This window comes from Mixophyes fleayi, chromosome 1, assembly GCF_038048845.1.
Source record: "Mixophyes fleayi isolate aMixFle1 chromosome 1, aMixFle1.hap1, whole genome shotgun sequence".
NCBI lineage: Eukaryota > Metazoa > Chordata > Amphibia > Anura > Limnodynastidae > Mixophyes > Mixophyes fleayi.
In genome coordinates this window covers 195,944,890-196,200,620 of record NC_134402.1, presented here as the reverse complement: position 1 = coordinate 196,200,620, position 255,731 = coordinate 195,944,890, and the positions used below count along the sequence as shown (strand labels likewise).

General features: G+C 41.1%; 2 protein-coding genes across 3 annotated transcripts; one reads left to right on the top strand and one right to left on the bottom strand.

Annotated features, from left to right (window-relative positions):
• The first annotated feature begins 65,424 nt into the window (after nucleotides 1-65,424).
• Nucleotides 65,425-199,292, top strand: LOC142147572 (disintegrin and metalloproteinase domain-containing protein 10-like). 2 transcript variants are annotated; one of them, XM_075204728.1, is made up of 16 exons: nucleotides 65,425-65,505; nucleotides 83,280-83,430; nucleotides 91,787-91,905; nucleotides 108,515-108,661; nucleotides 110,032-110,117; nucleotides 122,938-123,060; nucleotides 137,240-137,332; nucleotides 140,622-140,790; nucleotides 142,007-142,176; nucleotides 156,869-157,040; nucleotides 158,017-158,161; nucleotides 184,317-184,500; nucleotides 188,265-188,364; nucleotides 190,096-190,313; nucleotides 191,828-191,924; nucleotides 196,859-199,292. In XM_075204728.1, exons 1-16 carry the CDS (start codon nucleotides 65,448-65,450, stop codon nucleotides 196,951-196,953), a joined length of 2,127 nt encoding a protein of 708 aa, XP_075060829.1. In that variant the 5' UTR covers nucleotides 65,425-65,447; the 3' UTR covers nucleotides 196,954-199,292. The 2 variants fall into 2 exon arrangements, with proteins under 2 accessions (XP_075060829.1, XP_075060830.1); XM_075204729.1 differs by lacking the exon at nucleotides 108,515-108,661.
• A 22,676-nt stretch (nucleotides 199,293-221,968) lies between these two features.
• Nucleotides 221,969-223,266, bottom strand: LOC142106940 (olfactory receptor 5G9-like). The gene has a single exon (XM_075190004.1). It carries the CDS (start codon nucleotides 223,118-223,120, stop codon nucleotides 222,326-222,328), a length of 795 nt encoding a protein of 264 aa, XP_075046105.1. The 5' UTR covers nucleotides 223,121-223,266; the 3' UTR covers nucleotides 221,969-222,325.
• Between the last annotated feature and the right edge of the window lie 32,465 nt (nucleotides 223,267-255,731).

Genomic DNA, 255,731 nt, shown 5'->3' with positions numbered 1-255,731 from the left:
GCGTAGAGTGGTCTGCAACTAGCAAGTTGTACCACTGATATGGAGAGAAGACTTGTCCAGGTGCAGGTATGTTATCAGGTAGCGTAGAGTAGTCTGCGACTAGCAAGTTGTACCACTGATATGGAGAGAAGACTTGTCCGGGTGCAGGTATGTTATAAGGTAGCGTGAAGTGGTCTGCGGCTAGCAAGTTGTACCACTGATATGGTAAGACGACTTGTCCGGGTGCAGGTATGTTATCAGGTAGCGTAGAGTGGTCTGCAACTAGCAAGTTGTACCACTGATATGGAGAGAAGGCTTGTCCAGGTGCAGGTATGTAACAAGGTAGCGTGGAGTGGTCTGCGGCTGGCAAGTTGTACCACGATATAGAGAGAAGGCTTGTCCAGGCGCAGGTATGTTCCACAGCAAACAGAGAGCACGAGTAAAAACCGGAAACACCTCGGAGTCACAAGGGAATGAGAACTAAAGAACAGGCAACGGTAATAGAGTAACAGGTGCCTTAAGTAGTGAGAGGTGATTGATTGACCAATGAGACTATGAGCAAGGTTTTAACAGTTCGTGGTTTCTGCACATGCGCAATCCTTGGTCAAGATGGCGGACGGCCGCGGCGTCGAACAGGCGCCGGCAAGAGAGAGAGAGACCCATGTCCCAAACCAGAGGCACTAACCGTCCAGTGAGTGACATACGGTCAGCAAGGTAAGAGGTGAACCAGGACAGGGTGGAGCCGGAGAGGCCAAAGGATTGAAGGGGGTGGAGCAAGAGTGGGTGGTCAACGGTGTCGAAGGCTGCTGAGAAATGCAAGAGAATGAGAAGGGAGAAGTGGCCCCTAGCTTTAGCAGAGAGGAGATCGTTGGTGACTATGGCCAAGGCAGTTTCAGTGGAGTGGAGGGGGTGGAAGCCAGTATGGAGAGGATCGAGGAGGGAGTGATCAGAGAGGTAGGTGGAGAGGCAGCTGCAGACAAGCCTCTCAAGTATTTTGGAGGCAAAGGGGAGAGGAGAGATGGGACGATAGTTGGAGAGAGAGGTTTGGTCAAGATTAGGTTTCTTAAGAATGGGGGATACAAGAGCGTGTTTGAAGGAGGAGGGGAAGATGCCGGTTGAGAGGGAGAGGTTGAAGAGGTGGGCGAGGTGGGAGCAAGTGGCGGGGGAAAGGGAGCGAAGGAGGTGGGAGGGGGTGGGGTCCAGGGGACAGGAAGACGGAGGAGAGGATGAAATGAGAAAGTGGACTTCTTCTCCCGTAGTGGGGCGGAAGGAGAAGAGGGAGTGGTGGCTAGAGGGAGAGGGAGGGAGGGTGGGGGGGCGGGTGGGAGAGGGGAGAAGGAGATTTCGAGTCGGATGGCCTCGATTTTAGAGGAGAAGAAGGAGGCAAAGTCAGTGGTGGTCAGGGAGGAGGGGAGAGGAGGGGCAGGGGGGACAGGAGGGTGTTGAAGGTGGCAAAGAGGCGGCGGGGGTCGGAGGCCTGGGAGGAGATAAGGGATTTAAAGAAAGATTGTTTGGCGAGAGAGAGAGCGAAACTATAGGAAGAGAGGATTAACTTGAAGTGGAGAAAATCAGCCAGGGAGCGGTATTTTCTCCAGTGTTGTTCAGCCGTACGGGAGGAAGCGGGTGAATTTGAAGTGCCAAGGTTGGGGTTTGGAGCAACAGGGTTTTGACAGAGTGGGCCGGGGCGATGGCATCAAGAGCAGAGGTGAGGGTGTGGTTGTAGAAGGAGACCGCCAGGTTGGGGCAGGCCTGGGAGGAAAGGAAAGAAAAGAGAGTGTCAAGAGTAGAGGACAGAGTAGCAGGATCAAGAGCGTCAAGGTTGCGCCTGGAGTGAGTAGGATTGGGCGTGGGGAGGGGAGCAGGAGAGGAGGAGAGAGAGAAAGAGAGAAGGTGGCGGTCGGATAGAGGAAAGGGAGAGATGGAGAAGTCAGAGAGATTACAGAGGAAGGAGAAGACTAGGTCGAGGGAGTGTCCAAGGTAGTGGGTAGAGGAGGAGGTCCATTGTGTGAGGCCAAGGGAGGAGGAGAGGGTGAGCAGTTTAATGGACGCAGGGTCAGTGTGGTTGTCGATAGGGAAGTTAAAGTCGCCGAGGATGATGGAGGGGAGGTCAGAGGAGAGGTGGTGGGATCAGGGGGGCGGTAGATGACAGTGACACAGAGGTGGATGGGGTAGAAGAGACGGATAGATTTGGCTTCAAAAGAGGAGAAGGAAAGGGAGGGTTCGGGGGGATTACACGAAAAGTACAGGCGGGGGAGAGGAGGAAGCCCACACCACCGCCTGGACGGGCTCCGGGTCTGGCGGAGTGGGTGAAGGAGAGGCTACCATAGGAGAAGGCGGCGGGGGAGGCAGTGTCAGAGTCGGAGAGCCAGGTTTCTGTAATGGCAAGAAGGTTAAAAGAGTTGGACACGAAGTGATCATGGGTGGCAGTGAGTTTGTTGCAGACGGATCTGGCATTTCACAGGGCACAGGAGAAGGGGAAGGAGGGAAGATTAGAGATAGGGATGAGGTTGGCAAGGTGGGCAGAGTGCTGGGGAGAGAATAATGGAGACAAAATAATGGAGTGAATTACACTGGAAAGTGGAGACAAAGACAGTCAGTAATGAGGCTTAGAAGTGGAAGGGAGAAAAGGTGTGGCAAAGAAAACAAGGCAGGAGGGCATAAGGAAAAACCGTGAACAATGGAGTGAGTAGCAGTGAATAATGGAGACAAAATAATGGGGAGACTTGCAGTGGATAATGGAGACAAAAGTGAATTACAGTTGATAATGGAGACAGAACAGTGAGTAATGGAGACAATGAAAAGCAGTAGGTGGCAGAAGGTAACAGGAAAATAAAAGTGGAGGCAATAAAAACAGGCAATAAAACTGGAAAATAAAACAGAAAAACAGGCAATAAAACAGGAAAAACAGGCAATAAAACAGGAAAATAAAACAGGAAAACAGGCACTAGGGGTGAAGGTAGTCACCAGATAGCCACTAAGGAGTGGATCAAGTAAGTGATGATCTGCGACAGTTATATTAAAGTAATTCTATCGTTTTAAAATAAGCATTGCCCAATCAATTGTATGTGTTTCCAAAGCACAAAGTGATTTATTTTAGCAGATGTAAATAGTGTCACGGGCACTAGGAGTCTTTACCCAGGGATCACCAGATGATGGACTTACCAGAGCAGTATAGGTGGTAATATGGTACTCTGGTAGGGGGGTGATCACGGAACAGGAGACAGCAGATGGTAGAGAATGCTCGTGGAAAGTCTATGACTAGCAGCACTGGTAATATGAAATAATAGTACACGAGGAACTGAATGGACAAGGGAAACGTGAGGGTAGTCAGTGGTCTGCGGATAGCAAGTTGTACCACTGCTATAGTGAGGAGGAATGTCCAGAAGTAACGAGGAGGTGATGAGAGTCAGCGGTCTGCGTTAGCAAGTTGTACCGCTGTCTAGGTGAAGGAATGGAATCCGGGTGGAGGTATCCGGGAAGTCAGTGGTCTGCGATAGCAAGTTGTACCACTGCTATGTGAAAGGATACAGAAACCGGTGACTCAGGAAACAGGGAACAGTGGTCTGCCTCTAGCAAGTTGTACCACTGAATATATATGTGAGGAGGAGCATGGGGAGAGAAATGCAATGCAGAGAATACACGGGCACACTGAACTTGATCCCACAATGATATGCACAATATAGTAATGACTGAACAGCACTGCACAATAATACAAAGTCACAAGAACTATCCAGGCAAAAGGTAACACAGTCAAATGATGGCAAAAGTCTCAGCGGATAGTAAACTCCAGAGGAGAACAACTCAGTCCAGCAAGATATGCAATACACCAGCACAGTCAATGAGAAGTATGCATACCGTGGTTCAGGAAAGCAGGCTGTCAGACAGAAGTGCAGAGATACCTGGACGGCGGGAGGCCGGCAGGATACGAAGTCCCAGGAGGGTAGAAGCGGTAATCTAGTAGGTGCAGCGCACAGGTAGGTGAACCAGCAAGGATAGAAACAAATACTCAGGAAGCAGTAGTATATAGAACTGGACACCTGGAGAACACTGAAAAGTAGAGATGATCTAGACGAGATGAAAGCAGCGGGGCGTTGATCCAATGCAGACAGGCGAGTTGACACAAGCGGAGACACTGAAGAAGCACGGAGAGCAGATCAGCTGGCTGCAGACGCGAGGATTACTGGAGGGTAGCGATGAGCAGGGAACTGCAGATACACGGAGGCAGCGGATAGGAATCAGCTGGGGCAGTCACGATGAAACACGGAAGAGTTGAAGTGAGCAGGATACGGTAGATACACGGAGGCAGCGGATAGGAATCAGCTGGTGCAGTCACGATGAAACACGGGAGAGTTGAAGTGAGCAGGATACTATAGATACACGGAGGCAGCGGATAGGAATCCTCTATCTGACACAATCTCAGACGGACATCCATGAATACGAAAGATTTCTTTGATGAAATGTTCAGCCAGGGTAGAAGAGGAAGGTAAACCAGACAAGGGGACGAAATGCGCCATCTTCGAAAATCTATCCACCACTACCCAAATAGTATTGCAGTTTTTACTAGGAGGAAGATCAGTAACAAAGTCCATACTAATATGGGTCCATGGCTTGGACGGAATGGGTAGTGGTTGATGCAACCCCGCTGGAGTTCTGCGGGGGGTCTTGAACTGGGAACACAATTCACAAGCGGCCACAAACTCTTTAACATCTCTCCTCATAGAAGGCCACCAGTAACTTCAAGAGAGAATCTCAAAGGTCTTGCGTTCACCAGAATGTCCAGAAAAACGAGAAGAGTGGAACCACGAAAGGATTTTTCTCCTAAGATTAGGAGGCACGAGGGTTTTCCCAAATGGTAGCACCTTAGTGGAAGAAGCAGCCAGCGAAACACATTTGGAGTCTAGAATAGAGTGGTTGGAAACCTCTTCAACGTCAGAGGACGTCACAAAGGTTCGAGATAGAGCGTCGGCTTTTTTGTTCTTTGCAGCTGGTTTGAAGGTTATGATTAACTCAAAACGAGAGAAGAAAAGAGACCATCTTGCTTGACGAGGATTCAAACATTGAGCAGACTGTAGATATGATAAGTTCTTATGATCCGTGAAAATTGTCACAGGATGACGAGCTCCCTCCAACAAGTATCTCCACTCCTCCAATGCTACTTTAATAGCCAGCAACTCCTTGTCCCCGATGGTGTAATTCTTCTCCGCAGGCAGAAGACCCTGAGAGTAAAAGGCACAAGGATGGAATTTTTGTTGCTCCGATCTCTGGGAGAGAATGGCTCCTAAACCAACATTAGAGGCATCTACTTCTAGGAAGAAGGGGAGCGTCACATCAGGCTGTCGAAGAATGGGAGCAGAGGAAAAGGACTCTTTGAGAAATTGAAAGGCTTGAAGAGCCTCAGATGACCATTGCTTAGTATTGGCCCCTTTACGAGTCAGGGCCACAATAGGAGATGCAATTGAAGAGAAGTCTTGAATGAAGCATCTATAGTAATTGGCAAAACCTAAAAAACGCTGAATGGCACGGAGAGTAGTTGGCTGAGGCCAATGTAACACAGCATTCTCCTTTTTGGATCCATTTGCAGGCCAACTCCGGAGACAATATAACCCAGGAATGGAATCTAGGGCAACTCGAATGAACATTTTTCTAATTTGCAGAATAATGAATTTCTCCGGAGTCTGGAAAGAACTTCTGCCACATGTTGGTGATGGGACGGCAGGTCCTGTGAAAAGATCAATATGTCGTCCAGACAAACGACGACACATACATATAACAAGTCCCGGAAGATCTCATTAATGAAGCCTTGGAAAACAGTGGGGGCATTGCATAACCCGAAGGGCATCACTAAATATTCATAATGCCCATCTCTGGTGTTGAAAGCTGTCTTCCATTCGTCACCGGACCTGATTCTAATTAAATTGTAGGCACCACGAAGATCCAACTTGGTAAAGATCCGAGCTCCCTTAATCCGATCAAACAACTCAGTAATCAGAGGAATGGGATACCGATTTTTAATAGTAATGGCATTAAGTCCACGAAAATCTATGCAGGGGCCTAGACAAAGAAGAACCCGGCTCCAGCGGGAGAAGTAGAAGGTCGGATAAATCCACGCTGGAGATTCTCTTGGATGTATTCAGATGTAGCTTGAGTTTCGGGTAACGGAAGTGGATACACACGACCCCTAGGAGGAGTTTTGCCAGGTAGAAGATCAATCGGACAATCCCATGAACGATGAGGAGGAAGACGTTCAGACTGAGTTTTATCAAAAACATCGGCAAATGAAGCATACTGAGGAGGGAGTGAAATGGAAGATTGCTGTATTTTAAGAGGAATGACTTGGGAGAGACAACGATGGTGACATTCAGCTCCCCAAGACGTAACTTGAGGAGTGCGCCAGTCAATCTGGGGAGAATGACACTGAAGCCATGGAAGGCCTAAAACAATCGGACTTGTAGTAACAGGAAGGATTAAAAAGGAAATTTCTTCTTGGTGTAGCACACCAATCTGAAGCGTTACTGGAGACGTACTCTGGGTGATGAGACCATTGATAAGACGTGATCCATCAATAGCCGTCACAGTAATTGGTGTCTTCAGGGTAATCACTGGTAGAGACCATTGATTAACTAGAGATTTAGAAATGAAATTTCCCGCAGCTCCAGAATCAATAAGTGCTTGGGACTCAAAGGATTTGGTAGCGAAGGAAATTTTAACATCAAAAGCGCAGACTTTTAATTTCGTAGAACATGGAGAGGACTCCAGGGACCCTAACTTCACCTCTCCAGAACTAGTTAGGGCCTGGCATTTCCCGATTTTTTAGGGCATGAATTGAGCATATGTGTGCAATCAGCACAATAGATACAAAGTCTATTCTTTACTCTTCGGTTCCTCTCTTCAGTAGTTAATTTAGAGCGTCCTATCTCCATGGGTATCACAGGAGATGAAGCTGGACGAAGTTGAGAAGTTGAACGAAGAGGTGCTTTAACTGAAGTTGTTTTTTCAGACTCCCTTTCACGGAATCTCATGTCTACTCGATGACAAAGTGTTCCACTGAAGCTCAGAGGCTAATATCCTAAATTGAATGACGTACTGTCCTACTGTACGAGAACCCTGACGTAAACGGAGAATGCTGGATGCAGCGAAAATGACACAACCTGGTTCATCGAATACACTTCGGAACGTGGAAATAAATTTGGCACTATCCTGTAATAACGGATCGTTTCTTTCCCACAGAGGGGAAGCCCATGCGAGAGCTTGTCCAGAAAACAATGAAATAAGATAGGCCACTCTGGAACGATGGGTAGAAAAATTTTGAGGTTGGAGCTCAAAATGAACAGAGCATTGGTTGAGAAAGCCCCTACAAGTTTTGGGGTCTCCATCATACTTTGACGGAGTAGGCAGGTGAAGCGTGGAAGCCGTAGACACCTGGGATGGCACTGGGGAAACGGAGGAAAGCACAGGAGCATCAGCATTAGCTGTGATATTCTGTCCAGATGTTCCTTGGGAGGCTAACGCCTGGTAACATTGTAATAACAGCTGTTGGCGAGCATCCTGTTGCTCCATACGGGTGACCAGATGCTGCAGCATCTCTTTAGCTGTAGGTTCCGAATCTGGGTCTGTCATGGCCTGATTTTACTGTCACGGGCACTAGGAGTCTTTACCCAGGGATCACCAGATGATGGACTTACCAGAGCAGTATAGGTGGTAATATGGTACTCTGGTAGCGGGGTGATCACGGAACAGGAGACAGCAGATGGTAGAGAATGCTCGTGGAAAGTCTATGACTAGCAGCACTGGTAATATGAAATAATAGTACACGAGGAACTGAATGGACAAGGGAAATGTGAGGGTAGTCAGTGGTCTGCGATAGCAAGTTGTACCACTGCTATGTGAAAGGATACAGAAACCGGTGACTTAGGAAACAGGGAACAGTGGTCTGCCTCTAGCAAGTTGTACCACTGAATATATATGTGAGGAGGAGCACGGGGAGAGAAATGCAATGCAGAGAATACACGGGCACACTGAACTTGATCCCACAATGATATGCACAATATAGTAATGACTGAACAGCACTGCACAATAATACAAAGTCACAAGAACTATCCAGGCAAAAGGTAACACAGTCAAATGATGGCAAAAGTCTCAGCGGATAGTAAACTCCAGAGGAGAACAACTCAGTCCAGCAAGATATGCAATACACCAGCACAGTCAATGAGAAGTATGCATACCGTGGTTCAGGAGAGCAGGCTGTCAGACAGAAGTGCAGAGATACCTGGACGGCGGGAGGCCGGCAGGATACGAAGTCCCAGGAGGGCAGAAGCGGTAATCTAGTAGGTGCAGCGCACAGGTAGGTGAACCAGCAAGGATAGAAACAAATACTCAGGAAGCAGTAGTATATAGAACTGGACACCTGGAGAACACTGAAAAGTAGAGATGATCTAGACGAGATGAAAGCAGCGGGGCGTTGATCCAATGCAGACAGGCGAGTTGACACAAGCGGAGACACTGAAGAAGCACGGAGAGCAGATCAGCTGGCTGCAGACGCGAGGATTACTGGAGGGTAGCGATGAGCAGGGAACTGCAGATACACGGAGGCAGCGGATAGGAATCAGCTGGGGCAGTCACGATGAAACACGGGAGAGTTAAAGTGAGCAGGATACTGTAGATACACGGAGGCAGCGGATAGGAATCAGCTGGTGCAGTCACGATGAAACACGGGAGAGTTGAAGTGAGCAGGATACTGTAGATACACGGAGGCAGCGGATAGGAATCAGCTGGTGCAGTCACGATGAAACACGGGAGAGTTGAAGTGAGCAGGATACTGTAGATACACGGAGGCAGCGGATAGGAATCAGCTGGTGCAGTCACGATGAAACACAGGAGAGTTGAAGTGGACTGCAAACTGAAGTAGCACAGAGGCAGTGGATAGGAATCAGCTGGGGCAGTCACGATGAAACACGGGAGAGTTGAAGTGAGCAGGATACTGTAGATACACGGAGGCAGCGAATAGGAATCAGCTGGTGCAGTCACGATGAAACACGGGAGAGTTGAAGTGAGCAGGATACTGTAGATACACGGAGGCAGCGGATAGGAATCAGCTGGTGCAGTCACGATGAAACACGGGAGAGTTGAAGTGAGCAGGATACTGTAGATACACGGAGGCAGCGGATAGGAATCAGCTGGTGCAGTCACGATGAAACACAGGAGAGTTGAAGTGGACTGCAAACTGAAGTAGCACAGAGGCAGCGGATAGGAATCAGCTGGTGCAGTCACGATGAAACACACGGAAGATGAAGTGGTCTGGAAACCACAAACGAACAACAGGAATCAGCAGGAGCTGAACACACGAGGAAACACAGGAACACCTTCAGAGGCTCATGGGGAATGAGACTCCAAGATCAGGCCACGAGGTATTGACCTCAGGTGCTTTAAATAGGGAGTGTTGCCTGATCAGCCAATTAACTAAAAGGAACATGAACTGAAGGTTGAAAAGGGCTGCACATGCGCAGACCCTCAGGATGGTGGACGGCCACGGTTCCTAAACACACGAGAAGTAGCACTCACAGTCCGGTGAGTGACAAATAGTCAACAATTCAATACATTATTATAATATGATAAAGTACAGTACAGCCAATACCAAAAGATAAGTACATACCAATGCTGTCGCATGTGCACGCTGCGCACCCACGGGACCCGGTGGACAGTATATCTGTTAGAATACTGTGTTAGAGTTGACTGAGAGCTAGGGGGTGTGCAGCGATGATTATATACAGTACAGTGTTACACTTGAACAATAGAGATGACGTAGATTGTTTCTATAGGTCCAGACGTTGGGTGGGTCCAGGGTAAACCGATCATAGGTTGATTCAATCTAAGGAATCCAAAGGTGGGGGTCGTCTCTCCAGGGGGTCTGCTCCTTTCATAGCCAGCATCATACAAAGGATTATTCTCTAATAACAATAACTAAAGTATGCAATGTGCGATCTCTTCGCTGACTGCATCGGACAGCTGCTGATGATTAGGGGATCAATATGATATCAGGCATGACACCTTTCCTATAACCTAAACCTTTAATAACACTAAAATGTACATATAATTATACTATATATATATAGACTAATAATAAACCAAATATTATCTGCTCATAAATTACAGTGTAACGAAACCAATATGAATATGAAATTATACAAATATTTAAATGTTGTAATGCGAGTGTGTGCGTGCGTATTTTACCGTTGCGATCGCATCACGCCACGTGTTACGTGGCGTACGCTTCACAATCGCACGGCAAACCAATATTAAACCAATATACTTTCTTTCATCCAATTATACGACTTCGACAGTTACTACTGGTGAGTGGATCAGGTGAGTGATGCTCTGCGGCAGTTACCACTGATGAGTGGATCAGGTGAGCGATGATCTGTGGAAGTTACCACTGGTGAGTGGATCTTGTAAGCGATGATCTGCGGCAGTTACCAATGGTGTGAGGATCGGGTAAGCGATGATCTGTGACAGTTACTACTGGTGAGTTGATCAGGCAAGTGATAATCTGGTAGTTACTACTGGTGAGTGGATCGGGTAATGATCTGTGGCAGTTACTACTGGTGAGTTGATCAGGTAAGCGATGATCTGTGGCAGTTACTACTGGTGAGTGGATCAGGTGAGCATTGACTAATTGATTTGTTATGTGCACAAGTGCACATAGTTGCCTGCCTAGCGCATTTCAAGATGCCCCCACTTCTTGATACTTGGAACAGCCTCCAGAAAATGCTCTAAACCTAGCTTTGTGGATTCATTTGAAAATTGTGGAAATAATGAAACACAATAAGACCACCCTCTTTATTACTTTAAACTTTTAACTACATGCAAGTGGGGTGTCACAATCACAGCCTCATTTTAAAAGGGGAGTACTTCATGACTGTCCATTGTATCAGCCATGGCTGTTGACTGCCGTACTTTCCCAGCTTGCTGTGCACCCTCTCAAAATAAATATGTTAGTGCAATATAAATAACATATATTAACATATAATAAACATAACAAGGTGTGGGTAGGGAATTCACAATGTCAAGAGGAAGTAATCACAGACTCAATACTTCAATAAATAGACTTCTAGACCTCAAAACCCTTCCCACTTCACACCCATTGGTCCTTTCCATAAGCAAACCAAGCAGTAGAACGTTAACTGTGGCTTTAATCCCTACTCCCCCATTCGCAGGAATCCTCACCCAACCTTGGTGTTTAAACACCTTTGGGTTTATGCAGCCCTCACTTATCATAAGTTGCCTAGCAGTTGAAGTTCTCCCCTCTACTAAATGACTCCAAACCTGTAAATCTTAATTCTTAAAATAACATGAAGACCAGGAGGCATATTTGGTGAAAAAGGTCACAGCTTTAGTTATCTCTGGAATGGTGACCAATGACGCATGAGAAAACCATCAGCTCCAACCAAACAACAAATAAGCCATTGGGGTAGCTGTATGCTTCCTGCAGTACCAGTCTGTGAAGCAACCACTCTCTCTGGGTCAACACTGGACTCCCTGCAAGAGTGGTACACAGGACCCCCAACACGGGTAGTCCCACAACCACAGCTCCACTTTGATGGTGACTGCTGCACGACCGTCTCTTGCATCAACCATGGCCACTGCTGTGCTTTCATGCCAAAGCAAGGTTCTCCACCCAGACTTCTTAACACCTTGCTGAAAGTGAATCATTAGATGTCTCATCACATGACCACCTTCCCCCAAGGCCAATGGTCTTCCTCTTCGCAAGGCCATTCCTGCCTAAATGCACAACCAAAATGCTGAGAATATTGTGACTGGAAACCGGCTGGGCTTATTTTGCCACCATTCCCTTTTGTCACACATTGCACCAGCTAAACCTGCATTATGGTCACTGTTGTCACCTGTTTCCCTCTTTCTGCATTCACTTGCTTGGCTGAACTGAGCAGGCACACACCTGGTCTGCTCAATACTTCCTGCATTCTCTTGATTGGCTAATTGCATGTCAGCTCTGTCTATTTATAGCATGGAGTCAATACACAGGAGTAATGCAGGAACAACAATGCTGGAGCTGGAAGAACCAATACTTGTAAAGGCAAGTTTGCCTTTACAAGCCAAGCTGGTCTGCTTAATACTTGCTGCAGTCTTTTGATTGACTAATTGCCTATCAGCTCTGTCTGTTTAAAGCACCTGCTTCTCTACCAAGTTGCCAAATCTTCAGGTCTACTCTCCTGTTCAGATGTCCTGTTCCCTGGCTCCTGTTTGCTGCCTGTTCTCTGAAGTGTCCAGCACAACTATCTGCAGATCAAAACAGCCTCTATGTCTACTCCACTATCCTGTGGTTATGCTCTGCCGATTATTGCTACTGTTCTCTGAGTCTCCAGCACATCAATCCACAGATCATCACAGCCTCTGTGTCTACTCCACTATCCCTGTGGTAACACTCTACAGATTATTGCTACTGTTCTCTGAGTCTCCAGCACATCAATCTGCAGATCATCACAGCCTCTGTGTCTACTCCACTATCCTTGTGGAAAACGCTCTGCCGATTATTGCTACCATCACTACCAGCCTCCTGTGTTCCTGTGTTAATCAGCACACTGCTCTACTGTCTCCTAATCTCTCAGCCTTCCTAGTACTCCTCATCCGAAGCATCTTCAGTTATAGTCCTGGTTCTCTTCACAATTTTGCTCATCACCTCCTAGGAGAACCACGACCTGTGGTCAGGGAGCTGCAAAGACCAAGCGCCCTTGCGGGAGCCTCTGGCGAAAGCCTCCCACTCCATTAGACTCCGCACCTTCCAGGAGGTAGTGCCAACGTGAGCAGACTGTATGGGTACTCCTCTGACCCTACTGGTTGTGACACCTTTCTTTAACCTAAATGTGCCCTCTAACCGCAGTAGGAGGGGTTTAAGCTGCTGCCACCACTGGGCTTCTTAACGGCATCCAAAACTGCGTTCCTTCTCGGTAACTGTTGCTGCTAGTGTACCCCCTTGCTGGTGCACCTGGGCTGGTACTTCTGACCTCTTCCTATAGATCAGGGTTGTTGTGGATGGATCCCCCTGGCCTTTCACACTGGTCAGAGCTGCTGGGTAGTGGGCAGAGCGGTGGTACTGGAAACCTGGGTCCAAACCTCAGAACAGCCAGACATGGATTTTTATTTAATTAAATACATTTAACAGTGTGTTATGCCCACGGGGCCTAGAGCTGGGACTTTAACCCCTCCGGCGGCGGGTATTAACCCTCACGGTACCAGAGTCCATTTAAAGATGGCCACTGCACACGTGTAGCGGCTGAACACGTCAGGGACCTGGCCACCAAGCTACTAATACATGCCCCTCAACCCCAAAAATCTGAATCTATTAGCCCCTGGACAGATGGTCCTTTGCCACCACATTGTTGGAGGTTCAGTGAGCATAAGAATGTCCCACAATACAAACTTGCCAAAATCTTGCAGACCCATCTGTAATGGATAATTTCAACTGTTAACAACTGTACTACTAAACGTACCTCTGTCTCAAAATACGAACAATCTAAACAAAGCACTGCCTAGCTTGGGAAAGGGAGAGTTAACCCAGATTAAGTTAAAAAACCTCTAGGATCCAGCAGACAATCATTATGTCTTTTAGAAAGAAAAATCAGGTATCCCTTCAGGCCTTCATAATCAACAGTGAGGGGCAGCAGGCGCCTAGGGTTATCTCATGCAGATAGTGCACCACTTAAGTGTCTTTACTTCCCCTAATATATCTTTTATATTTTTATATTATATTTATATTCTCCAGAGACACTGGGAGTTTATAGTACTTTACATAGAATAATTCAGTTTAGATTTGTGAAAGCAGACACAGTACTCACTATCCAATATTCCTGATCACCTGAAGAATGAAAAACTCCAAGAGCCCAGAGTCCTCCAATGCTATATTTACAGGCAGAGAGATATAGAAAGATATCTTCCTAGTCAGCAGACAAATGTTCAATATATATGCAATTCTATGTTCAAGTTGCTGTATTCACAGAATTTGCAGTAAGCTGGATGCCAGAATGCTGAGTTGATATAGGTATTCTGTTTGTCAGGGTGCAGAGTCTGAAGTTTTCGTATGCTGTTTTCCAAGGTTGTAGAGTCTGACGTCTTTGTGTGCTGTTTGCCAAGGTTGCAGAGCCAGAGCTGAAACAGAAATCGGTAAACTGAAGAATCCCAAAGAGCAGACTGTGCAGGGGTCCAGAGTTCAATGTAAACCCTATCACTGACAAAGAATCATATCACAGGAAGGGAATTTTAAACTACAAGGGTCCAATAAGGTCATCAGAGACCTGTCCTGAAGTCCAATCAGGTCAGGAGAGAAGCACATCCTAAGTTAATGAGACAGGTGTGTAATGATTCACGCTCACCATAGCTTCAAATTTACTGTCAACATACACAGTCAATGACTCATGCTCAGTCCCAATATCCTAAAAATATGTATTTGTTCACATTCAACGTGAACAATCTGATCTGTATTGGATTTGTGTATTTTACAGATTATGATCTGATCATTCACAACCACATTCTTAAAAATCATGCAAAACCCTGATGAATTCTTTTAGGATGGAAGAAACTCACTTGATCTGAAAGCTCCAAAAAAAGCCAAAGAAAAAGCTGAAAAAGCACAGCCCGATTCTATCACCACTTCCCCAAAAGAAAAGATCAGCCAACCCAAAAATTCCTTAACCGGCCTTTCCATTGACCAACCCTACAAAGCTTTACTTATCAGAAAACTTCTTGTCCCATCAACCTTCCCTTTCAGCTTAGCGAAAAATTATATTCCATCCAGAGTCCTACTCATTGCCGCCTTAGTTCTTTCGCCATTATAACAGTCCCACATAAAAAAAGTATAGCTTGTCATTATCCTTTACCCTTTGGCCATTGTCCTTTGCCTGTCTGTACCTCACCCATTCTACCCATGACTACCTCTAAATGGTCACATCAAAATACAATATACTTATCCTTCAACTTATAGCACTTACACCACAATAATGGGAATTAGCTCTTCTAAGAGGAGGTTCCTAGTGAAACCTTCTACAACCCATTCCTGTAAGGGTTAAATAGAAATGTGCTTTTTATGCGGCTATATACATTTAATGTATACTATTGCTTCTATTTGAATAATGTAGCCATTGCTGGTCTTATGTGCTAAGCGAATCAAATATGTACATTTACATTTTTACCTTATATAGTCATAGTCAGGGATTCATCTTTAAGATACCTTTTATACAAGAATAACTTAAAAAAAAGAAAGGCCGGCCTCACACTGAAATTACAAGAAAAGAAACTGATGTCCTGAAGCCTTCTGTCTAAAGAAATCAGGTGTCCGAAATGAAATGAAACAAAGGGGATCCTTGACTGATCACTGTTTGTAGCTAAATATAATCTATTTAAACACTTAATGGATGTTTGTTTTTATTGCTAGTAAGTTTCCTATAGTCACTTAATAAATCACTGGTATTATTTGAATATACGTTCCATTTAGAAATGCTCAGGCTCGGTTCCCCGAGAACTGAACACACCTGAACTTAGCAGATCAGAGTATCGAGTCGAGCCGGCTTGGTACTTTTGCGCGCCCTCGGAATTGAAACTGATGCAAAACGTCATCGTTACGTCATCGGAGCTCAGTTTTGGATTCTATAAGTACCGCCCTCCACGGCGATCCAGTGCCATTTCACAGAGGGACACAGAAGGGGTAGCAAAGTTCTTGCCAGTCTCTAGTGCAGTTGGGCAGCTTCATAGGTAGAAAAGAAAGAGGAGGGGTAGCAGTGTTCTTCAAAGTCTCCAGTGACATTCAGGAGAGCTCCATTGCTCCATTGCTAATTGTCAATGCTGAAATACAAATAATAGGTCTGGCAGGCTTGGGGGTAAATGTATCAAGGTGCGATTTTGCAAATCCAGCGATTTTCTCGGGAGAGTTGAAACTCGCAAATGGTATGAACCTGAGGTTTCATGTAAAATTGCCAGAGATATGTTTCTGCCAAAGGCGCTATTTCCAAAATCGATAGAGTACAAACTCCCAACTGTTTGCCACTCTAGCTATACAAGTCTCAAATGTATGAAGCTGCGATTAAGCAAACTCTCCTGAGTTTGCTTCAAAAATCGCTACATACAACACATCACTGTTACACTGTCAGACTATACAGCTGGAGGTCCTGGCAGCTGTCAAAAGTGTTAAAATTAGTGCTGCTAGCCTACTATTGGTTACGTGAAAATCGGGGAAAAATCTGAGTGGGGTTCCCCCGATTTTCATTTAACCAGCACTAGGCAAACCAGCCTGGGGTGGGTGGCACTATAGCAGGGAACACATGGCTTTCCCCCTGCCATAATGACAACCAACCCCAGGCTGTTCAGTGCTGGGCTGGACTCCCTAGGGAGTGGGGTCTGCCAAAAAAAACAAACTGGCCCCCTCTCTAGGGACAACCAGCCCAGTGCTGAAAGCACTAGGGCTCTTCCTACCCCTGTGGGCTGTGGGTAGTAGGGTAATAACGATGAAATAAATGTAAAAAGACAAACTGCCGCCATATTGTTTTGTGGAAGTTCAAGTCCCAGCCAGCCAGGGTGCCATAAACAGTCTGCAAATGCTGATACTTGTATAACTACAAGCACCACCATACCCATGGCAGCCAGGGCATGTTGGCACTTGGAGAACCACAAGTGCCAACATGCCCTGACACCCATGGCTGGCTGGGACCTGTAGTTTCACAATACAAAATGTTAAATAAACCACAACTCCCTCATTCAAACCACATACAATTAATAAAAATAATAAAACCCCAATAAAGACACTAAACACCCTCATTTATACCACATAATTTTATTAAAAATAATAAATGCCCAAAATACTCACCAGTGATGTTTTCATCTGTCGTCAGCAGCTTTTAATCCTGAAATGAATGTAAATCAAGTCCCAATTAAATTTGTATCCAAAGTCCGGCTTGACCATGTCCAAAATAAATTTGTATCCAAAAGTCCCTGCTTGACCTTGTCTAAAAAGGATTTGTAAATGTCCCAAAAAATGTTGTATCCAAAAGTCCTTGATTGTAAATGTCCCAAATTAATTTGTAATTCCAGTAGTCCATGCTTGGAAAATTCTTCATTTCTTCTGGCCAGGAGGGCCCCCTAGTTGATTGAAATCTTCTTATCTTCAGCCAGAAGGGCCCCATATTTGTAAGATCCAATCCGGAACAATCTTGTTTCCAAAAAATAACAAAAGATGAGAAATGCCACAAACAGCTGAGATGAGAGATGCTCACTGACACCCGTGTTTTGGTTTTGGTTTTGGATCTGGATTAGCTTTGGTTTGGGTTTTGCCAAAACTGTGCCCTTGCATGTTTTGGTTTTGTTTAGCTGTTTTTATTACTAAATTTAATTTATTGGGGTAAAATCACATAATTTCTGTATTATTTTGTACCTACATTATTATTAACCTCACTAACACTAATTTCCAGTCATTTCCATTCAATTTTAGGAGAGGTAGCATGTAAATTGATCAAGCCAAGCAGTTCATCCACAAGGAGTGGCACTTTTGTGGCTGAAGTGCAAGTCCAACTAAGCCCTCTCTAAACAAGCTAACAATGGACTTGTTAGAGTAATGGCAGAAACACACATCAGTGCCAGGAAAGATTAATGGTGCAAGATGGAATTGTCCTTGGGTACTCCCACCAACCCATATGTTCAATATTACAAAGGCCATGCACACTTTAACACACAAAGCACTTCACCGACATGGGCTGCCAAGTTTTGTGGCTGAAGTGCTTGGTTTGTTTGGGCCCCCACTAAACCAGATATCAATGACCTAAATGCAGGTTAGACCAACAGTGCTGTAAAATGAATTCTACACTGTCAAGATGTTGTCATCATCATCTTCAGAATCATCCTCACCCTCATCAGTGTGTACATCATGATCACAGACTATTAATTCATCTCCGCTGGAACCCGCCATTAGAGAAGTGTCAGTACTTGGATGTATTTGCCGGGAACGACCTTCCTCGTGGAAGATGTAGTTCATTTTGTTGAACATTATCTTTTCCACATTTTTAGGAAGTAACCTCCTATGTCGATCTCTAACAAGTAGAGATTCTCACTGACCCCCGTGTTTTGGTTTTGGTTTTGGCAAAATAGCCCTTGCGTGTTTTGGTTTTGGTTTTGTTTGGTTTTGTTTTGCAATTTGTTAAAAAATGCAATTTTTTGGGCTAAAATAACATCATTTAGGTATTATTTTGTACCTACATTATTATTAACCTCCCTAACACTAATTTGCAGTCCTTTCCATTCAATTTTGACCATCTCACAGGTCACAATATGCTTTTCATACACTTTCAGCCAAATACTGCAGCGATCTGGCTGGATGGTAAGCGACAGAGCAATGACTCAAACACACGACAGTTCCCACCACATCTCGGAAACATTTTTTACGACCGCTCCACCTGTTTCTTGGGTAAGTGAGGTAATTCTACAGCTAATAAATAATGTCATCGAGCGCTGCCCCTTCCCCTGGGATGTGTGCTTTTATCAGACACACACCAATCCAGGGTGCCAGACAATGCACTAAAAAGAGCAATTGTAATTCATAGCAAAAAAGGCAGTTTGGTGTCTATCTGTATATTACACCCTACACTTCTAGCTAAATATAAAAACAGCCTGCAAAGACTGCGTGATCAATAGAAATGCCCAAAGCAGCTTTTCTGTTTGGGTCTAGATTACACCCTACACTTATAGTTAAATTGACAAAACAGCAGCCTGCAAAGACTGTACGTTAAATAGAAATGCCCCAAGTCCCTTTCCTGTTTGAGGGTAGATTACACCATGCACTTAAAGTGAGTTTTAAAAAGATGTTGTTGTCTTCATCTTCAGCATCATCCCCACCCTCATCAGTGTGTGCATCATCATCACAGACTATTAATTCATCACCACTGGAATCCACAATTAGAGAACTGTCAGTGCTTGGATGTCTTTGATGGTAAAGGCCTTCCTCATGGAAGATGTAGTTAATTTTGATGAACATCATCTTTTCCACATTTTTCGGAAGTAACCTAGTATGTCGATCACTGACAAGGTTCCCGGCTGTGCTGAATACTCTTTCAGAGTACACACTGGAGGGTAGGCAGCTTAGGTATTGCAAAGCAATTTTGTTCATGGGTTTCCAAATGGCATACTTTTCTTCCCAGTAAGGAAAGGAACTGTCTGACGTTTCCATTACCTCTTGAAAATAATCCTACACCATCCTTTGCATTTTAATACTCGGATTGGATGGAGTTATGGGCAAGGTCACACATTTTTTTGAAAAATCTTTCAAACCAGCGCAGGGGGTAAATGTATCAAGCTGAGAGATTTCCGGCAGGTTTGAAAAACCAATCAGATTCTACCTATCATTTATTTAGTGCATTCTACAAAATGAAAGCTAGAATCTGATTGGTTGTTATAGGCAACATCTCCACTTTTCAAACCCGCTGGAAAACTTTCAGCTTGATACATTTACCCCCAGATGTTAAACTGTAGTGGTCTGCCCCCTGCGTCATCCCTGTTTTGCTTTTGAAAGTTTAATTTTTTCCGAACAGCAGCTGCTTGAGAAACTGAAGGAGGAGACGTCGTCAAGCCAAGGCCCAGTTCAGCGGACAACTTGCTGACCAATAGCTCCTTGCAAAGGTTCATGCTCATTTTGAAGCAAAGAGTCAATGTAGGTCTTAAACCTTGGATCAAGCACAGTCGCCAAAATGTAGTGATCCGAGTTCAAGATTTTAATTACTCTAGGATCATTGTGAAGCAAATTAAGTACTTGATCTACAAGGCCAACATACTTTGCGGAATTGCTTTCTTGGAAAAGCAGTTTCTCAAGCTGCTTTTCCAATAGTCGAATTAAGGGAATGACTTGGCTCAAGCTAGCAGAGTCTGCACTCACTTCACATGTCACAACTTCAACTGGTTTCAGTACCTTGCACAGCACAGAAAGGATTACCCACTGTGCAAGAGTGAAATACATCCCCCCTTCTTTTCCAATGTCATGGCTTGTGCAATACGCTTGGATGGCTTTGCGCTGTTCCTCCATCCTCTGAAGCATGTACAGGGTGGAATTCCACCTTGTTAACACCTTTTGCTTAAGTTGGTGGCAGGGCAAGTTAAATTGTTTTTGGAGCTGCTGCAATCTCCTACATGCTGTGGAAGAATGCCGGAAATGTCCCAAAATTTTAGAGGCCACCGAAAGCATCTCCTGCACCTCACGGTTATTTCTTAGTAAGCTCTGCACCACCAAGTTTATTGTGTGAGCAAAACAGGGAATGTGAAGGAATTCACCCAGCTGTAAGGCTCGCACTATATTGTTGGCGTTATCAGAAATGACATATCCTGGAGAGAGTCCAAGTGGTATAAGCCATGTATCAATCACATCTCTCAGTTTGCGTAAAAAATTGTCAGCTGTATGACTGTTAGTGAAGCCGGTGATACAAAGAGTGGCCTGCCTGTGACAAATGTTACATAGTGGTGTACATGCTGCTGCTGTTCCTGCTGGTGAAGGCGAATGACCAACCCAGTGGGCTGTCACAGTCATATAGTCTTTGGTTTGCCCACTTCCACTTGTCCACATATCTATGGTTAAGTGTACAGTGGGCAGAATGGCATTTTTGAATGCAATTACTACATTTTTACAAACTTTTTGGTATAGTTGCGGAATAGCTTTACGGGAAAAGTGGTGTCGCGATGGAATTTTGTAACACGGACACAAAACATCGATTAACTGTGAACAACCAGCTGCGTTTATTGTGGATATTGGACGTAGATCTAACACTAGCATAGTAGCCATGGCGTCTGTGATTCGCTTGGCGATTGGGTGACTGCTGTCATATTTGTTTCCTCAAGCAAATTATTGTTTCATAGTTAATTGTTGTAATGTAGTACTGCTCTTTTTCTTAGCCTTCTTATGGGAGGAAGATTCACCCCCAGCAGCAGCAACAGCAGCAGCAGTCGTACTAACGCTTAAACATTCTTCAGAGGAATCAATTACAGTGCAGGAGTCATCCAGCCTTACTAAGTGGGATGCAGGGCTAACTCCGAGCGCTACTGAGGATATTGATGAGGACGGTGTTGTGGGTGTAGATGGCAGCCGTCGGGATGTAGGTGACAGAATCCTAGCTGATGATGGAGTGCTTGTTATTTTCTTGCCATAACTTTCAGCTTTTCCCAACACCTTGCCATGAACTCTCGCCATATTTCGCTCCCTCGACTGACTGTGGCTTGACATTAGTGATGGGCGGGCTCGGTTCCCCGAGAACCGAACCCGACCGAGCTTTGCCTATCCGAGTACCGAGCGCTCGGCTCGGTACTCTCCCGCCCGCTCTGATTCCAAATCGAGGCCGAATGTCATCGTGACGTCGTCGGATCTCGGGGCTCAGTTCTCGCGATATTTGAAAATTATAAATACCTGCCTCCACAGCAATCCATCGCCATTTGACAGAGGGAGAGAGCAGGATGTAGTCACAGGCTGATTGGAGCAGGGACAGAGAATACAATTCTGATAACAATTCTGATAACAATTCTGATTACAATTCTGATTACAATTCTGATAACAATTGATAGAGAAGAGAGGAGGATAGAGGAGTCTTTTTTTTTTCAATATTTGGCCCTACAAGTGCTTTGGGGTGTCCCCCATACTTTTGCATTAATATTTCTGGCTGTCAAAAGTACTATTTTTCAGCAGACTAAAAATATAATATTTAGCACTCCCAAGTGCTTTTGGGGTGTCCCCCATTATTTTGCATTAATATTTCTGGCTGTCAAAAGTACTATTTTTCAGCAGACTAAAAATATAATATTTAGCACTCCAAGTGCTTTTGGGGTGTCCCCCATTCTTTTGCATTAATATTTCTGGCTGTCAAAAGTCCTGTTTGTCAGCAATCTGAAAAAATATTTTTTAGCACTCTCAAGTGCTTTTGGGGTGTCCCCCATTTTTTTGCATTAATATTTCTGGCTGTAAAAAGTACTATTTTTCAGCAGACTAAAAATATAATATTTAGCACTCCAAGTGCTTTTGGGGTGTCCCCCATTCTTTTGCATTACTATTTCTGGCTGTCAAAAGTCCTATTTGTCAGCAGACTAAAAATATAACATTTAGCACTCCCAAGTGCTTTTGGGGTGTCCCCCATACTTTTGCATTAATATTTCTGGCTGTCAAAAGTCCTGTTTGTCAGCAATCTGAAAAATAATTTTTAGCACTCTCAAGTGCTTTTGGGGTGTCCCCCATTCTTTTGCATTAATATTTCTGGCTGTCAAAAGTCCTGTTTGTCAGCAATCTGAAAAATAATTTTTAGCACTCTCAAGTGCTTTTGGGGTGTCCCCCATTCTTTTGCATTAATATTTCTGGCTGTCAAAAGTCCTGTTTGTCAGCAATCTGAAAAATAATTTTTAGCACTCTCAAGTGCTTTTGGGGTGTCCCCTATTCTTTTGCATTAATTTTTGTGGCTGTCAAAAGTCATATTTGTCAGCAGTATCTAAAACAATTTGTAGCGCTAGATGTGCTTTTGGCTCATAATGGATTCAAAGCAGTCCACATATGAGCAGAATGAGCAACCAGGTTCTGTCACCAGTCCTGATGGTAGTGTTCCCAATACGTCATCTGGGAAAGGCGATGTCAAACTACACATTCTTTTGAAATCAGTCAAAAAAACACACACCAAAAAGAAATTTACCGTGTTGAAGCGCAAAAGAAGTGTAACTGAGGAAAAGTTAACTGCCGATAAAAAAAAAATTGCCAGCATATCATTCTACACACGCAGTAGCAAAGAAAGAATGAGACCTTCGCCTTTCTCTATTAGTGGCAGATCAAAAAATGTTACTGAGCTTTCTTCTTGTACGGTCACTCGTGACAAAGCAAAACCAAGTAATTTGGAGTCTAAAAGTGGTGCACAAGTACTGTTACGCGTGAAAGCCGAGCTGCAACAAAACAGTAAGGCATTAGAGGATAATGTATGCTCTGAATCAGAAATGACACCAATCCCTGTGTAGAGTCCATCCACCAGTGGTATGTGTAATCGTGAGCATTCTGTTAGTGACAGTGTACCCATAAAGAAGGTTCCTTTCAGCAGTTCTGCTGATGTGTGCCTTAACAGCCCTGTAGTCGGTGATACACCAATTGAGGATGCCACTTTTGAATTAAAAGAGGATGGTGGGGAAATTTGTGTAGGCGACGAGGGCACTAATGATGATGTTGATGATTATGATGCAGACAGATACCAAATTGCCTTTCTCAATTTCTATTTATATTCTAGACTCTATAACGGCTGAATAGTTTTCTATTTTACTCCTAGTGGAGAGGGGGTCTGATGCAAACAGATACCAAACTACCGTGGTCCATTTATTTTTACTTTCTAATTCCACAGTCTATGCAGGCTGCTTTTTTCTATTCAACTACAAGTGGAGGGCGGGGGGGCATAGATAGCCACCAAACTACTGTGGTTAATTTATTTTTACTTTCTAATTCCACAGTCTGTGCAGGCTGCTTTTTTTCTATTCAACTACAAGTGGAGGGTGTAATATACACCCAAAGACGATGGCTACATTGCCAATAATCAAAGATGGAGGAGGTAGACAACCAGGTTTGTCTGTATAATTTGCAGGCAAGTGTTCGCATTAAGGATGGCCTACCAGGAATTAAACTGTTTTTTTTCATAATTTATTACCTTTAGAATTACCTCACTTATCCAAGAAACTAGTGGAGCACTAAGTTATTTTAGACCAAAAAATTTGTATTTTTTAAAAAAATGACAAAACAAAACCAAACAAAACCAAAACCAAAACACGCAATGACGGTTTGGCAAAACCGAAGCCAAAACACGACGGTAATTCAGATGCAAAACCAAAACCAAAACACGGGGTCAGTGAGCATCTCTACTTGACATACACTACAAATGGCTATACAACTGTTGTCAGGATTTGGGTAGAAATAATTCCACACATAAGAAGTGGATTTTTTCTTGTCATGTGCCAGAACTGCTGCCACTGGTGCAGGACTTACACAAACAACCTCATCATCATCCTCATTAGCGCCCTCGTCAGCTACACAAATCTCCCCCTCATCCTCTTCCAATTCCAAAGTGGCATCCTCAATTGGAGTATCACTGGCTATACTCGGGCTGTTCAGGCACACATCAGCTGAAATGCTGAAAGGGCCGTTCTTTATGGGTACACTATATGAATGCTCACGATTACACATACCAGTGGTGGATGGAATCTCCTCAGGGATTGGTGTCATTTCTGATTCTGAGCATATATTTTCCTCTAATGCCTTACTGTTATCTTGCAGCTTGGCTTTCACTTGTAACAGTAGTTGTGCACCACTTTTGGAATCCAAATTACTTGGTCTTGCTTGGTCACGAGTGACCGTACAATAGGAAGGCTTGGTAACATTTTTCAATCTGGCACTAATAGAGAAAGGTGAAGGCCTCATTCTTTCTTTGCCACTGCGTGTGTAGAATGGCATGTTGGCAATTTTTTTTTTTTGGCAGTTAACTTTTCATCAGTTACAGATCTTTTTCGCTTTAACATGGTAAAAAAAAATTTGGGGTGTGTTTTTTTCCCTGACTTAAAAAGACTATGTACTTTTACATAGGCCTTACCAGATGACGTACAGGGAAGACTACCATCAGGACTGGTGCCAGCACCTGCATGCTTATCCTGCTCATATGTGGACTGCTTTGAATCCATTTTAATGAGACCCAAAGCACTTGTAGTGCCAATTCAGAAATATATAGTGCTGCTAGATAATGCTTTCAGCACCAGAAAAATAGTTTTTTCACACAGCGGAATATGGGAAACCCCAAAACACTTGTAGTGCAAATTCAGAAATATATAGTGCTGATAGATAATACTTTCAGCACCAGAAAAATTGTTTTTTCACACAGGGGAATATGGGACACCCCCAAACACTTGTAGTGCAAATTCAGAAATATATACTGCTGGTATATAGTATTTTCAACTACAGAAAATGGCTTTTTTATAAGTGGGGAATATCTGACACCCCAAAGACTTGTAGTGCAAATTCAGAAATATATACTGCTGGTATATAGTATTTTCAACTACAAAAAATTGCTTTTTTATAAGTGGGGAATATCTGACACCCCAAAGACTTGTAGTGCAAATTCAGAAATATATACTGCTGGTATATAGTATTTTCAACTACAGAAAATGGCTTTTTTATGAGTGGGGAATATCTGACACCCCAAAGACTTGTAGTGCAAATTCAGAAATATATACTGCTGGTATCTAATAATTTCAGCACCAGAAAATTGATTTATTGGAACTGGGCAAAATGTCACACCCCAAGCACTTGTAGTGCAAATTCCAAAATATATACTGCTGGTATATTTTGATTTCTACAGGCAGAAAATTGTTTCTGGAGGAGGGAATATGACACCCCAAACAGTTGGTAATGTTTGCAAAAATGCCTCTTCTATCCTCCTCTCTTCCTGCTGTAAGAAGTGCTAGAAGAATTGCTCTCTCCCTGCTCTAATGCTGCCTGCGACCTAACCCTTCTCACTCCCTATGTCAAATGGCGCTGGATTGCTGTGGAGGCAGCTATTTACGGATTTCAAACATGGCGAGAACCGAGCTCTGAGATCTGACGACGCCACAATGACGTTTTGCCTCGATTTCGAAACCGAATTGGAGCCAGAGTACTGCTCAGAAACCTCAAGTTCGGGCAGGTTCGGTTCTTGGGGATCCGAGCCAGCCCATCCCTAATGTTAACAGACAGAGCAGATTGCAGGATACGCACATGCAGATGTGCAATAGAAATTATTAACCCATAATACTTATTTATTAATAAAAATATGTATTTTTGTTTTACAATAAATGCATAAATCTGGATGTTTTTAATGCGGAACATACACACAATCCATTTTAATAGTTTATCTTCCTTACATACACATTTTCTGCGCTATCTAGTGGCACGCATATGTGCAGTTTTTAATTCAAAGATGAAGCAATGACAATCATAACTATCAGTCCGCACTTATACCTTTCCTGTAGCTCATGCAAGTGATATGGCTATAAAAACACATACTTAAGAGAAACCCAGAACTTGAATCAGCCGCACCTGCGTTGGCATGCCCTCAGCATGCCATTACTTTACATTGCTTACGTTCATCCGACCATTCCCTCCCATGTTCCGCCCTCATAGGCAGTCATAGTGACATTTGCGTTCAGATATGAATTGCATGCAATTGCGTTCATTGGCATAACGCCTGTTCCTGAGCATGTGCAGAACAATTACATGCAAGAAACAACACACAAAGGGACTTATGTCTGAAGATGAATCAGACCCCTAGATCCCAAAACTCTCCACACTTCACACCCATTGGTTCTTTGCCATAAAGCAGAACTTTAACTGCTACATCGAAACCCAAACCCATCCCTGCCCTGTAATCCTAACCCAACCTTGGCATGTAAACACAATCAGGCTTATGTAGCTCTCAGTTATCATTCTTACAAATTACAGTCATGGCCAAAAGAATGACACAAATCTTATTATATTCACAAAGTCTGCTGCCTCAGTTTTCATGATGGCAATTTGCATATACTACAGAATGTCATGAAGAATGATCAGATGAATTGCAATTAATTTCCAAGTCCCTCTTTGCCATGACAATGAACTTTATCCCAAAACAACATTTACACTGCATTTAGCCCTGCCACAAAAGGACCAGCTGACATCAGGTCAGTGATTTTCTTGTTAACACAAGTGAAATTGTTGACAAGGACAAGACTGGAGATCCCTCTGTCATGTTGATTAAGTTGGACTAACAGACTGAAAGATTTCAAAGGAGGGTGGTGTTTGAAATCATTGTTCTTCCTCTGTTAACCATAGTTATCTGCAAGGAAATATGTGTAGTCATCATTACTTTGCACAAAAAGGGCTTCACAGGCAAGGATATTACTGTTGGTAAGATTGCACCTAAATCAACCATTTATTGGATCATCAAGAACTTCAAGGAGAGAGGTTCAATAGTACTGAATAAGGCTTCAGGGTGCCCAAGAACATCCAGCAAGTGCCAGAATCGTCTCCTATGCCTTATCCAGCATGATTGAGCACCTTGCCATAAGACAAAAGTGAAAACTAAGTGGCTTGGGGATAAAAACATTGAAATTTTGGGTCCATGGCCAGGAAACTCCCCAGATCTTAATCCCATTGAGAACTTGTGGTCAATCCTCAAGAGGTGGCTAGACAAACAAAAACCCACAAATTCTGAGAAACTCCAAGCATTGATTAGGCAGAAATGAGTGGTCATCAGTCAGTATGTGGCCCAGAAGTTGATTGACAGCTTGCCAGGGCGAATTGCAGAGGTCTTCAAAAAGACAGGTCAACACTGAAGCCGCAGGCTTTGTGAATACCAATACTTGTGGCATTCTCAGAACTTTTGGTCATGACTGTAAATGCTAAAAAAGCATTATACTCACTGTATAGTCCACTAAAATAAGTCTTAATCCACATTCTGCTTCCAAATCTTGTAGTTTTTCATCTTCCAGTAATGTACAAGTATTCAAATAAACTATACATTAAACATATTTAACACTACAAAAAAAGAAAGCATTGTGGAATAACATTTATAAAATGATCAGTTAAAGCTCAAAATCCTAGTTAGTTGTAAATATTAGATAATGTTGGTTAAATGTCTGCACAAAAATATCACAGTACATGAACAACAAGGATATGAAAAGTCTCAAGAAGCCCTTGAACTAAACACACAAAGTGTCATAAAATAATACACATGATTAGCAATGTCTTGAGTGAAAGTGAAAAATCCTATATATGTGAAACTGATTAGTTATTTTAGGCACATATGTGAATGAAAACACAGATGTAAAAGATATTTGGTGTCTGTAAGACTGGGTCTGGAAAAGTAAATGAAACATTTGATATAATCCCTCATAAGAGCAGGAAGGGAGAATGAGTGGGTGTTCATAGCAAAGACATCATGCACCATATGAGCTGTTTGCTGAACGACACATGCCAATAAAAACAATATGATGCGCTTACAATAGAGAGAGGCATGGGGCAGGGAGAAACGTCTGATATACAGACATAACACATAGTGTGTGCATATCTGCTAGGGAATGACCATAAAAAAACAATGATCATTATGCAGCAAATAATGTGAATCTAAAAATTAATATGCCACATCCTCCACTCTTAATAAAAAATAAAATCTAACAATACAGGAGATGTTATATTATGTGAAATAATTAGCTCAAAGGTATTATTATTATTATTAATTTTTATTTATAGGGCGCCACAAAGTATCCGTAGCGCCGTACAAGGACAAACAATGGCACAGTACAAGGTAACAGTCTTTTGATTAGTGCCTATTGGTAAGGTACAATATATGGATTCCACCCACCAAACTCATATGTTGAACATAAAAGTTCATTAATTGTCCGCACCAAAGGACCTGAAAATAACAAGCAGCTAGGCCTTAGGTGCACTACCTCACTTCTTGGCCCCTCTCAGACCAGTGTACAGTTAGACCACTAACTACTTTTCTTCAGTGTCTATACACGTATATAAAGTCCTTGTATACTTCGTGTTCCCTACTCAGCCAGTCACTGTAGTGTCTTTCTCAAAATTTCTATCTCTCTGTAGGTCAGGAGTTTCTGTTTAATACAAACCAAACACAAACAATAGACCACCTGTCTATCTACAACGTGTGACACTTCTCTTGACTGTATTCTAAAGGTCATATCACAGCCCTACTCTTGGTTGTCCAGTATGCTCTCCACTGAGCCATATGGTCAGACCTCCTGCATTTGGCCTCACACTGGGCCCTCTACTCAAGTCCTTGCTGAACCGTTTCCTCAGATGCACACTGAGCCTCTGTCTGTCAGATTCCAGTCTCCTGGAACAGACCTCTTGTCCATTTCCAACTATTTTTCCTAAGCTTTCCTGAAGTGCACAATCTTCTTTTGGTTGGTGTATAACCCCTTTCCTTGGATAAAGATAACAATTCTTTAGTTCTTTCTCAAAACGTTTCATCACAAAATTCTTGGATAGCAACATAAACTGACTAGCAGGACTGACTGGCAAATTTTTGCCCAGAGGATGAGACTTGGCTCAACAGTCTATTAGCAACATTTTAAAGGACAAAAATGCAAGTAGCCTTCTATAGGACCAGCCTGGGGTATATATGGCCCCCTGCACGCCAGCCCAGCCATCCTCTGCTGACAGTTATTCCTTGTATCAAAAATGTAGGATTTGACCTGGAAGCATGAAGGAAACTATTGTTGGAAGACTCATTATGATGGAGGGCCATTGAAATTATCATCATCGCCATTTATTTATATAGCGCTACTAATTCCGCAACGCTGGACAGAGAACTCACTCACATCAGTCCCTACCGCATTGGGGCTTACAGTCTAAATTCTCTAACACACACACAGACACAGACTAGAGTCAATTTCTTAGCAGCCAATTAACCTACCAGTATATTTTTGGAGTGTGGGAGGAAACCGGAGCACCCGGAGGAAACCCACGCAAACATGGTGAGAACAAACTCACTACAGATAATGCCATGGTCGGGAATTGAACTCATGACCTTAGCACTGTAAGGCAGAAGTGCTAGCCACTGAGCCACCCTGCTGCCCGATATCATATCCATTTAACGTATATATGGATATAAGAAGAAGATATATATTGCCGAGATAGTATATGTGAGTCTGATTTTCTAATCATTAGAGTTCAGCTTCACTGTTCCCATTGTGCTTTACAGAAAAAAAGGATATTGTTAATATATCTAATCAATAATGGTATGTGTCCAGTAAATACATTATGTTATCATTGAAAATGATTTCCTTTTCCCAATAGCCCAGAAATAAGTTGATATATGTAAGAGTACATTTGACATCCATTGCAGTTCCAATGGGTAATAACATTTTTTTAATTATGTTTGAGTGTTATTATTAAAGAAGAAAATATTTTGTGCCAATTCCAACTTCCTCATGTTAAACAATGAAATATAAAGATTTAGCACTGCATGAGACAATTATGGCTTGATTCATCAAGGCACGCATTCTGAGCACAACTAGCGTTCAGTGTTAAAAGCACATATTTAGGCTTTGCGCACAGCTCTCATATGTTTTTTAATTTGGGAACCAGCCTGGTCTCACCCAGCCTGGCCTACCATTAATAGTCTGGGCATGCTGGTGTTTGTAAAACCACAAGTGCCATCATGCCCTGACACTCAGGGCCCACTGAGCCATTTAGGACCACAAAATAAAATTTAAATATATCACACACCTCTAAAAAAACAAATTATTTTACTAAAAATAAAAAAAACTACACTATAATGTAAATAAATCACACTCCTCTTGTTAACCACATAATTTAATTAAAAAATAATAAAACCCTAGATATACTTAGCATCTGTTTTCTTTATCTGTAATGGATCCAGTCTTGTAAACTTTTAATCCTTAAGGTTTGAGTCCATAATGGAAACAAAAATATTCCAAAGCCCTATAGGTGTCCATAAAAACAAACAAATATTCCACAGGTAGTTGGAAAAAAAACGGCAGTAAAAATTGAATAGCAACAGTTTCCTACAGAATCATAAAAAAGTTTTGCTTAATCCAAATTTACCAATGGATTCTGCTTGGTGCAGTGGTAAGACTAGTCTTTAGTACTTTTTCTTAATCCAAAGGTAGTCTATGGGAGGTTTATAACTTCTAAATCTCATGATTCTAGACACCTTCCTCTATTTCTCTCTGGGTTGATCATTACTGATCCCATTTTCTCATTTCTCTGCATTAGGTCCATCGAGATCTCTGATATTGGGGCAAATCACTTAAATTTCTTCTTATTGTCTCCTCTTGTGTTATTCTTACTGATTTGTTTTTGGGTAAAACAATTGATCATATAACAGAGGGATTAGTGGTGTTGAAGTTTAATAATTGGATGAAGGTAGTAATTGATATTTTCTGTACACTACAATCAGTTGCAATGAGATTAGTACGCAATCGAATAATTATTATTGTAAATAGCAACAAGCAATTAAGTTTAATCTATTTATTTTAGTTAGTTAAAAAATATAAAGTGGTAAAGTGGCTAAATAATGTTTACAACATACAAATTACCTTTTTTTGCATGAGAACGTTTCTGTTATTATTTATGTAGCGTTTGCACTTTGTGAACGTTAGTTATAAATAATATCACTTTTTTATACACTAAATAGCCAATCACAGGGATCATAAAAAACAATTTATACAGGTCAAGAGATGGGAATCTGGAGAAAGACACCTGGCAGTTTCAAGGAACAATGACCAGTGGAATCTACCAATGCCTCATCGAGTTCCTGGGAGGTCAAGGTTCAACCTATGAATGAAGACCTTAATTCTGTAACTGTGTATCTGCTTTTTACAACTGTACAGTGTATAAATTGTTGAGATCTGGCTTTGGAACGAAGAGCGTTCTCCTAGAAGCTTGTGCTAGTGCTAGCAGGAGCATGCTTATGCATATCAAACTTTGCCTCGTATTTTATTTGGAAATAAAATCTATGTGCTTTGGAACCACAGCGATCATATTGGAGAATGTTTGTTTTAAATGATAGTTACAGACTTAATAGCTGAAATAGGTGAAGAGGAGAAAGCTTCCATGTCTGTATCTAATGAATCATATTCATTGTTCTGTGCATTACTTCTTTCTGCACTACTACTATAAGCATGGTATGTTGTATTCTATAGCAGGTAGAGTCCACAGACTCTAAAAAATGTTCTTCTCCTTAAACTTATCAATTAATTATTTGTTTAAATTGACTGGCTCTTCTGATTTGAGCCTCAAAATCTATACAGGGCTTTTTATGTATAGCATTGGTGAGGTTTGAGGTCAATCTGCATTTTGAGTTTAATTGTTTTTCTCTATCATGTTAAACCAAACAATTATTTAGTTCTAAAGAGGAAATGTTGTCCAGTTCTTTTATTTGTATTTAATGTGTCCAATCACACTTAAAACCAATACCCTACAAGGAAAATGGCCTTTCAGATATACTATGTTATTTTATTGTACTCTTTAGCACAATTATTAGGGAAGGGTGGCTAACAAACTAATTATACTATTGTTTGCAAACATCGTAATCAGTCTAAGTTCCTTATCTGTTTCTTGAAGCTGTATATTTTAAACTATATTGTGTAAGACATTGGCATATGCACTTATGTTGTATACCTTAGGGCTATTAGAAAGCTGTGATTCATACATTGTCAGCATTCCTATGTTAAAATATTATGTCCAATGCTGCTTCATATTTTAAAAAAAATCTCCAAATCAATCATTTATACAACAGTTCTATGAAACAGTTCGTGGGTGTGCATTCCCATTTAGACAAATATTTTATCATGCATTTCCCAACTCTGTAAAATATGAAACCTAAGAACTCTAGGCCTCATCATCAACTTTATTTCTCAAAGCTCTGTGAATTCCACCGAAACCACAAGTTTTAACATGTTTAGTTCTCAAATCAGTCTCCTTAAGGATTGATCAAATGAACCATCTTTGACGACAGACACATCTGTCTTCCTCATCAATCTTTTTACTCCACAGAAGACACTCACTCTGATGCATTGTACATAGTCAAACAAATAGATACCATACCTTTTTTAAATAAAGATATGTTTATATTAAAATATGAAATCAGTATATATTCCAAATGATGAATATATATATATATATATATATATATATATATATATATATATATATATATTGATAAAGATCATGAAAAGCTATATCCACGCTAAAGCATATAAAGTGTATGAATCCTTATAGCCAAGTTGTAAGCCAAAATATTTAATCGTAATCCTTGAAGTAACAGGCAAAATGTTCATATAAATAATTATTTTAACCTGGAAAATAATTAATCTTATTCAGGTGCTATAACCTATATATTGTTCTACAAGTGAATACGGGACAAAGATTGTCTCAAATATTAATTTAAGAAACTATTTTGAGAAAAAAATATTCTCAAAGTACTGAATGAATACTCCAAAAACTTATAAAATTAAAGAAGAAGATATATATATATATATATTGCTTTCTCCACATGTCATCATTGCCTACATTTCCTCTCTATTTCTTTTCAAGTACATTGACAAACATGTCTCCATCTTAGAAATACAATGACATATTTATGATGAAGTATTTTTACATGTAATTTATTGTTTTTTGGCCCATATTTGTATATTTGCTTCAATTTATGTGTACCAGTGACTTAAAGACACATTGGGTCTTTAAGGAAAGAGAGCAAAAAAAATGAATAACTTTGCACCTTGGCAAAACCATGTTGCATTGGAGGGGGAGGTAAATTTAAAATGTTGGGACAGATTTATAGTTGGGGTATGGCATGTCCTAGATCAACTTTAAATTTCAGTGTAAAAATAAAGCTATTAAGTATTTGTGTGCTACATGAAAAAACAGCCATTATTTAACTTATGTGCAAAATAATAAACTATTATGCACCTCTTGCATTGTAACATGGTTTTGTCCAGTAGAAAACTTACCCATTTTTTTGCCTTACTTTCCTTAATGAATCAGGCCCATTATGTTGTATAGTATTCCCATTTTCTACAAAGTGTGCACTAACAACTAGAGATGAGTGGTTCCCATTCAGAGAAATGCGACCGAATTTTAGGGTACAGAGTTGAACTAAATCATGACTGTGTTCTGATAAAGTGGATTGTAGTGGGTGTGAAAGAGCCAATGTATATTGAAATAGCTAACCCTAACAGTTATTTACAGATCAGTCTGCTGGAAAAATGTGCTGATAAATTGTGAGTAAAATCAAAATGTTTTAATCTGAAGGCAATTGTGCAAGGGTCAGTATTACTGATATCTGAACTATTTAGATGACAAAAAACAGGGTGCTGTTTGACTGTGAGCAGCACATCCAAAAAAAATGTTTCTTGCTTTTAAAATAAAAGTGTTTTAATCTGAAGGCAATTGAGCGCGAGTCAGTATCACTGACATCTGAAATATTTAGGGGACAAAAAACAGGGTTCTTTTTATCCTGGTGTAGTACACCACCCCAAAAGAAAAACAAAGAATATGTTTTTAAGAGCCAGCTGTATAAATTTGAATGATATTGTAGAGCAGTGTGTGAAGAATTGCAAGTTAACAGTCTCTACTTTCCCTATCTCATTGGGAGCTCACCTGCTGCCGTGGCAGCTAAAAGTAGTTCCAACTTGGAGTATCTTGAATTAGCTTTACTCCTCTTATCACTTATGGATCAGTCTACAGGTCAGGCGTATCCCAGTACTAGAACTAGCAGTACTTTTTCAACCTCTAGTAGTAAAAAAAGGTAATGTGGGAAGAAAGTGTAAAAAAAAGTGCGCTCCAAATCCAAACACTGTTTTTCAATCTCAAAGAAAACATCAGCTTAGGATAAAGGGAAAAGTTACTGATTATTGTGGTGATTTGTCTAAAAAATGAAAATATCTCACAATCCATACACCACCTGCAGTGGCAAGAAAAGGCTCAGACCATGCCCACTTTTTGTTAGTAGTGGTCCTACTACTGCTGTTACACATACTAACATGTCCATTGCAAAAGAGAGTGCCCAACACAGTGTAGGTCTGCCAACTGCAATAAGCCACATCAGTGCATGAAACGAAAACTGAGGTTGAAGAACAAATTGGATGCTCACAGAATCCTTAGGGTGTCCATGATTGCTTAAGTACTGCATTTCATATTCTGACACTATAAGTATAGAGCAAGCCCCTGACAAAATGCCTCAAACATTTGAAAATGTGACAATTGAGGATGCTACTTTGGAACTTGAAAATGTGCAACATCATAAGAGGGCATAATTTTGCATCTGAAAAAATGAATGTGTTGGACTTCCAAAGTATGTTGAACTAACGAACTAATATTGTGTGATGTTGATATTCACATCAATGATGAGGATGATGATTAGGGGGATGACACTGTCAATATTGAGGAAGATGACCACTGTTAGACTAATGCCCATTAGTAAATTGCTAAAATTCCTATCTATCAACAAAAAACAACCAAAATGTATGTCCTTTTAAACATGTGGGTGGATGGGAAGGCCCAAGGACAATTCATCTTGCACTATTTTACATTATGGCTTGGTATATTGTCTTGTCTAAAATGTCTATTGAGGCCGCTGCTATTCATCTAAAAGGTTGAAATGTGTTGCAACCTTTTAATTTAGTTTAGTTTTTCAAAGACTAAAAGGTTGTAATGCGTTGGATGAGATGGACTGGAGACTTCAAAAGGCATAAAGCTATACTACCATCAAGGCCCCATCTGGAGGCTACACCTTTGTGAATATCCTGGGAACCACAGAGTTATGTGTCATGCTTAACATGTTTTCCAATCTGGTAGAAGTCCATCTGTATTTCATTATGCCCAACTCTCTTTTTATGATTATTTCTATTTTTAATTTTATTTTTGGTGTATTAAAATATATTTTAAATTATATCACACTAGATATTGTTTTATTTTTTATAGTTCCACGTCACAACTGATATGAATACATCAGCATACCAATAAGGAAGGAATTGCTAAAGAATTAGCATACAACACTTTTATTCCTTTTTAAACATTTGTAGGTTCATACAGTTGTATGTGTATATGTAGCCCCACTTCCCTTCTACCACTAGACCACTGGGGAATAGCAGGTTATAGAAGACGGAGCTAAGTGCTCCTATTATAACACCCCCCTCGCCTAGTGATGTCTCTGGTCACAAAGAAAAAACATTTTACTTTAGCAAACATTTCTAGATAAAGTCTCCCTGTAACCAGAAAACAAGGGTTAGTTAAACAAAACAAGCATATGGTGAAACATATCAACATTCATTAAGTATATCCCGGTCCACATTTTCTCAGGAACACAATTAGCAAGTATGATGTCAGTCACTTAACATGACAGCTGGATTATTGTCACTGGCTATATAACTCATACTGACAGACTTCTCCACTAATTCAGGAATGAAGTGGTGTCTTATGGCAGTGTGTTTGGACTGTCCATAGTGCATTATACCAAGGCAAATCAATTGCTCCACAGTCATCACACTCTATGTTGATTGCCTCATTCTGACAAAGAAGACCAACTTTACACAAAGTCACTTTTAGCCACAAAGCTTCTTTTGCAGTTTCTGTGAGTGCCATGTACTCCGCCTCAGTGGTGGATAGGGCAACAGTAGGTTGTTTTCTGCTTACCCAGTTGAAGGCTGTGCCTGCCAAAACAAACAGGTTCCCTGTTTAGAAACAACGATCATCCTCATATGATCCCCAATCACAGAAAGTGAATTCCAACTTTAAATAACTTGTACCTTTAAGTATCTTAGGATTCTTTTGACTGCAATCCAGTGTTGTTTTCCAGGATTGATAGCAAATTGACTCTCACAACTCACTGCGTGTGTGATGTCAGGTCGAGTCCCAATACTTGCCATTTTTAAGCTTTTATCAACAGGGATGTTCACAGGTTTTGCACCAAACATCCCATAATTGGATAGTATATTTTCAATGTATGTCTTTTGATCCACTCTCACAGTCCCATTTCTCAGATATTGTACAATCCTCATCCCTAATAATTTGTTTGCAGGGCCTAGATCTTTCAACCTGAACTTTAGTTTCAACACATTCTTTACACTGGTGATGTGTCTCTCTTGGCCTGCTAGCAACAGATCATCTACATACACCACTATGATGAACAACTTTTCTCTATAGTTTTACAACACAAACAATGATCAGTCTCTGACCTAATAAGTGAATGTCCAGCAGCACTGGATGCACAGTTTTTAAGGTAGACTGCATCTGCCTAAAAACTTTTCTCCAGGCCTGTGTCATTCAACATAGTCACTCACAACATTCTGCCGTGTAGACAATTGTAAGTTGATGCTGTATGCTATATTTTCTCAAGAACTCTGCTAAAGTCTTGTTGTCATACTGTCCGCCATTGTTGGATCTTTTAGTTTCAGACCTGTTTGAGTCTACACCAGGCTCTTGTATTCCGCAGGTTTGTCAACAACTTCCCTCTTAGCTTTGATGAAGTAGACGTGTGTCATCCTAGTAATGTCATTAATGAGTGTCATAAAATATCTGTAGCCACCTAGACCCATTTCCCCTCCATTGGATCATACACATCCGTATGCACTAGAGCTAACGGTACTTGCCATAGTTGCTGACTCTGGAAAGAGGCAGCGAGTTTGTTTACCCTTTATACAGCTCTCACATGCACCTGTTCAAGACTGGGGTTGAAAATAATATCCTGCAGGTTAGAAAAGGTGTCTGCAGCCCTAGGATAGTGGAGAGAGTTGAGGAGAAAGCCAAGTGAGGGACTGTGGAGTAGCTTGAAAAGATGCTCAGAGGAACTGAACATAGAGCCCATTGTGAGACCTGTGTTTGACCTGAAAAGAGACTGAAGTCAAAGAGACTGCAGGGGAGAGACTGTTTGATATAAATACTCGATAAAGAGGGTTCAAAAGTGAGGTAGTGCACTGAAGTGCCCTGGGTAGAGTTTGCTATTTTTTGATTATTTATGCTGTCAGCATTTTTATGCTAAAATTAAAATTTGCTGACTGGTGACAACTGGCACCCAAATTCACAACATTGACTGAAAGGCCGCTACCAGACTTAAAAAGTGTAAAAGAGTGTAAAATATTGTGTATTTGTCATAGTGATGTGGCTGCTCATTTTGAAAATAGAACATAAAAAGGGTTATTGAGTTCTTGATACCTCTCCAATGACAGTCTGACCACTTTTAGTAGAAGAGTCTGAATAAAGAAGGGTAGCCCGGTTTATAAATGGCAATCAGTAACAACAATAAAAGCACAGGGGGTCTACTAATCACTAATAGAATCAAGGGGAAAAGTGGGAGCTCCAAGAGGTGGCAATTATTTATAACAGACATGAGATACACAAATATAGAAGCTCCTACATGAGCCAACACTATGAACCACATGACATTCAAATGTAATCTCTACTCCCCATTTGAAACTCCTTAATTTATTCTTTTTCTTCCTTATGTCATCTTTCTTTATTCTTCTAAGTCCTTCTTTTGATGTCTTATTTTATCTGCTAATTTGCTTCTTTGTTTTCTTTTATCGTCTGTCACTTGCTTCATTGCTATCTTGGCACACACTGAGAGATTCTCATTATGCTGAACTCTGATTGGTTGGAAGGTTCAAGTAATAAGAGTGGTGGAAAAAAATGAAAATATTTTCATATTTCTCTAATTGTCTGATAGTTTGATTTTCTATATTGGAGACTTTCCTCTGAGAGTCTCGCAGATCTGGAGGATATGGGTGAAAGGGTTTGGAGGGGTTTATTTTATTTATTTATTTTTTGAGGTGGATCATGTTTATTGCGAGACCTTGGATCAAGCAGCGATCAGAGGCTTCAATTATAATATGTTTTGGATTACATCAGATGAAAACTAAGCAAGTTTACACACAGAACGAGGATTTGTGCTATTTTTACTTTATTAAATTTCTTCATTATTATTGTACTTTGTAGTTATTGTGAAAAGCCCTGTGTGACAGACCCAGGCCTTATATTGAGAATATCCTGCCAACCCGGTCTGTCCTCAGTGGGCCAACTGAACAACCATGGCCCACTCTGTTATTAAATGCCGCCCGGTAGCCAGATCTGTTATTGCTGTGATGTCCAGAGAGGGGGGGGGGAGAGGCAGCTCACAGGAAGTGTGAATCAGCTGTGGACCCTGTGACATCAAAAAGTAGTGGAACGGGTTAAAAAGAGGAGGGACAGGACCTTATCTAAAATCAGGAGGGGGTCTCTCCCTGTTTGCTAACTATTGTTCTAGCAAGTCTGCAACACAGTCCGAATGGCACCATCACCGCAGGGGGGAGACCACTGATGTCATGCACTATTTCCACCCCTGTTACCACCCAAACTCTTCACACCACCAATCACAAGAGGACAATGAGTGGGGGATTGTGGAAGGGACAAAAGGGGAGTTGTTGAAGAATCTTCAGACAGTGAGGACTTGGACTGTTGGAGAGTAATCGTATTCTCGCAGGGCCTTAAAGGAATGCTTAAGGCAGGAGCTGCTTGACAGAGATCGGACAGTGTACCTCTATGACTGATTCTGTTACCACTCCATCAGGAGACACTCGCAGATTCTGGGGAATTGGTGAGCCTACATCGGTAGGGAGACTATACCCAGGGTCCCACCAAGCTGTTGGAGAGTTGGCCGAGCGGCTGGGATCAGCAAGATACACAGACCCACCTTAAGGATCAGAAACCGTGGCCCACTTGGATTGTCAGCTGTGGATGTTATTACCAGGAGTTTGGGCCTGCTAGGACTCTGTGCTTGGAGGTTATCTGCTGGGGACTTTGTTGGGGAGTTTTTACTTGCACTGGTGATTTTCTGACACTTGATATATTTGGTGGGGGAACAAGTTTCTCCTTGGGGAGCACTGTTGTATTTTACTAAGTGTGTACACTTTGTTTAATAAAAGGGATTATTATTTCTTTCCTGTCTCCTTACCTGTGTGACCTGTGAACCTAGAGGACAGGGTATCTAGTGAGCTTTGGTTCTAACCCCGGTGTCCTCACAATTTTTGTGGCAAGCAGTGGGGTCACACAGTCCCAACTTTTGGGTAGAGCGCAGGGACTCGTATCCAGATACGGTCAGGCTCTGTAAGGACACAAGGCAACAGTCTGTCAGCACCAGTGTTAGTAAAAAAAGAACCTAGCTGGGAAGTCAGCAGGAATGGCCACAGAAGCAGAGCAGATCAGTTTAAAAGCCACAGAGAGATTCTATATGAAAGCAAGGAAACAACACTTGCAGGGGTTCTGCAGAACCAAAGGGGTGGACTTTGATGACACAGACGTGCGTAAAGTTCTGGTGGCTAAATTAATGGAATGGGAAAGGGCTCACCCTGAGGAGATGGAAGAGTCAGAGATGGAGGAGGAGGAGGCCAAAGGCCAGCCACAGAGACCCCCCCAGTGGGACACAACCCAGACCACCGTCCGGCACTCCAGCAGTGCTGCAAGATTGGCTGACAGCACTGGGGGAAAGGGCAACCCTGCATGAAAGGGCAGCCGTACTCCAAGCAATGTTGGGGGTAGCAACTGAGGTACCCCAGATTCAGAGAGAAGAAGGTCGGGGAGAGGCCCGATTGAGACCTCAGCTGGGATATAGTGGAGTCCCAATTTTTAAAGAGGCAGATGCAGACATTGATACCCATCTCCAGGTTTTTGAAAACTTGATGGGAGTCCATGGGATTGAGGAGGAAGAGTGGTCCAAATATCTGGGACCCAGCCTGACTGGGAGAGCGCTGGAAGCTTACCAGGCTCTAAGCCCTCAAGAATGTGGGGATTATGGTACAGTGAAAAAGGCGCTGATGGTAAAATTCCAGTTAAATGCAGAGACCTACAGATACAAGTTCAGGACTTTAAATAAAGGAGGGTCACAGTCGCACCAGGAATTTGCCAGCCAGCTACAGAGGGCCTGTGAGAAATGGTTGGAAGGGAAAAGGGCCCGCTCCGCTAAGCAAATTAAAGAGCTCATTATGTTGGAGCAGCTGACTCTAAAAATGGCCCCAGAGATCTGGGAATGGCTGGCGGACAGAAAACCTGAGACCCTGGAGGAGGCAGCAGGGCTAGCTGATGAGTATGTGGTGAGTCGACCCAGGTGGAGAGCCCCTAGTATGCCTAGTCAAGCAGCTGCAGGGAGGGGGAGCCGACCAATTCCAGCAAGTCTAGCAACACCTGGAGGCCCCTTTATTAGAGAGAACTCTGCCCGGAATCCAAGAGATGAACCAGTCCGATCCAGACCCTGGGACCTGAATCCAAAGAGGTGCTATTGGTGCAACCAGGTGGGGCACTTCCAGAGAGATTGTCCCCGTACCAAAGGTCCGATGCCAGGAGCCAGAGCTGCACCAGTGGCCGTTGTACAGTATGCCCCAGGAGATTTTAAAATCAGAATTGAGGCCGAGCCACCCTGTCCTGATGTGCCAGAGGCAAGGGACGGGGTGTATGTGGTGAACCTGATTTTGGGGGAGGGGAGGCAGAGTCCTAGGAATATGCAGGGTCATCTACAGGACGTGTGGGTGGGGGACTGCAAGGTCCAGGGGTTGAGAGACTTGGGAGCATCCCTGACCCTGGTGGAGCCTGATATAATTAAAAGATCCCAAGTTATGGAGGGACAGCAGGTCCGGATTTCCATGGTGGGGGGCCATCTTGCAGATATTCAAGTGGCCCGGGTACATTTGGATTGGGGGGCGGGATTTGGAATGGTGGAGGTGGGCATCCTGGATGGACTACCAGAAAAAGTGATTTTGGGGAATGATTTGGGCCAGGGATTGGTCACTCACTTTGTGCAAGCTGTGACCCGCAGCCAGAGCCGAGTACAAGCCACAGCTGCACAAGAAGCCGCAATGCCAAGGAGACCACCGAGACTAACCCCGGCAACCAGAACCAAGGAGCCAGAGGCAGCACCATTGGTGAGTAACCCTAAAAGATCTGATGTACCAGAAATTGATTTGGGGGAGGACAGAAGGGAATTTAGGAAGGCCGAACAGACTGACCCATCCCTAGCCAAACTGAGGAGTGCAGCAGACGCTGGGGGAGGGGAAGTGGCAGGCAGTAAAGTAGTGTGGGACAAAGGGCTGTTATATATGGTAGTCACCCCCACCCTAGATCAAGACCCAGGGACAGAAGTGAAGCAGTTGGTAGTACCCTGGGCTTACCGGACCCATTTATTAGCGCTGGTCCATGACATTCCAGCAGCGGGGCACTTTGGGACCAGAAAAACGTTGGCCCGGGTGTTGCAGACTTTTTTCTGGCCTCAAGTCACCCAGGATGTGAAACGGTACAAAGCCTCCTGTGACACCTGCCAGAGAATAGGGAGAGAGCCCCTAAGAAAGTCCCACTACAATCCCTGCCTATAATTGAGGAGCCCTTTGCCCGGGTGGCTATAGATATCGTAGGTCCATTAGCCATCCCCAGTTACACCGGAAAAAGATTCATCCTCACCCTGGTGGACTTTGCCACCAGATACCCAGAGGCAGTAGCCCTGTCATCCATAGACGCAGAGCATGTGGCCCAGGCTCTGGTGGACATTTTCAGCCGGGTAGGATATCCCAGGGAAGTGGTTACTGACCAGGGGACCCAATTCCAAGGGGACCTAGTCCAGACCCTATGGGAAAAGTGGGGCATTAAGCCCCTGCGAACCACTCCGTACCATCCCCAGACCAATGGGTTATGTGAGCGTTTCAATGGAACGCTGAAACACCTCCTGAAGGCATATGTACAGTCTGAATGGAGAGACTGGGACAGGGCCCTGCAGCAGCTCCTGTTTGCATACAGAGAAGTGCCCCAGGAGTCCACCGGATACTCTCCTTTCGAACTTTTGTATGGCCAGAGGGTACGAGGCCCCCTAGACCTGGTTAGAGAAAGCTGGGAAGGAACGTTTCAGGCCAATGAGCAGCCTATCCTTAAATATGTAGAGAAGATGAGGGAGAGGATGAAGAGGGTAGCGCAGCTGGCGCAAGGCCATTTACAAGGAGCCCAGGCAAGACAGAAAGAGTGGTACGATGCCCACGCTCAGGATAGGAAGCTGAACGCAGGACAGAAGGTGATGGTGCTAGTCCCAATGAGACGGAATAAACTTCAAGCCACCTGGGATGGCCCATACAAAGTGGTGAGGCAGGTAGGGCCGGTCAACTATGTAGTAGCGCTGGATGATGAGGAAACCTGGCTGAAAACCTTCCACATCAATCGACTAAAAGGTTATGTGGAACGGCAGATGGCAGCAATGGTGGTGTGTTGTCCCCCCATGGGTCCCACAGAGGTAGACCCCCTACTGGAGATGATAGGGGAGGTGAGAGAGGAAAAGGGGGTGGAGAAAGTGACAGTGGGGACGCAGCTAGGAGAGGGACAGAGGCAGGAAATGAGGGAGCTGCTGGAGAAGGAGCAGGCCCAATTTACCTGTAAGTCTGGGCGTACCCACCTAGCCACCCACCATGTAGACACGGGAGAGGAGAAGCCCATAAGGCAGGTAGCATACCGCATGACCCCCGCAGTACTGGCCCAAGTACGGAAGGAGATAGAGGAAATGCTGGCCTTAGGAGTAATTAAGAAGTCAAATAGTCCATGGGCTGCAGGGGTGGTATTGGTCCCGAAGAAGGATGGGACCACCCGCTTCTGCGTGGACTACCGTAAACTAAATGAGGTCACCACCACTGATGCTTATCCCATGGCCCGAATAGATGAGCTACTAGACAGGCTAGGGGCAGCCAAGTTTGTGTCCACTTTGGATCTGAGTAAGGGCTATTGGCAAATTCCCCTCACCCCCAAAGCTCAGGAGCGGTCAGCCTTTATAACCCCACTGGGATTGTTTGAATGTACGACAATGCCCTTTGGGATGAAAAATGCTCCAGCCACATTCCAACGGATGATTGATGACCTGTTGGGGGGGTGTCAGGAATTTGCCCAGGCTTACTTAGATGACATTGCCATCTTCAGCCAGACGTGGGAGGATCACTTAGTGCAAGTGTCAGAGGTCCTGAGGAGAATCAGGCAGGCAGGGTTGACCATTCGCCCAGACAAATGCTTCATGGGCATGGCAGAAGTGCAATACTTGGGGCACCGTGTTGGTGGGGGAATCATACGACCTGAACCGGCAAAAGTAGAAGCCATTGTTCAGTGGCCCCGACCCACCAACCAAAAGCAGGTACGAGCGTTCCTCGGGATCGCAGGGTACTACAGAAAATTCGTGCCTCAGTATAGCACTGTTGCCAGGCCCCTGACTGACTTGACAAAGAAAAAATACTCCAGACATATAGAATGGACCCCAGAGTGCGAGGGAGCCTTTGACGCTCTGAAGGCAGCATTGACCCAGTCCCCAGTGTTAGCAGCCCCAGACTTCAAGAAACGATTTCTGGTACAGACAGATGCTTCAGGGTGTGGATTTGGTGCTGTGCTCAGCCAAGTGGGGGAGGATGGGCGTGAGCACCCAGTGGTTTATTTATCCCGAAAGCTGGTGGATAGAGAGGTAGCCTAAGCCACAATTGAAAAAGAATGCCTGGCCATAGTGTGGGCCCTAAAGAAATTACAACCCTACATTTATGGGCAAGAGTTCACAGTAATTACAGACCACAACCCCCTTTACTGATTACAAAGATCTTCTGGGGAAAATGGGAGGTTATTACGGTGGAGTTTAGCATTACAAGGTTATAACTTTACTATCTCGCACAAAAAGGGGAAAGACCACTCAAATGCGGATGGACTCTCCAGAAGAGAGGAGGAACCCACCGTGTCAAGGAGAACATCTGGAGCCCGACCACCAGACTCCAACTGTCCCCTTGATTTAATAAGGGGGAGGTATGTGACAGACCCGGGCCTTATATTGAGAATATCCTGCCAACCCGGTCTGTCCTCAGTGGGCCAACTGAACAACCATGGCCCACTCTGTTATTAAATGCTGCCCGGTGGCCAGATCTGTTATTGCTGTGATGTCCAGAGAGGGGGGGGAGAGGCAGCTCACAGGAAGTGTGAATCAGCTGTGGACCCTGTGATATCAAAAAGTAGTGGAACGGGTTATAAAGAGGAGGGACAGGACCTTATCTAAAATCAGGAGGGGGTCTCTCCCTGTTTGCTAACTATTGTTCTAGCAAGTCTGCAACACAGTCCGAATGGCACCATCACCACAGGGGGGGAGACCACTGATGTCATGCACTATTTCCACCCCTGTTACCACCCAAACTCTTCACACCACCAATCACAAGAGGACAATGAGTGGGGGGTTGTGGAAGGGACAAAAGGGGAGTTGTTGGAGAATCTTCAGACAGTGAGGACTTGGACAGTTGGAGAGTAACCGTATTCTCACAGGGCCTTAAAGGAATGCTTAAGGCAGGAGCTGCTTGACAGAGATCGGACAGTGTACCTCTAGGACTGATTCTGTTACCACTCCATCGGGAGACACTCGCAGATTCTGGGGAATTGGTGAGCCTACATCGATAGGGAGACTATACCCAGGGTCCCACCAAGCTGGTGGAGAGTTGGCCGAGCGGCTGGGATCAGCAAGATACACAGACCCACCTTAAGGATCAGAAACCGTGGCCCACTTGGATTGTCAGCTGTGAATGTTATTACCAGGAATTTGGGCCTGCTAGGACTCTGTGCTTGGAGGTAACCTGCTGGGGACTTTGTTGGGGAGTTTTTACTTGCACTGGTGATTTTCTGACACTTGATGTATTTGGTGGGGGAACAAGTTTCTCCTTGGGGAGCACTGTTGTATTTTACTAAGTGTGTACACTTTGTTTAATAAAAGGGATTATTATTTCTTTCCTGTCTCCTTACCTGTGTGACCTGTGAACCTAGAGGACAGGGTATCTAGTGAGCTTTGGTTCTAACCCCGGTGTCCTCACACCTTGCATGGCCAGTGGAATGGGGGATTGGATTTAACTACAGGAACCTGGAGGACTCTTTGGCAGCTAGCTGCTATGGGGTTTTATACTGGTGAGGATGGCAGGGGCAAACGCAGGATTTGAGGAGGGGGGTTTCCACACCACGATACAAGTGTGCGTGTCCAGTATGTGTAGGAGCATGGCTACAAACACACACCGTGTCAAACACACAGATATGTAAACTGTCCCATACGCAGACACACACAAACATGTAAGCTGTCACATACACACACATACATAAACACACACATACATAAACACACAGGCTCAAGCACACAGATATGTAAGCTGACACATACACACATACATAAACACACACATACATAAACACACAGGATCAAGCCAGTGGCGGATCCAGGGGGGGGGGGGGGGGGGGGGCGATCGGAGTGATCGCCCCCCCTAGCAGTGGCTTGCTGCCGGCGGCTGCATACTATGTGCAGGTCCGTTCGGCAGTGACAGGCAGGGACAGTGTGCTGCCCGGCTGCTCTGATTGTGTTTTAAACACAATCAGAGCAGCCGGGCAGCACACTGTCCCTACCTGTCACTGCTGAACGGACCTGCACATAGTATGCAGCCGCCGGCAGCCTCAGATGTAAAAAAGGGGGCGGGGCCTAAATCGCCCCCCTAAATCGCCCCGGGTAGAAGAATTCTCTAGATCCGCCCCTGGATCAAGCACACAGATATGTAAGCTGTCACATACACACACATACATAAACACACACATACATAAACACACAGGATCAAGCACACAGATATGTAAGCTGTCACATACACACATACATAAACACACAGGCTCAAGCACACAGATATGTAAGCTGTCACATACACATACACACACATACATAAACACACACATACATAAACACACACATACATAAACACACAGGCTCAAGCACACAGATATGTAAGCTCACACATACATAAACACACACATAAACACACAGGCTCAAGCACACAGATATGTAAGCTGTCACATACACACATACATAAACACACACATAAATAAACACACAGGCTCAAGCACACAGATATGTAAGCTGTCACATACATACACACACACACATACATAAACACACATACATAAACACACAGGATCAAACACACAGACATGCAAGCTGTCATATGCACAGACAAACACCGACTCACACACATACACACATTCTTACCTTCTTCTGCTGCCTCCTGCATAACACCATGCTGGCTGTGTGGGAGGAAGGGGCGGGGCCAAACTGCCGGCAGAGAGCTGTGCTCACACAGCAGGGGACTGACTGGGAGACGATCCCAAGCTACAAGCAGTAGTGGCTGGTCCCGGCAGAGGGGCCAGCCACTGTAAGCATACGGCACCCCAGGTAGGAGAGGGGTTTCTGGGGACTAGGAAAAAACCCCCCCTGGGTGCGCCCCTGGATGGAGAGATCACATCAGGAATGGGATTGTGCTTCACTTCATCTATTTGTACATTGTGTGAGGAAAGGCGCGAAGATCAAAGAAGTGACAATTTACAGTCATGGCCAAAATTTTTCAGAATGACACAAGTATTGGTTTTCACAAAGTTTGCTGCTTCAATGTTTTACACCTTTTTGTCAGATGTTGCTATGGTATACAGAAGAAACATTACAAGCATTTCATAAGTGTGAAAGGCTTTTATTGACAATTAAATTAAGTTTATGCAAAGAGTCAATATTTGCAGTGTTGACCCTTCTTTTTGAAAACCTCTGCAATTCGTTCTAGCATGTTGTCAATCAACTTCTGGGCCACATACTGACTGATGGCCACCCATTCTTGCCTAATAAATGCTTGGAGTTTGTCAGAATTTGTGGGTTTTTGTTTGTCCACCCGCCTCTTGAGGATTGACCACAAGTTCTCAATGGGTTTAAGGTCTGAGGAGTTTCCTGGCCATGGACCCAAAATTTTGATGTTTCGATCCCCGAGCCACTTAGTTATCACTTTTGCCTTATGGCAAGGTGCTCCATCATGCTGGAAAAGGCACTCCCTTGGCTGAGAAGCAACCCCACACATAAATGGTCTCAGGATATTGGCATGACACAGGACTGATGGTAGTGCTCACATTTCCTTCTCCTGACAAGCGTTTTTCCAGATGCCCCCAACAATCTGAAAGGGGATTCATCAGAGGAAATGACTTTACCCCAGTCCTCAGCAGTCCAATTCCTGTACCTTTTGCAGAATATCAGTCTGTTCCTGATGTTTTTCCTGGATAAAAGTGGCTTATTTGTGGGCCTTCTTAACACAAGGTCATCCTCCAACAGTCTTCGCCTCACTGTGCGTGCAGATGCACTTACACCGGCTTGCTGCCATTCCTGAGCAAGCTCTGCACTGGTGGTGCACGGATCCCGCAGCTGAATCAACTTTAGGAGATGGTCCTGGCTCTTGCTGGATGTTCTTGGGCGCCCTGAAGCCTTCTTCGCAACTATTGAACGTCCCTCCTTGAAATTCTTGATGATCCGATAAATGGTGGCTATAGGTACAAGCTTACTAGCAGCAATATCCTTGCCTGTAAAGCCCTTTTTGAGCAAAGCAATGATGACTGTACGTGTTTCCTTGCAAGTAACCATGGTTAACAGAGGAAGAACAATGATTTCAAGCACCACCCTTCTTTTAAAGATTCTAGTCTGTTATTCTAATTCAATCAGCATGACAGAGTGATCTCCAGCCTTGTCCTCGTCAACACTCTCACCTGTGTTAACGAGAGAATCATTGACCTGATGCCAGCTGCTCCTTTTGTGGCAGGGCTGAAATGCAGTGGGAATGTTGTTTTGGGATAAAGTTCATTGTCATGGCAAAGAGGGACTTTGAAATTTTTTGCAATAAATCTGATCACTCTTCATTACATTCTGCAGTATATGCAAATTGCCATCATGAAAACTAATATTTGTGTCTTTCTCAAAACATTTGGCCATGATTATACACACACTCCCGATCAACATCCCCACCTCCTGGTTTAATGACCTGCTCATAGGCATAAAAAATTTTGTTTGGATGGGACAAAGATCCCACTTCAAACATGATAGATGTCCTTTATAAATGCAAAAACTATGGAGGTCTATAGACTTTGTGAAAAATAATATTTGTGTCATTCTCAAATCTTTTGGCTATGACTATACACAGGTGTTCATAGTGGAACACAAGTCACATGCACAGTGTGATTGGAAAAAAGGTGTGTAAAATGGTATATATTTGTAAATCATGCAGTCACGTGCAATAGAGGAAACGTTTCACTCTGCATCAGCTGCAAGATCCACCAGATATACGTCACAAGCCGATGTGCGTATTGTGTGGCTAGATACAGAGTGGAAACCATTTGTTCGGCTCTGCATGGCCAATATATGCATAATAGTGCAATGTCAGCACAGTGGCTTAGTGATTAGCCCTTCTGCCTTAAAACACTGGGATTATAAGTTAAATTCCTGACCATGGCCTTATCTGTGTGCATTTTATATGTTCTCCCTGTGTTTGTGTGGGTTTCCTCCAGGTGCTCCAGTTTCCTCCCAAAAACATACTAGAAAGGTAATTGGCTGCTATTAAATTGACTTTAGTTTCTCTCTCTGACTGTATATGTGTATGTTAGGTATTGGAGCAAGGACTGATTTGAGTGAGTTCATTGTACAGCGCTGTGGAATTAGTGGTGCTATATAAATAGCTGATGGTGAATGTCAAATTTCTGATCTGAAATATTAAGCATAATGTTGCAATAAAATTGATTAGACCAATAGGATATTCAGGAAAATTCATTTTGCTGCAATTGCTTCTTCCAGGCAATGTTTAATATTTAAGACCAGAAATTTGATTGCGTTCAATAGCCCACAAGCATTTTAGATCTATGACAGTATGCCCAATAGGATTAGCATACTACTAGGTAGTGATCAATTCACTCCCTGCACTAGAACTGTTAAAGAGAGATGTATATCAGAATCAGACAAATCTTCGTTTATCAGACAGGGACCTCTTGAGAAGCATGAGGTAGAAGAGTAATATAGGAACGCTATGTCGAAGTTAGCAAATTGGATAAAGTCATTTCAATTAATATCGAGCAAACTTGGTTGTCTTTGTCTGAAAATATGTGTAGACCACGCTACGGCGTGGAAGGGCATGTCCAGCCGCAACACGTGGCAATAAACAGTTTCTACACTTTTACACACATTCGCACAAACATATACATTTGTAAATAGTACACATTTATTGTAGTTGCAACACATAGTCATTTATATCGAAATATAGTAGTATTCATGTTTAATATTATAAGTTATATGCATACTAGTGAAACCTATGGTTCAGGTTAAAGAAAATGTGTCATGTTTGATATCATATTAATCCCCTTTACATCAGCAGCTGTCCGGTGCATTCGGCGAAGAGATCGCACATTGCATACTCTAGTTATTGATGTTAGGGAATAAACCTTTAATATGATGCTGACTATAAAATGCTAATAGACTAGTTGAGACTGGATTCTTGGAGGGAAAGTCAGAGCACATCCCTTGTAGAGATGACCCCCACCTTTGGATTCTTTAGTGAAGACCTTCCTGAAGCCTGGACCAATAGAAGCAAGCCACACAATCTGCATTGTTTTACTGTATTTCTGTTTGCATATAAGCAGGAGCTTTTCATCTAGTGTTCAGACATCTTGTCCACAGACTTCAGGACTGAATGACTGTTCACTGGATCCAGAGCGCCTGCGATAAGTAACGGCTATACTTATTATTATTACGCTTGAATTATTCTGCTATTTTTTGAGAATAAATATTTGTGCGTTGGAAACACAAATCGAGATTCGACAATCGTTAATCGTTATTCGATAGCGACAAAACGTGCATAACAGCTATATATATATATATATATATATATATATATATATATATACACACATGAGACGAATGATTATACAATTTACATGTTCCAATTAATTTTAGAAGGGGCAGAAGCTGTCTACTAAAAAATTGCAGAGGACATATTGCTGCTGAACATTATATTAAACATCAGAAGAACGTTGAAGCAGTTTGCAACATACTTTCAATTTTATGATAAACCTAAGATTAAATTTTTAAATCACTTTATTCACTTCACAAATATTTCGCTTAACCAAATTAATATTTTATTGAACTGCAAATTAAAGTTACATTTTAATGTAACAAGAGGGATAACATGTTAAACACACCATTTAGAGAAGATTAGAACTGTATGTGCACCGATGTAACCAGCATTTGCGTTTTCTTTTGCCTGATGTATATATTCTGGCTGGTTGGTAGTACCTCAACTTGTTCTTGAAGTGAAGAATAATACCTAAAATAATGAATGTGTCATTACCGACTTCCTCATAGTCACGACTGCTGGAAAAAGTGACGTTTAACAATTTAGATTGATTCATATCCCGACACACACAGAATGACATCAGTTTGACTACCGACAGTATTATTGGTTGTGTTAAGGGGGCAATGTACAGGCAGAGCCTATTTGCATTGCCCCCTTAACACCACCAATAATACTGTCAGCAGTCAAACTGACGTCATTCATTTTTTCAGCAGTCGTGATTTGTAAGTTGTTAAAATGACTACCACGGCTACAATATATGAGGTCAGGAATAGTAAGTCTAATACATTGTGATCTTGTTGCTTAATGATCCCTGCAAAAAAATGTTAAATACATTTGCCTAAGGATAGAAGCAGGTTGTATTCGCCTATTGGGAATCTATCATATGTGAGCAGATTTAGACTTTGAAGGTCCCATGTGCTGTGAGAGCTAGAAGTAGCTGTTTGTACATTCAGTGCTAAACAGAAAGTAAGGCACCATTTGCTAATAACTGTTATAATAATGTCAATGTTAATAATACTAATTAGACTACAGGGAAAATGCATGTATAATTTACTATACTCTCACATACATACTGACAGCGTCTAATTGGCTGCCGAAGTTGGCTGAGGAATGCTTCCTCCTCCATTGACGTTGTAACAAGATGATAGAGTGATTGACACAGGAACAGGTGCCCTGCAGTGTCTGTCCAGCAGTGAGTAAGGATCAGGAGCTCTTGCTGTTATCTTACATACTTATAACTAACAAGGTATTTCAATAATTGCTATGCTGATTGACTGTGCAATGGTAAGAGGGCTGTCTTTATGAAAGTAATTACTCTGATGACCTGTAAGGGATCCCTTATTTGGCGCAAATTATGGCCAAATAAGACCTACAATAAAGTATAATCATTGTATATATAAGGCAACATGGTCAAGTCACAACTTGGTACGCTACAGATTAGACAAAACCAAAAATAGATAATAACTGTTGCAATATTACTGAAATAATGTGTGAGCAGCCAGTTGAGGAGCACTCTGGTCCAGCCATGCCCCCATGAAGAAGCACCAGCCAAACTTTATCGATACTGAGACAGAAATTATGTTGCCTCTCCTGGTAATTGCTAACACCATATCCCAAAACAAATTATAGCTGGGGATAAACAGCGCATGTGGGAGGACAACACTAAGCAGGTCAACGTGATAGACCATATCCGCAGAAGTGAGGTGAAAAACAGGTGGGTATTACACATAAATTATTATCTTAGCGTCTCAGACATGTGTTTGCACATAAACTTTTTACAGGTGTTGACTGTTAAACTCAATCTTTGCCTTTAAACACATTGCCATTTTAAAATTAGCTGTCAAACTCACTGAATATTGGCGAGTTGCAAAATGCGCTAGTTAATACATTTACCCCCAGGAGTATTGTGGCACAAAGGAATCATGGGTACTCTCTGGGAAAATCTGCAAAATCAGCACAAATGCTGCGCTTAAGGAGAGAGGCAGCACATATAGCTTGCACATTTATGGAAGGAAAATGTTTCCTATTTCTAAATATGTTTTCATTAACTCCATGGAGTATCAGGGCTACATGTGTACCATCTAGTACCCATATGGAAAACCTGCAATATTTAGAAATTGCTGTTTTACTGGCAAAAGGATTTTCTCATCCAATGGCATAATAATTAACAGATTGACGCGTGACAGAAATGTCTGCAGCACTACTTTCAGCACACAACTAAAAGAGGACTGGTGAACTCCTGCCGCAACACCAACTGTTTTCTGGAATGACCTCAAGGCCCAAAAAATGTAACACTGTCACCAATTTTGTCAACGGTGGTAGTGAAAAAACATTTACTGAAATTAAGGCTAATAGTGTTTGTAGCAACTAACACCATGCTTTTTATTTATTGTTTTTTACGAAGGGTTGGACATTATACAGGTCCTCGCATTGCCCCCTTAATATCAGCAATGTAACTGTCGCCATTTTAAGTGACAACAATCACAGTGCTGGCTTGCTTTCCTGTTGGCATTTATAGCAAGCTTTCCGGAAGTGTTGTTTGGCACTTTTTCAGTAAGTCTCTATTTCCTACTTGCGGGATTACATGAATCCGCATTTTACTGTTGCTCAAAGTGTTGTTGGAATTATCCAATTCGCAATAATGACTATCACTGGGGAAATCATTGTCGATGACATTCTCATCTGGGGTCGCAACATGCAAAAACACGATGAGTGCCTCTGTCACGTGATGAAAAGGATCTGTGCCATATACTTAAAGCTCAAGCCAAAAAAATGCAGGTTCCAAGTGTAAGAAGTTCCATATGTGGGTCACCTTCTCACTGACAAGCAGGTCAAGCCAGACCCTTCTAAAACATCGGCCACTCAGTAAATACTATTCCCTGACAAGTACTTTAACATGCAATTACCGGTGTTGATCTGTGCAGATTGGATGCTGTTTGCCTCCAAAATAACAGGCCAATAGCCTTCTCCCCTCGAGCACTGACTGAGACTAAATCACAAGATCCACCAATTGAAAAATAACTTTTAGCACTAGTATTTACCTGTCACAAGTTCCATGACTTTATATATGGGCGTCCTGTCACTGTTGAGACAGACCATCAGCCACCCATCACCATACTGGGGTAGCCTCTGCATAAAGCTTCTGCCAGCATACAAAGAATGATGTTAAAGTTACAGAGATACCATTTGGATCCAAGTGTGGAAAATAATTATTTGTGGCTAATGCACTCTCCTGGGCCTACTTACCTCACACTGTGTGCCCACTAGTTCAGGATAAATATGACATCAAATACTCTCCTCCAACTGACTGGAGAAACTAGAGTGTGAAACCTGTGCGGGCGATCTGTGCCAACAGCTGTCTCAAATCATATTACAAGGGTGACCCCAGTCCTATATGGAGATCTCACAAGATTTGATCCCCTTCTTTGGCATGAGAGATGAGCTTACTCTGTCTGATGGAGTCATCCTGAGATCTCAATGATTCATAATACTGTACACCCTGAAAAAGTACTATGCAAAGTAGCTCCGATAGGGGCACCCTGGCCATGAAGCCAACATAGCTGGGCAAGGGAGTCACTTTATTGGTCCACCATGTTAAGTGATGTTATGTGCGTATTGTCGCTAACCAATAACGATTGTCAAACCTCGATTTGTGTTTCCAAAGCACAAAGATTTATTCGCAATAAGTGGAATAATATGCTCAAGCGAAGTAATAGTAAATATAGCCGTTACTTATCGCAGGCGCTCTGGATCCAGTGCAGTCATTCAATCCTGAAGTCTGGGGACAAGATGTCTCCCTCTGGATCACAAGCTGCTGCTTATATACACAATCAAATACAGTAATACAATGAAGATGGTATAGCTTGCATCTATTGGTCCGGGTCTCAGGAATGTCCAAGGGGTCGTCAATCATTGGCTGATTCATCCTAAGGAATCCAAAGGAGGGGGTCATCTCTGCAGGGGGTATGCTCTGCTCTTCCCGCCAGGATTCCTTAGTCTTAAGTAGTTCATAATTCCCTATCATTCATAACTTGCGTATGCACTCTGCGATTCCCTCGCAGAGTGAACCAAACAGTAGGATATGTAACAAGGTTCATTATGATACCACTCATGAGGTTATTCCTTTAACCCGTTCCGTGTATTTCACTAATATGCATGTAACTCTGATATAACATATAAATACTACTATATTTCGACATAACTGACTATGTGTTGCAACTACTATTAATGTGTACTATTTTATAAGTATGCGTGTTTGTGCGAATGTATGGTAAAAGACCAATTACTGTTGCTGCCACGTGCAGTGGATGCGTACGCCCTTTCACGCCGCAGCGTGCCCTTGTACGTCATAGCGTACCGTACACATCTTTTCAGACAAAGACAACCAGGTTTGTTAGACTTTAATTGAAATGACTTTATCCAATTTGCTGACTTCGACAGTTCCACCCTTTGATAGTGTAATAAACTATCACCCAATCACCGTTTCAAGTTCAGGATTATACAATACTTCTTCACAGACCATGATCTCAGTATCTGGTACCACCCGTTCAGTCTCTTTACTCCCATGAGACCGTTTTCCACACTTCAACACAGTAGGAACACATTTGACAACTAAACCAATTGCTAAGATGACACCCAGTATAAGGAGAAGGAGCTTACCTACACTCGCAATCATTTCCTGTACCCACTCCCCCAGACCGGAGAACCATTTTGCTGGGTTCAACCATGAGAACCAACCCGCCACCTTTTCCCCGACCTCATATAACGAAGAATTATGGCTCTTTCGAAATTTTCATTTCAGCTGCAAAATTTCGTCCATCTTCCGGTCTATAACCTCTTTAGGGTCATCAGTATTATTAGTAATGTACGTGCAACATTTGACACCGAACTGGGTGGCCAGTGTCACACAGTACCCACCAGTAATAGAGGTGAGATAATTTAGTACCAGTCTATGTTGCACCAACTCCTTTTTGTACGCTTGTAGCTCCCTTCCAGTATACCTGAAAGTGTCATCATACATCTCGGTGATATTATCTATCAATTTAGCTAGGTCTTGGATATATTTAAAGTTTAATGTTCCCCGAGCGGTCCTGGTGAGATCTAGAGCAACCATAACTTGGAAACCAGTAGTTTCGCTAATCAATTTTGTAGCTATGGGTTCCTCACCAGGAATCATATTTCTTTTGCCACGGTGTTCATACTGTGTGTGTATGTATGGTGGTGATGTAGTCTTGTGAATATCAACCATTTCTTCATGAGTAATAGTCATGATTTCAGGAACCAGTTTAGCTAAGAAACACAAGCCTTTGGAACTCGGAGTCACCCAGGAATAAGCTTTTCTTCCCCAAACAAAGTACACATCCTCAGGGAGAACATAAGGGATGGTATGCCCATGAATTATGTCACACAGAGTTTTGATAAAACTACCCATGCCTAGTGTCTCCATCTGCTCTAGACATGTGTCGGCATTAATGACATTTTCACATTTATCGGTAGAGACTTTTCCAATGGATACCTTCTTATGTTTGGTTATACGCCCTAACTTGTGACTTCCATCAATATTCCTGCCTAGTAGTGACCTTGTGAGTCTCTCTCTAAAATGAGTGTGGCGAGCCATTGTCTGATCTGATAGGTCAGCCTCCCAATTCTCCAGGCGCTTTGCGTGAGATATGTTTAGGCACAGCAAAGATCTGCCTATGGAGTATTGTCGAAGCGTCAGACTAGGGGACCTAGTGTTATTGTACCTCCCTTCTATGGGCCTCCCACCCCTTAATTCGAGTACTTCGGATATGTTTAGAGGGAATGGCACTAGTCCTATGTTATGCTGCCCTTGAGGCACGTGAGAGCACACCCAACACTCGGTTTGGTTTAGCACCTTACCCACCAGGGAGTGATAATCCTCCAAAGGATGCCCGCCTATATTCAGAGTACTGGGGGACTGGCATCGTTGGATGCATCTCTCTTCAACTAGGGAGTTGCAGAACTTGCAGATACAATACTCATCAGACAATAGCCCCTCACACTGCCTCCGAGTTCCTGAGCTAGCAGACCTTTTCATAACCCCTGGACCAAGTTTGATAATGGGCTGCTCAGGATATCCTATTAACTTTTCTTGGGCCTCCATTTCATCCGTATCACTCCCAGAACTCTCCTCCGTCCTCCATCCTCCTTCACAAAAATAGAATGTCCTAGAAAAAGTAAAAACAAGGAAAATCCTGGAACAAAAGAAAAACAAAAACCGCCACTCCATCGCTGGAAAGGTAGTTCTGAGGCAACGTCTCTGGTTCAGGTGTCTCAACTGCATGCTTTAGGTCTCCCGGAACAGGCTTACGAGTGACAGCTCTATGTCGTCGGTCTGAGTCTTGTCTTGCACTTTCTCCGGATTATGGACTCTCCTGCAGTGGGTGTAATGGACCCAAGTGTCTCTCTCTGCAACCTTCAGTGATGTAGTACTGGTCAGCAGCACTTGGTACGGGCCTTCCCAACGGTCTGTTAAACAACCTGAACGTAAGAAATTGCGGATCATAACATAGTCTCCAGGTTCAACATCATGACAGTTCGTCTCTGGCATACCAGGTGACAGCATTTTTAGTTTTTGTTGTTGTTGTTTCAGCTGTCTACTCATTCTTATAAGATATTGTACAGTCACTTCATTATTACACTTTAAGTCGTCTTGTGGACGATCAAATGAGGTTGTCGTCCGAACAGTATCTCAAAGGGGGACAGATTAAGAGGAGGTCTAGGAGTGGTTCGAATGCTGTGGAGGACCAACGGCAAAGCCTCAGGCCATGCCAACCCAGTTTCAGCCATTATCTTACCTAGTTTGTTCTTGATAGTACCGTTTACTCTCTCCACCTTACCACTGGCTTGTGGTCGGTAAGGGGTGTGAAGTCTGCTACTGATTCCCATGAGTTTACACATATTTTGGAAGACATCACCAGTAAAATGGGTACCCCTATCACTTTCAATGATTCTAGGGATACCGAACCTACACACAAAGTCTTGTACGATTTTCTTTGCAGTGAACACAGCAGTATTAGTGGCTGCCGGATATGCTTCTACCCAACCGGAAAACACATCAATACACACTAACACATACTTTAGATTCCTGCACGGTGGTAATTGGATATAGTCAATTTGTATTACCTGAAAAGGTCCGTCTGTAGGAGGGATGTGGGATGGCTCAGTTGGAATAGTTTTCCCAACATTTGTCCTCAAACAAGTAAGACATGACATTGCTTTCTTACCAGCTTGAGAGGAAAATCCGGGAGCACACCAGTATGCTCTCACCAGTTTGCACATACCTTCTTTACCCAGGTGAGTCAGGCCGTGTGCTGCTTCAGCCAGGCTTGGATAGTATGTTCGGGGAGCTACAGGCTTACCTTGTCCATCCCTCCAGAGTCCTGAGGACTCTTGACCACATCCCTTCACCTTCCAGACCGCCTTCTCCTGCAGGGAACACAAATCTTGCATTTCAATTAATTTCTGCGTGTCTAATGTCTGAAAAACCATCATAGTCTCGGTCGATACAGTCATAGGTTGCCCTGCTGCCCATTTAGCAGCTTCGTCTGCCCTGTTGTTGCCCAATGACACTGGGTCTTCTTCAAAGGTATGGGCTTTGCACTTTATGACGGCTACTGTTCTGGGTAACTGTATCGCTGTCAGAAGTCCTTTTATGTGTTGTGAGTGTGCTACTGGTGTACCTGCTGCTGTCGTAAAGTTTCTAAGACGCCAAAGGGCCCCAAAATCGTGCACTACCCCGAAGGCGTACCTAGAGTCAGTATATATATTGGCTGATTTACCCTCTGCCAATTCACACGCTCTCCTTAGTGCTACTAGTTCCGCCACCTGGGCTGAGTGAGGTGGACCAAGGGGTTCAGCTTCTACCACATCCTGATCGTCTACCACAGCGTAACCAGTACATAGCTCTCCTGTCTCTGTCTGTCTATGGCAACTTCCGTCTGTATAAAACGTAAAATCTGCTTTTTCTAAGGGGGTGTCACGTATGTCGGGCCTTGCAGTAAAGGTCTGATTCAGGTGTTCAATACAGTCATGCGTGTCAGTATTCAACCAGGGTCTCCTCACCTCCCACCCTTTGTGTCTCTTGAGACACATACGGAAGGTATGTAGCTGGATTTAAGTTGTTACATCGTTTGATGGTGATGTTTGAGGGTGCCATCAGGGCTAGTTCCCATTTTGTGAATCTAGCTGAAGAAACATGTCTGGTTTGGGCTGAATTTAACAGAGCTGATACAGCATGGGGTGTATAGATGGTTGAATTATGACCTACATAATACTACATCTTCGCTCTTACTTACTAAAAGGGCCGTTGCTGCTACACTTCTGAGACATGTTGGGAGTGACCTTGCCACATTGTCTAATTGTGCACTGTAGTATGCTACCGGTCTGCTAGCGTCACCATGTTTCTGTGCGAGGACACCTGCTGCACAGCCATCAGCTTCTGTACAAAATAGCTCAAAAGGCTTTTCATAAATCAGGTATTCCCAATGCAGGTGCTCTTGTCAGACTATCTTTAAGGTTAAAGAACGCTTGCTCTGACTCTTCTGTGTGTACAACACGCTCTGGTTTTGAGGAAGAGACTAGCTCCTGCAATGGTAATGCCAGAATAGAAAAACCTGGGATCCAGGACCTACAGTATCCACACATCCCCGAGAAAGTACGAATCTGCTTCTGGCTCTGCGGCAGGGTCATGTGTTGTATGGCCTCAATTCTGTCGGTTGTCAGGTGTCTTAGCCCCTTAGTGAGGCAGTGTCCTAAGTATTTGACCTTAGTCTGACATGACTGTAATTTTTCCTTTGCCACCTTGTGCCCTGTTTGTGAAAGATGAAGCAACAACAATTTAGTATCATGCAAACATGACATAAAAGAATCAGAGCACAACAACAAATCGTCCACATATTGAATTAGAACAGACCCATTGTGGGGTTGAAAGGATTGCAAACAGTCATGTAAGGCTTGGGAGAAAATACTGGGGCTGTCAATGAACCCCTGGGGTAGTCTGGTCCATGTATATTGCACTCCTCTGTAGGAGAATGCAAAAAGGTATTGGCAGTCAGGGTGAAGAGGGACTGAGAAGAAAACAGAACATAGATCAATGACAGTAAAATGACTGGCAGACGGTGGAATCTGCATGAGGATGACAGCTGGATTCGGCACTACGGGGAATTGGCTCTCAACAACTTTGTTAATTCCCCTTAAGTCCTGGACTAATCTATAGCCCCTCCCCCCACTCTTCTTCACAGGGAAAATGGGACTATTTGCTGTACTGGCTGTACGAATTAAAATCCCTTGTTGTAACAACCTCTCAATAACAGGATATAGCCCTAGTTCCACCTCCGGTTTTAATGGATACTGTGGGATTTTTGGAGCTATCCTACCACTTTTTAGATTGACCATGACAGGGGCTACGTTTGCCATCAGTCCAGTGTCCTGTCCATCTCTGGTCCATAGGGAACCTGGTATTCCCAGCAACATCCCCTTTACTTGAGATGGACTTTGTTCTATAACAGTACAGTGTAACATTAACCTTTGAGGGGTGTCCAATATATCCTGTACCTCATGTGCGACCTTCTCCGGCATATCTAAGAACACACCATCAGAAGTACAGTATATGACACATCCCATTTAACATAACAAGTCTCTCCCTAGCAAGTTAGTAGGGGCCGCTGCAGCCAAGAGAAACGAATGCTTAGTATGCAGAGGCCCGATAGTAACTTCGGCGGGTTTAGTTAGAGGATAATGTAACACTTTTCCCGTTACCCCCATAGCTGGAATAGTTTTACTGGTCACCTGTAGGTTGAAAGGAGAGGTTATCACAGATCGGGCCGCCCCTGTATCTACAAGAAAAGTTTGTTTCCTACCAACTATGTCAACTATCATTGTTGGTTCTTCACTCTGACTCTCAGTTAACCTCACTGGCTGTAGACTACAGGTATGACCTGACCCCTACCGCTGACTATTGATTTCCCGCGCAGCATTTGCTGCCGTAATATGCGCGGGTAGATGTGAGTCTTCTGGTCTATGTGAATCCCTCCTTGGAGGATATCTATGTGACCCACCTCTCTGTGTATTGAGTCTTTCCTTTTTACACTCTCTAGCGTAATGTCCTTCCTCGTTACAGTTGAAACACCTGATCACTTTAGGTTTCCTGTTATATGGGTTGTATGCTGGTGGTCGTGTATGCACCTTTTCTAGAGCCTGTATACTTACCATCATTAACCTATCACTTTTCTCCTCCCTTTTTCTAAAAAGGTTTTTGTCATGCTCCACAGCAGACTCCCTAAGAGAGTCTACAGTGACGCCTCTCCAATTAGGTAATGTGGTTTGTACTCTCGTCTTTAAATTTTCTCTAAGGCCATCCATCAGTACTCCTACAGCTACCTCTCTGTGATGTGGGTCCTCACTTATGTTGGATATCCCAGTAAATCGTGCGATCGCTGTTATAGCTCTAGCAAAGTAATCTGAGGCAGTTTCACTATCCTTTTGTTTAATGGTGAAAATCTTACTCCAATTTACTACTACTGGAAAACAGATGGCTAAGTGTTTGACAATTTGTTCTATATTCCGTTGGTTAATCTCATCAGTCAAGGTTTCATCTTCCTCCAACAAACAATCTTCAATAAATTTTTGTATGTTAGTATTGGGAGGAAGACACGCCCTCAACACTACCCGCCAATCCTTACTGGTTGGTTCGTGAGCATTTCCTAAATCTTTAACAAATTTCTGACATTTAGCTAACTCTTTTCTAGGATCTGGGAATTCAGTCATAATGGAACGTAATTCTGATCTAGTCCAGGAACAATGCATTGTAACATTTCTTAAAGGAACTACACCATCCTTATCCGGTTTCCCATTGGGAACTGATATTGTGCGGACCGGGAACGCACCCTCTGGTGCACTGACTTCAGGAGACACTACAGGATTTACTGGTCCTAGATTTAGAACGCTTTCACTCCTAGTGATCACGCTACTCTCACCTATCTCAGCCATTTTCTCATACTTGCGCTGAGCCTCTAGTACACTAACGGCATGGGCAATGGCCGAAATCACAGTGGGTTCATCTTCACTTTCAGATACACTTGATTTAAACTGGTTTAAAACAGGATACAACTTAGCAATTTTCCTATTTTCAGTTTTAACAACGGCTGTACTTACCCCTCCCGCCACATAAGGTGGCGGGGGTGCGCTTGCGCTGAGTTCGCCACGCTTCGCAACGGGTACATCCGCCTTGCGCGCGCTTTTCGTCACGCCTACTTCCGGTTTGCATTCGCTGCTCTGCCACGTGTTACTTTCCATTTGCCACAATTTTAAACAATCATTATGTTTATTCCTCACTTTCGTTGAGGTAATCAACCATACTTTATCTTTTACGGTATTTAGTACCTCTGCATTAAGACTTCCTATTGTTGGGAAAGGCCTATCACAAGTTTTGGTCATCTTGACCCACGTGTCACAATACACAGTTGCGTATTCACCATATTTCTTACACATGAGAAACTTCGCTGAACCAATATGGCCTTCCTTAGGCAGTACACTGACCTTCTCTAGCGTATGCTTAGCACCCATGTTGAACAATATACCTTCTACCCGGAACACAGACACACCGCAATGCTCTGTTCCTTCCGGCCAAATGTGAAACACAGACACACCGCAATGCTCTGTTCTTTCCACCTAATAATTTCAACTCTGTTGCTATACCCACCGCTAGAGATCTATAATACTCGGTGAACGTATTTCCTTTAGCCGCGTTCACTCGCTTTTCTCGCCCCTGGCGAGGATCCCTAATACAGAAATATCACTGTGGGCCCCAAGGGCTTTCAGCTCCTCGATACCCTGGCTCAACCACAAAAATCTGCTGAGTTTATTATCGCTGGGAGCGCAAGTTAATACAATCAACCTGCCTTTCCAGTATAATTCCTCCTAGCTGCTTCACCAATTCGCACTAACGGTGCGATCGGATCGCACTGCCTACCAATACTAATTATTAGCAAACCTTGCGATCTATTGGTAGCGCTTTGCGAAAACCCGGTTTTCGCATTCGGTATACCTGCCCTGTATACCGTCCTTCAGTTGGGCAATCCGCCTCGTCAGACAGCAACTGAGCACAATCCACAACAAAACAGTGTATCTACGTTACAACATCACACACTATACACCTTTTCTGCGCAGAAAATCAAAAGTTCCCAACAACAGTAATAATATCTCAGAGGCTTTCACAAGTAATTATACTATACATGTACAATAACTATCAAAATGATTGTTTAACCACGTGGCAAGTCTACCGGAAGTTCACAAACGCACAGCAGGAAATACACATACGCTAAGCAATGCAATACAGTTAAAATGCACAATGACAGAAAAAAGAAACAGTTTTCTCTTTTGTCCCTAGGTTCTAGTTAGCGTGCCCTAGATAATGCAAAACGGACATTCGGTTTCACAACACAGAGTAACATTCAGGTTTTGAACACAATGCGTTCTTACCCGTTTATGACGCGTCTCCACCCTTTGTTGAGGAACCGAAATCCGTTGGTCTTGCATATCATCGGCAACGAAACCTCCAAAGCTCACGAGCCCCCAAATCGTTATGTGCGTATTGTCGCTAACCAATAACGATTGTCGAACCTCGATTTGTGTTTCCAAAGCACAAAGATTTATTCGCAATAAGTGGAATAATATGCTCAAGCAAAGTAATAGTAAATACAGCCGTTACTTATCGCAGGCGCTCTGGATCCAGTGCAGTCATTCAATCCTGAAGTCTGGGGACAAGATGTCTCCCTCTGGATCACAAGCTGCTGCTTATATACACAATCAAATACAGTAATACAATGAAGATGGTATAGCTTGCATCTATTGGTCCGGGTGTCAGGAATGTCCAAGGGGTCGTCAATCATTGGCTGATTCATCCTAAGGAATCCAAAGGAGGGGGTCATCTCTGCAGGGGGTATGCTCTGATCTTCCCGCCAGGATTCCTTAGTTTTAAGTAGTTCATAATTCCCTATCATTCATAACTTGCGTATGCAGTCTGCGATTCCCTCGCAGAGTGAACCAAACAGTAGGATATGTAACAAGGTTCATTATGATACCACTCATGAGGTTATTCCTTTAACCCGTTCCGTGTATTTCACTAATATGCATGTAACTCTGATATAACATATAAATACTACTATATTTTGACATAACTGACTATGTGTTGCAACTACCATTAATGTGTACTATTTTATAAGTATGCGTGTTTGTGCGAATGTATGGTAAAAGACCAATTACTGTTGCTGCCACGTGCAGTGAATGCGTACGCCCTTTCACGCCGCAGCGTGCCCTTGTACGTCATAGCGTACCGTACACATCTTTTCAGACAAAGACAACCAGGTTTGTTAGACTTTAATTGAAATGACTTTATCCAATTTGCTGACTTCGACAGTGACATTGAAAGAGAAGTCTTCATATGTGGTCCCTTCAATGCTATCAAAGCACATCAATCAAAGAAACATCAACACCTACATGAGTTTCCTGACTACGGAGATTCTCTGGTCTGTCACTGCCGTAGACGTCTTTGAATGGAGAAGAAAGTAACTTCTAGCTTTGCTGGACTCTTTTTCAGGATGGTTTGAGATTGACTACCTACCCAATCTCACCAGTGGTAGCATTACTGCCAAACTCAAGAGACATGGCACCCCATGTTTCTTGAGTTGGCACCCCATAACAACTGGCAGCCCATAACAACTTATCAAGGACAATGCCATGCAAATCATTAGTAGAGAGTGCAAAGAGTTTACAAATACCTGGGAATTTCAGCACACAATCCAATGGGCTGGCAGTCTGCTCAGCCACACACCTGCTGGAAAAATGCACACGTGATAACACCGATATCTTTGCAGCATTGCTTAACTTAACAAAAAAACCACGGGATGGTTTACTATCACCTGCCCAGCAGTTATTGTCACGCCACACCAGGACTCTCATCCCTGTTGCAAAGCAAAAATTGCAACAACAAACACAAACACTAGTACATACAGAAATTACCTCAAAGCTGTCCAACAACAGAAGTTATGACAGAGCAGCACACCGTTTTCCACATTTTGTTCCAGGTCAAGCTGTCTAAATGCAAAATCCTTGTGAATATGATAGACCTGCCAGTAGTTTTGTGGTACAAGCTGAGGCTATCACTTGATCTGCCTGAATGCTCAGGTGGTTTTTTTTCGGGAAATCATCAACCAGTGACGCTTTCTATAATCACAAGATCTGGTCGGGTATCTAAACCTAACCTGAAATTCCAAGACTATGAAACTTAGTGGCAATTCTTCCATGGCTTTTTCTGCCATTAGCTTGTCGTCCCATCCTACCCCACTGTCACTTTAGGCCTAACCCATTTTCTGTATCTTGAATGGAAGGATGTAGATGTATGACCTGCCAGAGCTTGGCAGGAAGTAATGTCATTGGCTATACATACTGGGCGTTCCTGTTGTCTGTTCTGTATTTTAGCTGATTATTGCCCTCTTAATGCCATCAGCACTGTTGGCATTTTATGTGTGTTGGCATTTCTTACATATAGGTATTTAGTGTCAGGATTTCTTGCATGCCACTGTTTATAACATTAGGTATTTCCTATTTGTCAGTATTTTTATTGTCACCATTTTAGTGTCTGTAATCTTTGTGTCAGTATTATTTGTGTCTGAAATTTGATTACCACCCATTCTTTGCATGTGAATGCACATAGGTCTATCCAAGCATTTAAACTGACTCAGGTATCAGAGATTAGTCTTTGCCGAACATCTCCCTTGCCCATTGGCTACTTCCACTAGAGTTATCATTAGTGTGTATAAAAGGAAATAAAAATACACCATATGAGAAGAAACTGTGGATATGCTAAATTGCTTGCTGGTAAAATATATATAAGTAAATCCCAAATAAATCCTCATTTAGTTAGCCTCAAAATATTTTACCAATTGTATTTAGAATAGTTCAAATGTAGGTTATTTGTTCTGAAAGTAATGCAAAATGTCATAAAATACACATACATTTAGAGTGGGGAGTAAATAATTGAATATACAAACACATTTGATTCATCTTCAGGATTTTTTTCAAAGCAAGCATGTCCATGCATGTGCAGTTAGGTAAGGGCTTGGCAATGCACTTCCTGATCCCCTGCAGTGAAATATACTGTACTTGAACAAATACACACCAGCACTATGCTCTCACTTCTGAACGCTCCTATTTTTCTGATAGCTGCTGCTACTTTCTTGAATGGTAAGTTATTTATATTACATTTTTTTCAGCCACAACTGTTGTTCTGTAAACTCACTAAGCTCTGTCAAACTGTTTGCAAATCTAAGTTGAACAAAGAGGTTTGTAACTCAAATCTTTATTAGCATTGCCTAACAATGAATATTTTTCGATAGCAATCAGCCTGGTGAGCAATGAGGCAACAATCCAGTAATTCATCCTGTTTTCAAGACTGTTGTAGGGCCACCAAATTATTGGTACAATTGTTTTTGCTCTTGCTGAAAGTTGTCAACTCTCTAAGAATATAGTTAATGACAAAGTTGGTCATTAATGAAAGTAAAGCAAAAAGAGGAGAAACTGTTCTCTGGGACAAACCATGTTACAATGTAAGGGATGCAAATTAGTTTATTATTTTGCACATAAGTTTTTTGCACATAACACATGGCTGTTTTTTCATGTAGCACACAAATACTTGATAGCTTTATTTTTACACTGACATTTAATGTTGATCTAGGACATGCCAAATCCCAACTATAAGTTTGTCCCCACATTTTAAATTTACCTCCCCCTCCAATACAACATGGGTTTGCCCAGGTGCAAAGTTACTCCTTTTTTATGCCTTCCTCTCCTTAATGACTCAGGCCCAATGTGTGCAGTGTATTCAGCTATGTCTCTCGTTTCTTTTTATATTATTTTTATGGATGCACTCAACATTAACAAGGTATTAAAAAGTGATGGTTGTTATAAAGTGATTTGTTTGTAACTACAAAAATGAAATTGCATTGCTCTTTTGCAAGTACAAAGTAGCTATGTGACTGTCTACTGTATTTCAAATTGTGTTACATATATATCTGTATATAATTGATGTACTTTAAACTAATGTTAAACATCTGCCTTTGTTAAATGCATGTTACACATTTATCTCTCCTATATGTTAATTCATAAATCATTTTGCTGCTGTAACACTAACTTAATGTGACGTTATTAATAACTATAGATGCTATGACTGTAATGACAAATTAGATTATTTTGGAAGTGTTTATTTAAACATCATTTTGCAGGCTCTTTTTGTACAAACACAAGTGAGTTTAATATATTTATACATTCCTTTAAGTTTATATAAACAATCAGTTTCAGATGTCATCAGATGTCATCACAACAGTGTTTATTCGGAAACTTGTGTATTTTTTTTTTGCAATCATTTCTTATTGAGAAAAATTACAGCATGTACATATTGCCAAGTAAACACAATTCAGTATTGTAGGTTGTACCTTCATTAACAAAATACAAATAGCTTGAATTTCAAGCAAAACGGTTAATTTATTAAGCTAGGAAGATATAGGAAGAATCCCGCATGTGGCACTGTAAAGGATTTTTTCGAATAAACCAAATGTAAAGTGACTATGTTACTACATTGTTGGATAGGGGATATGAGAGAGGAGGTAAGGGGGAGGGGGATGGAAGCAGGGGGAGGGAAAGAAAGTGGGGTACGGAATTATTCTGGAATATATCAGTGTAATTTGTCTGGCATGAGGCGAGACAGATAATCGGGGAATCCAGGAGGGAGCCACTGAGGAGGAGGAGAGTCTCAGTTGTACAGTGGGGGGTATTTCAATTCAATACACCCAAGCCAGGTTAGTAGCTAATATTCTCTATATTTGTCAGCTGATGAATAAATCATGGCATTCATAGACATATAAAAGCCTAATCAGTTGAGGTATTTCAGGGTGGATTTTATATATCGAGAAATGATTTTATATACTGAGAAATTAGTGAGTAGCCAATATTTCGGACAATTGCGTACCTCAGTCCTCACAATTACTTTTGTAATGAGCAACACGGCCTCCCAAAAGGGCCTAGGGGCTGTGCATTCTCACCAGATGTGTAGTGAGGTGCCTGGTATTAGTTGACATTTCCAACAGAGATATGGCGATAATACTTTGTATTGTGTTTCGATCACTCGCAGGCTGAATGATCTAGCATGAGTGCGTTGGAAGATGTCAGATCATTCTAGGTCGAGGAAGGCAATGTCTAAATTTTGATCCCAGTCTCGGGTGAATTTAGGTGGCATCTTAAAGGAATGTTCTATCAAAATCTGGTATATAGAGGACAATGTATGCCTAGGATACTGTGCATAGGAACTCAAACTGCATAATTTTTCTCCCTGCCACTCCGGGAATCCCCAGGGAGCATAGAAAAGAGTTTAATTGTAAGTACCTCCACATCTCGGAATTGGGTAATACCCATTTTGTCTGAAGATCAGCAAACGGAATAATTCCCAATGCATCCACCAGCTCGCCAACACGGGAGATCCCGGCTTGTGCCCAGTGCTGGAAGGCAAGCTTCGTATAGCCGGGAAGGAAATTTGGATTGTCAAGTAGTGGAGTCAGGTGGAGTCGTCAGTGTTGATTTATGTGGGACGGTCTGCACTGAGCAGCATTTTGTCTGGGTAGGGGAGATTGTTGTAGACCTCCAGAGTGATTGCGTTTATAAAGGATATCCTGTTTGTCTTCGTCCACTACAAATAAAATTCCTTATAGCCATAAGCAGGTTATTAAACCAGGAGGTGTGGATGTTGATCAGGAGTATGTGTACAGTCATGGCCAAAAGTTTAGAGAATGACACAAATATTATTTTTTACAAAGTCTGCTGCCTCAGTTTTCATGATGGCAATTTGCATATACTCCAGAATGTCATGAAGAGTGATCAGATGAATTGCAATTATGTCCCTCTTTGCCATGACAATAAACTTTATCCCAAAACACAATTTCCACTGCATTTCAGCCCTGACACAAAAGGACCAGCTGACATCAGGTCAGTGATTCTCTCGTTAACACAGGTGAGAGTGTTGACAAGGCCAAGGCTGGAGATCACTCTGTCATGCTGATTGAGTTAGAATAACAGACTGGAAGCTTTAAAAGGAGGGTGGTGCTTGAAATCATTGTTCTCCTCTGATAACCATGGTTATCTGCAAGTAAACATGTGCAGTTATCCTTGCTTTGCACAATAAGGGCTTCACAGGCAAGGCTATTGCTGCTAGTAAGATTGCACATAAATCAACCATTTATCGGATCATCAAGAACTTTAAGGAGAGAGGATCAATAGTGGTGAAGAAGGCTTCAGGGCACCCAAGAATGTCCAGCAAGCATCAGGGCCATCTCTTAAAGTTGATGGAGGATGGCCTGGTGTCAAGAAGGCCAGCAAAGAAGCCACTTCTCTCCGAAAACATCAGGGACAGACTGATATTCTGCAAAAGGTACAGGGATTGGACTGCTGAGGACTGGGGTAAAGTCATTTTCTCTGATGAACCCCCTTTCAGGTTGTTGGGGGCATCTGGAAAAACGCTTGTCAGGAGAAGAAAAGGTGAGCATTCCCATCAGTCCTGTGTCATGCCTTGCTTCTCAGCCAAGGGAGTGGACTCACTTACAATTTTGCCTAAGAACACAGCCATGAATAAAGAATGGTACCAAAACATCCTCCAAGAGCAACTTCTCCCAACCACCCAAGATCAGTTGGTGATAACCAATGCCTTTTCCAGCATAATTGAGCACCTTGCCATAAGGCAAAAGGGATAACTAAGTGGCTCGGGGATCAAAACATCAAAATTTTAGGTCCATGGCCAGGAAACTCCAAGCATTGATTAGGCAAGAAAGGGCGGCCATCAGTCAGTATGTGGCCCAGAATTTGATTGACAGCATGCCAGGGCGAGTTGCTGAGGTCTTCAAAAAGAAGGGTCAACACTGCAAATATTGACTCTTTGCATAAACTTAATTTAATCATCAATAAAGGCCTTTGACACTTATGAAATGCTTGTAATTTTACTTTTGCATGTCATAGGAACATCTGACAAAAAGGTCTAATTACACAGAAGCAGCAAACTTTGTAAAAACCAATACTTGTGTCATTCTGAAAACTTTTGGCCATGACTGTAGTAGATAAAGGACTCTAAGGGGCAGATTCATTTTGACTATGTTGACTTGGCCTATCAGGGACAAGCAATTTGGAAGCCACTCTCTCAGATTTTTGCAGATAGTTGCAGCTATGGGTAGAAACTTATCTGTGTAGATTTTAGAAATGTCCCTGTTGAAGATCACTCCCAAATATTTAAGCTGGGTGGTGTGCCAGACAAATAGGAATGCAGGCTTCAGGCCCTCAACATCCGGTGGTGCTGAAATGTTAAGGGTCACAGACTTTGTATACTTAATGTTAAAGTTGGAGAGGTCAGGACTGAGACTTCAGGGTTTGTGAGGATAGCAAGGAGATCATTCGCAAAGAGGACAAATTTAAATTCACCCACAATCCAGAGTTACCTAGGTTCACGCTGATGGACCACGCCAGAGCTTCCATACAGAGAATGAAGATCATTGGGGACAGGGGTCAGCCTTGTCTCGTTCCGTTGGTGATCCCAACCGAGTCTGACAGTTCCCTGTTGACCTAAATCTTAGCTGTTGGATGTGAGTTCAAAATCTTAATCTGCTCAAGTCCCAACTGACCTAAGCCCAAGTGGCTAAGTATTCCCAACATGAGTCCCAGTCTACTCTATCTAATCCTTTTTCTATGTCTGTGGACAACATAATCATTGGGGCTTTAGTGGATGAAGCAAACTGTACCACATAAATAATTTTTTATAGTATTGTCGCAAGCCTCATGGCCTGAGATAAAACCCACCTTTTTGGAGTGGATCACTTTATGCAAAATCATCTTGAATCTATTAGCTATAAGCTTAGCATATAATTTTATGTCCATATTAAGCAGTGAGATGTGCCTATATCTGGGGCATAGTGCTGGGCCTTTCCCTTCCTTGGGTAAGACTGTAAAATGGGCTGCCAGGGAATAAGGGGAGAAATGGGATTGGGTTGAGACTGAGTTGAAAGCCTGAAGCATAAGTGGGAGTAATTTGGCTTTGAAAGTTTTTTACTAGGAGAGTGTGAGGCCATCAGGACCGGGGCTCTTTGCTGAAGGTGTCGTTTTAATTGCTTCTTCAAGTTCATCCGTGGAAAAAGGTTCCTATACTATATCATCTACAACAAGTGTGAGGAAATTGATCCTATTGAGAAATGTGGTTATTCGCTGCTGTTAAAGGGAACTCTCTGTTTTATGTGATTTTCGGGTAATGTTATAAAGTTTGGAATAATATTTGTAAAAGGCTGCGGCTATTTCTGATGAGGAAGCACAAAGTTTCCCAGCTTCTGTCTTATATACGGGTGCATGATCGGACCAGGTAACTTGGCCTATGGTGACATCTGCGATCTGTGATTTCTGCTACAAGATCTCTCAGTAACCTGGACCGGTCCATGAAAGGTGGACAAAGCGTACACACCAATTTTTCAGGTATGTGATCAAAGCAGATCGTCTAAGTATAGGGGAAGGAGGGGGATCTTGGTAGGAAGGAAGGGGACGAGGAGTAAAAACAAGCACATGGCAGAAACATCTGATGTAGGAATCTGCATGTTGTGAAAACATTAATTAAACAGCTCCAGAGCAAAAGCACCCTTTCAATGGTCGTGTTTTCAGGAAGACTCTACTGGAAAATGAAACTGGATGTAGATGTAAAAATGTAGGAAGGTACTAGCATGTACCTGCTTGTCTCAACGCGTCTAGTCTTAAAGACTTCTTCAATAGGACAATAATTGTCCATTAAGTAACCCTACTTATTTATAGCGATCTCGACCACCATTTTGTTCAAGCTCAATGTGTTCGACTTACTGCGCAAGTGTGGCAAGGATGATGCCAGGCATCTAGGTTTGTAAAGGTGCAGGTAGTATGTTTATTAAGTAAAAGAACATCACAGCAAATAGGACCATTCGCTAATCATTATAGGGGCCAGATTATGATTCTGAGGCCATTGTTTCTTTTTTACATAAGTACTGTGGCGGCCATCCTTATTTAGGGCAAACAGGGGAACAATAATACTATTAATTTATAATGGGGCAGCCATCTTTAAATAGGGTATCAGGTGCTATATACTGTGTTACCAATGTATGTCCATTAGTCTAATAAGGACCTTACATAATAGTAGTAATAGGAGGAACATTCCATAGTATATACATATAAATCTAGGTTCTAATCAAGGACAGTAAATACTTAGAGGATCAAGAATAAAATTTCCAGAATAAAATATTCATAAAACTGATCTTAAAATTGCTCCCATTGACTTCTCTAGAAACCAAATAAGGAATATAATATGACATAAAATCCCACTTCCTAAAACTAAATATATATAATAATAGTACATTTACTAGATATATTATCACTAAAATCAGCACAATAAAACTATGAGTCCATGATCATGATACAATATAAAAGTGCTACGAACCGCGGTGGTGCCTAGCTGCAGCGACTTGCTCTACCCAATCAGTGCATCTTGGCCATCTCCATGACAACGGGGACGTCACTTCCAGTTTTCCAGTTTTCGCTAGGGCAACGGTCAGGACGATCAGCTGTTGCCACCGCATCATGGCAGGAGGTGCAGCCGGGTGCGTGTGCTGTGGAATCATTATAATTATCAGCCTTCTGGGGCTGATTCAGGCCTCCCTTCTGATTGGCTCCCTCATGTATTTAAGGCAGGGAAAGCTTAGCCTCCTTGCCGGTTATAGCGCTCAGTTTCCTGGCTTCTGACTTGCTCCTGTACTCTGTACCTGTACTTCTGGATTGATCCTTCTGTGTATGACATCTGGCTTGTTTCTTGGACTGTGATTTATTGCTGGTGACCCTGACCTCTGACTGTGACTTGGATTCTCTGTCTTTCTGCAGGCCCTGATTATTTGCCTGGACCTCACCTCACTGCCTCCTTATGCCCTGAGACCTTGACCTGTTCCTGACTATGTTTATATCCCACCAGCACTCCCTTGTCCATGCTATGGTTATATCCATAAGCTTGTACAACACTGAGTTTAAGACCTGGGGGCATCTGAGTAACTGTGAGCATGATAAGCTCTACGAGAAAGGCGGCTGAAATAGGTGAAGCCCTCTACCACTTTGTTCTACAAGCTTATGACAATAGCCCATTAGCCGTGATATTAAAACCGGACAGTGAAGAATTTGGAAGAACTCACTTCCATGGATGAAAGCAGGACAAATCCTTCTCCAGCCCAGGTTCTAGTTGGTCAGATTCAAACCTTATCCCAGATTGTCCAAGGTCTGTCGCACCAGTTATCTGCCTCTAGAACCTCACACTCTCAGCATCTCCTTCAGGCTCCGCAGTGGAGCCCAAATTGAATTTACCCGACCATATCTCTGGTGATAGAGCCTTATTCCACAATTTAAAAGAGAGTTGTAAGCTCTATTTTTGCTTAAGACCACGTTCTTCAAGTTCTGAGCAGCAAAGAGTCGACATCATAATCTCTCTGCTCCAAGGAGACCCTCAGTTTTGGGCGTTCAGTCTTCCTCCTATGAGTAGCTCTCTGTAGTCAGTTGATGCTTTCTTTAATGCCTTGGGTCTGCTCTATGGCCCTGGGCAGAGTCTCATCTCAGGGCCTTGAAATAAGGGCGACGCACCACCAAGAAATATTGCACAGAGTTTAGGCGATGGTCCACTGATAGGGAGTGGAACGATCCGGCACTCCGGAGTCAATTCCGCCTAGGTCTCTCTGAGCAAATCAAAGATTTTTTAGTGCAATACCCTGTACCAACTTCCCTGGAAAACCTGATGCAGTTGGTAATCAAGATTGATCATAGGATCAAGGAAGGGAAAGAGGATAGAGATATGTCTGTCCCTTCTGGCTCTCGTCCAACCCTGCACTGTTGGACATTCCGGAACCCATGCAGTCTTCCTTTCCGAAGAACGATCCAGACGATGATCCCTGGACCTGTGCATGTATTGTGGCAACAATGGCCACCTACTCCGTGGTTGTCCAAACAAGCCAGGAAAAGACCAGGCCTAGGTGCTGGAATAGGTAAGCCTAGGTCTTCAAATAATCTCTTCAGAAAATTCTGTGTTTATTTGTCTTGTCTATGGTGCTCACTCCACTGATGTTTTAGCCTTTCTCGACTGTGGGGCAACAGGTAATTTCTTTGACCTCAAGTTGGCCCAGACTCTTGGTATTCCTTTAATTAAGTTGGACTCAGGTATCACTGTCTCTGGATTGGACGCTAACTCTTTGATTGGAGGCAGGATTCTTACCAGGACTTCACCCTTTCAGTTATTTGTCGGTGTCCTCCATTCTGAGGTTCTCACATTCTATTTGAGCTTCTGTCCTTACGCTCCATTGATTCTAGGGCATCCTTGGCTTCAGGGCAATAATCCCTGCATCGTTTGGAAGAAAGGAGAGATTATTCGCTGGTGTCCTGAGTGTTCATCCACCTGCTTGACCTTACAGTTTCTAGTCCTTCAGCCTACCCTGAAATCCATTCCTGCTCCCTACCAGGAATTTCATGATGTCTTTTCAAAGAAAAAGGCGGACTCACTTCCCCCACATCTGGAATATGATTGCGCAATCGATCTTATTCCTGGATCTAAATTACCCAAAGGATGTTTATATTCTCTGTCCATTCCTGAGACCCAGGTAATGGAGCAGTATGTGAAAGAGAATCTTCAAAAAGGATTTATTCGACCTTCCAAGTCTCCGGTGGGAACCGGGTGTTTGTTTGTTGCCAAGAAAGATGACATCTTGAGGTCTTGCATTGACTTCTGTGGTCTGAACAAAATTACGGTCAAAAACACATACGCACTTTCTCTCTTCTCTACACTCCTCGATCAACTGAAATCGGCTACTAGCTTCTCTAAGATTGACCTTCTAGGCGCCTCCAACCTGATTCAGATAAGAGAAGGAAATGAGTGGAAAACAGTCGTTAATACTCACTCAGGCCATTACGAGTATTGGTCATGCCATTCGGCCTCTGCAATGCTCCTGAAGTGTTTCAGGATTTAAGTAATGATGTTTTATGGGAATTCTTGGGCGAATTTGTTGTAGGCTACCTGAACAATATCTTAATCTATTCGCAGTCGTTTGCTCAGCTCCCCCAGCATGTCCGTGAAGTGCTTCTTAAACTTTCCCAGCACCACCTGTATGCTAAGCTTCAAAAATTAGAATTTGAGGTCACCAGTGTTACCTTCTTAGGTTATGTCATCTTTTCCATTTAATGGATCCGGTTCTCAATGGATCTTGACAATGTGTGAGCAGCCCAGGACTGGGTGCTTCCCAATAATTTGAAAGCCATTCGGAGATTTCTTGGCTTTGCCAATTACTATCGGAGGATCCTACTTTCATTCTCAGCACTAGTGGCACCTAATACTGCTCTTAAGTGTAATTGTGCCGATACAGCTAATTGGTCGCCAGCAGCATTAGCATCTTTTTCAGCCCTTAAAGATGCCTTTACATCTGCTCCAGTCCTCAGGAATCGAAACCCAGAACTTCCGTTTGTAGTTTAACTGAATGCTTTGGATGTGGGGGCTGGTGCTATTCTTCCTCAGAGGGATCCGCGGAACCAAAGGCTGCATCCTTGTACATATTCTCCCAAAAAGTCTCAGCTGCAGAAATTAATAATGATGTGGGCAACCGCAAATTATTATCCATCAAATGGACTTTGGAAGAGTGCTGACACTGGTTGGAAGGAGCTACCCATCAAATCACCATCTTCACGGATCACAAAAACATTCAGTACATTCAGGCGGCCAAAACATTGAATTCTAGGCAAGCCTGATGGGCCCTCTTTTTTTATGTTTCAAGATCTTAATTACATTTTGACCAGCCCCCAAGAACCTCAAGGCCAATGCAGTCTCTTGGAGTTTTATGTCCTGTCATGCTCCAATCACACAAATCCAGTGTTTCAGGTTCAATAGCCTCAGCTAGTTTTATTCACCAGCTTGCAAAACAGAACAAAATATAAACAAAATCCTAGTCATCTGGCTACTAACTAATACAGTGGAATGCCCTCTCTAGAGTGAGGGGCCTAGTGACCCTCACCAAACAAATGGAACACAGCACAATTTGCAGTTTATCTCAGGAGACATACGACCTCCTACCCAAACAATGAGAGAGTGATTGATATACATATATATATATACATATATATATATATATATATATATACTATTTGACAATCACGGCGACAGAGCAAAGCGAACAAGATTGTCACGAACACCCAGCCTGTCCCAGATACAGCAAGCAATCTGAACAGCTGGCCATGACAGTCGTTTAGCAATGAATACACTTTTTATGCTACCACAACGGATTTATTATGGTGTCCTTACATTCAACAGAACCATTTATTAGTGTTTCACACTAATACACATGTGGCATGAGCCTCCCTGGGCTTCGTAAATTCACAAAGAATCACGGACAATACACTAGATTAAATTTAAATATTTAATCTGAAAAATGTTTCCAAGGCTTAGTTACAAAAATTAATAGCAAGACATACAATATGTTTGCACAACTAAGTTTCAGAAAATAAAATAGGAAATAAAATCACTACTTAGTAAATGAGACCTGGGGGTAAATGTATCAAGGTCCGATTTTTTTAGCATTTTAAAATCGTGGCAAATCACGGGTGACAACCCGCAATTTTAGTGCCAAAGTTGCCAGATGTTTTAAACTGCGAGTTTTACTCTGATCTTAAAAATCGCTGGTCATCTCTGGTGATTTGTTGTGATGTCAAACACTCCCACCTTTAGATAACTCTTCCATGTTTTCTGCATGTTTAGTAAACACATCACTGTTACACTGCCCTGCCTAAACAGCCTGAGGTCCCGTCAGCTGTCAAATGTGTAAAAATAGTTAAGTGTAAAAAAAAAAAAAAAAAGCGTGGGGTCCCCCCGCCCGAGCACTATTAACCCTAGTGCTGCCAGCCTACTGCTGGTTACGTGAAAATTGGGGGAATAATTTGCTTGGGGTCCCTTCGATTTTCACTTAACCAGCACTAGGCAAACCAGGCTGTTCAGCGCTGGGCTGGATTCTCTAGGGAGTGGGGTCCGGCAAAAAAAAATAATGGGACCTCCCTCTAGGGACACCCAGCCCAGTGCTGAAAGCACTAGGGCTCTTCCTACAGCCCTGGGCGGTGGGTGTAGGGTAATAATGGTAAAAGTAATGTAAAAAAATAAATGGAGGCCATTTTGTTTTGTGGAACTACAAATCCCAGCCACCCCGGACTGCCATAAACAGCGTGGGCATGCTGATTCTTGTATAACTACAAGCACCAGCGTACCTATGGCAGCCAGGGCATGCTGGCACTTGGAGAACCACAAGTGCCAACATGCCCTGACACCGAGGGCTGGCTGAGACCTGTAGTTCCACAAAAAAAATTTGTTAAAAAACCGCCACACCCTGTTTACAACCACACAATTTTAATAAAATCATAAAACCCCAATAAAAACAATACACACCCCACCAGGGTGTGGTGTTTTTTTTTAAAATTTTTTTGGTGGAACTACAGGTCTCAGTCAGCCCTGGGTGTCAGGGCATGTTGGCACTTGTGGTTCTCCAAGTGGCAGCATGCCCTGGCTGCCATGAGTATGCTGGTGCTTGTAGTTATACAAGTATTAGCATGCCCACACTGTTTATGGCAGCCCGGGCTGAATGTGACTTGTAGTTCACAAAACAAAATGGCGGGCATTTTTTTTTTTTCAGCACAGGGCTGGGTGTTCCTAGATCGGGGGCCACTCGTTTTTTTCAGCGGACAGCCTGGGGTTAGTTTGTCATTATGGCAGGTGGACCCCTGCCGTGTGTCCCCCTAGGCTGGTTTGCCTAGTGCTGGTTAAGTGAAAATGGTGGGACCCCACGCAAATTTTTTCCCCCCGATTTTCACATAACCAGCAGTAGGCTGGCAGCACTAGGCTTAATAGTAGCTGGCCGGAGTGACCCCACACATTTTTTTTTTTTTTTAACTATTCTTACACATTTGACAGCTGCCAGGACCTCCGGCTGTAATGTCTGACAGTGTAACATTGATGTGTTTACTAAACAAGCTGCTTGGATGCAGCATGTTGTATGTAGCAATTTTTAAGCAAACTCAGGAGAGTTTGCTTAATCGCAGATTCACACATTTGAGACTGGTATAGCTAGAGTAGCAAACAGTCGGGAATTTGATCTCTATCGATTTTGGAAATAGCGATTTTGACAGAAACACAACTCTGGCGATTTTACATGAAATCTAAGCTCCATACATCAGCGAGTTTCAGCTGTCCCGAGAAAATCGCTGGATTTGCAAAATCACACCTCGATACATTTACCCCTGGTGTGTAAGGGAACACAATTGAGGATTATGGGACATTTCAGTCTTGATAGACCCCCTTATGAAAATGCACACGTTATTGTCTAAGTCAGAAGATTTTAAACCTTTTTGCACATAGCTTTCACCCTCCACCTTTGGGGTTTAGCTGTCATAAAGGACAGATTGATCTACCAAATGTCACAGGGCTTTCGAAGAGAGCTAGGGATGTCCTGAGATTGTGAATCTTCACAGGACCTTGAATTCTCACCTCTGCTCGCTCTGCTTGAGTGGCTAGATGGTTTACAACTTTGGGACTTCAAACTCCTCCAAGATCCTATCTCTCCCTGGTCTCGATATTTTGAACAGATTAATGACACTTGCATAAGTTCAAACTCATGTCATTTAGCAAAGCACACAATTAGATTACATTACAAGGTTACATACAATATACATTGTCATATATGAATTCAACAGAGAATAACAATCAGTCATTAGATATACTACATAATCGTCACAAAGATTATAAACAATGCAACAGCTAGAAAAACATTAAAAAGTTACTACCAGCTCCATCACCTCTTCCCCATAGGCTGTGGGAAGATAAGATAGCGTGAGTTCTCAATGTGTTTATTAGAGAATGCGAGGAGGAAGGTGAAAGGCTCTGCTTGTGGAGCTGAGAGTGAGTCCTTCAAGTGATCGCTACAGGACCACTCCATAGACCTCAAACACAGGTACCTGTAAAAGCAAGGGTGGAAAATCAGCAAATAGCTTGTCAAAAAGTCAAATTGTTGGTAAACTGTGAAAGTTTCAGCCCGTAGGAGTTACAACAGGTGGAGTCCCTAGAGAAGACTTCCATAGTGAGAGCAGTCACATGCACCAGTTCAAAACAATCAAGTGTCCTCCTGGGCCTGCGGGCTCTGAAGAGTTTGTGAGTTTCTCCTTGGTATGCCGATCTGCTGAAATCTCTCCTCCACCTGTGGGACCTCAATCAGAATTAAACGTGAGTGTGACTCTTGCCTTTCTGGGAGTGAAATTGGTTGGATATCTATGGCAGAGCAAAAGGCAGACACCTCTGATGGCTCCCGGAGGACAGCCGATTTCCTCTCATATGTGACCTGCAATGGAAATGGGAAGCGTCATTGATTTTTATTGTTTTACTTTTGCAGCTCCTCTGCAAGGGGTCTAAGCAGTCTTTTTTGTTGAAGAGTATGCCACGAGAGGTCTTGGAACACCTGGATCCCATGGCCGTTAAATTCAAGGCCCTCAAGGCTCCGCAACTTCCATAAAATCTCATATTTTTGTGTGAAATAGGTCAAAGGATATATGACGTCCCTGGGGCGATCTGAGAGGGCCCCTTATAGATGCAGATCGCAGTGAGCTCTGTCGAAATTTATTAAATTTTCTGGTGGCAGTTTCAATTTTTCATTAAACAATTTTGTGAGTATATCCACCAAGCCTTAAATGGTTATGATCTTCTGCTATGCTTCTGATTCTCAGGTTATTTCAGCGATCTCAGTAGTCCACATCACCCATTTTATAGTGTAGTCAGTGCAGAGCCTTAGCCTGGTTGGTCACAGTGGTTTTCATTGCAGAAAATCGATGATCAAAACGCCCATCCTCTACTTCTTTATGTTCTTCCAGAGCCAACATTCGATGACCCAGGTGGGCAAGATCTGTTTGTAGAGTGGCGACTTTGTGTTGTACCACTTCCTGTAGTTTTGCTCCCAACACCTCAAAGTCTTTTTTAGAGAATAACTCTTATTTAGTTGGTAAGGAGTGAAGCATCCACAGAACATGATTGAACATCAGGTTGATCTATGGCTTTCGGTGATTCGGTTAACTGATTCTTTGCAGACTGAGGTTCAGATGTGGGTGGGTGGAGTTATTCGATGAGGCCATATCACTCATGTATGAACTATTGGTGATTTCAGGAATGCTCGTAAATCAGACCGTTGGGGTGTCGGTGATGATATTCCAGAGTCCTTCTTGGCAAAACGTTTCCTGTCCCTGCCCATCTGGGCACCTGGATGTTACACTAAATAAAACTTGTGTACTTTAAGGTATAAAATATATGTAAAAAATCATTCAGCTTTAATTTAATTTACAGAAATCCTTAATGACTTCTAATATCCATATACTTTACATAAGGGAGTGCATTATGCCATATATAGTACACACATGATGCTAATATATATGAAATTTTGTACTGCTTGGTATAAATTCTAAGAATAATAGAAGTTACAGAGGAGTTTCATTATCATGTAAATGACCAGGGGGTAAATGTATCAAACTGCGAGTTTGCCAGCATGTTGAAATCGCGGCAAATAGCGATTTTTTTTAAAAAAAACTGGAAATGTATCAAGCTGCGATTTTGACACTCATGTTCAAAATCGCTGGTCATCTCTGGCGATTTTGAGCGATGTAAACACTCCCGAGTTTAGCTAACTCTCTTGTGTTTGGCAAACTCTCCTGTGTTGTAACAGTGAGTTGTAAACACATCATTGTTACACTGACCTGTCATACAGCTGCTAGAGCTCCGGCAGCTGTTAAAATGTTAAAGAACAGATAAAAGTTTTTTTAAAAAAAAGCGTGGGGTACTCCCGCTATTTATGCTTAACCCTAGTGCTGCCTGACTAGTGCTGGTCCCATGAAAATCGGGGAAAAATTTTGTGTGGGGTCCCCCCGATTTTCACTTTACCAGCACTAGGCAAACCAGTCAGGGTTGGCGGCACTATAGCAGGGGGATGCGCGGCAGGGGTCCCCCTGCCATAATGACTAACCAACCCTAGACTGTTCAGCGCTGGGCTGGATTCCCTAAGGAGTGGGGTCCGCTGAAAAAAATGAGCGCCCCCCCCCCCCCCCTAGAAAGAACCAGCCCAGTGCTGATAGCACTAGGGCTCTTCCTACTACCCCTGGGCTGTGGGTAGTAGGGTAATACGGCGCTAAATGGTTAAAAAAAAACTACTGACACCAATTTTGTTTGTGGAACTACAAGTCCCAGCCAGCCAGGTTGCCAAAAACAGTGTGGCCATACTTGCGTAACCTGTATTTACTGTATTACAGGTTACGCAAGTAGCGTAGCGCATGCGCAATGTGCTATGTTAATTGCGTAAGCGCTAAATACTGTAATATGTGATTTCCCCACTAGCATGGGAAAATACCATAATACAGTACTTAGCTCTTATGCAAACAGCGTAAGAGCATTGCGAAACGGACCTCCTACTAGGTAGGAGGTGTTTGCGGCGGCTCCTGGCTTTTATTTTTTTTTTACTTCAATCAAGACTAAAGAATCTGGAAATTACAAATATGTGCCCCTTCTGGGTGAAGTGTTCCAGTTGACACAGATTCGTTTATGGAGGTACAAATGGCTGGGACTGGGGCAAGCCGGCAAGATGGATGTACAAATAATAAGGGACATTGGATCAAGAAAGAATACATCATTGGTAAGTATTTTTTTTTATTTTTAATAAATAGTTGTCGTTTAAAAGAGGGTGGTTAGTGTCTTTATTGTGGGTTTTATTATTTTTAATAAATATGTGTGGTTTGTATGAGGGTGTTGTTGTTTTGTTAACTTTTTTCTTTGTGGAACTACAGGGCCCAGCAAGCCAGGAATGTCAGGGCAGTTTGGCACTTGTGGTTCTCCAAGTGCCAACATGCCCTGGCTGCCGTGGGTATGCTGGTGCTTGTAGTTATACAAGCACCAGCATAGCCACACAGTTTTTGGCAACCTGGCTGGCTGGGTTTTGTAGTTCCACAAACAAAATTGGTGTCAGTTTTTTTTTTTTTAACCATTTAGCGCCGTATTACCCTACTACCAGCACTGGGCTGGTTCTTTCTAGGGGGGGGGGGCCGCTCATTTTTTTCAGCGGACCCCACTCCTTAGGGAATCCAGCCAAGCGCTGAACAGTCAAGGGTTGGTTAGTCATTATGGCAGGGGGACCCCTGCCGCGCGTCCCCCTGCTATAGTGCCGCCAACCCTGGCTGGTTTGCCTAGTGCTGGTAAAGTGAAAATCGGGGGGACCCCACGCAAAATTTTTCCCCGATTTTCACGGGACCAGCACTAGTCAGGCAGCACTAGGGTTAAGCATAAATAGTGGGGGGACCTCACGCTTTTTTTTAAAAAAAACTTTTATCTGTTCTTTAACTTTTTAACACTGCCAGGGCAGTGTAACAGTGATGTGTTGATACAACACGCTGCTATCAAGCAGCGTGTTGTATCTGGCGTGTTTAGTAGCAAACTCTTCTGAGTTTGCTAACTCGCAGCTTCATACATTGTAGACGTGTATAGCTGCAGTGGCAAACAGTGGTGAGTTTGATCTCTGGCGATTTTGCAAGTAGCGATTTTGACAGAAGCAGAACTCTGGCAATTTTGTATGAAAACTCAGCTTCATACATCGGCTAGTTTCAACTCTCCTGAGAAAATCGCTGGAGTTGCAAACTCGCAGCTTGATAAATTTACCCCAAAGTGTTTTAATACAGATTATGGAACTCAGAGCTGACATCTAATACCTGTAATAATGTACAAAAGGGAAATTGAAATATCACATTGAAACACACGCATACATATAAAGAGAGAAAGCAAGCAACATTAAAATGCAAACACAGAGGCATAATAAACATATACACACATTGTTACAGAGACAAACTCATAATGAAAGCAGTTTTTTTTATCATGTATTATTTTTTCCATTTGAACTATCAATACTTATTCTGCCGTACACTCTTGCAGCTCTGTCCACTTATCTGCCCTGGTCTGTTTATAATGTTAGCTATTACTACTGATGGCGGGATCCTCTTTGAGCAGTGGCACCAAGACTCCATGAAGTTTCCTGAGCTCCTCACTGATTCGGATAGTGTGAAAATAGTTCACGCGTTGGGTTGATCCATAACTAGGGCAGGAATAATGACAGAGACTTGTAATAGGTCTTGGGATTAGTAGCAACAACTACCATTGCATGGGGGAGGGCTACTGAAACAAGTAAGTATGATGACACAAGATCGGAATGCAATGGTTATACAAACATTATTTAACGGAACGTCAATGAACATTGAACATATATATTATATCAACTCCTGTAATTAATATCCTCAGAAGTGATGAATTCTGATGTCATTATGTACACAAGTTTCCCTAACAAACAGTCAGGTGGTGAACACTTGTGCTATAGTAAAATATGTACTCAGAATTCTAAATATCTAAATGAAAGTCATTGTTTTGCTTGCAAGTACCACACACAAACATTTTAACAATGCAATTCTATTTGGGAATACCCTTTGATTTACCATTGCAGAACACAGGGGAGGGCTGGCAAATTTTAGCCCGAGAAGCAAGAGTCAACTCAGCAGCCTATTTTAAAGGAAATAGAATGCTGGTGACCCAGTGACCCAGCAAAATGTGGCCCACTATGGAACCAGCCTGGGGGGCAGATTGTCCCCTGCCCTTCAGCTTAGCCAGTCCCTGGTAGAACATAAAAGACCCTTTTACGTATTAGTTTTACTGGAAAGAGAATTGTTTGTACATTCAAATAAATGAAAACAAAACACTAAAACATACCAGACAGTTCATTTCATTTGGTTTCCTTTTAGTATGCTACACTGCCGAAGCAGGGAATCGATATAATGTGAAGCATATAACTTTCATTTTATAGGAGGCCATTGTCACAAGACCAGACCATTTCTGAAATATTATGAGTCCCTATCATATGATAGGGATGCACTTCTTCATCATCACCAGAGATCAAAAAGAGCTGCAACTGAAGAGGAAAGCTTAATACCTCTAGATCTTTTTGCATACAAAAGGTAACACTTTGTTATAAATATCCATGTGTCTTGGTATATTATTATCCCAGAGCCACTTATCCCTGCAGACCCCAACACTTTAGTCCTTTTCACTCTTATTAGCTTTGAGGGGAAAGTTGTGAAACTTAACTTGAGCAAGGTGAAGTCTCTGTAAATTTACATTTTGTTATGCAATGATGTATTGAATACTACTAATAGTGATACTAATAACTGTTCTAGAAATGCTTACTTTTTTAAAATATTATTTATGTTTTTTGGAAAAAAATAATAGGAGAGAGGGTTTCCTCCGGGTGCTCCGGTTTCCTCCCACACTCCAAAAACATACTGATAGGTTAATTGGCTGCTAACAAAATTGACCCTAGTCTGTGTGTGTCCGTCTGTCTCTGTCTGTATGTGTCTGTCTGTATGTCAGGGAATTTAGATTGTAAGCCCCAATGGGGCAGGGACTGATGTGAGCGAGTTCTCTGTACAGCACTGCGGAATTAGTGGTGCTATATAAATAAATGGTAATAATAATAATAATAATAATAATAACATATCAATAACCAAAATAAGACATATCTCAGAAAGCTGTGGATAAAAACACCTTACAAATCAGACTCATTCAGAAAAGAGTCTATTTACATAGGTACTACTAAAATCAATTGATGAGGAAATAAAAAGCTTATTTGCATTGCAAACGTAAAACCTCAAGGACAGCCCATGTTAAAAAATCCACATGTCCCATACTGACAAGCAGAAATGCATTTTCCTAAACTTAATTTTACCATATGAATAATGTAAGGGTACTTGGGCTCAGTAGTATTACTCTTATCCAAAGAAGCTATATAATGCTTGTAAAATGCTCTTATCTCACAGGCTATTGGTCTCGCTTGTTTTTCATAGTTTAAGCTCTGTGTGCTAAAAACTGGAGCATTGCCATGCTTATTACTGCTGTTAGGACAATACCCATTGAGATGATGAGAACCCCTAGAACCGATACAACACAAGGTCTTCACCTATAGCAGCCCTTTCTTGTTGAGTGTTATATGCTCCTAAATACTTGGTTACCACCTGGATTTGACTAGTAGTGGTGCGGCTTATTAACTCTTGGTAGGTTACCTCTGCAGGGTTAAAGATGGACAGAACACAGGAGCAGGCAAGTGGAAAAACCAGAACAGATACTTGATGAAATTATATTTTTTAGAGGGTAGAGGAACTTCCAATAAACTATCCGAGGTCAGGGGCAGACAGCATACAGTTGAAGACTCCAGTAAACAATCCAGCACACTGGGTCAGAACAAACTATTACCAGCAAAGGTGCACAGGAGAGGAAGCCTAACTAACCCTGGAGAGCCAATGATGTGAAGTCTGGAAGACAATTCCTCATCATATAACCCACCTAAGGAATATGCCTCTTAACCTGAGAATCAGCAGCACCTGTGAATATACTCTTGTTTAAAGACCAGGAGAGGAGCATAAGCATCTGCTTCTGCAGGCATAACGGTTCTTCGAGTCGGACAAACAGCAACACCTGTCTGAAAGACACCAGCCGTTGTTGCTTTGCAACGGCGACGAGCATAGCGGCGACTGCTGATAGTCATAACAACTGCTTTAAAAATAGATCTTTTTACAACTGATTAAACTTATACTACTAAATTGTACTTCAATGGCTATTAAGAGGACTGTGACATGTTTGCAATATTAGGATGATATCAAGATGAAGATGTTTGTGAGGTTCTTCTGTAATACCAGTTTCAGATGACAGGTTGCAGTATACTTTCTACACTGGCAACTGCATATCTGTTTTCACTTACTGAAACCATAACTTTCCTAAAGGTTAAGTAAATTAAGACTAAGGGCTAGATTTACTAAGCTGCAGGTTTGAAAAAGAGGGGATGTTGCCTATAGCAACCAATCAAATTCTAGCTTTCATTTATTTAGTACCATCTACAAAATGACAGCTAGAATCTGATTGGTTGCTATAGGCAACATCTCCACTTTTTCAAACCCGCAGCTTAGTAAATCTAGCCCTAAGAAACCACACCTGCATGCAGCCTTTATAAGGTTCTCCCTCCTACTAATATTTGCACATACAAAGATGGAATTATGTTCTCTGCTGGTGCTTCAAGAGTCCTGTTTTGTTTTCCTGCTTAACATCCTGAAGCAAGCAGTCCATGCAACAGATATAAATAGCAATAGACAGTGCAGAGACTAGTCAGATCAACACAATGCTAAAAAGTAAACATTTTATTAATAACTAATAATGTGACTTTGATATCACATCAATATTTATCAAAAAATTACATCCATATAATAATGCAATAAAAATTCTTTCTAAATCCAAAGCCTGTAATAATATATGATAGAAATCTATATGGTCAATAAATATAGTCCAAATGTTTAATATCCCATTAGGGTTTTGTTCCACAGAGTCCAGATGACAGTCTTGTATTAACTCCAATATAATAGGTTACTCACAATTAAAACATAGCCTGTTAATCTGTGTATTTTTGCAACACTCAGAAAGATCACTTGAGTTCTACAATGTGTCTAAAAGAGGGAGCTTCAAGAAAACTGTATTAAATGCAATCATAATATATGTAGATTTTACTGCAGTCCAGAAATCCGTGGCTCTTAATTTAGACTCCGTTCAATAATGCCCATAAAATATGATTACCTCTACTCAGCATAGTGAACATCGGGCTGACGGTAAGAAGAATGGAAAAACGGACAGTTGTTGATAGGATCCACAAGCTGACCACATAAAGTGAAGGTTCACAGCACAGCATACATCCGGACAGAATCAAGGTATTTTCTGTGACTCCAAATCACACTGCTCCACTCCCCTTTGTGCTGGGACACACTGGCCACTAAGTAAATAGTAAGTGATCTTTCCAATGTTTGTTCTTACTGCTTCCTGACGCGTTTCCTTGCCCTCAGGCAACTTCTTCAGAGGAACAGTTTGTAGCAGTCTATTGTAGCTATTGTCCATGCAACAGATGCCCGATATCAGTTAGATGCTGGTCATCCAACTCAATCACCTGATAACAGAATCCTAGTTTTTTGTCCTAGATCAACAAATGGCAGAGAATAAAATTGTTGCATCGCTGCATGCTCACCGATATCACTATCAAGAATTGGTACTCCCTCCCACTGAAATCTGACCTCTTTGAGAGGCACTGTCAGGTCACGCTCTTCACCAAACTGGACCTGTTCCAAAGATAGCTGTACGATCTGTGCTATTCTACAGCTTCCAAGAATATGTGAATTCCCTCTTTGGGAACATAATGGAGATATCAAGTCTCATCTACCTGGATGATATCCTAAATTTCTGAATCACAGAACATCACATCATGTTATTTGCTAAGTTAAAAAAGTTTTCATTCAACCAGTCCAGAGTAAGTTTCCAGGTTCACATCATTGCAGCACAGAGCATAGAAGCTCTCTGCTGTGATTTGTATGTTGGTACCCAGAGGGATAAAGGTAATCCAAAAGTTCATCGTGTTTAGCAACTACTACAGACATTTTATCTGCAATTTCTCAAGAGTCATTAGCCTCATTACCGTTTCCTTAAGAGGGTACTCCTGAGAACACATGGACTCCCCTGGCTCAACAGAGCAAGGACCATGCTAACAATAAGATCCTCCTTCACCCTTTTCAAAGAGGATCACCTCTGCTGGAGTCAACTACAATACCGGAAAGTGAGAGTTTCTGCCAATCATCATAGCCCTCACTGATTGGAGGCACCTGCTGAAGGAGGCCAGATTCCTTCTCTCTATCCTCACCGACCACAGGGACATGCAGTATATTCAGTGAAGAAGTTGACCTCTCGGCCAGCAAGTTGGGCATTATTCCTAAACAGGTTTGACTTTATCATAGCATACAAGTCTGAACCTAACAATGTCAAGGCCAACACATTCTCCAGACAGTTCTCTATAGAAATATCTATCATGAAGTGCATAGTCATTATACCTCCAGGCTTGATTCTGAGAGCGGACATGTGCTGGACAGGATACAGGTCAAAATATAACAATCGTTAAGGTGCCCAAAACTCCTGAATGTTAAATGTTCGTACCTGGCTGCCAGCTGGTATTCCTGCAATGGGGACATGTTTCGTGATTTGCAGGGCATCCTGGCATCAAGAAAATAATTAATTTGGTCCTGCAGGAAGTCTGGTGCCAACTATCAGGAAAGATGTCACCTACTTCTTTCAATCCTGCACTACCAGTGCCATCGACAATATTCTCTGGACTCCTGGTACCGCTGCCTATTCCACAAAGGCCCTTTCACTGACCTTCCCAGCTATCAAGGTAATACCAGCATCTTGGTGGCATTGGATAGTTTCTCCCAGCAAGCCCACTTTATGGCCTTGACAAAATTGTATTCCAACTCTCCCAGATCTTCACCAACAAGGTCTTACAACTGCATGACTTATATTCGAGATTGTCTCCATCCAAGGGGTTTAGTTCATGGCTAAGTTTTGAATACCTTCTGCAAGGGCCTCGGAGTTTCACACCATTCCTTATCTGGGTGCCATCCCCATTAAAAGGAAATAGAAGGGCTTAAATCTTTAAAGTGAGCAAGGCAAAAAAAAAGTACATTTTATAATAGATAAATCATGTTACAATGCAAGGGATGCAAATTGGTTTATTAATTTGCATGTAAGGAAAATACTGGCTGCTTTTTCATGTAGCACACAAATACATGTTCAGGATCTCCAGAGGCTGTGGAAGAGACTGCTGAAGTGGCTGAAGATTGTGGTAGCTAACCAAAGAATGTTAGCAGACCACAGAACATGTGTTGGACCAGTATTCTCAGTGGGTGATAAAGTGTGGCTCTCTATGTATAAGATTGCTTGAAGCTAAAAATTGCACATCCTTATTAACTTACTGCAACCGTGACTTTGCTAAAGTTCAAGCCAATTAAGACTAAGAGACCATACCTGTATGCAGCATTTATAAGGCACTCACGCCTATCAATGTTTGCATAGCAAACTTGGAATTCTGTTTATCTGCTACACAGTGGAAATGGTTAAGATTATTTAGCTAGGTTTTTTTTGTTTTTGTTTTTTTTTTAAAATCAGAAATTTTTTGTTGAACGTTTTAGATATTACATTAATATTACTAAGATAAACCTATGCAGGGTCATCGAGAGTGTCATGAACATCAACAAGCACAGAATAATTACAACATAAAAATAAAAAGATTGGCAATTAAGAATGCAGTACATAAACACATAAAATGATAATTGAGCAGAGAAAACATCGTCATCCAACATTATCTGAGAATATCCTCTACCAAGCAATCATCCACCACAGAGTAGGAGGCATATATTACAAAGTCATCGCACATGCCTACAGTGAGTGATATTGTGAGCTGAATACCTTTGGAAAGCTCTAGATGAGTAGCTGCTGGGTGTCCACCAGTGGCAGCCACCTTACAGGGAATCCACCTCCTGCAGCACCCGAACAAGATAAGGAGAGGTCCTCCACCTATAACATATCTTCTCCTACTTATCAACCAAATTACAACTGGTATAAATAAATCTTTCGTGCCCAATCATGTCATGACAAGATTTTTTCAGTCCCTCAGGGCAGGGCCCTCAGGAGCCATTCATTTTCTGGCAATAACCACTTTTGCCAGCATAAACTATGTGGCAGTAAGCGGTCTGATAAGTTTGTGCATCTTCACTGCCAGGTCCATGCCAAACAGCCATAGTCTAGAATTGATGTATGACACCCCCACCTCCAGTCTCACCACACAATCCACAATCTCCCCCCATAATTGTGACCCTGTGTACTCCCGCATTTGGGGAAAAAAAAGCCACCAGACCCCCACTAAATTTAAAGTAAAATAGGCTCTATGTATTTAGCCAGTTATTGTCAAGAGCCGCGGCGGTACTCACAGCTTCCTGTGCCCTCTGGCGTCCCGGCCGTCACCTTGACGACCGGGACGTCATTTCCAGTTCCTGCCCGGCCGTTGCCAAGCCAACGGTCGGACGCTTCTCCTCTGGCGCTGCGTCCCGGCGGTACTAGTAGCCGGGCGCATGCGCGCAAATTAACACAGCCTGTGGGCTGATTAATTTAATTAGTATAGAGGCTGTGTGAGACTCAGAGCTAGGCTCTGATTGGTGGTCTTTGGTATTTAGGGCAGTGAGGTCTGCAGCCTCACTGCCGGTTATATCGTTCTGTCCTCAGTTCTGCTGCCTGCTTGTTCTCTCTGTTGGTTATTGCTACCTTGGATTGACTACCCGTTTTTTGACCTTTGCTTGTTCCTGGACCTTTGAACCTTCGCTTCTGACCCTGACCTTTTTGCCTGGATTCCGGATTTTGCTTCTTTTGCCTGTGTGTCTGACCCTTTGCTTGTCCCTGGATTTTGTACCTGTGCTAGTGACCTTTGACCTTGGATTCCCTCTTCACTACAGCCCGCCAATCACTCCACTCCTGGGTGCTCCTTTAAGTCAGTATACGTTACTCGACCCTCGGTCGGCCCGTAGCCAAGTCTGTCCCCACCACTAGGGGCTCCAGCGAACACCGGGCCTTCAGAGTAGTCCCCGAGTTTCACTGTACTGACTTGGGAGTTCCTAACAGTTATTTAGTATTAAATGCTGTGTATACAATTGCCCCTTGCCGATGGCAAAAACTTAACTTATATGCTGAAGTAAACTGGGACTCCTGAGATATAGAAGCAGCAATACAGCATGATAATTGGAACAAGGTGAGTGGAAATGAGGTAAAAATCTTTTACCCGCTATTTATGCACCTCATTTTGCACAAAGGGTGGACTTTCGTTGGAGTACTTTATAAATCAGTTATCCCCCAGCTTCCCAGGTCTCAGGAGAGTCTTGTACCGGCACATTCAAAAAAGTTTAAGTCCATTGGGATCCACTATCTTCTTGATTTCCCATATCCATTTAAACTGTTTATATTATGTAGATCGTATGATTGAACTGTGATCCCATCTATATAAACCATACATCTGTAAGAGAAATATAGCCACCCTGGAGTAAGACCGATCTTGCCATGACTGACCCAAATGCAGCCTGTTCCATAGGTGCGCAAAGTGACTTTCCGACTGATGGTAGTAAGACTATGCATGCCATGGTTCAGTAAACACGCACCAAGGAAGTGCTCTTAATTCTGAATCTCTGGATCTCACTAAAACAGTGAAAGGGGGAGAGCTCATCAGTGGTCAGTCTCATCAACTATTTGTTGAGAATGATTGTGCAGGCCTGTTATCTCTATACTTTGCCGATATAACGCCGGCAGCTGCTCCAAGAAAGAGATGGACAGCTGTTAGTGGTTGTGCAGCACCTAGCAGACTGTCAATCAGTTGGCCAGGACATTTTTTGCATTGCCTCTACCAAGAAACCACAAGCCAGGATTAAAGTCTGTGCCCAGAGACCAGAGGAGAGACTTAGGGCTAGATTTACTAAGCTGCGGGTTTGAAAAAGTGGGGATGTTGCCTATATCAGCCAATCAGATTCTAGCTGTCATTTTGTAGAAAGCACTAAATAAATGAAAGCTAGAATCTGATTGGTTGCTATAGGCAACATCCCCACTTTTTTAAACCCGCAGCTTAGTAAATCTAGCCCTTAGTGTATGTTCAACTTTAAGATCATGAATCTGAAAGACAGGAGAGCAGTTATGGCTCCTTCTGGACTGACCAAGATTTGGAGGCTATAACAAAATACAGTGAGGACCAACATTATCTTAAAACCTCATTTCCTCTGGGTCTTGTGTAACGGTGAACCTGACGAAAGTTGGACTGTTGCCTTTGCAGTAGCAGGAGAGGAGCCTCACTACCAATGATCAAGCCTGAAGCAGACACCAGGGTTGGCTACAAGGAGATTAGTATCATACTTTACTTGTGTTTCCTAGGTGTTAATTTGCAACTGCTATAGTGCGATTGATTTGACTCTTTCATACCAGTGCTATAGCTCTATTGGTGATTTGTGTTAAACAAACTTTAATTTTCTTTATTTGGATATTTGCCTGGGTGTGGAACATGTTCCCACGCTGATTGATGTGAGCAAATAGCATGTTGGTGTCCCAGTATAGTGACAATGGATGAAGAAAGCATACTAAGAGAAGGTTTATGGAGTGTTTATTATTTGTAAATTGATAAGAAAAAGCTCAAGAGTGGCAGAGTATTTTGTGCAGATCAAAGTATTCCAGAATAAATCTATTTTTAATAGATAATGTAAAAAATAAAATGTGAACAATACCAAAGAGATTAATATGTTTCATAGCCACCTTCTATTTCAGGTCTTAATCTTTGTTTATTCAGACCTTCGATATATTGTTTTCTTGTTAATCATAATAATCTGTATGGGGTATGATATCTCAATTTATACCTTATTTATACTATGATAGGAAATTTGAACTGATGTTAAGAAGAGATGGAAGTGTTTTTGCATCCGATTTTGAAGTGATATCTGATAATAGATCTGTACCAACGGATATCTCATTTCTGTACACGGGTAAGCTAAAAGGTAAGAAAGCACTAAAAAATCTGCATGATGAACATTGGTGTATATAAAGTGTATGTTATTAGATAGTGAAGCTACTAGTTACACACACACACACATATATATATATATATATATATATATATATATATATAGTGACAGAACGCTAGCAAAATGATTGATGGACTGTAATGTGTTTTTAACATCAGTGAAAATTGTTGGTTTTGGAAAGACAATTTTCCAAAAGGTTTGAGCTAAAGTGAGAGTATGATCAAGGGTTCCATGGAGTGAATGGAGAGAGAGGGAGGGCCTCCACTCATTACACCAATTTCGGGTCTTGTGGCCTATCAAGCCAATTATTAGTTGCATCTGCAAGGTGTAGTTTAAAAGTGTGTCAGTTTTCTCTGTCATTCTTTCTCATTACCTGGTAAAAGAGGCTGGAATCCTCCACTGAGAAAACTATTATTTGTTCGTAAATTAACTACACTGTCGTGGTGTTACGAACCCCACAATTAGCAGCTAATAACCCCTATACAGAATCTATGGTACGGGATGTTTTTCACCACTAGCAGCCACTTTCCTGGAACCACACTGTTCACTGGTACTTGGATGCCCCTTGGACTTGACCCCAAGACAAACAGGACACAAAAGAAAATAGTCAATTGGCAAGCTCGGTCAGAGGGCAAGAGAGGTACACAAAAAACAGGCAGAGAGTTCAAGGCAGGCAGAAATCCAAAAGCAAGGTCCAGTAAATGTAGCCAAGGTCAAGCACACTAAATCCAGCAGCAGAAGAAGATATACCAATCTAGGAGAGCAGCAAAGCAATTCTGGCAATGAGTGTATTTATGTAGGTCATGGCCAATCAGCTGCTGGGTAGAAATCATGTGAGCAGAAAGTGTGACTTGTCCGCTGCTGGGTAGATATCATGTGGGCAGAAAGTGTTGACTGCTCAGCTGCCAGTTAGTGAGCAGTGATGAGTCTTGCAAGAGCTGATAACCAGCTGCAATGTATAATCCTCGTTAGCAGTTCAGAAAGCTGGGTGAGTATTGTTGCTTAGCAACCTCCAGCACAGAAAAACACAACATACAACAAAATTCAGAATGGATTCTGAGACAACAGAGCAGCAAAACATAATGTACATGTACGCCAATAACATTGTTTATAGTAAAAGGTATACATTTACTATACAGGTTGTGGTAATTAGCACAAATCCATATACAGAAGCATAAGTACAAAGCAGTATGCAGGCTGGCACACCAATGAACAATAATAATATGGTAATAAGCATCAGGAAATATAGCTGTGGTAATAAGAAGAGTTCATGTGCAGGATAATGAGCACAAGTCAATATGTAGACTGTGAATACCAGAATATTCTCAATATAATAGTAGGCACAAGTCAATATATAAACTGTAGAATCAGCAAGACTTTGTATATAGGGTAAAAGGCACAATTCAATATACAGGTTGTGAGCACAGATGAATATGCAGTCTGTAATAATAAGCAGCTGTCAATTAGGGGTGTGCACCGGCCACTTTTGGTGTTTTGGGTTTTGGGTTTTGGGTTCTGATTAGCTTGAGGTTTTGGGTTCTGATTTGTTTTGCCAAAACACCCCACAAAAGGTTTTGGTTCTGATTTTGGGTATTGGGTTCTGATTTTTTTGTAAAAAAGCATAAAAAGTGCTAAAATCCATATTTTTGGGTTTTTTTTTCACTCCTACACTATTATTAACCTCAATAACATTCATTTTCACCAATTTCCAGTCTATTCTGAACACCTCACACCTCACAATATTATTTTTAGTCCAAAAGGTTGCACCGAGGTAGCTGGATGTCTAAGCTAAGCGACACAAGTGGGCGGCACAAACACGTGGCCCATCTAGGAGTGGCACTGCAGTGGCAGACAGGATGGCAGTTTGCAAGAGTTTTCTAGAGGTGCAAGATGGAATTGTTCTTGGGCCCTCCCACCCACCCTGATGTTGTTGAAATAGGACATTCGCACTTTAACAAACCAATCAGGAACAATGAACTAATATTTCTGGACTGCAGGAACAGTGAACGTAGTTTAATCTCTGGTACTAATATTTCTGGACTGCAGGAACAGTGAACATAGTTTAATCTCTGGTACTAATATTTCTGGACTGCAGGAACAGTGAACGTAGTTTAATCTCTTGTACTAATATTTCTGGACTGCGGGAACAGTGAACATAGTTTAATCTCTGGTACTAATATTTCTGGACTGCAGGAACAGTGAACGTAGTTTAACCTCTGGTACTAATATTTCTGGACTGCAGGACTATCTCTGATCGAGATTGTGGAGGAAATTGACGAGGAGGGTGTTTCTGGTGTGGATACAACAGGACCAAGGGATTTAGGTGTCCCTGGACTGCTGATGGTCCTAGCCACAGGTCCTGAACTAAACACTAAATTATGAAGGTTCTTCAGGTGACGTATAAGGGAGGATGTCCCTAGGTGGCCAAGATCCTTACCCCTGCTTATTTGAGCTTTACATATGGTACATATGGCCATACATTTGTTGTCCGGATTGGGATAGAAATAATTCCAGACCGAAGAGGTGGATTTCTTGGTCTTCTGGCCAGGCATGACGATCGGCTTTTTCTTCCCATGGACAACAACTGTTTCCCCCCCTGGTGCCTCATTTAAGATAACCACATCAGCATCCTCCTCGTCAAGTTCCTCCTCAGCGCCAGCTACATCAATATCCTCCTCCCGGTGTACAACATTCACACCTTCATTAGCCAAATCTGTAACTGGACTGTGGGTGATCCTTCCAGCACATGCAGAGGGCGTGCTGCAAATGGTGGAAGGAGCCACCTCTTCCCGTACAGTGATGGGAAGGTCAGGCTTCGCAATCACCAACACCCTTGGACTCGCCTTGGGGATTTGTGATGCCATCTCTTTAGAAGGCAGAGTTGTTTGCTGTGTTGTTGATGACAGCTTAATACTCTTAAATTTTTTAGAGGGGGGGGGGGAGGAGGGTTTAGATCCTTGGGTGAAGCTGAACCACTAGTCATGAACACGGGCCAGGGCATAAGCCGTTCCTTGCCACTCCGTGTCGTAAATGGCATATTGGCAAGTTTACGTTTCTCCTCAGATTATTTTAATTTTCTTTTTTTGCTAATTTTAGTGAACTTTGGCTTTTTGGATTTTACATGCCCTCTACTAGGAGATTGGGCATCGCCCTTGGCAGACGACGTTGATGGCATTTCATCGTCTATGTCATGACTAGTGGCAGCAGCTTCAGCATTAGGAGGAAGTGGTTCTTGATCTTTCCCTACTATATCCTCCAAATTTTTGTACTCCATTATAGTTTAATCTCTGGTACTAATATTTCTGGACTTCAGGAACAGTGAACGTATTTATATATATATTGCAGTACTAATATTTCTGGACTGCAGGAACAGTGAACGTATTTATATATTGCAGTACTAATATTTCTGGACTGCAGGAACAGTGAACGTATTTATATATATTGCAGTACTAATATTTTTGGACTGCAGGAACAGTGAACGTATTTATATATTGCAGTACTAATATTTCTGGGCTGCAGGAACAGTGAACGTATTTATATATTGTAGTACTAATATTTTTGGACTGAAGGAACAGTGAACGTAATTATATATTGCAGTACTAATATTTCTGGACTGCAGGAACAGTGAACATATTTATATATTGCAGTAGAATTTTTTTTATACTTTTTTAATAATTTTTTTATATATTTTTTTAATTATTTTTGTAGAATTTTTTTATATTTTTTTTAATTATTTTTGTAGAATTTTTTAATTTTTTTTTTATGATTTTTAAATAATTTTAAAATAACAAATGAATGGACTTAGCAGAACAAAGCACAGGACACAGCACCACTGGACTCAGCAGGACAGAGCACTGGACAAAGCACCACTGGACTCAGCAGGACAGCGCACAGGACAAAAGCACCACTGGACTGATCAGCAGGACAGAGCACAGGACAAAGTAACCACTGGATTAAGCAGGACAGAGTTACAGGATACAGGAAACAGGACACAGGAGCACCACTACAAACTACAACCTCCCTCTTCCCTGATCTGAGCCCGACTGAAGATGGCAGCGGGGAATTTATGCAATCCGAGTCTCGCGAGATCCGACGCGAGACTTGGACGTCATAGCCTCTGTTTCATTTTTTTTGCTCGGATCCCGTCGGATCCGCACTGTTCGGGTGGGCTCGGATTAGCGCAATCCGAACCCGCTCATCTCTACTGTCAATATATAAGCTGTAGAGCAAGCAAGATTCCATATGTAGAGACTTTATCACAACCTGCATATTCATCTGTGGTCAGGCTGTGAGCAGAGATGAATATGCAGGTTGTGGTAATACGTACCAGTCAATATATAGACTGTAGAATAAGCAAGGTCTCATAAGCAGAATAATAAGCACAGTTCAATCTGCAGGTTGTGAGCACAGATGTATATTCAGGCTGTAATAGTAGAAAATATCTATTTCAGTGGTACAGCATGAGTGGTTCAAAAGACAAAGTTTTCATACAGCCTGAAACCAGAGCGATTCAGAAGTAGAGACAGATTTTAAAGTTAACGATGCAATGATTGATTTAAGAATTACAGGTACTAGATTTCCAGGGTTTAAGCGGCAGCAAGTTACTGATCAGACATCAATAATCTGACAATAATTTGACAACTGTTGATTGCCTGTATTGGGCTTCATAATAATGCCCAATCTATTTGCGAGTGTTGCAAAGGTAGTAGATTGGTATCTCACTGATAGTCTCCAATAATAAATTTCTCTTGGAAAATAGAACTTTTTGCTCCCTATATTGCTTGTCAAAGCAAGATCTGCTGCAGTTTGTGACAGAAACTTGCCAGCTGTTGTTTGTTTGTGAGCTGGACACAATTATTGGGCCGATTACATGATAAACGTCCGTTATATCTGATATTGCATTACTGTGTACGCGCCAGTGATCATGTTTTATTGTACCAAAGAATTATGTATTGTTTGATTTGATTTTATAAAGTGACTAAAAATCACTATGGAAATATGCTGTGCCAATTCTGAAGTGTGTATGTACTCATAACCGTCTATCACACAATTCTGCCGATAGCTCCTGCAACAGTGACGCCTGGTGGTCTATAATGTTGTCCCCTACGTGCTTTGTTGTCTAAACATAAAAAGTAAATCAAAGGGAAGTAGTGATCTTTTCATATCAAATCAATAATACACCCTTTTTTACATGCACTATATTGCATCTGCATTTAAATTGTTAACACGTGTACAAATGAATATTGTCAATAAAATCTAATTTATTTGCTGGTGTGCTGTGTGTCAAATTCTTCAATTCTGTATTATGTTTCTGTATGTAAAGATAGATAGATAGATAGATAGATAGATAGATAGATAGATAGATAGATAGATAACATATGTACACTATCTGAAGCTTAATTTTTTAACCTATTATAGTCAGTTCCAAATATATGTTCAGTACACCTGTGTACTCCCTGAGTTTGTACCATAGCACATGTTAATTTGATGAAAGTGTATTCATCAAGAAATATAAACACGTACAGTATAGCTATATGTACATAATCTCTATAAAGTCTAATTTATTATTTTAGTGCAGTATTGTGTCTTAGTGGTTAGCACTTTGGCTTCACAGCACTTGTGCAATTTGTATATTATCCCCTGTGTTTGCATGGGTTTCCTCCGGGTATACCGGTGTCATAGGGAATTTAGAATGTAAGCTCCTAATGGAGCAGGGACTGATGTGAGTGAGTTATCTGTATACCACTGTGGAAATTGTGGTGCTTTAAAAATAAATGATGATGATGATTTATTTACATGTGTGTTTTGTGTACATCTAATTTATGTTATTTCATAAACCTCTATTATGTATATTATTATATTATTATTATAAATATAATATATACACACACACACACATATATATATATATATATATATATATATATATATATAAATTGTGGCAAGAGCCCGCTACTGCAGAAGCACAGGCGAACAACTTCTTTTTTTTCTGTAGCTTTATTGTCAGGACGGTATATGTTTTGACACCGTATACTTTCACAGCAATTATGGAGACCCTAAACGCTAGCTATACATAGACTAGCTCTCTCAAGACCAGCCAGCTTCCCCAGCATTGGTCTCAGTGAACAAATGACACAAACAAGCTTTTATACATGATACTCCTCCCCCCCAGCCTTAGCTTGATGGACAGGTGACACACCCACCTTCTCTTTAAGAGAAAACGCCCATCACTGGCTCTGTTTGAACTAACAGACACACCCTGTCTCTTTGCTGAGAGGAAGCAGCTTTCAAATCATGTAAGTTAACCAACTTTAAACTACACATAAGTCTTTACTTAGTTTAACCTGAATCCAGGTGCATAACTGCGCCAATGTCTTACTCTGCTTGTATGTTTTCTTTGCATCTTATCAGATAAATGCCTCCCCTTGTTACAATATATATATATATATATATATATATATATATATATATATATATATATATATATATATTATATTATATCTATATCTATCTTTATATATATATTTTGGCCACACCTGTTAATTATTGAATTGAGGTGTTTCAATCAGACCCTTTGTCAGAGGTGTATAAAATCAAGCACCTAGCTATGCAGTCTCCATTTGCAATCATTTGTGATACAAAATGGGTCGTTCTGAAGAGCTCAGTGACTTCAAGCGTATTACTGTGAGAGGATGCCACCTTTGCAATAAGACGGTTCATGAAATTTCATCCCTGCTGGATATTCTACGGTCAACTGTAAGTGATATTATTAGAAAATGTAAATGGTTAGCAACAACAGCAACTCAGTCACGAAGTGGAAGACCATGCAAAATCATGGATCGTGGTCAACGATCGCTAAGGCACATGATGCGTAAAAGTCGCCAATGCTCTGCTGATTCCATAGCTGAAGAGTTCCGAACTTCAACTGGGATTAATTTAAGCACAAAAAATTAATGGAATGAGTTTCCATGGCCGATCTGCTGCATGCAAGCCTCACATCAACAAGACCACTGCCAAGCGGCAGATGGAGTTGTGTAAAGCACACCGACATTGGACTGTGGAGCAGTGGAAACGTGTTCTGTGAAGTGACGAATCACGCTTCTCTGTTTGGCAGTCAGATGGGTGAATCTGGGTTTGGCAGGTGCCGGGAGACCGTTACCTGACTAATTGAATTACAACAATTGTGAAGTTTGGTGGAGGAGGGATAATGGTATGGGGCTATTTTTCAGGGTTTGGGCTGGGCCCCTTATCTTCAGTTAAGGGCAATCTTAATGCTTCAGCATACCAAGTCATTTTGGACAATGCTATGCTTTCAACTTTGTGGAAGCAACAGTTTAGAGAAGGCTCTCTTCTATTCCAACATGACTGTGCCCCAGTGCACAAAGCAAGGACATGGTTTGATGAGTTCATTGTGGAAGAACCTGACTGGCCCGCAGAAAGCCCTGACCTCAACCCCATCGAACACCTTTGGGATGAACTGGAACGGAGATTGCGAGTCAGGCATTTTTGTCCAACATCCGTGCCTGACTTCATAAATGCTCTACAGATTTAATGGGCACAAATTCCAACACGGAAACACTCCAACATCTTTAGGACAGTCTTCCAAGAATAGTGGAAGCTGTTTTCACTGCAGACTCCACATTAAAAGGATATGTAATGTCATTACAGTCCCTGTTGGTGTAATGGTCAAGCGTCCGAATATCAAGCAATTTCACCAAAGAAGCTTGAATGTTGTTTCCAAAATCCTTTATTTTCAAACATAATAACGATTTCTATTAACCGGCTTTGCAAACTTCTCAAGAATATAGCATTCATACAGCATTCAAAGATATAACTATAGAAATATGAATTTCTCACAATACAGATCAACATAATCACATCTATACATCATCTATATAAACTATTTTTTAACACAATATAATCTTAAAAAAGGCATATATATTGGAGCATTCATTAATGATTATATGTATATATGATGTGTTTGTATAAAGTAAAAGCAAATGTGTATAATTGCCATTTTTTAAGGCCTACATGTGGGACCATGTGTGACAAATGGAAGATCCAAAACATGAGGACTGTGTTCAAGAAGGAACTCAATAAGTTGGAGTCCTCAAAACGATCTTAGGCAGGGGCTAAATATGTTTTTGTGCCTAGGTAGTACTTTGAACTCTTGCACTTCATGGCTGACCAGGAAATAATGGGTTGGGTACGTTTAAGTGATGCTGACATCGCCGACATAGTAAATGCCTACAAAATAAAGGCTAATGTAATAAAGGCGATAAATAAAAAATTCAGACTTAACTTAAAAAAGACAGAGTACATACACTGACATTTTCGGAATTAAAGAGGCAATACCATCGCTCGGCGTATTTAGGATGTATTCAGAATCCACAATTAGAAATTCCAATGTAATAACACTATTCCGATTCCTATTGCTATTCCTTTCCCTATCGCTAACCCTAACCCCTAACCTTTATATTAGAGGCTAAATGCGTTGAGTGATGGTATTGCCGTTTTAATTCCGGAAATATCAGTGTCACGCACATTACTGACGTAAAAACCAAGTCCCGGCATTGCCATTAATCAATAAATATAACAGTCGTTTAGCACATATGTCGGGGATGTACTCTGTGTTTTTTAAGTTAAGTCTGAATTTTTTATTTATCAGGTTTACTACATTCTCCTTTATTTGTTAGCATTTACTATGTCGGTCGTCTGAGTCACGTGAATGTGACTACCACCAGAAATAACCAGACCATCCACTAGTAATGTGCCCCAGAGGAAGTCCAGTTCCTTACCTGTCCTTCCAGAAATCGAAGGCATACAGGCAAGTCGGATGGTAAGTAAATAAACAGAATCATGAATACTAAAAATATTTATTTAAATATAAATAACAATTGGATCTTAAATTTCACATAGTGGGCCTCAGTTATTAAAGAGAGCAAAGTAGAAAAAGGGGTAAGGTTGCTCCTGGACAAACCATGTTACAATGCAAAGCAGTGGCGCACGCAGGGGGGGTTTCTGAGTCTCTAGAAAAACCCCCTGCGCTAACAAAGTGGCCACTATCCTATACAGCAGCTGCGGCGCTGTCAAAGAAGCGTCCGCGGCGGTGCTGTATTGTATACAGCACCGCCGCAGACGCTTCTTAGACAGCACCGTGGCTGTTGTTTAGGACAGCGCTTGCGAAACGGCGCAGCAGCTCTCTCTCGGTTTTTTTTTGGGGGGGTTTTTTGGGTCGGCGGGGAGAAACCCCCCCCCCCGACAATCCTCTGTGCGCCCCTGCAAAGGATGCAAATTGGTTTATTATTTTGCACCCCTTGCATTGGAAAATAAGCCTTACGGAAATTACTGGCTGCTTTTTCATGTAGCACACAAATACTTGATAGCTTTATTTTTACACTGAAATTTAAAGTTCTAGGACATGCCCTACCCCAACTATAAATATGTCCCCACATTTTAAATTTACCTCCCCATCTAATGCAACATGATTTTGCCAAGTTGCAAATGTACTCATTTATTATGCTTTGCTCTCCTTAATAACTCAGGCCCAGTATGTCAATGTACATATATTATAAACATGTCATTCTGCCAGGACACAGCACCCTCACCATTTAAATATTCCAAATATTCCTTCCTGCTTAACTTGGGCTTTTGGCTGACAAATTTCATCTGCAAAGTCTCCAGTGGTATCAAAACCACCACTTCCTCAAATTCTACAGTATGCTTCATAGTAGAAGCTGTGCTGTGCACACTGGGGTTTTTCCACTGAAGATAGTTGTGTAGGACACAACATGCCTTCACTTAGATGTACATTTTATCAAGGAACAGATTAATGGTGGTATGGAAAATCCTAAATTTATTACTCCATATACCAAAAGCATTTTCCACCACTTGCCTTGCTCTTGCTAATCGGTATTTAAATATTCTCCTTTTCAGGTGTGAGTGTTCTTTTGGGGTAAGGTTTTAATATATTAGCTTGCAGCGCAAAGGTTTCATCAGCCATAAATTCAAAATTTAGTGTTGACAAATTCCGGGCATTCCTTTCTAATTTTGTCATGGAAGGGTGCCTGCTCCAATGCCCCACCATCTGACATGTTGCCATTTTTCCCAATATCCACAAATCTAAATTCATATTTTGCATCCACTTTTGTCCTCAGGATAATGCTGAAGAATCCCTTGTAGTTGTAGCGATAGGATACACTTTTAGAGGGTGGCATAATTCTGAAATGTTTGCCATCTATGGCCCCACCACAGTTTGGGAACTTCCACAATTTGTCAAATTCTTTGGCAATAAGTTGCCATTTCTCAATTGTAGATGGGAACTTCAAGAGAATCATTATTGTAACGATAAATCAATACATGCTACATCTATTATCATACTAACTATTTACATTTATATTTTTATTACACAGTTCTCTGTTGTCTATTAGGAAGGATTGTGTGATGTGGCGGAAGATACGGTGACGACAGTGCCTCTCACCCAGCATACAGAATACAGCCAGCAAACTACACAGCAACCCACCCAAAAACACACTGAGCAAGCCACCCAACAACAAGGGCAGCAACCTGATAGAAAGGAGAAGAAAAGGGGACATGAGCCGGAAAACACACCAAGAATATGATGTGCAGGATACTGCATTCAGCAAACCAGCTGATGGAAAAAGAAGATGATGAATTTAACCTGTATGCATCAGTAAGCCATAAAATGAGACATCTGCCGTTTCAGAGCAGACTTGAGGTAGACCACCCATGACCAATATTTTTTCCTGCCTGCCCCATAACATCTATTGCCGCCGCTCTATCTCTACAGGCAACATCAACAGTTGGGAAGATGATCCTGTAACCATTCTGTCTCTTGGACTTCCACACCATCCAGCAGTGCCAGTTTGCTGCAATACAGTGGAAGTCCTTCCTCATTAGAAAATATGGACCACTCTTACTATGAACACCTGTGACTTTTATTTTCATGGGTTTTATTATGTTTTAGTTTGTTGCCTTTATGTCACGGGCACTAGGAGTCTTTGCCCAGGATATCCCCAGATGATGGATTTACCAGAGTAATATAGTTGGTACTATGGTTCTCTGGTAGCAGGGTGACAACGGAACAGGAGAAACAGCAGATGGTGAGAGAATGCTCAAGGAAAGTCTATGACTAGCAGCAACTGGTAATGAGTAGATGAATGTACACGAGGAACCAGATGGACAAGGAAACGTGAGGAAAGTCAGTGGTCTGCGTATAGCAAGTTGTACCACTGCTATAGTGAGGAGGAATGTCCAGGAGTAGCGAGGAGGTAGTGAGAGTCAGCGGTCTGCGTATAGCAAGTTGTACCGCTGTCTATAGTGAAGGAATGGAATCCAGGTGAAAGTAGGTAACGGGGGAAGTCAGTGGTCTGCGTATAGCAAGTTGTACCACTGCTTATGTGAGAGGATACTTAAAACTGGTGTCACAGGGAACAGGAGTCAGTGGTCTGCGTCAGCAAGTTGTACCACTGCTATATATATGTGAGGAGGGGCACGAGGAGCTTGAAAGTAAAGCAGAGTATACACGGGGCACACAGAACTTGATCCCACGATGATATCCACAATACAACGATAACTGACAAGCACTGCTTGAAGTATACAAAGTCACAATAGCTATCCAGGCAATAGGAAACAAAGTCAATGGTAACAATAGCTTCAGTGGATAGGAGGCCCCGGAGGAGAACACAACTCAGTCCAGATGGATATGCAATACAAAAGCAAAGTCAATGAAAAGTATGCATACCGCGGTTCAGGAGAGCAGGCTGTCAGAGAGACGTGCAGGGATACCTGAACGGCTGAAGGCCGGCAGGAGGAGAGACCGCTGGAGGGTGGAAGCGGTAATTAGGTTGGTGCAGCGCACGGCAGGTAATCCAGAATCAACGAAGCAATACTCAGGAAGCAGTAGTAACTGGAACTGGAAACATGAAGAACACGGGAGAGTTGAGGCTGTCTGGTATCCAGTAGTAGTGGTGGAGGCAGCGGAGAGAAGGCACGCTGAACACGGGAGAGTAGAGGCGGTCTGGAACCCTGTAGTAGTAACGGAGGCAGCGGAGAGCTGACACGATAAACACAGGAGCGTTGAGACGATCAGGAACTCTGTAGTAGTAACGGAGGCAGCGGAGAGCTGACACGATAAACCCAGGAGAGTTGAGACGATCAGGAACTCTGTAGTAGTAACGGAGGCAGCGGATAGGAATCAGCTGAGTGCAGGCACGATGAACACAGGAGAGTTGAAACGAACAGGAGTCCGGTAGTAATAGCAGATAGGAATCAGCTGAGTGCAGGCACGAGGAACACAGGAGAGTGTGAAGTGGTCTGGAAATCACAATAGCAGTAAACAGGAATCAGCAGGAGCTGAATACATGAGGAACACAGGAACACCTTCAGAGGCTCATGGGGAATGAGACTCCAAGATCAGGCAACCAGGTAATGATCACAGGTGGTTTAAATAGGGAGGGATCATCCAATCAATTAAAAGCAACAGGTACTGAAGGTTTGATAAGGGTTGCACATGCGCAGACCCTCAGGATGGCGGACGGCCACGGTTCCTGAACACACGGGAAACGGCACTCACAGTCCGGTGAGTGACACTTTATAGGTTTTATATATCGTGTATATATTTTTGTGTTTTTTTAAATATGTTAATAAGTTCTGTTTACATTTTAATAATAAAAAAAGATGTTTAAATTCAGAGCATTTCTCTTGCCAAACTGCATATATTGTCCCTGGAGAACTTTTCTGATGGCCAAAATACAAAGAGTAGTAACTAATCTCTGCATATATGAGTCTTATACCCCTCCTGCCTATAGGACAACAAGAAACATATCCTGCTTATGCTGGCATACAGTGGAAGCTTGGGGTGAAATAGCTGTTTTGTACTTGAGATCAGCCAGTAGCCACATATATAAAAGGGTAGCAACTAGTCTCTGCAGATATGGCTCCTATACTCCCCTGCCTTTAAGACATCACGCAGCACTTCCACTGTATGCCGGCATACAGTGGCAGTGCTCACTGCATGTAAAATATAGAGCACGTCTATTGGTGTTTTGTATAGGTTTTGTATATATGTATATATTTTCTTTTGTGTGTAATATGTTAATAAGTTCATATTCTATTTTATTAAACAAAAGTTATTTTGCAATCTGAGTATTTCTTGGACCAACCTACATATATTGTCCATGGAGAACTTGTGTTCTCCATGGACATAGGATTCAGGTATGGTCAGACCCAGAGTTTGTGATGAAATAGCTGTGCTGTACTTTAGATCAGCCAGTGTCCTTCCAGTGGGCAAAAATCAGAGGGTAGCAACCAGGGGATAGCTGGCAAATTTTAGCCCTGGTGGCAAGGCTCAGCCTATTTGGAATATTTTAAAGGAAAGTAAAATGCTGGTAGCCCATTGAACCAGCCTAAGGTAGCCCACTATGGGACCAGCCCAGAATGCTTCTGGTAGCAACCAGTCTCTGCTCTGCAGATGAGTGGGTGAGTGGAGTGACAAGTTGAAGCAGCTCCTGGAATGTGGGATCATTCATTCACAGGAAATTCTTGAAGTCATCAGGATTGTTGTCCTGTGTCTTTTTTTAGCAGCGGCATATGTGAAAAGTAGTCACTCCTCAGCAACCCCTGCTTGGTCCAACAAGTCCGATTCTTTCTTCTTCTTTCCCACTGGTTAAGTGTTTGCAGTGTTGATGTCATGACGATAAGTAAAGAAGCACAAGCTTTCCATTTTATTTGAGCGGGTTATTACATAAAAATAATTTGTAAATAGTGCACAGTTATGAATGAAGTTGCCAAATGTACACTATACATACACAAAGCATAATAAAGCAATGACTGGTGATGATGGTATTTCCTCTTCATGGATGTTTGTTTGTGGGTGTAGTGTGTACTGAAGTTCACCCCTTTATTTAAATTATGTTTGCATATTGCTGCAGAGATGGCAGATGTACATGGGTGTATGAAGTCATGATAGTTTGAGCAGATGGCTATGACAGACATGCTGACAGGGCCATCTTAACAACATTATGGGCCCCCGGGCAAAGCAGTGCACCGGGCCCCTAGATATAGATATAGATATATAGATGTATACAGATACAGATATAGATATAGATATATAGAGATAGAGATAGATAGATAGATATACTTGCTCAGTGACCCTTGAAGGTTTTTTTTGCAGGGTTCTTTTTTTTTCTTCAGGATTATTTATTCTCATTAAGAGCCGTGCCTATGGGGCCCCCTTGCCTGCGGGGCCCTCTGGCAGCTGCCCATCGTGCCCAATGGAAAAGATGGCCCTGCATGCTGAGGCTAGTTGTACCATAACATTGGACTGTGGTGACTTTTTATTTCTGCTGTGTGTAAACGTGCCCATTCTACCACAGGACAGAGCATCTGTACCCTGATTTTATGGCACTATATATAACTATAAGGCTGGGTACAAACTACAGAATTTTCCGACCAATGAGTTATCTACAACGATTTTACTTACGGCTAAAAAAAATCCTAATCAGCATGCTGATTCATGCGTGCACACTATACATGTTTTAAAAGATTTACCCTCAGATCTGTGATCTTCAATTCTCATGACCATCAGCTGAAAAGATCATGACTCTGTAAACTCTATGGAGATCCTGATCGTGAGTGCATACATTACACACTGCAGAATTGGAAGGATGTCGTTCCATAGCTGAACAAGATTTATATTTCTGCTGAACAATCAAAACAAACGATGGTCGGTGCTTTAGAACGACTATCGTTCATCGTCTAATGCAATATCGGGCTGAATGGTCGTTTATCGGGTGATTGGCCCGATAATTGGCTGAAAACACTGTAGTGTGTACCCAGCCTACGATATTTCTGCAACTGTGTAGGAGAGCAGTAATTAAGACACATGGTAGAAGTGTAACAAATTTTAGAAGCCTATTTTTAGTTCAATTATTTGCATATACAAATTGCAAACAAAATGCGCATCAGTATTGTCCCAATATTTATGCATGTGCACCTATGTGAATACCTAGCTCATTTCAAGGTGAATGGCCTCTTTTCTGTCGATGGAATGGCTCCTGTAAGAGGGATATGGCCAATTTTGGTGGCACGTGGATCTACCTCAAAATGTACATGTTGGAAAGAGTGAAAATGTAACTTTAAAGTCTAACCTACATTAAGTGCAATCATTCATTAAATTGAACAGCTCAGTTTAGCTTCGTTTATATATTTAATCATAATAATGAGGGGACATCAGGATTTTCTTTATTACATGTATAACGTTTATGTCTTTGAAAGTCATTTTTATAGCTGTCAAAGTGGACCAAGGGCTAGATTTACTAAGCTGCGGGTTTGAAAAAGTGGGGATGTTGCCTATAGCAACCAATCAGATTCTAGCTGTCATTTTGTAGAAGGTACTAAATAAATGAAAGCTAGAATCTAATTGGTTGCTATAGGCAACAACCCCACTTTTTCAAACCCGCAGCTTCGTAAATCTAGCCCCAAATGTTTTCTGGAAAAGTACAACTGGTAGGTTCAATATGTTTCCCATTCAAAGTATAGGATGTGGTCAAATTTCTTTTTGCAGGGAAAAAATGTTGTGCGCACTGCCACAAAAACAGGAACTGCCTCCCTAAATGCCCTGCTAAATACCCTTTACATTTAAATAATATTGAACTGTAAAACAAAATGTTGTTTTTGCCAGTGGATGCAACAGTAGGTGCACTCATGTTCCTAATCTACACTCCGCAAGGAACACCCCAAAACTGCCAAGATCTGTCCTTCAGAAAGTGCAGACATTTGTAAATCCACAGATTAGCAAACCCACAGATGCCTTTATTTTGTCAAGCAAATCCATGCATATATATGGTATCAGTAGCTGATGAGGACTGCAGGTGCTATATTGTTATTTGAAGGCTCCTGGGGTACCTCTTTGTAAGTTATCTCTCAATTTAAAAACATATATATGTATGACCCAGAAATAGGGACACTCATTGTTTAGAGTTAGGACCACCCTATTAGCAGAAGCGCTGTGAGGTGGTGGGTGGCTTACCCTACATTTGCAAATGTATGTAACTGAGAATCCTGCATTTTTATGTACAAATTGAAATAGCAGCTCTTTTACTGGTTAACAGTGGTGTGCTGGGGAATTTTTCTCTGTTTTTGTTCCTTTCTGGATCACCCCTTCAAGCACATATCTTAGCCTATAAATTGATTGAGCAACTTTTATTTATTTTATATGCATCATTTACATTATGATTTCTATCAGTTTTTGTAATGTAACATATGTTTGCTGTGACATTTCTTAGTCATACTTTCCTACTCTACCAGAATTTCAGCTAGTTTTCCTGGACTCCCTGGAGAGCAGGCCATTCGTCTGCATCCTGCCCACTTAATAGTATGTAGGCAATAATAAAGTTTATATTGATGCAACCTGGGCTCAGGCCTATTATAAAATTTTCTTATATTCTCCAAATAAGGTGTAAACAGATCAACCCTGACAGTATCACACTTTTCACTATTCAGGTTGTGCATCTACCGGTATGTCTGTCTTGTAGTAATATAAACTTATTCTTTAATTTAGATGAAAATGATTCATTTTGTCATGGATCTATCATCAATGGCCATTTTCACGGTTCCATTGAAACAACAAATGGTACATTTTACGTAGAATATGAAGCGAATGACAATGGCACAGTGGATACATATATCTATCATGAGACAGACATCGGTAAGTACAGAACATTTTATAGATATTATTTGCTCTAAATTGTAACATGCATGGAATGGAAGGACTAAATATAGATAATTGGGAGAATTGGCAAATTAGAAAAATGGAGAAGTGCAGTGCAACATTTTTGCACAAATGCACCAACTGTGCCCTGGGCTCACCACCCACTCCCTGTTTTTAAGTATATCCATGCCTTTTATAAAAACTAAAAAATATCACTATCAAGACTATTGGATCACCCACTCAGTGACATTAGAGGTTGGGGGCCTTTGGATATGTTGCATTGCTACCTTTAAATTGTTTTAATTCTAAGTATTATATATTATTTGAATGCTAATGGAGCAATAAATAATTATGATGGGCCAACGCTTATTAATTTATGATGGGAGCACAATTTATTATGCAAATTAATAGTTGTGGCTAGAAGGCACATTGGCACAGGTGCATGTTGGCTTTTGTTGTGCCACAGTTGTGCATTATAAACTGTGCCCCCATCATGAAATAATAAGTGTTGTCCCATCATAATTATTTATTACCCCATTAGCATTAAAATAATGTGTCGCCTTATTTTAACTATAAAATAACATTAACCCTTCATTTATTTATAAATAATTTTTGACACTTTAATCAAAAGATAATGTTTGCTCCATAATTCAGGTTAATGGTGCCTCCTCTTATGCTATGAATGGCAAAATTGCTCAAACAGCATGACTAAACCGCCCACGGTTTAGATGTTTTGAAATCACCACACATCGATAATGATTTGAGTTTGGACCCTCCAAACTGCTGGATAATATATCCAGCAGAATGGAGGTGAAAACCGCCGGTGACATGCAGCTATTTAAAACCACCCAAAAAACGCAGGTTGATAAATTTCCCCCAGAATGCTATAAAAGATCAAGAAGCATTTGCTCTTTGAGCTATTTTTAAATGTTAATATCTCCCTTACAAAATATGCAAAACTGAAAATCTATCAATATTATCCAGATCCAAAGCTTAGTACTTATTTGATAGACAACAGATGTTCTGTGGCAGGTAGAGTTCTGTCTACAAATATTTGCGATTAGCTTGTATTCAGACGTTTATTATGGCATCTTCTCAACCAGTCCAAACAAGACATTTACAGGAATCCACTGTGCACCAGCTTGTAAAACATGCACCTCTGGCATGCTTGTGGCAGAGCAGGTAGCTCTGTTGCATTTTAAAATTAGCTTCTTTATCAAACATGCTGAAGCAGTAACCTCTGCCTACAAATCAAAGATAGTTTGATTGATAAGAACATAATAATGAAAGCTGGCTAACAAATATAGCATCTATTAAAAATGAGTGTTACCTACAAATGAATCAATATTCAATTATTTCGTTTACAGACTATTCTCTAATGAAAAATGACAACACTTTTGAAATGAATTTAAAAAAATATAAATTTTTGGAGAAAATGAAATGGAAATCAAAGGTCAGTACTTTTTGTATATTGTTTTGGTGGCTGACAAAGATTTAAAAGTTTTAACACTCTAAAGATATGCTTTTGTAGTTTTGTGAGTAACACTACAATGGTCTGTAAGTATTAGTATTTGAAGGTCTAATTTATGAAGGGCGCTACAAAACTTCCTACATAATACTCTGATGGGGCTCTCCTGTGTATACCATTCCTTCCTTTTTTTGTTCTTAATGGTTCTTAAGATTATTATCACAATAGCTTCACATTTTTTTCACTCTGTGGCACTTCATTACTGTTTACATTTTGAGGCAGAATATACTATACTTTAACAGTCTATTTTCTAATGAAATTCTCTCTCAACTGTCAAAATTGTTATCAATATTGGCAAAAGACTGCAGAGAGCTGGCTGGCCACAATTAGTAACAGAGCATCGATACAAATACATGGCAAGTTATTTTTTTTTAATCTGCTGCAATGGTCTACAAGCAGTCGCTGAATGCTGAATAAGCCCAGAAATATAACGGGCCACAGACAGTATCTCCTGCATTGACCTCTCATTTTTTAAGAAATTCTGAACAACCAAGTTATTGTGTGTGCAAAGAATGGTGCGCGTTGAAATAGTCCCAGTCGCAATGCACACAATGTTCGCTTCATTATTGACAATGAGGAATCCTGGGGAGAGTCTTATCGGGGTGAGCCATTTTGCTATGATATTCCTGAGTTTTTCCAACAGATTAACAACAGTATGTTTTTTTTGTTTTCCTGAAATTATTTTTTATTGAAAAACCAGTCATGTAACATATACAAATATATCATAACAGTAAGTGGAGATTATTCAGAGAGAATAAGAAATAGGAAATAACATTGCACTTAATTATTAATGAATAGCATATAAAATATTTACTATATATTAAATGTTAATCTAAAGTATGATAAAAATAAATCATTTATACCATGTATTCTATTTATATATTACGTTAATTTGAAAAGTAATATAATAATTCCAAATTATTTATAAAGTGTAAAAATTATATCTAGTATTCCACTATCTATTCCGAATATTAAGAATAATTTAATATACATAAATGATGATAAAATATAAAATATAAGGAAAGGGGAGGGAAAAGATGAGTTTGGAAGGGATAGTTCTGGATCCGACTCCATAGTGATCCTATCTCAGGATCTCAGATAGTTAAGTTTTAACATAAATACTAATCAATTAATTTAAGATAAAGAACATTATACTTATATAAATCAGAGTCAATGAAGTTTAATCAATTACACGTTACAAGTAGTATAATAATCATTAAATTTGTAATTTCAGGAGAGGGTGATTTCCTCCATGTTTTGCTAAAATTCTATTCTGGTGAACCATTCCCTTATTGTCGGAGGTATGGGGGATTTCCAGTGAATTGGGATTACTGCTTTAGCAGCACAGTTTAATTTAATTAAATGAGATTTTTGGATTGGGAAATTGGGTGCAAAAAGTGTAACCTGTGTTTGCGTGGGTTTGCTCCGGATGCTCCGGTTTCCTCCCACACTCCAAAAACATACTGGTTGGTTAATTGGCTGCTATCAAATAGACCCTAGTCTCTGTGTGTGTGTGTGTGTGTGTGTGTGTGTGTGTGTCTATGTTAGGTAATTTAGACTGTAAGCTCCAATGGGTCAGGGACTGATGTGAATAAGTTCTCTGTACAGCGCTGTGGAATTAGTGGCGCTATATAAATAGCTGATTATGATGATAAGCTTCCTATTAACATCTTTATGTTTGTTAGATGATATCAGAAAATGTTTCAATTGGAGATAGTGCCATATCTCAGAATTTGGTAATTGCCATTTAGTTTGAATATCAACAAATAAAGACACACCCAATGAGGACACCAACTGGCCGACAAAATCCCCATTCTTTACCATTGTGGGAAGCTTTGTTCTGGAAGTCCTGAGGAAGTCAGGATTTGCAAATAAGAGATAAAATTAAATTTCCGTAATCTGTTCCAACTATTTTAATGTTGGACCTATAGTAGGATGTTCTAAGATGGGGAATCTACGGAGTCAAGGGTATAATTCAATGGGGCATTGAAGGAAATCATTTTCATAGCTACCCATTGTTTATCACAATGTAATTTAGTCCATTCCAAAAATCTATCTAACATAATGGCATCATAGTATATATTTAAATGAGGGGGTTATAGTCCACCTAGTTGTTTACGTCTATAAAGAGTATCATAATGAAAATGTTTTTTTTCCCCCACTAAACAAAGTCTTTTGTAATTTGTTCTAGTGTTGAGAACCAGGATTTTGGAATATTTATAGGTAGAGTTTGAAGAAAGTAAAAAATGCTTGCGAGAATATTAGTTTTTATAATGTTAATCCTCCCCATCCAGGAAAATAGCTTCCTTCGCCATTTTCCTGAATCCTCATGAATTTTGCTTAGTAATGGGATTAGGTTAATTTTGAAAAAGTTGTGAGATATCTTTATCAATGATAATTCCTAAATATTTAAGATGGTTTGGATGCCATTTAAATGCAAAAGTATTTTTGAGGCTTTCTATCATAGTAAAATAAGAAGAAATGTTCAAAGCTACAGATTTAGAATAATTAATTTTAAAATTTGAATTATTACCAATTTTTTAAAATTCTTCTATTACATTTGGGAGAGTAATACCCAGATTTGAAATTATTGAAAGGAGGTCATCTGCAAAGAGAGCTAATTTGTGTTCTGTTTCTCCAACTGTAATTCCAGAAATATTAGAATTTTCCCTGATGGCTTTCGCTAAAACCTCCATACATAAAATAAAGGTAATAGGTGAAAGTGGACAGCCTTGTCTTGTTCCGTTTGTAATTTCAATAGGTTCAGATAGGGAGCCATTTATTTTTATCTTAGCAGAAGGGGATTTATATAGAGCTTAAATTCTAAGAAAGCTCAATTGACTCAGTCCTATGTGTTTCAGTACATTTAGTATAAAACCTCAGTTTATTCTATCAAAGGCCTTTTCGACATGTGTAGAAAGTAATATGGAGGAAATATTTGAATGCAAAGCTATATGAATCAAATTTATAACTTTGGCGGTATTGTCTCAGACCTCAAGACCAGGGAAAAATCCTACCTGGTCCGAGTGGATCAGACCAAGAAGTAGAGTTTTCAGTCTATTTGCTATAACTTTTGCATACAACTTCACATTAATATTAAGTAAAGAAATTGGGCAGTAACTAGGACATAGTGATGGGTCTTTCCCTTCTTTGGCTATAACTGTGATATGCGCCTCTAAAGATTGTTTAGAAAAATGAGTATCCTCTGAAATGGCATTAAAGGCTTGCACAATTAGGGGAATTAGCAAATCTATGAATGTTTTGTAATAGGTGATGGTAAATCCATCGGGACCAGGGCTTTTTCCCATTTGGGAAAGATTTGATAGCTTCCATTAATTCTTCAGATATGAACGGTTGGTCTAAGAAAGATCGATCAGCCTCAGAAAGGGTGGGGAATTTAATATTTGTTAGGTAATTGGCTATTACATGTTGTCTAAATATAACTTCCTCTTGTGGGAGGTGTTGAGAAAGGTTATATAATTTAGCATAATAAGAGTGAAAAGCAGACGCAATATCAGTAGTTATATTTGCACTCTCTGTTTTGCTCATGTTTTATAGAACTAATATAAGTTGTAGCTCTTTGAGCCATCAGTGCTTTGGCAAGCAGTGTACCTGGTTTATTTCCCCCCTGAAAGAAGCTGTTGTGACATTTACGATAATCTAATTTCACCTTTTCGTTAAGAAGTTTTTTTAAAACTGTTCTGGTCTCTGTCAATTCTATAAAGGTTTTTCCTGACAGAAAGGACTTATGTCTAGTTTCTAAATATTTGAGTTTTTGTAAAAGTTGCTCCCAAAATGAAATTTTAGAGCAATATATTCAATTATTGCATTTATCATTTGAGTTTTACAATATGAGTCTTGTAGAAGAAGTTCATTTATTCTCTAGAAGCGTTGTTTGACATTGGGATAGCTAACTTGAATAGTCAGTGAGATAGGGGACTGGTCTTACCAGGTGATATTACCTATTGTAGAATCTAACGCCAGATGAAGGAATTGATTGGAAATAAAGAAATAGTCTAATCTTGAATAAGTTCCGTGTTGATGTGAAAAAAATGTATAATCACGATCTATTGGATGTTTGAGGTGCCACATGTCGACCAGCTGGTGCCCATGAAGGATGCGCCTTACCTTGTGGTATAGTTTTTGAGGATGTCTGGGTGTTTGACTAGAAGAATTCAGACCTTGACTAAGAGTCCAGTTTAGATCACCTCCTAACAGTAGAATGCGTTCTATGAGTGATTCTGCTTGATCCATCACATTCTTCAGAACTGTGTTTAAAGAGCACAACCCAAAATAAAGATTTTTGATAATGAACCAATTATATTAATTTGAATGATATTGTGGAACAGTGTCTGCATTGCAAGGTAACAGTCCATTTCAGTCCCTTTCTCATGGGCATTCACATGCTGTGGTGGCAGCTACAAGTAGCTCTAAAATCCATTGCTTCCTTGTGCACTAAGGCTGCTGCTGAGGTGAAACTATTTTACAGAAGGGGACCAAGAAGAGTAAGCATAGTTTTAAACAACAATTGTCTGGGAAGCAAGAGTTTGCAAGATAAAATAAGTATAACAGTAAGGATCCTGTTGCACAGCAGAACGCCAAAGCCATGCCAGCTATGTGAGCATTAGATGTGCATCCTATTTCCATAATTAATGCATCTGGTTTTAGTAGATTAGTTGAGATCATGTGTTCATGCTACCATATTTTGCCTCAATTCCATTTTTCGTAAATAGCAGTTTCTCACCTGTCCCGGAAGATTAAACAGTCATTCAGTCCCTAGAAAATTCCATTGTACCAACTATTCACTTAACTACGGATATATGGAAAAGAGGTACTGGTGAAACTAAATACTACATGGCCATGACAGCCCAGTTCAGCAGCAGCTATGCCTGTAGCATCATTATCCTTTCAGCATAGTAGTGCTAGCACACAATGCATTCTGTCTTTTGCCCGCTTACCAGTACTAGATGTGATACTACCCCTCACACAATTGCTTTCAGGTTAAAACACTTGGGATTTTAAAAGCAAGAAAAGTATATATATCTATTGGGGGAGAGTGTATTGCTCAGAGTCAAACAGGACCCTGTATTTTGTCCACTAAATAATGCACACACGTCAGTGATACTTGCCCACGAACAATTGTTTTCAGATTGAAACACTTTGAATTTAAAAGCAAGAAATAAATAGTTTATTAATATATTATTACTACTAGTAGCCACTGATTGTCTACTCTTAACTCTATTACATGCATGTAAATCGGGCACATGCGCGTCCGTATTCAACTATGAGCAGACCTGAAGTAATGTCTCCTGTAGAATACGGATCTAAGTACGCTCTGCTCTTAAAGACAATACACTGCAGGATACGTCCAATATATATTAGAGATGCTCAGGCTCAGTTCCCCGAGAACCGAACACATCCGAATTTAGCAGATTCGAGGGTACTTTGGCACGCCCTCGGAATTGAAAACGAGGCAAAACGTCATCGTTATTGCTGAAATAGAAATAATAGGACTGGCAGTCTTGGTCTAAATCTGCAGTCACATTGTGCAGTGTTATATAGCTAACACATCAACAGTACAGCTCCATTGCTAATTGTCATTGTTGAAATAGAAATAATAGGGCTGGCGGTCTTGGTCTAAGAAAAAAAAGCCCAAGTTCTCAAAAAGTAGCAAAAAGAGAAACTTAAAATCATCTGAGGAGAAACGTAAAGTTGGCAATATGCCATTTATGACACGTAGTGGCAAGGAACGGCTTAGGCTCTGGCCCGTGTTCATGACTAGTGGTCCAGCTTCACCCAAGGATCTAAGTCCTCCTCCTCCCCCCCCCTACAAAAAATTTAAGAGAGTTATGCTGTCAGCAACAACAACAAAACAGCAAAGAACTCTGCCTTCTAAACAGATGACATCACAAATCCCCAAGGCGAGTCCAAGGGTGTTGGTGGTTGTGAAGCCTGACCTTCCCATCACTGTACGGGAAGAGGTGACTCCATCCAGCATTTGCAGCACGCCCTCTGCATATGCTGGAAGGATCACCCACAGTCCAGTTACAGATTTGGCTAATGAAGGTGTGAATGTTGTACACCGGGAGGAGGATATTGATGTAGCTGGCGCTGAGGAGGATGTTGATGATTATGATGCAGACAGATACCAAATTGCCTTTCTCAATTTCTATTTATATTTGAATTTCTAGTTCTACAGTCTATGCAGGCTGCTTTTTTTATATTCAACTACAAGGGTAGGGGGAGGGGGGGGGGTGGGGGCATAGATAGCCACCAAAGTAACGTGGTCCATTTAATTTCACTTTCTAGCTCCACAGTCTGTGCAGCCTGCTTTTTTTTATCTTCAAAGTATTTACAAGCCTTGCAATCTAAATTAACTAGAGGTAGTGACGTGCTAGAACTCCACCCTCTATATGCTGCAGAGGATGGAGGAGCATCAAAAGGCCATTCAAGCCTACACAGCCACCTACGACATAGGAAAAGGAGTGGGGATGCGCCTGAGTCAAGCGCACTGGAGAATGATTTAAGTGTTGTGCAAGGTTCTGCAGCCATTTGAACTTGCCACACGAGAAGTCAGTTCCGACACTGCCAGCTTGAGTCAGGTGATTCCCCTGATCAAGCTTTTGCAGAAGCAGCTGGAGAAAGTCCGGGAGGAGCTGGTACACCATTGCGATTCCACCAAGCATGTAGCTCTTGTGGATGAAGCCCTTCGTACGCTATGCCAGCATCCGAGGGTGGTCAGTCTTTTAAAGTCAGAGGAATACATTCTGCCCACCGTTCTCGATCCTCGGTTTAAAGCGTATGTTGTGTCTCTGTTTCCGGCGGACACAAGTCTACAGCGGTGCAAAGACCTGCTGGTCAGGAGATTGTCCTCTGAAGAGGACCGTGACATGCCACCAGCTCCACCTTCATTTTCATCACTGTTTGTGCAGTTCCAAAAAAGAGTAACTGCCATTTCTATTGCTACCTTCTTTCTTTCTGTATTTCCTGTGTCCTGTGGTCTGTTCTGCTAAGGGCATTGTTATTTCCAAGTTATCCAAAAGTAAAAAAAATATATATATTTTTATAAAAAAAATTATAAAAAATTAATTTAAAAAAAATAAATAAAAAAATGTCCAAAAATAATTGGAAAAAAATATTACAAAATTTTAAAAAATCTAGCTTGTACTGCTATTTAAAAGTCTAACTACGATCATTCACTTTTGCTTGACCCCAAAAATAATAGGTACTGCTATTAAAGTACAGTCCAGTGGTACTCTCCTGTGCCGCAGATAATTTGTAAAAGCTTTGCCGAGTGTGTGTAGTTATGTATCACAGGTTTTAAGAAGAGGCACAACACTGACAACCTGTTAGAGAAACTGAGGGAAATAATCTCTCTGTGGCTCACCCCACTTAGACTCTCCTGGGGATTCGAATAACTGCCATTTCTATTACTGCCTTCTTTCTTTCTCTATTTAAAAGAAACTAAATAACTGCCATTTCTAGTACTACCTTCTTTCTTTCTCTATTTAAAAAAAAACAAAAAAAAAACTGCCATTTCTAGTACTACCTTCTTTCTTTCTATATTTAAAACAAAAAACCCCCTGTCATTTCTATTACTACGTTAAATGTTTGTGCAGTCACAAAAAAGAGGAACTGCGCCCTTAACTGCTATGTTGGTTTTAGACGTCCATCCGGTGTCTGCCATGTGTTCCCTGGAATTCAGACCAGTTGAGGTTTTTTTTTATTATAGTGTGGCCCCGGTATCAAAATGGGTACCGGGGCCACTCCACTACGCAGTCCAGATACTTTTTTGGTGGAATTCAGACCAGTTGAGGGTTTTTTTATTATATTGTGGGGACCACTCCACTACGCAGTCCAGATACTTTTTTGGTGGAATTCAGACCAGTTGAGGGTTTTTATTATTATATTGTGGGGACCACTCCACTACGCAGTCCAGATACTTTTTTGGTGGAATTCAGACCAGTTGAGGGTTTTTTTTATTATATTGTGGGGACCACTCCACTACGCAGTCCAGATACTTTTTTGGTAAAATTCAGACCTGTTGAGGGTTTTTTATTATATTGTGGCCCCGGTATCAAATTGGGTACCGGGGCCACTCCACTACGCAGTCCAGATACTTGTTTGGTGGAATTCAGACCAGTTGAGGGTTTTTTTATTATATTGTGGGGGACCACTCCACTACGCAGTCCAGATACTTTTTTGGTAGAATTCAGATCAGTTGAGGGTTTTTTTATTATATTGTGGGGACCACTCCACTACGCAGTCCAGATACTTTTTTTGGTAAAATTCAGACCAGTTGAGGGTTTTTTATTATATTGTGGCCCCGGTATCAAACTGGGTACCGGGGCCACTCCACTACGCAGTCCAGATTCTTGTTTGGTGGAATTCAGACCAGTTGAGGTTTTTTTTATTATATTGTGGGGACCACTCCACTACGCAGTCCAGATACTTTTTTGGTGGAATTGAGACCAGTTGAGGGTGATATATTGTGGCCTCGGTACCAAATTGTGTACCGGGACCACTGCACTATGCAGTCCAGAAAGCTACCTCGGTGAAACGTTTTGGACTAAAAACAATATTGTGAGGTGTTCAGAATAGACTGGGAATTAGTGGAAATGATTGCTAATGAATGTTATTGAGGTTAATAATAGGGTAGGAGTGAAAATAAACCAAAAAAACTTGATTTTAACACTTTTTATGTTTTTCTCAAAATAAATCCGAATCCAAAACCTTAAATCCGAACCAAAACCTTTCGTCAGGTGTTTTGCGAAACAAATCCGAACCCAAAACCTCAAGCAAATCCGAATCCAAAACACAAAACACGAGACACCAAAAGTGCACATCCCTAATATATATATATATATATATATATATATATATATATATATATATATATATATATATATTTATTTGTGTGTGTGTCTGTGTGCAAAAGTGTTTTGTTCTTTTAATTTAAATGTTATAGATGTGCTATTTAGATACGAAGAGCATAAATTTGTGGGGAAAGATTGTGATATCTTTAAGAGTCATTCAAAATGTTGCATCTTCTGATTGGAGGAGCTCAGCAGATTGAGGTTTTCCTGGCTAAATGTGGGATAGGCTCACTTATGTGCCTAGTATTGCAGTTAAATGCAAACATTGAGATATTTAAACATCCAGTCCCATGAAAAGATAGAGTCCAAAGGATGTAGAGGGTGCATTTAGGTAGGGGGAATTCCTGGTGTAGGCTTGCTTTGGAGTTGCTGGCACTGCCCTATATTTTCAGTGGGATGTTGTTAGTACTATCCAGGTGCATTTTATGTGGGAAAGCATATTTATATGCACACACATACACATGTAAAAGCCTGAATAAAATATGCAATAGCTACACATATCACATACAACACATATTATTTCTTTCTTCTATGCAGGAGTCTAGAAATAGGTCATGAATGCACTGTTACCATATATATGTTGGCAACCATGAATAACTGTTAAACTGATGTTAAATTATTCAAGCTTGTAATATATAGCAAAGTTGGGTCATCTCATACCGCTTTCATATTGCCGCCCCTGCAATATCCCGGGTTTTTGAAGCCGGGTTTTTGCAGGGTCTCGGAGCGTCCCAGCTCAGAAACACCATTCATACTGCACCTCGGACCCGGGAATTTCCCGGGTTGACCCCATTCATACTGCACAAGTCTGTGCTCTGGCAATTTTTGGGAGTCATCACCAGAGCAGTTTTCATTGGCTGAAAAATGGTGATGTCATTCAAAGGTGACTGGTTTTTTGACGCATAAAGATGATGCAAAAGTGGGTGGTGATTGTTTACCACATTACTTTTCATCATGGCCGACGACTCACTTTTGTGTAGCCCAGAGTTCATGTTTACTAGTGTGTTTTTGCTGTTTTATGCAGCAAATGAAGGCCACTAACTTTGGGAAACCTATTCCACCATATAGGCGCCTTTCTATTGTGTTGTGGTGGTATGCTACCCCTGGAGAATACTGGACAATCTCCTGCTTGTTTGGAGTGAGAATATCCACGGTGTGCACTCTAGTGCATGAAGTCACCACGGCATTGCTGGAAGCCCTGTATCATCGCTTCATCTCCTTACCGCAAGGTCAGCGCCTGGATGATACCTGAGAGGAATATGCAGGAATCTGAAATGGCAGTGCTGTCAGTGGACTCCAGTACTTTGAAGGAGAGCGCACCAATACCTCTGCTGAACTTATTAGGACCACCCTCACTGCCAATTTGACCTCACTTGTTTGAATGTACCACACAAATGTAAAAGTAAGAAAAAAAATGTTTATTTCACATATTGTATTTTGTTTTGTACATATTTCCTCATATGTCTCTTCACAAAAATATAAAATGACACAATACAAAAGTGCTTACTTTTTATGTAGAAAAAAAAAAATATATACACAAGTGGTAAACAGAAGACACAAATGTGCCCAAACAGTAAGTGCAAATTTGCTTTTCACGTAATATGTGAAGCTAACGCCGTGTTTCCAGATCACACGTAACATACATGATAACAATTAACTGTTAAACATTTGTCCATAAAACATGATTATTACAATTGCCGATATTGTGGCATATCTGGTTGTGGAGTGGTTTGGTTACCAGGTGGGTATTCTATGTTGGGGTTACCCATAGGTTGAGCATGTTGTGTATTCTGTACCGGGTTTGGAGGGTTATTGTTGCCTAACATGTGTTGCCCCTCTGGTACATAGGATAATGTCCATCATAATAGTAAGGACTTGGAGGAGGTGCCTGCACCCGTGAGAGGAGTCTGTCCATGAATCCCATCATACAGTCACGATTTTCGCGTAACATGCGTTCCTGCATGTTCATGATTTGCATGAGGAAAGAGTCCTGGAGATCCCGCTCATTGTCCATGAAAGGCGTAGACTTTGACACTGGCACTGGTTCTGGCTGCGTTTCTTGCGAAGTATCTGTAACGACTTGCGCAACAGGGAATGGCTGTGAATCGTTCAGTTCGTCCAAAGAAATGTTGGTGTCATCTGTTGTGGCAAAGCACTCCAGTTCTGGGGTGTCTTCTATAGAATCTTCTATTATTACCGTTGCGGCCTCGCTTGTCTGTGTGCTCTCTGGTGGTGTTGGTATAGCCGCATCCACATTGCTAGAAGATGACAGTGCAATTGGATTTGTCAGAGGAGACTGTCCAAAGACCATATTTCACTGGTCATAAAAGGGCCAGTCCATTCTTGCAGCGCCACTTTTGCACCTGTTGTCGTCATGGACTTTAGTGTACTGTTTGTTCAGGACTTGTTGCTGTGTCCTCTTTATGCCATGTTGTGTGAGTATTTTGGCGATGTTGTAGTACACTGTGGCATCCTTCACAGTCCCAGTCACTTGCCTTCAAATTTCTTCCTCCCCTCTGACATTCAGCAGCTCACGCACCTCTTCCTCCATCCAGTGTGTCATAATTGCTGTTAATACACACTTTTTCAGAGAAATAAAAGCAATTATCTCCAACAAACTCCGATTCTGCTTCAGCTTGATCTGCACTCCACCATCCACCATTTCTCCTAAACTCCTTCTTGAATCTTCCACGGGCTCCCACCGATGACATCATGCTCCAGAGACAGGCAGACAGCCAATCAGCTTGTTTTCTGTGCAACCCGGGTTGAAAAACCCGGGTTGCACCATTCATAGTGCAGGCAACCCGGGTCCGACCCGGGAATTACCCCTCGAAAAATCTCGGGTTGAAGACCCGGGATTTTGGACTTGTATCATTCATACTGCACCAAGACCTGGGTCGTTTAAGCTTGCCCTGGCAAAAACCCGGGATTTTGGTGCAGTATGAATGGGGTATTACATAATATATTGGATAATTTACAGATTGTGGAAAAAATAAGGATGTTAGAAGTCTAAAAGCAGATAAAATAAATAGTGACACAAGGATGTAGGGCCAAGCCCATTTATGTAGCATATAAAAATCCAAGGTTATCCAGTCTAAGGATATGTGTTTCCTTATCTTATAGGAAAATTATATATTTATTAAATACTGAAATATGTTTTGAAAAATATTATCTACAGGAGATTATATATTTATAAACATCACCTCTGTATTAGATCATAGAAATAATACTATAATATCATGGCAGACATAAAAACATCAAGTTTTAGAGCCTACTTATCAAGATGTATTCAATTTCCTTAAATAATCACAAAATAAAAGTAATGGACCCTGGGCTGATAAGCCAAAATAAATAAAATAAAAGCTAAAAGCAACTCATGAGTAGGATAAAAGACAAATTAAGTAAATTAATTTGCAGTTTGATGAATGGGACACCATAAGCCCATACGTGAATGTTTTTGACAGTTTAATTTTTTGTGAAACAGACTAAAAAGACCACAAGGAATTAATATTATAGTAATAGTTCAGGAAATTGAAGAACCGTTTTTATTTAAAATTTTACTTTTCTAGGTCACCATAGTGACTGGTACAGATATAATATAGAAAGAGAAGTATATACAAAGATGAGTTGGACACAATATAACATACAATAGTAAATTGTTTGTCATCATCATCATCATCAACATTTATTTATATAGTTTATTCATTGTCTATCTAATTAACCCTATCTATGCTCAATAAAATCTTGTTTTCAACCAATTGCATTTCTATGACTTGATAAATTTAACATTGTTGCATGTCATAGTACTATTATTTTTTGTACCATGTTATATGTTCATTTGCATTTAATGCTGTTTTGTGTCCATTTAGGAAGAAACTATCAAAAGACATAAGAGAAGTGTGGATTTGTCTCGTACAACTTGTCTTCTCCATTTAAAGGCCGACTACTTATTCTTTAAAAGATTTAGAAACTTACAAGAAGCAATTTCTCAGGTAAGTACAGACTATACTACAGAAATCATTTGGGAAGGTTTATGCTGTGTGTTGCAAAAAGAAATAAAACATAGTGAACTACACATCCCTTTTCATCTTTTCACACATGAGACTTGAAGGTAAAATGCTTTAAAGTTTTACCCTGGCCTTTCACTCCAGCTTTAAATCACACTAACCTAATTTTTTGTTTTCTTTTGAATTTATTATAAATAGATGAAGATGTCATATAAAGACTCTGCCATCTACAATATATAGGGAGAACCATCAGGACCCTATCGGTCCGCTAAGGCGAACATACTAGAAACATAAAGAAATGTTTAGAGACCCATAGGGCTAGATTTACTAAGCTGCGGGTTTGAAAAAGTGGGGATGTTGCCTATGGCAACCAATCATATTCTAGCTTTCATTTATTTAGTACCTTCTATAAAATGACAGCTAGAATCTGATTGGTTGCTATAGGCAACATCCCCACTTTTTCAAACCCGCAGCTTAGTAAATCTAGCCCATAGTGTCTCACAGCATTATAAGGTGAAACATAATCAAAATCCTATTTTTCTTTCATTCATGGCCATTAAAATAGTCAGGAGAGACTGGAGAGGGGGGATCATCTGAAGAAGATCAACAAAGAGGAAATGAAACATATTTTTGAGTTATGTATCATGGGATGCGTTTAGGGTTCAAAAGTAAGACATGGACGTATCATGGATACCCACAGTCAAATCACCATTCCATCAGCCCAACCCCTTCCGAACTTGGAAGCGAAACGGGGTGAGCCAGGCCAGTACCCTTTCCTAACAGAAAGGAGAATACCTGGTACTGTAGATATCCAGGAACCATCAGTCCAAGATCATTGGTCTTTTCCTTGATATTCTTAGATGCTCCCATAAATTGGAGGTATTATTAATTCCTCTACAGTGTAAAAGACATTGGGACCCACTGTAATTAATCAATACGGTATACAGATAGCTTTCTCAATATGTGGAATACTTCAATTACAAAAGGAAAATAACATAGGTATTTATTGAGATATTTTTGTTATATTTATTATGTTTCCTTATTTGTCTATATAATCATAAGAGATTTGTAAGATTCATCAGTATTCATAATTATATCTCTATATATTTGCTTGCGGAATAATATTCATTGTGTATATTTTACATTTTTTTTATATTATTTTCATGATTCATGTATATATATATTTTTTTTCTTATATGTTTTATTAATATGTTCTGAACTATATAGCTGGTTTAATTATACATTTAATGTATTCTTTGGTATGGACACTAATTAGTCTTCAAAAAGATGCCCAATCAAAAAACATAAAAAAATAACAAAAGACTATTAAACAGGACCCTTGAAGTGCCATTTACACACCCCTTGAAAAAGTCAGCAGACGAAACCGGTTGGGAATCCCACACACGTCATTCTATTGCAAACAGGAACAGGAAGTAACGTGCGTTCCAGTGCCTCTATAGAACCACGAAGGACTAAGGGGCATATTTAACAATTGACGGTATTGCACTATCGTGCACTTACCGTGTAATTAGGTAATGGAAGTCTCAAATTGATATTTATGAAAGCTCCATCGGACTGTTCAATCTCGAAAACCATTAGTTTTCTCTGCACTTCGTTTTTTCTAGCAGTCACCATACAACAGTATGGTGACTGCTCGGGGCCGGCATTTAACAAGTTCCGGAAAAATAAATTTTTCGGAAACTTGTAATGTAAATGAAGCTGGCGTACTTCATCGGAACTGTTACAGAATCCTTTCTTCCTCGGTATGTCCAGCTCTGCTACGGAGAGAAGAGCTGGACAGCGCATGTGCAGGGAGTGATCTTGTGATCCCTCCCTGTCATCTGATCTCATTTCAGACTACAGATGCAGAGACACTAGTCTCGTGTCTGTGCACAGCCTGGAGGTCTCTAGACTGCACATGCGCAGTTGCATCTACAAATGAAAAAAAAAAGAGGAGGAGGAGATCGGAATACAACGCGTCCGAAGAGGCAGGTAAGTATGATTTTTTTTTTCACAGAAACAGCAGATTATCGGGACTGCTGTTTCTGTGCTCCGGTTTTGATAAATTTGAGAAATGAATCAATACTTATCCGTCCGATAAGGATTGATAACCATTTCTCTATTTCAACGATAAATGATAAATGTGTCCCTAAGACTACTAAGGAACGCTCTCCCTTCAAAACGGCATCTACTTTATTATTTCATCTTCGATCTACATATCGGAATATGGACTGCAACCAACTGCAAGTATAACGAGGGATAGTACCCCCGTTCATCTTTGGACAATTTGGTCATTTTGATTATTACCGATCTGACATTTTTTATTTCAAGTGCATAGACTCTCTGCAGTCTAGGATCTTTTTATTTTTATTTTTATTTTTATTCCCTCTTTTGGAACAATTAATTCTAAAGTTAGATAGGCAACAACATTTTTGGTTGGTTCTCCCTCCACCGGTACACCTGAGATATCTGGGTTATTTCTTATCAAGTTGGCTAGGGCCTTGATACAAAAAGCAAAGAGCAAGGGGGATAAAGGGAAGCCCTGCCTGGTCCCATTTCTCATGTGAAAAGATCTGAGAGGGAGCAGTTAATTCTAGCTGTGTTTGTTATAGAAGGAAATAATTATTTCTAATTTACCATGGTCAGATAGATGTAGGAGACGCCAGGAGTCAGCCAATTGGAAGTCGTGAAAGATTCTTCTTATCTTTCCAAGCACTCATTGCGGATGCCTAGGGTCACCACCAGAAGTACCAACCAGAGCTTCCATTGCTCAGATTAGGTCACCATCTAAGACCACAATGTCATCCACATGTGGTTCCAGAAACTGCAGAGTGTTAGACAGGAACACTGAATGATGCTATTTAGGAGCATAGACATTAATAAAGAGTACAGGTGATGGTAAAATGTACACTTCCATAAGAGGTCTCTACAACCCCGCTAAAGGAGTAATGCATTACGTCAGCAATTGGCAACCACTTAGAGAACAAAACAGCAACTCCCTTACTCTTCCCATTGGAGTTATTATTATAAAAAACCTGTGGATAGTGATTACTGCAAAGTAAAAGGGCATATCGTTGTTTAAAGTGTGTCTCTTGAATAAAGACCACAACTGGCTTATCCGCGTAGAAAGCTTAAGACCTTGTGCATTTACTCAAGCAGAACTTATGAGAGTCTACCATGTTAAACAGGGCATTTTTGCAACTGTCCTATGTTGACACCATTTTAAGTTACAACAAATAGTACTATAGACACACCCTGAGGAACTAAGAGAGGAAGGGGAGATTGGAGACAAAGGGGAAAAAAACAATTGCAGAGAAACAGAAAAATATGTAATAACATAGCAGTAGAACACCACACCTAAGCACCATAGGGGAAAAAGTCCATGCCATGGCTAGATAGAGAAAAATATATTGGTTTTGCCAACAGCGTTAGAGTGTAGTCAACTTATACTACATATATGTCGCTAGAATGTCTTGTAAATTAGAAAACTGAAAACTAAAATTAAACAGTAGCTTAATGTACAAAAACACATCATGCTTACTTCCCTTTGAAATCAGAAGATGTGCAGCAGTGCCATCAGCTCAGAACTGGAGAAAACAGTGAGGCCCAGGTGCACCCATCTACTGTTCTGAGAAGTCTGGCCAGAAATGGTCTTCATGGAAGAATTGTGGCCAAAAAGCCATACATTCGAAGTGGAAACAAGGCCAAGCAACTCAACTATGCACGAAAACATAGGAACTGGGGTGCAGAAAAATGGCATCAGGTGCTCTGTACCAATGACTCAAAATTTTAAATATTTGGCTGTAACAAAAGGCAGTTTGTTCACTGAAGAGCTGGAGAGCGGAACAATAATGAGTGTCTGCAGCAACAGTGAAGCATAGCGGAGATTCCTTGCAAGTTTGGGTCTGCATTTCAGCAAATGAAGTTGGGGATTTGGTCAGGATTAATGGTGTCCTCAATGCTGAGAAATACAGGCAGGTACTTATCCATTATGCAATACCATCAGGAAGGCATCTGATTGGCTCCAATTTTATTATGCAGCAGGACAACGACCCCAAACATACAGCCAATGTCATTAAGAACTATTTTCAGTGTAAACAAGAACAAGGAGTCCTTGGAGTGATGATATGGCCCCCACAGACCCCTGATCTCAACATCATTGAGTCTGGGATTACATGAAGAAACAGAAGGATTTGAGCAAGCCTACATCCACAGAAGATCTGTGGTTAGTTCTCCAAGATGTTTGATATATTCTCCCTGCCGAGTTCCTTCAAAAACTGTATGCAAGTGTACCTAGAATAATTGATGCTGCTTTGAAGGCAAAGGGTGGTCTCATCAAATATTGATATGATTTAGTTTTCTCTTTTGTTCATTCACTTTGCATTTTGTTAATTGATAAAAATAAACTATTATTATTATTATTATTATCCTTTATTTATTAGGCGCCACAAGAGTTCCGCAGCGCCGTAAACAGCACAAACAGAAGACTAAACAAGGTGACACATTACAAACGGTTAACAAAAAATACCAAAACTTCAGAGACTCCAGGCAGGCTAATGCAGTAAAGACGGAGCAGAAGAGCAGGTATGGAGAACAGAGGGAAGAGGGCCCTGCTCAAATGAGCTTACATCCTAAGGGAGGGAACTTTTTAGCATTTTTTTCCACACCTGCCTTAAACTTTTGCACAGTACTGTATATGATGAACAAAGTGCAATAAACACCATCAGCAGCTTCAAACAAAAGAAAAATAATACACAGGTACATAATAAGTCATAAATCTTGTAAATTAAAGAGCAGTGCGACTGGATGTGTACTGTGACTTCAGCTGGGCCTCACTTGGGGAACATTATGGCAAACATTAGCCTATATTGCAATTTACAGTCAGTGGTGTTCATTCGATTTTACGGTTTAACACTCACGAGTTCAATCAGTGGGAAAACTTTTTATAAAATAATTGTAATGAATCAAACTAAGCCTGTCATGGGAAATACTAAAACAGACAACTCAGAAGCAAACAAAATATATTAGAGTAGTACAGCGCATGTTCTTATTAACAGAATAACCTTTAGAACAAATTTGGTCTAAACTACTAATATAGTAAATACTAGTTTTGCTAGACATTAGCTTTAGCAGACACTGTGCCCCTTCAAAGGTGAAAATTGCAATTTAGCGTCTCACATAGAATCTTGAATTAACCCGGGTGCTGTCCTTTGAAACACCACGTGCAAGGCCTTGGAACTTTTGTTTTGAAGAGAAAGATGTAACAAACAGGTAGACCAATTTTGCCAGTCCTGTAGAGTGATTTTTGGAAGATTTAAAGTGAAGTAGAACTGATTGAGATCAGTAGGATCCTTCAGAAGAGCGTTATGCTTGTAAACTAAGGAGTAAGCCCCAATGATATTTGATATTGTTCCTCCAAAGCTTTTGTGTGAGCAGCAATAGGTTTCTCCGTTGTTGCAGGAGAGATCCTGGAACAGCTGAATCTTGTTACCATCAAAATCAATCCCATCTAAATTCCTTACTTCCTGCAGAATGTCTACTTTTTGGGTTAACCTTTATTTTTATTTTTTTACCATCAATCGTTTTTATTGAGATTTTTTAAGTAAATGGGGGGTACAGAAAGAAAAAAAAAGGGGTGGAGGGGGGGGGGTGGAGTTTGAACACACCAATACAGCATTTGCAAGTTACAGACAGTATACAAAATATAGTATTCAGTCTACTGTGGAACTTTAAACTAACTCACCAGACCTGGTCTAGGTCTTGGAGGTCCCAACTTAAACACTCAATCAGGGCGCAATTATTGACAACGAACCACCATTAGCAGGGGGAGGGGAAGAAGGATTATTTACTGGAGCCCCACCCCTGTCAGTCACGTAGACATGCCATTTAAACCATTTCATCAATGGGGAAGATGGTCTCATTGAATATGGGACATCTAGTGTTTCCATTTCAAACGCATACTGGACTTTGGTTATTACCTTTGACAGAGAGGGGGGAGCGGTGCTCTCCATGCCTGGGCTATGGCGGCTCTGGCGGCAATAAGTATATGATTAAACACATAACAGGCCTGTCTCGGGACATGAGGCGGATATACCTGGAGAAGGGCAATTTCGGGGGTCTGAGGAAGATCTAATCTGGTCACTCTCTTAGCTAAGTCAAACACCTGAGCCCAGAAAGAGCGCAAAACCGGGCATGTCCAAAAAATATGGAGCAAATCCCCAACCAACAAGCATTGTCTCCAGCACAGCTTAGACTGGGAGGGCCACATTTTATGAATTCTAGAGGGGGTCAGGTAAAGTCTATTAACTAGCTTGATGAACATTTCACTGTGGTTTAAACATTTGGACATGCGAAAAAGCATTTACATAGACTGCCTGCCACTGGTCCTCTGTGAGCGTTATCTGGAGATCTGATTCCCACTGGAGTTGACTAGAACTCTTAGCTATTGGCTCCAGGGAGGTGAATCCGTACCAAAAGGTGATCCCAGCTCTATTGTTTCCTTTCGTAGGTTTCGAGAGGAGTGGGGCTGGGAGGGCCTGTAGGGTCAGATTATATCTCGAGAGGGAGGATATCCAATGCCTGATTTGTAGATATTTGTAAAAATCTCTCGCAGGTATATGGAATTGGTGTTGAATTTGCGTGAAAGACATCAACCCATGGTCATCAAATAGTGATCCTAGGACTACCATGCCATTCGCTATCCACAGGGACAGATTTACATCCGGGATCAATTTAGCCAAAGCTCTCAATGACAGGTTCTTAATGGGAAGAGATATGTTAGGTGAGTTCTCAATCAACTTATCCCAGGCCCTCAATGAGTCACTGGCTAGCCGGGACAAGGACCCACAAGAAGGGCGCCACCGTCTAGGCAGCCAGAGTAGATCCTGCAAGGGGAAATGGGGATTGAGAGCCCTTTCTAAATCTACCCATGGCTTTGTATTGGGGGGAGAGACCAGTCTCTAAGTTGGGCCAGAAGGCAAGCCATATGATATCTAGCCAGGTCTGGGAGAGCTAGACCACCTCTTTGTCTAGTTAAAGACATACGAACATTAGCTATTCGTGGAGGTTTCTTCTTCCAAATGTATGAGCACATGATAGAGTGTAACTTGTCCAGTATAGGTTTTGGTAAGTGCAATGGTAACGTACGGAACAGATACATTAGCTTCAGCAAAATCATCATCTTAAAGGCCGCCAGCCTACCAAGCCAGGAGACCTCGCTGCACATCCATGACTTAGTCAAGGCAAGGGGAATCAGAGCCACAAAGTTAAGGTCTACAATGTTGTTTATCGAGGGAGTAATCTGAATACCCAAATAATGGAGCGCCTCAGACTTCCAAGAGTAAGGGAAGAGAGCCCTAAGACTCAACACTTTAGATGGCGAAAGATTAATAGGTAACGCATCGGATTTAGTGGTATTCAATTTATAGTAAAATTTATCAAGTATAACATGGAGGGGCGGCAGTGAGGTCTCCGGGTCAGTTACAAATAGTAAGATGTCATCTGCAAAAAGACACAGCTTGTGGACCGTCTGGTTGACTGTAACCCCAGGAAAGGACTTGGCCTGTCTAATAGCTTGGGCTAGAGGCTCTATTGCTAAAATGAAAATTAGGGGCGAAAGGGGGCACCCTTGTCTGGTGCCATTCGAAATCTTAAAATGATCAGAGATAAAACCATTACTGAGTACTCTAGCTGTGGGGTCACTATAAAGGGCCATGATCCCGTTCAAAAATCTATCTTTAAGCCCAAAGCGAAGAAGGACCTGCTGCATAAACCCCCAGTGCAACCTATCGAAGGCCTTTTCTGCGTCGAGGGAGAGAATTACTAGCTCAAGATGGTTCCCATCCATACTTTCAATGATGTTAAGGTCTCGTCTTGTATTGTCAGAGGCCTGACGTCCACTGACAAACCCCACCTGATCAGGGTGTATGAGCTGTGGGATAAGGTTTTGTAATCTATTAGCTATGAGCTTGGCGTAAATTTTAATATCAGTATTCAACAGGGCAATGTGCCTGTAATTAGAGCAACATGCGGGGTCCATCCCCGGCTTCGGGATTGTTATCAGCTGAGACTCGAGCATTTCTTTGGGGAAGTGCCTCTGTTCAGTACCAGTATTATACACTTGCACAAGAATAGGGGATAAGTCAGACTTGAAAGCACTATAGAAATTATTAGTATAGCCGTCTGGGCCTGGGGCTTTATCTTTCGGTAATTTTTTAATAACCTCTTCAATTTCAGACTGCGTCCACGGGGTATCTAAGACCATGGCTGTTTCAGGATCAAGACTGGGAAGATTGAGGCCCTCTAGGAAGGAGTCTATGGCTTTGCTATTTGCTGGATCGTGGTGGGATCTTCCTTAAGATTGTATAGGGTAGCATAGAATTTAGCGAATGTATTAGCTATGTCCTTGGGATTAGAGACTTTTCGATTACCTTCTTCCAGCAGATATTTTATTCTGTTTCCAGCTTGACGGCCTCTTAATTTACGCGCTAACATCCTCCCTGCTCTATTCCCGGCCATGTAGAATTTTTGCTGCAATCTATTTAAGGCTGCTTGGGTCCTAGCCATAAGTAGTTTCTGTAGTTGGGCTCTTACCTGAGTGAGTTCTTTTTTAGTCTCTCTAGATGGGCGGGCCTTATTTTGAGTCTCAAACACTTGAAGTTTAGCTTCTAACACCTTCTGACAGTGTGAGTTTGCTCTCTTTAATCTAGCCCGGTCTGGATGGCGACCCCCCCGCACTACCGCCTTTAGAGAACACCTAAAGTTAAAAATATTAGTCTCTTCTGGATTATTGGTTAGGCAGAATAAGGAAATAGAGTCCTTTAAAGCCAGTTTTGCCTCTAGCAGGGAAAGCAAATAAGCTGGGAAGCGCCATGGTCTGGGAGGTATATGAGGGCGTGACAGACGCCAGGACCAGAGTAGCGGAGCATGGTCCGACCACGTCAAAGGCAAAATCTCCAAGCGGATAGACCTTTGTAACGTCCACTTATCCGTTAATATAAGATCTATAAGCGAGTACGAATTATGGACATGGGAGAAATATGTATAATCTCTCCCCTCTGGCTCCGAGACCCTCCACACGTCATACAGACCATTCTCCGCCATCAGCTTCGAGAACGCACCTGCCTGGCCTAGCTGAGAGGAGGCCGCAGAGGGAGGGGAAGATGGAGATCTGTCCATCCTGGGGTCTGCCACTATGTTAAAATCACCCATCGTTATTAGACACCCCTCCTTATGTTTATCCACTTCCTGGAAAACCTCTCTTAAGAAAGGTACCTGGTGAGAATTTGGAGCGTAGAGGGAGGTGAGGGTGACTAAGGTGTCTTCCAATAGGCCAACTAAAATCAGGAATCTACCCGCTTTGTCTGCTACCCGCTTTTTAAGGGTGAAGGAGATATTAGAGCTGAACAGAATGGCAACTATAAATTGTGGGATAGTGATTGTCTCTGAAAGTGGGGGGGGGGGGGCAGAGGCTAAAAAGTGAGTCTCCTGTAATGCAACAATATCTGCCGGTTGCTTAAAAAAGGAGGACAGCGCCATACGGCGTTTGGTGAGTTTAAGCCCCAGACATTAAGAGAAAGTAGTTTAACCATCTAGCTTGAGGGGGGTATGGCATTGTCTGTATAACATGAAACCAAAGTAAATCCCCTCCAAAATCCAGAGAAGGGAGCGAACCACAATAGCAGCCTGAACAGGGGTGTGATCTTGAGTAGTATCAAAGGCATGACGGGTAAAAGAGGAGAGAAGGGGGAAAAAAGCAAAAGAGAGAAAACAGGGCAAACTAACCGAAATAACCCAAACCATTGGGTTAGTGTATTTGCTGGAGGGGAAAAAGGAGCAAACCAGCAAAATAAGTATGGACTAACGGGGGCCCCACCCACGTACAAATCACCCACTCAAACCCAATAAAAATTGCAAACCCGGGTAACATCTAGCATCATAACAAGAATAATAAACAAAACCTTAACTTTCAAAGAGGCGTAACGTGGACTGCCACTACATAAAGGTATTGTCTAATAACATACGAACTGTTGCAACACAGCAATAGGAGTATCTGGAAGAAAAAACATTTAAGTGGCAAAGTAACAATTACAAACCAGACACACATTACCCCAACCGTGGCTTCCAATAGAACACCCTATACAAGGTAGTCCTTAAGAGGTAGTCTGTTTTCTTCAGCTTCAAACATTAGGAGCTGGGCGAGAAACCAAATAGTCAGGGATAGTTCTGCTGACGGAAATAGGAAATAAGCCTCTAATGAAGCACTTCTCGACCAGTCACCTCTCACTCTCGATTTCGGGCCCGGTGCCGTCTCGCGCACTGGGATGTCCCAGGATTTCAAAAGGTCAATGCCATCTTCTACCAATGTGATCACATGAGAGACATTTTGGCGATGAACTAGCAGCTTTACTGGGAAACCCCATCGGTACTGGATCTCTTGTTCCCTTAAAGCGCTGGTTACTGCTTGAAAGGATCTGCGTTTGGTTATAGTGGCAGCCGAGAAGTCAGGAAATAATTGAAGTTCTTTAAGAATCTACGAACTTTCATCCAGCCTGGCCGCCTGTAGTAAGCGATCTTTGATCGGAACGAAATGGACCCTGAGGAGGGTATCACGGGGGAGGGACTCAGGACCAAACCTCGGCCTTGGGAGGCGATGAATACGGTCGATGGTTAAATCGAGATCAGATGCTGTGGGTAAAAGTTGGTGGAATAGATTGGTAACAAAAGGCAGAAGCTCAGCTGAGGAGACTTGTCTCCGGAATCCCTCTTATTTTAATATTGTTACGTCTCAACCGGTCTTCCATATCCGCCGCTTTTTCTTGAGAGGCATTGAACTCCGCTCTCAGTTTTTCGTGTTCTGAGATTAGCTCATTGTGGGAGGCCGCCACTTCCTCAAATTTATCTTCCAGATGACCTGTCCTTCCTCCCAGTTCGGTAACTTTACGTTGAATATCTGTAATTGAAGACCTAATTTCTGATAGTAATTCTGATTTGAGTGTGGCAAGCATAGATTGCATGGCTTTAATTGTGATAGGTCCATCTGCATCAACATGGGGCGAGAGGACGGAGAAGCACTGTTGGAGCCCTCTAACGAGGACGGTGAGTAGCACCGTAACATTTGCAGGATGTTTATTTTTCCCCACATTAGAGGAAGAGGAGGCCCGCGGTTTAAAGAATTGGCCTGGCGCCGGTGATTGGATAGGTTTCACTCTTTTAGGTGCCATGGCGCCTTGCATAGATCCAATTATAGACTGAGAAAAGATAAATGCCAGGTAAAGGGCTTGTAATATTAATTGAGTGCAGGATCCGGGTACAGTTGAGAAGACTAGGCGAACCAGCACCACATGCGAGGGGTGTGCTGCAACATGGTAGGGGACCCAAAAAAGCTCAGTCCAGCATCATATGAGAAAGCACATATCTCTACCCCAGTGGTATAATTTGGGGTGAGTGCCAGGCAGGTAGTGGCTCTTTATATCATAAATATCTTCACATGCACATAAGGATAAGGGCTCACAGGTATCTTTAACTGCAGCAGCTGTACAATAGCCTCCAGGTCAGCCCCCGGCTCAGCCACTTCCAGGCTTCTCCAGCCTCCAGCTCCAGTTGCCAGCCCAAATACCACTGCTATGGGCCAATTATAGGAGATGAATCTGGCTCTTGGGCTGCAGTCGCACTCTGAACAAGCCGTTTTATCGCTGACCATCGCCGCAGCCCGCAACCGGAAATCCGGACCCGCAAACCAGAAGTGATGCGACTGGGGGACCCTGCGCAACCGTGTCGGCCTCGCACCCCCGCTGCCGCTGCTGGACACCGGAGCCTCTCAGGAGCAGGTAGGACGCTGTACAGACACTTCAGGGGCCACTCCTGGATATTATGTTGCCTGCAGCCTCACTGCCCAGCTAAGCCTGTCGCCCAGCAACTCGACAGCGGCTCCAGGTCCGCTTCTCTAGGGGGTCACACTGTTTTCTCCAGCCTCCCGGAAGATTCCTCCACGTACGTGGGTAGATAAAACTGTTTTAACACCTCGTTTTCCGCTGTTTAACAGAGCGATTACAGCGGAGCTCCTTCCAAACACAGCCAGACAGGATGGCGACCAAGCTCCCTAACCTTTATTTTTAAAATACCTAACTTACTAGAGATGTTACTATTTCAGACAGATTCCAACATTTTCGAAGGGTCTCTTATCAAACTAAGTGATTTGAGTATTTCTATCTCTGCTTTCAAGTGGTATAGCTGTGTATAAAATACATTTCATTAAAATAACATGGCTATTGTCCACCCATCAACCATATTTCACCATAGAATTCAGATTCATCAGGGCCCAGGACATATAAGAAATAGTAATGCTTTGCATGTGTGAAATAGACCTAAGTGAGCACAAAGCCAGGGCTGGTCTTTTTCCAAATTGCATAATCAAGCAGCCCACAGGTGCAGCCCATATGTTTCAGCAGCACTGATTCCTAAGGCTACATACTCACTGGTGTTTGAGTTGAGTAAAATTGCATATTATATTAACACTTTTGAGTTGTGCTTGATATGCATTTTTACTTGGATAGCATTTTGTATAGTTCTAATTAAGGCAATGTAGCAAACATATAGTTTCATTCTGAAAAACACTAATGCAATGCAAGTAATACCGCACAATAGGTATTTATAAATGATTTTTAGGGTTACATGCATTATACATGAGTGGTACCTGCATACCATGCAAACAATGCCATGCCAACTATAAAATAATTTATCAATCCTGTTGATTACAAAATAATGTCCTCTATTCTTATATTAATTGTAAAAAAATGGGTGTTGTGTATGTTATGTTAATATACATCCCTATTTCTATGTAGGCAAGATGATCAGACTGCTTAGAAAAGTGATGCAACATATTATATCTTGTCCTACCCATGTAGATACATCCCTTTCCAGACATGTCTCAGATAAAAAATTATAATTGGGCCCACAAAAGAGAGCCAATCTTCTGTAGGAGGAAGCTAAATGTAATCTTAAACTAAATCACTGTTGTCATAAATTAAGGCTCTACTGAAAAGGAGAGAGGTAAGAGGACATCTCACTCTTATCTTACTGTTCTCTTACCGCTCTTCTTTTGCGATATCATACTTACCTGGGTATATTGTTTAAGCTTTTGGCACACCACACTACGTAAATGCTATAGTAAGTAATATGACATAGCTCAATAGTATGAAAGCTGAAATAGCTCCTATTTTTATGCTGAAATAGCCTAAAAAGCTTAGAGGGTGGTATATGTGTACTTTTTATCTTTTATTTGGTACTCACTAAAACATTAGGTTATTATAGTTTTATTCTCTGGTTCTGGTAGGTTTTTCTGTTTGTTTTTGCTTACTTTCGGACTGATAGTAATTGAAACTTTCTGTTAAGACTGACTGTTATCAGTGCACCAATGTTAGGCATCCTCACTTTCTGTTCTGTCGTAGCATTCATATAGTACACACTACACGGTTTTCGTCCAATAGTCGGCTCAATCAGCCGACATACGACCGCTCATTCAAAAGTCGGGTCAGTGTGTGTAGTGACACGATGGTCGAAAGTCTGCCCAAATGGACGATTGTTGCCTCATTTGGTTGGTCGTACCGTTTAATATTTTCGTTCCAATCTCGTTTCCATTGTGTATTGTGTATACGTTTCCGCCGATCCACAACAGCGAGTACGAAATTAGAGTCATTGCTCACGACAACATGGCTGTAAAAAGTCGCTAAAGGGACGTCCGCTCTTCTCTTTATCGTCCTAAACAAGGCTAGTGTGTATGCAGTCTATGGGCCGAGCGATTGGACCATCGATCGCATGAAAAATCGCTCGGCATAAAAAGTTGGTGGAAATTTCTATAGTGTGTACCTAGCTTAAGCTATCATTATATTGAGTTTAGGTTATTGTTTCATCCTTTGAAATATCATTTGCTACAATTTGAAACAATATATAAAGATGTAATACATAATTAAGGTGACACCCCTCTCTCCTCCCAGTACAGAATTATCTTATGAATTTGCATCTTTCTAACCTTATGAGTTTTATTGGAAAAATCACTCATTAAGGAATATTTAATTGTGCAAAATTGTTTCATGTTTCTGTACAAGTATTTAGCTTAAAAATCAAAAATATTTTATATTGACTTAATTTCTTTTACTCTTGGCAGATTGCTGGATACATGATAGCAGTAAATTCAATATATGATCAAATAAACTTTAATGGCATCAGACATATTAACTTTAAAGTCAAAGTGTTAAATGTAAGTATGACTTGATAAGCAAATGATAATTTAATTAATCTGTGATTTTAAGAAGTACAAACACCGCATTTTTTTTATTATCCATGGTATAATAATGTTATAGTGCTGTTATCTTGTGGATAAGTAGGGTCCCTCTGACTCCTGTTTAGGCAGCACATTGGCGCTACTTAAACCTTAAGATACAATATTTATTTAGGTGCTAGAGATCATCAATCAATAATATGTGATATTGGACCGCAGCTCCCTATGGTAGATATCTGTATCTACCAATATACAAAACATAGAATATACAAAGAAAGGGGCGCACTGTCCAACAAAGATGGATACTAGGTAACAAAAATCACATAAATAAATTTAATAATAACAATGGATCACTCATATAAAACTACATTAGATGCTTACTACTGGCTAGACACCCATCCAGATATGAAGAAATCTGTGATCGATGACAATACAATCCTAAACAATATGAAATTCACAATAGCCTCAGATATTGGGTGACAACAAAAGTTATATTGAACATATGCACTGTGGTCCGGACCACATTGGTAAGGCTAAATAGTTTAAATTGTAGTATTGTATGTCACAGAACTTCTTAGCAAAGTCAAAGTCATGTATACATAATCCCGGATTGTACCAAATCACCTCCTTAAGATTGTGAGAGCTCCTCGCTCATATAAGTGTATCAGCCGGCTCTTAATTGGCTCTTAATTGGAACACTAACAATTACGCTAGCTTAGCTAGCTAGAGTCCCGAATCAGTAAACACACCCAGGTATATAATGTAATCCCTGGCTATGAGTGCGATAGGACAGACCAGTTGAGACACCTCAGTGTGTAGATGTCTATATAGAGGTTAACCCAATTAATTTGGTATGTTAGTGATAATGAGCCTTGTATAAATGAGTCCTGATTCAGCAATGCTCAAATGCCAATGATCTTCCACTTCAGGATAAAGCCGTTCGTATTTGGCTTATAAATATCAGGCTGAGCGTAAACCAAACCTGTCACATAAGTGACTGAAGAGCGTGACACTATTATAGTGCATAAGACTTAGCTTTGTTGATTGTTCATGCACCGCAACAGTCGGTTATGCGCTGATATCCAGGGAGATAATCCAAACAGTCTCTAAAGCATTACCCCAGGATAGAGAGGGCGGAGTCAACTAGTCAGCTGATGTAAAGAATGACCAATCCTGACGCGTTTCACCGTAAATGGCACGGTTTCATCAGAGGAATATATCAATATATATATATATATATATATATATATATATATATATATATATTAAACCTTAAGAGTGAGAGAATAACTATGGTTTGCATGTATATATACATAATCATGCATTTTGACAGCATATATGTATACAAGTTAACCCGTGCATGATACTCATGCATTCTAGAAAATGTTTGTTCCCCGGGGGGGATGTTAGGGCGGGGGATTAAGGCCCCGCCCCTTTCCGACTTCTGAGGCTGCCGGGGGCTGCACAGTATGTGCAGGTCTGCTCGGCAGTGACAGGCAGGAACAGTGTGCTGCTCGGCCGCTCTGATTGTGTTTAAAACACAATCAGAGCAGCCGGGCAGCACACTGTCACTGCCAAGCGGGGGGGGGGGGGGGTGGACCCCTCAACTCGTCAATAATGTCAGTATACTAAATTTCAGCCCTTTTTGAGGGTTGTTTTCCCACACACACTAATAATTTAGTAGGTCAGTTAACCCGTGCATGATACTCATGCATTCTAGTCAAATCAAGCTACTTAAGGTGTTAAAAAGGTTCTCACATCACCCCCGGCAACCACCAACCACTCCCAACTGTCACTTCTCCTTTAAGAAATATATATATATTTTTTTAAAATCTTTGTAAACACTTTTAGCAATTAACAAATTAAATTAACAAATTAAAAACATCTCAGCCCTTTCTGAATTTTTTTTCCCACACACACTAAGAATTTAGTAGGTCAGTGTATAACTCCGCCCAGCAGGTGGCGCTGCAGCTTGGTTTTATTTTTTCCACACACAGACAGACTAACACACGCCACTAGACATTTATATTATATTATAGATATTCATACATACTGTACATATTGTACTGTTCATACATACTCATTTTTGCAGAAATATATAGATATAAGTAGGTAATATATAATATATAATATATACAGTACATACATGCTATAAGAAACTCAAAATTAGTGCCAATATATATGCATAAGATCAGTGCTCGGAGTGGGCTGGAATACAGAGGTATGACATACCGCCAGTTCCCCTACTGCTTTGAACTGCTCTGATTGTAAAGCTATCAAATTCCATTCACTTACATTTTCCATACCGACCCTTTCTAAATTTCCATGCTGCTTCATCTAAATTTCAACTTTGACCACAGTATAAAATAATATATTTTACTTACACAACGATGTTACAACTTATGTCTTCAATTACACACAGTACATATTAAAATACGTTCAACATAGAATATACTATATCCGTGTGCAGGTACAATAACTTAAATTACTCCTTTTTTTACTATGTTCTCCATATGTCTTCCATTTTCATGTGTATGTTCCATGTCTCTATTACCTCTCCCATTTCCCATATATCCATATATCAATCTCAGTTTAATCTCCTCATAGCCACTCTGAGTATTCCTATATAGGGGAAGGAGGGAAAGACAAAAGGGGTTCTAGGGAAGAGGGAGATACTTGCATGCCCAGGTGTGATAGAGCCAAATAGAGAAAATAACAATGTGTTACTGGTTTAGTTCAGGTGTGTGTTTGGGCATTTGTGCAGGAATTAGTCATTGATCCATTGATATGTTATTTGAGTCCCACACACCCACACACTGTCTGAACAAGGGATATACCACTGGCCTAACTACTTTAATGTGGCAGGGGAAAGGGAGAGATGTATGAGCAAAGTCTGTTTAGGTGAAGGTCATTATAGTCCCCTTTCATTATTGTTGCCTCTCTTTCATCATTCTATTCCCCCTTTTATCTACCTTTCTCCCCCAGAACTCCATATATGGAAATCGCAGCAGGGTGGCACATTGACATTTTGTTTAGAGGGGACTAATTAAACATCAGTTCACTTTGAGTGCAGAGTTGGACACCAGTGACTTTTGTACTTGTCAATCCAGAGCGCCAGACATAAGGCATTTGCATGTACAGAACTTTTTTTCTCTTTAAATAATGCACTGCCATTGCTAGACATCAGCATACTTTTTTTTATAACAAAGTCCTACTAATCTAAGGTGTCTGAATTGTACAGCAAATAATGTAAATATATGCTCTTCAGGTTTTTCAGGAAGAACAACCCAATAGCATTATGCATTCTGATTTTATCGGCCTGGAAAAGCTTCTAATGTTACACTCAACATCCAACTGGAACAGCGTCTGCTTGTCTTACTTATTTACAAATAGAGATTATAATGGGATCTATGGGCTTGCTTGGATTGGAGCTGAAGGTAAAGTCAAATAGTGTTAGTGTATTCCTCATCATCACAAAACACCCATAGCGCTGTACAATTGGTATAAAAAATCATTCAAAATACAAAACACACAAAAAGATAAAAAACGTATATAAAATTTTGATGAGGAAGATACCGATATAAAAGGGTAGAGAGGGCTTACCTTTTAGAGTCTTGTGGTGTTGTAATAAATCTTTATTAATCACATAAATGCCTCATTTCATATCATACCTAAGCAGCAATCAGTGAATATAGTCGTTTAAATGTAATATGTACATAGCTAATGGTCCCTCTTAAATGAACTATCTGAAAATTTGAAATTTAAAAACAAAACTGCATTTTGCATGGTTGCAAGTAGTCCTTCATTGGGTTCATTGGAGTTATGATGAGTAAGCTCTCATGAGCAGAAAGGATACTTACTTAAAATGATCACTAACCATTAAAATTAAAATGGCTGCAGAATAGGGATGTAAACGTGTAAATCACAATGTTCGTGATAGCGGCTTCTCAATGGGCCTCCAAATGTCATCCCACTCCAAAACATTACACAGCCTGGTTTTCAACTAGGCCTGCATGAAATTGTATAAACTCCATTATATCCTTCCCTCTTTATAACACAATACTCAAAAGAACAACATATTTATCCTGTGTTTTAATCTGGCGGTATAAAGACACGTATATTGCACTAGACTTCAGTAATTTAATTAAACAAAATAATAATGAAATTAGGAGCGAAATAACTTGAATTATTATAGTGACAAAGAGGCAGTGCAGCGATTTAAAGCAGAAATCCCATTAAAATATTAAAGGGAAATGTTGGTATTTACCATTGTCCCTTATTTTTTTCATTCAGGCTGCTATTAATGATTTATGGTTTTGGACTACCATGACAACCACATTCACATGACACATGGTGTAATGAGATGGAATGCCCATCTGAGCTCTGTCTGCAGTGTGACATTCTCCTTTTCAGCCCTCTGCCATCACATTACATGCTGGCTGCTGTGAGCATTTGTATGTGTTGCAGGCTTACTGTGCCAGTGTCTGAGATAATGATTTGTAAGAGAATAGCTATGAAAAATTATGCATGCATAAAATATACTTAACTTGCTATTTAAAGAAAAAAATGTTATGTAAGATTGCTGCTTTAAATATTTAGAAGTAACCCTGAAAAGATGTGTATTACTACATTGTTATTCCATTTTTTCCCCAGGGAATGTTGGAGGCATATGTTCTAAGTTTTCCAAATTAAACAAAAGTCTTGATATACAGGAATCACGAAATACTGGAATAATTACAATACAATCATATGGATCTTATTTACCTCCAAGACTTATTCATATTATACTGGCACATGAATTGGGCCACAGCTTGGGATCTCCTGTAAGTAAGCTCTGAGAAGTAAGCACAGCTTTGAGGTAACAGGCCACCTGAAACAAACTTTGGAAGTTTACCAGCAGAGGTATTTTAGAGTAATGACCAAGGCAATTCAACAGTATTTCTCAAACAATTCTAGTTACTAAGTAAGAGAGAGAAATATATATCATATATAGGAAACTCCTCCTCATAATATTCAAATATAAACTTTTGCGTCCCCAGGCATTATCACTAAATTTACCATACAGAATAAACTTCACAACCTCTGCAAGTAAGTAAACACCAAATTTCTCCTTACCTTACCCATTCTAATTTCCCCGCACTCATTTACCTACGCTCAATTCGTTCAACCATATTTTTCAACAATTACATTTTTGTTAAATTAAAAATATTTAATTAGACAGACATTTGTTTTGCACTAGTTTTTTTAATACATCATTACTGATAAAATAATTGTTTGTATTAACTATTATATTATGCAAATCAGTGCTTGAAGTAGAAATTTAGAAGTGCCGATATGAATGATGTAAGTGAATGTAATACAATCAAAGCAGTAGGAGAAGTGAAGGTATAGCATAGCACAGTTTACCAGCTAATTTTGACCAATAATGCAAATGATTAATAAAAATAAAACATAATTTACTAAGCTGGTTTTGTATTCTACACATTAGGGGGTAAATGTATTAAGCTCCGGGTTCTTCAACACCCGCGAGTTCGGCGTCTTTAGCGCTTAAATTTAAAGCGGCGCTGCCTTGTAAAGGGAAGTTTCCCTTTACAAGCGCTGAAGACACCGAACTCGCGGGTGTTGAAGAACCCGGAGCTTAATACATTTACCCCCAGATGTGGTTTTCAGATCCAATTTGCAGTTTTTTATCAACCTTCAGCTTGGAGGCTGAAATCTCAAACCACATACGAGTTGTTTTAGTTTGCAAGCCACACGCAGTTTAGGCCAAACCGTACGGTTGCACATCTAATTATTATGATTATTGGTTTTGTTTTAATTGTTTAATTTCTTTCAATTACTGGTCCAGAAGAGACTGGTCGGCAATTAGTGATTTCTATTTTATTTTTTAATATTTATTTGAAATGTTTATTGAAGCTCAAAACAATACAAGTCAGAAGTACCACATCAATAAAGCGACTTTACAGACACAGTCAATTGGAGTACGACTTTTAAACATAGAAAACAAAAAATAGTAATCATGTATTGTACTGCAATTTTTGGGTATAAGAAAGAGGGTGGACGAGAAGACGAGAGTGAGACGGGATGAGAAACGGTGTGGTTGGAGCCAATAAAGAAGAAATGAAGACCCTAAACCTTGTTGAAGGACTTGGAGGTGTTCTTAAAAATACTAGTCATGAATTCCAGACGTTGGGTATGCCAGACTCTGCTAATGATGGATTGGAGGGTAGGAGGGGTAGACTTTTTCCAGTTAGCAGCAAGTTGACAAGTGGTCACTGAAACAATGTGCCAGATACGTTTATATTGGTGATGTGTGGTGGAGAGTATAGCAAAAGGAGGAAACATTTAGGTTCTAGGGGAATAGTAAGTTGGAGGAATGCAAACATTAAAATCTGGATGCCTAACCAGAAACAAGTGAGTTTTGGACATCCCCACCATATATGGAGAAATGATCCTTCTAAAGAACAGCCTCGCCAACATCTATCAGAGGAGTCAGGGAGCATCTGTTTTAAGCCTTATAGGGAAGTAATACCAGCAAAATGTATACATTCTCTTTTATCCTCAAGCAAATTAAACTGGATGTGGCATTCTTTCGGCTCCTAGCCCAGTCATCATTATCCAGGGCCTGTCCCAAATTTCATTCCAAGGCCAATTCATGAGGTCTACGTGTAGTGGTATTAGAGGGAGTGAACTCTGAATTTTCAAGTAGAAATCAGACCAGCTGTGGAAGTCTGACACAGACACAGAGTCTCAATAGTAATCAGAGGATGAAGAGTAAGACCGCCTCTAACTTTGCAATGAAAATTTTGGAATTGTAACGATTGATAAAAGTTTTTAGTGCGAATATGAAATTTAGATTGAATGTCGGAGAATAAGGTAAAGGTGTTATCGCGGGTCAGATCATTTAGGTATCTGATACCACTCTTTAATTATAGGAACAAGGCCAAGGCGGAATTGGAATAATTGGGGAGGGATGAGGGGACAAGTCATATGTCTGGGAAGCATAATCCCACACCGTCAGGGTGTGGGAAACAATACGGTGAGATTGAGCTTTCTTGGGGTACCGAGCCTGAGGAAGGAAGCAGAAGGGAATAATCCCAGACTTTCGGCCTCAAGGAGGATCCATACTCTATAGGAACCCGCCCGATCAAAAATGCTGCTGGGCACTTTCAATGGCCCCCTGGATGCCCAAGGCCCCTGGGCTATAGCCCAGTTAGACCTCGGGTTAATCCGGCCCTGGTTCTAACTTGATTTGGGATAGTAAGCAGGGAAAGTTATATATAGCTGTGCTAATGAAGTCTTGTCTGCTTGAGGGATGTAAAAGTCTAAGATTTCTGTTTTGCTGAGGTTCATTTTATATCCTGAGAAATGATCGTACAAATCAATTTCGGCCAGAAAGAAGGGGGAGAATGATGTGGATTTGCTATTGATAAAAACAGATCATCTGCATATAGAGCAAATTTATGCTCCATGGTGTCCACACAAACAACAGATATCTCTCTGTTAGCTCATAACCTGCCAGCCATTGGTTCTATGATAAGAGCGAAAATAAGCATAGAGAGGGGGCATCCTTGCCGTGTAACATTGGAGATCCCGAATGGTGCAGAGATCAGATCATTAGCAAAGATAGTGCCAGAGGGGGAGTGATATAAAACCAAAATCCCATGTAGGAATTTGCCACAAAACCAATTGACCCGAACATCCTATACATGAATGGCCAGGATATATAGTCAAACTCTTTTTCGGCATCTAATGACTTCATAAAGAAGGGAATTTTACCATCATTAATCGAGTGAATCACATTGATAGTCCTCCTGTTGCTATCATGGGCATGTCTCCCTGGGATAAATTCCACCTTGTGGGGATAGAGTAGAGACGGTAGAAGGAGCTTCAATCTGTTGACCAATAACTTAGCACAGAGTTTTAATCTACATTGAGGACAGAAATCGGTCTATAACTAGAACAGTGCATATGGTTTCCCCAGGTTTCAATTTTGTATTTGCTAGGGTGGTAGCAGAATCAAAGGAAACCCCCTCCAATACTTTTTTAAAAGAAGCTGTCAAGTAGGGAACTAGTATCTATGCAAATTTCTTATAATATAGGGATATGAAACCATCAGGACCAGGGATGGAGGAGCCCTTGTTAGATGTTATAGCTGCCAGGGTTTCGTCTTGCGGGATGTCGGAATTTAAGGAGTAGAGTTGGAGCAGGGTAAGTTTGGGAAGGGTAGTACCAGCTAAATATACCTATAAATCATATGAGATGAAGTCCTCCCAAAATAGATAGCAGGTAATATATGGAGGCATAGAATTCCCAAAATCTATTTACAATTTCAACAGGGTCGTATGTAATGGATTTTGAGTGTTTTTTCTGGATGCTGTCAAGCAAAGAGTTTGTTTTTGCTGTAGTTTTCAAGCTAACATAGAGTCTGCTTTGTTAGTCTTATCATAGAAGCGCTACTGAAGCTTCTGCATGATAGAGGCTGCTCTATGACAAATTAGAGTATTTAACTGGCCCTTGATAGACTCAATCTGAGAGAGCAGGTTATTATTGGGACTACACTAATGAAGCTAATGAATTGACCACAAATGGTGGCTTTATGGGTTTCCCATACGATTCCTGGTGCTACATCTGGCAATGAGTTCTCTTTAAAATCAGAGATCACTATTTTGGTTCTAGAGGAGGCTATCGGATTCAACAAAAGTGAGTTATCCAATCGCCATTTGCATTGACGAGGGAATAGTCACATTAGCTCAAGAAGAATATAGACTCCCGCCTGATCCTTCCAGGAAAAATGAGTAATACCAACTCTTATGGTCAAAGCTGTCAATTTAATGGGAAACATGGATCGCATCTATCCAAGAGTATATTTGATGTGGAGACGATAAATTAGTATAATCTCTCACTGTTGAATTGTTAAGGAGCCAGGAATCATATAGATTCTGTTGTTTGAGTAGGGAGGATAAGATTCGTTGGAAGGTGTGGCATCTATTTTTTGGGATGGGGAGGAAGATTTGTCGAGCTCTGCATTGAGAATTGTATTAAAATCGCCACCCACAATAATTTGTTCCTGAGCTAGCTGCTCAATGTACCTAAAATGTTTGGAGAAGAAGAATCGCTGTCCCTGATTTCGAGCATAGATTGAAACCAATGAGACAGATCAGAAAAAGCTGACCACTGTTATAAAGTGACCTTCTGGGTCTGAGTAAATTACAGAATGCAAAAAGGGAACTCTGTTATGTATTAGTATTGCAACACCCCGCTTGAATTCTGCTTGCCACGATCTGCCTCCGTTTCCAGCAGCGTCTTCCCTGTGGTTGTGGCTTTGTCTTCTGCAGATCCTTAAGCTGCCATCATTATATCAAACTCCTAAACTCCTGTGGCTTGCCTTTAAAAGACTGCCTTTCCCTCAACCTATACCAGTTCATCAATTGTCTTTGTTGTTTGGTTCTCAGTGTAACTCCTGTGTTCTGATCTTGACTAACTTCCTGGTATTGACTTCTGCTTGTCTCTCTGATATGCACCTCATCTTATGATCCAGATCCGGCTTCATTTTGACTTCACTCTTGTTTTCACGCTGGTATCATTGTGGACCTTCTGGCTTCTGACCTTTGGTGTCACGCACCAGGCTCTCAGGTCCTGTTTCTTTCCCCTTCTCTGTCTTTCTAAGCTGTTCCTGTGCTCTGTAGACTCTGCTGGTGTCAGATCTCTCTGCAGGATTTTGCCCAGTCTGTCAGGGGATAGTAGTTCCTTCCAAAACCATCTTGGATCTAGTCACCTGATCCATCTATCAAGCTTCCCAGCTTAACCTGGACATTCAGTCTCTCTGTACCTGCAGTTCATCTCACTTGTTTGGTATCCAGCTCCAAGCTTCCCTCCTTGCCTGGACTTCCGTGCTACCTGCTACCTGCAGACTGTCACCACTACCTGGTAAGCCAGTCTCTTTGTGCCTGCATTTCACCTTTAATAATAGCTGCAATTGACTAAATAACTTGCAACACCAGAGACTCTAGCTTCTCTACTTTATCTGGCAGTCCAAACACTCAATATCTGCAATCCACAGTTTAAACAGGAAAACCAAGGTCTCTAGCTTCTCTTCTTTACCTGGTAAACGAGACATCCAGTATTTCCAGTCTATAGTATAACTTGGAAAACCAGAGTCTCCAGTTTCTCTGCTTTATCTGGCAAACCAGACATCCAGTTTCCTCAGTCCACAGTATAACTTGGAATATCAGAGTCTCCAGCTTTCCAGCCTAACCTGCTTACTCTGTATAACCTGTACCTTCAGTTCAACTGTTGGGCCAGGTATCCAGTACCCCTTTCCCTTAGCTACCTGGGTAACCTGGGATCCTGTTTTCACTGTTTCTATGGCCTTATCATTTACTGGTTCGCATTTTTTACCTGTATGACCTGTGTTGAAAATAATCCTGACACTGTTGAGGCAAAGAAGGTCTGGGAAAACTGTTTACCTTGTGATCGAGTATGGTGACCTGTAAGATGAGTTTCCTGTAGAAAAATTGCTTTTTCCCACCTGCAGGATTCCAGGATAATAGTTCACTCATGAGGGGATTTTAAACCGTTGACATTAATAGACAGGAGTTTCAGAGCCAGGACATTTTCTAAAGGAGGAACTATGAACATGCGGTAAACACAGAGAAACATCTAAGAACACAAGAGAAGAGTGTGACAAAATGTAGTATTTCTAATGACTGATTGTTATTTTCCGTTGAATTTATGTATCACACTGTGAAAATTTTATGTAACCTTTCAAAGTGTATTTGGCTAACTGACCTGAGTCTGACCTAGGCAAGTGTCAATGGTCTTTTGAAAGTAGCCAGGCCCAAAGACAGATAAACTCTCTGAGTAGTTTGTGTATGCAGAGGAGTTAGCCTTAGCCAGGCAAAAAGAGCAGAGGTGAGAGATTCTCTGAGGTGCCCAAACATATATCTTAGTGATAGATAATTTACTTCGGGGAAACTGTAATTTTGGGAATCAATCTGACTTAATTGAAAGTGAAATTCCTAAGGAGGGGCTTGAAAAGCCAACAAGAAATGGGTTAAAAAATCCCATGTATCAGTAGTACAGTATTCATATCTTTGAGGGAGTCTATCAAGACTGAAATGTTCCATACTTCTCAACTGTGTTCACTTACACATCAGGTTTTAACTAGTAAGTATTAACTCTGATTTTATTTGCTATTTTATTTTCTGAAACTCATTTGTGAAACATATTGTATGTCTTGTTATTAATTTTCGAAAATAAGCCTTGGAAATATTTTTTAGATTAAACATATTTAATCTAGCGTATTTCTCCGTGATTCTTTGTGAATTTACGAACCCAGGGAGGCTCATGCTACATGTGATTTAAGTGTAAAACATTAATAAGTGGTTCTGGTGAACATAACTACACCATAATAAATCCTTTGTGGTGGCAGAAAAGGTGTATTCATTATTAATTAACTAAGGTGACGCCAGTCACGGGCAGCTGTTCAGATTACTGTATCTGGGACAGGCTGGGGTGTTTGTGACAAAGAGGAAGAAAGGAGGAGAGAGAAAGTAGCCACAAGGGGAGGGGGAAAAGAGGGTAGAGAAAGCATATTTGGGCCAATACTCTTAGACATAGGAGCCCGTAAGTGGTTCAGATGTTTGATATACAAAACTTGTGAAACAATGTACCAAAAGTACAGGGTGCATAGGGGGGTGGGCCGGAGACATGTAGAAGAGACCAGTGGGACCTAAGAGCAAAATTGAAAGAACAAGTACCAAAAGTAACAAGAATAATTATTTGTAAGCCTATGGAGGCAATAGAGAAAGCTGTGTAGTGTGGTAGGAAAGGAAGGAAGAAGGTTAAGGAAAAGGAAATGGGGAGTGGGTCGAGTTGAGGGAGAGGGCAATATAGAGGGAAACAGGAGAAATGAGAAAGAAAAGGGAGAAAGGAAGGAAAATGGGCAGCACGATGGCTTAGTGGTTAGCACTACTGCCTCACACCCCCGGGGTCATGAGTTCGATTCCTGACCATGGCCTTATGTGTGTGGAGTTGCATGTTTTCACCGTGTTTGCGTGGGTTTGCTCCGGGTGCTCCGGTTTCCTCCCACACTCCAAAAACATACTAGTAGTTTAGTTATCTTCTATTAAATTGACCCTAGTCTCTCTCAGTGTGTGTGTGTATGTTAGGGGATTTAGACTGTAAGCTCCAATGGGGCAGGGACTGATATGAGAGAGTTCTCTGTACAACGCGGCGGAATTAGTGACGCTATATAAATAAATGATGATGATGATGATGAAGGAAGGGAAATGGAGAAGGGAGGAATAGGAAGCATACCTGTTTTAGTAGAAATATCAAATGTTTAAAGTTAAAAAGAAAAGATGGGTAGGGGACCGAAATAAGCTAATGGAAACATATTGTAGACACATGTGGTGTATAGAGGTTAATTTGAGCTAAACATTAGAGTAAGGATAATAAAGTGGGAACTAACTGAATGGAAACTTAAAGGGACTCGAAAATACCGCATTCCAATGTAAACACATAACAGGCTTAAGAAATTAAGAAGCAAAAAATGTGTCCACAACATATTAATAATCAAACAATTAAGTACAATTGTACAATACTAAGACTGTTTAAATAACGATTGTGTAAACATCTAAACAGTGTAAATATTTTGAGCAACTGAAACCAAGGACAATGATGGCCGTCATCTAAAGGAAGGTCTCAGATGTAAATTCGAAGGTATGGAGCAGCCACTAAGGAGAATAGAGATTGTCTCATGGTGAGGTAGCATTGTGATCACTGTGTCAGTTCACTCTTAAACATTGTGATGCCGGAGGATGCGAACGTTATGGTTTCTAAGAACTGGTGTGGGAGAGCGGTGACTCTGGAAGAATAATCAGCTTTGTGAGGAGTTCTTGTCCCTGTTCCAGGTTTTTTACAGAATGTGAGGTGTTCGCTTCAAAGATCCGTAGTTGAAAAGGAATGCCCCAGAGATACCCAATGCTGTGCTGTCACAGAATGCAGGTAACAGACTGATGATACCGGCAGCTATGAGTAGAAGAGGGAGCTAGTCCTTGGAACAATTGTGCGCCCATAATCTGTGATCAAAGTGATCAATGGAATGTCTCTGGTCAACAAAAGTAACTGTTCCTTGATACAGATAGCAATGTAGATGGACAATAATATAACATGGAGGTTGAGTAGAAGGACTAGCTTTGCATCGCCCAATGTGCCCTGTCCATGAGAGTGCCCATTTCAGAAAGGCCCGATGTGTCCTGTCCATGAAATAGTCCATTTCATAAAGGTCTGGTAGGATGTGTTTGAAGAGGTCTCCAATCAAGGACTGCAAGTCCGAAGCAGAAACCGTTTCTGACACATTCATTTTTGCAAAATCCTCTTGCATCTCTTTAAGGGATTCCACTTCATGATGTAATCATAACAGCTCTTTATCGAGTACATTTGGGAGCGACAAATCTCATCTGTTTAGGATTGTAGTGCATCAGTTCTAGTGCCAGGAATGGCTATTTCAGATTTAAAGTCATTAACGGATTTGGAAAGTTAAATGCTGCCTTAACTCTCTCCAGGACATTCATCCTAACAGCTTGTACTTGAAAATCAATTTCAAGCTCAGACGTCGACTGAGAGCTAGAATAATCGAGTTGTTCTGATGGAATGGATACGAAATCCTGATGGAAGAAATAGCAACACTTATGCTGCTGACATGAAAATGCAAGTAATTCAATTTGGCTGCCACTGATAAAACATCGAAGACGTGCCCCCAGTCCCGTGCTGACAGCACCAGTGCAGTAGGTGTGGTGTAATAAATGATTAATTATAATCGTAGTGCTGCGACAAACAGCCTGGAGTCCCCATGGAGTCCCCATTTTCCTCCAACCAGTCCTAGGCTTAGCTCTGGGGAGTTGGGATCCGCATAATAAATCTGGGCCTACCCCTAGGGGTACCAAGCTGATTTCATAGGGCTCTTCCCAACACTGGGTCTGATTGTGTCGGAGATGGTTTGCCTTTAGGGCCAAGAACTTAGCAGAGAAACCATGTGATGATTTTTTTTTTATTCTTCTGTGACATAGTCGATGTAGGAATGTGCAGTATCTTTGTAATACTTGGAAAGGCAAGTTGACTACATGGGAGAGAATAAAAAATGGAAAAGCCTCACAGCTTCCTATAAATGCACCAGGTCCTGGACTGGCAGTGAGGTACTCACATTATGCTTATTGAGGAAATCAACCAATGTGATGTAGCCATAGTTCAGTAGTGCTAAAGCACCTTGAAACCAGCAAACCAGCCAGGTGGCAGCAATGTTCTACTATCACAGGAAATGCATGGGAGAGCACTGAGTACTTGTCAGATGCAGGCAGTAGCTAAATTAATTTAAAAACAACAATGTACAGTGGAGATAAGTAGAGTGATGCCTCAGTAGGGTGCAGCAAGGCAGCAGAATGAAATACCCTTCTAATAAAGTCAGTTTTGGAAAGGAGGCTGTTAAGAGGGCAATGCAAGTAGGTAAATTATCAATCAAACCATGACAGGAAGATTAGGAAAAACAAATCTGTGTTGAGAATTTAAAACTCAGATGGGCTCCTTACATGAATGGCTGCTTATGTTCATAATTTTATTTATAATGACTGATTTTATTATTTTTTTTTATTTCACCTCTGAAATGTCCACATTCTGATGCCTTGCTTTATATGTACAAGGTATAAAGTTTAGATTTTTAAGGATTTATAACCTTACAGTATGAACATTTTTTGCCTGCCCATCATTTAAAAAATGTAATAAAGTTAATAGTTTTAACATGTAATGCACCTTGTCCTATAAATGACTTAATTCCAGGTTGTATATTTAAACTGCGGGTTTCAAAAAAGTGGAGATGTTGCCTATAGCAACCAATCAGTTTCTAGACACTTTCTAGTTAGCATTTATTTAGTACATTCCACAAAATAACAGCTAGAATCTGATTGGTTGATATAGGGAACATCTCCACTTTTTTAAACCCGCAGCTTGATAAATTTACCCTCTGGAGTGCCTTTTTTCTTCCATTGCAGTGAAACTCATACTTCCAAGACTTCTGATATACTGCATTATATATTTTATACTCAATACCAGCATTTTTGCATGGCACAATCAGCCCAAATTTCTCTGATCAAAATGGAACAGTGATTTAGGGTGGTGAATCAATTAGGGTGTGTCTGGGCAATACGAAGACTTGACCAAAATTGTCCTTTTTTTTGGAAATGTTGGGAGATATGTTAACTACTTTGCTCTTTTACTCTCCCCCAATTTTAAGAACACTGAGTACTGGTATAAAATCATTTTAAGTAAGTGAGTTCTTATGCCATGTAATAATTTGAAAAACATGTACACTATATTATAATTAAAACATTGGATTGTATAAGGAATACACACGCCCCCCTCTTCACCTCCAAACTGCACCTTGGAGCTCTATGTTATATATTATTTTCATTATTATTATTATTATTATTATTATTTTTATTTATAGGACGCCACAAATTGTCCGCAGCGCCGTACAGGGTACAGAAGGACAGTACAAGGTAGAACAGTACAATAAACAAGTAGCACTATAACTCTGGTAGCTCAAAGCACAGCTAAAAAGAAAGGCTAAGAGGGTGAGGGATATTCAGCACAGCTAATAAGAAAGCATAAAGGTGAGGGAGATTCAGTATAACAGGAAACCTGAGCCCAAGAATGTGGGCACAGCTAATAGGTTAAGAGCCACTGAAAAGGTGTAGAGAAAAGCAAAAGTGAAGTCAGCCCAAGAAGGAGGTAGGCAGAGTAGCTGGAGAGCAAAGTTAAAAGTAATGAAAACAGGAGGAGAGAAGTCCTTGCTTTGGGGAGCTTTCAATCTAAAGGGAAGGGCGGACAAACCAAAAGACACAGGCAATGAAATGGGGACAGGGTCACAGGGAGCGAGTAGGAGGAAGGAAGGGATGTGTCACTCACCAGACTGTGAGTGCTTCTTCCCGTGTGTTTAGGAACCGTGGCCGTCCACCATCCTGAGGGTCTGCGCATGCGCAGCCCTTTCAAAACCTTCAGTACCTGTTCCTTTAACTTAATTGGCTGATCAGGCAACACTCCCTATTTAAAGCACCTGCTGTCCATACCTCGTTGCCTGATCTTGGAGTCTCATTCCCCATGAGCCTCTGAAGGTGTTCCTGTGTTTCCTCGTGTATTCAGCGCTGCTGATTCCTGTGGTTTCCAGACCACTTCTACTCCTGTGGTTTCCAGACCACTTTTACTCCTGTGGTTTCCAGACCACTTCAACGCTCCTGTGTTTCATCGTGACTGTTAGCTGATTCCTATCCGCTGCCTCCGTGCCCTACAGTCTTCAGACCACTTCAACTCTCCTGTGTTTCATCGTGACTGTTAGCTGATTCCTATCCGCTGCCTCCGTGCACTACAGTCTTCAGACCACTTCAACTCTGCTGTGTTTCATCGTGACTGTTAGCTGATTCCGATCCGCTGCCTCCGTGCACTACAGTCCTCAGACCACTTCAACTCTCCTGTGTGTCATCGTGACTGTTAGCTGATTCCTATCCGCTGCCTCCGTGCACTACAGTCTTCAGACCACTTCAACTCTCCTATGTTTCATCGTGACTGTTAGCTGATTCCTATCCGCTGCCTCCGTGCACTACAGTCTTCAGACCACTTCAACTCTCCTGTGTTTCATCGTGACTGTTGCTGATTCCTATCTGCTGCCTCCGTGCGCTACAGTCTTCAGCTCATCTCAACTCTCCCGTGTTTCCTCGAGACTGCTACAACTGATTCCTATCCGCTGCTCTCCGTGCTCAACAGTTCCAGCTCAGCTCTACTCTCCCGTGTTTCATCATGGCTGCACCTGCTGGTTGCTATCCGCTGCCTCCGTGCACTACAGTCTTCAGACCACTTCAACTCTCCTGTGTTTCATCGTGACTGTTAGCTGATTCCTATCCGCTGCCTCCGTGCACTACAGTCTTCAGACCACTTCAACTCTCCTGTGTTTCATCGTGACTGTTAGCTGATTCCTATCCGCTGCCTCCGTGCACTACAGTCCTCAGACCACTTCAACTCTCCTGTGTTTCATCGTGACTGTTTGGCTGATTCCTATCTGCTGCCTCCGTGCGCTACAGTCTTCAGCTCATCTCTAATCTCCCGTGTTTCCTCGAGACTGCTACAACTGATTCCTATCCGCTGCTCTCCGTGCTCAACAGTTCCAGCTCAGCTCTACTCTCCCGTGTTTCATCGTGGCTGCACCTACTGGTTGCTATCCGCTACCTCCGTGTACCTGCAGAGTCCTGCTGGCTGCTACTCCTCAGTTCTACTCGTGTGCAGCTGCTGATCCGCTCTCCGTGCTTCTCAGTGTTCCTGCTGGTCTCTACTCGCCAGTCTGCATCGGATCTGCGCCTCACTGCTTTCATCTCGTCTAGACCATCGCTACTCTTCAGGGTTCTCCAGGAGTCCAGTTCTACATACTACTGCTTCCTGAGTATTTGTTCCCCTGCTGGTCTGCCTACCTGTGCGCTGCACCTACTTAATTACCGCTTCACCCTCCAGGGACTTCGCATCCTGCCGGCCTCCAGCCGTTCAGGTATCTCTGCACTCCTGTCTGACAGCCTGCTCCTGAACCACGGTATGCATACTTCTCATTGACTGTGCTGGTGTATTGCATATCTTGCTGGACTGAGTTGTTCTCCTCTGGAGCTTACTATCCGCTGAGACTTTTGCCATCATTGACTGTGTTATCTTTTGCCCGGATAGTTTCTATGACTTTGTATTATTGCAGTGCTGTTCAGTCATTACTATATTGTGCATGTTATTGTGGATCAAGTTCAAGGTGCCCGTGTATCCTCTGTATTGCAGTCTCTCCCCGTGCTCCTCCTCACATATATATTCAGTGGTACAACTTGCTAGAGGCAGACCACTGATTCCTGTTTCCAGTGTCACCTGTTCCAGTGTCCTCTCACATAGCAGTGGTACAACTTGCTAACGCAGACCACTGACTTCCCGGATACCTTCACCTGGATCCCATTCCTTCACCCAGACAGCGGTACAACTTGCTAAACACAGACCGCTGACTCTCATCACCTCCTCGTTTCTGTTGGACATTCCTCCTCACTATAGCAGTGGTACAACTTGCTACCGCAAACCACTGACTACCCTCACGTGTCCTTTGTCCATTCAGTTCCTCGTGTATTACTACATATATATTACCAGTGCTGCTAGTCATAGACTTTCCCGAGCATCTCTATCATCAGCTGTCTCCTGTTCCGTGATCACCCCGCTACCAGAGTACCATATTACCACCTATACTGCTCTGGTAAGCTTATCACCTGGTGATCCCTGGGTAAAGACTCCTAGTGCCCGTGACAGGATGAGAGGGAGAGATAGCCGACAAGGTGGGTAGATAAGCGGACAGGTGATAGGCTTTTAAGAAAAGGTGTTTTTTTAATTCCCATTTGAAACTGCTCAGATAGAACGAGGGAGATTGTTCCAATGAAGGGGTTATATACAAGGGAAGAGAGTGAGAGATAGCCGACAAGCTGGGTAGATAAGCGGACGGCTGATAGGCTTTTAAGAAAAGGGGTTTTTTAATGCCTGTTTGAAACTGCTGGATTTCTATAGAACACATGATGATAAAAATATCACAAAGAGGAATGAGGTCAAAACTTTTTATACGGCGGCCTTAGTGCTATAGTTGAACTTGGGCTGTCACTGATTGCTAATGCACACAGTGTCCTAAATGTGAAAGTGCAAATCATTTCCACATTCAGTAGCAGTGGAATGATTGTAACCTTGTGATGTCATGATGACCTAATTCGATCTCTCCTGCCACTACAGCTACTGGATACAATGTAATCTGGATCTAATATAAGTTTGCATGCAAGCTGCTATTAACTCCAGATAACACAAATTTCTTGAAAGTAACTATGGGAAACATGGGAAAATATATTTTAAAACATATTATTATTATTGCCTATTCTTTAATATGTAGCAAAATATATTCTATGATGCCAAAGGAAGACCCTCTATGTCATAAAAACCTACATCAAATATATTACAATATAAAATTTACTATGTACACTAATAAATAAAAGAAAGCTATTCCCAGCAGAAAACCCCAAGCATAAAATTTGCTCTGGCCATGAATAAACCATCTGGATATGACAGGGTTAAACTTTGTGACAGATCCTAAAAGTCAAAAGCTGAAGATACAACATTACACATAGTTTATTTAAACCTTAGGCATGGGCTTATCTCTTCATTTAGTAGTTAATATGAGCAACATTAACCTCTAAATTCAATTTAGCAAATACTTTGTACCATTGGTCGAACTGAAGTGTATGCAGTGGTATACCATACCGCCAATTCTCCTACTGCATTCATTGTAAACTATCAAGTTTCATTCACTTACATTACACTTACATTTTCCATTCTGCCACTTTTAAATTGCCATGCCGTCACATCTAAATTTCCACTTTTAAACTATTTGTAATGTTATTATTTCTTTTCCAGCATGATGAAAGTAAGGACTGTGCAAAATTCAGTGTTATCGACCCTAATGGAAATTATTTGATGTTTCCAAAAGCCATGGATGGAAATCAGTACAATAATGACAAGCTATCCCCCTGTTCTATCCATTATATTGGGTCTCTCCTGAAAGTCAAAAAGGATCAATGTTTCATAGGTAACCAATTTTAAATTGATATGATAATAACAATACTACTAATACACATTTTTTTCTAAGCACTCATCACTGGAGAGCTATAGAGCGGGGTTTATGAAACTAGTAGGGACTATTCTACTAATTTGAAAATAACACGATTTTTAGTTGAGTGGACCTATAGATTTTGATTACTGTTTTTTCTTTCCCAATTCTCTCTTTTTTACTTATAGTTTTCATTGTTTTCAAATTTGTGCATTATTGTCCTATCGCTAACACCATCTTTCTAGTACAAGGGGGTTTGGCACATTATAATGCTCCGTGTCTATTATGGGGTATTAACTTGCCCCCTTGTGAGGGGCTACTGCCTCCTATGTATTTATATCGGGGGAGAATCTTCCTTGGACTGCATAATATTGGTGGACACTGCAATTTAGTAAAAGGTTTTGCCAAACCAAAGTTTTACAAACCCCTCCACCACAGCAAAGCCCTGCAGATGCTCACTGTACAACATACTTGCCAACATTTGTTTTTGGGCTTCCGGGAAATGCCGGCTGGGATGTGGGCGTGCCGTGACGTAATGACGCAAAACGCGTAATTTTACAGCGGGGGTGGGGCCAAACGCAGCGATTCCGGGTGAATCGCGGCATTTGAACCGAATTCTGCATACTTCACTAGGAAGTGGGCAGATCAGGGAGATTGCCACACTCTCCCGGGAGTCCGGGAGACTCTCACGAAATGCGGGAGTCTCCCGGACATTCCGGGAGAGTTGGCAAGTATGCTGTACAAAAATGTACTAAGCCATGCAAATGATAATGGCTGAGACATAGTGAAGGGGGTATGTCAAGGAGACAACAAAGTGCAGCACAGTCACTACGTAAATGTAAACATTTATTTGGACTGCCTGTGAAAGTAGCAGAAACATAGGGCACAAAGTTGACATTTTTAATATATTTTTCTAATGAATATCAAAGGGTTAATCTTATGTGCTTATTTTTAGAAAGTGACAAGCCTATATGTGGCAATCAAATAGTGGAAGATGTGGAACAGTGTGATGTAGGGTATAAAGACAATGACCCTTGTTGTTATGGTGCCAACGAAGGAGAAGGTTTGCAGTGCACTTTAAAGCCTGGGAAACAGTGCAGGTATGTTATCTCTAAAAGGGAGAATAGACACATGAAAAAAGAGATTTTATAAACACAGTAGGATTCAGATTTTAAATGTAAATATGTAAAATTTGTCAGACATAATGTTATAAATGTTTGAAAGTTGGTGTCAAATGTTATAAAAAGAAAGGTATGCATTTCATGTATTATTTAACCAGTTTTACCTCTAATAATATAAGTTTTATTCACTGTATGAGTCTTTTATTACACCTATGGTAAATAATTAGCACCTCCACATAGCTGATATAAGCACTTGATTAGGCACTTCCAATTTTAGAGATATCACAAAACATTTTATTCATATAATGGTATCTTTATAGCGAGGCATGCTTGATACAAATCCTAATGTTACATTGCTTTGTTTACTTATTGCTTATTTCCTCACTGTAATAATAGGAGAAATTTACGGGAGCAATTGTGTGCCTCCACAATGTTAGGATGGCAAATGTTATAAATCTTCTTTCATTTTATGTTTGTGGAATCTGTTTGATTTAAGTAATGACTTTAAAAACAAGTTCTGTGGCAAGAGCCCGCTACTGCTGAAGCACACGCGAACAACTTCTTCCTTTTTATGTAGTTTTATTGTCAGGATGGTAAATTTTTTGACACCGTACAGATTTCACAGCAATACTTGGAGACCCTAAACGCTAGCTATACATAGACCAGCTCTCTCAAGACCAGCCAGCTTACCCAGCGTTGATCTCAGTGCACAAATGATATAAATAAGCTTTTATACCTGATACTCCTCCCCCAGTCTTAGCTTGATGGACAGGTGACACACCCACCTTCTCTTTAAAGGGAAACGCCCATCACTGGCTCTGTAATTCAAACAGACACACCCTGTCTGTTTGCTGAGAGGAAGGATTTCAAGTCATGCAAGTTAAACCAAATTTAAACTATTGCTTTTCATACATAGGTCTTTACATTCAATCTAGGTGCATTACTGCACAAATGTTTTACTCTACTTCCCTGCTTTCTCTGCATATTGCCAGCTAAATGCCTCCTTTTGTTACATATCCCTCCACCTAGCGTCTCCAAGTAGGGGACGCGGACTTCGCGAGGAGTGCATATTTTCGTGACAACGCATCTGCATTTTTGTGTAGAATCCCGGGTCTATGTTCTACTGAGAACTTGAAAGGTTGCAGTGCCAAGAACCAGCGGGTTACCTTGGCATTTACCTCCCGGTTGTTCTGCATCCATCTCAATGGTGCATGGTCTGTTATTAAGGTGAACTCTCTGCCTAGGAGATAATAGCGCAGAGCTTCTGTAGCCCATTTTATGGCGAGACATTCTTTCTCCACAGTGGCATATTTTTGTTCCCTTGGAAGCAACTTACGGCTTAGGTACAGGACAGGATTTTCTACTCCATTCTTCTCCTGTGACAAGACTGCACCTAAGCCAACACCAGAAGCATCAGTTTGGAGGAAGAACCTTTGGGTAAAATCCGGTGCTTGTAGAACTGGGGAGGAACAAAGAGCTAACCGAAGATCAGACCAGGCGGTTTCTGCAGAGTCAGACCAGGTTAATCTATCTGGACAACTTTTTTTTAACATGTCCGTTAGTGGAGCAGCTTTAGTGGCCAAGTGGCTTACAAACTGCCTGTAGTAACCTACTAAGCCTAAAAAGGTTCTTAACTGTGACTTTTTCTCTGGTCTTGCCCAAATTTTGACTGCCTCCACTTTGTCTAGCTGGGGTTTGACACGCCCTCAACCAACAACATACCCCAAATATTTGGCTTCTCTCATGGCTATGGCACATTTCTTTGGTTAACTGTTAACCCTGCTGACCTTATTGAAGCTAAGACCGCCTCAACTTTGGCTAAATGTGATCCTCAGTCTGGGGTATAAATCACTATATCGTCCAGGTAAGCGGCTGCATAAGCTGTGTGAGGTCGTAGCAATTTATTCATGGCCCTTTTGAAGGTGGCAGATGACCCATGCAATCCAAAGGGTAGGACTTTATATTGATAGAGACCATCAGGGGTGGAAAATGCAGTCTTTGGCTTGGCCGTGGAAGTCAGGGGAACTTGCCAATAACCCTTTGTTAGATCAAGGGTTGCAAATAATTGCTACCAGCAAGATTTTCCACTAGTTCATCCACACGTGGCATTGGATAGGCATCAAACTGCGACATACTGTTTAGGCGCCTAAAGTCATTGCAGAACCTAATTGTCCCATTGGGTTTCGGGACAAGCACAATGGGACTATTCCACTCACTAGTGGACTCTTCAATCACATCTAACTGGAGCATCTTCTCGACCTCCTTTCTCACGTCCACCCATCTGGCTTCTGGAATACGATACGGCTTCTGCTTTACAATGACTCCTGGCGCAGTGACAATGTCGTGTTCGATTAAGGTAGTGCGCCCAGGAATGGAAGAGAAGACATCCCTGTTCCGGCGAATCATTTCTTCAGTCTGTTGTCTCTGCTGAACGGACAAAGCTGGCTCTATGGGCACTTTAGACTTTTCAATGGCAGTACTCATGACCTGAGGAGAGGTTTTCTCATCATGCCAAGGTTTAAGGAGGTTAACATGACATATTTGCTCCTCCCTTCTCCTACCTAACTGGCAGACTCTGTAATTGACAGGACCGACAGCCTCTAGAATTTCATATGGACCCTGCCAATGGGCGAAAAGTTTGCTTTCCTGGGTGGGAACCAGGACTAGGACCTTGTCCCCAGGCTTGAAAGATCGAACAACAGCACTTTTATCATAACTTTTTCTCTGTCGTTCCTGAGCCTCTTTTACATGTTGCTGCACAATGGGCCCTATCTTTTCTAGCCTCTCATACATTTGGGACACAAATTGTACCAGATTTGGCTCCCTGGGACCTTGCTGCTCCCACCCTTCTTTTAACATATCCAGGATACCCCTGGGCTGTCTCCCAAACAATAGCTCAAAGGGACTAAACCCTGTTGAAGCTTGAGGTACCTCACGGATGGCAAACATCAAATAGGGAATAAGAGTGTCCCAATCTTTTTTCTCTTGAGTCACTGCTTTCCTGAGCATGTGCTTTAATGTGCGGTTAAAGCGTTCCACCAAGCCATCTGTTTGTGGATGGTATACAGAGGTGTGAAGCGCCGTAACCTCTAGCAACTGGCACATGTCCTTCATCAGTTTAGACATGAATGGAGTACCCTGATCTGTGAGAATTTCTTTGGGTATTCCCAAGCGTGTAAACATCAATATAAGTTCCTTAGCTATGGTGCTGGACTTTATGTTTCGTAGGGGAATTGCCTCTGGATACCTGGTTGCATAGTCAAGCACCACTAGTATATATTGGTGCCCACGTGCAGATTTTTCCAGGGGCCCCACAAGGTCCATAGCTATCCGTTCAAAGGGAACTTGTACTATTGGTATTGGAATGAGAGGCGCCCTGTACATGGGTTTGGGACAGGTTCTCTGACAAATAGGACAGGACTGGCAATACTTTTTCACTGCCATGTGTACACCGGGCCAGTAAAACCTAAACAGAACTCGTTCCCGTGTTTTATCCTCCCCTAGGTGTCCCCCACAGACATGTGTATGTGCTGCTTTTAACACTAGGGTTACATGGACCCGAGGAACCATTAATTGTTCTACTTTATCCCCCTGTACAGTAGCAACTCTATACAGTAAATTATTTTTAACAATAAAATATGGTATACCTTCTGCAGGCTGGGCGGCTTTTGCTACCCCATTTACCTCAGTCACACTTTTGAAGGCATGTTCCAAAGTGGCATCATTTAGTTGGTCTCCAGCAAAGTCCTGCAAAGGAAACAAAATTGGTATTGCGGACCAGTCCGTATCCTCACTTACAGGCAGGGTTGGGCTCATCTGCGACATCACCGACCAATGCTTGGTTGGACTGTCCATGTTTCCCCGCAGGTGGATGCTTTTGTGGAACTATTGCTGTGACTCCCAGGATGGCATTCCGGTTTGGCGGTTCCCAAAGATCGATGTCCAGATGTTGTGGATTCTTAGGCAGTTCCTTTAAGACCGGGCTTCCGACCGTTGCATCAATTGCCGGCATGTCCGGCCGGATCCGTTCACCGAGGACATCATTAAACAGTGGGAAGTCTCGCCCCAAAATGAGTGGATATGGGAGTTTAGGTGCTATGGCAGCTACCACCATAATAGTTTTGTCTTTGAGTGTGACTGGTAGTATTGTTCTTTCATACTCCTCTGTGGTGCCATGTACGCAAAGAACCTTCACCTTGGGCAACCGAGAAGTTATGGTTTCGGGTAAGGCAGAGCTGGAAACCAATGAAAGTTCACTCCCGAGTCAACCAAGGCCAGAACAAGGTTTTGGTTGATTAGCACAGTCACCCGGAACAAACAAGGACTTCCTGATGTGGGACTCATGGTAAAACAGCTTGGAAAAGCAGGCCCAATATGTGCCACGCAACAGTCCATGGGTTCCGGTAGTTTAGGACACTCTGCCTTAAAGTGGCCTGGCTCACCACATTCAAAACACTTCAGATTAGACAGCTTTGCACCTGGCCCTCTGTCCGTAGCAGTTTTGCCATTAGGTCCTGTAGCAAGGATTGTCAAACCTGGCTTTTGGCGTGGCAGCGGCTTTGGCACAAATGCAGGTTCTTTAGTCATTTGTTGTAGCGCACAAAACCTTTCTACCATGGTGGCAAGCTCTTCATAAGTTTGTGGGTCTGATTGCAGAACCCACCTTTGCAAATCGCGGTTCAGCCCCCGGATGCAGTGATCTATCGCCAGAACTTCAATAATCCGAGAAGGCGAATTCTCCTCAGGCTGCAGCCATTTCTTTAAAATTTTAGAAAGCTCAGCCACTTGCGCTCTGACCGGTTTTTCTTTAACATAGCGCCATTGGTGATAGCGCTGGGCTCGGCCTGGCCCGGAAACTCCAATGCGAGCCAATATCTCAGACTTTAGGCACAGATAGTCAGAGGCCCGTTCCTCATCTAGATCCATATAACCTCGCTGAGCTTCACCAGTCAGATATGGCGCCAGCCTCTCAGCCCAATCTTTAGGAGGCCATTTTGCCCTTTTTGCAAGTCTCTCAAAGGACACCAGATACGCTTCTATGTCATCACCTGGTGACATTTTCTGGAGAACAGGACCAAGTGGTTAATTTCTGTCATGTCTCACCTGGCTTAACTCTTCTCTTAAGAGCCTTGTGTTTTCCACATGTGCCTCGGCAACTCGTAGCATCTGAGCTTGCTGCTGTTGCTGCGCAGCGGCCACATTCACGAGAGTTCTCAGTACTTCCTCCATGTTGACGTCTGCGCGTGTTGGGTAGCGGAAACTTGCTTCCCGGAGTATCCCACTCCTGACACCACTTGTGGCAAGAGCCCACTACTGCTGAAGCACACGCGAACAACTTCTTCCTTTTTATGTAGTTTTATTGTCAGGATGGTAAATGTTTTGACACCGTACAGATTTCACAGCAATACTTGGAGACCCTAAACGCTAACTATACATAGACCAGCTCTCTCAAGACCAGCCAGCCAGCGTTGATCTCAGTGCACAAATGATATAAACAAGCTTTTATACCTGATACTCCTCCCCCAGCCATAGCTTGATTGACATGTGGCACACCCACCTTCTCTTTAAAGGGAAATGCCCATCACTGGCTCTGTAATTCAAACAGACACACCCTTTCTGTTTGCTGAGAGGAAGGATTTCAAGTCATGTAAGTTAAATCAAATTTAAACTATTGCTTTTCATACATAGGTCTTTACATTCAATCTAGGTGCATTACTGCACAATTGTTTTACTCTATTTCCCTGCTTTCTCTGCATATTGCCAGCTAAATGCCTTCTTTTGTTACAGTTCATTACATTTCACCTTTAATAAAAAGTGGGTGTAACTTTTATGTGTTCATGTCCCCCTACAGTTTTTTTCTCTCCTGTGTGTTTATCAATTCCTTTCGAGTTCTTGTTTTCTAATTCTTCCTTAATGAATATCTGTCAGTAGTAGCTATTTCTTCTTTGCAGCTTTCCAACTCCATTATCCAACTCATACTTTTTTGCCACAGCTCCGATTTACCTACTATGTTTACTCTAACTATATTAGCACTGGCACACAGCAGTTTCTGCTGGCCATATACATTACCATTACATATAGCCGCGTAGTTGTTTATGTAGAAAAAGACATATCATCATCATCTATTTATATAGCGACGCTAATTGCGCAGCACTGTACAGAAATCTCACTCACATTACCAGTCCCTGTCCCATTGGAGCTTACAGTCCAAATTCCCTATCATATACACACACACAAGCTTGTTTTTATTGCATTGTGAGGACCCATGTCTGGGACATCGAGTATAGGGACACCCCTTTCCTAATGTCCTGTCGACAGAATAATCATAGGGGTTTGTGTAGGAGCGGTTATCACCAGAGTTACCACATGATACATTGACTTTGCATAAACTACTGACATGGACTGCAAGATGGGGAAAGTTTCATGTATTTTGACCGTCTGAGGACATCCACATTTACACATATATAAATTAATAAATAATAACAATAGGGAATGTTCCATGCCCGCTTACACCGACACCTAGCTATGGAGGTTACAGCCCTGATCAACCACAGTGCATCATTTCAACAAGTTTGATCCCTCTTTAAAACTGTTATGCGGTTCTTTATGCAGAATTTCACCCCCCAACCAGTTCCAATCTTTCACTATGGATCGTTCAGCCATGAGGCACACAACACAGTCACGCTTTCCGGGCACCTGGCATGTCTGTATAAACTTCATCAGGTGTTTCTCCACAGCTTGGACCTCCTGTCTGCCACAGGTTTACTCCACACTTCTTTGCAAACTTAAAGGAAGTAGAGTGGTCTATTACAGCTCTGTAAAATACAGAGAAGGCAAAGTTATTTTGCCTTGCAAAACTGTGTGCTACAACTATCTATGGGAGCTATGGCTGGGCACTGGTCCAGTGTTGCCAGGTCCATACAATGCCTCTTTTCTGATGTGGAAGTGTCGACTGAATGCTTAACCACTTGTTCATCTGTCATGGGGGATTGCTCATCATCTGACATGTCGCTGGGCCGCTTTTGAAAAGAAACAGATATGTAAATGACCGAGGTAGAAGTCAAAAGCATATATATATATAGTGGAAACAAGCGCTCAAATTCAGTGATACAAAACCACACACCCTGTCACGAGCAGCACATAGAGAGACTCTCTCCCAAGGGCCCAATGTCAATCCTGTATTTAAATCCTATAGCGCTCAGTGGCAGAACATATAACCACACATACCAAATAACATAGATCCTCCACTGATATAACTGCAACCACCGGCAGTGCCTGTGCCCTGGTGCCCCAGTCTGTCTCCTTAGTTTTAGCAGGTGTGTAACTTGTTATATGCTGCTATAAAATCTATCTCACGAAGGTGATCAATTGATTCTTCCTCAGAAGTAGACGACAAACAACTTTTCATAATTGGCCTCCGGGAGATCCCACAGGGGAGGTGGGATCTCCCGGAGGCCAATTACGAAAAGTAGATTTTATAGCAGCATATAACAAGTTACACACCTGCTAAAACCAAGGAGACAGACTGGGGCACCAGGGCACAGGCACTGCCGCTGGTTGCAGTTATATCAGTGTCCAACGCTGGAGGATCTACTACTACTACATCTCATATACGGACTACATTACCCAGCATCACTTGCGGTTCTCTGATTGAACATCGAGATTACCAACAGCGCTTACCATCGGGCGGTTGGATTTGTATTCAGGAATACAGCTCTTCCAAACGGATGATACATCTTCTACAGCCCTTGGAGGACTGGTTTACCGTGTGGAGTAACATTATCATCTAAGTTTGAGTCTACAACGGTACTTTTTAATATATAGGTTTATTATTACTCTATGGATCAACGCTATATCCAGCTTTTAGCCCATATATAAAAATATATATAATTAATCAGATCATCCCAAAGGGGATTTTGCTGCAGGTTAGTAAGTGCATGAATGTAATCAAGTTCTACACAGTGTACGTTTCAATTATGTGGGAAACCACATGTTTTTACATGTTATATGTTATTTAGTATGTGTGGTTATATGTTCTGCCACTGAGCTCTATAGGATTTAAATACAGAAGTCAAAAGCATATATCAGACACGAGATTTCCTAATTACCGTCCAGATCAATGCACATCTCATACAAATTCTTGCCTTTGTATGCAGCCAGTCTGCCACTCTTGAGAGCCACTAATAGTTTGCTGATCTTGGCGAGTTGGAGGGTACCTTCTGGGATACTTCCTGATGTCGTGCCCAAGGAAGTCTGCCAACTGATCCAGTTCTGTGTCATTTATATTGAGGACCTTTGAGAGAGTGGCAACGTGCTTTCAAAGCTTCATGGATGACAGTGTTTTGCATACAGTCATATGCAATCGGAGCCTCTGAAGTGTAACAAGGCAACTGGTCTGGCAAACATGTAGACATTTCGTTAATCTACTCCACATTTTTCACACTTCTCTCAGAGAAGTTCCATTGCACCTTGCATGGCTGTTGTCAGCATGATGGGGATTTTTCTCTCTCATTTTCCTCGGATTTCAATGCGAATTAAGTGTCGGCAGAGCTTTCTCTCAACCTCGCAAAGCACTAGGGCCACATCTTTTTGGAGTGCCAAAGTATGTCTTGAGGAGAAGGTAGTCAGCACATTTTGGAAACTTTCCCTAACCTTCTTCGATTGAACAAGATCACCTGTGAGAGGGTGACTTTTGCAAGCAGTGCCCAGTGGTTAACAGTAGACTTGGTGGATAGACTACTTCGGTAGGCTTGCTGCTTCTCATTGAGGTACAACTGCATCTTTTTCACATCTTCTGTGAAAGGTAAGAGCTGAGGCATGTTCCACTTGGACTCCTTAAGAGTTTTCATGTCAGCCGATGAAATCAACTCCTTCCACCTCGCCTCATATATCTTCCTGAAGTTTCGTGTTTTCAACCGCAGCAGTGCAGTCCTTCATTATAGCTCGGCACTCCACAATGCTCGCTATCTTTTGCAGGCCATGCCCGACCTTCAGTGCCAGTGAGGACATCTTAAATGTACCTGTATCCTCGTCATAGTCAGCGACCAGCTTCACAGCATCTACTAAGTGCAGAAAGTTCAATGGGGTGGTAAATTCTTCCATCCTTTCCAAAGAGGTAGCTTTTCTGGCCTGTAGCAGTAACCTTCCCATTTCTCTAAGCTTCTGACGGATGTACTCGTGCCTGCTAACATCTGAAATGACTCGGTTGAAGAGATGCTGCCCCATCTGCATGATGCATCAGTCATTTCTGACTGTAAGACTTCATCCTGCGTCATGTCGCTCAAGAGCTTCCAAAAGCGACCACTGATGTCAGGTGGAACAGGCTGAGCAAAAGCACACAGTGACTTGACTGTGTTTTTCCCAGGTGTGAGCTTGTTGCCCCTTCATCATCATCATCAACATTTATTTATATAGTGCCAGCAAATTCCATAGGGGTTTACAATTGGGAACAAACAGTAATAAAACAATACTGGGTAATACATACATACGTAGAGGTAAGAAGGCCCTGCTAGCAAGTTTGCAATCTGTGGGACAATGGCTTGATGCACAAGGGTAAGTGCTACATCAGATTGAATATTTGTCCAGCTAGAATGCAAAGTATTTAGTGGGCTGTATGCGCAGTCACACAACTATGTTGGTCAGAGGGTTGTTGTCTTGTGTTAGCTGTGTAGAGGGTGGTAAAAGGGTAACCTAGGGAGTTTAAGAGGGTGGACGAGGTAAATTATAAGGTCGTCTGAAGAGGTGGGTTTTCAGAGAACGCTTGAATGTTTGAAGACTAGAGGAAAGTCTTCTGGCGCGAGAGCGTGAATTCCATAAAATGGGTGTAGCCCGAAAAAAGTCCTGTAACCGAGAATGGGAGGAAGTGATGAGAGTGGAAGAGAGAAGCAGATCTTGTGCAGAACAGAGGTGTCGAGTTGTGTTATTTTTTGAGACAAGTGAGGAGATGTATGTTGGTGCAATTTTGTTGATGGCCTTGTATGTTAGTAGAAGAATTTTATATTGGATTAGTTAAAAAACAGGCAACCAATGTAGAGACTGACAGAGTGACTCAGTGTATGTAAAATGATTTACAAGGAAAATCAATCTAGCCGTCGCGTGCAAAATAGATTGTAGGGGCTCGAGTCTGATTTTGGGAAGACCAGTAAGGAGGGAATTGCAATAGTCGATGCGGGAGATGATGAGTGCATGAACTAAAGTTTTGCAGTGTCTTGTGTGAGATATGTATGTATTCTGGAAATATTTTTTAGATGTATGTAGCATGGTGTAAATATAGAGTTGATGTGGGGAGCAAACGATAGCTGCAAATCAAGGATTACACCTAAGCAGCGAGCTTGCGGGGTGGGATTTATGGTCATGTTGTCAATAGAAATAGAAATATCAGGCAGTAAGCATCGGTTTAGCTTTCATCTCCTCATGTGTATTTCTTTGCAAACAAACTATGGCAGGCTGCACAGTGCATGAAGCCTTCAGCATCCATGTTTTTGTCTAGAAGTTTGCACAGGACCAGAACTCCATGGCCTGTTCTCATTGTCTCAGTATTGTGTGCAAAATTGCCCCTATTGTGAAGATGTGCCGATCGCAGGCACCTTTCTTTCGAGTGCTTGGGGAAGTTCATGGCCCTTGTTGCGGTGAACATACTCCATGTGCCGGACTATTTTTCTCACAGTATCGGTAGTAATGCATTTTGTTATATGCCCTGGATCCATCACTGTTTCTGGATTGCATTTTGACAGCTGCCGAAAGGTTGAGAATGGTCGTACGTACGTACGTACGTACGTACGTACGTACGTACGTACGTACGTACATACGTACATACATCTCATCTCTGGGTACCTGCACTTTGCTTTGTTGGTGGGCAATGGGGCATCACCGCTGGTGTCTTAAACGTTCACCTCTGAAGTGTCAGGGGCATACTCATCTCCACTGCTCTCCGGGTTATAGTGGGAGCCACTGATGGGCTCTATCATGCTCCACTGTCACAGATTTTTATGCTGAGTATATCAAAAAGGTCCCTGTCTTGATTAGCCTTGGAAAGCTTTCATGGCCTATCTGTTTATCTATTTCATTATTAATTCTCACTACTTCATTATTGTTGGGATGTAGTTGCCAATGAAAATGTCTCCATTAAGAATGGTGACACCATACTGTCATTAAAATGTCAATGAATGACATGGGGTTTTCCCATGACCTCAGTGAACCCAGCACTGAACACCCTATGCGGCAGGGGTCTTAAGTACAGCCGTTATTAAAAATGAAAAAAATGAATTTACTATGTTATATCCTGTTTTAAGTCAGTTTAAAGCAAGTGTTTCTGAAGAAGAGGATGAACCCACTGTAAATCAATACTTTGGCACCAGACTGATGAAGGGTGGTATCAGAAGTACCTAATGGTGGCCCCTGATTGGTAGTAGTAAATTTCGGCAGTCAGATGCACCAGACCACCGACAAACAGGGGGTAGAATGTCCCATTGGCTAGCAACGGGTCACGGGTCTACTGTGTGTGCAGCATAAATCCGTAAGTCTGAGTCGGCCAGGAGGACAGGCATCCATCCCCGGCATGTATGGACATGCAGGGATGGCGCCTGACATGGTCTTTTCCTCTGGCTGGCTGAAGCTGTGGTTTCTGGTGATGGCTGTTGTCTAGCAGCTGTGGTCTTTTCCTCTGGGCTGGTTGTGCAGGTGTAAACCCTGAAAACTGTAGTTTAGCAGCTCGACTACTCTCGGCCATCTACCCTGTCCAGATACATCCTTGCTACAGGCACTTCCTTCTCCAGTCCATCTGCCAATTTAACAGTGCAACCCTGCAATACTGCAGCAGGATCAATAAGGTGGGGGCTCACTACAGTTATGGATGCCCCCCAGTCTCTAAGTCCATCTCCCTGCAGGGGTCTCACTTGCACCGGCTGCAAGTTCCTCCACATGTTTTTGAGAGGTCTTTTGGACACACAGGTGACTCTCTCTGCTGAGTCACCTTTAGACACGCCACACTCCATTGGGTTGGCAGGGGTGGAAACAGTCTCTACTGGCTCACCTTCGCCAGTTAAGCAAATCAGCCGGGCCCCAGGACTCCGATTAGGGGCATGAGTCTAGGGTGCGGGGGGCTGTGGGACAGTTCATCCTTAAATGGACAGTTTTCCAGCACCTGTAGCACTTCCTCTCCAGCCTGGGCTCCGATGATCTCTGATAATTTCCAGCCACAGGGTGGGGCGGTGGCTGGCGGTTGGTATCGGAAAGGTTAGGTACTTGCTATCGGGGTGAGTAGAAGAGGGGTGTCCCCCTGATTGTACAGTCCTTTGGGGTTGGCTGCTGACATGGCGCTTCTGCCAGTGTGGCCTCTCTGCCACATACTGATCTGCCAACTGGGTCACTTTTTCCAGGGTTGCTGGGGTATGGTCCAATACCCACTCCTTCACCTCTGATGTGCACCAGCGGTAATATTGCTCTCTGCAAATTAAGTCCACTAATTCTTCCCAGGACTTGGTGTCAGATCCAGTAATCCATTTTATTGTCAACTGCCGCAGCTGGTTGGCAAATTCTTCATGGCTGATAGGGGTGCTTTTAGCCAAGTCCCGAAACTTCTGCCAGTAGGTCTCCAGGGTAATAACATAGCGCTTAAGGAGGGCCCATTTTACCACGTCATAGTCCGCACAGTCCTCTGGGGCCATTCCGCGATAAGCTTCCACTGCACGACCTTGTAGCGTGGGAACCAGAGACTTTACCCACTCCTGTTTGGGCAAGTCATGGAGGCCACTAGACATTTTGAACACCTGCAAATGTCCATCAATATCTCCAACAGTGTCATCAAATTTGGTAAAGTGGAGAGAGCCCAGTCTGCGTGCAGCAGATGACTGTTTCACAGCTCTGCCTCAGTTGTTTTGTTTCCCAGGGGCCCCAGCTGCTGCATTAGTACAGAAAAGTTACCCTCATCACGCTGTTGAACTTGCATCACTGGTTCACTTTGTGGGAGGTGACTGTCACTGGTAACAGGTGTTGAGTTCTGGGAAGTTACTACAGGTGCCGCTAGGTTTGACATTACCGTCTCCTCCTGGACACTGTCAGCTTCCTCATCTGCTGACCCGTACTGCGCATCCCAGGCCTTCAGCGCCTTTTTTATTTCGCTCCTTGTCGCTGTATAAGGAATTTCTAAATTCTTCGCTTGGCACAGTATCTCAAGGTCCGCCTTGGACATTTTACTGTACTTAAACATCCTGTGCATTCTCCGGGCTGCAGTTATTCCTCTCCTCAATTACTCGGCTCTCCTGACTGGTGCACGAAAAGCCACCTGGGGTTATCCCACCACTTGCCACCAAATCTGTGAGAGGATGGACCGCCTATGCTACACTGTCTGTTGTTGCTGGGAACTGGCTGGGCTTACTTTGTCACCGTTCCCTTTTGTTATCCCAAATGTGCCCTCTAACCGAATTAGGAGGGGCTTACAAATGCTGCCACCACTGGACTCCTTAGGACTCCTTACCGGCATCCAGCACCGGGTTCCTTCTGGGTAACTGTCACTGCTAGGGTACCCCCTCGCTGGTACACATGGGCTGGTACCCCTGACCGCTTACTATGGATCAGGGTGCTGTGGATGGATCCCCCCTGACCTATCACACTGGCCAGAGCTGCTGGGTAGCGGGCAGCGCGGTGGTGCTGGGAAGCTGGGTCCAAACCTCAGACAGCTGGAAACGGATTAGATTTTAAGTCTAATCTGTAGGTCACAGGATTTTCAGCGAGGAAGGTGTTTTCAAGCAGGTCTTTGAAGCAAGTGATGTTTTTTTTGCAGTTACACTGATTGAAGGTACCAGTGATCAGGTCAGATGGAACAAGAATGATACATTTTAGTGTACAAGGTCTCTCTTTTTATAGAGTTTGGACACAGCCTCACAAGGTAAGCCAGCCCCCTGAGGTCTGAGTTATTTTTAGTATCAGAATACAATAAATGTTTCCCAAACATGGATTTGCATGCAATGCAAAGCTAACAATATTTACACTACTCTGTTATGTGCTAAAACTTGATGCTTTCCAGACAGCCAGGCAGTGGCCCCCTGCTGGGTATACAGGCTAAACAGGTGTTTGTCACTTCACTTAAAGACTTACTTAGCATTTCCTGCTATAAACAAACAGACTTCCTCTAGCAAAGTTACAAACCCAAATAATGCCACTTCCATACAAAGCACATCCGAATGTAGCACGATAAGTGCATTTCAAATTATACATTGGTGCCTGCACTTCTGATTAAAATACATTTCTACAATAAATTATTTCCACACGATCCAGCCACAAATAAGTTATTTGTAAGTTATCCAGTCACAGTACATAAAACCGACCAAATAATAAAAAGCTTACAACTTTATATCACATTAAACCTTAACTAAAACTAACTAAGCACACTTTTTAGTTCATATCATATATACACATCTAAAATAAAAATCAGATTATCGTCCCTATTCACCATCATTTACAGTGTTATCCTCAGTCATAACTAGCAATAGATACAAATATTATGTGATCCATCCAACATGCATATACTGTCCTTCATCATCTTTAATATATTACACATTTAAGTCCATTCAGCCACACTATGCAACGTTACAATATATCAGTTTCAATTCACTATAAACCTTTAACCTTGTGACCATTTTCCTAACACACACGCATACCCACTTGTTCACTCTCCTTAAATAGTTTATCAACCTAAATTCCTCAACTAATCTCCTCCACCATGTGTAGTTCTATACCACCTTTTATTTGCAATCAAGTCATACCGATCCACCCAATCAAAATTAAAACAATCAAACATGAAATAGCACCCCTGCACAAGACACCAACAACATGCAACCAATACACACATACAGTTCAGACAAAAATTAAGATACCACTCTTTATCTACATTTATTGAAAGTACATTCAATATATCCCCCAATACACACACTAAGGTATTACCATTATTCCACAATCAGCACTCCTAACCTGTCCATGGAAACAAAAGATGCATGTACACCTCCAATCCTGATGTGTATGCTTTCAGAACAATAAAACTAGTTGACTTCACTACAATGTCACCAATGCACTGTGTCCACCACCTGCACATCGCCATCATCACAAATGTACATTGTCCTCCACACAACCTTTATGTACACATAAAAAGCAACCATAAAAATGGCACATGTACATTGGTATGATCCTAATCACCATGTGCATCTAACCACTAATGAGGACACTAGCTCTATGTGGAAAACCACATGAGAATTGAAATACCCTTTGCTATCGAATGAATCATTAATCACTGAGGAAGCCATAAACTTGTGGTGAAATACATCTGGGAAAATGTAAACTATCAATTACTCCTGAAAAAGTTTGCACACCACTGGGTAAATGCATTACACTGTGAATTTTGCAAGTTCCCGATATTCGGCGACTATGCAGGGGTAATTTAAAATGGCAATGTCTTTAACCTCAAAACTTGTGTACAAATGAAATTACAACAAGTGTACAAATGAAATTACAAAACAAAAAAAAGAAACCACAACAGTTTAATAATCAAGGCAAAGCCATATGTATTATATGAACTCCACATTCAGCCACACAATACGCACATCGGTATGTGACATATACCTGGCGTATCTTGCAACTGATGTCGAGTGAAACGTGTGCGACTCTGCGTGTACGGCAAATTTTATACACTTTCTCCTTTCACACTTTGTGTATGATTTGCTTAAAACTCTGCATTAGGCCCTATGTGTTAAAGAGCTCTAGAGAGAGAATGTGCATTCACTGAATATATGCAACATTGCACTGCTAGAAAAAGCAAAACTATTCAAACCATGGGGTAAATGTATCAAAGTGCGAGTTTGCCAGAGTGTTTCAATTGCGGCTAATTTACCCGCGAGTTTTGAAAAAAAAACCTGAATAGAGCTTACGCAAGTAACGTAGATCATTGCGTATGCGCAACGCTACTTGCGTAAGCTATAAGAGCTTGTGATTTCACTGCTTTTTTGATTTCAAGTGCTGTTTTTGTTTAAAGTGTGGAGTTAGATCCAGTAAGGATTGCTGTGCTGTGCTGAGAGAGTGATATAGTTTGGGGAATTATTCTGTGTGTTTATTGAACGGGATTCGTTTTTCTGTGTGTTTATTAAGTGTCCCTTTTTTCTTTTCTTTTCTCTTTTTTTTTCTTCTCTCTGTTAGAGCTAGTGGGTGTGGTTTAATTGCATAGTTGATACAGCTGGTTAGTGCAAGCTCTATTTAACAAGAGGTAGCAAGCGATTTCATTGAGCTTGTGATTTCACTGCTTTTTTGATTTCAAGTGCTGTTTTTGTTTAAAGTGTGGAGTTAGATCCATGAAGGATTGCTGTGCTGTGCTGAGAGAGTGATATAGTTTGGGGAATTATTCTGTGTGTTTATTGAACGGGATTCGTTTTTCTGTGTGTTTATTAAGTGTCCCTTTTTTCTTTTCTTTTCTCTTTTTTTTTCCTTCTCTCTGTTAGAGCTAGTGGGTGTGGTTTAATTGCATAGTTGATACAGCTGGTTAGTGCAAGCTCTATTTAACAAGAGGTAACAAGCGATTTCATTGAGCTTGTGATCTCACTGCTTTTTTGATTTCAAGTGCTGTTTTTGTTTAAAGTGTGGAGTTAGATCCAGTAAGGAGTTGAATCCTGGAAAAGGTTTGATCTGGAAAGTGGCTAGCAAAGGCTAGTACTCAAGTTCACTGTAGGCTATAAGAAGTTAGGTTAGCCATAATAAGATGAGTAGTAGTAGGCTTGATGATCTCACTCAATGCATATCTTGTCATATGTATGCACACTTGGAGCAAGTGTTCCAAGGTTTATACCTTTGTGAGAAATGTGAGCAATTGGTCTCTTTGGAAGCCCAGGTAACTGATCTAAAGCAGACCATTGCAACATTGAGAGACATTGCAATCTGGAGCAGAGTTTACAGCTCACCGTTGATGCATTAGCTGAGCAGGGTGGAGCAGAGACAGAGGAGGATGCACAGGTAGGCAGCTGGGTAACAGTTACTAGGGGTAGCAGAGGGAGGAAGAGGCAGGCCAGTTCTGAGCTAACCAATCCCAGCACATTTGCCAGATTGGATGAAGATACTGTGGAAGGCAGTTCAGAATTGGTAGAGTTGGATGAGACTGCTTCCTCTAGCAACCAGGGGAATGGTCTCTCCAGCATAGAGGGTACCAAAGTTACTCAGGGACCCAGGCAGATTGTGGTGGTAGGGGATTCAATTATTAGGAAGGTAGATAGGGCAATCTGTTACCGGGACCGTGCATGCCGAACAGTGTGTTGTCTCCCGGGTGCTCGGGCTCGGCATATTGCGGATCGGGTGGACAGATTGTTGGGAGGGGCTGGGAATGACCCAGCAGTTTTGGTGCATGTTGGCACCAATGACCGAGTTAGAGGAAGAAGGGGTGTCCTAAAGAATGATTTCAGGGACATAGGTTGCAAACTTAAGGCAAGGACATCCAAGGTAGTATTTTCAGAAATACTACCTGTGCCATGCGCTAGTACAGGGAGGCAGCGGGAGATTAGGGAGGTTAATGTGTGGCTAAAAGATTGGTGTAGGAAGGAGGGTTTTGGATTCTTAGAGCACTGGGCTGATTTCTCGGTCAGTTGCCATCTTTATTGTCGTGATGGATTGCACCTGAATGAGGAGGGGGCTGCAGTGCTAGGGGAGAGGATGGTTAGAAGGTTGGAGGAGATTTTAAACTAGGCTCCTGGGGGAAGGGCCAAACAAGTATTTATGGGATAGACATTGAGAGTAGTAAGGAGGAATTTAACAAGAGTCAAGGGGGTGGAGAGGGGGGAAAGGGAAGCATAGCCGATAAGGAGTGGCCCTTTTTAAAGCAAAAAGAAATACCTAATGGAGGCAATAGACTTAAGTGTATGCTTGCAAATGCAAGAAGCCTGACAGGTAAAATGGGGGAGTTAGAACTAGTAGCAATGAATGAGCAGTATGATATTATAGGTATTACGGAGACCTGGTGGGATGATACACATGACTGGGCAGTCAACTTGGAAGGCTATTCTCTCTTCAGGAGGGATAGGTTAAATAAAAGGGGAGGAGGAGCAGGCCCGGACTGGCCTGCAGGGCAGCAGGACTATCCACCGGTAGGCCCCTCCACATTATAGCTACGCCCCCTCCATTGTTAGGGAGGAGCTAAGAAAATAGCTGACTCCCGACTTGCATACAATTCATCTTTTGGACATACGCGAGAACAGGAAGGGACAGATGCGTTCCACAGTGGAACGCAGGCACCTTCCTCTCCAACAGTAACAAGCACGGACCACGAGAAACATCCTCTGATTTCAGCACACTGGATACCCGGCCACCATCTCTATATATATTGAAACTGCAAGTAAACAAAGTTAAATTTGAAAGCATCGCAGCAATAACCATGTGATATATGTGGACAGTGATCTGAATATTTATATTGCACTAGCAGAGACTTAAAGAAATACCAATTCCCATCTACTGGACTTGTATGCTTGAACATTATTTTATTGAGATATCAGTGACTGTGTTATATCTGGATCAATGCAGCATTTATACCCACTGCCATTTGCCTCCCAGTAGCTAGACTAGTCCAGGTCTATATACCTAGGGTTGTCTGATTTTTTATGTATGTTCAATTGATGCCATACCATATGTATGTATATAGAAATCAATGCCTCATAATATAAATACTGTGGTTTAATTGGAGTATTTTATTTGTCTATATTAATGTATTTTTATGTATTTTAACCAGGATTCAATAAATTGTGATAAAACTAACATTAAATGTTATCCCACTAATTGAACCGAGCCTCTTGCTCACAGCCTAATACAAGATATAGAAAAATACGAATTGTGTTCAAGATAAAAGAATACAAATTTTATTATTAGCATTACACTTGGAATAATACATAAGTCAATGAGCGCTTAACTTTCAGTATATTATTAGTTCGTAGAGAGGGATAACCTGTGTTAATGCTGCTCTTGCAACAGTAGGGGTAGAGCGCAACTCCCCCCCTCCCCGTTTTTGCCAAACACTCCCGTTAAACACACTACCACACAGGTGCAGAGAGCCGCGTCTGGGCTCTCTGAACCTGCGCGGTAGTGTGTTTTTCACTTTGAGCAGGGCAGATGAGAGTAGGAGTTCCGGATATCCAACCGCCCAGAAGAGCATGAGCAGGTTAGTAACTAAGTGCGCAGTCAGCCTGTCATTTTAAAAGAGAAGGATGAGCACACTACATTCTTTATATACTACACTATGGTGCTAGCTGTCCTTCGTGGGCTGACCACTCTCCCTTTAGTGTCTGGTCTCGCCTCTATGATGGCTGGCCACACCCCCTCTGGTGGGCTCCTAGCGTTGCAGTCCCCCGGTGGGCCCTTCATGCCCCAGTCCGACACTGAGGAGGAGTATGTCTTTATATTAAGCCAGAATTAAAACCAAGTATTCAGGAAGTTATATACGAGAATATTGGTGATAATATAGAGGCATTGTGGGTGGAAATATCCAGCGGAGGAAAAAGTTCAGAGAAGTTGCTGATAGGGATATGCTATAAACCGCCAGATATTAGTACAATTGAGGAAGCCCAACTTCTACAGCAAATTGAAAAGGCTACACAACTAGGTCAAATTTTAATTATGGGGGATTTTAATTATCCGGGCATTGATTGGAGTACTGAGACCTGCGGTACAGCTAGGGTTTCTGAGCACGCTAAAAGACCATTACATGTCCCAATTAGTAGATGAACCAACTAGGAACCGGACTATACTGGAGCTAGTAATAACAAACAATGTAGACTTTATATCAAATATTCAAGTAAAGGAGCACTTGGGAAACAGTGATCATAATATGGTCTCATTTGAAATTAGTTTCCAGAAACAACAGTATAAGGGATCAACTAGGACTTTAAACTTTAGAAAGGCAAATTTTAATATGTTAAAGGAGTCTATAAAGAGCATAGACTGGGACAAAGCCTTTAAAGGAAAAAATACGGAAGAAATGTGGGCTGTCTTTAAAATGTTGTTGGAAACATACACGTATAAGTTCATTCCTATGGGAAATAAATGTAAAAGGATTAAGTTTAAACCAATGTGGCTAAATAAAAAGGTAAGGGAAGAAATGCAAAGGAAGAAGCGTGCATTTAAATTGTTTAAGTCTGAAGGGTCAGAGGAGTCTGTAATAAATGTAATAAAACATGCAAAAAGGAAATTAGATTGGCTAAATTAGAAAATGAAAGGCACGTTGCAAAAGAAAGTAAGACAAACCCCAAAAAGTTTTTTAAGTATATAAATGGCAAAAGGATTAAAAAAGATTATATAGGACCCCTAAGAAGTGAGATGGGTGAATTGATAAATGATGCTAAGGAAAAAGCAGAGGTATTAAACACGTTCTTTTCTTCAGTATTTACCAGAGAGGAACAAATGGCAGGAGTAATACATAAAAATGGAAATGAAACCATGCCATTAATTAATACTTGGTTGTCAGAGGAAGAAGTCCAAAGGCGACTGAAGAATATTAAGATAAATAAAGCTCCAGGTCCAGATGGCATACACCCAAGGGTCCTTATGGAGTTAAACTCGGAAATAGCTAGACCGCTATTCTTAATTTTCAGAGATTCAATCTCATCAGGCTCAGTACCAAGGGATTGGCGAATAGCAGATGTGGTGCCGTTGTTTAAAAAGGGGTCGAGATCACAACCAGAGAATTATAGACCTGTAAGCCTGACATCAATAGTGGGGAAACTACTGGAAGGTATTTTAAGGGACAGTATTCAGGATTACTTGGTACGCAATAAAATTATTAGTGGGTGTCACGACTGATAGTGGGTGTCACGACTGATAGTGGGTACCTGCTGTTGTTGGCGCAACTCAGAGGAAGGCGCGGAGTCTAACGTGCCCCTGGTATTCACCAGGAACCCCCGCAAGGAAGTATGGACTCCGCTGCAGGGACACGCAGGTCGCGGTCCTTCCTAGAGTCCACAGCGAGATACAAGGAGGTGTCAGACAGGCCGGGTCAGCAACGTTCAGGTAGAAGAGGTACAAAGGGAAATCCAGAAGAATGGTGAGGCAAGCCGGGTCGGTAACTTTCAGGGAGAACAGTACAAAGGCAGAATCCAAATAGGGGTGGTCAAACGGTCCGGGTCAAAAGGTCACAAGCAGCACGAGGATAGTCAGGAACGAATACAGCAACTGGTATACACAAACGCTGGAGGCAGGAAGACCTGATACTCTGGCACTGGTGAGAGGGCAGGAAAAGGTTTAAATACTGTGGTAGCCCAATCAGAATCAGCGCTGCAGCGCTGTCATACCTGCCGCCGGGAATCCTTCATAGCGTCCCGTTGCCTAGCAACGGGGCGCGTCATCACACCCAGAGGTCGGACGGCAGGGGGATCCGGAAGTGATGCGTCTGGTTGCTATGCAACCAGACGCGCTGTCAGCAGACAGGCGGCCGTGCGGAACTGCGCCTGACAGTGGGAATCAACATGGATTTGTGAGGGATAGGTCATGTCAAACTAATCTAATTAGTTTCTACGAGAAAGTTAGTGGGAACTTAGACCAGGGCAGGACAGTAGATGTGGTCTACTTAGATTTTGCAAAGGCCTTTGATACAGTACCACACAAGAGGTTGGTTTACAAAATAAGGGAACTGGGTCTAGGAATCAAAATTTGTACTTGGATTGAAAACTGGTTAGAGAATAGGGAACAGAGAGTTGTGATAAATGGAACATTTTCTAATTGGTCAAAAGTCTTAAGTGGAGTACCTCAAGGTTCCATGCTGGGACCACTCCTTTTTAATATATTTATTAATGACCTTGGTGATGGTTTAGAGAGTAAAGTTTCTATTTTTGCAGATGACACTAAACTCTGTAAGGTAATAAAATCAGAGCAAGATGTAGCTTCTCTACAGAGGGACTTAAATAAACTGGAGGATTGGGCGGCCAAATGGAATATGAGGTTTAACACAGATAAATGTAAGGTTATGCATTCAGGGACAAAAAACAAGAACGCAATTTATAAATTAAATGGAATTAATTTAGGAGAATCTATAGTGGAAAAGGATTTGGGAGTGCTCGTAGACAGTAGACTTAGCAATAGTGCTCAATGTCAAGCAGCAGCTGCAATGGCAAACAAAGTATTGGCATGCATAAAAAGGGGCATAGATGCAAGTGAAGACAGTGTAATTTTGCCACTGTATAAATCGTTAGTAAGACCTCAACTTGAATATGCAGTACAGTTCTGGGCACCACTCTATAAAAAAGATAATTTGGAACTAGAAAGGGTTCAGAGAAGGGAGACAAAATTGATAAAGGGTATGGAGTTATTAAGTTATGAGGAAAGGTTAGCCAGTTTAGACATGTTTACTTTAGAAAAGAGGCGTCTAATGGGAGATATGATTACTATGTAAAAATACATTAGGGGTCATTACAGAGAGCTTTCATGGGAACTTTTTACCCCAAGGACCATACACAGGACACGTGGTCATCCCCTAAGGTTAGAGGAGAGGAAATTTCACAACCAGGAAAGGAAGGGGTTCTTTACAGTAAGGGCAGTCAAGATATGGAATTCATTGCCAGGGAAGGTTGTGATGGCCGATTCAATAGATATGTTTAAGAAAGGGTTAGACAAATTTTTAGCGGAAAGGTGTATCCAGGGATACGACCGTTAATTTAAAATGAAGGATAGTAGTGGATATAGGGTTAAAAATAGGACTGCAATATTGAGTCTGGGGGGATTTTCACAATTGAAACAGATTGGCGGTTGCTTACTCTGGATTAATTTCAAATATAAGTGCAGGATCGCAGGAGATCCAAAATAGGTTGAACTTGATGGACTGGTGTCTTTTTTCAACCTCATCAACTATGTTACTATGTTACCATGTTACTGTAAATATAGCTTACGCAAGTAGCGTAGCGCATGCGCAATGAGCTACGTTACTTGCGTAAACTCTATTTACTGTATTAGGTGATTCCCCCACTAGCGTGAGAAAATCACATAATACAGTAGTTATAGCTTACGTAAGTTCATTGCGTACCGGACCTCCTACCTAGTAGGAAGTGTTAGCGGCGGCTCCAGAGTTTTTTTATTTTTCTTCAATCAAGATTACAGTGTCATGGGATGTACAAATATAGGGCCCCCCTGGCCAAAGCAAAGATGACTTCGATCAACAAGGGGCCCCTTCTGAGCGAAGTGATGAAGATATTATTCAAGCCATTTTGGAAGTATAATTTTGCTGGGACTGGGACAAGCCAAAACCTTTGGAAGTATAATTATTAAGGGCAAGCACGGACCTTTGGAAGAAGAAAGAAGACATCTTTGGTGAGTATTTGGGGTGTTTTTATTTTTAATAAATAGATGTGGTTTAAATGAGGGTGGTTAGTGTATTTATTGTGGGTTTTTTATTTTTAATAAATAGATGTGGTGTTTGCTAGGGTGCTGTTGTTTATTTAACATTTTTTTTGTGGAACTACAGGTCCCAGCAAGCCAGGGATGTCAGGACATGTTGGCACTTGTGGTTCTCCAAGTGCCAACATGCCCTGACTGCCGTGGGTATGCTGGTGCTTGTAGTTATACAAGCAGCAGCATGGCCACACTGTTTTTGGCAACCTGGCTGGCTGGGACTTGTAGTTCCACAAAACAAAATGGCGTCCATTTATTTTTTTCATTCTTTATCGCCGTATTACCTTACTACCCACAGCCCAGGGGTAGTAGGAAGAGCCCTAGTGCTATCAGCACTGGGCTGGTTCTTTCTATGGGGGGGCCCGCTCGTTTTTTTCGGCGGACCCCACTCCCTAGGGAATCCAGCCCAGCGCTGAACAGTCTAGGGTTGGTTAGTCATTATGGCAGGGGGACCACTGCCGTGTGTCCCACTGCTATAGTGCCGCCAACCCTGGCTGGTTTGCCTAGTGCCGGTAAAGTGAAAATCGGGGGGAACCCACGCAAAATTTTTCCCTGATTTTCACGGGACCAGCACTAGTCAGGCAGCACTAGGGTTAAGCATGAATAGCGGGGGGACCTCACGCTTTTTCTTTTCTTTTTTTCACTTTTATCTATTCTTTACAGTTTTAACACTGCCAGGGCAGTTTAACAGTGATGTGTTTATACAACAAGCTGCTATCAATCAGCGTGTTGTATCTGGCGTGTTTTGAAGCAAACTCTCCTGAGTTTGCTAACTTGCAGCTTCATACATTTGAGAGCTGTATAGCTGCAGTGGCAAACAGTCGGGAGTTTGATCTCTGGCGATTTTGCAAATAGCGATTTTGACAGAAGCACAACTCTGGCGATTTTGCATGAAATCTCAGCTTCATAAATCGGCGAGTTTCAACTCTCCCAAAAAAATCGCTGGAGTTGCAAACTCGCACTTTGATACATTTACCCCCATGTATTTTTACATAGCCTAGTACAAGTTATTGTTCTTTGCCATCTGCCATTTTAGGGTTTGAAAAACTTTCTGCAATTTTTAATTACAAACACGAATCCTGGTATTTATTAAAATGGCTTTCCAGCAAACAAACTCAAGAAACATTTGTTTATATAGATGTTTATGTTACTAGTTGCTATTTCATATAATGTAACTTCTGTTATGCTAAACGCTTTTTAAACACATGAGGTCCATTCAATTAGCCATGAGGTTATGTAGTAGCCTACTGCTGTGTTAATGGGAACAAAACCAGAAATTAAGATAATGAAAAATGAGTGAAGATCATTATCAAAACATCACGTGGAAACACCATGGGGTATATTGACTAAACTGCGGGTTTGAAAAAGTGAAGATGTTGCCTATAGTAACCAGATTCTAGTTATCATTTATTTAGTACATTCTACAAAATGACAGCTATAATCCGATTGGTTGCTATAGGCAACATCTCCACTTTTTCAAACCCGCAGTTTAGTAAGTATACCCCCATGTGTGATGCTACAATGGCACCTCGTGACAAATTGAATGGACCCTAAATTTATAAACACTAGCCACAAATGTGCTTATTATACAAAAATGAATAAAATAATAAAGAAGATAATTAACAACCCATTCATGAAATCATATATAAAGGCTAAACTGGTTTAAAGTTATTGATATGACATTTGTAATTAATAAACCATATATTTTTTTTAAATGTTGGCATCTTTTTCTGTACATTACAGGTCATCTTTATACTTTTTAAAGCATTTGATTCAAATTTGTAGCAATTTTAATCAGCTTATACTAAACATCCATATTATACACATAGTAAAAAAATATGTTTTGTTTTTAGTTTTAGATTTTTCCACAACATATTTTGCAACTAGTAAATATATATATTGTTTTGAATTTGATATTTTCCCCAACATGTTTTGCAACTAGTAAATATATATTTGTTTTATTTACTTTCACACATTTGTTGATATAATTTGTTGATAAATTTTGTAAAACAATTGTATACACAAAACCTATAAACAATGCCAATGGTGCCTGATTATCCAATAGGCTGACTAGGCTGTAGCCTAGGGCACAAGCTTTGGGGACAAAGGGGTGCAAAATTGTGACAGAGAGAGGTATAAACTGAAATTAAGTTTAAAACATTAGAGAATAGTTGTTCTCCAATGTAAAAAGAAAACAGGAAAGAGAAATGGAGTAAGGTTTTAAGCTTGATGTATTACCATGGTAAAGGCTAAAGACAATGAGTGATCCTTGGGCGGGTGCTTGAAGATAATCAAGTAGGAGAGAGAAGGATGGTGACAGGGACAGGTTTAACAGCCCCCCCAACCCCTTCACATCATCAACCTCAGTATCGCTCATTCACACCTTTGTTCTGCTATACAGATCTTATTTTAATGAAAACACAATGAGTGGCAAAGATTGCTGTGATCCTTTTAGAAGCCAAGTCTCGAAGAGTTTCAAAAACACAGAACCATAAACATTGTGGGGAGGGTATGAAGGAAGGTAGATTTTTAACTAAGGACGAGTTCGTTTTTAACTACCATGCATTAGCCTGGCGTGGAAGAGGTGGAAGATCCTACAAGCGCGCTAGCCTAGAGATGCCTGAACCCTTAATCTGGTCCTGAGTGCCAATGATAATAGCTGACTGATATTACTTTCTATCTTGAAAAACTTCCTGCATATGCCCGCAATGTATAGCCTGTTATTTATTATTTTCTCTGCTTTTAGTCCCAGTCAAGGAATGTGCTGTAATGAATTGTGCTCACACAAGCCAAAAGGAGAACAGTGTCGTGAGGAGGCCGAATGTACAGTTGAAAGTTTCTGCACAGGAGAGTCCGCCAGATGTCCAAAGCCTGCCCCGAAAACTAACTACACCTTGTGCAACTATGGAACAAGAATATGTTTGAATGGGGTAAACACATATAAAATGTGAATGTAAAAATAACCAGCAAAAATAGCTGCAAGCAAAAATTTAGAGTTAAAAATGACCATACTAACGGTAATAATGCACGCTATTAATGTAGTAACAGTACTAGTACGCAGGCCACATTACTTTTGAGAGTAACACGGCCAATTGAATTTCCCCTAATAGAAATATAGAGATATAGATTTTATACCTGTGTATGAGAGGTACCACAATTGATTAGTGCATTTTCAAACAAGAGTTTCATCATGTAAATCATATAACATCTAAAGAAAATACAAGTAAAAGGTTATTTAAAATATTTAATAAATGGAGAAGGATATAAGGAGATTTTAAAGATTTGTAATGTCCTTGGAGTACTTTAAGTTCATCCTAAAGATAGAGGATATGGCATAACTGAGTTTGTCTAGAACAGGCCACCCTCCAAAATTAAGCATCCTTGAAAATGAGACCACCAAAAGGCCTATAGCAACTCATCCATAGTTACAGTCTTTTATGGTAAATATGGGACAGACAGGGAATAATAATAGGGGCAAATCATGTTAAATATTTTTTACATGAAACCTCGTCTAGAGTTTGTCCAAAAGCATGTGAGAGCCCATCATGCCAAGCGGAGGAAGACTCTATGGTCTTATGAGACCAAAGAGCAAATTTAAGCTACGGGTTTGAAAAAGTGTAGATATTGCCTATAGTAACCAATCAGATTCTATCTGTCATTTTATCAACTAAAATCTGATTGGTTGCTATAGGCAATATCTCCACTTAATAAATTTACCCTCAAGACTGAACATTTTTTATGTAAATAACAATTGCTATGTTTAGCACAAGCCGCACAGTGTACAGACATGGCCAAAAGTTTTGAGAATGACACAAGTATTGGTTTTCACAAAGTTTGTTGCTTCAGTGTTTTTAGACCTTTTTGTCAGATGTTGCTATGGTATACTGAAGTAAAATTACAAGCATTTCATAAGTGTCAAAGGCTTTTATTGACAATTACATTGAGTTTTTGCAAAGAGTCAATATTTGCAGTGTTGATTGACCCTTCTTTTTGAAGACCTCTGCAATTTGCCCTGGCATGTTGTCAATCAACTTCTGAGCCACATACTGACTGATGCCCATTCTTGCCTAATCAATGCTGGGAGTTGGTTAGAATTTGTGCGTTTTTGTTTGTCTACCCGCTTCTTGAGGACTGACCGCAAGTTCTCAAAGGGATTAAAGTTTGAGGAGTTTCCTGGCCATGGACCCAAAATTTCCATGTTTTGATCCCTGAGCCACTTTGTTATCACTTTTGCCTTATGGCAATGTGCTCCATCATGCTGGAAAAGGCATTGTTCATCACCAAACTGTTCTTGGACAGTTGGGAGAAGTTGCTCTTGGAGGATGTTTTGGTACCATTCTTTATTCATGGGTGTGTTCTTAGACAATATTGTGAGTGAGCCCACTCACTTGGCTGAGAAGCAATCCCACACATGAATGGTCTCAGAATGCTTTACTGTTGGCATGACACAGGACTGATGGTAGCGCTCACCTTTCCTTCTCCGGACAAGCGTTTTTCCAGATGCCCCAAACAATCTGAAAGGGGGTTCATCAGAGAAAATGGCTTTACCCCAGTCCTGAGCAGTCCAATCCCTGTACCTTTTGCAGAATATCAGTCTGTCCCTGATGTTTTTGGAGAGAAGTGGCTTCTTTGCTGGCCTTCTTGACACCAGGCCATCCTCCATCAACTTTAAGAGATGGCCCTGATGCTTGCTGGACATTCTTGGGTGCCCTGAAGCCTTCTTCACCACTATTGATCCTCTCTCCTTAAAGTTCTTGATGATCCGATAAATGGTTGATTTAGGTGCAATCTTACTAGCAGCAATATCCTTGCCTGTGAAGACCTTATTGTGCAAAGCAAGGATAACTGCACATGTTTACTTGCAGATAACCATGGTTATCAGAGGAGAACAATGATTTCAAGCACCACCCTCCTTTTAAAGCTTCCAGTCTGTTATTCTAACTCAATCAGCATGACAGAGTGATCTCCAGCCTTGGCCTTGTCAACACTCTCACCTGTGTTAACAAGAGAATCACTGACCTGATGTCAGCTGGTCCTTTTGTGGCAGGGCTGAAATGCAGTGGACATGTTGTTTTTGGGATAAAGTTCATTGTCATGACAAAGAGGGACTTAGAAATTAATTGCAATTTATCTGATTACTCATCATGAAATTCTGCAGTATATGCAAATTGCCATCATAAAAACTGAGGCAGCAGACTTTGTGAAAAATAATATTTGTGTCATTATCAAAACTTTTGGCCATGACTGTACATCATGTAAGAACATTATCCATTCCATGAAGCATAGTGGTGAGAGCATAATGGTAAGGGGATGCTTTTTTGCTTCAGGACCTGGAAATTTCATAAAAATAAAAAAAATAAAAAAAGATTTAGACAAATCTTAGAGGAAATCCTTTTGCAGTTTTCCTTGTCCTGGGGTGGCCCAGAACTTAATCACATTGAGAATCTTATTTGAAAATCACTGCTTACCAATGGTCCCCAAGCAATATTGTGGAAAATATGAAAACATTGCAGCGTACAGATGTTTATTAAAACAAGGGGTTCAATCAAATTATCAATTCTTAGCTGTTTTATTTGTAATGAAGTAAAAGCTCTTTTATTTGACATCACACAGTATTTTATGTTGATCAGTGGTTAAAATTCCAGAATAAATCTATTTTAGTTTCATGATTTAAGAACATAAAATGTAAAATATGTCAAAGGGAGTGAATAGTTTTTCAAGTTGAAAAGTTTGTCATTTGAAAAATGTACCGCTAGTTTTACTAGTCAAAAAGTTATAAGCAAGTGAGGATGGAAGATTGTCAGGAATCCCCCTCAAGACCAAATATACTGATTTAAAATAGAAAATAAGTTGTTGCACTATAATTTCAAGATCACACAAGCACTTGTAGCAGTACTTACAATTAAGGTTTGCTATATATATTGTATCTACATCATACTTGCTTACTTTTCAAACTTCTCCTCTGGGAGATCTTGAAAGAGAAGTCGTGTGACAGGGGGTAGGAGGGAGCATGGTGACGTCACAGTAGCTCCACCCCCTGCAATGAAATGCCCAAATTCACGGCATTTCATTGCAGGGGCAGGACATAATGATGCAATAATGTGTTATTAAGCTTCGCCTCCATCATGTCCGGGAGTCTGCCTACCGGACTCCCCGAAATTTGGGAGAGTAGGCAAGTATGATCTAGGTGCATATGTTCAGTCAGACGCATCTCAAGATGGAACTAGCACTAAAACAGTAACATTTAATAAAGGTGCCTCTCAGGATGCATCCACATCTAATTATGTTGCGATTACGTGAATACACAATTACACTTGCCTGTACTCATTGTGCCTCTTCAGGCATAAGAAGTTAACTATATGAAAAAACTTACATACAGACAAATATGAATGCATGTTTTTTGTTTCTTTCATGTGCTGTATGAAATGCATGTCTTATGAGAAAAAAAAACTGGTGAACTTACATCTCCTAAATGACTCCCACAATCTGATTATTTTAGTGAAACCCACAGTTGAAACAACCTCTTTCAAAACTCTGTGCTTGCCACTAAATGTATAGTTATGAAATTAAGCACTTTTTAATGATCCCAAGTTATATTTACATGATAAGTATAATTTTTAAAAAAAAGGTAAATTATGAAATCCATGTTATTTGTTCTAAGGAGTGCTAATTTATATGCTCTATTTTTTTGTAGATGTGTCTTCAATCAATCTGTGTAAAATATGGTTTAGAGCAATGCGACTGTAATAGTCTGTCCATATATGAGATGTGCCAATTGTGCTGTCAAAAACCAGGTAAACAAAATATGCTCTGGAGCATAGAAGACAGCCATAAAAGATCAATAAAAAGGTCAAATGAATCACAATGAAAAAACTCTGGATCCTTTTCATTCATCCAGAGTTGAAATAGAAACAGTTAAATTTTTCAGAGCTCGTGTTGGTCATAGAAAATTAAAAATATGCACAATTTAGCTCCACTGTATCTTTATTTGTGTATAATTTTAAGTCATTGCAGCTTTAAGAAGTGATTGTTTTTAATTATATATATATATATATATATATATATATATATATATATATATATATATGAAATATTCTGACATTTGCAAGATTACCAAGTAGAAACACCAAAAATAAATACTACAGGAAAAGGGGCAAGAAAAGTAAGAAACAGGAGAGGCATTTAATAAAAACTGAAGGTATACACATGGACATTGAACTGAAAATGTCAGATTGCGCAAGAGATCCAAATGCAGGCATTTAGCTCATTATGTGGACACATCTGGAAAATGCAGGATTAATTCAATATAATGCATTGCAGAGCATTATCCTGCATATCTGCACACCAAGACACACATCTAGTCAACATGTGCAATTTTAGGTGTCCTGGGTGGAGCATCAGTTCAAAAACAAGGTGTTTTGTGGTACGCAAAATGGCCTCCTATCATCATATCTGTATGAGCCTAAACTATCATCATTACCATTTATTTATATAGCGCCACTGATTCCGCAGAGCTGTACAGAGAACTCATTCACAGCAGTCCCTGCCCCATTGGAGCTTACAGTCTAAATTTCCTAACACACACACACAGACTAGGGTCAATTTTGATAGCAGCCAATTAAACTACCAGTATGTTTTTGGAGTGTGGGAGGAAACCGGACCACCCGGAGGAAACCCACGCAAACACGGGGAGAATATACAAACTCCACACAGATAAGGCCATGGACGGGCATTGAACTCATGACCCAGCGCTATGAGGCAGAAGTGCTAACCACTTAGCCACCGTGCTCCTATTATGGCTAAAAGAAAATATTGCTGGTATACTGATCACTTTAAAGCTACCTATAATTAAAAATTATATTAAAAAGTCACGGTATCTGTATCAGTGTTCCCTCTGAGCAATCTGGAAAGGAAAGAGTTAAAAGGTCACTCTAATGAGGGCTCCACCTTAAAGGTTTGCATTCACAATCTGCAGGATGTTTCTTAGTAAGATATAGGTTTAACTCTATCATTTCCAGATTGCTCAGCTTAGAGGGAACACTGATCTGTATATAGTCTTCTGTTGGTGTATCATTGCCCTAAAATGTTTATAATGAGATCTTATAATAGTATAGACAACTCTCATTTTATGAATTTGTGGTATGTACAGTTTAAGTTACGTTCAGAAACACATGCTGAACAGATCATGACCACAACTTGTAGTGTATTCTTGCTGCCATTGTCCATACAACTAATACAACAAATATTAACACTGTGTGTACTTCTCTATAGAGATCGTTTATCCCTATTCCATATGATGTGTACACACTTGAAGCTAAAGGTTAACTCATCTCAGACTGGCCTGTCACAGATGCTAACAGAGTATTTTGGACATGTAAAATGGCAAAATCATGCATTAATATTAAGTTTGTCTAAGGAACTCAAACTGCTGCCAATATGCTTATGTAAACTCTTCATATGCTGATGCTGTACAGTAGATGGAGTGTTGTTACATTCTGAAGGGCTGTATTATTATTGATTGACAGGTGATGTGTATTCCTGTAAAAGTACAGCTTCCACAGAGCTGGAACATCTATTCAAGAGGTCTGTAATAGTACTTCCTCCAGGCACAGCGTGTGGACAAAGGCAAGGATATTGTGACAAATTTCACGTCTGCCGACTTGTTGATGCAGATGGACCTATTGCCAGATTGAAAAATTCTTTCTTGAATTTGATAGAGTCTGACCCTGCAGCCTGGATGAAGGTAATTATATCTATGGTTATAGAATGATGACAGAACGAAAAAAGTATTATTTATAACTAGTTGTTTTCATCACATTGTTTTTCCTTACACATAAAATTATTTATAAAATGTCCCTGCATACTTATATTTATTATACTGCATTTATACAGGAGGATGCTGACATAAATTATAGTCTACATGCAAACTTCTGCTGAACTTTACATTATTCCTTATATATTCCTTATTATCTTACTTGGAAAAGTAGAGGTAATATATTACAAAATGTCAAATATGTTTTTCATGCCAAAGAAGCTGCTAAAATGGGGATTGTGATATCAATAAACAAATCAATAAAGCACTTAGGATATCTCAGAGAAAAAAAACACATTATTAGAATATTTCAGTCTGTAGAAAGTGAACAGGTACAATGTCTGTCCAAGTACAAACAAAATGTCCAGCATTTACCATTCAGCTTGCTGTATTAAAGTATTAACATGACGCACTTGCTACACTTGGATGATCTCTTTTAGATACACTGTTATAATGCAAAAGGTTAAATATCCTTTTGAAAATATTACATAGCTTTTAGCTTTTTAGGCTTTTAAGTATGAAATCTAGTAACATGGATGTTGTAATACAATTGGAGTTTCAGATACATATCATGTTCTTAGGAAAGACCCCGCAACATAAGTATTCTAAACTAACTGAGAATTTAGTCAAAGAAAGTTTAGATTATAACAGTTTATCTAAGGATGCTGTTGATCTTTAATTAGTTGTACTACTGGTATTCTTAACTTGTCTGCCAAATACTTAAAATCATCATAACACAAGTGATCAGCCATAAAAGGATTCCAAAGATGGTGGGACACTCAAGTGATTTATTTTTTTTAACACTGCAAAGATCCGTGCTGGTGATCACCACTAACAACACTCAGATCTATGTTCCAGTACCTGTCAGTTACTGATTCAATGATCACCTGATCATGTATCACCTGCATATACTATTTTGAAAGTTCACAGTTATGCTGGTGCAGAAAATAAACATCAACATTTATATCAGTAGCTTTGGCAATTAGGACTTTGAAAAATGACAGCTTCTCAAAAATATTTTGCTTGACAATGAAAAGATATTTGTTATATAATATAAAGAAGTGAAGCAGATCACTCACATAATAATATTGTTGGAAAATTTGTTTTATTTTGTCAAAGCATCCACATGTTTGTAGGCTGCATATGATCATATCTGCCTGATGAATTGTAATTAACCATTATTGGTCAAGGTGGTGTGTTGAACATTGAACACAGGCTGTTTGATCCACATATATGCACTGGCATGCGAGTCTAGTTTAAAATAGCCTTACTCCACACAAAAAGTCCTAGAATGTGTACACAATGTACTGTATATACACACGTTTCCATTATTTTATTCTTTTAATTTGGCCTTTTTTCATAATGGTTTCACAGAATAAGGAAATAAGCTATCAACAATGAATAGATCATTTATTTAGTTAATGCTTGTGATCTATATTATCTAGACACGTTGGTGGGCCATTCTACTAATTATATTAACGCTGGCTGCTATGATGGTTGGAACGATATATATTCTTGGCAGAACTCTTGACTCTAATAAAGGTAATATATATTGAAGACAAATATATTATGTTGATGTTCAAGATATTTAAAGAGCACAAAAACCATAATATCAAAGAATATTGCTGAACTAAAGATATTCCTGAAATAACATATATGTGTATACATCCTATAACTAAATATGCCAACAATCCCATTTATCTGCTGAAAGCAGGCCTTTTTAAATGTCTACTTAGTAAGATGAAGCCCTACTATCTTTCAGATCTACCTCCTTGAAAACATTTTTTTTGACCATTTGATCAAGCCTAGCTGAAATGACTTAGTGCTCTGTTTATGTAAACAATAAATTATAATAACATTAAATAAAACTTCATCAGCTTAATTTATTTGTTAGGCGTCACAAAAATTTGTAGCGTTGAACAGTCAAAGTGACAAATCATAGTCATGTCCAGAGGGCAATGCTGAGACAATATAAGTTAGTGGGACTCGAGTAGAGTTGGGACTGGCTGGTAGAACATTCAGGTGGAATATTATCAGGTGGAGTAGGCCAGGCTATAGGGAAAAGGTGGGTTTTGAGAGAGCACTTGAAAGATCAAAGCCTGTGGGAGAGTCTGGTCAGGCGGGCTAGGAAAGTGAGAAGAGGCAGGGAGTTTGGACTTAGAGGTGGTAATGAGACAGGAGGCAAGGCACAAGACAGACGCAGATCTAAGAAGCAACAAGGAGTGTATCACGTGATGAAGGCAAAGGTGTATCAAGGGAAGGAATTGGTGAAAGTGGGTAGCTTGAAATTATTTCTGGACATAATTGAGAGCCACTAGTTTAGGGATTTGCAGAGTATTCTCACTGCAGAATTTACAATGATCGTAGAAGGGGAAGACAGGTGAGAGGATGGCCAGTTAGCAGGAAGCTCCAGCAAAGATGAACTAGATGTAGGTAAGCATTGGGAGACAGAGCAGAGGACATAGGAGTGAATGTGGTCAAGTAGACAAGTTGAGGGGGAAGAGAAGAGTGTGAAAGACCTAATCTTCAGTAATGGGATATAAAGAACTGAGAATGCATAAGTAAGTGGAGGAGGTGGATGTGGTGTGATGAATTTGCCAAGAGATTTCTTGATGGATGTTATCAAATCTTCTTTTGAAATAGGTGGTAAAAAAAAATGAGCAGCAAGTTGAAAGTGAAAATAGGCAGCAGGACTTATCTAGGTTTTCTTGGCAAGAGAGATGATGGTATATTAAGAAAATAGTATAAATTTGTAGTGAAGGTAGTCAGCATTAAGATTTTTTCCATTGTCACTGTCCATGAGAGGTTTGATCTCTGAGGACGATGTGTGGTTGGAGCTGTCTTATTTAAGGCTATTGTGAGTGTAGTGTTGTAGAAAAGAGACTACAGCATCAGATTAGGAAGGGTTAAAAATAGGAGAAAGGAGTGCTTCAAGTGAGGCTGAGAATAGGATTTGTTACAGAATATAAGATTTGGATGCAGATGGGGGTGCAGGAGGCAAGATGAGGTAAAAGGAAAGGGAGTTGTGGTCAGAGAGCACAACAGTGGAGTTGAAGAAGATGGGGATGGCAAAGAGGTCCAGTGAGTTTGCATTATGATGGGATGGGGGGGTAGATGTTGTCCACTGGGGTATGTAAGACAGCCATAAGCCTTAAAGAATGAAAGTCTAACTCCTTTAAAAAAATGTTTTAGGTAAAATCCCATGACTAGTAGAACTGTGGGGAGATCTAATTCCAAGATAAACTGGGGCTCTGGGCTGTATATACAAGATGGGCAGCTACCCCACACATGAGTCTAAATTACTTGTCAAATATTCATTACGTGGCACACCATGCTTATACTGCAAAGTGTACATTTGATATGTAGTTGAGACACACATAAACCTGCTGTAAGCACCTCTTTCCTCCATCTCATTATGCCCTCCACACACATTTTATCTTGCCATATTATGACCCCAACCTCCCATTGTTATATAACATATGCAACAATGGGCAGGAGGTGGGGGGAGCATATGTGACATATCCCCTTCCCACTCACCCCTTGTTACATATGCCCCCCCCCCCATTCTCCCATTGTCATATTTGCCCCTACCTGCTGCAGTGTCCAATGTTCAGCTTCCACTGCTGCTGCTACATGTGGGAAGAAACTCTGAGTAGACCGATGGGCATCACTGTCACTCTGCCTAGACAGCTCAGATAATGGAACAGCAAAATGAGCACTACTGCTAGATACATGTTACTGTCCTTTTGCACAGCAAATTTAAGTAGGTTATACCTTCTGACTCTCCAAAACCAGGACTGTCTGCCAGAATCAGTGAAGTTGTCAGACTGTCTTGCTCTATTCAAATTATACTTACAGCTTTAACTATCTGCTGCTGTTTATATTCTGTTGCTGCTTGGCCAGATCCTAGAATGTTGTAGCACTGCTCAGAAAAGGGAATGGACATTATCTACTCCTGGAAAGTCGAGCAACAAGTGAACACTTTAGGCTCCCCTCCCCACAAATAGCCATAACATTAACTCAATAACACCCACATTTAATAAATAGGCCTTCTTTCCCACCAGCTGCCACATTAGATAAATAACACAAACCTATCCCCACATTACATTAATAGACCTCACTATACTACATTAAGAGCAAGCACAATATTATATTGATACCCACTACCACACTTACCTGATCTGCAGTGCTTGTATGTTGTGGTGGGCAGACTCCTCTGTCTGCCTCTTGCACAGAATCTGCATGGTGAGTCAGCACCCACCCCACTTGTGTGAAGGGAAAGGAGGAACATGAGGGGAGCCAGCTGTACAATCAGGGGGGAGGAGAAGATCAGCCCCCTGCCCTCACTTACAGATAGGGAGCTGAACCAGTTAGGGTAGTGAGCTGATGCCAGTTGTCAGCAACAGGACTTTTAATACAGTGGCCAGTTAACAGGAAGGGCCATAATGCCAGGACCAGATGCTATAAATCAGGGTCAGTCCCAATTAGCTCAAACTGAAACGGCACTAAATCAATTCAGTTTTCATGTTAAGAACTAACTTTGACTATACTTTAATCCTGTTTGTCAAGAAGGTGATTAAACACGCTTGGCTTTTGGCTGTGGGTGAGTCCTCCCGAATTGCTAGGATGACTTTAAATACCATAACAATTAAGATAAGAAATTAAACTACATTGTAATAGAGGCTACTACTGTAAATTCTATGGTGGGTGGCAGCAGCATTACAGTTTGCAGCTGACATTGTCCATGCCTGAAAACATCAGCTTGCAGAACACATAAGCACAGCAAACAATATGAAGTCATTGTGCGTCTGCATTCTGCACGTAATGTGTTGAAGTATGAACACCAGTATTATCATCAGGGTTTCCCTGCATAAAAGAGATACCCTAGGACTTGTAAAACTCTGAGCAGCTCTCCCACAATACCCCTGGTTTTCAGATCATATGTTTACATGAATTAATAGGCTTAGAATTGTTTCCTCTTTAAACATGATTAGTATTAGGACTTTTAGTTGATCCATAGTAATGAGAGGTGTCAACATATCACTGATATCTAAGGTTATGCTACTGCATGATACAATATGTTTTCGCAATAACAGTGAATTACATTAAATCTACAGTGAAATAAATAAAATAAAACAAGAAAAATTCAGGGTTTACACCACTTTCATGGCCAGACCAAATTTTAGATTTTGTGTTGGTTTGATTCAAATAGGCAAAACTTTATTTGTTAGTCAACCCAAGTCAACTTTATGATAAATATGGCTTTCTTTTGCTACCACATTAAAAAAAAAATATATTTAATCTATGATCATTATATAGAGAAAAATTTCCACCCCCCCCCCCCCCCCAAAAAAAAACACCTTCCATGATTCAAATACAACTAGATTTATATTCCCCACCTACTTGTGCATTAACACTACTGCACATAGGTACCAAACACACTTAGTTTGGAGAAAAAGCATTGCAATTAGAATTAGGAAAACAATTACTGGGCAACCTTCAGACATTCACAACATTTTTTCTACAGCGTGACATGGTCTACGTATTATAGGAAGGGAAAAATATTTTATTTTCTTAACACAAATTCTTTTTGTTTTGTTTATTTTAAATACTGTTAAAACATGTTTATTTCTTTCTAACGCTTTTCTGAAAACCTATAGAGGGGAGATGATCTCATGGATCTCCATTGCACACATTGGATTTAATGGCAGTATATATGTAAGTTATCATTACATCCAGGTCACTGTATCTAATAGTATTAGTAGCAGACTAGATCTGAGCTGGACCTCATCTACACTCATAAAGACCATCTCTGCAACTAAGAAAATCATAGATGGTGTCAACATGACATCACTGGGTTTCTTAACAACACCTGCTACTGTATGCAGGAGTTGTAATTGCTTACCTGTTCAACACTATGTGCTGGTGACCAAAGAAGCAGGGACAAAATTCCTGCCCTTAACAAAATGGGCTCAACAATGGGGTGTCTGCCTTTACCAGACAATGTAAATTTACATCAGGTTAGAGATATTAAGCTTACAGTCCACCATAAAATTGTTACTGCTGGTTGTGAGCAATCTCTTACATACACACTTTTTTATTATTATTATTATTATTATTATCCACATAGAGCATGTTGTACTTTATCCGCCCCTGTTCCGATACCCGCCTCTGTAAAGAGCCTATGCGGACTGTCAGTTGTTTTTCCATAGGGTAGAGCTCTGAGTATTCCCTGGTCAAGAGATAGTTCAATGTCAATATTTAAGGTGTCATATATTTTGTCATCATATTAAAAGTCTGGACAGAAAATATAACCTTGGGAATCTTTTGAGAGCTTTTGAAACACTGTAAATTAAAAAATATTCACATTCTCCTGACCTTACTCAAAGTATTTTAAATGTGTTATTAAATAGTTTTACGTAATATGACAGAGAGTATACCAAAATGTGTATATTTTTATTTATGTATTTTTTTAGTAAAAGAACTGGGGAAGGAAACGAAAAGACCTAATGCCTGTAACAGTGAAGCTGTTTGCTGGGAAAAAGATGAAGATGATGTGTTTATTGACTGAACCTATTTATCTACAACCTACCTGACAGTGATTAAAGTGGTAATGCTGATACTACTGACTCATCTAATATGTCAGATGATGTTGAAATACATTGGTTGATCAGTCACTGAAAGGCACAAGGAAAAAAGTAGAATGATCACCTTACAACAGTGTTAGGAACTTATTTACAAATCACGTTTGAAGGGGCATAACTAATATGCTATTCTTTGAATTTGAGTTTTTTGTCCTATATCAGAACTTGTGGTCACTGGCTAAGGCAGTGTTTCTCAAATCCAGTTCTCACGGAGATCTAACAGTGCAGGTTTTCCAGTCACAAATGAAATAATTAATATCACCTGTAGATATTTTAACACGCGTCAATTGTTAATAAATACAGCTGGGCTCCAGTATGGTGATATGGAAAACACACACTGTTAGGGCTTCATGATGACTGAATTTGGGAAACATTGGGCTATGGAATGAGGAATATCTTGCTGTTTGATTTAGAAAACTGAAGTATAAATTCTGGGTAAAACTGAACAGTACATTTTACCTCCATGCTTTGTATATAAACATTTAATATAGACATCCTTTAGAGAAGTCCACCAAAGACTCAATAATTATTCCTCGCCTCTGGTGCCAGTAATGGTAAACTCTCCCTGCTAGACTGCTACAAGCTTGAAAATAAATTGGGTTATTAGTGATGGACGTAAAAGAATTATCTCACCAGCCTTCCATTCAGCTTAATCAATAACTACTCAAGGGCCGCAGTTTGTTTTTCAAACTTCTCCTGGCTATCACCCAGAAATAAGAGTTGTCGGCAGGGACAATGATGAGTATCTACTATCTAATGAGCAGCTCACATCCTTGTTTTGGAATGCTGATATTTCTATTAACTATGGATAATGGGTGTACTTTTTAATTAATTTAAACCTGTGCAATTTTCAAAATTGCAATACTTTACTATAGAGCAATATATGTATTTATGCTCAGATAACAATTCATTAATTCTGGTTATGGGATAAAATGCATTAAAAAATATATAAAAATGGAATCCCTACTCAAGAAATAAAAACCAATATTTCTGTTGCTCTGGGTCTCAGATCAATTGCCCACTACAAAGCAAAATTCCCTTTGCATAAAGTTACTAATATTACATAGATGTTAATTATTGCCAATACACTCAGGGGGCCATTTAGAGTCCAAAACACACATGTAAAATATAGTATGTGCCACAAAATGGCACATTTACTTGTTTTTTTTTGAGTTGCACATATCTTGCACAGAGAGTATACCGCTTTGTAAATAGTGATGGAAAGAAAAAATGTCTATATAATTTTACAGGGTATTAAAAATCGTATCTAATTGCAATACCCAAAATATGCAAGCATGTTGTATTTTTGTTGTAAAGTGAAAGGTAAAAATGTTCACCCTCTAACGTGATCATTTCCACTCAAATGCTCTTTCTTGAAACTTCTCACTTATTGCAGTTACAGGTGTCGAATTAATCAAAGGCTGCTTAAAAATGCCCTTCTCATCATCAAATTAATTTGGCTCATGTAACTGCATTAGAAAAATTAGTGGAATGGTCATGTTGAAGGGTCTGGTCACATATGCTACAGACTTTCACTTCTCCCCAGTGACTCCAACAGGTCATGTTTCAAGGATTGCCCTGTTTGAAAATATGTTGGCAATTAAAATAGCAAGACTTGGAGATTATTACAGGTGTATGATTAAAAAAAATATCAAAACATTGCCTGTTGATATCTGAGGGGAGGGTTGGAAAACTTGAAAATAGGGTAAGATATGAAAGCAAAATGCTAAATATGATAAAAAAAATGTAAACAAAAAAACAGACCATAATTATCCTAGAGGATATTTAATATGTGTTTTAAAGTGTCTTACAAGATTTTATCAATCATGGTAGCTTTTTTCATACTCAATGCAGTTATATGGCCTTTCCCTGTATGGATCTCTGGTGTAGTGTCAATCCGTTAGTGTTTTGCTAGAAGAGGGTTGAAAGTAAATCTTTTGCCACATTCTATCCCTCAAATGGCTTATTTTCTGTGTGCAATATCTGGCGTCTAAGAAAGTTTGACACTTAATCAATGCTTCTGCTACTCCACGCAAGAAAATGGCCACTATTTTGTGTGAATTACTCCAGTGGTTCCCAAACTTTCTCAGCTCGAGGCACCCTTAGGGTCACCATAATTTTTCCAAGGTACCCCTAAGCAAAAATAATTACCGGATAGTCCCGTTTTTTTAAGTAGTTGGGTCAAAATGACGTAAGATGTATTTAGACCCCTTCACCATCACATTGTGCCCCTTTATCATATCACTCTGTGTCCCCCTCTTCGCCATCTCACACCCTGTGTCCCCCTATTCGCCATCTCACTCTGACCCCCCTTCAGCGTCTCTCTCGGTCCCCCTCCTTCAGCGTCTCTCTCTATCCCCCTCCTTTAGTGTCTCTCTGCCCTCCTCCTTCAGCGTCTCTCTGTCCCCCCCCTTCAGCGTCTCTCTGTCCCCCTCCTTCAGCGTCTCTCTCTGCCCTCCTCCTTCAGTGTCTCTCTGTCCCCCTCCTTCAGCGTCTCTCTGCCCTCCTCCTTCAGTGTCTCTCTGCCCTCCTCCTTCAGTGTCTCTCTCTGTCCCTCTCCTTCAGTGTCTCTCTCTGTCCCCCTCCTTCAGTGTCTCTTTGTCCCCCTCCTTCAGTGTCTCTCTGTCCCCCTCCTTCAGTGTCTCTGTCCCCCTCCTTCAGCCTGTCGCTCTGTGCCCCCTTCAGCCTCTGTGTCCCCCTTCAGTGTCTCTCTGTCCCCTTCAGCCTCTCTGTGTCCCCCTTCAGCGTCTCTCTCTGTCCCCCTTCAGTGTCTCTCTGTCCCCTTCAGCCTCTCTGTGTCCCCCTTCAGCGTCTCTCTCTGTCCCCCTTCAGTGTCTCTCTGTCCCCTTCAGCCTGTGTCCCCCTTCAGCGTCTCTCTGTCCCCCTTCAGCCTCTCTCTGTCCCCCTTCAGCGTCTCTATGTCCCCCTTCAGTGTCTCTCTGTCCCCCTTCAGTGTCTCTCTGTCCCCTTCAGCCTCTCTGTGTCCCCCTTCAGCGTCTCTCTGTGTCCCCCTTCAGCGTCTCTCTCTGTCCCCCTTCAGTGTCTCTCTGTCCCCTTCAGCCTGTGTCCCCCTTCAGCCTCTCTCTGTCCCCCTTCAGCCTCTTTGTGTCTCCCTTCAGCGTCTCTCTGTCCCCTTCAGCGTCTTTCTGTCCTCTTCAGCGTCTCTCTGTCCCCTTCAGCGTCTCTCTGCCCCCTTCAGGGTCTCTCTGCCCCCTTCAGGGTCTCTCTGTCCCCTTCAGCGTCTATCTGTCCCCTTCAGCGTCTCTCTGTCCCCTTCAGCGTCTCTCTGCCCCCTTCAGCGTGTCTCTCAGTGCCCCCTTCAGCGTCTCTCAGTGCCCCCTTCAGCGTCTCTCTGTCTGCTTCAGCATGTCTCTCAGTGCCCCCTTCAGCGTCTCTCTGTCCCCTTCAGCGTCTTTCTGCCCCCTTCAGCGTGTCTCTCAGTGCCCCCTTCAGCGTCTCTCTGTCCCCTTCAGCGTGTCTCTCAGTGCCCCCTTCAGCGTCTCTCTGCCCCCTTCAGCGTCTCTCTGCCCCCTTCAGCGTGTCTCTCAGTGCCCCCCTTCAGCGTCTCTCTGCCCCCTTGATTTGGGAGTTTTCCTCACCTCACGGTATGACCTCCTCTTTCCTGAAAACTTCCCTCCCCTTTTTGCTAAAATGCTCTCGGACCTGACCTCCTGGAAACGCCTCATTATCTGCTGGCTGGGCAGGATCATAGCAGTCAAAATTATACCAAAATGGCTATACCTCTTTCAAACATTGCCGGTCGCAGTTCCTGCCTCCTTCCTCTCTAACATACAAAAAGCCCTCATTCGTTTCATTTGGAATCATAGACCCCCACGAATCTCAGCTAGCATTCTCAAAAGGCCAATTTCTTCTGGCGGCAGAGGCCGTTCCGATATTAAACTATATTACTTGGCCGCTCACTTTTCACATATTGTTACCTCATATGCCCCCCCAGGCTCCACCTCCTGGCTCGATATATAGAATCGGCTCATACTACTTTGCCTTATCTTACACCCTTATGGGGTCTCTGCCCTGCACATCGTCCTCCTACATCTAAAATGCTCCCTATTATCAAGTTTGACATCAAGCTATGGGATTCTTACTCCTTTAAACTGAAGCTTACCACACAACTATCCCCCTTAACCCCCATCTGGCACAATCCTGTATTCCCTCCTGGACTCTCCGCTGCGAGAGCTCGCCTTTGGACTAAAGCTGGCCTTAAATTTCCGATAGACTTTTCCAAAGTAAATCACTGGCTCTCACTGGTGGAACTTCAACGTCACTCCCCATCCCGCATACTTAGTCCGTTTGAGTTTTTCCAAATTAGTCATTTTCTGCGGTCGCTTCCACCTACTTATGTTTTACGAGATCTAACCCCCTTTGAAGATCTTTGTAAAAATCACCCTAGGGACAGAGGCATGATATCCCAACTTTATGGTATATTTATCGCCGCTGTCTTTCCTACTCCTAGGGCACATGAGGTTGATTGGGAAAGGGATCTAGGTCCCCCTCCGGAAGACGAGGAGTGGAACGACATGAGACTGGGGATAGCCAAAAGCTCCATATCCACCAAACTTAAAGAAACCTCTTATAAAATCTATTATCATTGGTATTATACTACTCTTCGACTTCACAGCATGTTTCCCTCCTCTTCACCTGATTGTTGGAGAGGCTGTGGCCACAGGGGAACTATGCTCCATATATGGTGGACCTGCCCAACTATCTCCTCCTTCTGGGATGCGGTATATGGCATTCTAAACTCTCTATTTGAGGCTCCCATTGCAAAGGACCCCTGGGTTTTTCTTCTATGTTATCCAGAAAACTAGCTTCACACATATTGACAGCTGCTAAATCTCTTATCGCGCTAAACTGGAAAAAAACTTCCCCTCCTTCTCTAACAGCCCTTAAAAAACAAATCTGGCATGTAGCAGCCATGGAACAGATTACCTATTACTTCCATGATAGAGGCCATGTTTTTAACCAGGTTTGGGCTCCATGGCAGTTTGTGGAAAGCTCGCGCCCCCCTAACAATTAGCCCCGTGATTAGGACCCATGCGTGGTAAAATCGGCTCCCTCACACGCTTTGCTCCCTTACCGTCTTGAGTCATCAACACCCTCTCCACCTCCTGAGCTTTTTTCATATCCCTGCTCTGTGGTCTCCCCCTCCCCCCCTTCCCCTCCGACTCCCTTCCGCCCACCCCATTCCCATATTTCACACTTTCACTACAGTTATATACATTTTGATACTGCATATAAAATTTTAAAAATGGTTGCCTTTCATTATAAGCTTCTATGTGCGACATGTTAATTCGACTGTTCTGACTCTGTTTCTATACGTCTGTACAACAATAACACAGTGTCATTCCCTGTATTTGCTTATATGACCAACCAAAATAAAGAATTAAAAAAAAAAAAGTAAGACATTTCTCCTTTGTGTATCTGGTGGTGTTTGAGAAGGTGAGAGTATGAGTATGACCTTTCAATCATTATTATCTTTTATTTATAATTTGCTGACATATTACATAGCTCTGTGCATCGAGGAGATCATGACAGGAACAAATTACATACAATGACATGAAAAAAGTAAAATTTCTGGTGGATATTACGATAAATGCTATGGTTGAAGTGTTTTCCAAACATCAAACATAAATGTATTCTCACCTTTTAGAAGTTTTCGATGTGTTGCAGTAAGTAACTACTAAAATTGATCCTACGTACAGAACATGCTTAAGGTTGCTCTTCCAATGTAGGACCCGGATGTGATGCAGCGATCAGAACTGGCCTAGAACATCTGAGGCTTCCTCTTTTTTTCTGGTTAACTCCAAAATATGAATCTGCATTAAATGGTTCTAGTTTAGTGTAAGTATCCATTAATGGAGGAAATGTTTTGCATTTTGTCTTCCGTCTTCCCATATTTGCTGGTAAACTCTTACTTAAAAGCAGCAGTATAACCACCTTCTAAATTTCTCTCAGATTGAGTATTGTCTGTTTCTGCTTTTAGTTTGCCACCCCCCCACCTTTGATATGATTATGCTTAGGTGTTATTGATATTTTGGTTCAGTCCCACTTGCTCTTGTATGGCAACTGAGATTTTATGTCAACCCACACCTTGTGAAGCAGTTAATTAAAAGTTGTCATGCCTCATGTGGCCTTTAAGACATTGGTTTGAAATGCTTGATTAAGGCATGAGTAGCCACTACAAAGAAAAAGACAAAGGGCCTGATTCATTACTGATCTTATCTTGTGCGAAAACTGCCCCGTTTTCATGTATCCATGTTTTTATATTTTATTCCAAAAATACTTTTAAATAAAAATCTAAAGGATAATACACTATGAGATTGTTTATTTCTTTTTTATCCTATACGGTGGGATGATACTCTATGAAGATCTCTTTGTGAAGAGGATGTCGCATAGGAATATACTCCTTCTGCATATGAATTGACTTTGTGACCCTTCATAAGGAATCCACCATCTTCAGTAACTATTGTGGGACAATTTATTTGGATTTAAGCATCTGATACCACACTAACATTATGCATTTATGTATTTTGTATTGTCACAATTTTCTCATCTTATTTATATATCTGTGAGATAATATTGATGATATTTGTTGACATTCACGAATTTACCATCATTATACTCAACATTAGCGCCGATATGAAGTGTTTACCAATATTTTATGTGCTACATGTTGATGATTGGGTGACATCTAATTTACACTTCCAAGGCTGCTTTTGTTAGAGCGCTCTACCTTTGGTTTTATATTTGAATGGACTATAGTCATGGCCAAAAGTTTTGAGAATAACAGAAGTATTGGTTTTCACAAACCTTACTGCCACACTGTTTTTAGACCTTTTTGTCTGATGTTGCTATGGTATAATGAATTAAAATTACATGTATTTCATAAGTGTCAAAGGATTTTATTGACAATTACATTGAGTTAATGCAAAGAGTCAATATTTTCAGTGTTGACCCTTCTTTTTGAAGACCTCTTCAATTCGCCCTGGCATGCTGTCAATCAACTTCTGGGCCAGATACTGAATGATGGCCGTCCTTTATTGCCTAATCAATGCTTGGAGAATTTGTGGGGTTTTGTTTGTTCTTGAGGATTGGCAATAAGTTCTCAATTGGATTAAGGTCTGGAGATTTTCCTGGTCATGGACCCAAAATTTCGATGTTTTGATCCTGTCGGCATTTTCACTCGCTATTTTACCTGTGTCGGGGAAATTGAAATACCAGCATTTAGCCTGTTGGCATTTTTATGTCGGCAGTATGTTTCGTATTTCTTATAATAGATGGAACCTCCCTAACTCAGTCTGTTCCATATAGCATGTGAAAAAATGCCATCAAAATAATATGTAATAAGGGGTTCAGATCTGACACAGATAAGGTGCTTATAATAATGTTTCAGTTTTTCTTTCAACTGTGTAAAGGTCTGGTCAGATTCCGCTATATACGATGCTCAAAATTGAAACTTTCAATTAAAGGGATTCCTATACCCTGTTAGGCTCCCATTTTAGCTCCCTGGATAATATTTTTGTCCATTATATGAACTGCATCCCTGGCTTCCAGCCATAGCATCATCATCATCATTTATTTATATAGTGCCAACATATTCCGTAGCAATCACCAGAGCCTGAGCTCACTCCCTGATCCATGCTATATACGTGTGTGTGTGTGTGTGTGTGTGTGTATTTCCTATACAAGAATAGCACAAGCTTTGTTTAATAAATATATAATGTACAATAATTCTGACAAGCATTATTATAGCACCATGCATAGAGACATACGCCATGAGGAAGCAAACAGAATGCATCTTTGGAAACTTATGATTTGTCCTTCTTTAAAATTTTAATAGTTAAGTGGACCTATATTTTTACAAAACAGTATAGTATAATCTTACTTCGACAGTTCACTGATGCCTCTTTTCTAAAATATAGAGCTATAAAATGGTTATTTCCTAACAGCCTAATTACCTAATTAAAACACGTCTCTTTTAGTTTGGTAGACAAATGCTCTACAAAAGTCTATATAATAACTGCCCACCATATATGCCAACTTTGCATTGTTGGCCTCCGAGAGATTCCGGAAAGGGGTTGTGGTCTCAGGGCGGAAGGGTGCTTGGTGCGGTGAATCACAGCATTTTGGCCCCTGTCAAAATCCCAGTTTTGTCACAGTTGGCGGGGCCAAAATGATGCAATTTACAACATCAAGGAGGATGCAGGATGTGGAAGAATTGCCTGCTCTCCTGGGAATTTGGGACTCTTCCGGACATTCCAGGAGAGTGTACAAGTATGTAGAGATGAGCGCACTCGGATTTCCTGAATCCGAGCCCACCCGAACGTTGCTGATCTGAGTCGGATCCGAGACAGATCCGGGTATTGGCGCCAAATGAAAACTTGAAACCGAGGCTCGGAGTCATAATCCCGCTGTCGGATCTCGCGATACTCGGAACCTATAAATTCCCCGCTAGTCGCCGCCATCTTCACTCGGGCATTGATCAGGGTAGAGAGAGGGTGTGTTAGGTGGTCCTCTGTCCTGGTAGATCTCGTGCTGTGCTGTTTAGTTCTGTGCTGTGCTGTTTAGTTCTGTGCTGTGCTGTGCTGTGCTGTGCTGTGTTCTGCAGTATCAGTCCAGTGGTGCTGTGTGCTGTGCTCTGTCAATTTTGAGTTCAGTGCTGCAGCTGGGTCCTGTGCTGTGTCCTGTTCAGTCCAGTGGTCCTGTGTCCTGTGCTCTGTGCTTCTAAGGGCATAATTCTTATTTCCCCAATATTCCCAAGTGTTTAAAAAATTTAAAAAAAGTTATAAAAAAAATTACAAAAAACTAATTACATTTTTTTTTAATTACAACAAAATTTGCAAAACCAATCCTGCAGTATAAGCCGATTGGTACTGCAATATTACCAAGTTCACACATTCAGCAGTAAAAGTCGAGTGGTACTGCAATATAACAAAGTTCACACATTCAGCAGTATCAGTCCAGTGGTGTTGTGTGCTGTGCTCTGTCAATTTTGAGTTCAGTGGTGCTGCTGGGTCCTGTGCTGTGTCCTGTTCAGTCCAGTGGTGCTGTATCCTGTGCTCTGTGCTTCTAAGGGCATAGTTATTTCCCCATTATTCCCAAGTGTTTAAAAAATTAAAAAAAAGTTGTAAAAAAAAAATTTTAAAAAAGTTTTTAAAAAAAAATAATTACAACAAAATTTGCAAAACCAATCCTGCAGTATAAGCCCATTGGTACTGCAATATTACCAAGTTCACTGATTCAGCAGTATAAGTCAAGTGGTACTGCTATTACAAAGTTCACTGATTCAGCAGTATAAGTCCAGTGGTACTGATATATTACAAAGTTCACTGATTCAGCAGTATAAGTCCAGTGGTACTGATATATTACAAAGTTCACTGATTCAGCAGTATAAGTCCAGTGGTACTGCTATTACAAAGTTCACTGATTCAGCAGTATAAGTCCAGTGGTACTGCTATTACAAAGTTCACTGATTCAGCAGTATAAGTCCAGTGGTACTGATATATTACAAAGTTCACTGATTCAGCAGTATAAGTCCAGTGGTACTGATATATTACAAAGTTCACTGATTCAGCAGTATAAGTCCAGTGGTACTGCTATTACAAAGTTCACTGATTCAGCAGTATAAGTCCAGTGGTACTGATATATTACAAAGTTCACTGATTCAGCAGTATAAGTCCAGTGGTACTCTCCTGTGCCGCATATCATTTTTAAAGGCTTTGCCGAGTGTGTGTGGCTTAGGGCTACGCTCTCTTGTGCTACATATAATGGAAAACCAAAATTTGGAGTATAAAGTAGGGAAAGATCAAGACCCACTTCCTCCTAATGCTGAAGCTGCTGCCACTAGTCATGACATAGACAATGAAATGCCATCAACGTCGTCTGGCAAGCCCGATGCCCAATCTCCTAGTACAGGGCATGTAAAATCCAAAAAGCCCAAGTTCTCAAAAAATAGCAAAAAGAGAAACTTAAAATCATATGAGGAGAAACGTAAAGTTGGCAATATGCCATTTACGACACGTAGTGGCAAGGAACGGCTTCATGACTAGTGTTCCAGCTTCACCCAAGGATCTAAGCCCTCCTCCTCCCCCCCTACAAAAAAATTAAGAGTTATGCTGTCAGCTACAAAAACAAAACAGCAAAGAACTCTGCCTTCTAAACAGATGACATCACAAATCCCCAAGGCGAGTCCAAGGGTGTTGGTGGTTGTGAAGCCTGACCTTCCCATCACTGTACGGGAAGAGGTGACTCCATCCAGCATTTGCAGCACGCGCTCTGCATATGCTGGAAGGATCACCCACAGTCCAGTTTCAGATTTGGCTAATGAAGGTGTGAATGTTGTACACCGGGAGGAGGATATTGATGTAGCTGGCACTGAGGAGGATGTTGATGATTATGATGCAGACAGATACCAAATTGCCTTTCTCAATTTCTATTTATATTCTAGATTATATAATGGCTGAATAGTTTTCTATTTTACTCCTAGTGGAGAGGGGATCTGATGCAGACAGATACCAAACAGCCTTTGTCCATTTCTTTGTATATTTGAATTTCTAGTTCTACAGTCTATGCAGGCTGCCTTTTTTATGTTCAACTACAAGTGTAGGGCGGGGGGGAAGGGGGCATAGATAGCCACCAAAGTAACGTGGTCCATTTAATTTCACTTTCTAGCTCCACAGTCTGTGCAGCCTGCTTTTTTTTATCTTCAAAGTATTTACAAGCCTTGCAATCTAAATTAACTAGAGGTAGTGACGTGCTAGAACTCCACCCTCTATGTGCTGCAGAGGATGGAGGAGCATCAAAAGGCCAATCAAGCCAACATAGCCACCTACGACATAGGAAAAGGAGTGGGGATGCGCCTGAGTCAAGCGCACTGGAGAATGATTTCCGTGTTGTGCAAGGTTCTGCAGCCATTTGAACTTGCCACACGAGAAGTCAGTTCCGACACTGCCAGCTTGAGTCAGGTGATTCCCCTGATCAGGCTTTTGCAGAAGCAGCTGGAGAAAGTGAGGGAGGAGCTGGTAAACCATTGTGATTCCACCAAGCATGTAGCTCTTGTGGATGAAGCCCTTCGTATGTTTTGCCAGGATCTGAGGGTGGTCAGTCTTTTAAAGTCAGAGGAATACATTCTGCCCACCATTCTCGATCCTCGGTTTAAAGCGTATGTTGTGTTTCTGTTTCCGGCGGACACAAGTCTACAGCGGTGCAAAGACCTGCTGGTCAGGAGATTGTCCTCTGAAGAGGACCGTGACATGCCACCAGCACCACCTTCATTTTCATCACTGTTTGTGCAGTTCCAAAAAAGAGGAACTGCCATTTCTATTGCTACCTTCTTTCTTTCTATATTTAAAACAAAAAAAAACCTGCCATTTCTAGTACTACCTTCTTTCTTTCTCTATTTAAAAGAAACTAAAGAACTGCCATTTCTAGTACTACCTTCTTTCTTTCTCTATTTAAAACAAAAACTGTCATTTCTATTACTACGTTAATTGTTTGTGCAGTCACAAAAAAGAGGAACTGCGCCCTTAACTGCTATGTTGGTTTTAGACGTCCATCCGGTGTCAGCCATCTGTTCCCTGGAATTCTGACCAGTTGAGGGTGTATTTATTATATTGTGGCCCCGGTATCAAATTGGGTACCGGGGCCACCCCACTACGCAGTCCAGATACTTGTTTGATGGAATTCTGACCAGTTGAGGGTGTATTATTTATATTGTGGCCCCGGTATCAAATTGTGTACCGGGGCCACCCCACTACGCAGTCCAGATACTTGTTTGGTGGAATTCTGACCAGTTGAGGGTGTATTAATTATATTGTGGCCCCGGTATCAAATTGGGTACCGGGGCCACCCCACTACGCAGTCCAGAATTTTTTGGGGGGGAATTCAGACCCGTGGAGGATTTTTTATTAATTATATTGTGGTGACCACTCCTCTACGCAGTCCAGATACATTTATTGGTGCGAAATCATACAAGTTCAGGGTTTTTAAATTATATTGTGGTGACCACTCCTCTACGCAGTCCAGGTACATTTTTGGTTGCGATTCATACCAGTTGATGGTTTTCTTATTATATTGTGGTGACCCACTCCTCTACGCAGTCCAGATACATTTATTGGAGCGATTCATACAAGTTCAGGGTTTTTAATTTATATTGTGGTGAGTGACCACTCCTCTCTGCAGTCCAGGTACATTTTTTGGTGCGATTCATACCAGTTGATGGTTTTCTTATTATATATATTGTGGTGACCACTCCTCTACGCAGTCCAGGTACATTTTTTGGTGCGATTCATACCAGTTGATGGTTTTCTTATTATATTGTGGTGACCACTCCTCTACGCAGTCCAGATACATTTATTGGTGCGAATCATACAAGTTCAGGGTTTTCTTATTATATATATTGTGGTGACCACTCCTCGACGCAGTCCAGATACATTTATTGGTGCGATTCATACCAGTTGATGGTTTTCTTATTATATATATTGTGGTGACCACTCCTCTATGCAGTCCAGATACATTTATTGGTGCGAATCATACAAGTTCAGGGTTTTTAATTTATATTGTGGTGAGTGACCACTCCTCTCTGCAGTCCAGGTACATTTTTTGGTGCGATTCATACCAGTTGATGGTTTTCTTATTATATATATTGTGGTGACCACTCCTCTACGCAGTCCAGGTACATTTTTTGGTGCGATTCATACAAGTTGATGGTTTTCTTATTATATTGTGGTGACCCACTCCTCTACGCAGTCCAGATACATTAATTGTTCCGAATCATACAAGTTCAGGGTTTTTAATTTATATTGTGGTGACCACTCCTCTACGCAGTCCAGGTACATTTTTTGGTGCGATTCATACAAGTTGATGGTTTTCTTATTATATATATTGTGGTGACCACTCCTCGACGCAGTCCAGATACATTTATTGGTGCGATTCATACCAGTTGATGGTTTTCTTATTATATATATTGTGATGACCACTCCTCTACGCAGTCCAGATACATTTATTGGTGCGAATCATACAAGTTCAGGGTTTTTAATTTATATTGTGGTGAGTGACCACTCCTCTACGCAGTCCAGGTACATTTTTTGGTGCGATTAAGACCAGTTGATGGTTTTCTTATTATATATATTGTGGTGACCACTCCTCTACGCAGTCCAGATACATTTATTGGTGCGAATCATACAAGTTCAGGGTTTTTAAATTATATTGTGGTGACCACTCCTCTATGCAGTACAGGTACATTTTTTGGTGCGATTTAGACCAGTTGATGGTTTTCTTATTATATTGTGGTGACCACTCCTCTACGCAGTCCAGATACATTTATTGGTGCGATTCATACAAGTTCAGGGTTTTTAATTTATATTGTGGTGAGTGACCACTCCTTTACGCAGTCCAGTTACATTTTTTGGTGCGATTCATACCAGTTGATGGTTTTCTTATTATATATATTGTGGTGACCACTCCTCTACGCAGTCCAGATACATTTATTGGTGCGAATCATACAAGTTCAGGGTTTTTAAATTATATTGTGGTGACCACTCCTCTACGCAGTCCAGATACATTTATTAGTGTGAATCATACAAGTTCAGGGTTTTTAAATTATATTGTGGTGACCACTCCTCTACGCAGTCCAGGTACATTTTTTGGTGCGATTCATACCAGTTGATGGTTTTCTTATTATATTGTGGTGACCCACTCCTCTACGCAGTCCAGATACATTTATTGGTGCGAATCATACAAGTTCAGGGTTTTTAAATTATATTGTGGTAATGGTAACCACTCCTCTACGCAGTCCAGATACATTTATTGGTGCGAATCATACAAGTTCAGGGTTTTTAAATTATATTGTGGTGACCACTCCTCTATGCAGTACAGGTACATTTTTTGGTGCGATTAAGACCAGTTGATGGTTTTCTTATTATATTGTGGTGACCACTCCTCTACGCAGTCCAGATACATTTATTGGTGCGATTCATACAAGTTCAGGGTTTTTAATTTATATTGTGGTGAGTGACCACTCCTTTACGCAGTCCAGTTACATTTTTTGGTGCGATTCATACCAGTTGATGGTTTTCTTATTATATATATTGTGGTGACCACTCCTCTACGCAGTCCAGATACATTTATTGGTGCGAATCATACAAGTTCAGGGTTTTTAAATTATATTGTGGTGACCACTCCTCTACGCAGTCCAGATACATTAATTGTTCCGAATCATACAAGTTCAGGGTTTTTAATTTATATTGTGGTGACCACTCCTCTACGCAGTCCAGGTACATTTTTTGGTGCGATTCATACCAGTTGATGGTTTTCTTATTATATATATTGTGGTGACCACTCCTCGACGCAGTCCAGATACATTTATTGGTGCGATTCATACCAGTTGATGGTTTTCTTATTATATATATTGTGATGACCACTCCTCTACGCAGTCCAGATACATTTATTGGTGCGAATCATACAAGTTCAGGGTTTTTAATTTATATTGTGGTGAGTGACCACTCCTCTACGCAGTCCAGGTACATTTTTTGGTGCGATTCATACCAGTTGATGGTTTTCTTATTATATATATTGTGGTGACCACTCCTCTACGCAGTCCAGATACATTTATTGGTGCGAATCATACAAGTTCAGGGTTTTTAAATTATATTGTGGTGACCACTCCTCTACGCAGTCCAGATACATTTATTGGTGCGATTCATACAAGTTCAGGGTTTTTAATTTATATTGTGGTGAGTGACCACTCCTTTACGCAGTCCAGTTACATTTATTGGTGCGAATCATACCAGTTGATGGTTTTCTTATTATATTGTGGTGACCACTCCTCTACGCAGTCCAGATACATTTATTGGTGCGAATCATACCAGTTGATGGTTTTCTTATTATATTGTGGTGACCCACTCCTCTACGCAGTCCAGATACATTTATTGGTGCGAATCATACAAGTTCAGGGTTTTTAAATTATATTGTGGTAACCACTCCTCTACGCAGTCCAGATACATTTATTGGTGCGAATCATACAAGTTCAGGGTTTTTAAATTATATTGTGGTGACCACTCCTCTACGCAGTCCAGGTACATATTTTGGTGCGATTAAGACCAGTTGATGGTTTTCTTATTATATTGTGGGGACCACTCCACTACGCAGTCCAGAAAGATACCTCGTTGCAACGTTTTGGACTAATAACTATATTGTGAGGTGTTCAGAATACACTGTAAATTAGTGGAAATGCTTGTTATTGAATGGTATTGAGGTTAATAATAGCATAGGAGTGAAAATAAGCCCAAAAACTTGATTTTTGATCTTTTTATGCTTTTTTAAAAAAAAATCTGAATCCAAAACCTTAAATCCGAACCAAAACATTACGGCAGGTGTTTTGCGAAACAAATCCGAACCCAAAACATCACGAAAATCCGAATCCAAAACACGAGACACAAAAAGTCGCCGGTGCACATCCCTACAAGTATGCTGCCCACTCATCCAGGGTTTGATTCATTGAGAGATGGAAAACAAACGTATTGGGCCTGATTCATTAAGGAAAGTAAAGCAAGAAAATGAGTTACTTTGAATCATGTTGCATTGGAGGAGGAGGAGGTAAATGTAAAACATTATGCAGATTTACAGTTGAGGTAGGGCATATCCTATATCAACTTTAAATTTCAGTGTAAAAATAAAGCATGAAGTATTTGTGTGCTACATGAAAAAAAGACAGTATTAACTTATGTGCAAAATAATAAACTAATTTGCACCCCTTGCTTTATAACATGGTTTATCCAGGAGAAAATGTACTCCTTTTTTTGCCTTACTTTCCTTAATGAATCTGGTCCATTGGGCATATTTTTAAAACCAGACATAATTCGGGCATACACACATCCGTATTTGACAATGAGAGGATCTGAAGATACCTCTGTTGATGAATAAGGGTCTAGGTCCGCTGTGCTCTAACAGATAATACACTGCAGGATACGTATAGTCATTAATGACAAAACAATTAAAAAAATATATACTTTTATCAATAATATACAGTACATGTGTTAGGATGTTAAGAATGTTTACTGTACTTATAAATAAAATGCATTTTTACAGTTGCTACTGATTGCAAACACATATTCTAGCATGCATACGCGACCGTCTTCACTAGTAATGGAACACCCAAACTATAGCTGGTGCAAGAAAGAAAAACACACACCTTTGATATATGCAAAGCTTGAATCGAATGTTGCTGCTTATGCTAGAGCTTGGCACGCCATTACTGTACATTGTGCATACACCCATTCCCCCCACCGTACAGCCCTTGAAATCGTAGGCTGAAGTAAGAATCCTTTGCATTCGAAGATGAATTGGACATTGCTTTGTTCACTGGAGTATGGACCAGTTCTGGGAATGTGCAGAGCAATTTTACACAAAATACTGCACATATCAGCATTTACATGTCTTAATGAATTAGGCCTTTTATTGAGGTTACCAGAGATAATAATAAACATGTTACCCTCAACCAGTGCAATATTCACCAAACATCATGGAGCAAACATTGCTGTACCTTCCCAAGTAACAGAATAAAAACTCTTTTAATTAGGTAAATAATCCTATCCTATTTTTAGAAAAGTGGAAGCTTTAAAAGCTCTGTTTTTTACTTTTACTTTTGATTTGCTAATATAATGCAAATATTTTATTTTACTTGGGGCATGGCTTAGCAGCCATACTGAGTAGATACTTTTCCTTAGAGCTCCTCATAAGTCTATTATAAATTGACTACAATCTGGGATTCCCCTTCCCCAAAAGTATTATATACTTTTAGTTTCACACCCTATACCACCGGGATTCTGAAAAATCCAACTCTAAGCCCAATCGTCATCAGGAGCCCACCAATCTTCCTGAGGCCTATAAAGCTCCGGGCTTACTTGTTCCCATTGGGTGGTATCTTGATGCCCCTTGGAGGGTCCTATTCTGTCTCCAAACATCCATTGCTGACTAAAGTGGAACATTTCCATCCTCAGGTACCTCCTTGGTAACAATCAGGATCTGCACTTCATGCCTGGCACCTCTGACACCACATGTGAAGTCCTGCAGCCAAGAGACTAGTCAGCTCTCCAGTTCCCTGCCTGCAGTATTTTATGGGATTTACCCGAGACACCACTGCTACTCACAGACACTGCTGCATACGAAATCGTGTAAGGTAGGAGAGGGCAAAAAACCCTGTGTCTTTCGACTATACTGTTGGTCACGGAAGCACGTTTACTGGCGACATAATAAACACAATCTCAGACATTACATGCAGCTTAGCCTGTCAGTAATCTGTGCACACAGTTTCATGGTCCCAGCAAGCAGCCGTTGCATAGAAAAGGAGTATTCTCCTACATACTGATTTGTGCCTTGCTGCCACTTGTTGACCACTCTACAAACAGCAGCTCTCTTCATCCCATTGACATATTCTAACTGCCCTCTTGTGACAAATTCTGAAGTGCATAAGATCCAGTATAAATATTTTACCTAGTTTCTTTGGCACTGTTTATCAAAGAGACAAAAAATTAGAGTCCAGCCAACCATGGCATGGTAGACCCAACACATAAGATATGATTGCCTAACTTCCTATTTGGGAGAAGCTGGCAAGTGACAACCTCAGACAGGCCATGCTGCACCACGGATATTAAATGAATTACTAAGCAGATAATTTCTAAAAATCTTCAATAGGGAAAGATCAGAATCAAGCTTCCAAGAAAGAAACAGGTAAGTCTGAGGACTCAGCCACCCAAGCTGCATTTAAGCAACTCATTGCTCCTACTTCTTTTTTATTGTCATCTAGATGACTTAGACAACAGAGGCCAGCTAAGCAACCTGAGAGTGAGAGGCATACTAGAGGATGTTCCTTCTCAGGGTATTGTGGATGTTTCTACAAAGATTCTGAACTAACTCCTTGACAATGATCCAGACACTAAGATAGTTTTTGATAGGACTCATAGGGCCCTTAGGACATGGAGTCTCCAATCAAAAAGAACATGAGACAGTATTTGCTGTCTCCATTATTTAATGGTCAAGAAGGAAATCCTGCGGAAAGCTGGGACTATGGAGGAAATTAAGTTTAATAGAATACAATGCAGGTATACCCAGATTTGTCGTGGTACACACAACAGAGACTGCTCCGTCCATTCACTGATGAACTCAGGAAAAGGAATATCAAATTTTGTTATGGCTCCCCTTTAAGTAATCAGTTGATACACAATGTTAGACTTTGCATCCTTAAGGATTATGAGGACCTGAGCACTTACAAATAATTTTCAACTGCAAAACCAACAGGTAACTGAGTTGCAAATAAATGTTCTGGAACTTAAAGATCAAAGAGAGCTCCAAAATGAGTTATTACAGAACTACAGACACGACTTCAAGAAGTTAATGCTGTAGCACTTTCAGCTGCAGTACATCAACCCACAGTCCAATTACCTCCAGCTCGATTTTCAGGTGATCGTAAAAGATACAGAGGTTTTATTAATCAATGTAATATGCATTATGATTTACATCCTACTTATTTTCTGACTGATGCATAAAAATACGTTGCATTCTTTTATTGTTGAAAGGTGATGCCTTAGCATGGGCTTCTCCTTTGATAGAAGCAAAAAGTCCAATATTACAAAATCTTTCTAATTTCATGGGTGCAAAGAATCAGATATTTGATGATCCAAATCAAAGTGCTACTGCTGAGTCGGTTTTATTAAAGATGCGTCAGGGCAGACGTTCAGTGGCTGAATACACCTGTGATTTTCTAAGCTGGGTCTTGGACACAGATTGGAATTCGGCAGCCACGCTGTCTGTTTATCGAAAGGGATTATCTGAGTTTATTAAAGATGAATAAGATAGAGCTGATGCACCCACTGAATTTGAAGCTTTTGTTAAACATTGTATTCATATTGATGCTCGTCAAATGGAGAGGAAACAAGATAGATGGGGTTCCATGTGGACTCGTCCTAATTATCCAGAACGAGCAATATCGAATTACTCTGGAACTCCTGCAACACAACAAATTGATGAATCTGAGCCAATGCAAATTGATACCATTCGCAAACAGATTTCTATTGAAAGAAGAGATCCACGACGACAAGAGAATCTCTGTATTGTGGTAAATCTGGACATTATGTATCTATTTGTTCTCAACGACCTCGCAAGACAGTTGCTACATTGACAGAACCTAAAGATTCTGACCAGGAATCTATTATTACATGCTGTTCACATCAAACGAATGCTATTATTCCTCAATTCTCTTCGCTTTCTAAAATTGAGAGAGAGAACAGAAGAATAAAGAATAATTTTTTAATTCCAATACAACTTGAGATAAACTCTCAACTCATTTCAACCATGGCAATGCTGGATTCTGGAGCCAATGGTAATTTCATGGATATAGATTTTGCGAAACAAAACCATATAGTATTTCAAGAAAGAAAGACTCCTGTATTGATGGAGACAGTTGATGGATCCCTTCTGGATTCTGGTCCCATCACACATGAGACAGAACTTATGTCCCTGATGATAGAACCCAATCATAAGGAGGAACTCACTTTCTTTCTCATCTCTTCTCCAAAATTTCCCATAATTTTGGGTCTCCCTTGGTTCACTAACAATAACCCATCCATTAATTGGGAGTCTCAAACCCTAAAGTTTCAAGATACTATCAGTGTGGTCCCCCTTGTGCAAAAAGAGAATCAGATCTCAGTGTACCCCTCTTCTGTAGACGAACAATTGCCTGTTCAATATCAGGATTTTGCAGATATCTGTAACAAACAAAATGCTGACAAATTACCCCCCCCCCCCCCCCATCGATCATATGATTGTCCCATTGAACTATTACCTGGGGCTGCTATTCCTTTTGGTCTGATTTATCCATCAGCTGAACCTGAATTAAAGACACTAAAGACTTACCTGGAGGAAAGTGAAACTAAAGGTTTTATTCGTCCTTCAAAATCCCCAGCAGGGGCTCCTATTTTTTTTTGAAAAATAAAGATGGTTCTTTGCGTCCCTGCATTGATTATAGAGATTTAAATAAAGTTACTATAAAGAATAGACATCCACTTCCTCTCATCCCATAATTATTAGAAAGACTTCAGACAGCAAGTATTTTCACAAAGCTCGATTTAAGAGGAGCTTACAACTTAAGACGCATTCGACCAGGTGATGAATGGAAGACGGCTTTTCGAACGAAGTGTGGACATTATGAGTATCTTGTGATGATGTTCGGGTTATGTAATGCCCCTGCTACCTTCCAACATTTTATAAATAATGTATTTCAAGATTTGCTTGATCTATTCATTATTGTATATATTGATGATATCCTTATCTTTTTTAATTCTTTACAAGAACACCAAGAACATGTTCGAATTATTCTACAATGGCTACGTATAAACCAATTATACATTAAGTTAGAGAAATGTGAATTCCATCGCACTCAAATAAAAATTTTGGGTTACATTATATCCCCTCAAGGACTGTGTATGGATCCCTGTAATATGCATGCTGTGGTAGAATGGCCCATACCTAAAAATGTAAAAGATGTGCAACAATTTATTGCTAATTTTATTGACGCTTTATAAAGAACTTTTCTGGAATTGCTGCCCCTATTACTCAGCTCACAAAAAAGGGTTCCTCCTTTCAGTGGTCACCAGCAGCTGATAAAGCTTTTCCATTTTGAAAACAAAGTTCACGTCAGCTCCTATATTAATTCATCCTGATCCTACTCTCCCATTTGTTTTGGAAACTGATGCATTGGATTCAGCTATAGGAGCAGTAATTTCACAAAGAGTAGGAGAAAAGATGTTACTTCACCCCTGTGCTTTTTATTCAAGGCAAATGACTGCTCCTGAAAGAAACTATGATGTGGGAAATAAGGAACTTCTTGCCATTATAGCTGCTTTTTCGGAATGGAGACATGTTTTAGAAGGTGCAAAGCATCAAGTAATAGTCCTCACCGATCATCGGAATTTGGAATTCCTTAAATCAGTGAAAAGATTATCTCACAGACAAGTTCTCAGATGTTATATTTGTCACCTACAAGATGATTGGGTTAATTTCCTCCCCATGGCTGAGTTTGTATACAATAATTCTCAACATTCGTCTACAAGATTTAGCCCTTTCTATACTAATTTAGGATATCGTCCAAATATATGTCCCAATCTACCTTGTGACTCTCCAAATCCTGCTGTGGAAGATAGACTGATTTTTATGCAAAGAAATCTTGACTTATTAAAAGAGACATTGAAAACTGCTCAAGGAAAATATAAACGTGATGCTCACAGATCACGAAGGGCTGCTCCAACTTTTACTATCGGTGATGAAGTATGGTTGTCAACTAGATATTTAGGGATGAAGGTACCATCTTCTAAGTTGGGAAGTAAGTTTATTGGTCCATATAAGATCATTGCACAGATTACTTCAGTGGTTTTTCGATTGGATCTTCCTGATTCCATGAAGGTACATCCTGTTTTTCATGTGTCATTACTAAAACCTTCAGTTAAAAATCCATTTCCTGGTCGCTCTTTGCCACCTCCTGAGCCAATTCAAGTTGATGAGCATGAGGAATTTATAGTTGAAAAGATCCTGGACTCTCGTATGTTTCGAAATCAATTACAGTATCTGCTATGTTGGCAGGGGTATGGGCCAGAAGATGACTCTTGGCAATCTGCTAAGGATGTTCATGCCCAACTTTTGGTAAAAACATTTCATCAACAGCATCCTGGAAAGCCTGGTCCTAAGTCGTCCAGAGGAAGTCGTTGAGAAGGGGGAATCCTGTTATGTACTTGCCCTTAGAATTGCCCTCATTCAAGATGGCCTTGATTGCCTTATAAAGTTTCCATCTTAGATCTCTGTTATGAACTTGCCCTTACAATTGCCCTTATCCAAGATGGCCGGGACTGTCTCATGATAATTCCATCTTGGATCTCATTTCCTGTTTGGGCCTAGAAAAGGCACTTCCCGTTTTGAAGCCTTTGCTTGAGTATTGTGTTTGTATCTGAACCAGATGCTTCCACAGAACCTTGCTCCCTCTTGTGATTTGAACTAAAATTGCTTGATACTTCTACCAGACCTTTATCTGTCTTGAGACTTTGGACTCTTCTTGTCGGACACTTGAGATTGACTATATCAAAATAAATCCTGTTTACTACAGAACTATCTGCCTATTGGGTTCTGTTTGTGATACCAGAAGTGTGACAAATTGTGGATAGCTTTTCGCTGTTCCTCCATCCTCACAAGCATATACAGGGTGGAATTCCACCTTGTTACCACCTCTTGCTTCAGTTGGTAGCAGGGTAAAGTATCAGAAAGGTGAGGCTTACACATGCACTTGTGGATAGACTCTCCTCAGGGATTTGTGTCATTTCCGAATCTGAACATACAGTTTCATCTAATGCCTTACTGTTTTCTTCCAGCTTGGCTTTTACTTGTAAAAGTATTTGGGCACCACTTTTTGAGTCAGAATGACAAGGTCTTGCTTGGTCATGACTGACCTTACAAGTAGATGCCTCACTAACAGTTGCTGAACTAGCACTCATACAGAAAGGAGAAGGCCTGATTCTTTCCTTGCCACAGTGTGTGTAGACTGGCATGTTTTTTTTTTTCTGCAGTTAACTTTGCCTTGATTACAGGTGTTTTTTTCTTTACCAAGATAAAAGGTGTTTTTTTATACATTTTTGTTTCCCTTACTTAAAAACACTATGCACTTTAACATAGGCTTTAGCACATGACGTAGAGGGATTAGTATCATCATGACTGGTGCCAGCAGCTGCTTGGTACTCCTGATCTTCTGTGGACTGATGTGAATCCATTTTGATGACAGAGTACAATGTGACTGTACACTTTTAAGAACACTGCCAACCTTATTATTTGAATTTCTGATTCAGTACTGAAAACTGCCACCTCTCCTGTTTGTACGTGAGCTATGGCACAGCAGAATGTGACAGGAGACTTTTAAGAACGCTATAGAAAAAGATAATTGTGATCTCCCTGGCGCTTTACAGTTTAGTGCAGCTTAAATTATCCTCCCACAACCATACACCAATTGAAACAATATGGAGAACAAATAATGAGGTGATTCAAGCGCTACAAATATTCTCCATATATAAATGTGATTGACACACATAAATTGAATAAACGTTATACTTGAATTCAATGTATACTTCTAAGTTTCTTCTTATGTTGATAGTGAGCATCCAAAACGGATCATATAAACAAAAAATAGGTAATATAGTGTAATAACATCAAAATAACAATAATTGAAAAAATATGATGTGAATATTAAATTATATCAATGCTCCTCTTCAATTTTTTCGAGGTAATAGGTCCAAAATCCCCAATGGTATTGCACTTACCAAAAGAAGGAAAAAATTGAATTTTAATAAAAATACATATAAACACACCTACGAGGCATAATATGCAAGATGATATATATCGATCAGTACATCTGCAAGTGTCTTTATCAAGGTGGATGACATCTGAAAGACACTTCTGTCGAAACGTGTTGGTGGATGAGATTGCAGATGTACTGACCAATCCATACTATCACCTACTGAGACTATTCCTTGCCATCAGTCCTATCCGGGAAGGACATAAGATCTTTCTCTGCTTGAATAATCCTAGTTTTCGGTACAAGTATTCTGCACATTTATTTCAGGATATTATACCATGTTGCATATTATGCCTCTTAGGTGTGTTTATATGTATTTTTATTAAAATTAAATTCACAGAGGCTCTTTCCCATGTTTTTCTTCTTTTTTCTATCTACGATGATCGATTAATGAGGGGATAAGTACCTTTCATCTTCAAAATTCATATAAGAGAGGAGTTTAAGATACATGTTTGAAGTGCAATTTTTTCCTTCTTTTGGTGAGTGCAATACCATTGGGGATTTTGGACCTATTACCTCGAAAAAAATTGAAGAGGAGCATTGAAATAATTTAATATTCACATCATATTTTTTCAATTATTGTTATTTTTGATGTTATTACACTGTTACCTATTTTTTGTTTATATGATCTGTATTGGATGTTCATTATCAACATAAGAAGAAACTTAGAAGTATACATTGAATTTAAGTATAATGTTTATTCAATTTATGTGTGTCAATCACATTTCTATATGGGGAATATTTGGAGCGCTTGAATCACCTCATTATTTGTTCTTTAAGAACACTGCCAGCCCTATAATTTGTCTTTCAGCACTGAAAACTGCCACCTCACCTGTTTCTGTGTGAGCTATGGCACAGTAGAATGTGATTGGAAACTTTTAACACTGCCAGCCCTCCTCTTTCTCTTTCTGTAATGACGCTGCCCAACTGCACTGAAGACTGCCAAGAACCCTGCTACCCCCTCTGTGTCACTCTGTGAAATGTTGCTGGAACTCCATGAAGGTCGGTACTTATAGAATTCAAAACTCACAAGATCCGACGATGCGACAATGATGTTTTGCCTCGTTTTCAGTTCGGAGGGCACGCGAAAGTACCGAGCCAGCTCGGTTTGGTGAGGTTCGGGTGGGCTCGGTTTTCTGAATACTGAGCCTGAGAATCTTTTTTAAAAACTCACCTGTTGAGATTGGTTAGGCTGGGATTTTGTATTTTCTAAAGTGTTTTATATAGGCTTAACATTATTCTTTTAAAGATTTAGGTGTTTGCAGAAATTAGGCCAAGCCTGGGGAGAGGGATTCTTAAGATTCAATCCAATCAGAGGAAACAAATTTGCTACTAATGGCTCTAGCTTGTGTGGAATGAGAAGCTATGTGGAGTGTTTTTTTTGTATTGTTGTTTGCAAAACAGACATATCTATAGCTATTTTTTTCATCAGATATACACAGTCAAAACTTGTTTGATTTTATTTTTTTTATTTAGTGTTATTATCAAAAAGTCAAAGAAAAGTAAATGGTTTAAACAATTATGACATATCTAGCTGACACTCTTTGTACAACCATTTTAGTGGGTGTATAGAAACTACAAACAAGTCTTATATGACACAGTGCTACACAATGCAGAATTTAAATACAAATCTGCGAACTATACAGGTTTGTGCAACTGACAACTTTTCATTTTAAATTATTATTTTCCAGGCATTTAGACTACTAGTAAACTTGAGTTAAGAGGCTCAGAAAAATGGATATACAAAATAATAAACAGGATGGGTGTCATAAATAACCCCTAAAAAATGGAATACATATACTTTTACATACTTTCTTTGTATTGTAAAAAAGATCTATTTTTCATTTTAGCTCTTGCTATTTAACTACGATAAGTTTGCTTAATGCATTGCTGAGATGTTAAATCTGCTTATTATATTTTGAGAGACTTTTTCTAATCTCTCCAACTGCCTTACCTATTTCTTGATTTTTTAGGGAATATATAATTGGATTTAATAAAGGTGTGACAATGGTGTACAAAAGAGAGAGCATTTTGTTGATATTTAAAGATTGTTTCTTCGAAGGCACTCCATACAGAATAAAAAGGGTTCCATAGTACAACGAAACCACAGCCAGATGAGAGCTGCATGTAGAGAAGACCTTCTGTCTTCCCTTTTCTGACTTAATCCTGAAGACTGCATGGACTATGGAAGCATATGACACTATGATGAATATAAATGGGAAGAAAGTAACAAGGAAGGAGAAAGTAAATGCCAGCAATTTCACTACAGAAATGTCTGAACAGGAAAGTTCTAGGAATGGTGCAAGGTCACAGAAGAAATGGTCAATTGTGTTGAGATGGCAGAACTGGAGCTTGAACAAGCAAATTGCTACAGGAAGTGTGGGAATAAATCCAGCTGTCCAAGAAATAATTATGAGAATTCGGCAATGTCCTAAGGTCATAATAGAAGAATATCGTAATGGGTTACAAATTGCCAAATAACGATCATAAGACATTACAGTGAGAACTAAACACTCTGTTGCTGTTAGAGAACCAAATATGTAAAATTGAAGAATACAGTTGGAGATTGTGATATTTCCTTTTTCTGTCCATAATATCTGTAGCATATTTGGTTCAATATTTGAAGTTACTAACATATCAGATAATGAGAGACTACTCAGAAAGAAGTACATGGGTGTATGGAGATGCTTCATAATTGGCACTAAACAGACAATAAAGAGATTTCCAAATAAAGTTACAACATAAATTAAAAGAAGGTAAGTGAATAAAATAATTTCAAGCCTGTAAAAGTTCTTAAATCCAATTAATATGAATTCTGTGGCTTCCGTTTGGTTACGTTTATTCATTGTCTGAAAAACATAAAAAGTCATGTATTAAGAATATGTTTAAATTAGGATTGGAAATTGCACAATTTTAGGTTATTTTTATACATTTGGCCTAACCCTACACATGGGTATGTTTGAAGATACCGGGTGTATCTGGCCCAATGCTACCCACTTCATGCTGGCTGGCCACCCACGGGTGCCTTCCTATGCCAGGGAAGTCTACCCAGTACCTTCTAGGATTCGTATGGTCACTCAGGCAAAATGCAGTTCTAAAAATACAACAGTATATTTATTGTCATACAAACAACACTAGAATATTATGTACACACAGTAAATAAATGCCAGGCAGATTTACCCCATTATCTGTCCCTTACCCCAATAACTTAAGGAGATATAGTCATCTGATGTCCAGACTTCACGACCCATGGATCCCTCTCAGCTGCATATATAGAGACTAGTTAGAAAACGATAATTCAAAACTAGATGCACCTTCATGAATGAAATCCCAGCATGAACACCCTTCCCCCCTGGAGTTATTTCTTATATCACAGGTCTAAATTCCACAGTCTTTCCCCTCCCTGGGCAAACCCCTGGGTCTATTCTACTTAACCATTGGTCAGTGCTGGAATAGGGGGGGTTGGAGAGTGAAGTGAAGATGAGCTGTCCTTCCAGAGAACCTCCCCTATTAGATGGCCTGTCTGGACTAGTCTGGTGAGAACAATGGACACTAATTAGTTTTCCTACTCCAGCACATGGCAACCTGATCCCTACCCATAATCCCCCTGGCTTCACTTTAAAGACAATGAATAGCAACCTTACTGCAAGTCATCAATATACAATACACAATATACATATTTACACTGAACTACAATGTCCTCTTAGCCACATGTAATTGGACAATGCAGTTGTAGTCTGGTGAGCTGGGGAACAAAAGAAGGGCTATAAAAAGTATTTGCTATAATCCACATTATGTGACAAACGAGAAACAGAATGATTAGCGTATCACATTTGTTTCATCACAGTATGCATAAAAAATGTATGATGTGACAAGGATATTGTAAAACAGTGCATGCTGTGTTCATGGTCCATCAGCCGTTCATTATTACTGCAGGTTTGTGTAGTGGAGATTCTCTCCATAAAAATTAATAATCCCCATTGCACAAGCTGTTTCAGCTCCTGAACTTGAAGGCAACATAGTTCAACCAGTCACAAACAGCGTGTCTTAGAATTGCATGAAAGTGCATTTGTGTATTGTAATTTGTGTCCTGATGCAAATTTGACTGTACATGCACACAACTTACATCCACATTTCTAATTGCACATCTTGCACTTGCAACTTCTGGGGTATATTTACTAAACGGCAGTTTGGAAAAAGTGGAGATGTTGCCTATAGCAGCCAATCAGATTCTAATTATCATTTATTTGGCACATTCTATAAAATGACAGCTAAATTCTGATGAAGCAACATCTCCACTTTTCAATCCTGCAGTTTAGTAAATATACACCCTGGAGAGAGGCGAATTAGTGACATTAATGTATAAGTACAGTATAGTATGCAGACACTAGTTAAGCACACTTTTCCTTGAAATATGTTACCACTTACATAAACCAGGTACAAGCTTTAGAGTAGATGAATATTGCATTTTTACTGCAGACGCATCTATATGCTAGATCAGGGGTGTCCAACCTTTTAGCTTCCCTGGGCCACATTGGAAGACGACGAGTTGGTTTGGGCCGCACATAAGATACACTAACAATAACGATAGCTGATCATCCAAAAAACCATAGAAAACATAGTTAACATATATATATATATATATATATAGGAGAAAAAAAGTGATATATATCTATATATATATATCTATATATATATATATATATATATATATATATCACTTTTTTTTCAAATCCCCCTATACTTACCTTTCAATCGCCCTGTTCAAAAAATCCTCTCTAGTTATTATACTATAATCACTTTTTATATTGTTTTAAAGCAATATCAACAAAGTGCATTTAAGCCAGGCATTGTGTATCAGGGTGCCCTGACCAGGCCTGCGGTACCTGACATATACATCACTGTGACCCCAAATTGTGACCTGTTTTGCTAATTACACCACCATGTTAGTTAAGGGATAACAACTTATAATGGGCCAAAGAGAATAATATATAATGCCCCATTAGTATTTCAAGCAGAAGTATGTAGCAGGGAGATAAGGTCCATGATGCTCCAGGACCAGGTGACTTTTATTCACTGGTCAGCGTCCCTTGAAATAATAAAAAAAATGCCCCTTAACTTACCTTTTAATCGGCTTGTTCTCCTGTCCTCTTCTCTTCTCTTCTCCAATTCTGTGCTGCTGATTGTTCTTCTCGCGCAGGTGACTCCTCTGTGCTGCGCTCCGCAATGGATGTTGGATGATATCACGCCCGACATTCACTGCGAGCACCGCACGGAGGAGGAGACAAGGGAGGGAGCCGGAGTACCAACTGACATGACCGTGTGACCGCAATGTAAGTATTTTCTTTTTTTTTTTTGCAGGAATTTTTTTCCATTAACAGTGCTGCCCCCTTGCCACAACCAAAACTCCTTCTGGGCCACATTTACAGGCGTGCTGGGCCGCATGCGGCCCGCGGGCCACGGGTTGGACAACCCTGTGCTAGATTAAAGGTTGCACATATCTTGGCAAGGTGACTAATGGTAAGGCAAATACTTTATCACCATTTAATATTTATTAACGAGACACAAAGGCAGTTTGTAGTTTATTCACATATTCCACTTAGTATCCAATCTAAATTATCACTCTGTGTTGTATGTATCACTATATACTATTCACAAGCACACCATAGCAGATATCTTAGATATTAGGCTTAAAATCATATAAACAGTGCATATAATTTCCTTCCTTTCCTTTTGCAATACATTCAAATTTTAGTTCCCATGTTAAGAGCATTAGCTCAGCATTTCCATATAGCACAGTGATTTATAAATATCACAATCTAGCAATATATCCCAGATTCCTTATAAACAACATATAAATTTAGCAGATTTCTTGGAATCCTTACATAGAATACGTGTCCCACATATAGCTTGCTCCCAATATATATCTTCCTCCTACTATACTGTATATTGCAATCCATATATCATACGATCACATGTATACATCACAACTCCTTCAGTATGAATACAGCTGCTCAGTATAAAAACCCCTGCTCCTTTACAAACAATACTGTCCCAGCATATCTTCCACTTGTCTCAGTCAAAAGTGCACTGCTCCTAGTAAACACAGGATGGACATCTATATATTCCATTAAGATCTTTGTATCCCATTATTGTGTTCCAATTTTCCACATTCCTACTCTCAATATCCCATATTTCTGGTTTGCCATAGAGTGGAGAAGAAGATAAGCGAAGTGGGAGAATGGTGAAGTCAGAAAAAAGAAAAATACTTGCTTGTGATCAGGGATGATATCCAAGAAGAGACATGATAATAACAGAGTCTGGGCTTATAAAACATGTCCTCTTAGTGTCTTTAGTGTCCTGGTGTGTGCGGTGACATAATTGCTCACATGTGGATAAACTGTTGGCATGGTGTAATGACATCATTGCGCCTAATTGATGGAGCTGCACATACGCAGATGACGAATCGACACCTGTGCAGTATGGACATTGAACTAGAGAGTCCCTAGGCAGCAGGGGCCGGACCCATAAGAGGCTACCATGGGCTCAATCACTGGGCCACCTGCATTTTTTTTCCTTTAAAATGTTCCTAATAGGCTGCTGAGTCGCTGATAGGCAGACCCTGCTACAAATGATGATGTCATCACTGGGGGCATATTATAAGAGTATAAGAGTTGCATCTTCACAACAGCCATGAAGATGCAAATGTGCAGACATATCTTTGCTTTAAATAAAATGAGATGTTCAACTCTAAATGGGGCCCAAACTTTATAAGCTGTTAGAGCTGTCATTTTATAGGGTTTTACACTTTTCTTGAGTGTTATAGTCTTTTTTGTGTTTAATAAACATCCCTCTAATATTCTTCTGTATTTTTAAAAAAACGTTATAAAGTTTCTATGTAATTTTAATTGTAATTATTTTACAATCATGCCTTAGCAATGTATGATCACTTGATTACATCAAACAGTATTACTTATTTTGACAAGTGTTTCCTAACCTAGCTACATTCATTTCTTCACACCATTAAAGTGTTTGGAATAATGAATTCATGTGTTATGATATGATAGTTACCTGATGGTGATTATTGTGTTGCTTGGGAGAAGGACTTTCACCGCTGTCGATAAATCACACACCCTGCACTAGTTGTTCATCTATGCAGGCCAATGCTGTGTGCTACAGAGATATGAGGTCCAAAGACTCCATGGGTACACCACCTGTCCCCCTTGCATGTCTCCTAATCTCATGGATTTTTTCTTTAAGGTGTCGTTTAAAATTCTGCCAACTGTGTAAAATGTACAAATTTTAGAATGTTACTATTTGGTATTATATTCATGAACTCATATATATTTTATAGCTAAATTGTTTCCAGTGCTGCTATAGGTGTTCAATAATTAGAGACAGCTACACTGCCATAAATATTTTTGAACAAATAAAGAGGTCACAATTTTATTAACAAAATTGTTAGCTTTTGAACTTGTTTTATGATTGATTGTTACTTAGGAAGAGATGATAATATAAAATCACATGTTTTGGCCCAAATTTGTGTGTTGAACAATTTTGAAAGAAGGTGGTAATTTTCCTTATGTACAATCATGGCCAAAAGTTTTGAGAATGACACAAGTATTGGTTTTCACAAAGTTTCAGTGTTTTTAGACCTTTTTGTCAGATGTTGCTATGGTATACTGAAGTAGAATTACAATCATTTCATAAGTGTCAAAGGCTTTTATTGACAATTACATTGAGTTTTTGCAAAGAGTCAATATTTGCAGTTTTGATTCACCCTTCTTTTTGAAGACCTCTGCAATTTGCCCTGGCATGTTGTCAATCAACTTCTAAGCCACATACTGACTGATGCCCATTCTTGCCTACTCAATGCTGGGAGTTGGTTAGAATTTGTGGGTTTTTGTTTGTCCACCCGTCTCTTGCGGATTGACCACAAGTTCTCAATGGGATTAAGGTCTGGGGAGTTTCCTGGCCATGGACTCCAAAATTTCGATGTTTTGATCGCCGAGCCACTTAGTAATCACTTTTGCCTTATGGTAATGTGCTCCATCATGCTGGAAAAGGCATTGTTCATCACCAAACTGTTCTTGGACAGTTGGGAGAAGTTGCTCTTGGAGGTTGTTTTGGTACCATTCTTTATTCATGGCTGTGTTCTTAGGCAAAATTGTGAATGAGCCCACTCCCACCAGTGCAGAACTCGCTCAGGAATGGTAGCATGCAGGTGTTAGTGCATTTGCACGCACAGTGAGGCGAAGACTCTTAGAGGATGACCTGGTGTCAAGAAGGCCAGCAAAAAAGCCACTTCTCTCCAGGAAAAATATCAAGGACAGAATGATATTTTGCATATGTGTGTGTCTGTATATATTTATATATATATATATATATATATATATATATATATATATATATATATATGTATGTATGTATGTATAAATATAAATATATATATATATATTTACATATATATATTTCATGAATAATACACACAGAGGTATTTATAACTTACCTTTTTATGAGCAAAAATAAAAGTTCAAACATTTAGCAACTGTAAACTGAAGCAAAAATATATATTTTTTTAGTAGTTTCTACATATATTGTTATATGCATATCTATCTATCTATCTATCTATCTATCTATCTATCTATCTATCTATCTATCTATCTATGTATATATATATATATATATATATATATATATATATATATATATATGTATATAACAATATATGTAGAAACTATAAAAAAAATATACATTTTTGTTTCAGTTTACATTTGTTAAATGTTTGAATTTTTATTTTTGTTTATAAAACGGTAAGTTCTAGATATTTTTGTGTGTTTTATTCATGAAATGGAAATGTGTAATAATGAAACATCTTCGACAGTAAAGGATGTGATAAAGGGGTAATTTTTAGCATGGAATAATTGTGGTTAATGAGGTATTGCAGTGAAAGAGTTAATATTAGATAATTGTCAGGATACAGCAGTGCTTTAGGATTAATAAGGGCCATTAAGGAAATGCACTTAGGTGCATTCAGATGTGTAGTAAACATGCATGTAGGACAAAAAGGGCAATTGCTCCTAAAAGAAACGAAAAAAGAAACCTTTATGCAATTGTGCTTACGTCCGATTTAGGTCTCAGGTGACTGATTACCGTATTCACTTCAGAACGCATCTTCGGAAATATGCACATTTGAATATGGTTGCACGTATGCACAAGTTCCTGGCTCTTTTTAAAAACGCAAATGCAAGTTGTGTTCCAATTTGAATCAGGCCTAGAGTGGCCAAAGAGACTAGTTGTTACTGGATTTGAATAATATCTTGGGATGGCCGTTTTAGTCAATTAAGATTGAGACAAGACGTAGCTAAAATCTCTAATTTGATTGAAATAACGGAGAAAATATAGTTATTTGACTATGAGTCATACAGAGGTATATAAGTTGTAAAATCTTCCTTTTAAATTTAAGGACCTTCTAAATTTGAGGAAGCTGTTGAAATCCTTGAACTATTCAATGATTGACATTTGATAATAATATAGTCAGTAATGACAAAACATAAAGAATATATATACTGTATAAATATTAAAATGTTATTACTGTCTACTGTACATAAAATTTATTTTTTTTAGCGGTTCTGATTTGGAGAAAGCCCATACTTCCGTAATTTTATGATTCTGAGTCATGACTGGCATGACTTCGCACATCATTTCAGATCTCAAATGAATGCACAAAGTTATTTCCTGAAAAATATTGATGCAAAACTTGTAAAAATGTATATCTTCTATAGATATATCCCTCCCTCATTTTCTCATGTGCCATTTTAGAAAAGGCAGCATGTAGGGAGGTTATTTGCTGCAGTGCTCTGCTCTGAAAATAACATTCATGGTGAAAGAGGGACAGATAAAACTATAAAATAGTTGTGATTATTGTAAAGCAGTTCTGTAGAGGTAAGTCAGCTAGAATAGTTTGCTGATCAATTGGTTTTAATTTCAATCTGTCAGAGAGTTTAGATAAGGGTTGTCCAACCCACGGCCCGCGGGCCACATGCGGCCCAGCACGCCTGTAAATGTGGCCCAGAAGGAGTTTTGGTTGTGGAAAGGGGGCAGCACTGTTAATGGAAAAAAAAAATCCTGCAAAAAAAAGAAAAGAAAATACTTACCTTGCGGTCACACGGTCACGTCAGCTGGTACTCCGGCTCCCTCCCTTGTCTCCTCCTCCGTGCGGTGCTCACAGTGAATGTCAGGCGTGATGTCATCACGCCCAACATCCATTGCGGAGCGCAGCACAGAGGAGTCACCCGCGTGAGAAGAACAGTCAGCAGCACAGAATTGGAGAAAAGAAGAGAAGAGGACAGGGGATTTTTTTTATTATTTCAAGGGACGCTGACCAGTGAATAAAAGTCATCTTGTCCTGGAGCATCATGGACCTTATCTCCCTGCTACATACTTCTACTTGTAATACTAATGGGGCATTATATATTATTCTCTTGGCCCATTATAAGTTGTTATCCCTTAACTAACATAGTGGTGTAATTAGCAAAACAGGTCACAATTTGGGGTCACAGTGATGTATATGTCAGGTACCACAGGCCTGGTCAGGGCACCCTGATATACAATGCCTGGCTTAAATGCACTTTATTGATATTCCATTGAAACAATACAAAAAGTGATTATAGTATAATAACTAGAGAGAATTTTTTGAACAGGGCGATTGAAAGGGAAGTATAGGGGGATTTTAAAAAAATGGATGCGCAGACCCGGATCCAAGATGGCGGCGCCCAGCGGGAAGCGGAGCGCCGGAGCTAGGTGAGTCTGTCGGATGCGCTGCCTGCACCCGGCGCGTGATAGTACCCCCCCTTTAAAGACGGGCACCGCACGTCTACTGCCAGGTTTCAAGGGAAACTTCTTGTGGAATCTATCCAGCAGGTAGGGGGCGTGGATGTCGGAGGCACGAACCCAAGAGCGTTCTTCGGGACCGAAGCCCTTCCAATCAACCAGGTATTTTAGGCCGCCTTTACAACTTTTTGAGTCCAAGATTTGTTTGAGTTCGAACTCCTCCGCTTGATGGACTCCAGGAGTGGTGGAAGGAGCTACAGAAGTAAACCGATTAATCCTCAGAGGTTTTAATAACGACACACGGAAAGAGTTAACAATACGAAGAGATGCTGGTAATCGTAATTTAAAGCAGACTGGGTTAATGACTCCAGAGATGCTGTATGGGCCAATAAATCGCGGGGCCAATTTCATACAGGGAACTCTGAGACGTATGTTCTTGGTGGAGAGCCACACTCTATCACCAACTTTGAAGATGGGAAGAAATCTACGTTTCCTATCTGCGGCCAGTTTGTAGCGTGTAGAAGTTTTCTTAAGGCAAGACCTTACTTGTCTCCAAATGGTGAGGATTTTTTTTTATATAGAGAATTGGCTGCAGGCACCTGGGTGGGTGGGAGAGGTGAAAATTCAGGAAGGGACGGATGATGTCCATAGACCAACAAGAAAGGAGATTTAGAAGAGGACTCGTGGAAGGCATTGTTGTGGACAAATTCCGCCCAAGGTAGAAGATCAACCCAGTTATCCTGGTAGGCAGAAGAGAATATTCTGAGGTAAGTCTCCAAATCCTGGTTCACTCTTTCGGTCTGTCCATTGGATTGAGGATGATATCCAGATGATAAACTCAGTTTGATACCCAATAATTTGCAGAGGGACCTCCAGAACTTGGAAACTAATTGGACACCTCGATCGGACACTATGTTGAGCGGACAGCCATGTAGGCGGAATATCTCCCTGACAAAATGGGATGCCAGGACTGGAGAGGATGGAAGACCCGGAAGTGCCGTGAAATGTGCCATTTTAGAAAATCGATCTACTACAACCCATATAACAGTGCAATTTTTACTAGGTGGGAGATCGGTGATAAAATCCATACTTATATGGGTCCATGGTTCATGAGGTATGTGCAATGGAAGTAGTAAGCCCGCAGGCGACTGATGTGTGGATTTATTCTGAGAACAAACATTACAGGAGGAGACGAAGTCCCTTACGTCAGTATGAAGACTGGGCCACCAATAGTTCCTGGAGATCAATTCAATGGTCTTGCGGACGCCGCTATGTCCAGCGAAGATGGTGGAGTGATAATGTCTCAGCAGTTTGTGGCGAAGATTAGGGGAGACCAGGCTTCTCCCCGGTGGGGGTTTAGAGACTTTAAGCTGATTTGCTGAAACTAGACATTTTGGGTCCAGAATGGGATGAACAGGATCTTCCTCCGTGACTTCAAGAGTAGAAAATGCACGAGAAAGAGTGTCGGCCCTCTTATTCCTAATGCCAGGTTTGAAAGTAATGCGAAGTTCGAAGCGAGAAAAGAATAATGACCAGCGTGCTTGTCTGGGATTCAAGCATTGGGCGGTTTGGAGGTAAAGTAAGTTTTTGTGATCCGTGAAGATAGTCACTGGATGCAGTGCTCCCTCGAGGAGATATCGCCATTCCGCTAATGCTGCTTTGATTGCCAACAAATCCTTATCCCCTATGATGTAGTTCTTCTCAGCAGGGAGGAATTTTCTAGAGAAAAAGGCACACGGATGGAATTGGGCCAGGGGAGATTTCTGTGAAGGGACAGCCCCGATGCCCACATTGGAGGCATCAATCTCCAGAAAGAATGGGGATGAGACATCTGGTTGTTGGAGGACAGGTGCAGAGATAAAAGCTTTTTTCAAAAACTCAAAGGCCTCGACAGCAGCTGAAGGCCAGGACTTAGGGTTGGAACCTTTTCGAGTTAGAGCCACAATGGGTGCCACAATGGTGGAGTAACCCTGGATGAAGCGCCTGTAGTAGTTGGCGAAACCGAGGAATCGCTGAATAGGTTTCAGCCCAATGGGAAGAGGCCATTCTAAAATTGCTTTGACTTTGTCTGGGTCCATTTGTAGCCCGGATCCGGATACGATGTAGCCCAGGAATGGCATCTGAGGGAGCTCGAAGAGGCACTTCTCCAGTTTGCAAAAGAGTTGATGGTGTCATAATCTGGAAAGAACCTCCTTCACATGCCTATGGTGGGAGGTGAGGTCAGGAGAGAACACCAGAATATCGTCTAGGTACACCACGACACAGAGGTAAAGTAGATCTCTAAATATCTCATTGATAAAACTCTGAAAGACGGCAGGGGCGTTGCACAGACCAAAGGGCATTACAAGATATTCGTAATGCCCATCACGGGTATTAAAAGCCGTCTTCCATTCGTCTCCTGCCCTAATCCTAATGAGATTATATGCGCCCCGTAGGTCTAATTTAGTGAAGATCTTTGCTCCCTTGATGCGATCAAACAGTTCGGTGATGAGCGGAATGGGGTATCGGTTTTTGACCGTAATAGCATTTAACCCACGATAATCAATGCAAGGTCTTAACGATCCATCCTTTTTTTTAACAAAGAAAAACCCCGCTCCCGCCGGTGATGAGGAGGGTCTGATAAAGCCTCGGGATAGGTTTTCTTTAACATATTCTGACATGGAAGAGGTCTCGGGTATGGAGAGGGGATACACTCGACCCCGAGGAGGTATTTTACCCGACTGTAGTTCGATAGGACAGTCCCACGGGCGATGAGGCGGCAGATGCTCAGAGCGAACCTTGTCAAATACATCTAAAAAGGAATGATATTGCTTGGGCAAAACGGAGACTGTGGTATTAGGAGTAGTGGAAATGGAGCCAAGGGGTTGGACACGAGTCAAACATTCCCGGAAACAAATAGAACCCCAGGACAGAATCTGCGAGGTGGACCAGTCAAGTTGAGGGGAGTGCTGCTGGAGCCATGGTAGGCCCAGGATGACGGGAGTAGTTGTAGATGGTAGCACGTGGAAGGTAATGACTTCACGATGTAAGGCTCCTATTTGGAGGACGATGGGTTCAGTCCGGGTTTTCACAGTACCATTGGCTATACGGGAGCCGTGAATAGCCGTAATAGAGACCGGAATTTTCCAGCGGTACCGTTGGTATAGAAACCTGCGAAATTAAAGAGAAAGAGATAAAATTCCCGGCTGCTCCAGAATCCAACATAGCAGAAGTGTGAACGGGACCACACGGGCCGTGAAAGATAATAGGGAAGGAGCAGACATTATGGATACCGAAGGAGGGAGAGGTTTTAGAAAGCCCTAATCTGACCTCTCCGGAGCAGGTTAGGGTCTGGCATTTCCCGACCTCTTAGGACAGGCATTCAATAGATGATCTGGATCCGCATAATAAAGGCACAATTTATTCCTTAGTCTTCTATCACGTTCCTCTGGAGTTAATCGAGAGCACCCAATTTGCATGGGCTCTTCCATTGTCACCGGATGAGTAAAGCGAGGCGCGAGTCTGGCAGAACTGCCCTTGGAGAAATCCTTCTCTGAAGATCGTTCGTGGAAATGTAGATCCACGCGTTTACATAGTGAGATCATGGCATCTAATGTAGTGGGAAGATCTTGGGAGGCCAACGCATCCTTGATTTTGTCAGATAGGCCCTGCAAGAAAGTCGCTACCAACGCTTCGTTGTTCCAACGTAATTCTGACGACAAAGTTTGAAACTGAATAACATACTGAGCCACTGAGCGGGAACCTTGACGCAGGCGGAGAATGCTAGATGCTGCTGAGGTGACTCTTCCTGGTTCGTCAAATATTCTGCGAAAAGCAGTAATGAAGGCAGCACTGTCGGCCAGGATTGGGTCATCCAGCTCCCAGAGGGGTGAGGCCCAGGCTAAGGCTTGACCGGAAAGTAAGGATATCAGGTATGCCACTTTAGAGCGCTGGGTTGGGAAATTCTGTGGTTGAAGTTCAAATTGTATTGAACACTGGTTCAAGAAACCTCGGCAAGTTGCAGGATCTCCATCGAATTTGGAAGGAGTTGGAATCCGAAGAGTTGAAGTGGAAGCAGCTGCAGGAACAGGTGCCGGCGGACTAGCTGCTTGAACAGGAGGTGATACTTGTAGTGAGTCAAAACGAGCCACAAGACTCTGGAAGCCTTGTAATAGCTGTTGTTGCATCGCATCTTGTTGCTCTACCCGGTTGAGCAAGTGCTGAAGCATGTCCTTAGCAGAGGGTTCCACGTTAGGTTCCGTCATATTAATGACAACGTTTATGGCCTGTTCTTACTGTCACGGTTCTACGAGGAAACTCGGCAGATGTAGCGAACCCAAGAGATTTGCACAGTTTGGCACTACTCCAACAGGGCGCGGAGTGTAACGAGGAGACGGTGTTCACCAGGAACCGCCGCAAAGCGGTATGGGCTTAGCCGCGTCTACCTCGCAGGTCGCGGTCCCTACTAGAGCACTGTACGGAAGTCCCTGGGAAGACTACAGGCAGTAGTACCGTAGGAAGGGCGGTCAATACAATAAGTGATGGTAATGAAGATGATGCAGATCGGTGTAACTCTGCAGACCACTATGTGGTGTAAAGTTCAGGAGAATGAGCGTCAGCTCTGAAGACAAATGTAGAGGAGATGTCCGGAGATGAGCGTCAGCTCTGCAGACCACTATGTGGCGGAGAGTACAATAGAGTGAGCGTCAGCTCTGCAGACCACTATGTGGCGGAGAGTTCAGTAGAGTGAGCATCAGCTCTGCAGACCACTATGTGGTGTAAAGTTCAGGAGAATGAGCGACCCGGCGCGTGTTACATGTTCAAACAATTTACCACTGTCCGGTTGGACCCATATGAAATCCACGCCAGTTCTCCAGATTCAGTTTAAAGATGTTTTTCCTTCTGCTTTCTGTTTGCAATTGAGTAACTGTGAGAATGAACATGTGTTTCTCCAATTCACCCCCTGATGGTGGGTTGTCTCTGTATCATTGCCTTGGTATCCTTTTAAGATGTTAATTAACTTGACCACTGAGAAACAAAGCCAAGATCATATAGATTATATTTCAAAGCCAAAGAAACTGGTTTTGCTAAACAGAATTCTAATGAAAAGGGGGTCTCTCTCTTCATCAACTTGTCATTCAATGACATCTATATTAAAAAAGAATGCTTGTGTGTGAGTGTCAATGCAGCTGAAGACCCCAAAAAGGCTATATATTCGAATTTTTGCCATTATTCAATACTTGTCAATTAAGTGACATCTATGTTAAATAAAAAGGGTGTTTGCATATGAGGGTTATTTGGGGCATTTTTGACATTCAGCAGCCACATGTAAAACATTACAGCAGCTCCAAAAAATGTCATCTGCCATGTCACCAACTGAAGCAATCCCATTATATAAATTAAACAACAAACCAAATTTAGTGTAAGGTGCAAAAGATAAAAATGTTACTCACACATAATTCGGAATGTTAGATAGTATGCATGATGAAGAGTGAAGAGGCAGTAACAATCAGATGTCATTAGATGGACAGAGGCATCAGTAGATATGTAGACAAGTAGATACCCATTTGTAAAGCACTATGTAATTTGATGTTGCTATATAAATAAATGATGATGATAGACGAAGGTGGTCTGCACCCATAATACAAAACCTGACTTTTACAAGGCATCTATCATAGACAGTGAAGCTACAGTAACAGCCAGAGGTCTCTAAGAGACCTCTAGTCTGTTACTGAATAGAGTTAGACATTTATAAACGTACATAGATGAAGTTGGCCTGCAACCATACTAAAAACTTCAAAGACTAGCACTATTCACTTATTGATGGGCAGAACATTCTGTAGCGGTGGTAATCATGTTAACGGGGACGAGAACCCCAACACAATATACACCTCCACAAAAATTTCGATAGCTGAAAAAAAGGAAAACTATTTAAACAGACTTACCTTAAAGCCAAGGATCCAGCTCTCCGACGGCAGCGCCTGCAGACAACCAGTCATTCCGATGAGTCAGCTGTCTGGCACTTCACTTGGACGTCAGTGCGCTGTTCATTCCTGTTAATTTAAAGTGGCAATGTTTGGACCCCGCCGGCTTACTGTTTAAACAGTTAGCCTACGGGGTCCAAACATTTATAGTTGCTCCTGATTGCAAACACATGTTCCAGCTTGCATACATGAAAGTTATCACTAGTGATCGGGCACTTACACTTACGCGTAACGTTGAGAAGTCCAAAGTTGAATTGGGCCTTGCTGCATGGGCTCGAGCTTGGCACACCCCTACTATACATTGACTACGTGAATATGCCCAGTTCCCTCCCCATTACACCCATGAAATCATAGGGTATAGTAAGGGTCCCTTGCGCTCAAAGATGAATTGGATGTTGCTGCGTTCACTGGTGTATGGCCCGGTTCAGCATGCACAGTGCGATTTTATACAAAATATGGCACGCATCGATATTTGTTTTACTTAATAATTCAGGCCCTTAATGTTGATCCCCAGCTGCCTAACTGACAACATTCCTTTGAGGGATAAGTTCCTATAAAAAAATAAGTTGAAGCTTAAACAATCAGTCAAGTTTTGTTTCCTATACCAAATTTAGATCACAGCTACTCGTCAAAAAAATGTCCATGCTTGTCCCTATCTACAATCCGTAAAAGGCCAAACAGCTGGACATTGCTCCATTTACACTTCTCCAGATCATCCTTCTTCTATAGAGCCATAGTCAACTAAAAGGTGAGTTCTGGAATTGCACATGTGCTCCACAGAACAAAAATACATTGCACTCCTAAATCTTCTGCTCAACCCACACCTATTCTTTCTTAGCAAGGTTCATTTATAAGTCTATTGCTTTAGCATGGTGTCCTAAACTTATGAAAGGTGAAGCAACATCTGTAATAGGTACTCAGAGGGACAAATATACTGACCCCTGCCCCAATCAACTAGTATAATAGATTTACTGCTCATTTAATTTAAGCTAATGTAAGAGGTTTAGTTTGATCAAAACTATAAATAACATGATTATGTTTTAATTCTAAACACATTAATGTTGTTTTCCACCACCAGCAGAACTAGGTAACAATTATTTTCAATTGGAATTAAGAAAAAGCATAGCTCCTATAAATTTTTTTTTTTTTTTTACCATCCAGTGAAACTGTTTTGCACAATGCAGCAACACTGTGGCAATGTATTGGGAGTTGCATCCATTGAAAGAGAACTATAGTTATTCAAATGCAAATTAAGACAATCAGTGTAACAATGCTTGTTCTTGGAACATTATAATGAAGAAATAGCAGAGATACTTTTTAAAAGTTGATACTTGTTTCAATCAATAAAGCACATACTAATGCTTCTATTATTTATCAGTTAGGTCAATCATCATCATCATTTATTTATATAGCGCCAGCAAATTCCATAGCGCTTTACAATTGGGCAATAGTTTATTATATATTTGAAGCTTGAATAAAAAAGCATAAGGCCAAATTCACTTAAATAGTGATAAATTTGTTTCTGAATTACATTGTTTTTAAAATTTATATCCAACTTCAAAACAACGCAGTACAATTTTGTAACTCATAATCTAGGGAAAACAAATTTAACATTAGAAAAAAAAACTGGAATTAATTGTGTGAAGTTTGCATTGTAACACCATATTTACAAATTTTGGAGTTAAATCTGATGGTAAGTTTATATCACATTGTATTTTATAATGTAGGTGAAAGTAAAGTCCAGTCATGTTACGGGAAGATTAAAAATAGACAATTTTTTTTACTTTAACTCTAATGTAATTGGGCATTGGATATGAACACAGATCTGCCAAATTGGAGTAAGATTTTGCAACTTAAGTTGATCATCCACTACGACCAAATACACAAATGTAATAGTTGTGGAAAAAATTGTAAAATAGAAGCACACACTTTTTTTTAAATTGTTTTTAAGATCTTCAGCCAGACATCAACACTTTTAAATTCTACAGATTAAGCAGTGTTTTAGAATTCAAACCTTTTAACTTTGGCCTATGATGTATTGGTTGCCGAGTGCTTGTCTGCCTCCGATGTCTGCCTCCTGAAAAGAAAAAACAGAAGAATCAGATGGTGTTAAAACCCACTGATAGGTGAAAGTTAGCTAGAGGGTTGCAAATGATTTGCAAAGTAGACCAAACAGATCTAATAAATATTATTATAAAAAAATTAACACATCCTTTAAAAGTGTAAGAAATCCCTGGCTGCATGGTTACATATGTCACAGAGCAGCTGGGGGACTGGACAGCATCATCGCCTATTTATTTGAAGAAAAGCATCTTAAATTCACATTCAGAAAGTAATTTTTAAGAGAGAATAATTACAAAAGTCGCTTTAAAATTGGCAGGGGCTAAAACATGTTTTTACTTATTTTTGGAGCCACCAAAAGTTGCAAATGTTATTATTATTATTTTATTCTTGTTGATATGTAAGTGCTCTGCAACAGTGTAGAAAACAGGGCATTAGGATTGCAAATTGGGAGATTGCGATAGTTGTGAGATTGTGAGCAGAGTAGGTGGAAGTAGAACAAGCTATAATATAGAGATGTGTTTTCAGAGTATTTAAAGTTTTGAACGCTGGGAAAGAGTCTGATCAGGTGTTATAGGGAACGCTATAAGGGAAGCAGCTCGACAGCTATCATCAATGAAAATTTGTCTATAAACAATAATTTTAAGAACAATTTTCTAGACATATTTAATTCTGTTTTTGTAAATTTGTAGTATCCACTGCTTACTGCTCTGTTGCTATTAATATCACACTATTTGAATTTTATAGTATTAAAAGAAAAACTTATACATATATCTGCTGCCATATTTTTTTAATTGCCTACCTTATATAATAACATGCAAAAGTAATGATAAAGTATGTTCTTAAGTCTCATGTCAGTGAAGCTTACATATATGGTATGTACTTGATGCTTACAGATCAACAATGCAATAGCTGAAACAATTAACTAAATATTTAACATGTTATGTTATACCTTTTATAGCTTTTCATCATTGTCTGTATCTAGTTACTAATCTGATCACACTGATTCCCCTGTGCTTAAATTATAAAAATATAAGCTCTGTCCCTTAGCTATGATAAGTTGTTTCTGCGTTGGGACACACAATAATCACCATCCAATTAACTAAAAACTGTTTTTAACTCTACAAAACAAGTTATACTCCGTTTAAATAGTTATCGTAGAAATATATTGTGTTTTATTGTAAAATGCATGTACATGCAGTGAAGTGGTGAGGTCCTTCTAGTGACTAATGTTAATAGGACACTAACGACAAAATGTTTCTCTTTCTTTGTTTCTCTTTCTCTGTGTAGTGAGTAGGTAAGTCAGGGGCCTATTTATTAACAAGCGGTGATAACCATGATTTTTTTATCACCACATATCGCAGCGATAATAAAGTATGTTATTACCGCAATTTATGGATAAAATCTGGATGAGTCACCTAAACAATACTGAACGAACTCGGCAAGATTGTTAACTTACAGTAGAGATGGGCGGGTCTGGTTCTCCGAGAACCGAACCCACCCGAACTTTGGGTATCCGAGTACCGAGCTGAGCAGCTCGGTACTCTCCCGCCCATTCCGAATCCAAATCGAGGCCGAACGTCATTGTGACGTTGTCGGATCTCGGGGCTCGGTTCTCGCGATACTTCAACTTTATAAATACACGCCTCCACAGCAATCCATCGCCATTTGACAGAGGGAGAGAGCAGGGTGTAGTCATAGGCTAATTAGAGCAGGGACAGAGAATACAATATTGTTCTTGCAATTGCTCTAACCAAAATCGCTAGTGCAGAGAGGAGGATAGAGGTTTATTTATTATTTTTTCTTCATATTTGGCACTCCCCAGCGCTTTTGGGGTGTCCTCCCTAATTGTGCATTAATATTTCTGGCTGTCAAAAGTCATATCTGTCAGTAGTATCTACTAAATCATTTTTAGCACTCCTCAGTGCTTTTGGGGTGTCCTCCCTAATTGTGCATTAATATTTCTGGCTGTCAAAAGTCATATCTGTCAGCAGTATCTACTAAATAATTTTTAGCACTCCTCAGTGCTTTTGGGGTGTCCTCCCTAATTGTGCATTAATATTTCTGGCTGTCAAAAGTCATATCTGTCAGCAGTATCTACCAAATAATTTTTAGCACTCCTCAGTGCTTTTGGGGTGTCCTCCCTAATTGTGCATTAATATTTCTGGCTGTCAAAAGTCATTTCTGTCAGCAGTATCTACTAAATAATTTTTAGCACACCTCAGTGCTTTTGGGGTGTCCTCCCTAATTGTGCATTAATATTTCTGGCTGTCAAAAGTCATATCTGTCAGCAGTATCTACTAAATAATTTTTAGCACTCCTCAGTGCTTTTGGGGTGTCCTCCCTAATTGTGCATTAATATTTCTGGCTGTCAAAAGTCATTTCTGTCAGCAGTATCTACTAAATAATTTTTAGCACACCTCAGTGCTTTTGGGGTGTCCTCCCTAATTGTGCATTAATATTTCTGGCTGTCAAAAGTCATATCTGTCAGCAGTATCTACTAAATAATTTTTAGCACTCCTCAGTGCTTTTGGGGTGTCCTCCCTAATTGTGCATTAATATTTCTGGCTGTCAAAAGTCATATCTGTCAGCAGTATCTACTAAATAATTTTTAGCACTCCTCAGTGCTTTTGGGGTGTCCTCCCTAATTGTGCATTAATATTTCTGGCTGTCAAAAGTCATAACTGTCAGCAGAATCTACTAAATCATTTTTAGCACTCCCCAGTGGTTTGCGCTCAGAATGGATTCAAAGCAGTCCACATATGATCTGAATGAGCAACCAGGTTCTTTCACCAGTCCTGATGTTAGTGTTCCCAGTACGTCATCTGGCCAAGGCGATGTCAAACAACAGAGTGTTTTCAAATTAGTGCAAAAAACAAAAACCCAAAAATTTTTTACTGTATTGAAGCGAAAAAGAAGTGTAACTGAGCAAAAGTTAAGTGACGATAAAAAAAAAATTGCAAGCATGCCATTCTACACACGCAGTGGCAAAGAGAGAATGAGGCCTTCACCTTTGGCTATTAGTGGCAGATCCCAAAAAGTTACCCAGCCTACAATTGGTGCACAACTACTGTTACGCGTCAAAGCCGAGCTGCAAGATAACAGTGAGGCATTACAGGAGAATATTTGCTCTGATTCACAAATGACAACAATCCCTGTGGAGAGTCCATCCAACAGTCGGATGTCTAATCGTGAGCATTCTGCTGATGTGTGCCTTAATAGCCCGAGTGTAGCCGGTGATACCCAAATTGAGGATGCCACTTTGGAATTAGAAGAGGATGAGGGGGAGATTTGTGTAGGCGACGAGGGCGCTAATGAGGATGTTGATGAGGATGAGGTTGTTTGTGTAAGTCCTGCACCAGTGGCAGCAGTTCTGGCACGTGACAAGAAAAAGGCCATTGTCATGCCTGGGCATAAAACAAAAAAATCCACTTCTTATGTGTGGAATTATTTCTACCCAAATCCAGACAACAATTGTATAGCCATTTGTAGTGTATGTGAAGCCACAGTCAGTCGAGGGAGGGACCTTAACCATCTTGGAACCTCGTCTATGTTACGCCATTTAACGAGAGTTCATGGCAAAGTGTTGGGAAAAGCTGAAAGTTCTTCCCAAAAGAATACAAGCACTCCCTCATCAGCTAAGACCCTCCGCTCACCGACATACCGACGGCTACAAAATACACCCACCACACCATCCTCATCAATATCCTCAGTAGCGCTCGGAGTTAGCCCGGCATCCCACTTAAGGCTGGATGACTCCGGCACTATTATTGATTCCTCTGAAGAAAGCGTTAGTCCTGCTGCTGCTGTTGCTGCTGCTGGGGGTGAATCGTCATCCCAGAGGCAGGTTAATAAAATGAGCAGTCCTACATTTCAGCAATTAACTGTGAAACAATCATTTGCAAGGGGAAGCAAATATGACAGCAGTCACCCAGTCGCCAAGCGAATCACAGACGCCATGGCTGCAATGTTAGTGTTAGATCTGCGTCCAATCTCCACAATAAACGCAGCTGGTTTTTCACAGTTAATTGAGGTTTTGTGTCCGCGTTACAGAATTCCATCGCGACACCATTTCTCCCGTAAAGCTATTCCACAACTATACCAAAAAGTGTGTAAAAATGTAGAGATTGCGCTGAAAAATGCCATTCTGCCCACTGTTCACTTAACCACAGATATGTGGACAAGTGGAAGTGGCCAAACCAAAGACTATATGACTGTGACAGCCCACTGGGTTGGTCATTCACCTTCACCAGCAGGAACAGCAGCAGCATGTACACCACTACGTAACATTTGTCACAGGCAGGCCACTCTTTGTATCACCGGCTTCACTAACAGGCATACGGCTGACAATTTGTTACGCAAACTGAGAGATGTGATTGATGCATGGCTTATACCACTCGGACTCTCCCCAGGGTATGTCATTTCAGATAACGCCAACAATATAGTGCGAGCATTACAGCTGGGTGATTTCCAACATATTCCCTGTTTTGCTCACACCATCAACTTGGTGGTGCAGAGCTTCCTACGAAATAACCGTGAAGTGCAGGAGATGCTTTTGGTGGCCCGTAAAATTTCAGGCCATTTCAGGCATTCAGCCACAGCATGTAGGAGATTACAGCAGCTCCAAGAGCAGTTTAACTTGCCCTGCCACCAACTTAAGCAAGAGGTGGTAACTCGGTGGAATTCCACCCTGTACATGCTTCAGAGGATGGAGGAACAGCGCAAAGCCATCCAAGCATATTGCACAAGTCATGACATTGGGAAAGGAGGGGGGATGTATTTCACTCTTGCACAGTGGGGAATCCTTTCAGTGCTGTGCAAGGTGCTGAAACCATTTGAAGTTGTGACATGTGAGGTCAGTGCAGACTCTGCTAGTTTGAGCCAAGTCATTCCTTTAATTAGACTATTGGAAAAGCAGCTTGAGAAAATGAAGGAGGAGCTGAAAGCAAGCAATTCAGCAAAGTATGTTGGCCTTGTCGATCAAGTACTTAATTCGCTTCACAATGATCCTTGAGTTATTAAGATCTTGAACTCGGATCAGTACGTTTTGGCCACTGTGCTTGATCCAAGGTTTAAAACCTACATTGAGTCTTTACTTGTAAATGAGCGAGATGTGAACTTTTGCAAGGAGCTATTGCTCAGCAAGTTGGCCGCTGAACTGGGCCTCGGCTTGACGACGTGTCCTCCTTCACTTTCTCAAGCTGTTGCTCGTAAAAAATTAAATTTCCAAAAAAGAAGCAGGGAAGACACAGGGGGCAGACCAGAACAGTTTAACATCTGGGCTGGTTTGAAGGATTTTTCAAAAAAATGTGTCACTTTGCCCATAACTCCATCCAATATGAGTATTAACATGCAAAGGATGGTGGAGGATTACTTTCAAGAGGTAGTTGATATGGAAATGTCAGACAGTCCCTTTCCTTACTGGGAAGAAAAGCAGGCCATTTGGAAACCCATGTACAAACTTGCTTTGCAATACCTAAGCTGCCCACCCTCCAGTGTGTACTCTGAACGAGTGTTCAGCACAGCAGGGAACTTAGTCAGTGATCGCCGTAGAAGGTTACTTCCCAAAAATGTGGAGAAAATGATGTTTATAAAAATGAACTACATCTTCCACGAGGAAGGCCTTCACCATCCAAGACATCCAAGCACTGACTGTTCTCTAATGGCGGATTCAAGCGGCGATGAATTGATAGTCTGTGATGATGACGTACACACTGATGAGGGTGAGGATTAAGCTGAAGATGATGCCAATAACATCTTTTTAAAACTTTCTATGTAAGTGTAGGGTGCAATCTACCCCCAAAGAGGAAAGGGACTTGTGGCATTTCCATATCACATACCATCTTGAAAGGCTGCTGTTAGGGCAATTTATCCTTAAGGGTAGGGTGTCATAGACAGAGTGACCCTAAACTGGCTTTGTCCATTTTTCATAATATTGTACAGTCTATAGTGGCTGAATTTTTGGGTATTTTATACAAGTGGAGGGGGGCCTAGAGAGACAGAAACCAAACTGGCTTTTTCCATGTCAATTAATATTGTACAGTCTATAATGGCTGAATTTTTTGGTATTTTATACAAGTGGAGGGGGGCCTAGAGAGACAGAGTGACCCCAAACTGTCTTTCTCCATGTCAATTAATATTGTACAGTCTATAATGGCTGAATTTTTTAGTATTTTATACAAGTGGAGGGGGGCCTAGAGAGACAGAAACCAAACTGGCTTTCTCCATGTCAATTAATATTGTACAGTCTATAATGGCTGAATTTTTTGGTATTTTATACAAGTGGAGGGGGGCCTTGAGAGACAGAAACCAAACTGGCTTTTTCCATTTCTTTACATATTTAACTATAAGTGTAGGGTGTAATATACATTCAAAGACGATGGCTGCTTTGCCAATATGCATAGATGGAGAGGAAGACAATCTGTTTTGTGTGTAGAATAGGCCTACCAACGAAGAATTAAACTGTTTTTTTGGATGATTTATTACCTCAACAATTAGATTACTTGTCTCTAAAACAGTTGGAGCACTAAATTGGGTTAATTTAGGCCCAAAAACATGGATTTTCCAAAAAAATAGCAAAACAAAACCAAACAAAACCAAAACCAAAACCAAAACACGCAATGGCGGTTTTGCAAAACCAAAACCAAAACCAAAACACGACGGTAATCCAGATCCAAAACCGAATCCAAAACCAAAACACGGGGGTCAGTGACCATCTCTAACTTACAGCTTTGTTGGGCCAGTCTCAAGGGATTTGTGCATGCTAGTTCACACATGTGCAGTGGAAGTGATAGCCTAGACTTGGATTTTCAGTTCCACTCATAAAAAATAACAATAATTTGTTAAAAAAAATAGCTAAAAATGTGAAAAAAAATAATTTAAATATATTGTCCATTGAAAAAATGCTCTATTCTGCCATAGCGACAACAAAATAAGTATTGCAGCGCTACATGTACCGCCACAATGCTTGTTAAATAGGCTTCCCCATGCTGTGCTATAGCAGTAGTATAGACAGTGACCCCCTTGATGTATAAGGCAAAGCAAGATCATCATAGAGCTTTTAACGCTATTATAAATTATTATGATATATATTATATGATATATATTATAAATATGCCCTTGAATATGAAAATGTGTTTTTATGTTCTATCTTTGGATCAAGACATTTCGATGGGAGAAAGCGGACTGTCTGCAAATTATCCACAATAAACATTGATATGTAAGTATTAAAAACGCGTTGGTAAGTTGTAAAAAGGGGACCCTTTACCATGGAAAAGCTGACTGTGAATTAAAGGCCTCTATGACCCGGGAATCATCATTTCCTATAAACTTTGTTTCAGACATAGTTATATGGTTTTAATAAATGTTTTTTCATTTTGTTCAGACTCTCTTTTTGCTGTTTAACTTACATATCCCTGTTTATGGTGGATGATTTCATCTTACTCTAGCAATATTTCACTATGTGATACTTTATATTCATTTTCATACACTATTCATTTGGAGTAACGTGAAACAGTAAGAACTTCCTTTATCAACTGAGGATGCTTATATAATTATCACCACTAAGAGATCCAGGAATATTCATCACAACCAAGTTTGTGAAATATCTGAATTTTATTCACACGTGAGTGCAATATCATAATATTTCTGATTGTTATTTATATCATAGAACTTCACTTGCTTGTTTTTTTTTGAGATTTCACATTTCTGTGGATCGCTTGGAGTAAAAACTGTTGGGAATAGCTTTTCAAGTTCCTCATTATATATTTTGACATTATATTGAAGGACTGGCACTTTGTATTATTATGATATTGGGTGTACATGGTTCATGCACTTCATACATGTATAGTGGTCAGCATCATTACTAGGACCCTTTTTTTTATTGTTACCTCGATTTATCAGGCTGGAAAGGTTTATAAGACCATTTCCAAACAATCTGTAGTCTACAGTCTAAAGTGAGAAATATTATTTATAAATGGAGTGACATGCCTCCTCTTACTTTTTAATATAAAATTATATTTTTCAATTCCTTTGTGTTGCTTCTGTACTTTTGAATGTCAAACTCACAGCACCAGGAGGATATAAGTTATAAGTCCAAAGCTTAGAGACTTTTAAGACTAATGTTGTCTCTTCTGCTAGGTCATCTATATAGCTTTCAATCAGTTTGTTAGGGCTGACAGTAAATATAAACTTGTAGAACAGGCAGGACAGGTCTTCACCTATAGCAGCCGCCTTTCTCGTAGAGCTGTATGCGTTCACAGGTATTCAGATGCCCCCAGGTCTTTAACTCGGAGTAGTACAAGTTTATAATATTACTGCAGGGCAGGCGAGGGCCTGAGGGTAGAAGGTAGTGGAGTCCAGAAACAGGCCGAGGTCAGAGGGGCAACAACAGGCAGCAGAGCGAAGTCCAGGCAAGGGTCAGAGCCAGCAGAAAGCAACGTATCTGGAAATCAGACAGAGGTCAGGGTCACAGGCAATCCAACAAAGTCCAGTAAGCAAGCTAGGGGTCATACACAAGAATCAATCCAAAATAGCAAAGGAGCAGGTCAGCAACTAGAGACAGGAAGCTATAACCGGCAGTGAGGCTCAGTCCTCACTGTCTTAAATAGTGATGTGGCCCAATGAACATGCAGAGTGCACAACTGAACCCTCAGCACAGGTGGCTAACCCATTCCCCAATCAGCCATAGGAGGCTGAACTCACACACACCTATGTGGAGGCACCCGGTTATTAGACAGCTGGCCGGGCGCGGCGGCACGGAGAACAAAGCATCTCGGTTGTTGCCTAGGCAACCGGGACGAAGAAAGAGGAAGTGGAAGTGATGCCAGAGGGAGGAAGAAACGAGCCAGCGGCTCGTGACACAGTTATCCCATGCAAGTCCATGCAGACATGGATCTAATATTAAGTGATATTTTCGCTAATAGATACAGTATGTTTTGGTCTTTTTACTGAATTAGTTACAAAAATAAGATGACCCTAAGATAAAGGTCTCCTCTGGTTAAAAAATCTAGTTGAAAAATAATTGAAAAGCAACAGTGAAGAAAAACATCTCCCTGTTATGCCAAAGTCTCTGAGATCCCAGTACTGAAGAGAATAAGACAAATAAGGTAATTATCTGGGATTATTATGAATTCTATTAAAATAAAAGTGTTCATGAGATAATGTATGGAAAAGTATTGTTTCTCTAGCTAAAGGATGAAAAATAAAGAACTCGAATTGAAGAAGGTAATTATGGGATGGATGCTTTTAGTTTTAAATCTACCTGAATCTCTTGTAATCCTCACAAAATACTCTGGCTGTCAAACTCCAGCTGTTGCAAAAGCCATGCAGCTGCAAAAGTTCTACAGGAAATCTAAATTTACTTAAAAATTATTAAAACCTTTATCTGTCTTATATCCCATCTACCTGGTGTGTTGGAGTGAACTACGAGGTGGCTCACCTTCCATCCAGATGGCTGTGTTGGGCCCTACTGGGATGCAAGTAGACTCCCCTCTCACCATCAGTAGCCCCCCCCCCTGCATACAGGAATTTATCTCAGTGGCCACTGCCACAATCTCGTTGTAGAATAGGAGGCAAGAATTGGGTCTGCTGTCTGAGAGGTTTCCCCTGGAGAACCTGAGTGAGGGTCAAGAGCCTCTGGACACCATCACTGGATCAGCGCTTGCAATTATAGGCATAGCCAGCAAATCAGATAGCATTATTAAGGTTTCTAATGAAATGAGCTTTCACTTCTAGCACTGCACCGGTAATAGGCCAGCGGAATTAGTGGCGCTATATACATAGATAATGATGAAGATGCAGCAGCTAGATTGGAAAGATATGACTGCTTCCCATCTGCCAACAATTCCAGCACATCTTCAGTGCCCTCATGGTTACCCTCCAACCCAACAGAATCAGAGATTCCAGCATCAGAGGAAACCCTATCTCTTCAACAAGTCCTTCAGGCAACTACTGGCTCTGAGGGAAAGGGTAACAGACAGTAGGGGTGGTTCAGGCAGTCTTGTTAACAAATAGGATCTCTTCTGTTTGTCTGATCTTTCATCTGTGCATTATTGCTGCAGTTCACCGATTCAGCTGGTTCCTAGGTAAATAGCAATTAGCTTCACTTCAGCTCCCAATCTGGCAGCATCAGCTGTGCCATTACTTACCACACACATGCAGCTAATTACAGTTTCTGATTGGTGCTGCTGCCTTTATATACTGGCAGCTTACCAATGCTTGTGACCTAGTGTGCATTATATATCCTTACCTGTCAGGATATAACACTGTTATCACTGTTTAACCTGGATTGTTAAAGGATTCTGCTGTCTTTTCTACTCCTGACTGATGGCTTGTTAATGGGATCTTCATATATATCTCTACCTGCCCTGACCTCTGGCTTGCTTAAAATGATTCTACTGTCCTCTCCTACTCTAGGCATTGGCCTGTTTATTGCTCTGCATTTACTAGTCTATCTGACTCTGAGCCCTGCTGCCAACATCCTGGTTATACACTACCTCTTACAATGAGCTGTGTACTCCACCAGGCAAGTGCTACATTACCCTGAATTAACACCTAGCTGTCTGGCTCTGAGATCTGCTGTTAACATCCTGGTCTCTCACTATCTTCTATCGTGTTTTGTCCACGACAACGGGCAAGTACCAGATCAACAACTACTACACATGGAGGCTACTCAACAACCTCATGCTCAAATTCTGGTTACTCAAATACAGGTCTTGATACAGGTAGTCCAGGTAGTCCAGTTAGAAAGTCTGAATGACTTTCTAACTGATTCACCTGTATACTCTGTGTATCATATGATTACCCTCTATCTATATCCACGTGGTTGATTGATATTCTGGCTTGTGGTACACCATTCTGTATTAGCTTTTAAATACAGTATTATACTATGTGGCGCCCCCTCCCATTTGTTTTGTTGTAGATTTATTCCAGTGCACCATCTGGCTTTGTGGGAATTGAACATAGGACTATTACTTGTCTATACGGACATCATTTGAACTTTTGTGTCTCTTCAGAGTTACGCACTGTTATCTATTTTTTGGTATTTTATATATATTTAAATATATATATATATATATATATATATATATATATATATATATATATATATTGTAACAAAGGGAGGCATTTTTCTGACAAGATGCAGATAAAGTATACAAACAGAATAAAACATTGGCACAGTTATGCACCTAGGTGGAGATTAAACCAGGTAAAAACATATGTGTAGTTTGGAGTGTGTTAACTTACATGATTTAAAAGCTGCTTCCTCTCAGCAAACAGACAGGGTGTGTCTTAGTCTAAACAGAGCCAGGGATGGGCGTTTCCTTTTAAAGGGAAGGTGGGTGTGTCACCTGCCCATCAAGCTAGGCCTGTGGGAGGAGTGTCAGGTATAAAACCCTGCTTGTTTCATTATTCAGGGAGATCAATGCTGGGCTAGCTGGCTGATCTGGACAGAGAGCTGGACTATGTATAGTAAGCGTATAGGGTCTCCATAATTGCTGTGCAAGTATACGGTATCATACTATTATTACCATCCTGACAATAAAGAACCATAAAAAGGAAGAAGTTGTTCGCGTGTGCTTCACCAGTAGCGGGCTCTTGCCACAAGTGGTGTCAGGAGTGGGATACTCCGGGAAGCAAGTTTTCACTTCCCAACCCGCGCAGACGTCAACATGGAGGAAGTACTGAGAACCCTCGTGAATGTGGCCGCTGCGCAGCAACAGCAGCAAGCTCAGATGCTACAAGTCGCCGAGGCACAGGTGGAAAACACAAGGCTCTTAAGAGAAGAGTTAAGCCAGGTGAAACATGACAGAAATGAACCCCCTGGTCCTGTACTCCTGAAAATGTCACCAGGTGATGACATAGAAGCGTATCTGGTGTCCTTTGAGAGACTTGCAAAAAGGGCAAAATGGCCTCCTAAAGATTGGGCTGAGAGACTGGTGCCATACCTGACTGGTGAAGCTCAGCGAGCTTATATGGATCTAGATGAGGAACGGGCCTCTGATTATTCGTGCCTAAAGTCTGAGATATTGACTCGCATTGGAGTTTCAGGGCCAGGCCGAGCCCAGCGCTATCACCAATGGCGCTATGATAAAGAAAAACGGTCAGAGCGCAAGTCGCTGAGCTTTCTAAAATTTTAAAGAAATGGCTGCAGCCTGAGGAGAATTCGCCTTCTCGGATTATTGAAGTTCTGGCGATAGATCACTGCATCCGGGGGCTGAAAGGTGGGTGTTGCAATCAGACCCACAAACTTACGAAGAGCTTGCCACCATGGTAGAAAGGTTTTGTGCGCTACAGCAAATGACTAAAGAACCTGCATTTGTGCCAAAGGCGTTGCCGCGCCAAAAGCCAGGTTTGACAATCCTTGTTACAGGGCCCAATGGCAAAACTGCTACGGACAGATGGCCAGGTGCAAAGCTGTCTAATCTGGAGTGTTTTGAATGTGGTGAGCCAGGCCACTTTAAGGCAGAGTGTCCTAAACTATCGGAATCCATGGACTGTTCTGTGGCAAGTATTGGGCCTGCATTTCCAAGCTGTTTTACCATGAGTCCCACATCAGGAAGTCCTTGTTTGTTCCGGGTGACTGTGCTAATCAACCAAAACCTTGTTCTGGCCTTGGTTGACTCGGGGAGTGAAGTTATCCCTCATTCTCTCAAATCCCATTTTAGAACTGAGCGTTTAGGGAGGAGGTTTGCTGCGGTGCTCTAATCATAAATTAGCTTTCAGGGTGAACCAGGGACATAGAAAAGTAATAAGAATGCAGTAGAATCCTGTCATTATTGTAATGCAGTTCTGCAGAGAATAGTCAGCTATAATAGTTTGCTGATCAATTGCTTTTAATTTCAGTCATAAATAGACTTTACACAGACTAGTGGTTATAGGTTGTTGTTAATTCATTGCATTGAATATATAATAGTATTAGACAGTATATATAGACTGAGTTAAATAGATATCATTCTGAACTAACTAGTATATTCTTTGAGAAAAAGAGTGCTTTTGCTGTCAGACTATTAGCAGCAGAATCCAAAAAACAAACAGATTTCTTTCTTTTATAATTTATTTTTGTTTCTAGTGAAACTAATCTTGTTTGGGGCAGTGACAACTGATTTTAAAAAGGTTGTTTGTGAGGGTCAGCATGCAGCAGCACAACCAAAAAAACACTATATATATATATATATATATATATATATATATATATATATATATATTCCAATCTTTTCTATTTTTCAATACTTTTCAATTTTGGAAGGGTTATTCAGTAAAATCTATATTTGAAAAAGGCTGTTTGTGCGGGTCAGCACAGAGCTGGACCCCCCAAGAAATGCTATATTTTCTAATCTTTTCTAATTTTTAGTACTTGTCTATTTTGAAAGGGTCACTCAGTGAAATCTACATTTAATAAAGGCTTTTTGTGAAGGTCAGCCAATAGCAGCACACTCCAAAAAATGCTATATATTGTTATATTCTAATATTTTCTATTTTTTAAATTGTGACTATTTTGGAAGGGTTATTCAGTGAAATCTATATTTAAGGGTTAGCATACAGCCGCACACCTAAAAAAACGCTATATTTTTTTATCTTCTAATATTTTCCATTTTTCAATACTTGTCTATTTTGGAAGGGTCATTCAGTGAAATCAATATTTAAAAAAGGCTGTTTGAGAGGGTCAACATGCAGCCCAACATGCATAGTCCAAAAAATTCTATTTTTCAATCTATTCAATTCTATCTAATTTGCTATCACTACATAAATAAATGAGGATGCTGAGAGATGAAGGTAGCCTGCACCCATGCTACAAAAATTCAAAGATTAGGCACACAGTACATTACCAGAAAATTCATGAGTTGCCAAGAGCATGGCTTTCATTACCTTGTTTTATTTATATGCTTTGTGCCATAATGCTGCTCCTTCTGAATCAAACCAGGGGGCTCGTATATATTTATGGGGAGGGAGTAAGGAAAAATAAATCTGCAGGGTGGAAACTTCATCCAACCCCAAGGTAAAGGGGGCTGCCCAAGCCTTGTAGTGGAGGTGGTCCCCAAGACCCATGTATATAAATTAGAGATGTTCACTGACCCCCATGTTTTGGTTTTGGTTTTAGATCTGGATTAACTTTGTGTGTTTGTTTTGGCAAAACCGCCCTTATGTGTTTTGGTTTAGAACCCCTATGTTTTTTCTAAAATCCCTATTTTTTTATACTAAAATCACATAATTTGGCTTTTCTTTTGTTCCTACATTATTATTAACCTCACATGGGACCAGTGGTGTAATGGCAATTTCACCTTACACTGTTTGGTTTAAGTTGTTTGCTGACTTGCATTGCTCTTTAAGCCACTATTTTTGTTTAAATAAAAACTGTAACCTTTTGCCAAATTTACATTGGTGTCCGTGTGGTTATTTATTTATTTAATTATTTATTTATTTAATTACAGTAATAGTATGTCTGAACATGCAAAGGAGGTTTGAGTGCAATGAAAGGGAATTATATAACACTATTCAGTTTATTATTTTCTGAATTGAATCATAGAAAGCAAATGCAATGATGGCAAAGTTACAAAATTCTTAAGATAGCTCACTGCAAACTTTGGCCAACCTTGGTGAAAATTGGGACCCTTGTGAAGGAATCATGAGAAAATAGACTGTAAATTACTGGAAATTAATGTTAATTCTATAAATAATAGTATTGGAGTAAAAACAGCTCAAAATGACATTATTTTACCTATTTTTCACAATTTTTGACTAAATCCAGATCCAAAACAGTAGCAAAACCGAAACAAGAAGTTGGTTTAAAATCGACGCTGGTTTCAAAACCGAAAAGAATTATAGCTGCTGCCAGGCCATTTAGCAATCAGACATTGAATCTAGGGAGATGCATCACATATAGCCAGAACATTTATCGAGTGTAAATGTTTCTTTTTCCTAAAGATACCTTAATTTCAACCCAATGGGTTCAGAGCTATATGTGTACCATCTGCGGCTCCTACAGCATGAAATATCCAGCTATGGTGGCAAATTGCTGCTTTATGGGCACAAGGAATTAATTATCAAGTGGCAGATGGATAAAGTAATGGATGCACAACAGAAAAGCCTGCAGCATCACCTTCAGCACATGACTAAAGGTGGACTGGGACAATCCTGCTTCAACACCCACAGTGGTGTGGAATGACTCAGACACACAAAAATATAACACCACCAAGAGTTTGGTCAGTGTATTAGAATAGAGGAGTGTTTCGTCTTCTAGGCAACCATGTAATCCCTGGTGGTCTAGTAGTAGAAGGGAAGTGAGGCAGGGCGGCAATGTCCTTGATGTGCAACTGCGCATGAGCAGGTACTGCAAACCGGAAGTTCAGTTTTGTGCCGATTCTTTCATACAGAACAGTGACGGGGACAGTCGTAGCATTAGTAGCTGCATGCCATTATATAAGCACTAAATATACAATATATAAGTAGGAGAGTCTGACCACCACAAACTGTTGCACGGACATTCTCTCATCTCTGTGATCTCTCTGACTTCTCCAACTCTCCCTTCCTACTATGTGACCACCACCTCCTCTCCTTCACTCTGTCCTCCTCCCCTGCTCCTGCCTCGCCCAAAGCCACCCTCACTAGACGTAACCTGGATGCTATTGACCACACCTCCTTCTCCTCCTCTCTCGAAACTCTCCTTTTACCCCTTCCCTCCCTGGACTGTCCCGACCAGGCCTCCTCTCTCTACAATCACTCCCTCACCACTGCCCTGGACGCTGTTGCCCCGGCCTCTTCTATCCACCGACGCCGCATTATTCCCCAACCCTGGCACTCAAAACTCACCCGCTTCCTCCAAAGATGCTCTCGCACTGCTGAACGCCTCTGGAGAAAATCTCGCTCCCTGGATGACTTCCACCACTTTAAATTCATGCTCACTTCTTTCTCCTCTGCCCTCTCCCTCGCTAAACAATCCTTCTTTAAGTCCCTCATTTCTTCTCAGTCCTCCAATCCCCGCCGCCTTTTTGCCACCTTAAGCTCCCTCCATTGCCCCCCGTCCCCCTCTGTCCCGCCTTCCCTCTCCGCTTCTGACTTCGCCACTTTCTTCTCTTCCAAAATTGAGGCCATCAGACTGAACATCTCCTCCTCCCCTTCTCCTGCCACCCTCATCGCTTCACCTCCCCCAATCAACCAACTCTGGTGCTCCTTCAGCCCTACAACCGGTGAAGAAGTTTGCTCCCTTATTCTTTCCTCTCCACCCTCCTACTTGCCCTCTCAATCCCATCCCCTCCCACCTCCTTCGCTCTCTCTCTCCAATGGCCTGCTCTTACCTAGCACACCTTTTCAACCTATCACTCTCCTCTGGTGTAGTACCCTCCTCTTTTAAACACGCTATTATCTCTCCTATCCTCAAAAAACCCAATCTTGACCCCACCTCTCTTGCTAATTATCGCCCTATCTCTCTTCTCCCCTATGCCTCCAA

Excerpts from the sequence above, each read along its gene's own strand:
- LOC142106940 (XM_075190004.1), bottom strand. The coding sequence starts at position 223,120 with ATGAAGCATCTCCATACACCCATGTACTTCTTTCTGAGTAGTCTCTCA.
- LOC142147572 (XM_075204728.1), top strand. The coding sequence starts at position 65,448 with ATGCTCTCACTTCTGAACGCTCCTATTTTTCTGATAGCTGCTGCTACT. Across the intron at positions 83,431-91,786 it reads GATCTTTTTGCATACAAAAG|GAAATTTGAACTGATGTTAA; the intron begins GTAACACTTTGT and ends ATACTATGATAG. Across the intron at positions 188,365-190,095 it reads ATTGTGCTGTCAAAAACCAG|GTGATGTGTATTCCTGTAAA; the intron begins GTAAACAAAATA and ends ATTGATTGACAG.